We start from the raw sequence: 223,040 nt of genomic DNA, 5'->3' as shown, positions 1-223,040 counted from the left end.
TTTTATCTGTGAAAGTTTTGGCATTTCAGCCAACTTTTTAAGCTAAATAAACAAACAAAAGTATCATGATATTTATCGATACGTATCATGATATTTTCAGAAGTATCGATACCGTATGCTTTTTACTGAGTCTCTCGAAAGACCCGGTGACCTGCGACGGTGACTTGATAACAGAACATCGCTATATGTCCCTTCTATACTGAAGAGCGCGCCCTGAATTCTCCCTGACAGTGCGTGTTCGATGTATGAAATTAAACAAATTCCCTCGTTTTTCTCTTTGCGGGTTTAACAAGTTTACTGCACTGGAGCTGGACACTACGGGCTGTGATCGCGGTTGTATACCATACGTATGCAGGTGCATGAACAGATCACCTGTTGATCCTCTTTGAGAGATCGATATTTCAATTATTTTATTCAATTCAATACCTTATTTAAAAAAATATTATGTTTAAAGTTAATTACAATATTAATGCACTTTGAGTGAAATTTTTATGTATTAAGCACATTAATCAGCTAAACGTGTACAAGAACTTATACATAAAAAGAGTGTGTTTTGTGTGAAAAATATAAATTTTTTAAAATATAAAAAGATCGTGTTTTGTGAGAAGATTATAAATTTTTTTAAATTTTGTTCCTGTCCGTGGAAGTTTGAAATTTTGTTCCTGTCTGTGGTAGTGTGGCACCTTCGATATGAGTAAGTACCTATCATAATAATTAATAATCCTTTCTAAGGTATACTATTGTAATGAATTTTGGAACCAAAATTTCATCAACTTTTTCCGCGATAAAAACGAATGTATGTACCTATTAGTGATTTACTTAATTGTGACCACTTCGAAAAAAATCGTGGCCTAAAATCTCATTTTCAAATAAAATTGAAAAATCAGCACTCGACTAATTGTGAATTAAAATTTCCCGAGAAAAACAAAATTGCCAGTGATTTTTCTTTCTTCGCCAGTTACCAAAAAATCAGGGCTCGAAATGTCATCTAAGTAATTGAAAAAAAATTGAACAATCAACAAGAACCCTGTGAATGTGGGTTAAAATTTAGCGATAAAAACAATGAATGTTCGTGATTTAATTTTTTGACCACTTCCCAAAAATTTGGGGCCCAAAATCTCATTTGTAGAACAAGAAAAGTGACAAATCAACACTCTACTTGTGAATTAAATTTTCTCGAGAAAAACAAAATTGCCAGTGATTTGTCTTTCTTCGCCAGTTACCAAAAAATCAGGGCTCTAAATTTCATTTAATTAAAAAAAAAAAAAAAAAATTGAACAATCAACACGAAACCTGTGAATGTGCGTTAAAATTTAACGATAAAAACGAAAATACAAGTGATTTTACATTTTTGTCCAATTATATGTACGTATAGAAAAAATGTTTGGCTCAAAAGTTCATAAATTTTTGAAAAACTACTAAGTAAATTGATATGAGATTTATTAATGTGTATACCTTAAAATTTCGAATCAACAAAAATGCTTATATTATCAATACCGTATTTATTTTGTTACAATTGTGATATTTTAGCATGAGTACAATTACACTGGATTCTAAAACGATTTTGTTAAACAAATCGTGGATACGAAATGTTATTCATAGAAAATAGGCTTACGACTAGCTCTGTCTGTAAATGCAATTTACCCAGCGCATTGGACTTGCTTATTTTCGGAATTGGGGGCCAAATGTGGCAGATTTTGGGTCCGTAAATCATGCGTGGGAAGTATGGGGAAATCGAATTTGTGGGTAGTGTTGGTTATCGTAGATAAGAAATATTCAATTTCTATTTTCACCCCCAGGCGTTTGTTTTAGGCTCACCCCCGGTAGGATCTCAATTGTACACCCCTTGATCAAAATGTTGAAAGCGATTATGATTGATTCTCTTTCTCGGCTCTTTTTTCCTCTCCTCCTCTCTTTTCCGAGGTACCACCTCCCACTATTAGAAACGTGCGTATCGTCTTTCCTATGGGTTAAGTATACGAAAACAAATTTCCCAATAAAAAATATTCTATAGAGTAACAACATTTTGTCTATAATTTAATTTCAGTTCGTACAAAATGTTCATTTGACGCAACCGTTTTCCATCAAAATCGAAAAATTTATCTCAAATTCAAAAAAGTTATTGAAATTCTTGTTCTCTCGGTTTTTACGAAAGGTTTTAAAAGTATGTAGAACAAAATTTATCATAGGTAACAAAATGTTTTTGTATACATATGTACTTACCGACAATTTTTCTTGCTCTACCCTCTAGGCCTACCGCATCCAAGTAAACCCAGCCTTATCCCCCTCTCTAAAAAAATTGAATACAAATCTTGTTTTTATCAAAAAAATTTTAAAAAAGGGTTGTTTCTTTTCAGGCGATAAAATTTTATAGCAAATTTTCATCAATTTGTTTTCGTCTCCCATTCTCAAATTCGAAGGTATAGGTACCTAATCGTTTCGAAAAAAACTTCATTTTTTGTAGTGCGTGAGTGATGATTTAATTCCATTTTTTTTTTCAAATTTCAACTTCTCGCGTGTATAGATAAATTCTAGAAATTTGTCCGTGAAACTTGTCTCAGTTGTTTAACATTTTAAAATGTCAATAATTTTTCAAAACATGTACCTATATTCTTTCAAATTTGAACAACTATTTTTTTTAAATTTCTTTGATGGAAACAATAATTTTTATTTTCTATTTTTTTTTTTTTTTTGGAAGGGGTGGCTGATTGTGAGTCCACATGGATGCGGTAGGGAGAAAAAAATTGCCGGTATACGACACGTTCGAACAAGAACTTTATTCTGAAATACATTTTATCACCTAAGATAAAATTTGCTCTACATACCTATTTCCAAAACCTTTCGTAAAAAGCAAGAAAGCAAGAATTTTAATTATTTTTTGAATTTCCCAACGGTTGCGTCAAATGAAAATTTGATACGAACCGAAATTATAGACAAAAATGTTATTCAGGAATATTTTTTATTGGAATTTTTTTTTGTATGTAAGTATAAGCCATAGGAAATACGATACGCATATTTCTAATATTGAGTGGAGGTACCTCGGAAAAGGGTGGAGGAGATGAAAAATGGGCATCGTGGTAAAATTTTTTTGTAATAGTCCAGAATGAGAATCAATCATAAAATCGCTTTCAACAACTTGATCGAGAGGTGTATAATTTAGATCCTATTACTTACTCTCTAAATTTGAAACAGTGAAATTTCACTGCTTAGCAGTCACGACATTTTGGCTTCTTAAAAGCAGTAGTTTTTTACTGCAAAACAGTGAAAAATCAACTAAATTGGTCAGTAAAAATCATTTTTACTGATTAATTCAGTAAATTTTTTACTGTTTTGCAGTAAAAAACTACTGCTTTTAAGAAGCCAAAATGTCGTGACTGCTAAGCAGTGAAATTTCACTGTTTCAAATTTAGAGAGTACCAACTATTTCTTCAATTTTTCATTACAGTTTCACATGTACTTAAGTATTATCTCTTCACACTAGGTAGGTGCTGAGTAGTGCAGTTTCAAATCTGACTTCATATTCGTCATTAGCAGGGTCGTTTCATATGAAAACGGTACCCATATTGACGATTTAGGATTTACCTATGCCTTCATTAGAGTACATAAAATTTCACCCAAAAGAGTAAATTTCTCGTATTTTAATGAATTTCCTTTGTAAGTCTAAATTTTTAAAAGGCGTGAGCCTGAAATAAGCGCCTGAGGGTGGGGAAATTGCATATTTCTTATCTACGATACCAACACTACCCAAGAATTTTATTTTTCCACACTTCCCGCGGATGATTTACGGACCCAAAATCTGTCCCATTTGACTCCCAATTTCGAAAATAAACGAGCTCAGCGCGCTGGATAAATTGCATTTTTAGCCAGAGCTCCTCTGTTCTCCTATTTTCCATGTAAAATATTTCACTTCCCCAATTTTTTTTACTGAATGATATTTTTGAGGGTTAGAATCCAGGCTGACTCAATTAAAATACACCTAATAAGGATTTTTCGCGAAATTTCAACTTATTGATAAGTCGCATACTAATTTAGCAATTTTTTAAATTTAAACCTTGTTAAGACTTTTCAAAACTGATGAAAAAATTAAATAAAATGAATTTTATTTCTTCCCTCCCGCGAAGTTTAAATTCACATTGGTTTATAGGTTGCGTGTTGATACTTTCAAAATTGTTTTATGTTGCGCCCTAATTTATTTTGAAATGGCCCAGAAGTTGAATCACTGAAAATTTAATTTTTTTTCTCGCGAAAACTGCCCACGGTTTTCAGTTTTTACTAGGGACTAGCGAAGATATTTTGCTAAGGTGGGGGGGGGGAGAACAAAAACATTTAACTCCCAACTGATTTTACTAAAAATTTCCAACTGATTCGACTGAAAATTTCCAAGTTTGATGAAAAAAGTGGGTGTTTTAGATACACGTAGTGAGGGGGCGGGGTTGTATCAGGACATTTTGCCGACAATAATCAAAATTTTAACGTGCTGAACATGAAGCCATCAAAAAATTTTGAAAAGCTAATTCAGAAAAAAATGGAAAATTCGAATTTTTCATGTACTTACTTTGAGTAGGTATTATGAGTATTTCTGAAATTTTTCTGCTAAATTTTCATATTCTTGAAATTTTTAAAAGCAGTATTTTGACAGGCCCAAACGAAGTGATAAAATTAGAAACCCGCAATTATTTTGGTCCCTGCTGGCAGCTTCCTCATGAGGCGGGGGGGGGGCTTCCATTATTTTCACATTGTCTCGAGGTACTCAACTTCAGCAGCGCATTCTTTCAAAGCTACGATACTTTGATCAAAACTGAATTCGCATTTCAAAAGGGCATTGCATTCTAAATTTTTTGAGCGTTTAGAAATTTTCAACAGTTGAAAGTTGAACTTTCAAATTGTAAGTTCAATTTAAAATGGCTCTGTAAGTGGGAGCTACCATTTAAAATTCTGAAAAAATTTCCATAGATGTACCTTTTGATGCTTTTTCGAAGTATTCAATTTTCGAGATGGGATCTTTCAATGGTGGGGAGCACCCCCTCCACCCAAATTTGGGCGAAACTTTCAAAAAGAAATCTGGTGCATGTGATATATCGAATTGTATGTTTTTGGCAACGCTAAACACGAATATGAAGTCATATTTTTTGTTGGGCCCCAGCCACGACCCCCAGCACCTCCTCAAATGGGGTGAAAGTTCAAAAAATGGTTTTATTTGTGCGACACATGAAATAGTATGTTTTGGTGATGGTGACGCTGAACACGAATATGACGTCACATTTTTGATTGGATGGGTAGATATTTTAAACAAAAATTGAGCGAAATCGAAAGACATGACTCAAAAACGTTGGTCGAATTGACATGAAATTATACCCGTACAAAAGAACCAAATTGACCTGAGCGATGCGACAACATCAAATTTATTATAGAAATTCGTTTTTTCTGATCTAAAATTTTTAAAAATTTTATCAGCAGTTTCTTGAAATTTTAAGCGTGAAAAAAACTAAAAAGAGAACCGAATTGGCCGGAGCGCAGCGAGAGCAAAAGCTTTGAAAAATTGGTACATATTTCGGAAAGTAGAAAAACATCAAATTTAACTTGAAAATTCTTTTTTTCAGATCTCAACATTTTAAAAAGTGTATCAATAGGTAGTTTTTTGAAATTTTAAGCATCAAAAAGAAAAGCAACTCGGACAAAAGCCTTTCAAAATTTGTAATTTCAAAAAGCAAAACAGCAGTAACCTTATTTTGATGCGAAAAATAATAACAATTTAGCCTAAGCAAAGCGAGGGGAAAAGCTTTTGAAAAAAAATGAAAATTTTGAGAATAGATCAGTGATTTTGACGAAAAATTAAAATATATATATTATATAGTGATTGCCTAGATAAATCAACATAAGATACCTAACTGTAAAAAATTTGAATTTTTGAAATACTCTGAAAGTAAAATATTGTTGGATTGGAATTTTTGTACATATTTTCCCAACTTTCTTAAATTTCTCACTATTTTCCAACTGTTCCCAACTTTCACAGAACCCAGGGGGCAGTCTGTCCTCTAGCCCCTCTCCCTTTGCTTCGTGCCTGGTTTCTATACAGCACTGCTTCTGGTTTATAGTTTGCACTGTAAACTGCAGCAAGTAGAGAGAAAAAATATGTAAAAATGTAAAATTTTAAGCTCCGTGAAAGAAGTGGTATTCAGCATTGTCCTGCACATTAAAAATTGTTAGGCTCCAATTTTTTTTTAAATTTTTCTTAAGTTAATTGTACTTACGAGTACTTAGGCCGTGTTTTTTTTTTTTTACAGATCTATTGTTGGGTGACTCGCAATTAAAGTTTGTAAGCTTCATTCCATCTTATATTTCAAAATGCTGGAAAAGTGGAATGAAGCTAAACACCATTCCAGAAGAATTTTGGGCGTCGCTCCCCAATTATGACACTGTTGTCATACATTTAGGGACAAATCACATACCATGTAAGTTTGATTCTCCTGATTCGGTGCAACGAAAGTATATGGGACTTATTCGGAGAATCCGGAAAATCAATACAAATAGCTGTATTGTTATATCCGGAATCATTCCTCGTTCTCAGAACCACTACAAGGAAACGGATTGGGACAACCTCAATAAGAAAGCGGCTAATACCAATTGTCTACTGAAAGATATCGCAGACAGCGAGAGGTACGCATTATTTAAGTATTTTTTTTACACGAATTGCAAATTTTTCAATTTTAAGCACGTTGTAGTTACATAGGTAATAGGTATCTATTCTAAACAGCCAACTAACACATACTTACCTACGCAATTGAATTTACCCATGGTATCCCTTTCTTACACAAAGTCTAAACTACCTATCACAACTTACAAGTACAATGGCCTTATACATAAATTTTAAAAACAAATTAAACTAAAAATATTTTCAATATTATGTAGACACAAGGCACCTACTCATAATGTGGCGAGATGCCGAATATTTAAAATTTAATTCTGAACGTCAGTAGCCCAAAAATTGAAATTTTAGTTTGAAAAAAAATGTCGAAAAGTGATGGGATTTTGGAACGTATGTGGTGCCAATTTTTTCGTCATCATTGCCAACTTCAAAAAATCAAAAAAATTTGTTTTTTGGTGATTTTTCTCGATTTTTTGAAATTTAAAGTATTGGCACCACTGCAGCGATCCAAAATATTTCCTCACAAGGGAACCTCTTGAGGTGTAACAATCCGACTTGAACGGGACCGCGATTTTTGGAAAGAGCGTAGTCTAAAACCCCCAAAACCAAATTTTCAGCTGCCTAACTTCATTTTTCGATTTTTGAAAATTCAAAATTGACTGTTTTTGGCGATTTATGTTTTTCTAAAAAAAGTACTTACGTACTTAATGAGTAAAAATGATCAAATTAAGTTCCAAAACTAATATTAATCTCCCGAATTCAAATTTTACCATTTCCAGCCATTCTGGAGCCTCCAGCGCGAGGTTTCAATTTATCCAGAATTTTGAATTTGCTCCAGAAGGCGTGCATATGAAGTTGGGCAGCTAAAAATCGAGTTGTATATTACACTCGACCTGTTTAACGAGTTTATCTACATTTGAGCCGATTTTGAAAGTGAAATCTCAGAAGTGGTTTTTTGACCAGCTTTTTTCAAAATTGAAAAACCCAAAAAATCAAAGGATAACAGTTTGTGAGGAAGTTTTCGAAATTTGCGCGAATCGCTGTATTTTGTCCAAAACTAACGCCCAAAAACCAAATTTCTCAATTTCCAGGTGTTCTGGAGCCTCCAGTGCGATTTTCCAAATTTCTCCAGAATTTTGAATTTGCTCCAAAAGGCGTGAATATGAAATTGGGCAGCTAAAAATCGAGTTGTATATTACACTCGACCTATTTAACGAGTTTATCATTTTCTAGCAATGTTTTCTGGATGAATTTTTGACTCCTAGGTGCGCCGTGGTGAAAAATTGGAAAAATGTGTCATAAAGGGGGTAAAATGGGAATTTTGGGAGAAATAACTATTCATGAGTAGGGTGTCGTTTTCGCATGATTCGATACCGCTGGACACGAATATGTTGTCAGATTGTCTGCCACACTCATCTACCCCCCTCCAGAGCCTTCACACCGAACTCAATTTTTACAATTTTTAAAATAAATTTGCTGTGTTGATATTCATGTCGTTTTCATATGATCCGAACCCCCTGAGCACAAATATTGCGTCAGATTTTGTTTTACACTTACACAGCCCTGCCAGAGCCTCAGCTCCCTCCTCAATTTTCATTATTCTTGAAATACAACTACTTTTACATCATTGGCGTCGTTTTCATATGAACCAAACCTCCTGAATACGAATATGACGTCAGATTTCGTTTTACTGTCACCCAGCCCCTCCGGGACCTCGGGTTTGTCCTAAATTTTCACCATTTTCGAAATTTGAAACAAAAATTGAGGGAAAAATACCAATTATATGTAGTACTCATGCAGATATATTTTTGAAAGAAATAAAGTTTTGCGTACCATAATTAGGTATTACGTTCGGAGGTATGGCAGTTTCAAATTTCTTTATCAATATCTCCAAACGGGGGGGGGGCAGTAATTCTGAACAAATTCACGTTGCTACGACTCGTCATATATTTTGGGTGAATTTAAAAATGTTTAATTCAAAAATTGTTGAAGTGTGATTTTTTTCCCGCAAAAAACGTATATTCGTCATTTTGGGCAAGAGGGGAGGGGGATTTTTTGGCTCTGTAACATTTTTTTAAAGGTATATTACCCAACAATGAATGTTTCATAAAAATTTCAAAAATTCGAGGACAGAGGGCATTTTACCTATTTTACCTGGAAATACTCTTGGCACACTACTCGTATGTCTCTTGAATTTTTTTACGGTTAATCGCGCATGGGTATTTTGGACTTGATTAAATTCCTAATGTTCTTCTTTTCATCGGAATTGTAGCTGTTTAATTAAAAATTAGATATGAAATACATTCTTGATTTGATTTATTTTCCATTTTTGTTCCTCAGGAATGTATTTTTCCTGAACAATTGGGCTTCGTTCACATTGCCGAATGGTGATCCAAATGGACAGCTGTTATCCATAGATGGCCTTCACCTTTCGCATCCCGGAGTTCAGGTCTTAGAAGAAAACATAAAGGAAGTATTGTTACATTCGGGTACATTAATCAATAAGCATGATGAAGTTGTAAATAACACCAGCATGCATTTTTTCAAGAAAATTTATGAAAATGATGTTAACAGGAGCAGCAGCAAAAGTGAAAATGAAATCAGAGGTGAAAGAGGTACTGCTGATGTAAAAAGTGAACAGAGAATTACAGACGAGAAGCATTTTGGAACTGGGTGTAGTGGCGATGGAAAGGGAACTGAGGATGTTGGAGGTATGCGAGGTGACGATGTAAGTGAAAATGGAAATAGAGGTGTTGAAGGCGTATGCCTGAGTAGTGAGAGACGTGTGAGTACAAGAGGTAGCAGCAATGGTAAAAAAAGTGAAAGAAAAAAGGGTGACAAAGAAGTCGTAAGTGAAAGTGGAAACAGAGGTGTTGAAGGTGTATGTGTTGGTAGCGAGAGACATACGAGTACAAGAAGTAGCAGCAATGGTAAAAAAAGTGAAAGAAAAAAGGGTGGCAAAGAGGTCGTAAGTGAAAGTGGAAAGAGAGGTGTTGAAGGTGTATGCGTGGGTAGTGAGAATATGAGTACAAGAGGTCACAGCAATGGTAAAAAAAGTGAAAGAAAAATGGGTGGTGGTGAGGTCAGAGGCACACAAGGAAGTGGCAGAGGTCAGGAGAGTAGCAGAGAGAAGCGTGCACATGAGAGTGGTAAAAGTTCACAAGGGGAAGATATTATACGTGAGAAATGCGGCAAAAAAAGGAGAAGACGAGATTGTGATAATAGTGGTACTGAAAGGAAGGGTAGTGGAGAGAAGTATATTGGTGAGAGGAGGAAAGGTGCACAAGGAAGCTGTGGTAAAATTAGATTTATCAAAGGAAAGCGAAAACAAGGTGGAGGTGGTAGTTCTCAGATTAGTCATGAAAAAAGTGAGATAAGACCATGTAACAGTAAATGCTATGTGTATTCTGCTGGGGGAATTAATGGTGGTGTTGGTGGAGCTTGTAATGAGACTGGTGTCAGTGGTGTCTGTGAAAAAAAAACGACTCTAGCAGCATCTGACTCAAAAGAGCATAATAATACATCAATAAAATCTCCCCCTAAAAAAATGTACCCTAAAAAATGTAAAAATTGCGATAAATTGATTACCACTAAAGGAAACGCTTATAAGCATAAAAAAAAGTGTCCTTTGGAGCCAAATAATTTGCTTGGTCCTAAAACAACTGCTAAAAATGATAGTAATGTCAGCATTGGCAGTAATAAGATTAAAACTACACAAAAAATTTACCCTAAAAATTGTGAAAATTGTGATAAATTGATTACTACTAAAGAAAACGCTTATAAGCATAAAAAAAAGTGTCCTTTGGAGCCAAATAATTTGCTTAGTCCTAAAACTGATGCTAAAGATATAATTAATTGTGTTGTTGATCTAAGTGAATCCCCCATTTACAAAAAATCTGAGTCGAATCCCAGCATTAAAAAAACAATGTATCCCAAACTTTGTGACTTTTGTGGAAAAAACATGCTAAACCGTAAAGCAAATTATATCCATAACAAAAGATATTGTCCCAAAATTAAGCGTACATTGGAAGCAGTTTATAAAGATCACTGCTACCATACAAAAATAATGAGGCGATGTCCGGATTGTCGTGTTGTTTATTCCTCTCAAAGATCTTTTACAAAACATTTCAAAATTTGTAATAAAAATCAAATTAAAACAAATCTGCCCTGCTTAAAGCATGGGTGCATTTCTAAATTTAAAACTTACTCCTCATTACTTAAGCATTTAAATAGAGATCATTTGGTTGAAAATGACATCATATCTCTTTCATTTTCGAATATTTCGGAATTCAACAATTGGAAAGATGATGAGCAAGTAGACACCTATATGTATGCCATTAATAGGAGTGCAAAATTTCACAAAAATAAAAAATATATTTATTATGCCTGTCAGTTCGATGCTGCTAGGTTCTATACGCCTTTTAAATGTAAAACAAGTAGGCGTAAAAAAGTGGGCTATGTGCCACATGCTTTTTGCCCATCTCGTATGTTTGTGCATGTAACTAAAGATAACGTGCAGGTGAGATATGTGAAAACTCATCATAATCATAAAGTATCATTCGAAAATGTTAAATGGAATCGTTTTCCTAGAAAATTCAAAAGAAAAATAAAGCTATATTTAGCACGTGGGATGGATCCAAAGAAAATTTTGAAATATTGCCAAGAAAATCAGGGTGAAAAAGAATCATATGAGGGTAAAAAGAAACACACAATATTTGCAACTTCAAAGCAGATTAGTTCTTGGTCATATGAATTGAAAAAGTCACAAAGCTTGCATACTGATGATGCAACTGCTGTAGCGTACTGGGTGCACAAAAATAAAGAAAAAGTTTTAGTATATAAACCTCAAGGCCTTCAAACAAATATAGGGAACCGTGATCTGGATGAAACTGCTGATGCAAATACTTTATTTGCATTGGGTATTCAAAGGGATAGACAATATTTGCAATTAAAGGAGGGAAGTGGGGATAGAGTTTTGTGCATTGATGCTACTCATTGCACAAATCAATATAAATTTTATTTGGTAAATTTGGTAATTTCTGATTGTTTTGGAAGAGGGTATCCTGTAGGGCACTTTATTACAAATTCGATGACCTATGAAGTGCTGAGATCCCTTTTCTCAAATATTATGACTCAACATCCAGATCTCTCAGTTTCCTATATTATGACAGACGATGATCCAGCATTATATAAAGCTGCCATGGATGTTTTTGGGAAGGGAAACAAGAAGCTCAGACATTTGTTATGTAAATGGCACATAGAACGAGCTTGGACAAAACAACTGGGGGTCAAAATTAAAAATCAAATTGTGAGAGAGCTGGTATACAAAGATTTGAAAAAATTATTGCTTCTCCGGAGAAGAGATCAGTTTAAGAAATTTCAAAAATCGTTTATTGAAAAATACTCCCAAAGTAGACACACAAAAGCATTTGCAGAATACTACGAGAAATATTATTCAAATGAAGAGAGAGTGAAAAAATGGGCCTTTTGTTACAGAACTTTTTGGCACTTTAAAACTGATACTAATATGTTAGTTGAAGCTTATCATAATGAATTAAAAACACACTGGTTTAAACGCTGTCCAAACAGACGATTAGATGATTTGCTGGATACACTGCTTGCTATTGAGGCAAATAAATACCTGCAAAATTTTTACAAAAAGGAAGTGGGTATGCCAACAATCTATGATAAGCTGGGTGATGATAATACTCATAATTTAGGAGTTGAAATTTCAGATAGTGATGTCATTACTATGATTAATGAGTTTTCATGGAAAATTCGTTCACAGCGTGACTGTAGTGTTTTTTATGAAGTTGAGAAACTTCGAAATCAATGTTCTATTCCTGATCATTGTTCTATAAAGTGTACTCGTGTTCCTTGCAATGATTTATGTGCCCATTTGTATCAATGTAGTTGTCCCCATATTTGTGGTCTATGTAAGCACATTCACAAGATTCATATTTTTTCAAAAGATTCTTCTCGAAATTTCCATGCTGGTTTGAGTAATTTTAAAATTGAACATTTTCGAGAAAGGAGGACTTGCGATGAAAATATTCGAGTTGAAAATACAGCGAATAAGACTTTCACTGAAATGCAACGTTTAACTCTACATATGGATGTTTTGGAAAAACTAGATGTTCTTGATCAGCAACAAGTGTATAAAAATTTAAGAATTGCTAACGATATTATTGACGCTTCTAAATCTTCAGATGTAATTTCTCCTCCAAAGCTTACTGTACCTTCCAAAATCTCTCCCAATTCAAAATTGCAAACACAAAATGCCCAACTTCATCAAACTGTAAAAAATCGTAAAATACCACGCAAGAAATTACAATATTCAGGTTCCTTTCCATCAACATTTACACCAGCAATTCATAGTGAAAATGAACTCACTAAAACTATCTTCAATGTAGGCCCTTATAATATATCCTTACTTTATTTGAAATCCATAGAAAATGATCTACCACCTGCAGAACGTAATTTGTGTGAAGAACATGATGAGGATTTTCGAGTAGGTTGGTTGTTCGACAGCATCATTGATGCCTATTTGAGTATACTGTGCTCTCCACATCCCTATGTGCATGTCTTGGATACAGCATTTTATAATTATCTGCGTGAAAATGAAGGCAATGTATCCGAAAAAAGTTGGGCTTTTCTTGACAATCGTGCTTTGCAAAAATTATTTATGCCTTTCAATTTGAATGGCAATCATTGGGCACTTCTTGTTTTTTACATTAATGTTTTGAAAAGGGATATAGCAATTTTATTGTTTGATTCGAATAATGCCGATAATGTTAATGATTCATCAATAAAATATATTGTAGGTTTGTGGAAAGAAATTTTAAAGCGAAAATTTCCTTCCTTCAAAATTAGGGATCTAATTCAACCTAAACATGCCTTACAAAAAGATGGTAAAAGCTGTGGTGTATATGTTTGTTATTTTGTGAAACAGTTGCTTAATAACAATTCTGTTTCAGATGAATTTTCAACAGTAGAACTTCGAGAACAAATCTACAGAACCATTGTTGAAAGTCAATTGAATGACGATGAAGAAGCCTAATCTCACAAGATAGCCCCCCACGATGATAATCTCTGATTGGAATGAAAGTTGAAGTTGTGAAAAGAGGATCTCAAAAAAAAAGTCCTCCAATCATTAGCTGCTCAAAACGACTCAATTTTTGGTGAATGTTTGAAGTTTTGTTTTTGTTGCAAAATTCTATAATTTATTTCGTTATCAGATTTATATTTTGTTATTATTTCGTGATTTGTTATCGTTTATTCTTAAATTTTAAAAAAATACAATAAGCACCACAATTCCTCCTGTGGTTGTAAAAATTGTAAATATTTAGCTAAACTTATAAATACCTATGTATGTACATATTATTCAGCCACATTACATCCAAAGGAGAAGTCTCAAAATAAGGCCATTTTTTGACACCTGAAAATTATCGACTCGATCGACCACTCTTGAAATGTTGTAAAAAAATTACCCAAATACGAAAATGGCCATTTCTTTCGGCTCTAGGAGTTCCCAAAGTTGTGAATAAAAATAAAAAATTATTTTAGGAACCATTGAGTATTTTTCTCAGAAACTTTTTCAACGTAAAATATCTGTTTGAATTCGATAAACGTTATGCTAGGTAATTTTCCTTCTATCGACCTTAGGGCGGCAGAAATGGGAGGGGGGGTTAATTTTTGGAAAATTTTGGAACCACCATTTTGAACCTACCCCTTTGAATCCTGCTAAAAAGCTTTTTACAGTTTATTAGTACCTGAAAGACTTTCATTTTACCAACTTTGAGCTCAAAAAAATTTTCCCCTGGAACTCAAAAATCCGATTTTCCAATTTTTCCTGTAAGTTTCATACTTATAATAATTGAGCTTTTTTGAGTAAAATTCTGAAGACGTGAATTTAACGATTTTTTTTTTCAACGAACTCAATTTTTAAAATTAGACCCAAAAAAGCTCAATTATGAAAGTTACAGGAAAAATTAAATGAAAAATTATCGAGCACTTGCTGGTGTGTTTCAAATGCAAATTACACTAGGTAGGGAACTTTTTTCGACTTCTTTTTTGTGTTTGGGTTGAAAATGGGCTTAATCAATAGTTTTATTAGTTTTGACCCTAAAACAAAAAACAGAGTGAGTTTTTTAAAATTTGAGTTGTTTTTGTGGTCAGGAGAGATAGTCAAAGTTGCAAAATTAAAAATGACAGTTTTCGCCCTATTTCAAGCATTTGTAGTGACATCCGTATTGTTTTGCGAAAAAAACCAAGGTCATTTTCGAATTCTACGCACTTTTTAAAGTAAACCATTTTCCCCGATTTTTGATTTTCCAAGTTTCAAGCGCATAAGACTAATTTTTCTAAATATGATAAATTCAATTTGAACTTTAGGTGAACTCAGTTCTGCGCCAGGAGTCGATTACGTGGTGGACTAACTTCAGCGTCGCGCGCTTTGAGTTTTAAATTATTATACAAATAAAAATCTTCCGTATACGCTTGAAATTTGAAAAATCAAAAATCGGAGAAAGTACCTAGTTTACTTAAAAAAGTGCGTAGAATTTGAAAATGACCTTTTTTTCGCAAAACAATACTGATGTCGCTACAAACTCTTGAAGCAGGGCAACTTTGATCATCTCAACTAACCACAAAAACAACTCAAATTTAAAAAACTCGCTCTGTTCTTTGTTTTAGGGTCCAAAGTATCGATTAAGTTATTTTCAACCGGAACACAAATATGCAGTTGCCTGGTGTTATTCAATTTATCTGAGAACATATGCATGGATTTTTGAGTGGGTACCAGCGGAAAATTTTATCGAGCTGGAAATTTGGTAGGATAGAGGTCTTTCACATTCTAATGTACTGTAAAAATCTTTTTAGCAGGGTTCAAAGGGGTCAGTTCAAAATATGGTGGTTCTAAAATTTTCCAAGAATCTAAACTCTCCAATTTCTGTCCCGAGAGTTGAAAATAGGTAAATCACCTTCCATAACATTTATCGAGTTCAAACAGGTATTACACTAAAAAAGGTTTTGAAAATAATACTCAGTGGTTCCTAACATTATTTTTTCATTCACAACTTTGGTTACCCCAGGAGCCCCAAAAATGGTCATTTCGAATTTGGGACATTTATTACAACATTTCAAGAATGGCTAAAGAATATCGAGACTCCTCGTTTGTACACTTTTTTCGATAGAAAAATATTTACTAACAAGTTCATTCACCTTATGTTATTAGTTATTACAGCTATGATGTTTGTTATTCTTTTGATTTGAAGTTATAGAACCCATGTTCATTTTTGTTAAATATTTTATATATTTTAATTCTTAATAAAGTTACCTTTTTTGTTTTTGTAAACGATTTTTTTCTACATGGTAGTACAGCAGTTTTTGATTTTTTAAGAGAATTTTTTTTCACAATTTTTCATGCTAATGTACCATAATGATTCATTGATTTGATGGTGCAAAACTGATCCGAAGCAATCGGACGAATAACAGTTACACTGGTGATCTTTCGGATCACAAAGACAAAATCCCCGGTGAACGCGATATTTACAATCGACAATGCTTAATTCAACCCTGCTGAATTCAAAAAAATCATTATTTTCAGGATCTGACGTGTAGGAGTGTCTCAAATTTGAGATTTTCCTACTAAGGATTTGAAGTTTTTTCTCAACAATCCCAAAAAAATACAGATTTTTTGACTTACATAGGTATTATGTTTTACCTTTGTTCGGACGAGGTTTTGGAGACGATTTCAAATACTACGGATCAAGTATGATAAGTATATTGGTTGTTTGGAACTCATTGCAGCCATCAATTAGCACTTTCTCTTGGTTGAATAATCGGATGATGCATACTGAATTAGGTACAAATTCCCATGTCCTTAAACTTTGATGCGGCTTCAATTTTTTTTTTTTTTGGTAAAATTTAAATGAGTGAAATGGAATAGAGGTGTGTAAAGGTATTAAATTTAGACGTGAAATCGATTTATATATCGAAATCATATTTTTGGGGGACGTTGGTTTCAAATATGTGGTCAATTTTACAATTGAGCAAACCGGGAAGAGGGAGCTTTTCATCACGATTTCACCGCTTTTTATTTCCCTCTGCCACTCCCTCCGCATTATTTGCGTACCTATATTTTACAACGTACCTACTCGTATTTGAAACCCACGTCACGAAAACCATAATAACATCGATGTGCATATTAATTTTAGGTCAAATTTCATGTCTGCGCGCCATCAGGTTAGAAATGTTTCTTAATTTTACGATTTGAGCAAATAGAGAAGACTGAAAGTCCTGTTTGGCACATTTGAGTCATTGAGTCTTTTTTCAACTCCTAGTCTCAGTCGAAGACTCACATAAAAATCGAAAATTGTGATAACTTTTCAGTCATTTTTCTCGATTTATTGAAATTGCCAATGCAAAAAGTGATCACCACTGCGTTTCAAAAAACACATTAATTTTCTTCTGTTTTCAAAATGACATCTGTCGATATTTTGACACGATTAATGTAATGTATTCAATCAAAAATAAACGGTAGGTAACTTATGCAAATTCTTGATCACTCACATCAGTAAAACCCTAAAAGAGATTTTGGATTTCGATTCGAAAATTTCCTCGCAAACGGTGAAATTTTGATTTTTTGGATTTCTTAAGTATTATGAAAAAAACTGGTAAAAAAACCACTCTTGAGGTGTCCGTTCCAGAATCTGCTAAAATGTGGATAAATTCGTTAAAGAGGTCGAGTATAACACACAACTCGATTTTTAGCTGCCCAACTTCATAATCACGCCTTCTGGAGCAAATTCAAACTTCTGGAGAAATTGAAAAATCGCGCTGGAGGCTCCAGAATGGCTGGAAATGGCGAAATTTGGATTTGGTGGGTTATTATCAGTTTTAGGACTTATTTTGAACAGTTTTACTGATCAAGAACGTACTTTTTTTAAAAAAACATAAATCACCAAAATACTTAGTCAATTTTGGATTTTCAAAAACTCCCCAAAAATCGAAAAATGAACTTGGGCAGCTGAAAATTTGGATTTGGGGGTTTTAGAACATGATCTTTCCAAAAATCGCGGTCCCGTTCAAATCGGAGGCGGACACCTGAAGAGGTTCCCTTGTGAGTGGATTTCAACTGAAATTTAATATTGTAATCGGGAAAATAATATAATGGTAATCGAACGTTAAAAAAGGTGGTTAGCACGATAACCATTTGAACGATAAAACGTGGCTTAGTAACGGTAGTTTAGGTGGTAGCATTTTTCAACAATTGAAAAAGGTGTTAGCCCGATAATTTTCAATTTTCATTGATAAATAGGATATTTTTCGTTGATTAGCACGATATTTTTCATTGGCCAAAAAAAAAAAAAACGCTGGCACATAAAAAAACAATTTACAAAACACGAATTCACTAAAAAATAAGCGGTTTGCAAATTTTTAACCACTCACTAAAACCCTAAAAGTGATTTTGGATTTCGTTGGCAATGGCTTAGATCAACACAAAATTTCCAATACTAGAAGTAGGTACCTATCTTTTGGAACTAAGTAGAGGTTGAATAGGATTTAAAGCAGAAAAAACAATTTTTTTTTTGAAAATGCTGCCTCTTCGAGGAACTATGTCTCCTCTCTAGGGACACCTCCGAAGTGAAAAAATTTTTGAATGGCTTTCAAATCCAGGTCAAGATTGCAATGTACTCCAATTGAGATACCTATCAGCAACCCCCCTCGAGCAGTCGCATGCTATTTTTGGCGCACCCTGGTCAAAAGTACCGAAATTCTGATTTTGAATATTTTACAGCGCACCCTGGTCGAAAGTTCCGAAATCGACCTTTTTCTGCGCACCCTGGTCATAAGTACCGAAATTAATTTTTTCGGTTCACCTCGGTCTAAAATACCAAAATCAATTTTTTTTTACCTACCCGAGTGAATAGTGTCTAGTGCTTACTGAAATCAAATTCAAGTTCAATTTGTGAAATGCAACTTGAATTTATTAATTTACAATTTTTCGGTACTTTTGACCAAGGTGCGCCAGAAAGTGTTCAAAATCAGATTCAATTCATATCAATTCATATGTATTCGGTACTTTCGACCAGGGTGCGCTGGAAATCCCTTTGCGGAACTTTTGACCGATTTGCGCCTACAGAAGGGTTTAACTTGCATACTTTCATCTTAAGCTTATCTGAATTTCACTTGATTGAACCAAGACTCCAAAAAAAGGAAAATTCGCCAACAATCAAAATATCAACTTCGGCGTGTCTGAAATATTTGTCCTGGGCTCTTTCAGTGAGCGAAATGTCAGCTCTGGTGAATTTGACGAGTTGTAAAAGTTCTCTTTCAATATAATTCAACATTAGGTACGTTGGCTTCAATTAATTCATAAAATATGTAGTTGAATTTTTGAAAGGTGTGGGGTACCTATGCTCAATAACTCACGTAACCTGACCTAAAGTACTGAAATTAGCTTTTCACCAAGAAGAAAATTATTTAAAACGTAGGTACATAAGTGATAAGTACGTAAACGAATCACAAAGCTGTACCCCCTGCTTACATCTTTAATCGTCAAGTAAGTACTGTATACTTTTTAAACAGTGTAGTACCATTCCATATACGAGTAAGGAGCATACATCCAACCGTGTTCTCCAATGTTTAGCACCTAAGAATCAGTATACTGTTCCCTTCTCCCAGTCATCCTACAGGATGTAGCATCATTAAGCAACGTAGAACGTAGTTATATGAGTACAATAGACGGCACACGTCAGACAATCTCTCTTTTTTTCAAAATATCTTTGTTGGGTAGGTATAGAGAACAGTTTTATTGTCTACTATACTTGTATCTTGAATATGTGGCGGTTACCAATTCCAAGAATTTTTCGATGCAGTAAAACTGAAGACAGAACAAAAAATGGCCTGTTTCTTGCTTTTTCTTTAAATATCAAAGTAAAATTCACATCTTAGTTTTTTTCATTCTTCTTTTTTTCCCATTCATCAAAGGTATTACACAGTTCTAAACTGCTAGGCATTCACATGTTCTTCTTAAAAAAGGAAAGACCGCTAATCCCTGCAGGTACCAAGGTGTCTGGTCTTTGACCTCGGACAAAAGGTGTACCTATGTAGTATATACAGATTTGGCAGGGTTGGTATAATTTCAAAATTTGTTAGGAAGTAAAAAGTGATTTCAACGAGGATGCGACTCTTTGAAAAAAAAAAAACAATTTCAAGCTCAAATCGACTAATTGACCCTGCAAGGGGTATAAAAAATGTGGGTTTTTGACATGGGGAATCTGACGATGTAATTAGTTTAATGTTTTAAATGCATATTTTGCCTAATTTGCCGAGTACGTAATTGCTATAATAATCTAAAATTCAAGAAATTCTATTATTTTTTTTTATAAAGGTGAACTTTGCTTCGGTACTTAACATGGTTCTTTGATACCAAACTTCTATATTTTACGACAACAAATCAATTCAAAATCGTGAAAAATTGTAAACTGAATTAATATTGAAATCGCCACCAGAAAATTAAGTAACCATCTTTAACAAAATCATTAAAAAATTCATTAAAATTGAATTTTTAAAAACTCATTTAAAATCAACAAGAAAACATTCATTCAAGGCAAAAAATCAACTCGAATTCATCACGAAAAAAATTCATTCAAAATCAACCACAAAAATGCTTTACCAATCGAAAATCCAATTGTAAATCACCACCAAAATGATCAAAAAATATTTTTGTTGAAACATTATTATTTCTCACGAAATTTTAAATCACTTTTACATTAATACAATTCAATAATAATAAAAACCCATTTTTGAATTTTTCACGAAATTTTAACCCATTTAGGTATGGATAGTTCCCATGATGCTTATTCAAAAAAATCAAAAATCATACCCAATCTTGGGTTCAAAATTCTATAAAAATGTTCAAAAAGTGTTATCGCGGAAATAAGTAAATATACTTACTTGAATTTATCGCAAAATTTCAAAACAGTCAGGGAGCACAGCACTTCTTTTGAAAATTCAAAAATTTGAAAATCATGATCTAAATTTTGGTCTTCTTTTTCTTCAAAACTGCTAAAAAAATTACTACAACATGTTTGAATTTTGTTCAAAATGTTGACCAATATAGATAGGTTACATGACCAGTTTTAAAAAACCTTAAAAGTCACGTAGGTAACTTATTTTTAGGCTCAAAGTTGTTCGAAATTTCTCAGAAACTATTTTTGTCGAAATATTCGATTTTCTTGCGAAACCAAGCACTTATTTGAAAAGGATGCATCGCATTTATTCAGAAATTTTAAAATTATAACTCAAATTTAAGCTCGAAGTTCTTCAAAGATTCTTAAAACACATTGTTGTCGAAGTATTCGAATTTATCGCGAAATTTCAACACATTTAAATAGGTTTCACTCGCACGACACCTTTTTAAAAATCATTACCTACCTAATTTTGGGCTCAAAATTATTCAAAAATGATCAAAAAACAACTTCATTAAAACATTTGAATTCCTTTGAAAATTTTAATCAATTTATGTAGATGTGTAGGTTGCCCGACCAGGTAGATATCAAAAATCTCAAAAATTATTATTACGCTCAAAATTCTTTAAAAATGTTCAAAAAGTGGTTACTTCAAAATATTTGAATCGCTTGCGAAATTCCAAGCCATTCATACGTGGTATGAAGTTTTTTTTTCTTCAAAAATCTTGGAAATTATGACACAATCTTGGGCTCAAATTCTAAAAAAAATGTTCAAAAAGTATTTTCGTTGAAATAGTGGAATTCTTCGCAAAATTTAAATCTCTTCTGACAGATTGCATGACCTTTTTAAAAAAATTTCAATAATCGTGACTCAACCGAGAGTTCAAAATTCTTTAAAAATTCTCGAAATGCGTTGCAGCGATAATCACGAGTAGGTACCTATTTGCAGCAAATGGATCACGGTCATTTTATATGACATTAAATTCCCTGAAATTTTGATTCAAAGCATGTTGCAAAAATTTACAAATGTACTTTTTTTGTAAGTTCAATTCCAAAAATTAAAAACAAACTCGGAGTTGTAATTTAAAATTTTGAAAAACCCGTTCCCAACAATCTTTTCTGTTTTGGTTCAAATTTTTATTTTTTTAGAAAATAGAACTTCCACGTAAATTTCGTTAAGTAGTCTTTTCGAGCAATATGCTTTAAATTTTGGCACATATTTTTCATGCTTTGGATCTCGTTTTAAGCTTTTCAAATACTCGTTATCCAACCAATTGTATTCAATGATTTTAGTTCACCCCCTTTCAGGAGTGATAAATATGAACGAATGTTCATTTTATGCCAAATTTCATGAACTAGAACATGAGAATTGCAGAAATTTTCCAATTTGACCAATTTTGAAGGGGGCTTGGGATCAACAAAGGAAGAGAATTAGTTACGCTTCGTTAAAATTGGCGATAAAAATCAGCAAAAATCCATTTTTCAATTTTTTATGGAAAGTTTTACAAGAAACGGGTGAAATATTATTCAATTTATCGTCTTCATTTTTTTTTCCAACAGAAAATGTTATTCTGGTAATTAAGTACACACTATCGCTCATTCATCACAAATTTTTTATACACCGAGTCACCGACTACATTTTTCATAACTAATCCTAAAAGTTTGTAGACACTAGCCACAAGAAAATGTTCGCAACGTACAGTGTACGTTGCGAACATTGGGTAATAAAAATGCAATAAAACGCGGTGTCAAACTCGCGTACAAACAAAATGACGAAAATGACTAATACCTAGGCATCTACCTACATGTTATTCTTTTTATTGTCGTTCGTTTTATTTTTTCATTATTTTTTTTTTTTAGTTTACTGGGAATTGCTAAGAATGCTGTGGATGTTGATGGTTCTCCTTCATTTCAATATTTTCGTAAAAATCATTCATTCAGTGTTTCGTTTTGAAAATTATGGGTTGTTAGCTGTCTAGTGTGCTATGGGAGATTGGTTTTTAAGAAAGAAATAGCCGTTCGTGCGAATTTCAAAAATTCCGTTATGAACAGAAAAGTTTAGATTTTTTGATTTTTTCCCCTTATGAATATTTTTGTCAAAAAAAATGCACTTCAGGTGTTCGCCTAGAAATCGGCTCAACTGTGGATAAACCTTTTGAATAAGTCGAGGATAAGCCACAAGTCGATTTTCAGCAGCCCAAATTGATTATTCCATGTCTTCTGGAGAAATCGGAAATTGCGCTGGAGGCTCCAGAATGGCTCAAAATTGTGAAATTCGAATTTGGGAGATTGGTTTTAGGAAAGATACAGCCATTTTTGCAAATTTCAAAAATTTCCATACAAACTTAAAAGTTTATATTTTTTTTTTTGAATTTTTCTCTGAATATTCTGATCAAAAAAGGAAATTTGCTCGAATTTGATCAACCTTCATTCTAAAAAAGTCGAAAATAACCCATACGTACCTATCTGAATTTTAAGCTTTGAGACGAAAATTTTTATTCATTTAAAGATTGATCAAAATGATTGCTCTACTACTTACCTACTATACTATTCAAATCTGATTACAATATTTTGAATAATTTCCTCGATAGAAAAAAATCAAAAATGATTCAGCGAGCGGAAAATTTTATTTAAAAATCCAATTTTGATGACATTCATCAAATGAATCAACTCGAAGTGTATACGGAGAAAATATCTCAATTTTTTTTACATGCTATACATATAACATCACAGCACCAAGTCACTGTACTTCAGGGCTCAAATATCAACTTCAGCAGCTAAAAATTTCACGGTGGGCTAGTCTTATCATAAGTATTGAAATGCCCAAATAATATGGAAGGTTTCGGTATATGCGACCTCCGGCGACCATTTTTGGCCAATTTTTCAAAATTTCAATGTTAAAATTAAAAAATCGCCCTGGGTGGCTCAAATATCAACTTCAGCAGCTGAAAATTTCACGGTGGGCTAGTCTTATCATAAGTATTGAAATACCCAAGTAATATTGAAGGTTTTGGTATGTGACCTCCGCCGACTATTTTCGGCCAATTTTTCAAAATTGCAATGTGATAATCAAAAAATCGCCTTGGAGGGCTCAAATATCAACTTCAGCAGCTGAAAATTTCACCGTGGGCTAGTCTCATCATAATATGTATTCAAATGCCCAAAGAATATTGAAGGTTTCAGTATGCAACCTGCGCCGACTATATTCGGCCAATTTTTCAGAATTGCTATGTGAAAATCGAAAAATTGCTCTGAAAAATCGAAATATCAACTTCAGCAGCTGAAAATTTTGTGTTAGACAATGTTCGATGTCCTCTATCTAATGGTGCAAGAAATATTTAAATCGGTGCATGTCACCTGGGGCACTTCCCTTGTCAGAAACCAAATCTCGGAAGTTACAATGAACGATTTTTCTATTTCACTCGCCAACATTGGAAACATTTACCCCCCCCCCCCTCTCCCCAATAATACAGCTCACATTCTGTATGTACATTTCTTACCAGCTTTGATTGGATTTCTTATTCGAAAAAAGAAAGATCTTATATATTGTTATTGTACCTAATACATATCCACTATTATTTTAATCACTCAAAATAATTGAAAAATGAGGCGTAAAAATACGATTGGAATTTTTGAAATTCTTGAAGTTGGTTGTTTTCAAAAAATCATATTTTTTGAGTTATGATATTGTTACTTCGAAAGTGCGATTTGATCCATTTGTTCTTGTAAAAAAAATCAATGAATTTAAACTTTTCAATTTTTCCCTCAAATTTTATAAAAATTTTGACATTTTGAATCATTGGAATCTGTTGGTGAAATTCTGAAATTCAACTAGACTTTTGATTTTTAACGTATAACGTACCTATTATTTTGACGTAATTTCCAAACGTTTCCCCTTCATTCTATTCCTCTTCTTACCCTCCAACTTTCCAAAATAGGTACCTCGCCTAAGACACATCTCATCCACCACAGGTGAACAAAGTAGATATCAAGCTATGAAATACAAATGTACACTAGGAATACGACTACACACCAATTTAAAATACATAACCATGAAAAAGAAAAACTTATCTGCATGTACCAAGTTGCAATCAATTTATCAAAGTGCAATATCCAAAAGAAGCGGGTACGGTGTGAAGTGAAAATTATATCCCTTGGGGGCTAACATAGTGACATGTTTCTTGTTGATTACGTTTTTCGGTCTCGCGGGCATTTTGAATTAAAAACAAGCTGAAACATTTTGACGCTTTTCTAAGCGCATACATAGCTAATCCAACAAATGCGAGCACGTTTTCGTTTTACCTAAATCCACCCACCGCGTCAAGTAAATGTAGCCGCGTTATTCTAAAATTGTGATTTAATATTGGAAAAATTTCGTCACTTTAAAAATTTCTTGTCCAGACTTTTACACCTTACGGAAAATTTGTTTAATAAGAAAATTTTCAAGTGTTACGTAGATATACCTATATACCTTCGTACAGTTTACTCGAAGAAAATGGAAAGTTGAAAAAATCTCAGGTGTTCTGTGTTATTTGTTTGATTGGTTAAGTGTCGAAGTTTTTCTACTCTTGGTGTCTTCTTCCGAATGAATTTAACAACGTGTCATATTGATTTTTACACCTTCAGGTAAGAATGTATCGGAAATTCAAGTCGGAAATTGTTATAGGCATTGTAGTATGTCACGTGTTCGCACACGTTAATGTAAAGCTCGATTTTTTACACTGTAATTTGATAAATATTTCTATTCGTTCGGTATTTTATACCTAAACTTACCTACCTATACTGTTTCGTTTCAACGCTAACAGCTTAATAAAGTTGGAAGCTTCAAAAAACCCCCCAAAATTAAATAAAATATCAACTTCAGCAGCTGAAAATTTTGTGTTAGACTATGTTCGATGTCCTCTATCCAATGGTCCAAGAATCATTTAAATCGTGCATGTCACCTGGGGCACCTCCTTTGTAAGCTCCTAAGCTGTGAAATAATTTCTTTTCCCCATTTGTGATTTGCATTAAGCTGCAACCCCCTAAATAATACCTACCGTAAGTATTGCCGCGTACGTTTCTTGTTACATTCCAATCATAGTATAAATTGCAGGTCCTCTCCTGAAACCTTTTTTTTTCTTCATTCTAAAATAGACATGGTCAGGTTAAGGATAACAACCTTACCGACGCGACATTACAAGAATTTAGGGATGACCTCATTTCTATTTTATTTTTCACTTCTTTTATTTTGTTACAAACATCAAACTATTCGTGCTGAGGAATATTAATGATCCTAAACGTCGGCACAAAAACATATGTAGTATTGTACAAACACAAAAGATGTGGTGGTTTTTATCCTGCACTTCTTGGTAAAATGAAAAAAAAAAAAAAAAAAAAAAAAAACGTTATAGCTTGTAAATCTCGTAGGTTTTAAAGTGTCAACTTCGCTATAAAGCGTTAATGGACCGCTACCTATTAGAGATTTTGACGAAAACCTTACGTTGGAATAGCTATTGCTATTGTCTTTTGTGTGGGGTATCCATATCCATTACATACGTGTATTTCATCCCACAAAGCCAAATTTTAGGAGTTGAATTTCATTTTTATGTCGGAGAGTTAATTTGAATGCAAAAAATTAAAATGTGAAATATGAAAAAAAAAATCACTGGTAAATTCGTGAGCATTTCGATGGCAAATTCAACAGTATTTTTTTTTTCATTTCTATAGGGTGCAGTTGAAAGTGAAAAAAAATGCACATGCTACTACCTATTCAAAAGTGATTTTGCAACCTATCAAGACGATTTCATAAAATATTTTAAAAAGTGAAAAGAAGAATAAAAATTATTAATATCAATCAAATCCCGAAAATCATGACACAATTTCGTTCATTCTCGTTGAAATATTATAATTTTTCGCGAAATTTTAACAACTTTTGACAGGTTGCAAGTTACGAGTATGTACTTTTGAACAATTCTACTAACAAGGGAGGTGTCTGTGACCCAATGGTCAGGGAGCCCAACCTGAAAAAAATGTATGAGGGAGGTTGAAATTGGGGACCCGGCCCAAAAGTTACTATATGTAGTCCTCTTTCCAGAAATGCCACTCTGGCAATTCGCAGGTGGGGCTTTCAGGCACAGCAAAAGCTCAAAGTTCACAATTTTTATGAACTTTCAACTTGGAAAGTTTTATGGCTGAACCTGAGGGATTCTTATAGGATTTTTCACGCTGAATTCAAATATGCCGGTCTGCCAACCCCTAAGTGTTCCCAAAGGGGTGCCAGACTGGGTTAAAAGGGTAAAAATTGCAAAAAATGCTAATTTTTCAATAAATTTTTGTAAAAATCCAATAGAAGACAAATTGTGGCGAATTTTCGAAGAATTTTTCGCGCTGAATCCAAACTTGCCAGTCTGCTAACCCCTAAGTGCCTCCAAAGGGGTGCCAGACTACTTTAAAGGGGTGAAAAAGGCAAAATATTGAGGTTTTTCACGTCTTAGGCGCATAAACATAGCATTATTTGGTACCTAATTATTTTATTCGATTGTGGTTTGCGAGCACATTTTTGAAAAGAGCATGAAATTCTTGTAGACATCCATACGCGAGGTATCCCCACAACAATTTTGAACCCCTTCTTCTCATATTTACCACTCGATATGTCGTTTTTCAACTTATTTTATGATTTTTAACAATGGAGATTTCGCGAGGTACAATTTTAGTAGCACGTTTTTTGGATGTATTTTCAACTGTAGAAGGATCATATATTTTTTTCAAAATTTTTGTTTTGGTGGGCCGCGATGAAAAATTGATATATGTAATAAGTCTTAGAGGGAGTGAAATAGGAATTTTGGAGAAAGTATTAGTAAGTAGGATGTTATTTCCGAATGATTCAATACCGTAGAGCACGAATATAACCAAACGATTTTCGGCTATAGTTTACACGCATCTAATCTCCTCCAGAGCCTTCAACCCCCCCTCCCCGCTACAGTTTTTACTATTTTTGAAATAGATTTACTTTGAGGTTTTGTTTTACACACCATATCGAGGGGTAAAATATATGAGAAGAAGGGGTTCAAAATTGTTGTGGGGATACCTCGCGTATGGATGTCTACAAGAATTTCATGCTCTTTTCAAAAATGTGCTCGCAAACCACATTCGAATAAAATAATTAGGTACTAAATAATGCTATGTTTATGCCTAACATGTGAAAAACATCAATATTTTGCCTTTTTCGCCCCTTTAAAGTAGTCTGGCACCCCTTTGGAGGCACTTAGGGGTTAGCAGACTGGCATATTTGGATTCAGCGCGAAAAATTCTTCGAAAATTCGCCACAATTTGTCTTTTATTGGATTTTTACAAAAATTTATTGAAAAATTACAGCATTTTTTGCAATTTTTACCCTTTTAACCCAGTCTGGCACCCCTTTGGGAACACTTAGGGGTTGGCAGACCGGCATATTTGAATTCAGCGTGAAAAATCCTACATATAAGAATCCCTCGGGTTCAGCCATGAAACTTTCCAAGTTGAAAGTTCATAAAAATTATGAACTTTGAGCTTTCGCTGTGCTTAAAAGCCCCACTTGCGAATTGCCAGAGTGGCATTTCTGGAAAGAGGACTACATTGTATAGTAACTTTTGGGCCGGGCCCCCAATTTCAACCCCCCTCGTACATTTTTTCAGGTTGGGCTCCTGGACTTATTACATAGAGGACATCAAATATAGCCTAACCCTAAATTTTCACCTGCTGAAGTTACATTTCGATTTTTAGAATGATTTTTCGATTTTTACATACAGTATCGTGCAAATTAAGCAGAATCGCGATATTACACTGTTTTTCAAAACCTCGGTTGTCATGTTTACTTTGGTGGGCTTTTATCAGTTTTTGGAAAAAATTTTTTCTGGTTCAAACACAACAAAATTTTCTTGGAGGATGGGTAGAGCTTCCACCAACAATAATTTTTTTTTCAAAATTGAGGAGCTCATTGCAAAAGTAGCCCTTGTCACATGAACCTATGCAATCTCTAAAGCTCTCCCTTGAGCGTACCCAGTATCATGAATGTGAACTCTATAAAGCAATTCCTCTCAGGGCTACTCAGGGTAGACCAACTTGACGGTCATTTCATCATTACAACATGATCTCCGCAGTTGGCAATAGGTGCAATCGAGTGAAAAGGGTCTAAAAGTTCATGTGACAAGGGCTACTTTTGCAATGAGCTCCTCAATTGTTAAACAGTATTATTCTACCGTGGTTTTGATAAATAGTGTAACATCGCGATTTTGCTGCCGTCCTAAGTAATTTGCGTAGTACTGTGACAATCTTGAAAAACTCAGCAGAAATAGTTGGCCCTGGTCGCATATCTAATTGTAACTCCTGATATTATTTGGGCATTGAAAGATACGTAGAGACTCGCCCGCAGTGAAATTTTCACCTGGTGAAACAGATTTCACTTTCATTCGTCCAGGGCGATTTTTCGATTCTCAAAATTGCAATCTGAAAAACAAAAACAAAAACACTGAACGGCTAAAATATCACCTTCAGCAGATGAAAATTTCACCATAGGCTAGTCTCATCGTATGTAGTAAAGTGTCAAAATAATACGGGAGCTTTAGATATGCAGCCTAGGCCGTCTATTTTTTGGACAATTTTTCAAAATTGCAATGTAAATATCGAAAAATCGCCGACAAAAAAACATACAGTATTGTGCATGAAGTCATGAACATAAAAGATCGTAATTTTTACCTACCAATTCTCGGAAAATAATTTTAAAACACATTACGGCTTGTAAATCTTGTCGATTTATACGTATATGTTAATTTCATTATGAACAGTCTGAAAGGACCGCTTGTCTAAAGTCCTCTGTGAGACATTCAGAAAAATAATAGGCGTTAAGCGCATGATCCGCCTCAGGTAATATGAATTAGGCAACCATTCGTACTAATTCGTAACCACAGTAAACATAGCAAAATAATACGGCACCTACCCGCACTTGCAAGTAAACCAGTACTAAACTTGTTTCTTAGGATTACGAATACGCGCAGTGGTAATTTTCGAACCTTCACAACGGGCCACACTGGCATACGTACACTCCCTTCCGCCTCACACCCACCCTAGTCACCGTGTCCTATAGTCACCTGGTTATTCGATAGAATCAGATACTCTCCGTTGATTGCTGAGAGGCAAGGGACGCAATTATTTAGTTATTTTTTCATTTTTTTACAGTGCCTGTTGATATTACAGGAAATGTTTAGGTGAGTCAAATTTTACGCCAATTCAACATCTAGACGAAGACAACATTATAGGAATGAACTCGTAAACCATATGTTTCATTACATTTTCTTCAAGCTTCTATAAACCCATTAAACCAGTGATATGGCTAGGGAATACGATCATTTATTTAAATTACTCATAATTGGTGATAGTGGTAAGTACATTTCCTTTAATCTTACAACTTTGAAGTACTTGTATTGATAATAGTGATTGCTTAGGTGTCGGAAAAAGTTCGCTCCTGTTAAGATTCGCCGATAACACCTTCACTGGGAGTTACATCACTACCATAGGAGTAGATTTCAAAATCCGGACGGTCGATATCGAAGGAGAAAGAGTAAAGTTACAGATATGGGATACCGCTGGTCAAGAAAGATTTCGAACCATTACTTCTACGTAAGTCATATTCATCTTCCTTGTAAACTAACCGGTCATCTGGAATCTAATATCTTGGTGCATATGTTCAGGTATTACCGAGGAACTCATGGAGTAATTGTCGTTTATGATGTAACCAGCGGTGAGTCATTTGCCAATGTCAAACGATGGTTGCATGAAATCGAACAAAACTGCGAATTTGTAAATCGAATCTTAGGTAATTGCTCGTATTTTACTCTCGATTGTTATAATAAGTACTTCATTGTTCACTTATCGCTTCTATTTTCGTACGCAGTCGGTAACAAAAACGATGCTCCAGATAGAAAGATAGTTGTAACCGAAGATGCGCAGCGATTCGCTGATCAAATGAATATCTTGTTATATGAAACTAGCGCTAAAGATAACGTTAATGTCGAAGAGGTCAGTATACTTGACAGTCGCTCCCTAAAACGGAAATTCAATCATAATAATTAATTTAATTTTCACTCAGATGTTCATGGCTATAACGAAACAAGTCCTAAGATCTAAAAAGGAAAGGCAAGAAAGACAAGGTAACCAAGCAGACGATAGGATTACTTTAGATAAACGCTCGAGGAAACCAGTTAAGCGAAAATGTTGCTAATGTTCAAATTGTTTTCTTTTTTTTTTACCTATGTATATTTTATATTTTTAATCGATTTTTAAATATTTACGTGTAAAAAGAAAGTTTGAAAGGGAGTAAGAAATGTCTTCGTATGGGTTATATTTTCTTGTGTTCCCTTCTACATATTTCCTGTTCTGTGAAACATCGTTTTTTATACGATCGATAATATTTAACTTAATATTGAATTCGATGTGTTTTTAATACGTATTTAATGTATTGTAGTGAATATTTTTATACGCCTGTACAAATTTTATAATCAAATCGTTTATAATTTTTCCTTCGAACATTCTATCCGTATAAGCATGTTTTTTTTCTCGTTTTCCAATACTTACTCGATGAATCTGTGTTTACCGTTATTTATGCTTTTCAATTTTGTGATTTAGAATTAATATTGATCGTGCGTGTTTGTGTAGAGTAGGAAAGGTTCGGTTATTTTAAGATTTTAATTTTTTCAAAATCGTTAAACCCATTATTACAAAAAACTGATGAGTATTCGTGTTTCGAACAAAATAAGCCAAAAATATTATTTTCTGTTACGAAACATACCTATTAGTTAAATTTTAATATCTTTAGCTTCAAGTTTTTTTTTCATTTTTTATTTTAATCTTTTTTTATTTCAAATCTGGAATATTTGAATCATAAAATGATACAAAATTTACCTAGATGCAATTTTTAATAGTTAATCAGTAATACAATACCGTCCTACATATTATGATTAATAAAGTAGTCGGAATTATTATTTAATTTTATCCAATACTCGTATTCCAAGTTAAGGAAGTTGAGTGATCGACCAATCTTCATTAGTTCAAATGTATTTACCGTGGTGTCAAAAATGAAAGAATTCATTCCGTCGAATTATACGTACTCGATTCGGCGAACATTCAAAACGATTTGTATCATTCATCAAATGACGTAGTATAATTGGTATGATTAATTGGTCTATCTCTGATAAAATACTTTTTTTTTCTCTCAACCGAAAAAACTTCTGCGTTAAGTTAGCTTCCAAAGTTAATTATAAGGTACACTTGGCTTTTAATGCTTGATTATTTAAAGTATTCGTGTATTAGGAATCATTCCGAGGGGTTGAAATCAACGCGTTGATTTAGCATTCCAATAATATTATGTACCTATTCTAAGAAGTAAAAATGTAATATAGGAGGCATTATCAACGTATCCTAGTCTTACAAATAACCCCTTGATTTTATTAACTGTAAGTACCCGTCATTCCTTAACCAGTATTTTTTCCTAAATATTGGTTTCGTGATCTGAGAAATTTTACTCGTTTTTTTTTCTTCTTCACTCTCTGTGCATTTTAAACTCATTTCAATGTTTTTGAATATATAGTATGTATTGTACCATTTATATTCTATATAATATATTGTGTATGTTATAACCATCGTGTACTGTACCAAACCATGGTTTTATTTATTTGTTACAAGTGCTGGCAATTAGTTGATTTTCACGACGAGACGTTATACTATACATACGTTGATTGGAACTTGGAAGTGTTTCCTTTTTCTATGTATCTAATTGCCGTCACGTTTTTTATTTGTGACTGTCTCTGTATAATAATCACTTTTATGTTAGCTTGCCAAGTACACACGTATTTTTTTCTTTTGTAAATTTTATTATTATATTTTAATATTGTTGAACAAAATAATCATTTTATTGGTTTTTTAATGATTTTTGTATTATATATATACGTTGTGTACAAGTGTGAATGTTCTACTGTGTTATTCGTAGATATTTTATGATAACAATTTTCTGTTTCTGATACCAAATCGAGGGTTGGGGAGTTCGTTTCCGTCGTCAAGTTTTTATCCTCACCAATTTTAGAAACGCAGAAGAAGAATTTTATTCGACTTATCTCTGTTAGAATATTGCAAGAAGTAAACGAACTCGTTACAGTCGATGGCTAGAAATTTTGTTCGTTTGCGCAATATTTGGCTCGTCCCCCTCTCTCCTAGACAAAAACTTGCTACGTCTGCATATTCTTCGTCATTTTAAATATTTTTGAATTCGCTGACTATTTTTTATTTGACAATGGGTGTTTGAAAAATTAATCAAACGGCGTTTGTGCTTTTAAAATCTTGGAGACTCGTTCGTATGCAGAATAAATTCACTTTCTCTGAAGAAGAATTTTAAATAGGTATGTTGCGAAAACGTACTGCAAGTTTGCAACTAGTTATGCATATGGATGGTCCAGAATAATTAATGAATTACCCTTGTTGTCTGTGTGTATTGAAAAAAGTCTGTTAAGTAATACCAATTACACGGACGAGTAAACAAAAATACAGCCTTATTAAAATTTTTGTACTTTGCTGTAATTTATACTACTAATGAAATTAAAGTTGATTCGAAGAATGACGCCGATGGGTATATTAATATTACACGCGTGTGATTTGTTGCTTATAATCTACGCTGAAGGTTATTTCCGCTGCACCGGTGAGGAAAAATGGGACATAAATGTAATTTAGGATGAGTTTACATGAGTCAAGTGTGCCTTGACAAGACGATGAGGGACTGACAGTGCATACTGCATAGCCTAGGTTGTGTGATTCTTCGACGACAGGTGATTAATGTAACTGCACTCAACTCAATTAGAGTGATCATGATCAGGTAATGAGAGATGAGAAGTTGGTACATTGAATATATTGAAAATCGACGTCCGTGACAAAACGCTACAACTTTTCACATTGTGAGTCACATTTCTTCGGCCTTCAAAGACGTTGAAACAGGAAGACACCAGGTAGAGTAGTAGAAGAAGCATCCGCACACCTGGAAATAAACCTCAGGTATACTAATTAACCTCTGGTAAACTGTGCTTTTCGAATACACCAAGAAGAAGAGCCGAGGTACGACCCTGCGGAGAAATATTTGCGCCAGTTTGGTCATTAGTCTGATCAAGGGGGTCGGGCCGAAAAACCACATTCCAAGATGGCTGACTGGAATGTAATTGTGGTGGGTGCTTACCTTCTCCTTCCCATTCCGAAACTCGTTTATCTATTTCCTTTGTAAATGTTTAGTTTCTTTTTATCTCATATGTTTGGGGATTTCAAACTCGAAGAGTATCGCGAATTACAAAGTATCATTCTTTGGAAATGTGTAATTTTACCTTTTCGTGAAATTCGCGCCGTTTTTAATCATTTATTTCGTGCGAATCAATCGTGTTATCGGTGTAGTTATTTTTATTTTTCTCGTTATCTATCGTAAGTAATTTTTTGAAAATCAAAATATCTCGGTCGCCGAATCGGTTGTTCGAGTGTTCGAGTGGTGAATGCAATATTGTGTTACTGATAAGTTATCAAGTGTGTTAATGGGTGTTAAATGTGTGGCGTGTCTAATGTGTGATAATATTTAATTGAAACCGATTTATCAGATTAGATTGTTGGTAAGTTGAAAGTTATTCACATCTGTATTGTATTGTATTGTAGTGAACGTAATGTCGAAATTATTGAGGTTCTGATAACGTGCAACAGGTTGCAATTGCATTCATCTGGAGTCGATTGTTTGTTACGATGATATGGTTGTGAGATGAATGCGATTTTCGAGGGTTTATTTATTTTGTATTGACGCACTTTGGAGTTCCCCTAGTTTGACAGAAAGATTCACTCATTGCACATGCACTCTTATCTTTTATCTATTGTGCAGTATCGAGAAATCTTCGTATCATTTGGAAATAAAATTCCCTACAATAATGATTGAATTGTGACTCACACCTCTAACACTCTAACACTAGTCACGAATTCTCTCAGAATTAAGTTTATTGTCGGATCGAACGAAATTTATTCTACGAAAATTAAATTTCGAAGTATATCACAGCAGAGAGTTACGTGTGTGGTTTTTTTTGCTGCTGAATGTGATGTACTTCGGACAAACTTCTGGGTAGTAATGATAATGATAACCGCACTTTTGGTTCATTTTATTACATCACTCATTTCATATTTACCCAACCAACTGCCCTCTGCCCAAAACTGTTAATGTTGATTTGTATTAACCGATGTTTTTTTTTATCATTTCAGAATGAAGTTTTTTCGGATGCCCTAACGCACTGATATGTTGATGTAATCATGTTGCCGTTACTTTATCGGCGACCATGTCACATAGGGACTTTTCTGAAGTGAGTAATCCTAACAGAATTTGTTTAATGTACACTTTGATACATATATTTTGTGAAACAGCGTACTTCACGACTAAGTATACGAGCTGATTCCGATGACTGATTGTCACCGGCGTATTCGAAGAAATTCTTGTTCGATTACTGTGACTAGTGACTGCGAAGGTGATAAGTTGACAGATGATTTTAATGGGCCCAATACTTGAAGCTAACTGCTACCTGGCTGGGTTGCTGAGGCTTAAACGTTTGTTGGGATGATTTCTCACCGTAGTGTGTGGTGGGATGCAAAAATTCGGCGTTAATTGTTATTTGATTTGGGTACTGAATTGGAGCCTGTCAGTGTTCCAGGTACCTCCTTGTTGAAGTAATTCGAAATGAGATAAGGCAAGTGACAGTGCTTGGTCAAGGCTATCGAAAAAAGATCCTGGACTTTGACGAAAATTGGAGAGGAGAGTTACAGGGTGCCCATAAATACGATCGTGAACCCCGAAGAAAGTTTTTCATTAAAAATATAGGTTGGCAACGTGAAATAGATACATATGATTAGTGGAATGTTATCTCGCCAGTCCAACAACCAATCATGTGCTATCATTATTATCATTCATTGTGACCAACCGAAAAAAACTTTTTTAGGGGTTCATGAAGATATTTCTTGGCACCCTGCATCTAAGTAATACCTACTTCGAGTGGGAGCCTACCCAGAAAAATTTTGAGCCCCCTATGGAACTGAGCCAAAGGTCCTCAAAATGGAGGAGGGTAATTGATTTTTGAAAAAATCGAGTTTTTTTGCCACTTTTGGGTAGTATAGACTGTGAAGTACCTCGGTCACCCCCCCCCCCAAACCACTCGTTCAGAATGTTGCGGTTTGAGTTTCTGGACCTCCATGATCTTTTGAATTCAAAATTTGAGAGAATTTTTAAGAGCTGGAAGATGGACGCATCGCAAAAAATACAATTTTTCATCAACTTTACAGTACTTTTCCACCATTAAAAATTCTTTTTACAGAAAACTAAGATTGGATTTGTGTTCAGAAGGTCAAAATACTTTGATGAGCACACTTTCACGATCATTTCGATCAAACTGTCCGAATTCACTTTTTTTACTTGAATTTTTTCTTTCATTTACTGAAATGAGTTTAAAAATATTATGTATTTTGAAAATTTGATCGAAACGATTGCAAAAATGTGGTAATCGTGGTATTTTGACCCTCTGAACGCGAATTCAACGTCAGTTTTTCATGAAAAGAATTTTTAATGGTGGAAATGAGCGGTAAAGTTGATAGGAAAGTGCAATTTTCGCAATCCATCAATCTTCAAGTACATCCTTTTCCTTGGTAAAGGGCTAAAAGTGGTCTTGAATTTTAATTGGATGGGTCAGGGAGATTCAGAAACTCAAATCACATTTGTTGAGGGGATTACCGAGGTCCTGAAGAGGTTATATAGTACCCAAAAGTGGAAAAACCACAATTTTTTCAAAAATCACCGTAGTTTGAGGCACCTTGATCAGGGCTGTTGAATTACCGTAATTTATTCACTGATAAAATACGGTATTTTAACGTATTTTACCAATTGGGATTTCTGAAGAATTATTGTAGTTTGACTTTGAAGTTTTGAACTTCTGAACTGGCTCTGGCCTCTGCAGTAAACTCTCATCTGTTAGCTGTTATTAGAGATGATAGAAAATCTTCCATGAAAAGTTTCTGGAAAATTTTTGGTATCTTTCATATCCATAAATTTTCATGGAGGAAATTGACTGGTTGTAAGTTGAATAATGAACAATCTTTCTTTCCCACGCCTGGAGGGAGCTTGGTCTCCTGAAATGTGGATCTGTCTGAAAGTTGGCATCCGAAAATGGGTTCTTCTCCGCCTGGAAATTATTAATCGTGGATATTATTTTTTTGGCTTGAAACTTGATTATAAAGTGTTATCGATACCATTGACCAAAAGTTTGAAACCAATATTTGTATTAGTTTTGATCACTGATGATTCTGATAAGTACTAAAGAAACCAACAAGATTTTTCCATGTTTTCAAAGGTCTTACAAAATGTAAAAAAGCTGATCCAATTTTTATAAATTACCAGTGGTTTCCCAGAAATTGCCTGTTAACTGTTAGGTAGTGATAATTACCAATAATTTACAAAAACTGTGAGTTATTTATCAAAAATTTACTAAATTGCGGGTGATTTGCCAGAAATGACTAGTAATTTACCACAAATTACCAATAATGTATCAAAAATTACCAGTACTTTATAAAAAATTGACAGCAATTTATCAATCAATACTGGTATGTAATTCGATTCAAGTTCAACAAGAAGTGTCCGTAATTTACCAAAAATTACCAATAATTACCAATAATTTACCAAAAGTTACCCTAATTTACCAAAAATTACCAGTAATTTACTTGAAATCATTCGTAATTTACCAAGAATTACCCATAATTGACCAAGAATCACTCGTAATTTACCAAAAAATACCAGTAACTTACCAAAAATTACCCAAAATTTACCAAAAAATACCCTAATTTACCAAAAGTTACCCGTAATTTACCAAAAATTACCAGTAATTCACCTGGAATCATTCGTAATTTACCTAGAATTACCCGTAATTTACCAAAAATTACCCAAAATTTACCAAAAATTACCCATAATTTACCTAAAATCATTTTTAATTTACCGAGAATTACCAGTAATTTACCAAGAATTACCACTTACCAGTAATTTACCAAAAATTACCTGTATTTTACCAAAAATTACCAATAATTTACTAAAAATTTACAATTTTACAGTACCTATGTAATTCATCAACTAAAAATTACCAGTAACTTACCCAGAATCACTCGTAATTTACCAAAAATTTCCCGTAATTTACCAAGAATCACGCGTTATTTACCAAAAATTATCCTAATTTACCAAGTTACCCGTACTTTACCAAAAATTACCAGCAATATCAACTATAAATAACTTGTAAATTTTCTATAAATTTCCAATAATTTAGAATGTGACTTATCAAAAAAAAGCAATTTACCAAAATGTAGCCAGTTGAGTTTTGAATTTTATGGGTACGTTTTTTGCTTCAAACTTGGAATAGTAACGTCATTGATAGACAAGCACTGTACGGAATTTTACCCAAATTTTCAAAAGTCTCATAAAATGCCAGGATGTCAGATAGCTTTTTGTAAAATTTTATTTTTTTTCAAGTTCTTGAACAGTTCAAAATTAAAGTTGAGTTTTAAATGTTCTCTGTGTAATGTTTGGTCCTTAAAATCTCAGAAATTGGTAAATTTTTTCAATTTTTTTTTTCAAGTTTACACCTAAAGTTTTTATACTTACCTACTTCATTTTCCCAAAGAAAACCATTCTCTGCAGTCGACCTCTGAAATTCCAACCCTTTGGCAAGTTTTACAACAGACTTTTTTTATACCAAAACTATCTGCTCGACCATTCCATCCATTCACACGCTTCATCCGAGGCTGGTAAATAAATTTCCATTTCACCGCCGCCAAATATACTCGTCGCACCTACTCGTATGTACTTCCGGGGGACCTGTAGTATAGATATACCGCCAATGTACTCGTATAGTGCTTGGAAACCACGCTCAAAGATATATTATCGCTGGCAATATATCATAAAGATATATCTGCGGTATCTGGTTTGGCACTGCATATGTTGCATATAGATCTCGCAATTGGTAAAAGAGGAGAAAGAGGTATACCTTAGGAATTCAAAGCTCGATGAGATCGAGTAAACTAGTTCATATCGTGTATGCGAAGTGGTCGCATAGGTTTTTTTTTTAGAAATACATACGCTTTCTGGTTGTGTTTTAATTAAGTTGCCATCGAACAAATTAAAGCACGTTTTTATTACACCGGAGATGATACGCAGGAGGGCGAGATGGGGGTAAGGATAACCCTGGGAGAGTGTATGATTTTATATTATACGTATGCTCATTTGTAAAACGTCTTGGGATACGATTGCGTAGCTTTAGAGTAGAAAATAAGGTAAATATATTGCCGAGTATAGAGAATTTATTTAAATCATAGGTGCAGCTGTATAGGTAAAAAGTATATAGGCAAAGAGATTGAGATTTATATGTTAATCATCGCGAGCAGATTCGCAGGCATAATATACGTTGAGTAAAAAAGAAACATTCCGACGTATAAAAAATATTTATTGTTTAATAAATCAAAAAAATTAATACAGATATGAGAATCGAGATTATGTTGTGAATTTAATAATATCTTTACCTATAGGTGTAGGTACCAGAGTTTGTGATGGAATCTTTATCATAATCACTACGAGAGAGAGAGGGGGAGGAGAAAGGGTGCCAATAAATCAATGAATGGTTTTTCATTTCTTCATTATTTTTGTGTAACACTCGAAGCCGAAGAATTTCCTTGTGTAACGGTGATCGATTGATTGTTGGGGTTTTGTTTCATTTTTCTGCATCTTTTAATATAGGTAAAATGTGTGTAAGAAGCTTTTGTCCGGAAAGTATTGGCTGGGTCGTCTACGTATATAATTATTCGCTTTGACGAGACGTTGCACTGTGCTGGCTATATACAAGAAGAAGAGTGAGTTTGGTCGATCACGCGAATCTGTATGGAGCTCAGAAAGAACCGTAGTCGTGCAGGTCGTGTAATGAACTTCGACTCTTTTGAGATTATAATCTTTTAATGAGAACGAGGATTTATCTGGTTTGTAATGGGACTTATGGACCTTTTCAATTAAATAGACGACAAACTGAATAATTAATACTTTCACTTTATTTCACGAATTTAACACAAGTATATACAGAAACAATAAGCTTAAACCGAAGCTAAACTTAAGACTTTCGTCTACAAGATAGAAAACCGAATCATACCAAACCCTGGACTCACCAGAGTATTTGTAGGGAAAAATCATCATGTAAAGGGTTGGCTAAAAGACATTTTGACTTAAATTGCTTAGACATTTTGACTTAAATTGCTTACGGTTCGTAATGTGCAATACTGCAATTACGAACCGTTTGTTGCACATTAGCAACTCGGAAGGGTGGTCAGTGGTTTACCAATGTTCGGCACGCGTCATATTTTTATGGCTGTGAGGCTGTGTGGCGCCAGCCGATATTACGTTTTTTAACAGATTTTAACTTTACGTATATTTTGCCTACATGTGTCATCACAATATTTCCTTTCTCCCAAAAAAGTGACCACACTTTTCCCAAAATTCAAAAAGAAATTTAATTTCCCAAAATTTGCCACACTTGAAAAAAAAATTTGACTATGGAATAGATTGTGAAAGGGGACAAGGGGGGGGGTAATTTTCAATTTTAGAAAGTTTCCATTCGGTTTATTATCATTTTTTCAATTTTGTCTTTTACCCAAAAAAAAAATTAATAAATAAATATATTTCCCCAAAAAAAAATTAAAAATGGGACAAGATACTTGATTATGAGTCCAGAGTCTGTTTGCTTTTTGTTTTTTCTCTAAATTTATGATATACAAGTAATAGAGGTATACATTAAAAAAATTTTTTTTTTTTGTTGGTTAGTATAAAAAAATAATTATACATAGAAAATGTTATTATAAAAAATGGTATTATGAAAAATAGTATTATAAAAATCAAATTATAATAAATCGAAGTATAAGAAATCTAAACATAAAAAATCTAATTATAAAAAATAGGAATGTAAATATGAGGTATTATGAGTAGAGATTTTTTTTTTTTTTTTTTTTTTTTTTTTAAATGAGTATTAAAAAAAATACACATGAAAATACTTAAAAATAATGACTAGAGACACTCAGATCAATCTTAATTCAAATTTCATATATTTATTAATCTATTTATGCTCTTTCTTTTCATTTTTTTCTTTTTTTTTTTTCATTTTTTTCTTTTTTTTTTCAATTCTCTTTTTTTTTCTTCTTTTTTTTTTCAATTTTTTTTTTGTTTTATGCATTTTTTTTCTCTTTTTTTTTTTGTTATTTATACATAAAATTTTTTCTAAAAAGATATGTAAAATTATTTTAACAATATTTTTTTAAAATTAATACACTTAAAACAACTAACCATATTGTAAAAATAATACTGCTAATAGTATGTCCTCCATACAAGGGAGTCTGAATATCATTTAAAATTATATCTCTTAATTTGTTTTCAAATATTTGGGGGTTTTCTTTAATATTAAAAGAGGGGGTTTGTTCCTTCCAATTTTCATTAAAAATTTTCGTAATATTTTTAAATTTTAAGGGACTAAAGGGGTGAAAATCTATTTTGCTATTATCTAATTTAGTCCATTGCAAGGGAAGCAGTCTGTTTAGATGTAAGATATTTTCAGAAGTTTTTATGCAAGGAAATCCTTGTGGGATCAGAATTTGGGTTTCCTCATCAGTTTTTAAAAGTAATTCAAAATCACAAGGGAGTTGAATTTTTATTGCACCAGATTGATTATAATTTATCTCTAAAGGAATAGTATCTGATTTTGAAGAGTTGTGAAGGAAAAGAAATTTTTGAGGATTGGAAATGATGTAAATATTTTCTTGAATTTTTCTAATTATTGTTTTTGAATGCATGTGCTCACATTTAAAATTGCACACTGTATTTAATTCTTGAAGTTGTTTTCCAAGGATTAATGATTTTGCACATTCTGGTGATTCATAGGTGGAATCAAAGTAGTCCAAAAAACATAACTGTCTTGAAAGATCACATTTTTTTAATGCTGTTCCTGTAATTTCTCTGATGATTTGTTTTCCAGAATCAAAAGCAATTAGCATTTGCTCAGTGTTCAGAATACAGAGCTCTTCTTTATTTCTGAAGTAGATTGGAGTATATTTGAATAATTTCCAGTCTGAATTAATTTTTTTCAAAGGCACTCGAATTTCTAATAAAATCTGCTGTTCTGAAATTTGACAATGTGTGATACTTCTGGTATAGTATTCCAAAATTTCTGAAGTAGGTATGGCTATGGTGTAATTAAATTTTTCAATATTGGTTTTCAAAACTTCAATGTAATATTTCAAGCTTTCTGGAGAGATAATTGATGATGGAAGCTTGTGCTCTTTACAATGTTCAATAATGGATGAGAAAAACGAATTATAGAATGTTTTCTCTAGAATTGATATTAGTACTGGATATGTGGATCTATCTGCTGCAAAAAGGTCTGCAAATTTTTCCAAAGTGGTAGAGAGTGTGTCTATTGTTTGAGTTATCATTTCAATATTTGCATGAATTAGTTTAGAGAATGATTTAAGTTCTGTGGAAATATTGAAAATATCTGCATGTGTTTCAATTAAGGCTTCTTTTAAATTTTTATAATTGGCTGTTAATTCTTGCTGGTTGACAAATAATGGGTAGAGATCATCTTTAGTGACTACATCACAACAAAATTCTAGGAAATTACCATAAAGTTTTCCTAGTAGAAATGATCTTTTTCTTCTTGAATGTTCATTTAATATTTTTGCATCAAAACGAGTTTGTTGAAGTTGATTATCAATGAAGGAGTCCAATCTTGTCAGTGCTTTGTAGAAATCATGAGTATAGGTGCATTCATCTTTCATTTCACAATTGGTATTGGGAGGATATTCATAGGAAGAATTAGTAGGATTACTATTCGGAAAAGTATAATTTAAGATAAATTTATAGGGAATGGATTTTTCATAGACAACTATATTTTCAATTTCAGATATAAAGGATCCAGGAATAATTTCAGTGAATAGGTTTTCAGTAGAAGAAATTTTGAAAAGAGAGTAGAATACCAAAAATGTCAACATTCTGGAAATTGAAAGAAAAGACAGAAAAAAAAATTGTTAAGTAAAGAATATTAAAAAGTTTTTAAGCAGCAAAAAAAATTCAAAAACAAAAGTTTGGAAAGAAAATAAAAATAATTGGAAAGAACAAAAATGTGGGGGGGGGGGGGTATTTACAAAAAGGTCAGCATCCTGAGGGGGGAGATTTTCAAAATATCATTAAGTCATATGTAGGGGGGAGGTTAAAAATACTTACATACAAAAAATTGAAAAAAAATTAATATTTCAAAGACTTGAAGAAAAAAAAATTTGGAGATATCAAAAAAAAATTAATCAGCTCTCAAATCGTTTATGTTGATCTCTGTTCTAGAAATTATAATGTCATACATATTGAAAGCGTATGGCAATTCATCGTAATAAACATATACATTGTAGTCTAGAATTGACAGCATCTTTTTAATTAATTTCATGACGGTTTTGATCGGATCATTCACTGAAATCCGAATTGGGCCAATAGGCGCTATGGTTACTTTCGACTCATCCCAGCGGAATCTACTTCCGCAATATACAATTGGAAATGTGTTTCTGTCATGTATAAAAATGTCAACGAATGCTGTCACACTTTTTTTTGCAATATTTGAGATTTCAAAAATTTGTACCATCTGAAAAAAAATTGAATTAATTAATTTGTTCTACCATGTATAAGTAATTTTACCAAGATGTTGTGTTTCCATGCTATGCCAGAGAAAGATAACGAAGTATTTGCCTACACCTTGTATGTATTATTGGTGCGTGAGGTTTTTCCAAAACAAAGTAACTGGATAACTGGAGAAGGTAGAAAAAATATGGAATTTTGCTAAAAGATAAGATTTGTTTCCATATCTGGAGGTTTGTCAATGTCCAGTACGTACTTCTTATGCTTGCTTGTTTGAGGTGTTCAAAGGTGTATTGTGAACCAGAAAAAAAAAAATCTTGATTTTTATCAGTTTTGTGTGTAAAATTTTTGTGAAAAGTTGATATATTTTTTTATTTTATTTTCTTATTTTATTCCTTTTTAATTAATTTGAGTTACAATGGATTCTCAGAACAATGACTTTCTTGCTGGTAAGTGAATTTTTGATTCTATTTTTATCATTAAATTGGTGTATATTTTTTTTTTCAAAAAATTTTAGGGGGGGAATAAATTTGGATCATGATTTTAGGCTATTTGTGTTTGATAAAAAATTATAGAATTTCTCAATTTTTCTAGGTTTAGATGAAATCAATTTTGATAGTGAGGAATTTCAGCCTGTAGACGTTATCCAGGAGGTGACAAATGCTGGACCACCAAATGAGGTATGTTTTTTGTTTTTTTATTAAATTTTTGAAAGAATAATTCACATGATGTCTGTGTGTTTTTTTTTTTTTTTTTTTTTTGATTTTTGAGTTTTGATAACTTTGGTTTTGTTTGTAGACAAGTTTAAATGCTATGATCCTTGAGTTGGAAACACCAAGAAATTCCACAGTGGAGCCCCAGATGGAGACTCAGATGGAGCCCCAAGCAGGACCATCGAATGTAAATGTTGTACCAGAGCCTCAAATTGTTGAACCACAAGCAACTGGAAATCATTTTGTTGAGGTAAAAAAAAATTATAGAATTTTCAAAAAGTAATTAAAATTTTTAAATTGGCATACTATTATTATTTTTTTTTTACATTTTTTTTTTGAAAATTTCAAGCTCAAAATTTAACTTATTTCTGGCAAGGAGTCAAAATTTGTGGATTTTTCTGTGTTTTGATTAGCTTTATTTATTTATCATTATTTTTTTTTTCATTTATTTATTTTATTTATTAAATTTTATTTCGAAATGTTTTCAGGCTCCTAGGTTAAATAGAACTGTTGATCAATTCAGATTTCCACTACGACATTCATACTTGAAAGCTGATGGTGTTACGAAGGGATTCTTAACACATAATGACCCTAGGGCCATGTGTGTTGATTACGAATTAGGCTTTAACAGCCCATGTATGTCTACACGGTGCTGGTTTTATAATAGCCACTTTTGGTCTATTCATGTAAGTTGGGAAAAAAAAAATTTCATCATTTTTTTGTCTAAAAAAAAAATCATATTTTTGACACTTTTTTGTAACATTTTTTTTTGTATTTTCAGAAGGACTTAATGGAAACAATAAAAGTTCGGTTCGAAGGAGGTATGGTGAATATTAATGTAATTCAGGTCCATCCGCAGTTTAAGATATTATTTCCCTTTACTTATCAAAACTATGTGGATCTCAAAAGAAATATCATTAGATTTGGGCCATCCTATGATGAATGTTACTTATGGTTACCTACAAGATCACTGGAAACGTCACCATTGGTATTTATTTTCCTTTTTTTTTTTAAATTTAGAATTTTGTTTTCGAAGTTTTTATGGTTTTTTTTTTTGTCATTTGTTTTTTCCAAAAAAGGTTCTTTTATTTGTTTATTTGATTTATTTATTTTTTCAATCACAATTTTTTTGTTTTGTTTTATTTTTATTGAGGTATTTGTTTTTGTAATTTTCAGAGGCACCGTTCAAACGTTTGAGTTGATATCAAGCAAGTCCGAAGAAAGAGTGAGAGAAAAAAAAAATTGTAAAAAGTAATTTTAATTAACCTGTAAAAAAAAAGGTAAAATATTAATTTTTGTACAGTTATTAGATATGTATGTATTTAAACTAATTGTTTTTTTTTTGTTTTTTATACGTATTTTTATAGAATAAATTATACAATAAGAAAAACTACTGTTTGCTATTCATTGGGACAACCCAATATATTTGTTTTTTTGAAGGTTTTATTGTAATGAGCTCAATTTAATGATTTCTGAATATTTTCTACTGAAAATCGTCATATTTCACAATTTATTGAATATTTTGAGCAGTTTCAGGATCGGAAGATCGCAAATGTCATGTTCACAGTCGTTTTTTGATGATTATGCTTTACTGATTGATGGAATGACGAATTTAAAATTATTGATTATGAATCAATTTTGTTGAATGAACATAGTCATTTTTATTATGTGCTCATCAAAACGAGTGAAAACAATACCCATTTTATATTCGAGTAAGGTATATGAATATTTCGGAAATATTTTATTCCAAAGAAAAATTGAATATAATACCTATTCAATAGGTACTTTACCTTGAATGAGAGCATATTTTGGGTTGCCCTACTTATAATTAAAAGCTACCTATGTACATGCTTGATATAATAAAAAACTAGCATAAAAATATTGAAAAAAATAACATAGCAAAAAAAGTAGAATTTTTCATTTTTCCATTTTTGGTTTCATTGCCCAGGTTTCAATAATAATTCGGGCAGAATTCGTTCGTTTGAAATTATTACATCGAAAACGAAAATTTTATTTGGCACAGTTATGAAAAATACATAGGCTTCAATGCCTAAATAATAGAAAAGTTTGTTCATCGTCCTTTGAACATCGTCAATTTCATCCCAGGTCACATTAAAGAAGGGTACATGGTACCCTGCAACGTCTGGGTGCGCAAGATCCCATGTATCATGGTCATCGTAGAAAATAATGGTCTGTTTTTCTCTATGTACGTAATGATTGACTAGTCTCATTATTTGAGCTTTGGTGGCTTGACTTAACGGTTCAGGTTCATTGTAAGGAATCATCTGAAGGATAGAAAGAGAGGAGAGTAAAATATTGACGAATCGTTCATATTGTTACACCTTGGTGTTAGTTGGTTAGTGGGTGAAGTTAAAAATAGAAAATCACGTGCATATGTTCACTGAAGGTTAGTAAACAGTGAAGAGAGAGAAAGAGCGAGAGATAAGGATAGCTGCGAGGTTATATTGGTTAAAATCACGTAGCATGTAACAGTACTATAAAATCAAAGCAAGATTTTTTTTCTCAAGCTTGCTGTTGGAATTTTTTACGTAATTTTTTTGTCAAGTTATGTACGTTTATCTCTGCTAAGAAATTTCTGAAGTGGTCAGTGTTGAAAATAGAAGTGATTATCGCCATAGAAAAATAATTACATTCGTCAGTGACAAATTATTGGTCAGAAAATTAATAAAAATCGCATTATTGGTCAGATATATTTTTTTGTAAATTTTCATTCTGCTTAGTTTTGATTGGATGTTTGGAAAAATGTGATACCTACACTGTGTTTCTTTTTTAAGGAAACGTCTTCCTGGGCCCAGTGGAAAACTGCACAGATTGATCACGAAATTTTTGAGAATTCTCAATATTTCCCCTATTTTCGTTTTTGATATTTTTCTAATCGTCTGACATGTACAATCTCACGTTTTATTTTTTTCTTAGTTTCATACTCAACTTCATAATTTAATGGAGAAAATTTATGTAGAATTTTAACTGGTCCTAGATAAGTAGGAATGAATTTTCCTTTAATAGGATTTTGTAAAAGTGCTGTTTCGCCTACCTTGAAAATCAATTCCTTATGCTTTTTGTCATAATTTTTCTTATTAATCAGCTGATTTTGCTCAATTAAAGATGGTACCTTTTTCCTAATTTTATCCAATTGTTCAATTTCTTCCAGTCTTCCTTTCATAGATGATGAATTAATGGATAATTTATTATCTATGGGTAAATTGGGATGTCTCCCATACACTAGGAAGTATGGAGATAATTTATGAAAATTTGATATAGGCGTGATATTGTATGTAAAAACAATAAATTTGACCAGTTTTGACCAATTTGATTTTTCATCGTTTACATAGTATGCTAGGGTTTTACATAATGAATGGTTCAATTTTTCAACTGCTCCTTGAGTAGTTGGGGAATAAGTGGAACTAAAAATTAATTTTATTCCTATTTTGGAGCAAAATTCCATAAATTCTTTATTATGAAAATGTTTACCATTGTCACAGGTGATTTTAAGTGGACATCCAAATTGACAAATTAGGTCATAAATAAAGTCAATAACTGCTGAAGCGTTTGCTGATCCTGTTGGTTTAGCGAAAGCCATTTTTGTGGACTTACACGTTCCTACTAAAATGTAAGATTTTCCATCACTTGTGGGAAGGGGACCAACAAAATCAATTTCAATATGGCTTAATAAATCACATTCTAACACTTTGATTGGTTTTAAAAGTCCAGGTTTTGGTCCTGGTTTCAATTTTCTTAGCTGGCATTCATGACATGATTTTATAAATTTTTCAACATCTTTGGTTAAATTTTGCCAGTGAAATTTATTTTGCAATTTTTCAATAGTTTTTCGAATTCCAAAATGTCCTCCGCCTATAGCTTTGTCATGATATGAGGCAATTATTTCGTTAATTAAATGGGATGGTATTATGATAAGATTTTGTTTGGGATGTTTAAGTTGGAGAATTCCTTCAGGACTTAAGATATATCTACGACTAATTTTTTTGAATTTATTCAATTCAGATGATGGAATTTCAATTGTTTCATTTTTCAATAAAGAAATTAAATTTTTACAAAAATTGTCTTTCATTTGCTCAGCCACAAAATTTTGGTTGGTTGAAATTGTGTTAATTTCAATTCTGCTTAAAAAATCTGGGACAACATTATTTTTACCAGGTTTGTGTTTTATTTCAAAATCAAATTCTGAAAGTTTTAAAATTAGTCTCGCCATACGAGAATTTGGTTCCTTCATTTTTCTGTAATGAATTAGGGGGGCATGATCAGTAAAAACGAAAAAATGTTTACCAAATAAATATTCTCTAAAGTACAAAATTGTTTCAACTAAAGCTGTTAATTCCAGGTCATAAGTGCACAATTTTTTCTGTCGTGGTTGAAGTTTTCTGCTGAAATAGGCAATAGGATGGATTTTTCCATCAAGTTCATTTTTTTGAGAGATGACCCCTCCAATGGCTATATTTGAAGCGTCTGTTTCTACTATCGTTTCTCTGGATTCATTATAAATTGCTAAAATTGGATCATTAATTAGAGCTTTTTTGAGAAATTGAAATGCTTTTTCATGTTCCTCTTTCCAAATAATTTTATCTTTTTTAGCTGGGTTGCCTTTAGTAAGATCAGATAGGCAGCTTGTAATACTTGAAAAATTTCTAATAAATTTTCGATAATGAGAACACATTCCTAAAAATTGTCTCAATTCAGTGACTGTGGTTGGTTGTTTAATTTTTCGGATACTTTCAATATTTTTTTCAATTGGTTGGATCAAAGTTCCATTAATTTTATGACCTAAAAGGTTCACTTCTTTGAAGAAAAATTTGCATTTTGATGTTTTTAATCTCAATTTTAAACGATCTAGTCTATTTAAAGTTTCTTTTAAATTTTTTAAAGCTATTTGAAAAGAACTGCCAAAAACACACAAGTCATCCATGTATGCAACTAATATTTCATATAAGAGGTCATGAAATTCAGAATTTATAGCTTTACTAAAAGCTGCAGGTGAAAGCATTAAACCTTGAGGTAAACGAGTAAATTGATATAATTGATTATCTACAATTATTGCTGTTAAATATCTGCTCTTTTTAGCAAGTGGTATCTGATGGAAACCTGCATTACAGTCAAGTAGACAAAAATATTTTGATCCTTCCAAGGCCATGATAATATTTTCGATTCGAGGGACTGAATTATGGTCTGGATACAATTTTTGATTAATTTTTTGAAAATTACAAAGGAAACGATATGAGCCATCTGGTTTTCGTAATAAAAAAGCAGGGGAACAGTAATGTGAAGTTGATCTCTCTAGAATGCCATTTTTGAGCATTAATTTTATCTGCCTATTAATTTCGCGCCTTTCAATTGGAGATAATTTATATCCCCTTGACACAACAGGTGTATTGTCTTTGACCTGTAGAACATATTCAGGGATATTTGCTCTTTCTATGTTGGTTGGGTCAGTCGAAAATAAGTGCAAATAATTTTTCAAAAGGGAAAGGACAGCCTGTCTCTGATCATTATTTAAATCTGGAGAAATTTGTAATTCATTTTTTTCAGAATCGAATAATTTAGACATATTATTTGTATCAATTTGGTTAATTTGAACTATGTCATTGACATTATTTTCAGGTAAAGTTTGCGTAAATGTGCCAATATTTTGATTTCTTCGGATAGTTTGTAGAGAATGAGTAAAATTTCTCAAGTTCATTGTCAACGTATTGTCATACATTTCATAGTTTACAAGCTTCGTGCCTGTTCTGTTGACAAAAACGTTAGTGTGCATAAAAATACCTCGAGTCAGTTGCGTTGGGGTTATTGTTATTGTAAATGTACGAGTTTGTTTCCCAGCAATTGCGATATCTGTAGTAGCGATAAGTTTATTATGCAACAACATAACGGGTGTTTGTTTATTTACCAACGAGAGCCATTTATGATCCATAGGCAAGATCAATTTATTTGGATAATTTCCTAATGAAAATGTATTTTTACTGAAGTTAATTATGGCTGAATTTTCAATGAAAAAACTGATACCTAAAATAAAATCTGCATTCAAATTTTCAGCAACGTATACTGTAAGAGAAAATTTTATATTTTCAATTTGAACTGAAATATTCATTTTACCTATAATAGGTAAGGAAGAACTATCTGCTGTTGAGACTTCTAGATCAGAAGGAGATAAATTTTTGAAGTCTTTTAAAATTTTATTTGACATCAGTGATACATTACTACCTGTATCAATTATAGCTGTATATATTTTATCATTGAAAATAATTTTGATTTCAAAATTTTTTATTGTAAATGGATTTTTTTGAATACAGTTCGTTTTGGTTTTTGAAAAATTTGAGCCAAAAGAAGATATTTCCTCATCACTGAAATATTTTAAATCGGAATATCTATTTAGATTAAAAATGAAATCAGTTTTTTGAAATTCGTTCAAGAAAAAATATAAAATTTGTGATGAGGTATCTTGACCAAAAATTATTGGCGTTTTTTTTTGTCATTTAATCTGCATTTTTCTCGGATATGGCCTACTTTTTTGCATAGGCTACAAAAATCTCTTCGTTGTGGTCTTGATTGTGGTTGATTTAGTTGATATGATTGATTTGGGTTTTGATAGGGTCTAGGTCCATATGACCCAAAACGAAAAGGTTGATTTGGACCAGGAGATATTTGTCTAAATGGATGAAATCCAATTTGACTTCTTTGAAAATTGATGCGAGGAAATGGGGGAGGTGGAAACATAAATGGGCGAGGAGGAGGTGGTGGGGGACGATAAGGTTGACGTTGAAAAGGTTGTGGTCCAAAAAAGAAGGGACGAAATGGTTGAGGTCGAAAACGTTGAGGATAAAAAGGTACTGGGCGAAAGGGGAACCTATTTGGGGGGGTTGGATTCTGTTGAGGAGTAAACTTGGCTATCGTAGCATAATTATTTTCATGTTTTATATCGAGGTTATTTATTGAATCACATAAACTATCGACATTCGAATTTTTGAGCAAAAATAGCTCATTTTCTACTTTTTTAAGCCTTGATTCCTTATCCTGATTTCTCCTATAATTTAAAAGATTTTCCGTGCATTCGTACTTTTGTAAGTTTGCCCTAATTTTTTCGACAGTTGAATTATCCAAAAGTGAAATTGCTTTATGAATGTCAGATTGTAAACCTTTTAAAATGTGTTTACATTTAACTGATTCTTCCATATTAGGGTTGATACTGTTACAGAGATTCAAAATGTCAGTAAAATATTGTAGTAATTTTTCATTATCATTTTGAAATCTGGTCATTAAGATATTTTCATTAGCTTCTTTCTGAGCTTTTTCATTGAATGCCTCTAAAAATTGTGTTTTTAATTCGGAATATTTTGTTTTTTGATTGGGAATATTTCTAAAGACTTCCAATGCCAATTCCGAAAGGTACATTGGAAGTACTTTAGCTTGATGCTCGTCGCTCCAATTATTTGCTTTGGAGCATAATTCAAAGCTGTCAATAAATTTATATAGGTCATTATTGAGACCAGAAAATTTTTCGGGATCATAAATTTTTTCTTTTTGCGTTGTCATATTTTCGGTTTGAACTCTTTTACTAGTATAACAACTGTTTTGTCTTTTTACAAGACTAGCGTGAATATACCTAGCTGTCTTATTGTTTTTTTCAGATTCACTAATAAATGTTTTAATACAATTTCGAAAAGAATCTAGAGTCAATTTTTTTGGAAAAGTCAAATTTAATTTTTTGATCAAATATTCTGCTTCTGCTACTGATAGACAATAGATCCAACTGATGGATTGGGGAACTGATAATGGACTAGTTGGAGTAGATTTTTCTTGGTTTTGTTCTTGGGTTGGGGAATTTTCTTTCGGTTCAGGGGATTCAAATTTTGATTTGTCAGAGTCGGATTCGGAAGTATTTAATACGTTTTCTTCAGAGGATGGAGCACTATTTGGTGATTTTTCTGATTCGGGGTTGAAAATTGTGGAATTGCCACCACTCATGAAAAATAAAGGAGAGAAACAGAAAAAATTCAATTTAGATCTGTTTCATCAAATCTGAATTGCAAATTTGGCTGATACCAATAAATGTCGTCAGAATTTTCAGTTTTTGGTAAAGTTTGTCTTTTTGTTATCTGTAATTCAACGTCAATAGTTTTAGTAGTCTTTTTTGGTATTTTGTTCGGTTTTGTGTTATGATTTCTCTTGTATTCGTAAAAGTACAGTTCAGTATCTGAATTTTCAAAAATTAATTTTGAAGGAGCGTTTTTGTTTTTGTTTGATTTTGAAAAAAGATTTCTAAAAAACTTAATAATAGCGTTCATTATATGAAATAAGCACACATATTTTTAAATTGGAAAAAAAAGCACAAAAAAGCACCAAAAAAAAGCAATTATTCTGAGAAGATAAAATGAAAATATAATATAGGATGAGAAATTACCTTGAAAATTGAATTGAAAAATTGACTTGAAAACCACTTTCCAGGAAGTAATCGTCTGTTGACCTTCAAGAAGAACTTCTTCACAGATTCGGACACGAAAAACTTCAGGAAAATTCGTTGAAATTCGGGAAAATTCGTTGAAATTCGGGAAAATTTGTTGAAATTCACAAAAAAATCTCCGATGAAAAAATTCACGTTTTTTAATTTTACAGATTTGGACACAAACAACTTCACAAAAATTCGTTGGAATTCGCGAAAATTTGTTAAAATTTGATTAAAAAAATTCACGTTTTTTGATTTTACAGATTCGGACACAAGAAACTTCACAAAAATTTGTTAAAATTCGTAAAAATTCGTTGAGATTCACCAAAAAAATCTCCGATAAAAAATTCACAACTTTGATTTAAAAAAAAATTCCAGTATTCAATTACGTTTATGACAGGAAAAAAAATTCACGAATTCAAATTCGGTAGATATGAGAAGAAAAATTCAATTGAAACTTTACTAAAAATCACGAAAATTCAAATAATTTGCCGAAAAAATTCAAGTATTCAATTACGTTTTGAGAAAAACGATTTTTAATTTAAAATCACGAAAATTCAATTGATTCGCGAAAGCTTTCAAAGCTCTTTTTCGTTGGGCGCCAAATTGTAATGGGACTTATGGACCTTTTCAATTAAATAGACGACAAACTGAATAATTAATACTTTCACTTTATTTCACGAATTTAACACAAGTATATACAGAAACAATAAGCTTAAACCGAAGCTAAACTTAAGACTTTCGTCTACAAGATAGAAAACCGAATCATACCAAACCCTGGACTCACCAGAGTATTTGTAGGGAAAAATCATCATGTAAAGGGTTGGCTAAAAGACATTTTGACTTAAATTGCTTAGACATTTTGACTTAAATTGCTTACGGTTCGTAATGTGCAATACTGCAATTACGAACCGTTTGTTGCACATTAGCAACTCGGAAGGGTGGTCAGTGGTTTACCAATGTTCGGCACGCGTCATATTTTTATGGCTGTGAGGCTGTGTGGCGCCAGCCGATATTACGTTTTTTAACAGATTTTAACTTTACGTATATTTTGCCTACATGTGTCATCACAGGTTGTAATTTTATTTGTGTTAGTGTTTTGGAGTCTTAACATACGTACACGACGCACTGAGAGGCAGTTCATTGTATTTTTTCTTATGGGAAGTTCACTCCTATCTAATTTAGATTCCATGCAGTTGGCATTTGATAAGAGGAGATGCGCGAAGCTCTCCACGTCCGTCTTTGGTAACCGCCCTACGTCATTTCTTATTACACGTTCGCACCTGTCTTGAACTTGGGACTTGGGAGAAGAACTGGAGATGGTTGTGCTTCGAGTCGAGCTGAAGAAGAAGAGCTCATATACAGCTACGAGTACATCAATTACTTAATTTCTTCTCTATTTTACTGCGATGAAGTACGTACATAAGCCTGATGTGCAGTAGGCCTCCTATATGTATCGACATTTTGGTCAATTTTCGTTGGAATTATTGCTGCAATTCGAAGAAGCGTCGATCTTGGTGCGGAAATATCGTTCCGACCATAACAATATGTCTTGCGGTTGCTGACGTATGGCGGTTTTCGTGTATTCCTTTAATATACGTATTAAATCTTGAGGTATATGTATCGTCTGCGGTCCGACAGTCATCTCCTCTGGAGCCATTGTCATCGCCTATAAAAATGGTACACGGTTGTAGTACGATACATATGAGTTTGAAATCGATTTTCATTGATTTTTTGGGGTTTAGGGACGATTACGTGGAGAAGGCAGGGTGCTAATGATCGAGTAGAATCGAAGAGAAGATGGTACTTTAATCATAGTGTCCGATTTGTGTTATTATTAAATTGACTCTGGAAACCGTTACAATTCCGGTTACCATTCTGTGTGCGTAGCGTAGTGAAAGGATCAGCGTGTTTGTGCTTTAGGTGGTATTTTCGATTAGAATATATGGCTTCGAGATGAAATTTCGAAATATTTTACATGTTGTGTTTTTTTTTATTCATTCGGTTTTTTATAAAACGATTTATTGAGGTTGAGGTTAAGCTATGGCGGTGCTGTGTTGGAGGAATTGCTATAGGAAGTGGAGGAGGAAGTCTGATGGCAAATTAGTAAAATGAAATGCGTGAATGTATTTTTTTTTCGAATTTTCTGACTGGAAATAATTTTGATGATTTTAATTTTTATGAGATTCATTCGTACTGTGGTCATTAGAGGAGTTGTGTGAAATGAATCATTCCTGAACGACTTCACGATTCGTTTGTTTTCATTAATGAAAATTGGGCAGTGTTTTCAAATTAATTTTTTTGAGTACCTATGATGATTCGTTCTCGAACTACTGAATCAATTTGGATTGAATATCGATTCGCGAACAATTTTTTAATTAATGAATGATCACATGCTCCTGCAGCTCAGATCTAGTCATTTTTATCTCATTATTAGAAACAAACTGTGAAATTGAATATCTACATTCTCGTATGTTTTAGGAATTTTTTGATCCACTGAATTTGCATGAAAATGAATTAAAATTACCTTACAAGGAAGCCTCTTAAGGTGTCACACTCCGATTTGAACGGGACCGCAATTTTTGGAAAGAGCATAGTCTAAAAACCCCAAAACCAAATTTTCAGCTGCCCAAGTTCATTTTTAGATTTTTTGCGAATTTTTGAAAATTCAAAATTGACTGTTTTTGACGATTTATGCTTTTTTAAAAAAAAGTACGTACTTGATCAATAAAAATGGTCAAAATAAGTCCCAAAACTAATATTAATGAACGAAATACAAATTTTACCATTTCCAGTCATTCTGCAGCCTCCAGCGCGATTTTTCAATTTCTCCAGAAATTTGAATTTGCTCCAGAAGGCGTGAATATGAAGTTGGACAGCTAAAAATCGAGTTGTATAATTATTACACTCGACCTGTTTAACGAGTTTATCCATATTTGAGCCGATTTTGAGAGTGACACCTCAAAAGTTGCTTTTTGACCAGCTTTTTTCAAAATTAAAAAATCCAAAAAGATAACCGTAGATAACCGTTTGTGAGGAAATTTTTGACATTTGCGCTAATCGCTGTATTTTGTCCAAAACTAATCCCCCAAATCCAAATTTTACAATTTCCAGCCATTCTGGAGCCTCCAGCGCAACTTTTCAATTTCTCCAGAATTTTGAATGTTCTCCAGAAGGCGTAAATATGAAGTTACGCAGCTAAAAATCGAGTTGTATATTACACTCGACCTTTTTAACGAGTTTATCCACATTTGAGCCGCTTTTGAGAGTGAAACCTCAAGAGTGGTTTTTTGAGGTGTCACTCTCACTCCAAAACGTCTGGAAATGGTAGAATTTGCGCTCTGGAGGTTAGTTCTTGAAGAAATACAGCGATTCGCGTGAATTTCAAAAATTTCCACACAAACGGGAAACTTGATTTTTTAGATTTTTTAATTTTGAAAAAAGCTGGTCAAAAAGCCACTTTTGAGGTCACTTTCTAAATCAGCTCAAATGTGGATACTCGTTAAACAGGTCGAGTGTAATATACAACTCGATTTTTAGCTGCCCAACTTCATATTCATGCCTTCTGGAGCAAATTCAAAATTCTGGAGAAATTGAAAAATCGCGCTGGAGGCTCCAGAATGACTGGAAATGGTGAAATTTGTATTTGGGTAATTAATATTAGTTTTGGGACCTATTTTGACCATTTTTATTGATCAAGTACGTACTTCTAATAAAACAGCATAAATCGTCAAAAACAGTCAATTTTGAATTTTCAAAAATTCGCCAAAAATCTAAAAATGAACTTGTGCAGCTGAAAATTTGGTTTTGGGGGTTTTAGACTATGCTCTTTCCAAAAATTGCGGTCCCGTTCAAATAGGAGTGTGACACCTCAAGAGGTCCCCTTGTGAGAATGACTTTTTGAGGAATATCATTCTCTCCAAATGAATCATTAACGAACGACTTCTCGTCCACTTGAGAGTGAATTGAATATGGAGTAGTATGAACTAGTATATCGATCAAGTGTAAAAATCGATTCAAATCATTTTGGAACGATTTCGGTTGAATGATTCTTCACAAATGAATCATTCGCGAACGAATTTTTATCAAATATCCAAGATTGATTGGCAACTGAACCAAAGTTCGAAAGGGGATTTAAATCATTCTTGTTCTCGAATAACTCGAAGTGAATCATTCGCGAACGATTTCATATTCATTTGAGAGTCATTATTAAAAATTTGCGAATGAGTGATCAAGTTCAAAAATCGATTCAAATCCTTTTTAGAACGATTTTGACTTTTGACTTTTGAGTGAATCATTCTTTGCTAATTGATCATTCGCGAACGATTTCAAATCTTGACTAATTACCGAATATTATAGTGAACGACTGATCGAGTTCGAAACTATATTCAAATCATTTTGGAACGACTTCAGGTGAATTATTCACGAATTGATTATTCGCGACCGATTGAATCGATTTGAAATGAAATGTCACTATTTGTGTTGTGTTCGTTCGACTGAATCAGATCAAAAATCACTTCGAATTGCAGTTTATTAGTTGGAAAGTAAATTTCAAGAATTGTTGATGAATTTAGTGATCATTTTTGAACAGTCTGATTGGTCTTATCATCCTTTGTAGTTCTTGAACAACTTTTAGTCATCACTCATCACCTATAAACTGATCAATGATAATTCCTGATCCTGATAATTCATTCGTTTGGGAACCATGCCGAATCGGTTCGAAATTCGATTTGATTCATGTGTAAATGATCAAGAAAAATCTCATTAATATTTTAATGATCACTTAACTCTCCAGATGATCGTTCACTTGATTTAAAATTTCGACGTATAAAATAAGCTACGGTCAAATCGAAACTCGTTCGTGGACGAATCATTAAAAATTTGAATCATTTCAGAAGTGATTCGTTCGCGAACGAATTCCTCTATTTCAAACTCTCAGGAATTTTGATTTTTCGATTTTTTAAAAAAATCCTTATCATTGAGCTAATTTTGTTCATTTTCATCATTTTGTGTCTGATAGTTCAAATGAGCAACAAATATGTTCACTAATCACTTGCTCAATTCAGTCGTTTGTGAGCGATTCACTTTGGAAATTATGTTCGTTTAGTTTTTTCGTCAACACCTGACTGTTTGAAAAATTAATTTAATGCATGATTTGTCCTGTCGTTCGCGAATGATTTGCTGTTTCTCAAAAAGTGAATATATTAATGAACGAGTCACTTTCAGAGTTGACTCTTGGCCCCTGTGATATTTTTTCATAACACTGTCGTCATTTTTGAAGTCAAGATTTAGCGACGAATAATTTTTTGAGTCGTTTGTGAATGATTCCTTTTGAAATGCGTTTGTTGTGCTGTGTAAAATCGCGCTCAAGAACGACCTCAGTAAAGAAATTTAATAAATCGTGCTCGAACGAATTATGTAAAATTTGATTCAATCGTTTGCAAATGATTCATAACAAGAAAAAACGTTCATGAATGATTCATGCTCAAAATGTGTGTTTTTGGGAGCATCATCGAACACGTTTCAGGGCTGCTACTCGAAAATGAACGTTTTCAAAAAATCGTTCGCGAATGATTCTTTTTCAAGAATCATATTCTTTGTATGATTAAAAATTGATTGATTCAATCGTTTGCAATGATTCATAACGAGAAAAAAACGTTCACGAATGATTCATGCTCAAAATTAGTATTGTGGGAGCATCATTGAACACGTTTCAAGGCTGCAATTCGAAAATGAACGTTTTCAAAAAATCGTTCGCGAATGATTCTTGTTCAAGAATCATATTGTATCATTAAAAACCGATGAATTACACTAGAAAAACATTGTTTTTTTGAGGCTAGTTTCCGTGAATCATTTTTTGAACGAATTGTTTAGGATTCAAGAAGTCGTTCGCGAACGATTTTAGATAAGTTTTTCATAAAAATCTGTAAAAAACCAGGGAAATTTAAACGTTTGCGAACGATTTATGTTCTGAATCAGTATTTTCAGTGTATCATTTAATCACGTTTCAGGGTTGTAATTCGACATCGAATTTTTTCAAAAATCGTTCGCGAATGATTCTGTTGAAAGAATCGTATTGCATCATCAAAAATTGAAGAACTAAGAATTGGGTTTGAAAACATCAACTTGTGAAATGTGAAGTCAGTTTTTGTGAATCATTTGCGAACGAATTGTTTCAAATTCGTAAAGTCGTTCGCGAATGATTCTGTAGCAAGAATCGTATTGTATCATCAAAAATAAAATTGAAGAACTTTACTATTAAGAACTGGGCTTGAAAACATCAACTTGTGAAGTCAGTTTTTGTGAATCATTTGCGAACGATTCCCAATCAATGGAGTTTTTTGATAAATTAAAATTGAAACCGGTCGAAAATAATGTCATTTCGTTGGTGAGGTGAATATTTGACCAAAATCAGTGCCACAAATTACCAATTCTGAAAATACTAATACATATTACATATTTGTATTTAAAGGTGCAAAATTATACGATCTATCAACAATTCAACATATTACAAAAAATAAAGTCTAAAAAAATATTTCCACCTACCTCCTTTGAAAATACCTAGTAAAACGTCTCAATTAAAAAATACAAAGGTTGCACAACACATTCGATGACCAGAAAACAAATTCCGATACCAACGATTTGAAAAAACTACCTCATTGAATTAGCCCCATAATTACTTCAGGAATGGAAAAAGTTTTCCCGGCCGCAATTGTTTTCGCGGTCGTCATGGAAATTAACGACTCGAATGAATTATACAAACGGATTAATGTAGTTCGCGAATGATTCGAGTACACATTTCTATGTACGTAGTGTTAGAATTCATTTTTACGTATACGAATTGCGGCTGCCGGATAATTGAAGGTTGTCCTTCGAAATATCTCAATTTGATGCCAATAACCCGGCTAATCGGTACCATACCGCGAGTACGACGTGATGGTGTAATTTTCCCGTCGACAAGAAAAATGCACCGAGTACAGCAATTTAGATTAGGTACTCGGCGTTATAATGACGCGATGGGCGCGTGTATTAGTATTGAGAATGAGGCAAAAAGGGGACGAGGGAGCGATAAAACACGATTTTTCGACGATTTTTTTCCTTCTTTCGGTTACATCTAGATAATGACGAATGAATGGTATTTTCACCACACCAAAAGTGCACTTTCTCAGCCTCTCGTGTGCATAGTTGGCGAGCAAGGCTGATGCAGCGGACGCAGGCGGAAGAAGATATAGAGAGAAGTTGCGATATTACAGATTGAATATCTCATTGCGTTTATATAGCGGTCGTATCCACATTGGTCCTACACTTACTCGCGTTGAAATAGTGGAATGTTAATAAGACACTTGGAGACTATGCGAGAACATGGAGTATGAGTGGTTGTTATTGGCGCGGGGGCGCGCATGCCACTCTCAGGCAAGCAAGCCGGACCAATGAATGCGGCATCGCGGCGGCGGTGTTATTTTATATCGTATGTAGAATTATTATTGTAGATAGATATATACTATATATGTATACGTATGAGTACGAGTAGGTACTCGTACGTAAACGTATATGACCTCGCGAGCTTATGTACTCGTAGTATAGCCATTCTCTCAATATGCGACCATCTTTCGAGGCAGTGTGCTGGCACGACGACGATGACCAAGATCAGGGTGGAGGAGGAGAATTTTTTATACGTATACCTATGGTACATTATTACTATAAAGTGAATGGTGGAATGTGGTAAATTCTTTTAATTTAAATTCCACCACACGATAAGATTAACGATAGCGAGTGAACGTGGCATGGCGCGGTATGGTTCGCTGTGAGCCAAAACTATCTACGAGCACCGCCTCGATCACTTCGCAGATTCAGTGTCGGTCCAGCACCGTAGAAGTTTCGCAACGATCAAGTCAATTGCTCAGATTGCTGATGTGGTTTTGTAGATGCGAACTTTTCAATGGTCTGGAAGTGTTCGCTTCCAATTTGAAAAAAAAAACAGTGATTTTTGAAGTGGACATGTTTTGAAACCCTTATAATCAAAATTTTAGCTGCGATCAGATTAATTTTTTGATTTTTAGCAAATTTTTGAAAATCCATTTTCAGCTGGGTCATTCTTATTGCCAAATCGGCAGATTTTTGCACTGTAGAGGGTAACGGAGGACCGGAAGTGCTCAGGTAGCTAGGGAACTTTATGCCCAAGCTCGTGGCTGCACTGAGCTCCGGCTCAGCGCAATCTGGTGGATTTATTCCTCCGAGCCACGAGTGGATTTGGCTGCCGTGTATGCTTTGCAGTTTCCTAGAGTCGTTGAGAGTAGTCACTCCTTTCACGAGTACGTTATAGGGAACGCCCATAAGAGCAGAACGGCATACTTTGTATGTGTAGTAAAAGTATCAGGTATTACCTGCATATATTTAGTATGTCTGGTTTAATTGAATATCAATAAATAGTTGAAAGAATTCATTGTTCTTATTTGTTGTATGAGGTTAAATGAGACATACAAACTGTTTGAGAGAATTGGGGGGAAGAAAGCCGGATCTTCCCAGAGTAGCAGCAGGAACTGTAGATATTCTCTCAACATTGGCGAACCAACGTGTATTTTGAGTAGTTTTTTTTCTGTAAAAAAATTCAAAACGAGAAGAGTGTGGTTTTTATCCAGTGATACCTCGTTTTTGAAGGTTGGTGATCTCAAAACGGACCCAAATACCAGGTTAGTGATAATTTTAAGATATTTTTTAAGAAGTGTTATTTTTAATTCGTTCTATCCGCGAAATAATCGATCCGCGAGTGTTAAAATTATTTGTGCAAAAATTTGTTCAAGCTTTGTCTGGCATAAGATAGGTCAGGTATGTGCATGTCATTTTTGTGCCACGTACGTTCGTGCATAGGTCTGATAGTCGGATACGAGTAGTTTGAGTAGATTGCAGTTTTTAATCTGCAGTGAAAGAGATAAGCAACTAGATAACACCTTAGTGCTTTCTCTACATACCTGATTTTTCTTGTACAAACTAAAATGAGTCGTTTATTATCTGCAAATGTGAGGCATAGCCCAGAGGAGTATAATAATGAACGAGGCGATTTTGATAATAACACCAGTCAAACATCGCCTATACCAGTAGAAACAAATTTGGTACCTAGTTTCAATACCTACCTAAATAGATGTAATTACCCAAATTGGTCCTATTTTCACAGTCCTACAAATAGACAGGCTGAAACAGAGATGTTACCTAGCTCAAGTCAGTTGGCTTATGCTGAAATGCAGCAAGCTGTAGCAAGTTTGAATAGAGTCGAGCAGGTACCTACCCAACAACAGCTAGGTAGGCAGATGCAAGCTGGCCAAAGAGTAGTAACTTTTCGAGATGTTTTAGGCTCTGATGAAGAAGCGGAGCTAGAAGTAGGTGAAAATAGGCGGCATAACGAGTTGTTCCCTGCTGGGGCAGACAGGTCTCTGCTTGAAAATGAGAGCCACCTTGGAGTTAGCTTGACTGGTCCAAGTGAGAGTTGCCTTGCAGGTAGCAACCAGACTGCAATGTCTAACATGCCTTTGAGTATGCAACCACCAATTTATGACAATAGTAGTGCATTTGGAATGCAAGCTAATTTTTTGCCAACTACTAATACCATCTTATCCACAGGCGTTAGCTCTAGTATGACCAATTTTAGTACTGTTGAGACGCAATTGGCTTTATTTATGGCAAAGATACCTTTACGATATGGTATAAATTTTGCCAGTGGACGTTCATCTTTTTCAATGAAGACTCTCACCTCTCTAGATATTATTTTCAATGAGACGAATCAATACGAGCCGCATTTATTTATAAAACAATTCGAGAGTGTAATGGAAGGCATGAGTGCCTCGGAGGTAATTTATAGTACAGCATTTAGAAAGTCAGTTGTGCACCCTGCTCTAAATGTATGGAAAATTAACAACTATGGTATTACGAATTATTACGAACTCAGAGACAGTTTTCTTAGTTGTGCATGGAGTTATCAGAGACAAGATGATATTGTGAATTATTTTAAACACAAATTGCAAGTATCACATGAGTCATCTATGGTAGTTGCTAGCACTATGCTGAAGTGGTTGCGAATATTATCAAATATCGAAATGACCGAGAAGCAACTAGTTAACACTGTGTACATGAAAATGGAACTAAAAATGAGATGTTGGTTTATAGAGCAGGCTCAAAGAGAACAATTGATACCTTTTGCAATGCGTCTTCTAGAACTGACAAAATATGAGGAGTTTGTTCAGGAGGAACAGCCAGTGCAGCAACAACAGAGGCGTTCAGTCGAGTCAAATCACTCACGTGAGTCTAGAAGTAGGTCCTGTGGAGGTGTAAAAATGAGTACAAATTCGGTAGTATTGACGAAAAAAGAGATGCATTCTGAGGAGCCTGCTACTAAACAGAGGTCTAAGTCAACTTCAAGTTTGAAAAAACCCACAGTACACGAAGTGGATATAAGAGACGTTCCTCCAGATACTGAAGTGGTTATGAGTGACAATGAGTGTGAGGCATCTGAGTTGCAGGCAGTAAAAAAGCCTAAAGAGGAGCGGGAAATTCCCTATAACGAGTATGAAATTTTAGGAGATGCTTTTGCTCAGTACATAGCATCTCACCTGCCAAATAGAACAGGTGGGTTAGTTGATCCTGATGACGATGATGATCTAGGCATTGGAGAAAATTTCACTTTGACTAAAATTCGCAATTATTTGAAAGAGAAGATTTTCAGCAGAGATAAGATCATGTTGTCGCTAGGTTTTTCAGAGTTGAACTATGGTTCAATGAAAGATAGCCATATGAGACGTTTACTTAAAGAGATTATTCTTGTGCTGAAAGGAAAAGGCTTCAAAGATATCAAACTACTTTTTCCACCAGTTCGATTACGAGAAGAAGGTGAAAGAAAGGTATCGGCAAAAAGATACTTTGCTATGAGGCGTATCTTCGAGGAGGTGTGTGATAATGAGTCTGTAACCACCTGGTGGACTCCGGCAGCGGTATTTATTCGATTAAAAAAATTAGAAGATGGTAGACTGAAATTTCAGCCTGATAAAAATGGAGATATTGTACCGGGGGAGAATAAGTTCCACAAGAGTCGTAAAATGAAACGATTTTATCCGAATGATCATGCCAGAGAAGAGGTATTTTTTGAATTGAAAAAATGTTTCAATCACAAGTTTAAACCAAAGAGGTCGTCACTTGAGCCTGAGTATGTTGAAAAAACAACCAACACGTCAGCCGAGATAGTGACTGAGTCAGATGGTGAAGATTACTTGATAACTAAAAAAGAGATGTTTGAAAAGACAAAAATTCCTAAAGTGCCGAGAATAAACAATAGACCTATCACCAAAGTAATCGAGGAGCTCACCTCTCTGGATGTGAAACTCATCCCAGAGTGGCAAAATCAAGTAAAAAACGTGTGTAAAGAGTGGTCAAAGAGAAAAGAAGCAGAGGCGAGTCAAAGTGAGAAGAAAAAAGATGCTGAGTCAGAGTTGTCAGGCACAGGGGCAAGCCCCAAACAACGTGAGAAGGTGGCTGTTCATCAAGCTACAAACGAGTTGCAAAAAGTAGGTAACTCTGTTTCACAAAAAGTAGACAGTGTCATTGACGAGAAGCGGACTGATCCTGAGAAGGTTGAGCCTCTGGTGAAGAGCCAGATAGAAAGTTTTGAGAATGCAAAAACCTGTGTAGTACCGCTGGTGTTCGCGGATATCAAGCTGTATACCCAGCTGGATTCAGGCGCCACACCTAACATCATATCAGAGAAGTCTGCTAATAAGTTGATGAATGAATATCCTGATTTAGTCGAATACATCTACCTGAAAAGAGTTCTACAATGTTGTATTGCTAACAACCAAGTAGTTAGAACATGGCGTAAGGCGTTAGTTTTGCCATTGAAGTTCGGTGCACATAAGATAAAAGTGCCATTTTTTGTAATGCCAGGAGACAATCAATTATTGTTAATTGGCACCAAGTCGTTGGAGAAGCTAGAAATCAAAACTAATCTGAAGACTGGTAAAGCTTCTTGTAGGCCACCTGGTACAAAGAGAAAGGAAGAGCTAGCTTTTGCCACAAGAGACGAGTACAGAAATGATGAGCTTTATACTAACCGAATTGAAATTGTAGACGAATACCAGCAAGAGACGACAGAGGTAGTGGCCAGAGCTGACCTTGCAAATTTTTTTCGAAAAGATGGCCTACCACCAGACGATGGTCCTGAGATTTTTGAGAAGAATCTCAAGAGATTTTTAGGCGAGGCAGTCCGAGAAGGTAGAATAACCAAGGCAGAGTCAGATGAGGCACTCGAGGAGCTACTCAAATTTAAGGATATTTTCAGTCGTTATCCAGGCACATTTACTGGGGCACAGGTCAAATTGAAGTTCATTGACCCTACCAAAATTCGAAAGTTTCATGGCCCAAAGTATAATCCATCAAATCGTCAGTTAGAGAAGGTCAGGCGAGCATTAATTGAGATGTTAGAGCAAGGTGTTGCCGAGCCGTCTGACACTACTTATATCAACCCTTTGGTTCCAAACGAGAAGAAAGATGGTTCCATAAGACTCTGTTTGAACCCTGTAGAACTCAACCCTATTTTAGAGCCGAATTATAATGAGGCGGGGTTGCTAGATAGAATTATTACATCAGACGGAGACGCAAAGTTTTTTTCAACTTTGGATTTTACAGCCGGATTCTGGCAGCTTGTGCTAGATCCAGAGTCGCGTAAATATTGTGGGTTCCAGGTTGATGGTAGAGTTTATCAGATGATCAAACTCCCGTATGGCCTGAAAATTTCATCTGCAGAGTTTGTTAAAATGATTAATTTGATTATACCCGATATGCCCGGAGTAACGAAGTATGTAGATGATTTACTTTTGAGGTCATTGACATTCCGAGAGATGCTCAATCTTTTAATCAAGATTTTTAGTATTTTGCGTGAGCATGGGCTCAAATTGAATCCGAATAAGTGTAAATTTTTTGCCAGTTCGACTGACCATCTTGGGTTCAACTTGGCTACTGGTAGTATTCGTAAACAGAGTAAAAAGATCGAAGGCTACTTAGAGTTCATAAAAAAGAAAACTTTGAGACGAACTGGAAAGGTCAAGTTGGGAAATGTGCGAGATGTGTTGTCGCTGATAGGCTTAACTGGAATTTATAGTCGCTTTATACCCAACTACCAAGATATTGTGAGACCTTTGTACAATCTTACGAGAAAAGGCGTTCCATTTAATTGGGGTCCAGAGCATGAGGCGGCGGTTGATAAATTAACAGAGGAGTTTACTAAAGATTTCGAGTTGATGTCTCCAGTTGAGGGTGAAGATCTGTACCTCGACACAGTCGCTACAGAGGACTCTATGAATGGAGTACTGTACCAAAATATCAACGGAGAAGATAAAATAGTAATGTTTGCGAGCAGTGCTTTTAAACAGCATCAAAAGAACTATACATTGATAGAAAGAGAGATGTACTCTATGGTGAAAATAATCAACAAACTTCAACTTTGGTTACATGGTAGGCGAATACACGTAAGAGGCGATCTCCAGTCAGTAGTGCACAAGTTCACCACTCTGGCGAAAGTGCATCGCAAAGCTGCTGGCTGGATAACAGAGTTGAACTGTTATGACTTGGTGTTTGATCTCAAGCACAAGGTCAGAGGCGCTTGGTATGGAATTCAGGCTCCGGAGCTCACTATTTATCAGACTGAATGGACAAACATGATTCCCGAGAGAGTGACTTTTGTAGATTTGATCAAAGACGAGATCATTGAACACCTGAGGCGCTTGGATATTTTCCAAAAACGAGATCGAATGTGCAGCAAGATAATGCGCAAACTGAGTGCAAATGAGGTTGATATGACCGCGAAACAGCTTGAGTCGAAGAGAAAGCTCCAAGCTAAGTACTCAGTTATTAAAGAGAAAGATCTTGATCTGCTATATAGGAAATTTAAAGATGGTTCTAGAATTCCAGTGATGCCTGATGAGCTCTTCAGGGATACGATCGTATACTTACACGAGACTAGAGCCCTGCGCCGCCGCGCCACGCCGCCGCCGCCAACAATTTTTCAATGATTTTTTGCGCCGCCGCCGCCGCACTGAAAATATTTTTAGCAGCCGCCGCCGCCGCCGACTAGTTGTTCGGCTGAGCCGGCTCAATAGTCAATTTCACAGAAATAAAATGGAATGGAATTGACCAAAAAATAAATGAAATGATAAAAAAAAGAGTAGTGGCATTTTTTGTTGAGTGATTTTTACTACGAAGGCAACAGAAACTCGAATTGAAAGATAAGAAATCCAATATAAAATGGTCGTTGCCGGGTAGCGCTTGCGCTGTGTTCTCATTTTCAACCATGTGAGTAGCTGTTCCTGTTTTTTCTCGTAATCGTTGAATTTGTTCTATTTATGTATTTTACGAAATTAATATTATGGCTGATTTTGATGTGAAGTTGTGTTTCAACGAAGAAAATAAACACAAATTTGATATTATTTTGAGCAATAAAACAGGCAATGACAGCCCAGCATGGAAGTATTTCGGTACTCTTACTTTCAATGGTAAAGTAATATCAGAAGGGAAGAATTTTTGCAAACCTTGCTTAGATAAAGTTCAGCGTCCTATCAACACAACTCAGAAAAACTCCAAGTCTAAAGGTTCCAAAACCAAAAGTTCAGAGTAAGTACTGCTGTAATTTTTGAGAGAAATCAGTAAACAGTAATGCACGTTATAATGGTATCATTTGAATAATAAATATTCGCTTTTCTATTTACATTGTGCAGGTTCTTCATTAAATCATATAATGTTAAAACTAGCACCGGAAACCTCATTCGACATCTAGAAGATGAACATTCCATTTCGATTCAGTCAACAAAGAGCAAGCAATCCACGTTAACAGTTACAGATTTTTTCAAATTCAAACCGAAGAAGTCGGAACTATCAACCTCAAAAAAGAACAAAAAAAAATTAGAAGAAAAGTTTTTGTTAGGGCGACAGCTCGCATTATGGTTCTGTCGAGATTTACTACCATTTTCTCTCGCAAATGGTGATGGTTTTATCACTTTCATGAATGTATGTACAACGTTTGTTTTAGAACATTTTTATCATCGTAACAGACACGTAAATTTTGATTTTCTTCATCATTATTTTACAGAGCAGAGGAGTTAATTTTACGCAAGATGCCATCCCTCACCCAACTACAATCATGCGTAATGCTTTGACTGATGTCTATAAAACTTTAAAAACTGAAATATTATCAAATATGAAAAGTGATTACGGAGCTTTAACATTCGATACATGGACAGATAATTATAGACGTCGGAGTTATATTACTTTTACGTTTCATGAAATTGTGGACTTTGAACTACGAAAATACACGTTATGTACAAAAGTTATTCCTGGTAAGTGTCTCTAGAAAGCTTTCAGTACCTACAATTAATAATACCCTACGCCCTACGTTTTTTTGAATTACCTAATCGTAATCGTTATCAATATTTTAGGATCTCATACTGGCGAGGCAATTTCTAAGGAAGTAGCATCTGTCCTTCAAGCTTTCAACATAAACGATGCCTCAAAAATATATGCAGTTACTGATGCCGGTCCTAATGTTGTGAAAGGCGGTCGTTTATTGAACATGATCAGTCATAAATGTTTGGGCCATGGTCTTCATAACTTGATCATGGTGGATGGTATCAAACCAATTCCGGATTTGGATAATCTAATTCGACTCATGCGTAAAACTGTAACTGCGGTTCGTTATCGAGCTTCAAATTTGGAGGAGATGCAAACAGCTGATCAAAATCGGAAAAGCAATGTTGCTAATTTTAACGTGTCCATTTTTGAGGAGGAGGAATTTGAAGAAATTGTTACTTACGATTTGTTGGATGATGATTTATTCGAAGAAGAGACCGCCAATGATGTTAATGTCAATAAGAACGTTGCTAATTCTACTGCTACAACTACTGTGAAAACCGATTCAACCACAAGATGGCACAGTCTGCTTATTATGCTCGAATCCCTTCAAAAAAACCGATTTGCCGTGGAAAACCTTCTCCGTGATATTGATTCGGATATTTTGATACAGAATAAACACTGGAATTTGGTTGACGAACTGATAAATTTGCTTTCGAGGTTCCGAACGTGCGTTGAGCTATTATCTCAAGAAAAGAATTGTACTATCAACCTGGCATTGCTTCTATACTCAGATTTAAAATCAATCATCAGTGAAACGTCGAAAACAGATTCACCAATAATTGAACAAATGAAAAAAGAAATGCTCAATAACCTGGATAAACGATTTCCATTGACTGATCTGGTGATCCTAGGTTCGTTATTGGATCCGAGATTTAAACACCTTGAAATGATTGATACGTACCTGGATACTTCATGCAACACCAAAGAAACTTTCCTAAAGGAGGCATTGAAAAATTATGTACAACCACGAGCTGAAAACAACGCTGCTACGAGTACAGAAAAATCGAATACTGAAGAAACTACATCTGCTTTGAAAAATAAGAATTCAGCGTATCTTTCCAAACTGATTGAAAAGTACTCGTCAAAAACTGATGCAAATGATTTCGATAAACAAATCGAAGCAGAATGTGCTGCCTATCTAAAACTTCCGGTGGGAGAAGCTTCCGAAAATGTATTGAAATTTTGGAAAAACAATCAAACAACGTTTCCATTTCTTTCTCAATTGGCAGCTCGAATTCTATGTGTACCTGCAACGAGTACTCCAAGTGAACGTGTATTTTCGGTAGCTGGTACATTGATCAGTAAAAAACGTTCTGGACTTCATCCGAACAACGTAAATAAAATTATCTTCATTCATGATAATTTTGAGTTGGCTAAACGAATTATAGAAAAACGGTAGGTAATTTTTGAGTTTCAAAAACCTTACATTGAATGACTTATTTGCAAATTTAATTTAAAAACGTATTTATTTTACAGAGAATTCGAGCCAAATGATGATCCTGAAAGTGAAAATGATGTCGAAGATGACGAAATCGATACGTTGTAATCTTAGTGTTGTTGGTTGTTTTGTTAGTTTAGATGTTGTAGTAGGAATTCAATTCCGGATGTCTATTCATTTGTCCTTTCGTACCTTGTTCGATGTTAAGTTTTAAGTTCGTATTTTATTGCTTTTACCTACAGGTTACATATGTACGTAATCTGTTGTCGAATATTTGATTTTTGTGTGGTCAAGTTTTCTCAGTTTTCTCTTCTTTTTTTAACTCGTTTTTTTTTACTTACTTAATTCGATTATTACTCGATGTTCCTCTAGGAGCTTAAATGCTTCTGTTATGCTTAGCATTAGTCTTTTTTTTACATACCTACTTGATTCGTTTGTTACCTACTCAATGTTCCTTCAGGAGTTTATGTACTTCTGTTAAAACGTTCAATGTTGAGTTTTAAGTTCGTATTTGATTGCTTTTACCTACATATGCGTACGTAATCTGTTGTCGAATATTTGATTTTTGTGTGGTCAAGTTTTCTCAGTTTTTTCTTCTTTTTTTAACTCGTTTTTTTTTTACTTACTTAATTCGATTATTACCCAATGTTCGTTTAGGAGCTCAAGTGCTTCTGTTATGCTTAGCATTAGTCGTTTTTTTACATACTTGATTAATTTGTTCTAATTCTAATGTCATTTTATCTACCAATTGATGACTGACTTTTACTTAATGAGTGAATTTATTACCATGTTTCTTCTGGGAAGGTTGGGAAGGGTGTCAAATGTACCTCTGAATTATAATTCTGCCAAAATTTCAGCTTTGAAGGGCAAATTTTCAGGTTTTTTAGCCGGCTGAGCCGCCGCCGAGTAAAATTTTAGCCGCCGCCGAAAACGCCGGCTGGAAGCGGCTCCGCCGCCAGCCACAACGTTGTGCTTGCTATAGCCGCCGCCGATCATTTCGTCGTCGGCGCAGGGCTCTACACGAGACGTATGGCCATATTGGTGCCAATAAGTTGGAGGCAGTTTTTAAGAGATTGTATTACTCTCCAAACATTGTGAAAACCACCAGAATCATTACTAGTGAGTGCATCACTTGCAAAAAGAATAAAGGGTACAGTGAGAAGAGGCGCCTCCAGTTTTCGCAAATAGAGTCGTTAACCATAGCCGATGTCCTCTCTGCAGACCTCTGTGGGCCTATTGCCAATGAGAGTGGAGAGCCAAAGTACCTCTTTGTTGCCAAATGCGTTTTTACTTCAAAGGTATGGATCATACCACTGGAGAAGACTCCAGCAGAGGAGGTTGTTAAGGCAATGGAGATGGTACTAAATGAGATTGAAGAATTGGGCTATAAAGTGAGAAAAGTAATAACGGATAATGGTAGCCAATTCACTAGTGCTAGTTGGAACGAGATGCTCAAGAGCCATGGTATACGAGTAGGACATACAACTGTTTACAACCCACAGTCGTCTCTAGTTGAGCGCACCATGCGCATAATAGGCGATCGTTTAAGAGTTAAGCTTAATAATGAGGCGGAAGATAGCGAGTACACCCATCATGGATGGCATGTACACGTGAAGAGAATAGAGTCAGAGATTAACAATACCCCCACCGAGATAGGTGTTAAACCAAACGAGGCGTGGGGCATCGAAGATGAATTCTCTGCCAATCTGCCTACTAAGTTGGTTAAATTGAATCCGAAGTACTTGCTCAAGAAGTTACAGCAAGACCAGCTAGAGAAGAATCCCCGATCTGTGACGAGTGAGACACTCATGGAAAAACCCATGGAGTTATCAAACCTGATTAGAGACGAAGATGGCTATTACTGGGCAGCTGTAGATGGAGCTTGCTCCAACAATGGCTCCAGTAATGCCATAGCCGGAATTGGAGTAGCGTGGACACCCTCTGGAGAATTTAATGTCTCAGAGAGGATTACCCACCCTCGATATCGTAATTCTAACAACCTTGCAGAGGCGATAGCTTTGACTACAGCTATGAAAATCATGCTTAAGATAGGTGTTAGGCGAGCTAAGATTTTTTCGGACTCCTGCTATCTCACCACGGCCATCAACTACAATGTTGAGAGGTGGAAGCAGAATAATTGGAAAAATTCGAGTCGCAAGCCAGTGGTGCACAGAGAAATTTTTCAAGAGATCTTAGATCTCAAAGAGAAGTTTGAGAAATTTGAGCTAAAGCATACGCCAGCGAGAAGTTTTGACCGTAATAACCATGCCGCAGATAAGCTTGCCCGTAAGGCCGTGTACACGCAAGAGCTGCTGGCCCTCAGAGTCGATGAAATGTCCGAGCAGCAGGCGTTACTTTCTTTCATCAGAGAAAAAAGAAAAATTCAAAGAGATAGAGACGAAGTAGCTTTCTATAAGCTCAAAGGTGATCCCATTTGCTATGAAGAAGGCGAGCTTGTAATGTTAACAGAGCACCGCCAAAGCTCCTATGATAAGGGAGTCTCAAAAAAGCTTTTCCCAAAACGACATGGGCCCTACATGGTAATGAAACATGTAGGTGATAATGCATACAGAGTACGAAGCATAGCTAACGAGGCGGATGAGCAAATAGTCAATGCAAGGCAAATGACCTTGTATTTAAACCTTGAGCAGCAAGAGAAGTTTAAGAGTGATCCTAAGTTGAAGTCAAAGTCTGACACTAGACCTCTGATAGAGAAGATCAAAGAGAAGGTAACACCGAAAGAGATTGTGAGACAGGAAATTGATGAAGAGGAAGATGAAGACGAGTACGAGGTCATTAACCCTGAAGTGCCTGACCAAGCTGCAGAAAGAGCCGCGCGCCAGATAGCACGAGAAATGCGGAGAAAAGAGCTGGAGGAGCGTGAGGTCAATGACCAGAAACTGCGGGAGTTTCAGAAACTCAAGAAAGTTGCAAGACGAGAACTCAGCTCAGCTGAAAATGATAAAATACAGACGTGTATAAAGAAAGCAGTTGGTATCAGAAAACAGGCTGATCAAATACTTGAAGATGCTGAGTCAAAATATAAGCTGAGGAGTCGTAAGAAAGAGACGATACCAGCAGGTGAGTCACAAGAACGAGGTGACCCTGCTGACTCAGCAGAAAAGAGTAGAAAGAGAAAGAAAAAGAAAACAGCAAATTTTATAGCACTAGAGAAGCTAGACGGATACCAACGAGTCATGTTTGTAAGATTTTTTGAAAATTTTGATGATCTAGTTGAGTAGAGAAGCGAGAAGTTTTCTGGAACTCCAGCATTTTGCATTTTTTGCGAAATGTTAAAATATTTTAGCCTTATGATTTAAGTGTTTTACAATTTTTTTTATATTTTAATCTTCTCAGCTCACTGTGAGAGCCGGAGGTGGATGTGAGAAAAGTGCAGAGTATTTATACAGACAAATGAGGTGCCTGCTTAGAGAGTCAGCTACGAGACGAATAGAGGTGCGAGCTATACACTATCTGCAGTACTCCATTGAGTAAGAGGTGAAACTAAAAAAGAGTTACCCTCTGAGGTGCTCCAAATAGAGAAGTGGAGAAGACTCCTAGAGTTGATCAATGGAGGCGAATAGAGTAGCACCACTGTGGTAATCGCAGGCAGACGAGAAGATTTTTTTTACCATTTTTAATTTTTTTTACAGGTGTTTTAAAAGTTTTAAATTTTCTGTAATTAAGGTAAAAATTTTGTATTTTTTTTGTGAATTATTTCAAATTTTGTAATTCTTTTTTACATGTGAATGTTGTAATTTTATACTATTGTATTCTTGTATTATTTATGTGTATTTTTCGCGAAATTGTCGTAATTTTAAGAAGTCCGTTCTGCCAGGGTCTATTATTCTTGAGGTGCGACTAATTAAGGTATTTATTGAGCGATGAGAAGTTAGGTCTTCTCTGACCAGCGAAGCGGGGCAGTGGGTCCTCCTTACCTCTACAGACGAGTAGTGAGTCGTTTTTTGAGGCTTCGTGCCCAGAGTAACCTTTGGTAACGCGGGTCCCGCACCTAGGGGCATAATGTAGAGGGTAACGGAGGACCGGAAGTGCTCAGGTAGCTAGGGAACTTTATGCCCAAGCTCGTGGCTGCACTGAGCTCCGGCTCAGCGCAATCTGGTGGATTTATTCCTCCGAGCCACGAATGGATTTGGCTGCCGTGTATGCTTTGCAGTTTCCTAGAGTCGTTGAGAGTAGTCGCTCCTTTCACGAGTACGTTATAGGGAACGCCCATAAGAGCAGAACGGCATACTTTGTATGTGTAGTAAAAGTATCAGGTATTACCTGCATATATTTAGTATGTCTGGTTTAATTGAATATCAATAAATGGTTGAAAGAATTCATTGTTCTTATTTGTTGTATGAGGTTAAATGAGACATACGAACTGTTTGAGAGAATTGGGGGGAAGAAAGCCGGACCTTCCCAGAGTAGCAGCAGGAACCGTAGATATTCTCTCAACAGCACGAGGGGTCTTCGATTTTTTTCAATATCAGATCATAATATAGAGGTCATCAAACGATTACGAGTGACGCAAACTGGACATTTTTTCGATTTTTTTTGGCGGAGCTGTGGTGCTTCAAAGTTTTTCAAAATGACCGAAAATGGAAAATTTCAGTTGCAAATTGCTCCGGTTATACGTGGTATAGAATTTCGAACTTTTTTTCAAATTGTAGTACTTTGAGAGGGTAATTGGCGAATGATGTAAAAATCAGCGTTACCACTTCCAAAAACCTAAAAAACTCGATTTAAAAACTTACAATTCGAATATAACCATGATCTTGGCGAGTAAAAAAATTCTGCAAAAATTTTCAGTTTTAGTCCTTTCTATGTAGAAAAACATATCGAATAATTGAACTGGCATTTTTTTTCATTTTCGAGAAAAAAATTACAAGTTTTACACTTATTGCAAAAATGCCATCAGAAACCTAAAAAATGAAAATTTTTGCATTTTTGAGGTATTTTACCAGTGTGTAGATGAACATGTGAAAAAAATCCCCCTCCCCCCCCCTTTGATAACGAATTGACGAGAAATACCATTTTTCCTACAATAATTTTAAGAGTGAAACATCGTATTGAAAAAATTTCGCCGCCGTTTTAAACAAAAGTAGGAACTTAAAAAATGAATATTCACCAATGAGACGGACATGTAAAAAATCTGCCCCCCCCCAATTTCCGCCGATTTGGCACGAAATGACCCAGCTACGTACATATATGTTTTTTTTTTCAGTGTAAAAATATAGAAAAATTATGAAAATTGGAACCAATATCAATTTCTCGAACCAAATTTTAAGATTTCAAGCAATTCGAACTTCCAGCCCAGTTTTCAGTCTGGAATGTTTTTTTTGATCAGCAGATTTACTTTCGAGGAAAAATTTTAAATACATAAAGAAATTTTTGTTCATAGGGCATTTGTAAAATTTTCTAGAATTGCTGTATTTTGTCCAACACTGACGCATCGGATCCAAATTTCACTATTTCGAACCATTCTGGAGATCAAAAAACACACTTGAAGTTTCCGCCTGGAAATCGGATCATTTGCGAAGCTGCCCTGCTTTTGGCTGAAATTGTCGAAGTTTTTGATTTCTGTCAAAAACAGCAAAAAGTCTCGGTTTTTGTCAAAATTGTCAAAATTGCCAAAAAATGTTGTTTCGGGTGTCTAACGGTCATGAAAGTCATGAAAAGTTATGAATAAGTCATGAATTTTGCTCGAAACACTTGAAAATTTTTAAAAAGCCCATAAAATGAACAAAATCAAGAAATTTGTTCAAAAAATCAGAAAAATGAAATGAACTGAATACCTACTTGCCTACAAATTGAAAAAAAATGTCCTCGCAGTTCCAAGTTATTTAATTTTTTTGTTGGGGGGGAGGTGGGTATTTTCATGCGGTAAAAATGTAAAAAATAGCTCATGGAAAAGTCATGATGTTTTGTCTGGGAATTTTGTTAAACAGTCTGAAATATTAATAAAAATCGTGGCTTACTTTTTAAAAAATTTCAGATGTCTTGATTTTTTACTAAAATTGTCAAAGACTCGCTTTTTGTCTACAATTTTTCGTAGAAAAGTTACTTTTTTGCCAAAAAATTACAGAAGAGTTTCACTTTTTCAACAAAAATTACAAAAGGTAAGGTAGATACTTACAGTACCTATCTTGTTTTTACCAAATTAAAAAAAAAAAAAACTTATTTTCTAAAAATGCCAAAAATTGTCAAGAAGTCTCACTATTTCACTAAAAATTACAAACAAGTAAGTCTCAATTTTTTTCTAAAATTTGCTTCAAAATTTCACTTTTTTGCCAAAAATTGTAGAAAAAAGCTCTGTTTTTTGCTAAAATTGACGAAATCTTGATTTATTTTTAGCCAGTAATTGCTGGTGAGCCGAACGAAGTTCATTGACCCGTCTGACCAATCTCCCAAGGTCGTCTGTCGGCTTTTCTGGCCCCTCGAGACTGTTTTAGTGCCCATCTGGCCGTCCAAGGTCGTCTGTCTGGCTTCTGAAAATCATGCAATGACTTGTCTGTCTAGTCTCTCAAGGTCGTCTGCCTGCCTTTCAGTATTCTTAAGGTCATTGACCCATCTGTCTGACTTCCTAAAGTTGTCTGTCTGTCTGTGTGGCCTCTTAAGGTTATTGATCCGTCTGGCACCTAAAGTTCGTCTGTCTGGCCTCTGAAGACCGTCTAGCTGTCTGGCGGGATTCCAAAGGTCATTGACCCGTCTGTCTGACTTCCTAAGGTTGTCTGTCTGGCCTCTGAAGGTCACTGACCTGTCTGTCTGCGGTCTCGTGGTCGTCTGTCTGCATGTCTGGCCTTTCGAGGTTTCACTTCCCAAGGTCATTGACCTGTCTGTCTGACTTGCTAAAGTTGTCTGTCTGTCTGTCTAGGTCTGTCTGTCTGTATGTGTGGCCTCTTAAAGTTATTGATCCGTCTGGCACCTAAAGTTCGTCTGTCTGGCCTCTCAAGGCCGTCTGGCTGCCTGGCGGGATTCCTAAGGTCATTGACCCGTTTGTCTGTCTGGCCTTTGAAGGTCACTGACCTGCCTGTCTGCTGTATCGTGGTCGTCTGTCTGCCTGTCTAGCCTTTTGAGGTTTCACTTCCCAAGGTCATTGACCTGTCTGTCTGGCTTCTCATGGTCATCTGACTTTTTTTCTGGCCTTTTAAGATCATTGACTTGTCTGTCTAGCCTCTCAAGGCGGTTTTCCGCCTATCTGGTCTCTAAAGGTCAATAACCTGTCTACCTGTTTGGACTCATGACGTCATTGAGTCGTCTGGTTGACCTCTTAGGGTCGTCTGTCTGCTTCAGACCTCTCAAGGTCGTGTGCCCGCTGGCCCGGTTTCACAAGTTACCCAATTTTGATCTGACCAGGTACGGCCAGGCATTTTCATCCTAACCTGGTCTTCAGCCTGATCCGGACCGAGCTTGAGCTCTATGCTGAAATATTTTTTTCACATTAAATTTTGTTCACGTCTCCTAACGTTTTTGGCTAGTTTTTTGAACTTTTTTGGTTGCCAAAGTTATTTTGAGGGGGGGGGGGGGGGGATCGAGTACGAGCTCTGATTTATGTTAATCTATGTATGTATATGTAAATATTAAGTATTATGTGTGTGGGGAGTGTAATGTTATTATGTTATTAATATCAGGAAAAAAAACGTTTTCCCACCCCAAGAGCAGGTTTCATATCAAGTTGGAGTGATTTTCTCTATGTTTGCGCAGGTGCTTTGACGTCGTAGACAAGAACCCCCTCTCCTTCTTCATCAGTTGAAACATGCTGTACCCAGATGTGTTCCTAACTGCACTGAAACCTTGTTTTGAAATTTCACTCTAAAAGCGACGACTGACTTTCCTTTATACCACTGCACTCCTCTAAGGTCTTAGAAAATTGCTTTTAATCGATACGACCAACTATAAATCATACGATTTATGATTAGAGTATATAAATAAAATGACGTCACACGTACAGGTGCCTATGATACGTATTTATACACCTACTGTATAGTGGTATAATTGGTTTTCTTCCTGGTTTTTTTCCTCTCGTGAGTCGAAGTCGTGGTGATTTCTGACCCACTTACATTCCGATTGACATATGATTTACAGCAGTATCCGCGCCATCACCATCATAATAATCATCATCATCATCGTAGTCGTCTGCAGCACAGCAGCAGCAATCGCTATGTACGATGCTCGTGTGTAGACCCAACAGTGGCGCGAGGCGAACTCTTCAAAGTCGTAACTTTTTATTGTTGTGTGTAAAAGAGATATTTAGATTTTCTGCTGGGCAAGGTACGGGGTATGGCGGCGTTGAATACGGCGAGATCTGATAATAGAATCGATTTGAATTAATTATTAGCGCTATTAACGCCTACAATAATGTATTCACCGGGGCAATACCAGTCAATCATGAGGCGAACAAGCCAACAAGATCGTAAATCGTACCAGAAATGATGTTATAAATGTTACTCAACCGCGCCGCGCTGACCACTCTGTGAGCGATAGTTTCAACTTTGAGCCAAAGAAATTGCTTACGAATTGAATGTATGTACAATCAGACTTTCGCTCGAGTTGTGTTGGGTTTTGTGTATGTGAAAGGCTGCAGGGGTATTGCAAAAGTGTGTGGATTTAATTAACGATGTTGCTGTGGTGAAGAAAGCGTGTAAAGATAGATTGAGAAAATCTTGAGGGGGTTATTTTGAAAGGAGAAACTTTTAGAGGCAATTTTTGCAAGAGTTGAAATTTTTTTCGAATATTTCAATATTAATATTCTCATTTAATAAAGTTGAGTTTTTTTTTATTCTTGCTCACATTATTTCAAAAAAAAAAAAAAAAGTCCACTAGAAAGATCCAATCACACTTTGCAGGAAAGTTTATTTTATGTTCTATAAAAAGTACAATTTTTATCTCATTTTTTTCATAGGACCCTCACTTTTTCTCAAGTATCATTCTTGATAGAAAATTGAGAAAAATTGAGAAATTTCATCTCATGGAATCCTTTTTTTAAGACGAAGATGGTCTATGTTCGAATTTAGGGGAAATTTCGATGCTTTTTGATACTTTATGGAGGAAGAAAGCTGGAAAAAATTCAAAAATATAAAAAAAATTAAAATCCTGGAGAGCCAGAAAATTCTTCCGAAAAAAGATGGAAAATTGAACAGATTTAATTTACTGTTCTAAAAGTATGTACTTTTGAAGCTTTTCTTTCAAAATAAGCAGCATTGTGAAAACCATTGTTAAGTATCTACAGGTTTCTCATTTTTTTTTGCTTTCCTAGTTCAATTTCTACCACATTCTCTTTATTTATTAAATTGATAACAATTCATTGTATTGATTTAGATATTCATTATTGTAAACTTGAACATCGTGGAACAAAATTCACATTCTGGTTGTGGAATGATATTTTCATTGTTTCTTGCTGGAAATTCGCCTTTTGAAAATCATTGTTTACTCGTCCGGCCATTCGACGTCGTTCTCAGGTGAGAACTGAGAATTAATCGCATTTTATTACGTTGTTAATATCGAATGAATTACTTTTACGACGGTTGTGCGAGCGAACTTGATCTTAGATTTAAAAACAATACCACGAATTTATGCAGGTATTTTGTATCCACGAAAGAAAGGTGTAATTATCCCGTTACAGTATTTTTTCCTTCTTCTTGGTCGCTATTAAACATTCGTTCTTAGATCATATTAAAATAGCTGGCAGTTTTATTTAATTTTATTGGTGCTAGAGTTGTATGGTAAGGTACCCATGTGGAGGATTTATAATCGTATAAAGAATTCATCTAACGTAATAAAATAGTTTTTACGAAGTCCAGCTTCGGAAGCTGAATATGAAATTTGATACGGTTTAAGTATATATTCGCGCGTTAATAAAATGATTCGAGAATTTTTTTAAATGGGTTTTTATTGTTGATACAGGGTGTTTCGAAGTTGTCGTTGTTCTTTTTTTTCAACTTTATTTAAATAGCGAGGAGTATACCTTAATGCCTTATGCCAAAATCCTCATGTTAGAATGTATGTTTATTACTATCAAGTTTAATGTCTTAAATTACGCCATGATCAGATTCAAAGACTGGCAAAAGGTCAATGTTTTATGTCTTAATTTTTTTTCCACATTTGTGTATAGTATTGCTTGCGAGTATTTCATTATTACGAATCACCCTATATATGTCCTATACTTACTTATACATATACTCAAATGGACCTATTTTAAATGCTAATTGAATAACCTTCGATACGGTCAAGGCGATTAACGAATATGAAAATAAATAAATAAACATTAAAAAGGCGTAGCCTCGGACACACACACTATAAGAAATATTTCGAATGCGAGGAACAATTCAAGATAAGAAATTATCATCATTTTTTTTTCTGACAGAACAAGAAATACAAATTATTTCGTGGGCTATACGCAATAATGGTGGTTTTAATGGGTAAGACGTGTTATTGGCTCGAGTCCACGTGCGGTATGATTAATAAGAGCGATTTTTCGGTGCCGCATCATAGGTGTGTCTGGCGAAAAAATAGTCTCTTATCGATTGATTTTAACACCAATGTTCTAATATGGCTTTTTTCGTGTGATTTTTTTTTGTCTCGTAGGTGGAACCTGAAGGTACATCCTCGTTGCCAGCAGCAAGTAAAGCCTTATTCCTTGAGAAAGTACGCCAGTCAAATGCAGCCTGCCAGGGTGGTGATTACGCCAAGGCTGTTGCCTTGTACACAGACGCATTACAATTGGATCCGACCAATCATATACTGTTCTCGAACCGATCGGCAGCTCATCTTAAAATGGGACAGTTCCAACAAGCGTTACAAGATGCCACCAAAGCCAGGGATATCAACCCTAAGTGGCCTAAGGTATGGTGTATTATCGTTTAGTTTAGATTTGGTAGAAATCAAAAGTGGTTATGGGAAAAAGGAAATCTATTTGGGAAAGGTCTTCCTTCGCTTGAACGTTTCCTTCAACTCAGAAAATGCTTAAATTTTTTGTTTTAAAAAAAATATATGCAAAAAACACCAATTGATCCAATTAAACTTATACTCGTATTTCATTCAGAAATGGTAAAAAAAATTCAGATGTTAAATGCATTAGAATTTTTGTTTGAAATTTTATTCCATTATACTTTCGTACTAAATTTTCATTTGCTTGCTGCCCTCTGTTGAAAGTTTTTTGCGAGGAACTTTTTTTTTTCATGCAAAATGGAAAATTTTACAATAATAATGCAACTTTTAAAAGTACTTAGCTGCAGTAAAAATATAAAAGAAAATCATGGGGGAATCCCTACTCAGAAAATAAGTTCATTAAGCAATTCGGTAAATTGAGTACTTACTAGTCAAAGATATAAACCACTGGTTTTTTACATAAAAAAATAATGATGTTTCATTTCTTAAATTATGAGTTTTCTAAAGTTGTTGCCATAGCTCGCTCGGACCAATCTCTTTCTGTTTTCAAAAATCAAAATCCCAAAGAAATATTGTTGTTTAAATTTGGGAAAATTACTTTCTCAAATCAAAAATGTTGTTTTTGATTTTTTTCAAACTTATAACTGATTTTCTAAAATTTTTACCCTCGCTTCGCTTTGGCTGATTTGGATTCTATACGTGATATATGTACTTAGTTCAAATTTTCAAGCATTTTTAAAAATAGTAAAATTAACTTTAGAAACTCCAGTTCAACCAAATCGATTAAAAATCCAACTTTTTGTGCAAAATTATCGATTTTAAAAATTGAAAGTTTTTTACCCTTTAATTTGCCTATAATATGTTCTTTATTACCTACCTACAGTGTATTCTGTATTACATATTTGAATTTTTTTCTGAAATTTTTGTTTTTTCTCCCATCATAAATACTCTTACCTAGAAAATCGGCTCTTTGAGTTCAAAATTTTTTCTCAGTGCTGAAAAAAGTTTTGAAACAATTTTTTGACTTTTTACTGAAATTTCAACCTATTTTGATAGGTCACATGATACCTTTTTGAAAAATTCTAAAAATCATGAGGTTCATGACCCAATTTGAGACTCTAAATTATTCAAAAATGTTCAAAAATCATTTTCGTCGAAATATTTGAATTTTTTGTAAAATTTTAATCCATCTTTTGATATACGTAGATCGCTCAACGTTTATTCAAGAATCTCAAAAATCGTGATCCAATTTTGGGGTTAATATTCTACAAAAATACTCTAAAAAGATTTTCTTCGAAAAATTTGAACTTGCATTTGAAATTTAATTCCATTTTGATAGTTCGCATGAAATTTTTTCGAAAATTTCAAAAATCGTGATCGTGACCCAATATTTTGGATGTTCAAAATAAGTTTTCGTCGAAACATTTGGATTTCTAGTGATATTTTAACCTATTTTGGTACATCGTATGACATTTTTTCAAAAATTCCAAAAAATAATGACGATTCCAGTTGCAATAATCGTCAAAAATGTTCAAAAAACATTTTCATTGAAATATTTGAATTTTTTGCCAAAATTTAACTCATTTTGATGGTCTACATGTAATTTTTTCAAGAATTCCAAAAATCATGTCTCAATCTTGAGCTCAAAATTCTTAAAAGGGATTTTCGACGAAATGTTTGAATTTCTTAAGAAATTTTAACCAAAATTGTTTGGTCACAAGGTCACTGTGAATGATTTTACAGCAGTTCATTTCATTTCAACTCGAAATTGGAGAGTACGCAATTTCAAAATTCGGTTGTGACTTATTATGCCTTGTTTTTTTTTCGAATTTTGTTCAGGTAACGCCATCTCTAAAATTTCAGTCCTACAACTTTTGTGGAGACCAAAATACGATATTTTAAAATTTTGAGGCAAGTTTTGTAAGTTTCCCGCCCTTTTTACTTTTCCGAGAGTTGGATTCAAAACTTGAAAGTTTCTGTTTTTTTATTTAACTATACATTTGGACGCCATTAAAAGACTTTTTCTTTTAGTTTTTTGAAATTGAAAAAAAATGACTCCTTTTGTACGAAAAACTACGTAACCAAAATTTTTAGAGCCAAAATTCTTTATGTGAATTTTTGGAGATTTTTTGGATTTTTTTCTAATCTAACGAAACTAATCATGTAAAGAATTACTTCATTTCAATCCCTTTTTTTTAAAAAAAAAGAAGGAAAAAACTACAACCATGATTCAGGAACTTTTAGCGAGTTTCCAATTTTCCCCTGAAACACTTTTATTGGTGCTTACAAGGGAACCTCTTGAGGTGTCACTCACCGATTTGAACAGAACTGCGATTTTTGGAAAGAGCATTGTCTAAAACCCCCCAAAAACAAATTTTCAGCTGCACAAGTTCAGAGCTAAATCATTGTCTAAACTACAACATTAAAGATTCATCCCCTGGACCTGATGAAATACACCCTCACATGTTAAAGTACCTTTCAGACACTGGAAAAGAAGATTTACTTCAGTTATATAACAAAATTTGGACTTCGGATTCCTTCCCAAAATTATGGAAAACTGCAACAATCATTCCAATATTAAAACCAGATAAAAGCCCAAATCTGGCATCTATTATCGCCCCATCTCCTTAACTTCAGTTCCTTGCAAAGTACTTGAAAAAATGGTTATTAAACGTCTTAATTGGTATATTAATTCCTCAAACTCTCTTAGCATTTATCAAAGTGGTTTCAGAAAGAAAAGATCTACCCTAGACCACCTCTTCAGTCTCCAAAAAGAAATTAGTTCGGCCTTCCAGAATAAAGAAAGTGTTCTTTCAGTCTTTTTTGATCTTGAAAAGGCATTTGATAAAGCCTGGCGTTATAAAATTCTCCAAAAATTACATTCCATTGGAATTAGAGGACATTTGGCTTACTTTATTCAGAATTTCTTAACAAACCGTACTTTTAGAGTGAGAGTTGACAATACATACTCAGAGTTTTTTGAAATTGAAAATGGAGTCCCCCAAGGTTCAGTTCTTAGCACAGTCTTATTTATACTTTTGATTGATGACATTTCCAATGTTGTTTCTAGACCCATTTCTCTGAGAATCTTTGCTGATGATATAAACATTTCCTTTCGTTCAAATAATATTCAACTAGCTCTTCAAGTAATCCAAGAAACCCTTGAAAAAATTGAATCATGGGCAGATTCAAATGGTCTAACCTTCTCTGAGTCAAAAACCCACTGTATACTTTTCACCAAAAAAAATAAGATTCCTCCAGATCTCATCCTCAACTTCAAAGGACACTCTTTAGAATTCAAAACCACAACTAAATTTCTTGGCTTAACTTTTGATAGAAAACTAAATTGGACTCCTCATTTTCTAAAAGTAAAATCAGATATCATGAAACGCCTAAATCTGTTGAAAATAATCAAAAACACCAAGTATAAACCATCTCGCAAACTCCTACTTCACTTGTATAAATCTCTAATTCGCAGTAAAATTGAGTATGGAAGCCCATGTTTTGCAAATATCTCAAATAAAACTTCAAATATCCTAAAAACAATTCAAAATTCAGCCCTAAGGATCTGTTTAGGAGCCCTCTATTCCTCTCCAATAGATAGCCTATATTGTGAAGCAGCAGAATTACCCCCAGATTTCAGAAGAACTCTCATAACAAACAAATTCATCTCAAATGCATCCACCAACCCTTTCCATCCACTCCAAAACTCAATTAACCCACCCAACCCCCAACATTTTGATCATATAGAAGGACCCATTTCTAATTTCATCACAATGTTGAATGATCTTCAAATCAATCCCAAAACTCTCATCCAAAAACCAATATTATACCCCCCTTAGCTTCTAAAACCTCCTCAAGTCAACCTACAGCTTATTAACTACCCAAAAAATAGCCACTCTCCATTAGTAATAAAACAGAACTATCTTGAACTTTTATCAGAATACAAAAAATTCAATCTTTGCTTTACAGATGGATCAAAAATACCAACACTTCACACAGGATATGCATACTCTATAAATGATAGAATTTCAAATTTTAAAATCCATAACTGTTCTTCAATCTACACTGCCGAACTCACAGCTATTTTCCACTGTCTCTGTGACATACTCACTTATGAATCAGAAAATAAGTCCTTCTTAATTCAAAGTGATTCCCTCAGCTCACTAACTGCTATCCAAAATCTTTTTTTCGATCACCTTCTAATTCAAAATATTCATAAAACTCTATTTGACTTACAAAATTCAAACTTCTTCATACAGTTTATGTATGTACCCAGCCACGTTGGAATCTTAGGAAATGAAATTGTAGACATTAATGCAAAATCTGCCACCATCCTTTCTCCCCTTATATTTATCACAGCTGACGACCTCAAATCTATCTTCACCCAAAGCACACTTAAGAAATGGCAAAACTTTTGGTCCCTCCAAACCACAAACAAGCTCTTTCAACATAAAAAATTAGTCCATCCTTGGAAAAACCTCTCCCACTTAAACAGACTTGAAGAAATCATTATAACCAGACTGAGAATTGGCCACACAAAAATCACACATAATCACCTCTATGAAAAGGCCCCAAAACCCACATGTCAGTTCTGCCTCTCAGAACTTATATCTGTCCAACACTTACTATTTAACTGCCCCTTCTTACATCAGCACAGACTGTCCCTACAAATAGATGAAAGATCCCTATTCATACCAGACGACCCTTCCGAAATTAAAAAATTCTTAGACTTAATTAAAAAACTTGACCTTACCAACTCGATTTAAATCTCATACGACGGGTGTAATAATCAAGTAATTACAAACACCCAAAAAAAAAAATATATATATATTTTTATAAAGCCAAAATTCTTTTATGAATTTTTGGAGATTTTTTCGATGTTTTTTCTAATCTAACGAAACTAATCATGTAAAGAATTACTTCATTTCAATCCTTTTTTTTTCAAAAAAAAAGAGGAAAAAACTACAACCATTCAGGAGCTTTCAGCGAGTTTCCAATTTTCCCCTGAAATTTCACTTTTATTGGTGCTTACAAGGGAACCTCTTGAGGTGTCACACACCGATTTGAACAGGACTGCGATTTTTAGAAAGAGCATAGTCTATAACCCCTAAAACCAAATTTTCAGCTGCCCAAGTTCATTTTTCGATTTTTGGCGAATTTTTGAAAATTCAAAATTGACTGTTTTTGACGATTTATGACTTTTTTTTTAAAGTACGTACTTGATCAGTAAAAATGGTCAAAATAAGTCCCAAAACTAATATTAATTACCCAAATCCAAATTTCACCATTTCTAGCCATTCTGGAGCCTCCAGCGCGATTTTTCAATTCCTCCAGAATTTTGAATTTGCTCCAGAAGGCGTGAATATGAAGTTGGGCAGCTAAGACTCGACCCGTTTAACGGTTTTATCCACATTTGAGCCGATTTTGAGAGTGACACCTCAAAAGCGGTTTTTTGAGGTGTCACTCTCGCTCCAAAACGGCTGGAAATGGTATAATTTGCGCTCCGGGGGTTAGTTCTTGAAGAAATATAGCGATTCGCACTAATTTCAAAAATTTCCTCACAAACGGAAAACTTTTGATTTTTTAATTTTGAAAAAAGCTGGTCAAAAAACCACTCTTGAGGTGTCACTCCCAAAATCGGCTCAAATGTAGATAAACTCGTTAAACAGGTCGAGTCTAATATACAACTCGATTTTTAGCTGCCCAACTTCATATTCACGCCTTCTGGAGCAATTTCAAAATTCTGGAGAAATTGGAAAATCGCTCTGGAGGCTCCAGAATGGCTGGAAATTGTGAAATTTGGATTTGGGTGAATAATATTAGTTTTGGGACTTATTTTGCCCATTTTTACTGATCAAGTACGTACTTTTTTTTAAAAAAAGCATAAATTTCCAAAAACAGTCAATTTTGAATTTTCAAAAATTCACCAAAAATCAAAAAATGAACTTGGGCAGCTGAAAATTTGGTTTTGGCGGTCTTAGACTATGCTCTTTCCAAAAATCGCAGTCCCGTTCGAATTGGCGTGTGACACCTCAAAAGGATCCCTTGTTAAAAGGGGACCTTTCGATATTTTTGGACATCAATGAGTAAATTCCAAGAAAATGCAAATGATCAAATTTTCAAAAATAACATTCCGAGGGTTGCGGTTGCTCATTCATTTAATCGTCTGTTGAACCTGCACAATCGTCCAACTTGAAATGGTAGTTTATTCAACTGGGGAGTAAAAGTGATTTTCGACGAATTTTACTCCCATGGTTGAATAATACGATATTTTTCGTTATGAGGGAGAAAAACGCCAGTATGTACTTCTAAAAATCAGAAGCGGGAGCAAGAGTGGCACTTTTTCTCCCTAAATAACGAAAACAATCATTTTTGCACCATTTTTGGGTCCAGAACCTCCAATAAGTTTTCGATTTTCTCCAGAAATTTTAAATTGCTGTAGGAGGTTCAGAAATGAACTTGAGAATCTACATATGTATAATTTTGATTGGTGCTTACTGATTGAAAATCCTTCTAAACGTTAAGTTGAAATTGCTCTTTATCAATTTCTCGGTACCAACTACAAAGTACGAGAAAGGAGAAGGGAAGGGAAAGATAAATCTACTGCTCGAGTATTTATGCCAAAGCTTTTTTCAAGAAAAGTGAATAATACATACGACCCATATGACCTTTTTTGAATAATAATTTATTCTTCTCAGACTAAATTTACTTTTTATCAATCATACTCGTATTTATATATTCGTCGTGAGTGCTTCGGTCATATCTTATCTCTTCTTACGTGATTTCTTGTTGTATTTTTCGCAGGCGTATTACCGAGAAGGTGTAGCATTACAGTGCCTGGGGAGACACGGAGATGCGTTGGCCGTGTTTAGCTCAGGCTTAGCAGTCGAACCGAATTCAACGCAATTGCTAGCCGGCCTGGTAGAAGCTTCAATAAAATCTCCATTACGAGGTAACCAGCTTCTATAAGATGTAATGTACAACCTCTACCTTTACCTAAGTATAATGCTACTTCTGTTTCTATACGTATAGTAGTTCTGTTGTATGTATGTATTTGGTAGAGGCAAAAAAAAAACGCTTTTGTACCTATAAAGTAATGTTTACGTAATGCGAATTCGTTTACGTGGTGCGACAGTTAAACAAACAATACTCTTAATGGATCTTCGCGGCGCATCGTATACCTATAATACGCGTATTCGCCTTTCAAAAAATGATAAATTATCGCTGCCGGCTGCTATTCTTGTAATGGTATGCCGCGTTTTGAATACATTTGCGTGTAGTTTCTTTTTTATTATTAATTTTTTTAAACCGTACGCGCACGTATCCGAAGAATTTATATTTGCATTTATCTCCCTCTCAGTCTACGTCTCTCTGTTTATCGACGTAAATAATATAATATTCGTACTCGGAAAGCTTGTAATTCCAAACGTGGTCATTGTGTATGTATTCTTTTTCTTCCTAAAGCATCAGGCTCGCTCTGTTCTTATGTGGATTCAGGCTAATTATTGGTCAAAATCGATGTTTACCCCGAGTCAAGGTCATGTAGCTTTACAAATGACCATGTGGTGCATTTAGAAAGACCTTGTCAATGCAACGCGCGAACCTGATGACTCTTCGAAAAGGTCAAAAGTACGATCGATTTCGATAAATGATACTCGTGTATTTTTTTTACTTATTTTTTTTTCGAAGTAGGCGGATCGATAGATGGATCGCGTGTTACTTTTACCATCGTGTTACATATATTTCCGCCTATTTTTTACGTGTAGAAATTAGCCGGGTGATGGTTTTATTGGATAAATGTACTTCGTGGTATCGTTTTAAGTACACGAAAATTATAAGAAGTCTATTTTCAAACCATTCTGGCAGGTTAATGACTTTCGCAAGTGTGCGGCAATGTATGTTTGGTTATAGGTATGTGTGAAATTGAGGAGTAAAATCAGAATAAAGTATAGCCTTGTAGGGTATCGATTCGTGTGTAATGTGTAGTGCTGAATTGGAATTTTGAAATGATTTTCGATTTTAAAACATTTTCGAAGGTTTGGTCAACAATTGTAAAAAATGTTCTTGACTTTTGAACCGAGTGGATTTTTTCCAGAATTGGAAATGAAATCAGTCGAAAATTATTTTTCTATTTCAAATTTACACGATTCACCTCCCCCCCTCCCCTCTCTGACTCTCACTCGTCTTGAAGAGATTTAAAATATTTTTCAGAATTAAATACTCCTTCACCCTTCCCACTGTTCCTTCCAATACCAATAAACCGGGGTAACTTTGTCCCGTGCGGGGTAACTTTGATCGGCAACGTTTTTCAACACTTAGGGCCCCCTAGGTGACGTAATTATGAACCTACCGCGGTCACCGGGTGCTCGTTGGAAAGAGAAATGTCCAGGCTATCAGAATATGTGTAGATCTTTGATGTTTGTGTATTATCAGTTGACGTTTTCGTGTTTTGAAAAAATGTGACGGTTTCTTCTCAATTTTTTGATTTTACAAAAACCTCCGGGTAAATCAAGGTAGAAAATAGTTTTGGATCTGTTGACTGTACCTACCGTGCAGTAATAAGTGTAAGTAACCCTAATTCCCATACAACATTTTTTTTTATCACACCGCGCCGCCACAGTAACGAGTCAAAAAAAGCGGGGTAACATTGATCACGACTTTTTGAAAACCAAAAATCGACAAAAGCGTGGCAAAAAGAAAAAGAGAAGGAAAAATCGCCGCAAAACCAGCCCCCTCCGCTCCAAAAATCGATAAAATCGCGGAAAAAAGGAAAGCAGAAAAAAACCGCAGCAAATTTTAATAATTTTCGATTTTTCCGGTTTTTCTGGATTTTTTCATTTTTTTTAAAACTCGAATTTCATTTTTTGTAGATTTTTGTCATTGATTTTGAAAAATGAATGGTAAATTATGCATCGTGTACTTATTTGTCTATATCTAAGTTACCTCAGGTGGTTATTTCATTTTTTTGACTGATTTGTTCCAGTGCAAATACGTCATAAAAAAAAGCTGTCAAAGTTACCCCGTTTTTAAATTTTTTTTGACAAATTTTCAAAAAATTCCCACGTCTGACCACTTTGGGCTACAGAACTCGTTCCACCGTCAAAATGTAGAGGAAAGATGGGACTTTCAGAAAAAAAATGTTTAAAAAATCCAACTCGAATTTTAGTGGATGAAAACCATAAAAAAACAAAAAAAACATGGGTTTTTTGATCAAAGTTACCCCGGTTTATTGGTATTGAAAAAAAACATTAAGCTTAGAGAATTTCAGAAATTTCAATATTTTTACAAAAAACCGTAGTATTCAACTTTGAAAAATCGCAATTTTATTTTATTTGGAAAAATTGACATTATTTTCTCACGTTTATCGACAAATTTTTAATCGACACCTCCTCTCCCCAGCCCAAAAAAAAAGCTTCAGTAACCACAAGAGTTCACAAAAGTAAATAAAATGTAATCAAAAATGTTATAAAATGACGTGAACAAAACATTTTATTGTAGAAAAAAATCACAAAAAAGTTGAAACATTTCATTTAAAAAATAAGGGGAAAAAGGATTTTAGAAATTACTGGCAACAAATTTCTGTTTTTCCAAATTTTTGAGAGAAAAGTGAGGCTATTTCGAAACTTTTTGATAAAAAAGTAAAACTTCCACAATAAGTACCCTATTAGTGAAATGCAGAGAAATTTTTTGGCAAAAAAGCGAAACATATGAGCAATTTTTGGAAAAAACTGAAATTTTTTGGTAATTTTTGCAAATCAACGACAACTTTTAGTGAATTTGGCAAAAAAGTGAAATTTTTCAGGTGTTTTTCTCGAAAAAGTGGGGCTACTTCGCAACTTTTTGGTTAGTGACATTTTTTTCGAAAAAGTTTGCAAAAATTCAAGGCAATTTTTGTCTAAAGAGCAAGATTTTTGGGGGATTTTTGTGATAAAAAAAGTGAGACATTCAAGGTTTTTTCCGAAGAATCAACAACTCTTAGCAATTTTTGGCAAAACACAAACACTTTTGAAGAAATCGTTTTCTTGCCGCCCTCCCCTCCGAAAAAAGGAGACCGACAATGACATTTTTTCGAAAAACGATTCAAGGCAATTTTTGTCTAAAAATCTAGATTTTTGGGTGATTTTTGTGGTAAAAGAAGTGAGACATTCAAGATTTTTTGCGAAGAAACCACAACTTTTATCAATTTTTGGCAAGGCACAAACACTTTTGAATTTGAAGAAATCATTTTTCGTCTCCCCTACCCCCCCCCTCGAAAAAAGCAGACAGAAATTCAAAAGCACCACCAATAACATTTTTGCATTGAAATAATGCTTAAAAATGTATCCATCACACTTTTTATTTGTATGTCCTGCTGTCCTAATTTTTTGCTAAAAAGTCGTGCTTTTCTCCACAATTTTCAATCAAATTCCAATATTGAATTTATTCTCTCTTTATTTCAGATTTTTTAATTTTTTACAAATTTTTTTTCGTGCTGAAAATTGTAAAAAGTAAATACCTACATTGAGATTTTTGAAATTGACAAGAAAATTCAGAACTTTTTCATTTTCAATTTTAAAATTTTTTTTCACGCAGTCGAAATGTTTACCTTTTCGTTGTAACAAGATCTGGACCAAACATTCTGCCGCACCCCCCTCTCTCCACCCATTCAAATCTCAAGAAAAGGAGTAGTTACAAAATGACCACTCTCAATAAATATTGAACAATTTTTTATGAATTGGACAAAAATTTGATCTCCGATAAAAAAATTATGATGACATCAGAAATTTTTTGAAAACGAAGTAAAACAAGGTGATCTGGTCTGCTCATTTTCGTACCTAACATAATTTTTACTCGTGTTGAAGTTTGTCCCTAATTTTTAAAAAATGATGTTTGGTCTGAAATATTGTGAAACTGCTAGTTTCAAGCCTCATAAAATTCAGTCGGGGAGCCCGCTTAAGGATCTTTCGAACCCCCCCCCCCCTCCCGTCGATCCTCTGGGACAACTTTTTTCTTAAAGGGTTAGTCCTAAGGAACATTTCTAGCCCTTGTACTCAAAAAAAAAAGGAGCCCCACTTACAAAATGACGGCCATTTTGATAGGCAGGTCAGCCGAAATCGCAGATTTTGCATTCCAACATAGGACTTGCACAACATTTTTCAAACCGTACAAAGGTAGATGGAAAGATCAGACAAAAATTTATCACCTGTCAAAATTTTAAGTGCTAAAGTGCATTTTTCGATTTTTGGTGAATTTTTGAAAATCAAATTCAGGCCAAAAATGAGGGGAAAAATCCAAATTTTACCAAATTAACCAGGAAAGCTGAAATTGGGGATATACCCTATTTTCTACATGCCAAATCGATTGGAAACTGTTTCAAACCGTTTTGAGCAGTTCTGGACCCTTCAGCTGATTTTTGAAACTCGAAATTCCCACAAAATTTCATCAAAATGGAGTTGGATGACCGAAATTCACTCTGCAAACTAATTTCAATACGCTACGAAGTCAACTGCAGGGGAATTTCAAGTCGTTTTGGAGCCTTCAGCAATTTTTTGAAAATTACTGGAGCCCCCAGCTAATTTTTGAAACTTGAAATTTCCCCAAAATTTCATCAAACGGAGATGGAAAGTCGAAATTCATTCTGCAAACTAATTTCAATACGCTACGAAGTCGACTTCTGGTGGATTTCAAGTCGTTTTGGAGCCTCCAGCGACTTTTTGAATGGTCGTATGAGGCTTTTTGGAAAATTGAAATTTCCGAAAAGTAGCTGAAAGCTTCAAAACCATTTGAAATCACCATTGTAGTGGACTTCATATCGCATTGAAATTAGTTTTAGAAGTAAATTTCAGCTTGCCAACTCCATTTGATAAAATGTTGCGGGAATTTCAATTTTCAAAAATCTACTAGTAGAGGCTTCATTAATTTTCAAAAAGTCGCTGGAAGCACCAAAATCACTTGAACCCACCGGAAGTCGTCTTCAGAGAGTGTTAAAATTCAAGTGTAGAGTAAATTTCAGCTTTCCATCTCCATTTTTTATGGAATTTTGTAAAAATTTAAAGTTTACAAAATCTGCTGGAGGCTCCAGTAATTTTCAAAAAATCGCTGGAGGCTCCAAAACGAATTGAAATTTACCTGCAGTACTTCGTAGCGCATTGAAATTAATTTGCAGAATAAATTTCAGCTTTCTAACTCCATTTTGATGAAATTTTGTGGAAATTTCGAGTTCCAAAAATCTGCTGGAGGCTCCAGAACTGTTTCCAATCGATTTGCCATGTCGAAAATGGGGTATATCCCAAATTTCAGCTTTCTTGGTCAATTTGGTAAAATTTTGATTTTTTCCCTCATTTTTGGCCAGAATTTGATTTTCAAAAATTCACTAAAAATATAAAAATGCACTTTGGCACTTGAAATTTTGACAGGTGATAAATTTTTGCCTGATCTTTCGATCTACCTTTGTACGGTTTGAAAAATTTCGTGCAAGTCCTATGTTGGAAGTTGGAACGCAAAGTCTGCAATTTCAGCTGACCTATGCCAATCAAAATGACCGCCATTTTGTAAGTAGGGCCACTTTTTTTTTTGAGTACAAGGGCTAAAAAATATGTTGCTTAGGACTCCCCGTTTAAGAAAAAAGTTATCCCGGAGGATCGACGGGGGGGGAGAGTGCAGTGGATCCTTAAGTGGGCTCCCCAAATAGGTACTCGTACGTATTTTCTCCTTGAAATTTTTTTTCGACAATATAGCTTCAAGTTGAAGTGCATTTCATTTAGTTTTCGATGATGGGTATTTTACTTCGTTACAGTGGTCAGACATTTAATTGAAATTATTAATTTTTTAAAGGTTATTGGCCTCTTCACGTTCACAGCCAGACAACTCATTTAATCCAATCAATATTTTTTCTTAATGTCGTATTCGATTACATTACATCTCCTGGTGAGCTGTCCTCTAACCTAACCCAGGCACCCTTTATACATACTGCGAACCATAATATGTACTTCGATCCCAATTTTTCATAATCTTAGCCTTGCATGTATTCATACGATAATTTCGCCTCAATACGAGTTACGAAGTACGAAGTAGGTTAAGCTTGGTCATTATTTAAGTGTAATTTGAGTATCACGATGCAAGTTGAAAATATAAGTATGTTTATGGTTTTTCGTACTTTCACGAGCAGGGCCCAAATTGACTGAGTCATTACTGCTGGAAAAATAAAATAACGTCGAGTTGAATTATACATCTTATGATCTTAGTATAAATAGCAAATACTGTACGCTTATTTCGACATTGGGAGACCGAGGTTTTTTTATTTACTTATTATTATTCGCGGACATCAGAAGTTGGCTACTAATTAGTCTCGTTAACATAATACATATAGCCTACAATACAGTTGGAATTTCACTTTTAAAATTATTCCCATTAGTATGTTAGCCGCGCACTTAGACTACTTTTCCTTTTCAATTACGATCGACTTCAGCTCCACCATCATCATCACAACACAACAACAACAACAACAACAACAACAACAACAACAACGTGTTGAGGAGACAGGAATATAGTAGGTAGAGAGGTACCTTGTTCGGAGGAGTGTGGTCGGGCCTAATTAAATAAGGGAAAAAAATGCACGCATACGGTTAAATGGTAATTTTACTATAGACAATTACGTTGTTTTTACAGGAACATTGGAGCCTGTATTCAGGCAATTAGAAACAATGAACTTGGATAAATCGGCGTTTGTGATAATATCGGTAGTCGGTCAAGAATTACTGGCGGCCGGTCAATATACAGTAGCGGTTATCGTATTGGAATCCGCATTAAGAATTGGAACGTGTAGCCTTAAGCTGCGTGGATCGGTATTTTCTGCTTTATCATCCGCGTATTGGGCTTTGAATTCTTTAGACAAAGTGAGTAATTTGATATACTTCGAACTAGATTCGAAATATGGAAATTAAATCGATGAACCGCCTGTATGTAGTTTGGAAAGAAAAAATTGATACAGTGGGTCTTCCTTTCATTTTTTTCATTTTGAAACACCACCTTCGTAGACGAGTTTCTTCTTCGTTCTCTGTTGTGTTTTTTTTTTATTCTTTCGGCGTATGTAATTCAAAACGATGTAATAATTTTTAAAATCGAAATACCGTGTCAATTTAGCACTTGCCCCCACCTCGATGTTTGAAAAATTAATACACGAGCGTCGAATGCGGCGAAGAGGTTTCGTTAATAGGTTTTCTATACGGCTTCAAAATGGAAGTAATTAATTTACCTAAACGAATACAGATAGACGCGGATTTAATACTTATTCAAATGAAATCTCAACTTGATAATGGGTCTTTTCTTAGTACATAATATTATAATATGGTGGAAATTATAAAAACCGATCGCATCTATGGGCCAAGTTTTATTTCGATGACATATTTTTCAAGTCACGAATTCGACGTACGATTTTTCACTTTTGGAAAAAATTTTCTGGACTTTTCAAAAAGATGAAATTAGTATACACTCGTCGGTTAAATTAACAGGCTGACTGGAATTCTTATCGTGAATTGGATTTTCATGCTAATTTACTATGACTGGTCCGTGATGGGCCAGGTTTTGGTTTTTTAAACAATGATATACGTCTGAGCTTTTCTCCTTAGGCTATCGGATACATGCAGCAAGACTTAGCTGTTGCCAAATCTCTCGGTGATACCGCCGGCGAATGCAGAGCCCATGGAAATCTCGGTTCGGCGTATTTCAGCAAAGGAAGCTATAAAGAGGCACTGACTGCTCATAGACATCAGCTCGTGCTGGCCATGAAATGCAGAGATATTCAGTCAGCGGCGTCCGCGTTAACTAGTCTAGGTTTGTAGGGGTGTCACTTTCATGTGCAGGGTTTGAGTTACTCATAGATTTTAAATTTTGTAATTTTTCTATATTGGTATTTGTGCAGGTCACGTATATACGGCCATTGGAGATTATCCGAATGCGTTGGCTTCTCATAAACAATGTGTTCAGTTGGTCAAGCAACAAGGTGATAAGCTGCAAGAAGCTCGAGAAATCGGTAACGTCGGTGCTGTGTATTTGGCGATGGGAGAATTCGAAAGCGCCGTTGATTGCCATAATCAGCATTTAAGATTAGCTAAACGATTAGGAAATAAGGTAATTTTACGGAGGTTCGAGAGTAATTCCTCTTATTGTGTGTTTCGTTGATTGGTGGCAAGTCGACGCCGTTTGAAATCGTATATTTTATGATAATGCTGAGGTTCAAATCAAAATTACCGTAATTTTGGTAATTTCAAATTAAAATTACCGTAATTCTGGTAATTTTAAATCAGAATTACCGTAATTTTGGTAATCTCGAATCAAAATTACCGTAATTTTGGTAATTTCAAGTCAAAATTACCGTGATGTGATTTTGGTAATTTCAAATCAAAATTACCGTAATTTTGGTAATTTAAAAAATCAAAATTACCGTAATTTTGGTAATTTAAAAAATTAAAATTACCGTAATTTTGGTAATTTAAAAAATCAAAATTACCGTAATTTTGGTAATTTCAAGTCAAAATTACCGTGATGTAATTTTGGTAATTTCAAATCAAAATTACCGTAATTTTGGTAATTTAAAAAATCAAAATTACCGTAATTTTGGTAATTTAAAAAATCAAAATTACCGTAATTTTGGTAATTTAAAAAATCAAAATTACCGTAATTTTGGTAATTTAAAAAATCAAAATTACCGTAATTTTGGTAATTTAAAAAATCAAAATTACCGTAATTTTGGTAATTTCAAGTCAAAATTACCGTGATGTAATTTTGGTAATTTCAAATCAAAATTACCGTAATTTTGGTAATTTAAAAAATCAAAATTACCGGAATTTTGGTAATTTAAAAATCAAAATTATCTACCGTAATTTTGGTAATTTTAAATCAAAATTACCGTAATTTTGGTCGTTTCAATGTTTTAAATAAAAATTACCGTAATTGCGGTCATTTTAAATCAAAATTACCGTAATTTTGGTAATTTTAAAAAGCAAAATTACCGTAATTTTAGTAATTTAAAAAAATCAAAATTACCGTAATTTTGGTAATTTAAATCAAAATTGCCGTAATTTTGGTAAGTTTTTATCTTATTTCATTTCTTTTTAATCGATCTGGGGCCTCCAGCTATAAATTTTCTGAATCCTTTCCGAAAAACGCACTAAAACTCGTTTCTACTTCTTTTAGCTCCATCTGAACAGGCTTCCTGTACAAATAACCCTCAATTGTTTCAATTTTTTCGTACAAGGGAACCTCTCAGGGTATCCAATCACCAAAAAATGATCAATTCTGCAGAAATTTGTAAAAATTTGTAAAAATTAAAAATGAATTTGAGCTGCTTAAAGCTTGGTAATGGGGGTTTCAGACCATATTTTTTACAAAAAATCACAGTCTCGTCCAAATCAGAAGCAGACATCTCGAGAGATTCCCTTGCTCGTCGCTTTTATGACTTCCTACACGATCAACCTAAATGTGGACCAAATTCATCAATTTTTCCATGTTTTATAATGTTTTGAAAAATATATCGCTCCACTTTGGGAACCCCTTACACTCTTTTGCTGTAGTCCGCAGGGATAAAATTCATGTGTAGACTAATTTCAACAAAATTAAAAATCAACGATTTTTTTCCACTATCATTTTTATTGGAAGTGATTATTTTCCAATCTGGAAAAAGGCGCCTCCAGTAGAAAAAAATCAAAAGATTTCTAATTTTGCTGAAATTGTAAGTAATGTAAGGTAACTAAGGTACATTTCGAGTTGATATTAAAGTTATTCAAATAAGATTCTGAAATTTGCATTAATCAACGGAGCACACAAAATAACGTTTTCGAGTAAGATGATCATTACGATTTACGTCTAACTACGAGTATAATTTGATCAATAGGTCGAAGAAGCTCGAGCCTACAGCAATCTGGGCTCATCTTACCACTACAGAAGAAATTTCACTCAAGCTATCACATATCACGAGCATGTTCTAAGGATAGCTCAAGAGTTAGGAGACAGAGCCATAGAAGCACGTGCTTACGCTGGTCTAGGACATGCAGCTAGATGTGCCGGAGATTGTCAGCAAGTGAGTGAAAAAAATGATTGTATAAACTCAACGAAAGTAATATTTTTATAAAAATAATATCTCACGTTTTATCGATTGACGAAATTTTCAGGCGAAAAAATGGCACGAACGACAACTCGATATGGCACTTAGCACCAGAGATCGAATTGGAGAAGGAAGAGCGTGCTCCAATTTAGGAATAGTTTATCAACTTTTGGGTGAACATGATGCAGCTTTGAAATTACATCAGGCTCATTTGAATATCGCTAGAGCTTTGCAAGATCGTGCAGGAATGGGCCGAGCTTATGGAAATATTGGAAATGCTTATAGTGCTATGGGATTCTACGAACAGGTATATGACTTGTACTGAAATCGATGGCGATATCATTTTGGATAATAAATGGTCGAATGTTCAACTAATCTCATTTTATTCGCAGGCCATCAAATACCACAAACAAGAATTGACCATCTCGAAAGAAGTCAAAGATCGAGGATCCGAAGCTTGCACACATGGCAATCTAGCAGTTGCTTATCAAGCTCTAGGAGCTCACGAGATGGCCTTGTTACACTATCGAGCTCATTTAAATATCGCCAGAGAACTAAAAGATACCGCCGGTGAAGCCTGCGCTTTGCTGAATTTAGCCAATTGCCTAAGTTCTCGCAACGAATTCGCCGAAGCTGTGCCATTCTACGAAAATTACCTCATGCTGTCGCAAGAATTACTCGACGTCGAAGGAGAAGCCAAAGCTTGCCATTTTCTCGGTTATGCCCACTATTGTCTGGGTAATTTCCGCGAAGCGGTTCGGTATTACGACCAAGATCTTGCCCTGGCTAAAGATTTACAAGATAAGATGAACATGGGAAGAGCGTATTGTAATCTTGGTCTGGCTCATTTAGCTTTAGGAAATTTAGATACTGCTTTAGAATGCCAGAAATATTTTTTAGCCATTGCCCATATGACCAAACATCTAGTGGGCAAATTTAGAGCGTTGGGCAACATAGGAGATATTTTAATTAAACTTAATGATACCGAAGAAGCGATTAAAATGTACCAAAGACAGTTGACGTTTGCTAAACAGAGTCAGGATAGGAGTTTAGAAGCGACTGCGTATGGTTCGCTTGGTTTAGCTAATCGATTAGTGAGGTGTTATGATAAAGCTTTAGGATATCATACTCAGGTGAGTGGATCTGTTTTGATTTTTTTTTTTCAGTAAACGATGAAGCATGTATGTGAGTAGTTGTTACTGTGAAATTGTGTTTTATTTATAGGAATTAACGGTACGTCAAGAGATGGGAGATGTGAAAGGAGAATGTCGAGCTCATGGTAATCTAGGAGCAGTTCATATGTGCTTAGGAAATTATACAAATGCTATAAAATGCTACCAGGAGCAGCTAGAAAGAGCCAAAGAATTAAGAGATTGCTTAATGCAAGCTCAAGCTTTTGGAAATCTGGGTACGTTAGGCTCAACGAACTAATTTTTTTCTCCATCTGCCCATTTTTTTAATTGTAATAATTATTTATTTTTTATTCATCTGCAGGTATTGCCAGATTGAACATGGGTCATTTTGAAGACGCCATTGGTTACCTCGAACAACAGCTTGCCACTTTAGAGCAAATAAGTTCCAATACCATTCTCATAGATAAGGTAATATCACCATTTTTCGCAACTGTGCTCATTATCTTTCCTCTAACCGATCAAATTTCAATACAGGGACGAGCCTTTGGTAACCTGGGTGATTGCTACGACGCCTTAGGAGATCTAGAAGAAGCTATCAAGTGTCACGAACAACATTTAGCCGTTGGATTAAAACTGAAATCTCCTAGAGATTTGGAAAGAGCTTACAGAGGTCTGGGACATGCTCACAAACGACTGGGTAATCTTCAGCAAGCTTTGGTGTGTTTCGAGAAGAGACTCGTTGTCGCTCATGAACTGAACAGCGCCGAAGCGAAAGCGTCAGCTTATGGAGAATTAGGCCATATACATACTTCGTTAGGAAACTACCAGCAGGCCATATCGTGTCTACAGCATCAACTTTTGATCGCCAGGTAAACATTTGAGGTACAACGTAGTTCGGAAAAGACAAATATTTTAATGAAAATTCCTCGTTCTGACAGAGAACTGAAAGATAGAGTAGCTGAATCTGACGCTGCCTGCGGACTAGGCCAAGTGTATCAACAAATGGCTGATTATTCAACCGCCTTGAGATATCACCAAGCAGATTTAGAGACTGCAGAAGAGCTGAAATTGGCTCCACTTCAGGGTCGAGCTTGTGGAAACTTAGGAAGCGTTTACGAATCTTTAGGAAATTTACAAGAAGCTATGAAATACCAAGAGCAACATCTATCCATAGCAGCTCAAACTAATGATAAATTAGCCAAAACTGTCGCTTACAGTAGCCTAGGTAAGACATTCAATTTTTTAGGGCTGTTAATTAAATTGCTGAAGGATTTACCGACATATTTTTCTGCACAGGTCGTATCCATCATGCCCTTGGTAATACCAATCAAGCTGTAGCGTATCTAACTCAAGGATTGCAAATAGCTGAAGTTCTGGGTAGACGGGAAGAAGAAGCTAGAATACGTCATAGACTTGGACTAGCTTTGTGGAGTAGTGGACAACTGGAGGCTGCTCATGTGCATCTGGATCAAGCTGCTAGTCTTTTAGAAATCATACGTAGAGAGTCGACTGGCTCTACGGATTATAAATTATCTCTGTTTGATCTACAGACTGCCTCGTATCAAGCGTTACAAGTGAGTTTATTACTCGACTCTTTTGAAAATGTTCTTAGTAAATGGTTTTAAATATTTTTTTCTTTTTTCAGAGTGTTCTAGTGGCATTGAATCGTACCGAAGAAGCAATGCTGATCGCTGAACGAGGAAGAACTCGAGCTTTCGTCGATCTGTTGCTGGAAAGACAAGGATATATCAATAATACGATCAGTAATCGTGCCTCCAGCACTAATAGCGCCATCACTTCGGTCGACCAAATCATTGATATAGTGAATAAACAAAAAGCATCGGTGCTTTATTACAGCTTAGCTGCGGGTTACTTGTATTCTTGGTTGATTGTACCGAATAAAGGTAAATCATTAACAAGCACACCGTCCTGCGTTTCAGAAAGTATGTTTTTCTACTCGAGTATTTTTTTTATCATATTCAGGTATCGTAAAATTCCATCAAGTAGCGTTAAGTGAAACCGAACGCGAACAAGAACCCGGAACTACCGAAGAGAATCTCACCACTTCCGGTTCATTGCTCGAAAACTACGTACAAAATGTCCGCGATAGCTTTGGCGTTGAAAATATACAGTAAGTTGTGTAATGAGTAGAGTGGGACTTCTTTGCTTTATTATCAACTTGACCCTAATTTTTGTGTTTTTTGCAGCAACAACGAAGCCGACTTGGACGCGGATGAAGTATGGTCACACCATCTGGATGAATTGGGAGATCGCTTGAATCAAGACAACGATCGAGCCAGTTTTCTCCGAATGGTGAATCGTAATCATTTGTTCAATTCGAGCAATTACAGCTTGAGCAGCTTGTTCAGGTAAAAATTCGCGTAAATTGAGTTTGAAACGTGTAAAGATGGTAGATGAACTCTAATGAGTAAATTTATGGTGTAGTGTTGGCAGCTTGAGTGGCAGTGTAGCCAGTGGATCGACTAGTCGACATGGAAGTGTAAGGGCAGGTCGAGTGAATACTTGGCAAGGTCCGTCCTGTCTTACAGCCTTGTATCATATGCTTATTTCGCCGTTTGAGGAATATCTACCAGTTTCTTGCCCCAAGGATACAGCTTCTGGTAAGTTCATGTTTTTTTTTTAAATTATTATTTTAATATCAAATTTCTTGAAAGTATTGTTTCTGCAATATTTATTCTGTATCTGTATCAATTTAACATACTTATCCAACGTCGATGACTTGGTCATTAAAAATTTTTAAAAAGTTGATAATTCCAATTTTGTGAACTTTTTATTTAATTTGAAATTCATTTGGAGAGTACTTCTTGTTAGAACTAATCAACGGAAAAAAAAACTATGTAACAAGAAAAAAGTAGCCTTAGATTTAATATTAGGTATGTACGTCTTAATGCTATGAATCCTTTAATGAATAATTAGGTATAATGCAAACATCGAATAAAAGAAATACCCGCTTAAGGGTCTGTGTATTCAACGTTTATGCCAGGAATTTCCAATTCTGGCAGAATTCCGTAGATTCTTAACGGGCAACAACACATTCGACCTCCTACATCCCCGAATTCATCATCTAAAACCTTTGTATAATTATTTACTTTTGCGTATTATAACATTATGACTCAAATTAATCTAGGAAATCTTGAATAAATTCAAACAATATTGTACATGTCTGAGAACTTTATTTTTATTTACAATTACAAAAAATAGTAACAATACATCTCCGTAGCTCTACTAACATGCTTCTATGCGGCGGTTGCCAAATACTACAAACCTTTTTGTGTTGAAAAAAATGTAACAAAGTAAATTTATCAAGTCAGCTTTCAGTCCCAGATGACTCAATGAAACCAAAAGTGAAAGAGGAAAGATTTATCAAGGGAAATGATTTTTTTTTTAAATCGTCAACTAATGAAATATTTTTCTGCCCAAAAGAGGAAAGCGAATCTAGATGTCATGTGTCCCCTAGAATTTACAGAATCTCAGCCATTATAGAATGTTGGCCTGGGCATTCTGGAGATTTGTATAATATTGGTTACTTCGGAAGTTTTAAGCACGAGAAATTCCATTTGAATTTTTTATATCTTCACCCCCACTCTTGTCAATCAACTGAAAATGTTTCAAAATAATTCATCCAACACAACACGTTTCTTTGCAGATCTGCATCACAAAACCAGTTTGGTGTCTAGAAATTTTAAAACTGAAATTACTTTGTTTCCATTGCACCCTACAATAGATATTAATTTTATGATTACGATTTTATATTTTCAATGTATAGCCGTATTCATACTTGACTTGATTGTATAGAATTGTACTACATAATATGCTACGATGATGATAAAAAGAGTAGGTACTACATATTATATTCACCCACCATAGCATAACTTCTCATAACTTGACTCAAGTCACATACCTATGTTGTCTAAATGATGATTTTTCAATTTTTTTCTCCCCCTCCTCATTTATCCCCCACCAATTATTGAAATGTTGATTGACAAGAGTGGGGGTGAAGATATAAAAAATTCAAATGGAATGAATTTGATATTGACCAAGTGTGACCTGGGAAGTACAATGGTGATTTCAAATTTTTCTACCCCCTCCCCATTCATCTCCCACTAATCATTGAAATGTTAAATGAGAGGTAGAGGTGGAGGATATATGGGAAGGATTAGAAAAATTTTGAAACCGACATTGTACTTCCCAGGTCACACTTGACCATTATCGAGTTCAATTTCCATTTGAATTTTCCCCATTATTTCCACCCCCCCCCCACTTCTTATAATTAACATAAGTGCATTGTTGCCCGTTAACTTCAGACATTGGTAACTATTTAATGCACTCATGTTGGGGACTGTGTCAGAATTATAAATTCCTTAAACGTTGAGAAAACAGACGCTTTGAGGGTATTTCTTTTATTCTATGTTAGCATATATCTAACTAATTCATTATGTATGTAGGATTCATAGCATCAAGATGTAATATTAATAGTAAGACTTCTTTTTTCTTTTTGATTTTGTTGGTTTTTTTTGTTCGAATACTTAGTTCTAACAATAGTATTCTCTAAATAATTGCAAATTGAATAAAAATTTCCAAAATTATAATGATTGATTTAAAAAAAATTTTTAATAACCTAAGTAAGTAACTGTGTTGAATGTACTAAATTGATGCAGAGTAGGTAAACATTGTAGAAACCAGTGTGCATGATTCGAATCGTGTATTTTTATTTTATTTTTAACGTGATTCTTGGATTCGAATCGCCAAAACTAAGGGCCAAATTCAAGACGTTGACGTTACTTAGGGATCACTTAGCTAAGTGGTGAATTTTGATTCAATTTTTCTCGTAAACGAATAAAAGTTTCATATTTTTAAAATGATAAATCAATACTTCAGAGTCCAGTCTCTCAATTTTTATTGATACAAATTTCTTTAAAAATTCAATCACGTCTGGAAAAATTGCTTCAAAATTCATCACTGAGCCAAGTATCCCTATGTAACGTCTATGAATTTGGCTTTTAGTAGTTAGGTAATGATGATTCGTGATTCACAATACGGAAATTTCAATGATATGTGTTTGTGATTAAAATCATTTTTTTCCTTTTCAATTCAATTTTTAAACGTTTCTTCTGATTTCATGTTTAACCTCAATTCTGATCAAGTAAATTATAATTTAATAAATTAGTGATGTTATGGTGGGTGAAATGTAGTACTCTTTTTATCATTATCGTAGCATATGTAGTGTAATTCTATATGATCACTTGATCAGTGAAATACGAGTAAGTATAAAATTTACCTCTAAATTGAAAATAGAAAATACGAAGAGGTAATTAGAAAATTAATTTTGTAGGGTGCAATGGAAAAAAATTAATTTCAGTTTTAAAATGTCTAGACACCAACCAGTTCGGTGGGGCAGATGTGCAAAAAAAGTGTTTTGTCGGATGGATTATTTGTGAAACAGTTTTACTACATTATACCCAACATACCTGCGTATTACCTATATCTGTGCGTAAAACTTGAACCAATACGGTACTGATCTCCAGAATTGTCCAAACAGATGTACCACATTTATCTGGCCTTACTTCCAAGCATATATATGTCAGGTATTGCTTCGTTGGGACATTATAATGGTTGAGATTCTGCAAATTCTCGAGAAGCCAGACAGCTAGATTAGGTTTCCTCTTTTGAACGGAAAAATACTCATTTGGTTAGAAGACAATTTTGCAACAAAAAAAAATTAGTTCCCTCGACTAATATAATTCATGTCTTATAGACATTCTCTCCCCTTCAACTGCAACCTTTGTACTCTGAGTTATTCTATCCTTAGATAAAGGTTGGTCCGTTCTAATTTCTGCAATATCTTCGATAAGCATCAAAGGTAATTTATGTCCTGGGGTGATTCCAACGAGATCTTGGGCTGTGCAAGCAAATGAAAAAGTATAAAAAATTAAGGTCCATCAAGCTGTATTTTCCATTAATTAATTTTAAAATTCTACTGGTCTAATTATTTACTTGGATCAGGGGCATACTCGTATATGACTCTCAGAAAGTTGACGAAAATCAATGCAGTAGGTACTTGGCTTGAACATTTTACATACTTGTGTTGTCTTCGATTCCACGACGAAATATGAAATAATTTGTACAATTTTTCCATCGTTCCGAAGCAATATGGTTCAGTATAACGCAAATATCTGCATTTACTATATGATTTTCACTCGAACGTTGGTATGACGCATAAGAAAACGTATTTGAACAAAATGCCGTTGTATGTATTATGATCCATGTGCTGTATTTCATGTTTTTTACTCAAGATTACAGCAGAAGAAATCTTATTTGGTTTTTCCTATTGGTTGGAAGAATACAAATATTTTTCGTGCGATGCGAAGCGACGTGGAATTTCATTTTCTGTTGAACAGAAAATGTCGTGAATGAATCGAAATACTGCAGGAGACTACAGGAAAATGTTGAGCCTCTTAGCTGAACTGAGGGTTAATCTATGATGGTCTCCAAGGTGGGTCATTGTTAATTACGAGACGTACCTTGGTCACCTTCCTAAAAAGGTGCGATTTGAGTTCCTGAACTCCCTTAATCCATTGAGCTTGAAATTCAATAGGTAGATACCACTTTTTTAGCCCCCCAGACCAGCGTTTTGAAGGTAAGGTGGATGGATCACGAAAATTTCTTTTTCTAATCAATCCTATGTGACACTTTTCAACTATTGAAAATTTCTTTTGGGAAAAACTTGCGCCGAATTCCACTGTTTTTATGTCTCTCGGAATATTAATTTCCGAGAACTTTTGCCCTCGCTTCACTCGGGCCCGTTCGCCTTTTAATTTCAATTTTGAATTTTTCAAAAAAAAAATCTTTCAAATTTCAAAATTTTGACGCAATTTAAACTTCTTTTTAGTAACTCATCAGACAAAAAACATCGTTTTTTATATGCACAGTGAAATGCTGATTTACGAGAGCTTTTGCCCTCGCTTCGTCGGAGCCACTTTTTTTCTCTTTTCGGTAAGTAATTTAAAAATTCCAGACTTGAAGGAGAAATTGAAATTCTTGTATGTTACTTATGTAGGCAAAATTATACCTACCTTTCAAATGGCAAAATTGTTATTTTATCTCTTACTTATTTTACTTCGAAACTCGCTGTTTCATTTCAAAAAATTGGTATTATTTTTCTCCCAAAGGTCGTTCAAATTTTCCATTAGGTTTTGTATATTTTAAAAAAAATCATTATGTTGAAAAAAGTTCTTTATTGGCCCAATTTCATTACATTATAGCCAGAAGCTGAAAGGTGAAAATAAAATTGAAAATTGAAATGATAAAATTATATTTTTGACGTCTGCTTGCTTGAAAAAAATCTTGGGATATCTGTAGACATTGGAAAAGCAAAAAACCCTCCCCCTCTCGAAAAATCTGTAGTGTTTAAAAATAAAAAACGTCCTGCTGAAGTCCCCCTTGTTTATTTTGAAATTTTGTTAGACATCCTTAAAATTCCTCTCAATTTCAATTGAGAAGTAGGTAAATGTTTCATATTGTTTATTTCTCTGAATTTTGTCTATTTTGTTTCACAATTTCGCATCATAATAAAACTAAAGAAAATCTACAAGAAATTTCTTTCAGAACGAGTACACGCCTGGAGGCGAGGGGAAGCTTAGAAAGACGAAAAAATGGCACGAAAAAGCATGGAAATAAGACGGATTTTGATTTTTAAAATCCATTAGACATCCTACCGGAGTTGGATAGGAAACTTTTATTGTCTCTCGATAAGTACCGAAAATGTAAACTTTTCCACTCAGCAATACGTTCGACCTGCGTTTTCTTCGATTTGAGAACGAATTGTAAAACGATTTTACGATTTTGTGGTAGTATTGAACGAATGATACAAGCTGAAAAAAATTATGTATTTTGGGCGTTTACGATTTGATGTTTCAATTGAGTCTAGAACATACGAGTATGAAACATCAAACAACATAGGCTACATATTATTCAAAAAGCACAAAACTTCCGCGTTTTTTGAAAGGCTACAGAATATGTTTATGTGTTTTTTCTACGTTTTTGAATTACTTAACCTAGCCTTTATGATCGCTTTGATCGATTTTAGTACATTTTTAAAATTCTTTTTTGCCTGTTCAAATACAAAATATCTCACAAAAATCACCAACATGAAAAAAAAGAAATATTCGTTATTCTTTAAGCTATGTATCTTCTAATGTTATAATGCAATTTTCATTTCACTGAATCAATTGGTCAGATCTTAAACTCTTTTAGAGCCTACATCAAATTCTTGAATTTTTCAGTTCTCGAAAATATATCTAATAGGTATAAATTTTGATGGAGGGAATCATATTTCAAAAATTTTCATACCTACCTGAACCCATAAAAAGGATCACAAAGGACGGTCTAATCTGAGTTTACAGTTGCTGAATTTCATTCTGATCTTTTTTATGAGACTTTTTCTCAAAGTAATAAATCCAAAAATTCGCTGTTGGCTCCAGACTAGTCTTGAAATCTCTACCAAATGATTTCAAGACAGTGATTCTGCTTCTGAAAACTTTTTGACCCCAATCAAAACCGTGCCCTCCACAAGCTAAGAGATTGGGGATTGACTATAGTTGGACATGGAAGTTTAAACAGCAGGTCGAGTGAATACTTGGCAAGATCCGTGCTGTCATACAGCCCTGTATCATATATTTTCCGCGCTGTTTGAGGAATATTTACCGGTTTATTGTCCCAAGGATACAGCGTCTACGAGTATTTGTATTTATTGAAAGGTTGTTTCTACCATGTTTACTCTGTGTATCAATTCAGCATATTCACTGTAGTCACCTTGGTTGTTAAAATTTTTTAAAAAGTCGATAATTCCAATGCTGGAAATTTTTTATTCAATTTGCAACACATTATTTACAGAATACTAATTATATTGTTAAAACTATTCAACGAAAGAAAGAAAAAAAGAAAAACAAACGAAAAAAAAGACTTACATTAATATTATGACTTAATGCTATAAATCCTGTAATGAATTAGATATATTTATGCTAACATACTCGTAGAATAAAATGAATACCCTCATGGGTCTGTTTTTTCAACGTTTATACCAGGAATATCCAATATTGGCAAAGTCCTCAAGACGGGTACATTGAATAACTTACCAATGTCTGGAGTTACCGGGCAACAACGCACTCGACCCCCTTTACCCCCGAATTTATCTTTCAAAGCCTTCGTACATTTGCTTTCTGTACAATAGTTTTCAATCGCCAACTCTCTTTTCCTTGAAGGTGTTTCAGGTACAGAATCGTCTGTCTTCACATCAGTAAAATTATTCATTAGAATAACTATGCCTCTAGGCATGATTTCAAACATATATCGTATCCATTTTGGCGTGACGGTGACCATACTGATCCAAATATTGGACATTTGATTGTCTTCGAACGTTGAGGGAACGTCAAAAACACCAGTGTGAATGGAATAGTCAATTTTATCATTTTCATGAATCATTTTTATCGCATGGGGCCTGATGTAATCATTAATTTCATCCCAGAGAGGGGCCAGTGTTTGATGTTGCCAATTAACGTTGTAATTTTTGTAGGTAGTCTTTCTCAATAATCCGAATGGCATGTTTTCATCTCGCACCAATTTTTTCAACTTGTAGGCGGGCTTCTTTGGGTGAACTAACGATTCCAGATTCTGAAAATAATGAATTATTAATCCCAGGTGATATTTCCTCCGTTAATATGTCCTTAGCCATTATATTGCTTTAAAGATAGTGTAATTATAAAATTATAAAAATGATTTTCATTACTGGATTAAACGAATCTTCGAGAATTGAATTTTCGAATTTACTGTCCTTGTACGGATATTTAACTTTGCGCTCTTCAGCCAACATATCTGATTTGAGTAATTTAGGAGAAGTGATGATATGATGGGCGAATATAGTACTCTTTTTATCCGCATTATAGCATATGTTGTACAATTCTATACGATCAGTCACATATACATGAGGCTAAATTGAAAATAGAAAAATAGTTATTAGGAAATTAATTGTACAGTGCAATGGGAACAAAGTAATTTTAGTTTTAAAATGTTGAGACACCAACCAGTTCTTTGGGGCAGATCTGCAAAAAAAAACCGTTGTGTTGAATGGATTATTTTAAAACAGTTTTACGTACATTATACCTACATCTTTGTGCTTAAAACTTACATCGTAACCAATACTGTACACGTCTCCAGGTTCGCTTGGGGGACCACATTTACCCAGTGCTACCTCCATGCGTATATCAGGTATTGCTTCGTTGGGACATTCTAATGTTTGAGATTCTGTAAATGCTAGAGGAGCCAAGCATCCAGATTCATTTCCCTCTTTTCGACAGAAAAATACTTGATTACGTGACGAGTTTGAAAAAAATTCAGTTCCTTTGACTAATCTTCCCTCTTTCACTTCTGGTCTAACCGAGTCGTCTGGGGCTTGAAGCTTGCTTACGCTGAGTTGCAGGTTCGCGAACAAATCCAAAAAAGCAGCTTCATTTCTTATAGCCAGTGCTCCATCTTCAACCACAATACTCGTTGATTCGCCTATTTTCGCCCGACCTATTGGTACGACCGTTTCAACTTCTGTAATAGTTTCAAACAGCACTAAAGGTAATTCATGTCCTGGAGTGATTTCAACGAGAGCTGGGCCTGTGCAAGCAAATGAAAATGTATATCAAATTAATGTTCATCAAAATGCATTTTTCATTAATAAATTTCAAAGTTCTGCTGGTCTGATTGATTACTTGTATTGGGAGGATCGGGAGCATATATGGCTCTCAGAAAATTAATGAAAATCAATGCAGTACTTAGCTTGAACATTTTACTTGTGTTGTCTTCGACTGTACGACGAAATATGGAAAGATTTTTACAATTTTGCTATCGTATCGAAGCAATATAGTTCGGTATAAAGCAAATAATTTGCATTTGATGTATGATTTTCAGTCGAACTAATGACTCATAAGAATACGTATGTACTTGAACAGAATGCCGCTGTATGTGCTGTTTTTATTTATTTTTACTGAAAACGTAGAAGATATCTGATGTGTTTTTTTCCTATTGGTTGGAAAAATACGAATATTTTTCATGCTATGTGAAGCGACGTGGAATTTTGTTTTCTGTTGAACTGAAAAACTCGTAAATGAATCGAAGCACAGTAGGAGACTGCTCAGAAAAACGTTGAGCCACTTAAGTTAGCTGAACTGAGGGTTACGCTATGAGAATCTTCGAAATCGGGTCGTTTTTAAGAACAACGATAGCTTTTTTTTTGCCTCTTTTGGGTAATGTCACTCACGCACATGTACATAGATAACTTTGATCTTCTCCCCAAGAAGATGCGATTTGAGCCCTCTCTAGACCAGTGTCTTGATGATTGCCTGATCAATAGTTATTAGTTCTATTATTGAAAATTCCTTTTGGAAAAATCTAGCGTCGAATTTTGTCGCTTGGCAGGTGGAAGTACTCCGATTACTTTTTTTTCTTATAATTTTCGATCAAATTTCCCAAGATTCAATTTTTTTGTTCGGATTTTCAACCCACTAATAGGTATATACAAAATGTACAGTAAATAAAAAGTAAATTATGATATATGTATTGATTAAAACTAACGCGGAAAATATTCATGGTATTTCAGCAGAAAAATAAAATTGTTCATCCATCTGGATTTTTTGTGAACAACGAAGTTATTTGGCAAAATGTTAATGCAGCTTAAGATTTTTGAAAGTGACTAAGAGTGGAGAGCGATCAAAAAAGGATATTTTCGCATTCCTAGAAAGGACAAAAAATGTTACGGGGGTGGGATTGGAACCTTTACGTATTGCCTCTCGATAAGTATCGAAAATGTAAAATTTTACACTCAGCATTTGCAGAGTTGTCGTTGGGTAAAGGAGGGTAGTAACTGGTAAAATGACTTTTTTTTTGAATTTCTGGTGTTTTTTCTTTAAAATGAGTAAAGGACATTCATTTTTTTCAAATTCTATCGTACTGTATGGCATAATCATCAAAAATAGTCGAGTAAAATTTCTCAAAAAGGCATCTACATATTACACCTCAATTTCAAGTCCGTGATTTCTTGTTTACAAAATCCCTGCCTTAGCCCTCAGCCTGATTTTGTTTCATGGCGTTTATTCTCAAATCTAGCCGTGTAAGCCATCAACTTTATCAAAATTTTACGCTGAGGTTAAAAAAATGACTATTGTTCTCATGTTGCTATAAATTTATTGCTTTTTCGCTCCGCCTCTGATAAGTTGAGCATAACCAATCACCAACAGTGATTTGACCGTGAACTGAAATTTTGAAGTTAGGGCCAGTGAATGTTGGTCTTTTATGGTTTAAAACGTTTGTAGTGAAATTTTTTATCTCTGCCTCAGGTACCTCTACTTCACAAAGGGGGTAAGATTGAAATTTTAGTTTCAAATGAGGCTCTCTTACAGTTTTAAACGACCGTTCAAATCGGAGTGTGACACCTCAAGAGGTTTCCTTGTTAGTTATGAGCACGTTTCTTGGTTACAAATTTTTCGTAAAAACATTGAAAACGTGATTCTGATTTTTTTTGGAAATGGTTTTTGAAAATTCGAGGCTCAAGGGTGGCACAAAATAAAATGTTTGTAAAATCCAAAATGTAGAAAATTTATCAAGGAACAACCTTTATTCCACGTCTTTCTTGTAGGAACAATATTTAAGGCGGAAGGGGAGTTTTCAATTTAGAGAGAGGGATAACTCGTCCAATTTTAGAAATTTTTTATTCAATTGATCTTATTGTTAAAACTAAGTATTCAACAAGAAAAATAAAAACAAAGTCCAAAAAAAACTTACATTTTAATATTATATCTTAATGCTATGAATTCTATGGGATATAAGGAATCAGATACCTATATGCGAAGATCAAGTAAAAGAAATACCCTCAAGGGTCTGCTTTTTCAGCGTTTATACCTGGAATTTTCAATTCTGGCATAGTTTCCAAGATGATTGCATCAAATAGATTACCAATTTCTGCAGTTAACGGGCAACAACGCACTCGACCTCCTACATCCCTAAATTCATCTTGTAAAGCTTTTGTACATTTATTTACTCTACAATAGTTTTCAATCGCCATTTCTCTCTGCCTTAAAAGTGTTTCAGATTCAGAATCGTCTGTCTTCACATCAATAAAATTATTCATTAAAATAGCTATCCCTCGATGCTTGACTGATGAAACATGTTGCATTGATTTTGGCATGATCATGATCATATTAATCCAAATATTGGATATTTGATCATCTTTGAACGTTGAGGGAACATCAAAAACTCCAGTGTGAATGGAATAATTGATTTTATCGTTCTCATTAATCATATGTGTTGCATGGGACCTGATGTAATCATTAATTTTATCCCATAGAGGGGCCAGGGTTTGACGTTGCCAATTAACGTTGTAATTTTTGTAGGTAGTTTTTCTCCATAATGCGAATGCCATGTGTGTATCTGGCACCAATTTTTTCACCTTGTAGGCAGGCTTCTCTGGATGTTCTAATGATTCTAGATCCTGAAAGTTATAAATTATTATTCCCAGATGATATTTTCTTCTTTCATTTATGTCCTTAGAAGATGTATATTTTTTTTTTGAAAAACTATGAAAATAATTTTTATTACTGGATTAAATGAATCTTCAAAAATTGATTGTCTTAATTTATTGTCCTCGTACAGATATTTCACTTCTTGCTCTTTAGCCAGCATTGGTGATTTTAGTAAGTTGGGAGAAGTGATGCTATGGCGGGCGAACACTGTACTCTTTTTACCATCATTGTAGCATATGTAGTACAATTCTATACGATCAGTCAAATATGAATATGGCTAAGTTGGAAACAGAAAATAATGATTAGAAAATTAATTGCACAGTGCAATGGAAACATTGTACGTAATTTTAGTTTTAAAATGTCGAGACACCAACCGGTTCTTTGGGGCAGATCTGCAAAAAAAAAAAGTGTTGGAAGAGTTAGTTATCTTAAAACTGTTTCACTACTTTATACCTACATATTATCTCTGAGTGTAGAACTTACTTTATAACCAACTGTGTACAAATTTGCAGACTTGTCCAGACCACATTTACCCCGTCTTACCTCCAACCGTTCATCGGGTATGGCTTCGTTGGGACATTCTAATGGTTGAGATTCTGTAAATTCTAGAGGAGCTAGACAGCTAGATTTGTTTTCCTCTTTAGGACAGAAAAATATTTGTTTAGTTGACGATTTTGAAAAAAATTCAGTTCCCTGAACCAATCTTCCCTCTTTCACTTCGGGTTTAGTCAAGTTATCGGGGACTTGAAGCAGAGTATCTTCAAATAGCACCAAAGGTAATTCATGTCCTGGGGTGATTTCAACGAGATCTTGGCCTGTGCAAGCAAATGAAAATGTATAAAAAATAAAAGCTCATTAAGATGCATTTTTCATTGATAAATTTCAAAATTCTACTGGTCTATTTGATTACTTGGATCGGGATCCGGAGCATATATGACTCTGAGAAAATTAACGAAAATCAATACAGTACCTAGCTTGAACATTTTACTTGTGTTGTAGTGTTGTCTTTGATTCCACAACGAAATATGAAATGATTTTTACTATGTATTATGCTATCGTATCGACGCTGTATGGTTCGGTATAAAGGAAATATTTGCATTTGCTATACCTACCTACCCATGGGTTTCAGTCAAACTTGTGACTCAGAAGAAAACATACTTGAACAGAATGTCGTCGTATTATGATTTTTGTTCTGTGTAGAAGATATCTGATTTGTTGTTTTCCTATTGGTTGGGAAACTTCAAATATTTTTCATGCAATGTGAACCGACGTGGAATTTTGTTTTCTGCTAAACAGAAAACGTCTTGAATGAATTGAAATTGTACTGCCAAAAACTGTCCGGGAAAATGTTGAGCCTCTTAATTAGCCGAACCCGAACTAAGGTTCGAGTTATAGGGTCTCCAAAGTGGGTCATTGTTTAGAACAACAAGATTTTTTGCCTCCTTTGGGCAGTATTACCAACGTAGGTACCTTGGTCACCTTCCGAACAAGTTGTGGTATGAGTTTTGAGCCCCCTGAACTCATTGATTTTGAAATTAGATACTATGGTACTTTCTAGTGCTTCAGGCCAGAGTCTTGAAAGTTGGTGGATCACGAGAATTACGTTTTCTGATCAATTCTATAGCATTTTCTATACTATTGAAAATTCCTTTCAGAAAAAAGTAGCTTCGAATTCTTCCCTGGCAGGTGGAAGTGCTCTGACTACTATTTTCCTCATAATTTTCGATCAAATTTCTCAAAATTCACTTTATTTTTTAAGGTTTTCAACCCAGATTTTCGAAAATTATTGTAAAAGTTTCCAAATTGAACTTTCCCCATGTCCTCTCTCTCAATTGATTTTAGCAGCCTGAAAGCGGCTGTAAATCAAATAAAGACACAGATTCTGCTTCTGATATCTGTTTGACTCCAAAATCAAAACTGAGCCATCCACACTTCCATATGCTGAAACGTTGAAATCCATAATTTTCTAATTGTAACATGGATGTCGAAATCTTGATTTTCAGAAACACTGATTCTTGTTGTGACAACTTTTTCAAAATATAACTTTTTTTGGGAGTCTACTTCTGATTTAGGAGTTGAACGGTTTTTAGAATCACAGAATCAGGATCAGCCTTCCAAAAATGTGTAAACCGATACCCATATTTTTTCATCTTTCTCATATCTTAACATAGGCGTGACTGGAACTTTTCTGAAGGTAGTGCCAAGGTGGTGTGTGGGGGAGGGATACTCAATGTTCTCACAAGTTCTAAAACGACGTCAATATTCATGAAATCAAAAATATAATTATTTGAAAAATTACACAATCAAAACATTAAAACGATTTAGAAAATAGGTACTCAAGATTTAATCAAAATTTATTATTTAAAGTTTTATTTGGCGATCTTTTTTATTTTTAAAATCATCAATGACGGACTCCACATTCACATTTTTGGCTAAATCTTGTTCTGCATATGGCAGCATCAAATTATCAAGCCTTTCTTGTGACATCCTAACACGTAATTTTGATTTTACATAAGTGAGCTCACAAAAACATCGCTCACATGAGCAACTGGTCACTGGAATAACTGTGAATTCTTGTAATAATGTATTAAAGGTCAAAAAAGTTGCACTTCTGTTAAATTCACTCATCCATTTGATCCAGTTGTCCACAAGGTATCTTGAACTCTTCTTCTGGCTCACAAGTTTGGCAGGTGAATTTTCATCTCTTTTGAGTAAGGCTAATTCAGCTCTAAGTGTCTCAGTTGAAAATTCAAAATTTTCTGATAAACTTTCAATTTCTGAGGTAGATAATCAAGCGAAATAAGTTCTCTATAGAAAATATAATAGGTATTATTCGTTTCTTGAGAAAAACGGTCATCTATTCCGGATATTAGAGAATCTAAGAAAGGGTAATATACGCAAGTTCTCATTTCATGTTCTTTATACTTTCATATAAAAATTAATTTTCTGGATTTTCATCGATTTTTTTTTGGATACACGGCTCGTATTTGCACGTATCTCTGGGATTTCAATACTAAGGCTTTCACATGTTTGGACAACCAATCGAAATTTATTTGGAAAACTATCAACATCATTTGGGTCATCTTCATTTCTCAGTTTAAGTAGTGCACTTGGGAGGAGTTTTACATTATTATATGCTGTGCTGATGTTTGAATCAGGATCTTGGAGAGATTTTTGAATTTTACTTTTTTTTCTAAGTGAAATATGAAATTTTTTTATTGAGAAATGATAATTGAGAAAGAAACTGGAAAAAGTAGGCAGTGCCAGAACATGCCTGGCATGCCCTGCAGTCACGCCTATGTATCTTAATGGTCAACTAACTTATGAGTCTAAGCTGACTTGGCTGAAACGTAGCAATTTTTCTGTTGAGAAAATTAGAAGCAAAAAATATTTTTTGTTAACTGCTTTATTAAAATCTTTATTATTGAAATTATTATGCTTAACTATAACGATACGAGTTCTAACTCATAAATTTATTAGAATGATATCTAATTCTACTGTGACAAATCCATTAAAAATATTATCGGAAGTTGAATTAAAACTGAAAATGTTTAGAGTGGGTTACATTAGGTACATTGAAATTACCCAGTTTTAGGTTTATTTTACAAAATTAATTTTACCATATTAGGTATGTGTAGTTTTATTTTACTAGAACACTTTCATCCGAGTAATTCTCATCCTCGGGTGTTTGAAAAAATTCATTTATACCCGGAATGGACATCATGCCCATATCATAGTTGAAAACTCTATCACCAAATAATGGTTTCATTTCTGGTACCACGGCGCAACAAAATATGTGACCTCCTGCACTGCGAAATTTTTTCCTCAAAGAATCGATGCAAAAGTTTTCCGGACAGTAACCCTCCAGGAATTCAGGTTCGATGGTTTTATCGATGAAATTATCCATCATGATTGCTATACCTTGCGTAGAATTATCTGGACTGGATACATTTGGCATTGTGTATACAATTTTGACCCACATGTTTGACTTTTGACCGTCACCTCTCTTCGGCGAAGAACTCAAATCGAATACACCTGTGTCCGCGTAACTCCTAGTATTTTTAGCGGCAAGTTTTGCCGCATTAAGCCTAACGTAGTGATTGATTTCATTCCAGAGTGAAATTAATCCCATATGTTGCCATTCGAAGTTGAAATATTGTTGAGTTGTTTTTCTCAGCAATCCAAATGCCATGTCTTCGGATGGCACCAGCTGCTGTGGTTGGTAAAGATGTTCTGACGAGCTGGACTCTTTCTGAAATTCAAACGTATTTTTTTCATATGTATGGGAATTTGTCGAGTTGAATTTGAAAAAAAAATGTTTAGGCACCTTTTCTAATGCTGCTTTTATTGCTTCATAATTTGATGGAACGAATTCGTCGATTTTCTCCATAGGGTATTTTACTTTACGTTCCCAAATTAGTACTTCCGAGTCGAGTAACTTTGGCGACATTATGTAATGGGTTGTAAATAGAGTTTTTCTTTCGTTTTCATTGTAGCAAATTTCATAAATTGGTATGTCTTTCAGCTATTTTTTGACAAAAAATATTGATTAAAAAATTGCCTAATGAGTAATCGCAAAACATAGTTTGTGATGTACTCACCTTTTCTTCCGGACAGATCTGCAATGAAATAAGATATGCAAAGTTATACGCAATCGAATCGAAAATGGAAGTCGTTTTCCTAATATTTAATTGTAAAAATTACACGAAAGCATTAATTAGGCAACTCACTTTATAAACTATTTCACGAGAGCTGCCAGCTCTTTCGTGGCCGCAAGATCTCATTGTATTTTCTGTTGGTACGACTGGTATTGCTTCTTCTGCACATTGCAATGGCTCTGATCCGTTGAACGTTTTAGAAACTAAACATTGCCCTGCTTTAACATTTCTTTCCGAACATAAGAAAATTTGCTTAGCTGATTCGTCGATTGTAAATTGTGTTCGGTTTATTATTCGTCCCTGATCTATGAAAACTTCGTGTAATTCATCTGGAGGCTGGAGCTCTCGTGAATCATTCTTCAAGACGAAAATTAATGGTAGAGCATCCTGAGATTTAATTTCTCGTAGAGATTTTCCTGATTGAGAGAAAGTATGTACATTTAGCACCACTGAATTAAATGTAAAGTATTCGATATCAAGTATTACAGCTCAGTTTTACCGGCATCTTCTTCAGTGACTGACAGATAATATGAAGTGGCTACAGCGAAAAAAAAATGGAATGATTAATGTGATCTTTCTGTAGAATTCGATTTAAATAAGCAACTTTATATTAAAACTTTCTCCATAATTACCCGAGGTTTTCCCTTCAGCAGCGCATATTATTGCGAAAAAATTAACGAATAGTAAAACGACAAGCTTGAACATTTTGCTTGCGTGTGCTTGTAATTTGATCGATGATTCAACGAAATACGTACGAATATCGATTCGGTATCTGCGATTTGTTTGCGTAGATGAGCTCAGATCGTAAAAAACATGTAATATGAAGACGTCATAATTCATGTACAATTCGTTCGTGTCGATTTTTTGTAAAAATATGTTTTTTTGAAAAATTCAGCAATTTAGTCGTATCTGAATTTTCAATGTAATTTTTCCAAGAAAATTATTACAAAATTGAAGATGTTAGAGCAATTTGAAAATTCATATTATCGTCGTCACTTTCAAATTTTAAACCTGAATATTACAAAATAGAGTGAATGCGATTGCATCATGTTGCAGAATTTAAAAAAAAACATAAAAATGTACAGTGCTTGTAAATCTTGGTCCAAGTTCAAAATCACAGGCGGATTGGACAAAATCCTGGCTGATGAAAATTTTGTATGACTAGAAAAATTTGTGCTAACGCTGAAATTTAGCTTACTGTACATTTTATTTCCAACTGCCCAAACAGATTGGTGGTGGAAAGGTTGTTCTAGAGGCTCTGGGGATTTTTTTGATTTTCCAGTTCTGAAACAGAACGATCTAAAAATCTTGAATTTGAAGTTTGTACCTGCAGAAGAGTCATTCGACGTTGATTCGACCAAAAAGTGGTAAGGGGGGGGGTCGGCGATTTTTTTGAAATTTTTCCTGTGGAAAGACCTTCCGAAATGATGACCAATGGCGCAAATCACATCCCTCTAGCCTTTTTTTAAAGGCTGCTAGGGGGTGTCAAAGTTTCCAGTGAACTTGAAATATTCATCCATTACAGCAGTGAATTACTCGATAACCGCGATACCTACCAAAATGGAACTTTTTCCAATAGTCAAAGGCTTTGAAAGGCTTTTTGATGATATCATAAAAATCAGTGTTGCCATTTTTTTTTTTGGTACAAAAAATTAGCTCGAAAAATTTCAAAACGTAGTTTTCATATCGTTCCGACTCTCAAAAATTCTGAAAAAAATATATTATGCACAACTGGTCATGCTGAACAGCACATTAAAAAATTGGGATGGCATTATTTCGTAAAGTAGATTTTAAAAAATTGAAAATTTGCGAAAAAATGCTATTTTGTGATTTAAAATAATTATGAAAAAAAGTTTCGATTGGTGAAGTTGACCTATGTGACTCCTATTTTCACGTACTTATTGAAAAAGTTGAAAACCCCCTCTCACTCGATGAAATGAACTCATCACAAAAAATCAAAATTCTGAGTGAATTGAAAAAATAAACGAATGTTAATTATTTTGCTTTGAGTATAATTTTTATCAACTTTTTCATGAAATACGCCAGAAAGAGGTCAAAATAAGACAACTGAATAAATTTAAACTTTTTTTGATGTTTGAAATTAAAAATTGAGTTTTTTCGAATTTTGATTTTTTTTTTTTTTTTATGAGATCATTTCATCGAGTGAAAAGGTTTTTTCAACTTTTTCAACGAATACGTAAAAATAGGGGTCAAATAGGTCAACTTCTCCAATCGAAACTTTTTTTCATATTTTAAATCAAAAAATCGCATTATTGGTCCTCGTAATAGCAATTTTTACAAAACTGGAAAATCTGAACATCTTTTCTATTGGAGGCTAAAAAACTAGAGGTTTTCCAATAGTTTGGCTCTATCTTTGAAAAAAAATGCAAAATTTTAATTCTGAAATACGTTTTTGTGAACATTATAGTCACATGTTATCCTAAAAATTCAGTAAAATATGTCTCAACACTTCAAGAAATTTGTTTTTGCCTCCCTCAGAAATCAGTGGATTATCCAAGAGGTGGTTCTAAAGGTTGAAAATTGAATATAAAACAACAGAAATGATCGTTTTTTTACAAATACTTTGTGAGCGAGTTTTTTCAAAAAAAGTTTGCTCTATCTCTACTCCCTTCAAGCAATAATTTTATCTTCATTTTCATAAAATGAGTAAAAAATATTTATTATGAAAGATTTCTAGAAAATTTCTTCAAAATTAAAATTTTTCATACCTACCAAAAAGTTTTGGTTTGTCCTGCCCCTTGAAAAAGTTTAAGGATTTCTGGCAGTAGCGTAGTCTCTTATGCAGAAAAGTGACTTAAAACTTGTCTGGGTAGTTTTCCACTTAAAACTATCGTTCTCACCAATTTTTGTCAGAATCCAAGATATGCTTTAACTACTTTTCTCCTTCATTTTGATTTTTGACCATTCAAAATACCTAAAATACTCCTCTCCCCTCTTTCAATACTGCCCCCTTTTTCTATGCGTATGTCCTGATCAGAATTTTATTTGCCCGAATTGAAATAGTCATCGCGCAAAGCGTTGGAGCTGCGAATTATAACAATAAAATTATATAATCGACTAATCAACATTTGTTTTGTTTTTTGTTTTAGGTGAGTACATATCAAATTTTCATCGTAAAGATAAGAAATTAATTGTTACAATGGGTAAGTTAGTTTTCAAATTCCATGTAGAATTTTAATGCTTCGTAATAACAATAATGTAATACGTATAGAACGAATATCCTTTGCTCGTGTGATTATGTGAACCTAATTAGTATGGATCTGCGTGATCAGGCCAGAATCACCAACTCATAAAATTATTCACATGGCATTATCTTTCCCTGATGTTTTCATTCATAAAAGAAGGAAGTTTAATGCTCATTGTTTTTCTACCCTTTACGTACCCTGATTTTTAATTGAGAATATTTTTAAATGATGAACTCGATTCGGCGACTTCATCATTTATCCCAGGTATAAGTAAAACTGGCATGGACGAAGTGGTATCCTGCAATTCCATACCCAGTAATTCTCTCATTTTAGCCGTCAAAGAACAACAACGTACGCGACCACCAACTCTCTTGAATCTTTCTTTCAAATCATCTATGCATAAATTTTTCTCGCAGTATTCTTTCATTTCATTTTCTTCTTCATCTGAAGGTGTTGTAAAATCGATGAAATTATCCATCAAAATGACCATCGCGTGAGAAGGGTTTTCCCAAGGCATGTTTGAGACTTCGTAGACCATTTTCACCCATACATTTGTTAACTGGTTATCGGTCCTTGAGTACGAAGTCAAGTCGAATACACCGGTGGTTATGCAGTACCTGATCCACTTAGTTTTAGCGTCGAGTCTGATATGATGGCTGAGTTCATCCCAAAGTGGAATTAATACTTCGTGTTGCAGTTCGACGTTGAAGTATTGATGAGTGGATTTTATCCATAATGCGAATGGTTTATCTTCGGAGGGTACAAATTTCGCCGCTTTGTAGTTGGGTCTCTTGTTTAAATCTATTAAATGCAAATGAAATCCTTCCTGTGCCTAAATGTGAAGAAAGACAATTTTGGATAAAGAGAATTGGGTGATATGAGGATTCGTGGGTCTCTCCAGAAATGGAAAGCAAAACAGTTTTTCATTTCAGATTAATGAAGAAGATTGCGATTATAGTATTACCTCAGCCATCATTGCGGCTTCTAATTCTATTAAATTTGAAGGAGCGTATTCCTCGATCATAGCCATTTGGTATTGTATGTTTCGTTCCAAATTTAGAGCTTTCGAATGCAATAATTCCGGAAATATGATACCATGATTTGTAAACAAGGTTTTCTTTTTAATCGAATCGTAACAGAATGAATAAATTGGTATTTCTTTCATTACGTAGTTGTCCGGCTGCATCAAACAAAGTGACAGTAGATAAATTAAATTCAATCTTGTAGGTAATATTTGGAGTTTTCATGGGCACTTGTCTCATGTGACGTGCCATACCAACCTCAGGTTTCGAACAAATCTGAAATAAACATTACAATATTACAAAAGACAAAAGTGTTAGGTACTAGAAGCTATGATTTTATATGACTGAAGTAAAACTCACCTCATAAACCACAGTATAAGGCGTTCCAACTCCGTTCAAGCCACATTTATTCAGTACCGGGTCACCCTGTTCCCCTCGCACCACAACGGTTGCCTCTTTGGCACATTCCAATGGCTCCACTCCTTGGAACTCTTTTCGAACCAAACATGTCTCGTCAGAGTTTTCCTTTGGACAGAAGAACATTTGTTCTCCCGGATTCATCGTGGTGAATTTGGTGCCATTTATGATCCGTCCATTGTTTGAAATAACCGCTTCTAAACCTTCCGGTGGCTCGAATTCTCCAGTAATGTTGTCCAAGAATACGACCAGTGGTAGTACTTGATTGGATTGAATTTCATTGAACGAGTTGACTGTATAAGTAGAACTGCTCGTGATAGAATTTGTTTTCCAATTCGTAGTAAAATCAATGGATTTAAAATATGTTGTATGATGATTTTACCTGCTCTGTCTTCTTCGATTACTCGATAGTGTAGTTGTTCTGTGAAATCAGTTGTTAGAATCTGAACTGAATTCACTTGGCCATCTTCAGTTTCTAAAAATCAAATAAATTGATGAGTTTTTTTTTTGCTATTTCTCTCGATTTTTTGAATTCGCAATAATGACCAAAAAAAATTGGCTCCATTGTATTCCAAAATACTTCTCCAATTTTAAAAATGATACATATCTTTCAATGTTTTGGCTTCGGGAAATATTTCAGAAGATTACTCAAAAATAGTCGAATTACGAATTTTTATCATCTCACAAGAGAACTTTGTCAACTCGTTATCTTCGATTTGCCTGAAACTTGGCTCACTGAAAGTTCATGGTACCCCCACCTCAGAACTAAATTTTCAGCTACCGAAGTTGATTTTTCACAATTTGTCGAATTTTTGGAGATGACTGAAATAACCATTTACTGATAAGGTTTTTTACGTAGGTAAAAATGGTAAACCACGAGATAAAAATCTGAAATTTGATGTGGATACTAAAGTCGATCTCCCAAATCGATTGCGACCATCTTCGAAACGATCTGGAGCCTCCAGCAGAGGTTAGTTTTCCTCCAGCACACTGGAATCGCTTCAGAAAGTACTGTAATCAACTTCAGCAGTTGAAAATTTGGTTCTGAGGTATGGGCATGGTATGGGTCACTTGAAATTTCAGTGAGCCAAATTTCATCCAAATCGGGAGAAGACGAGTTGACAAGGTTGACTTGTCAGTAAGACCCTAAAAATGATCTTGGATCTTGATGGCAATGGCCAAGGTCGATGCTGAATTTCAAATATTACGTATTTTTTGAAGCCCCCTCTTTGAGTACCAATATCTCTCCTCCAAAAGCACCTCAAAAGCTGAAAAAATTTCTGATAACTTTTAACTTAAAATTAAGGTCTTCCGGGAATTTTATTGAAATCTAAACAAGAGTTAAAATTGGAAAAAATTGGAAAAAATAGAATGGTTCAGGTGGTTTTGTGATGTACAATTATGTATTTTGTATCTATGTAATATGTATTATCTACACCACCTGCCTATACTTCCATATTAGCCTATCATTTCGTGTAAACCACTAGAGAATAAGCTTTTGTAGGTAACTACGTAGGTTATGTACTCCTTACCTGATGAGCTTTCCGTATCAGGAGCATACATCTCTTCGAAAAAATTGAAAACTAGTAGTGTAATGATTAACTTGTTCATTTTTTTCTTTCTAAATTTCAATCACAATTCAATGCACGAGTATTGCTTGCAAAGTTTCGCAATCGTTTCGAAAAATATGCTATCGAATAATAACAAACCATCTACACCTGCGATATGTTTAGATTAGTAAACCCATAACTTAAAGGAATATTCTACTGATTGTTTACATAATGGCTTACGTAATTTTTATTCACAATTTTGTCTGAGAAATCGTTGTTCCCCTTCTGAAACAGCAATTAAAGTTTTTGAGTTCAAGTTTTAGGAACATGTAGCACCTGCAGGTACAAGTTTTTTGGAGCAGGTTTTAAAAATATGTACTGAGAAAGCGACGATTCTTCTCATTATGGACTATAATTTTTACTTTTCAGTGGATGGTGCTAGTTGTATGAAAATGATAATTTTCTCTCATTTATATCACATCGAACAGCTGTGAGGAAAAAGGGAGAGTTGATGGCCTTAAATGATTTGGGATTCTCGTGCACCTCACTTGGAGTAGAAGACTTTTTCGAAAAGTTTTGAACCCGTTTTGGATTTTTTATAACATTTACACTTGAGAATCAATTGAAAAATACGTACATATAAATATTAAGAATTTGATTGAATGATCACGGAAAAAAGGTATCTTTTATGATGAAAAATTAATAATGATATCTGGCAGGTTGTGGATTCCAGTAAAAATTCCAGATCCAAGATCAAATATGTCTCATGTGGGCCATTCCACGTCAATTGGACCAAGAAGTGGTAGGGGGGTTCGGCAATTTTTTTGAAATTTTTCCTGTGGAGAGACCTTCCGAAGGGATGACCAATGGCGCAAATCGCAGCCGTCTAGCCCATTTTCAAAGGCAGCCAGGGGGTGTCAAAGTTTTCAGTTAACCTAAAATATCATCCATTTCAGCAGTGGATTACTCGATAACCGCGATACCTACCAAAATGGAACTTTTTCCCATAGTTAGGGGTTTTGAAAGGCTTTCTGGCGATATCATAAAAATCAGTGTTGCCACTTTTTTTCGTACAAAAAATTAGCTTAAAAAGATTCAAAACGTAGTTTTCATATCGTTCCGACTCTCAAAAATTTTGAAAAAAATATATTATGGACAATTTTTTATGCTGAACAACATATTAAAAAATTGAGATGGCGTTATGTCGTAAAGTTGATTTAAAAAAATTTTAAGTTTGCGAAAAAATGCGATTTTTTGATTTAAAATATAAAAAAAAGTATTGATAGGTGAAGTTGACCCATTTGACCCCTATTAGTACGTATCTGTTGAAAAAGTTGAAAAAACCGTTTCACTCAATGAAATGAACTTCTCACAAAAAATCAAAATTCGAAAAGTTTCAAAAAATGAACGAATTTTTATTTTTTTGTTGTGAGTGTAATTTTTAACAACTTTTTCATGAAATACGTCAGGAAGAGGTCAAAATAAGACAACTGAATAAATTCAAACTTTTTTTGATGTTTGAAAGTGAAAATTGAATTTTTTCGAATTTTGATTTTTTGTGAGGAGTTTAGTTCATGAGTGAAAGGGTTTTTTCAACTTTTTCAACAGATACGTACAAATAGGGGTCAAATGGGTCAAGTTCACCTATCAAAACTTTTTCTCGTGTTTTAAATTAAAAAATCCCATTTTTTCGCAAACTTTAAATTTTTTTAAATTGACTTTGCAACATGTTACCATCCCAATTTTTTAATACGAGTATGTTGTTCAACAGGAAAAGTTGTCCATAATGTATTTTTTTCAGAATTTTTGAGAGTCGAAACGATATGAAAACTACGTTTTGAAACTTTTTAAGCTAATTTTTTGTACGAAAAAAAGTAGCAACACTGATTTTTATGATATCGCCAAAAAGCCTTTCAAAACCCCTAACTATGGGAAAAAGTTCCATTTTGGTAGGTATCGCGGTTATCGAGTAATCCACTGCTGAAATGGATGATACTTTTGGTTCACTGAAAACTTTGACACCCCCTGGCTGCATTTAAAAATGGGCTAGAGGGCTGCGATTTGCGTCATTGGTCATCCCTTCGGAAGGTCTCTCCACACGAAAAATTTCAAAAAAATCGCCGAACCCCCCACTACTTCTTGGTCCAATTGACGTGGAATCACCCAAGTGTGTCATGTTCAGAAATTTTTTTTCATTTTGTCAGTGATTGAAAATATTTTACAATTTTTTGAGTACTCCACTATACCAATAGGAAAAATTACCTACAAAAACATTGTATACCTATCTACAATCTACATATCTAAGTGAAGAATTGTTTTTTTTTTTTTTTTTTTAATTAAATTTGGATAATGGCGGTTTGACGCTATTCTAATAAACTCTTCGCAACACCTTAAGTTATTATTTCTGAAAAGTTGTAGACAATGATACGATGTGAATTTGGCTTGAAGTATCTATTGTGTCATAAAGTACAAAAAAACGTTGATTTTTTTTATTATTAGGCTATTATAAAACTAAAATTTAATCAGTTTTGCGAAATATCAGGATAATTTTTCCCCTTCTCCCTCTCATTTGGCGTCCTTAAATAATAGGTATCTTAAAATTCTGAATGTGCAGATTATTGTTGAGATGGAATTTCAGTTCCCTGGCTATCTTCGATAGGATTCTGCACTATAGCTTCAGCAGTTCCATTTATACCAGGAATTCGCGTCATTTTTTCAATTTTATGGATTCTGCTGCCGAATATTTCGCTCACATTGTTTGTCATTGCGCAGCAACGTATGCTACCTCCAACATCTTCGAATTTCCTTTTCAACGACTCCTCACATGTACTTTGTTGGCAATAATCATCTATTATTTTTTCCTCCGAATTCGATGACGTTGAGTGATCTTTTTTAATATCAACCTCAACGTAATTATTCATCAAAATAACTAAAGCATCGAGTGATTGTGTTGGTGAGTTGATCATTGACTCTTCTGTAAAGTAGATCAACTTTCCCCATACGTTTGATATCTGGCCGTCGTCTCTTCTTGTAGCGGTAGTCAATTGAACCACGCTTGTTATAATAAAAGGCAGGGTGATTTTATCAGTATTCCTGTCTGCAGTGTAAACTCGAATAAAGCTGCTAATTTCATTCCAAAGTGGAATTAGTTTTTCATGCTGCAATTGGAAGTTGACGTATTGAAAAATTGGTTTTATCCATAATGCGAATGCCATGTCTTCTTCGGGTACCAATTTCTGTGCCCTATAAACGGGTTGGTTTGTTTTTTGCTTTTTATCCTGATGCTCGGAATCATCACTACTTCTTGGACTCGATTCCTCCTGGTGAACAAATAAAACTTAGGTATTTTAAATATAGGCTAATTTGAAATTTTATTGTATTTTAGAATATTCGAGTTGGAAATTCACCTCAGCTATGGCAGTTTCCAATGTTTTCTGATTTGCAAGATCGAATCCATCCAACGTTTTCATATGGTAGTGTACACTACGATCGAAAGATAGTATTTCGGAGCCTAATAACTTGGGATGCATGATCTGATGAAGTGTGCCAAAAACCTTTTTTTCTTTTTCATCGTAGCAAAATTCGTAAAGTCTGATGTTTCTACTTGAAAAATTGTCCGAAGTTTCAGGGGCAACAATCTGTTGAAAAATAATGAGAGTTGAAAAATTGATCCACCGATTGCTTGACTGATTTTTTTCAACTTCTAAAAATACAAACCTCGTCCGGACAAATCTGCAATAGGTAAGGATCAAAAAGTTAGCAGGTCTACCATACCTAATTGTTCTGAATAATAATTTGACAAATTGTATTAAACTATTCAAACCCACCTCGTACACAAGAATATAAGGTTCGCCAGCATTATTTGGCCCACATTTTAATTTTTTTTCACTTTCGTCTTGTGCTACAACCAGTTCTGGTTCTTTTGAGCACTCCAATGGGTCCAATGGGAGGAAATTTTTTCGAACTAAGCATTTCTCGTCGGAATCTTCCTCTGGGCAGAAAAACATTTGCTCACCTGCTCTCCGGCTTGTAAACTGCGTTGGATTTATTATTCGCCAATTGCCTACAAATACTGCGCCCAGGGTTTCTGGAGGACCTAGTTTCGACGAAGTATTATCCATGTATAAAACTAATGGCAGAGCTTCACTTGGTCGAATGTTACGCAGCGATTTAACTGTTCAAAACGAATCAAGAATGAAATTCTGTGCTCAAGTTGAAAGTCTTAAATGTAGAGTGTATCTTTAAATTTTTTCAAGCCTGTTTCTCGTGTTGTGCCAGAGAATCGCGAAGCTAACGGCGTGACTCGCCAACTTTGGCTGGTTGAAATAAAGTACCTAATTATTATTCCTTAATTTTACCTGCTTTATCTTCGGTGATTGCTTCGTAATACGTGGTTTTTGTGAACATGTCTGGTGATCAAATAACATTGAGTTGAAGTTGTAGAATTATTATTCGAATGGATTGGTAAATTATTAGGATAATTATTTACAGTATTTACCCTGAGGTTCCGTATCAGGAGCAGAAATTGTAGTGAGAAAATTCATCAGAAATGCGATGCTGAACTTGTTCATTTTTCTTGCAACTTTCGCGACAACTCAGCAGAAAAGTAGTAAATTTTTTTATTGTAGTACCTATCGAATCTTTGCGGTATGGATTGAAGTACGAGTATTGTGCTTAATTACATGATATGACGATGTCACATTATTCTGCGTCGATTTTATTTTTTGAAACAGCTGTCAAAACATCTCGTTCATTCTGTCACCTGTGTATTTTTTTTTTACATAAAGTACCGTGCGCTGATACTGTTTTTTTTTCACCATCAGTGAAGAAAAGAAGAAAAAAACGAAAACTGCATAAAATAATCAGAAATGGTAGATGTTTCTACATAGGTGATGTGAGAGATAAATTTCAGCCTTGTCTCCTGAATGCATATTTTCATTTCTATGTGAGGAAGGTAGCAATGCTATTCTAAGGCCCACTGAAATATTTTTGAGGCATGACTGCCTATAGAATGGAGATTTTGAACAAAAATTTTACGATAAGAAACTTCATAGCGCTAAATCAGCGCTATGAAAACCTATGTTTACTTTTTCCCGTCCCTCCTCCTTCCCACTAATGAATGAAATATGTACCAAAAATCCTCCAAAGTTGTTGAAGGAGATTGATGTGATTGTATTTCGTTTTTTTTTTGTGATTATTATTTTGAAAGTAACAATTTTTTGAGGAAAATTAAATTCGATATCTGGCAGATTGCATTAAAATTTTCAGACCCAAGAAGCGACCTCTCGTTGTCTGTATCATATATTTCCGTGGGGAAAAAAACATTCCATTAATAATTTATGTGAAAAAATAATTCATAAAATTTTGAACCTGTCACGATACCTACTTACTTACCAATGAGAGAAATTCTCAACAAAAAAAGAGTAGGTAAATAGCTGTAAAATTCTTTATTTTTTGAACATTTTGTTGAAAATTTGTTATAGTGGGGGTAGGAATTATCCGGTGAGATAGTAGATATTAGCATGATCTATCCCTGAAGTTGGCTAAGAAATATTCCCTAGGAGGTGAATATTTACTCATTGTCCCTTAATAGCTCAGATAGGAGACTTCAGCAATATCTTACTCACTATAAGCACATTGTCCAGTTCTTCACCAAATAAAAACATATATTCATGCTAATTGATATGTTTATTGAATGATGTACCAAACGAGTTACATACAAAATAATAAAGGATAACTAAGGCTATTATTATGTAATTCAATACGAGTGCACACTCGTATCAAGTAAAGTTTAATCTACACGTTAGGGTGACCCTTAAAATGCAAAAGTAAATATTTTTTCGGTCTGACCCCCTAAATTTTTTAATTATATCATAAAATTCTCGAATACAAAATTTTAGCCCATTTGGAGGTCATTAACCCGTGCCGAATTGGACTAGATGTTTAAATGGGATTTAACATAGGGTTTTAAGTGAAAATTGCATTTAAATTCCTCTCAGGCGCCTAAAAAATAATTCCAAGGGTTTTTTACAAGAAAATGCTACAAAAGCATGTCAAAGACCATATAAAACAATAACAGGTTCATGGGGACCCCCCTACCCTTCCTTCCCGCCCTGGAAATATTGAATTTTCCCCTATATTTTTAGGGCAGGAAGGAAGGGTAGGGGGGTCCCCATGAACCTGTTATTGTTTTATATGGTTTTTGACATGCTTTTGTAGCATTTTCTTGTAAAAAACCCTCGGAATTATTTTTTAGGCGCTTAAGAGGAATTTAAATGCAATTTTCACTTAAAAACCTATGTTAAAAATCCCATTTAAACATTCTAGGCCAATTCGGCACGGGTTAATGACCTCCAAATGGGCTAAAATTTTGTATTCGAGAATTTTATGATATAATTAAAAAATTTAGGGGGTCAGACCGAAAAAATATTTACTTTTGCATTTTAAGGGTACCCTAAGGGTCAGTGCTACCTACACTTATATTTTTGATAATTTTTCAAAATTTATTTAAGGTCTCAAGATGTTGTATTCAAGTACATATATAAAAATATCTGGAATTTCGTAAAATTTTACAAAAAAAAATATACCTACTTTTTAAATAAAATAAACAAAATTGCAATTTTTTCCTTGCCTTCAAAAAACTGAAAAAATTTGATAAGTTTTTGGTATGTTTATCAATATTTTGAAATTGGAAATAATGCCCTAAAAATTGGCACAGCTGCGTTTTAAAATATCTCTTCAGTTTCAGAAATTTTTCCTTAAACAAGGTAGAGGCTAGAGCCAGAAAAGTACGATTTTTTTTCTCAAAAATACCCCCTCTTGATTACCAAGGTCTGGCCTAAACTTAAAATATGTAAACAGTAAAGGTCTTCACTAAATTTGGTCAAAATACTCGGCCATTTTTTTTCACGATCCACCCTTAATGCAGGTACCCACTTATGAAGTTCGTTTTATTTGTCATTTTCAAAAATAAACTTTAAAGTAATTAAATATTATAGGTACTTATATAATTATTAATAGAACTGTTCAAAAATATCCAAGTTACTATGTATAACATTATTTTTTTTAGAATGGAAGTTCTAAACACCCTCGTCATCATCATCCTCATGCAGATCTTCGTAATAAGTTATACCATTAATATGCAATACTTCTTCCATCGGTTTAATCACAGATTCATTTTTAGCAAATAAGAGCATAATTTCTTTAGTTAATTCACAACATCGTACTTGTCCTCCAATTCGACTAAACTTTTTCGTCAATGTGATGTCGCAATAATCCATTCCGCAGATTCGATCAATGAACTGTTGTTTTGAGGTCGAAGTTTCATCGGTTTGCTTCGGCTGAGTAGTTTCCTCTTCTACGAAATTATTCATGAGGATAGCTAATCCCTTGTAAGGTCGTACTTGCCTGTTATCAGTCACCACTGTGATCCAAACTTTTGGAATTTGATTTTTTTCCTCATCAGGAATGATGAACTCTTTATTGTCGGGGATATCGAAGACTCCGGTCATTAAGCTGCGAGGTTGAATGAAGTACTGCTTACCAGTAACATTTACATGCAATAATTATTACCATATTAACATGGGCAATGGTGGTATGAGTTTTACTATTACCTACCTCAATCGTTTCGTGTTGATGAGTGTATTGTATGGCATGCATTCTGATGTAGATATTGATTTTATTCCATAAATCGAATAGTTTTTTATGTTGCAGCGCAAAGTTTACGTAATGATTTGTGGGCCTTCTCCATGTAGCAAATGCCATGTTTTCAGTTGGTACCAATTTTTGAAATTTATATTGAGATTCGAACTACGACAATGGTTCAAGACTTTTATTAGATTTTACTTCAAAATGAGGGGGTTTTTAATAAGAATTCTGAAACTCTTAATCATCTCTCTCTCCCCTCATACATATAATACGTTGAGACATCTCAAAACAATGTCGTTAAAATAGGAAAAAATATAAATCGTCGCTCTCGCTTACTTTAGCTGCAGCTTTATCCAACATGGTGTAATAATCTTCATCGATAAAGTCGTAGTATGTTTCTTTGCTTCGCTCAAATTCGATTGCTCGTTCTCTGTACAATAATTTTTCAGAAAGCAGATTTACAGAATTTATGTAATGATCGACGTACAGAACCGTCTTTGAAGATCTATTGTAGCAAAATGAGTAAATCTGTAGACTTGATGTTGGGATTATGGCAACAGACTACAATGATAAATGCTCATGATCAATATATTGATGAACTTATGGTTTCCTTGCATCACAATAATGTACCTACTTCATCGATATCGCACATCTGAAAAAAAAACCAATTGATGTATAATTTTCGAACGCTAAATATTCGAGATATTTCGTATATGAATCCTTTACTCACCTTGTACACAAATTTCAACAGGATACCAGATCCTTCCGGACCACACTGCTTTGATCGAAAAATACCCGTAGAATTCTCCTCAATCACGGGTATTTGCTCGTTATTGCATTGTAATTCTTGCGATTCTGTGAATTCTTTTGGCGATAAACATGTATTATGTTGTTTTGGATCTGGGCAGTAAAAAATTTGAGTAGTTGGTGGTTGGGCCATTGTATAGAACTCTGTCCCGTGTACAAATCTTCCGTCTTTGATTTCGGCGCTCTTTAAACCCACAACTGGGCGCATTTGTAGACGTTGGTTTGTTTTTATTAAAACTACAGGTAATGCTTTCGTATATGTGATTGGAATTAACGAGTCGACTGAAACAGATACGAGTACAAATATGTAATTAATATTCGAGAATGTTTAATACCTAAAGTACAATAATAATGGAATTGGTTGACACTCTTACATACCGTCTTCTTTTGTAGCCGTTTCAGGTTTCACAGTTTCTGTGAAATTTTTGAAAATATTTCGTCTTAGAGGTTGATACATTTTTAAAATTCGAAGTGTCTTATTTTGAAAATTTTAACTGGTTCGTACTTACTCGAATCCCCATCAGCAGAATTAATCATTACGTTGAACGTTGCGAATAAAATCAAAATATATATTCCTTTCGATATGTGCATTTTGAAGTGTTATCTAATCGCAGGGATGAACTCGAAGTGATGAAAACCTTGGATAATTTTCTTGCCTAGATCCTACTGATAGGTACCTCCTACGTATTACCTACCTACACCTGGTAGTTGATTTTACGACGTTTTCTTGTTAGTTTACATAAGGTGATAATGAATGCGAAATCATGTGTCAATTCGCAATACAAGTTCAGCTATTTGTTTGCACAGCTTTATAATTTTTCCCCCTTCGCTTAAGGTATAGTTATGTAGGTATATAGGTCTAGCTTATGTGAAGTTGAGTAAGCTTGATCGAATACGAGAAAATAATCTTGATCAAATTTCATCCATTTTTCAACAATTTTTCAACATAATTTTTTTTGATTTTTTTATCGTGTTTTTTCAATTTTTCATAAAATTTTCAACAGTGGTTGATGTTGTTTTTTAAAAGAGATTTCAAACAATTTTATTCTTATTTTACGAAAAATAATCTTGATCAAATTTCATCCATTTTTCAACAATATTTATCATCATTTTCTTTTTGATTTTTTTTATCGTGTTTTTTCAATTTTTTCTCAATTTTAAATCATTTTAATAAAATTTTCAACAGTGATTGCTGTTGTTTTTTAAAACGTGATTTCAAACAATTTTATTCTTATTTTATTTAATTGTTATTGCAATATTTGAAGAAATTTAAATATCTATGCAGATTTGCAATTGGTTTTATGAAAATATCATCGATGTACATATTTATTTTTTGGGTGGATCGCAAAATGGTGTAGGAAAATTTTGATGAAATTCAGAGGAGACCTTCTTTTTGAGTTGAATGTTACTCGCCTACTCGAGAAAAAATTGGGTCCTAGAGATCTCCTTGCAGGTGACAGGCAAATATGAGATTCTGCCTCGACCTGAGACGTATTGTCGTTGAAATTCAAGACAACTTTTAGGGTTCTACTCAGTGGTTGAAAATTTACAAACCTTTTATTGTTGGGCGAATTCGCGTTTTGAAAATATTTTTCCCCAAATATTTCGCATTAGTTATGCCAAGACATCGGAATTGGACATCATTTTTGAAGCATGGGGAAATATGTTGAAATACAGTACCGAGTGCCAATTTTTTGGTCGTTGAGCATCTAGAATTGTACCATTTTTCTCAAAACAGATTGGGTGTGGGTAGGAGCAAAAACACCACAATTTTTTCAAAAATCTGTCCTCTTTGAGAACCCATCATTACCCCTCCAGGGACATCTCGGAGCTAAACATTTTTCTGAGTGACTTTCATTTTTCAAAAAGATCTTCATTGAATATGATCAAAATCCTCTCGACTTTTTTTTGGCGATCCACCCAATTACTTACCTATTTAATTTTCATCGTTTGTTTGTACTTTTTGACTACCTATTGATGAAAATTGTATTTTGAAAAAATCAATGCTAGATTTGTGCTCAGTCCAAGACATCCATAAGTCCCTTTTTAACCTTCAAAATTATGATTACTTTATTAGCTTCGTGTATGTTCCCAGCCACATAGGTATCACTGGAAACGAAACTATCGGCAGATTAGCAAAAACAGCCGCTGCCCCCTCCCCGCTTACCTCTCTCACCCCTGATGATATTAAATCTCAAATCACTCACAACACATTTACTAACTGGGAGAACTTTTGGTTACAACAAACTTCAAACAAACTCTTCCAACATGAAAAAACAACCCTCCCCTGGAAAAATCTAGGTCACCTGAACAGAAAAGAGGCCACACAAAAATTACACATAACCACCTATACCACAAAAAACAAAACCCCCATGCCAATTTTGCAGAAACGAACCCACATCCATTCAACACAAATACTTTTCAACTGTCCTCAACTGAAACAAAACAGACTTACTTACACTACAGATAAAAGAAAACCCACCTACTGTCCCTGACGAACCCTCTGAAATACAAAAATTCATCTCCCTAATAAAAAAAATACCAACCTCACAAACCAAATCCACCCCCCCTTTACGGGTGTAATAATCTTGTAATTATAAACACCCCCCCCCCCAAAAAAAAAAAAAAATATGTACTACACTTTCTATGATAATTTTGACCGAATTCCTCAAATTCGTCGTTTTCATTTGAATTGAATATTTCTGATTTTTTGAAATTTTGATTAAGTATTTTCACTTCTGGTTAGCTTTTCTAAAATCGAAATTTTCAAAAAAAATACGTAACTTGAGACCCGAACGAAGTGGCAGGAACAGTTTTTGAAAATTGAAAATTTGAAGAATGAAACATTTTTTTTTTGGTGGTGAGTCAATTTTTCCACCCTCAACGATTTTAAAAAATTTGATTAAGTACGAGTATTTGCAAGTAAAATAAATTAATTGAGTATGAGTGAACCATGGATGAACTTACTAGATATAATGGTATTTAGATGTTAATTAATTATGCTTTAGAAACGAACCATTTTTTGACCATTGTTGTTTTGTTTTTGTTTCAGGTGAGTACTGAATTTTGATCATAATAATTGGTCAGAAAAAATATGAACTTATAACCTAAGCCTTCATTCAAGTGAGTAACTCCAATAAATCTATACCTAACTGAACGTTGGGCTTTGAAGTTTTCAAAATGCCAAAAAATACTCTAATTTTGGACATAGGCGTTTTTGGAGCCTCCAAAAACTTTTTGGTTTCAGTTTATTGAAAATTTCAAGTTTCAAAAATCTACTGGAGGCTCCGGAACTGCTCAAAATGGTTTGAAACTGTTCCTAATCGATTTGGCGGGTCAAAAACTGGACATGTCCCGAATTTCCGCTTTCTTAGTCAATTTGGTAAAATTTTGATTTTTTTTCTCGTTTTTTAATTTTCCAAAAATTAAAAAATGCACTTTAGCACCTGAAATTTTGGCTGGTGATTTATTTTTGCGTGCTCTTTCGATCTAGCTTTGTGGGATTCAAAATCTCTGCTGCGCGAGTTGAGATACTTCCCTTGTAAACGCAATTTTAGAAAATTTTCAAGTTGTTCAAACTCAGTTAATTTTATCTTTGAAAGCTACTAAATAAAAAACAACAACAAAATTTGCTCGCAATGTTTTATTCTTATTCATATTATTCAACTCAACTCTTAGCAAAAAATAAAAATAGGTAATGATTTTTGAAAATAATAGTAAACTGAAATATTCCTAGACTATAAGTTTATATTTGGAATTCGCAATAACCTATCAATTGGTATAGGATTATTTGAATGTAACAATGATGTGATTTCCGCAGTTGGTAGACAGCATCGCACTTGCCCTCCAACCTGGGTAAACTTTTGTTTCAAAGATTCAACGCACACGTCAGCTTCTTTAGGGCAAAGCTTATCTATGTATTGTTGTTTCTCAGTCGAAGTATCGTGATTTAAATCATCCGTTTCTTTCGCGTCAATAAAATTATTCATGAGAATAGCTATCGCTTTGACAGGTCTTAAATTCAGATCAGCTACAATAGTGATCCACATATTGTACATTTGACTTTCTTCCAATTTGGTGGGACGCTCGTGGCTGGGAATTTCAACTACTCCGGTTAATACGTTTCGAATAGAAGCAAACTGCGAACATGATAGAAATATACGTGGACTAATGTATAAGCTCTTAATGATCTACATGCACGTAATACAGTCGTGCAGTTTGAAGGTGCATATTTTAAACAAAATTCATAATTACCATGGCTGTGGCATCGACAGCTATATAATCTTGAATTTCATTCCAAAGGTCGAATAATTTTTCATGTTGCAAGGCCACATTAATGAAATGATTCGTAGTTTTTTTCCACGTGTAAAAGGCCATGTGTTCGGGTAATGCAAACATTTGACGTTTATACGAAGGTTTCAACTAGGAAAATTCACATCTGATGAGTATCATTGAACCGGAAAAAATTAAAGAAAACTGATCGAGACTTACTTTGGCCTGGGCATCTATATAATTTTTGTAATGCAAATGAATTTTTCCGTCATATGTTTCTATACTCAGCTGGTCGAATTTTAGTTCTTGTTCCCTTGTGAGTAATTTCTCTGAGAGTAGTTTTGGCGAATGTATGCGATAGTGCACGAATAAAGTTTTACTTAACGAATCATCGTAACAGAAGGAATAGGTAATGATCTCTCTAATTTCATAGGTGTACGGCTGTTATAAAAATTTAATTAACGTGAATTTCTTTTCAATCTCGTATTTTGGTAAATATTTGCGGTATTTACTCACCAATTCAGGAGGACAAATCTGTAAAAAAAAATTAATGCAGTTTTATCTAAAAATCAATAAAATTGATTATTTTCCTAATGACAAGCCTCATTAAAATTTCTACTCACCTCGTACTCAAATCGTAATAAAGTACCCTCGTTCCCAGAACCACATATCATTTTCGCTGTTGGGTCATTTATTACAGGTGAGTACTTCATGGTAGGCGTTGGTTGACGTTTGCATTGTAATGCTCGAGGTTGCTCGAAAGGTTCAGGAACCAGGCAGTTTTTATTTTCATCCGGATTTGGGCAAAAAAATATAGGATTTCTTGGCGGTATCGTGAGGAACATGGTTTCAGGAGATGACCATATTCTTCCATTATTTATTTCGACCTCGGCTAAATCTACGACGTACATTTCGGGTATGATTTGTCCTGCTCCCCAATCGAATAGAATAATGGGCAATGCTTCGTCTGGTTTGATCGGATCTAATAACTCGACTGGAAGAATATAATTTTGATTAAATTTAAACGGTTTGAAATGTATAATAATCAGGTCGGATTTTGAGGAAAAAACTGTATAGGAAGGTTGCACAATTACATATTTATCGATTTCGATTGAAGTGAAGTTTGGGATTCTGAAAAATATTAAAATTTCACCTAATCCTCGTGACTTGAATTTTAGCTGATGAAGTTGATTTTTCTTGAATTTTTACATGATTGTTTTCTTCTTTGGAATCAATTCAAAAATGCAAATTGCAAGAATTTTTACAACTCAAAATAAGTTTTTAAGCCGAATCAATTTTTTGTTCACTAAAATTTATCCTGAAGCCTCATTTACGAATATTAAACCTCTCGAATTGAAAGAATGTTATTAGGTTATGATTATCGTTAAAGCTTTTTACGAAACAACTTGATACTTACTATCTTCTTCTGTAGCTGTTGCACTGAATACAATTTCTGTGAAATTAAAAGACGTTTAGATAAATATTTACCAAGTAATCGAATTTATACAAAATTATGCAAGTTTCATACTGGAATCCTTCGCATTTGAAACGCGGATCTTTGCAGCAATCAGAGTTAAGCTCAGAATAATAATCACGTTCGTTCTGTGCATTTTGAAAACCGACTTCATTGTGCAAAATGATTACTCGTAGACTTAACAGTCGCGGAAATGTTTTGTTCTTATCAGGTATAGGTCCAAGTACCTACAGCAGTCTTGGTATAGTGATCAAAAAATCGAATTTTTACCGTCTTGAAAAACGAATTCATTTGTCGAATCGAGAATCGAGATGCATCATACCCATTTACGTATGTACGGTATTTGTGCAGCTTCAAGTACAGTTGTTTTACCTTTTGGCAAGGTGTTGTGATGTTGAATGAGCTCGAAGTGTAAAAAACGATGCTTCACTCATTTTGTCGGTATCATATTGTAGGTATATGTTCTTATTTGATTAGCAGTAGGTTGCGAAACATTTGTTGGATCATAAATGAGCGGATTCTTGGTAACTTTTTCGAAATTTTTTGAATCCCATGAAATTAATGCTTAGGTATTTCTTAGGTGCCTCTCTACTGTATTTTTTACGAATACTAATCCGTGATTATCTGCGACGAGTATTTCATGTGTGAGTTTTCTGTATACCAATTAAGAGCGAAATGATTAGAATCAATCGTATCGGATGAGATCTGATTTTATGTGTGCGTTTATGAATGGGGAGACCAAAACTGAACTTGGAAAATTTGTAACTTTGATCGATCGTTTTTTCAGGGTGTCTTAACGGTACTTCCGGTCCTACTAAGTCAGTAAAAGTTTGTCTTTTTGCCTATGGGTCCTTCTTTTCAGTCAGTAAAAGTTTGTCTTTTTGCCTATGGGTCCTTCTTTTCGAAAAAGTCAGTAAAAAGTTGATATAGTCAGAATCGGATAGATTACCAAAGGGAGAGAAGGAAATGTTTGATTTCGTACTCAGTGAAGATAAGAATTATTCCTTACATGGGGAATAATTGCCTATTGCCAGCTAGCTCAGAAGGCTGTAACCTATCAATTCAACTATACACATTCAATGTTTATAGTTATAAATAAAAACGCTGTTTTACTTATACTATATATTTACACTATTTACAAATCGTCTTAAACATACATCGTGTGCAATTATGTTTTCACATAGCATTTGAATGAATGATATTTGGAGGCGTAAATGACTTAACTCTACCTATAGTGAGAAAGCCTGCAGAGAGATATGTAATTTTGCGAGTATTACTACTTCATCCATGCCACTCGCAGGTGGAATAGGACGTGCGAATTATATACCTATTAGGCACCTGATAATATAACTAAGGTATTCATCTAATTAAGGCCGTAGCACTAGACATTTTAGTCAGACATACTACGACGAAAAAGCTTATAATTAATTAGTTTACACATTTTATTACTTACAGAACACTATACGCTTTTTTCCATCTCTATCGGTGGCCTCCCCAATCAGGGATGAGGCCCCGAACGATTTTTTTTCGGGTTCAGGGTTCCGGGGCTTGGGCATTCAATCAAAAATTTTATTAGGTCTTGGGCTTGGATTGGGGCCCCGGAAACTTTGGGTTTGGGTTTCAGGGCTCAGTGTCCAGGGCTTGAATGAAGCGTTCAGGGCTTTCTGGGGCTTTAAATTGTAATTTTAATTTAATGAAGAATAAAGTAAAATCTTCAGCTTATTTGATTTTTTGTTGAAAAAAAAAACATTTTCAATTTTTCAGAGCCGATTCCGATTGCTTTTTTTCAAAATTATTTGAATGGAACTGTTTTTTTTTTCAATCAGAATTGAGTAAATTTTTTTTGGAATTTTTAATTATTGTCCAAATTTTTCATATTTTTAAGTATCATTTTTCAGAGAACAATGAACTACCTACAGAATATAAATACTTTACCAAAAATTCCTTAAAATATAAAACTTTTTGCTGAAGTTCAGAATTTTTTTTTTTGAAAATCATATTTTTTGACTATTGAGAATAGAGATGCACTGAACGGTAATTAAAATAGACATAAATTTACAAAATTCACACAAGCCCCGAAAAGCCCTGATCACAGTTTGGGTTTCGGGGCTCAAGTTCTGGGCTTGGGAATATAAATAATGTACCAAAACCCCTTGAAAGTTAAAATATTAAACTTTTTGCTTAAGTTGTAAATTTTTTTTTGAAAGTCATTTTTTTGACTTTTGAGATGCACAGAACAGTAATTACAATAGAAATTTTCAAAATTTACAAGCCCCAAAAAGCCCTAATGCAGTTTGGGTTTCGGGGCTCACGTTCTGGGCTTGGTTTTCAGAGGAAAATGTTTCGGGCTTTGGGCCAGGGCTTTGTGGGTTACAGTTTTTAAAGTTTTGGGGCTTGGACATTCGGGCTTCAAGGAAATAATCGGGGCTTTTTCGGGTTTCGGGTCCTGGTCCTGGACCGGGCCTCATCCCTGTCCCCAATACTAAAGGCATCAATGGAACTTAACTAAATGAGATAGCACGTAAGACTTCGCGTAATCTGATAACACTATGGCTTGCTACGAGGGTCGTATACAAACTAAGGTTCCCTATTTTACCACGGCACTTGGTTTCAACCAAAATGAATGAGATTTGGAAGGTGTAAAGAGACATCCTTTGTGCTTCATTTAAGACCAATACCACGTTTCTAGCGTTTCAGCAACTCGTGTAGTGCGCGTTTAACCATGAGAACTTTTTAAAACGGCCGTCCAAAGGTGTGCCTCACATTATCACCCAATTTTTGAAATTTGACGGCAAACCCCCAACTGAAATTCATCCACAGTTGACCCAGAGGTATGGATGTAAGGGTACAAGTGTTCAACATGTGCGTAAGTGGTGGTCTTTGGTCCGTAAAAGGGCCATAAAGTTGAAAGTCAAAAAGGCACCCAGGTCACCTCTTTGGGCTGGCAGATGCACTTAAGCTAAAATGGTCAGAAAGAACTTCAAAATCACTGTATCTGATTTGGAGGGTGATTTACTGGTGAATTACATGAGTTATTCGCACTTATTCGGCACATAGCGGGAAAAAATAGCAATTTTAAAAATTGTGTGCCTTATGGGGTTGGACGCAAATTTTGTGGAGGTGATCTTTTAAAACTCACATCAAGATGTGACAAAATGCGTTAATCACTTAAGTAATTATGTCAAAAAATAGCTGAAAGTTAGTAGTTTCTGAAAATATATCAGTTTTTTACTTTATCTTATTTCATCATTGAGAAAAAAATAGGGAACCTTAGTTTGTATACGACCCTCGTACAAACTACCGAAACAAATACTAGGTATTTATCGATCACGGGATCGATCAATATATTAAAACGAATTAAATTACCTCGCTAGAAGAGGGTACAAATAACCATTGCTCGATCGTGGCCTCCCCTGGGGGCGCATCCACGATCCGTTATATTAACAGGCGACAAGGAACCAGCTAACGCGTATTTGCCGAAACCAAGTGTAAGACACGATTGCCGAGATACAATTGAGGATTTTTCTCAAGAAATCTCTAATGTAAAGACGTACATAGCAGCAAAATCCCAACCCCTAAAGAGTGGTGGTATATGCGCAATGCGCGAGAATTGCTATGTACAAGTACAGAGCTCATTATAAATAATATTCTTAAACCCTATCTTCGATCATAAATGTCATCACGACGCGAGCCGCAAGATCATTGATTAATTGACCTGTCACAGGGGGTGGAATGCCGCCACATACGTTGCTAACTAGAGATCTCATAAATCTGTCATTCTATCGTCCTTGTCGCGAACTCTTTAATAAAAGTGGGTTCGGACAACGACCTGACGTCATGTACGTAAAGTACAGAAGAATGCGAGATTTTTACATTTCTTAATAATTTACACACGTTCTCAATATTTTCAATATAAGGGGTCAGTAAAATAAGCACTACCAGTGGGGCCAATCTGCCCTATGTCAAAGTCCTTCTTTTTGCCCAAAGGTCCTTCTTTTTTCCAAATTTTCAAATAATTCTGACATTTAATCAAAATCAGGAAATTTTAACAATTTTCCACAGCTTTCGCCCTCGCTTCGCTCGGGCTAAATCTTCTTTCTTTTCTTTTCTCAAACCGAAGTTAGAGGGTAGAAAAATTGACTCCTCAAATCAAAAATAATGTTGGTTTACCTCTAAGGAAATGTGAATTTTCGAAAAATTTTCCCCTCGCTTCGCTCGGGCATTTACTCATATTTTTAAACATGATGTTATTTTCTGAAAACTTGAAATTTGAAAATTCTGAAACTATGAAAATCGACTTTTGACCATGATGTTTTACGTTTTGAATTATCAATTTTTCACAGCTTTCACCCTCGCATCGCTCGATCAGATTTGAATTCTACTGTGTACATCAATTTTCAAGCATTTCCTATAGAATGGAAGAATCAACTCGAAAAATTCCAAAAACAAATCCAATCAATGAAAAAATTCAAAAAAAATTTTATTCAACATTTTTGTTCCCAACTTTTTTTTAAAAAAAAATGATTCGAACCACATCTGGCCAATTGGTTGGAAAAATCTCGGTGGGAGGGGAGGGGGGAGTGTAGAGTAAATAATTGGGAGAATTTAGCGAGATAATTGGTGGGGGGGTGGTATCAGTTGGTACATTGAAAATGTCCTTCCAAAAGGTCCTTCCATGGTCTGTCTAAGGTCCTTCTTTTTAGTTTTCAGATTTTGTTAGACACCCTGTTTTAGGTTGTTTTCTACTGAAAAATTCCGGGTGTGCCATTTCAAGTTAGTTTTTTACAACTTTGTAGGGCTAAAATTCCAAAAAAAAATGTGAAAAAAAAACAAATTTTTAAAAAAGAATGTAACGAAAAGTTTGAGGATTTTTTTCATTTTTTTTTTCAAAAATAATCAGTGGCGAAGATTTTGAATTTGAAAACTTTGCATGGTGTACCAAAATTTGCAACATACATTTCTTTTTCATTTCTTGCCAATTGAAGCCTCGTCGTTTCTTCTCATTTTCTACTTTTCACATTCAAGTGTAGTCATTCAAATTTCGCAGAATTACCTCAAGTTGTTCTACAAAAAAAATCACACTGCGATGCCCAATCTAATCCCTGTTTAATTAACTTGAAATTAACTCGTTTATAAACTGAACTGAGCGGGACAAAAATGAACTAAATTTGAGAGGTGGCAGGGAGGGTATGGTCAAGTACACATTATTCATTTTGAAAAATCCACAAATAACGCAGAATCTGCTTACAATAATTTATTCTAACTGTATTAACTTAATACTTACTTAATTATAACTTAACTATTAGAAAGAATTCAACTACCCTATCTTGAAACAATTATTTTTCTGATAATAATAATAATACGTACCTAAATAAAAGTATAATAAAACCCGAATTAGGTACCCAATAATCAAACACTGCATAATAAAATAAAATACTTATAACTTGGCTCTTACAAAGGAACCTCTCAAAGTGTCCCCCTCTAATTTGAACGTGACCGCGATTTTTTTGAAAGAACATGGTCTGAAACTCCCTTAACCAAAATTTCAGCAACCCACATTGATTTTTCGATTTTTAGAGAATTCTTAAAAATTCAAAATTAATTAAAAATGATGGAAATTAGTCTTGGAGCTAATATCAACTCTTTCGAACAGAATTTCATCATTTCTGGTCATTTTGTAACCTCCAGCGCGATTTTCGATTTCTCCAGAATTTTAACTTTTTACAGCAAGCGTGGTGGCGTGGAAATTGATATTTAAGAGGGAAAAAATTCAAATATCAAAATTTTTCTGTTTGAAAGTCAATTTTTTGAGTTTTAAAAAATTCACAGCAATCGAAAAATCAATTTGGGTGGATAAAATTTTGATTATGTGAGTTTAAGGTCATGCTCTTTACAAAAATCGCGGTTCCGTTTAAATCGAAGGCTGACAGCTGGAGAGTTTCCCTTGTTAACAAGAAATCAACCTAAATACTAAAATAATTATTTTCTACAAAATAAATTATAATAATGATAATACATATAATAATGGGTAGGTACCTAATAATAAAATGAAATCTTAACTATACTTATGCAACTGCTTACTTAATAATGAAATAAAATGTACTTTACGTGCATTTCAAAATGACCGCTATCCAATTCCTAATCCGTGGTAATATTACGAATTTGCAACAACCTGTTAATTTCTATAGGATTTTTTGCATTGAACAGTGATGTAATTTCCTCAGTTGGGAAACAACATCGCACTTGCCCCCCAGCCTCGGCGAACATTGCTTTCAAAGATTCAACGCACTTGTCTGCTTCTTTAGGGCAAAGCTTATCAATGTATTGTTGTTTCACATTCGAAGTATCCGTTTGTTTGGTGTCAATAAAATTATTCATTAGAATTGCTATAGCTCTGGTAGGTTCTACAGAACCATCAAGAACGGCAGTCATCCAAATATTGTACATTTGACTGTTATCCAATTCGGTGGGAAGCTCTTTGCTGGGTATTTCAATTACCCCTGTTGTTACGTTTCGAATAGAAGCAAACTGTGAACATGGTAGAAACATATTTCGTTTAAAATAAATATTATGCTTTATGCGGGCACTCGGGCAGTCCTGCATTCTGGTGAACATGTGGTTTAAAATACGTATGCTTTGTGCGAGCAGTCCTGAATTTTGGAGAGATTAAATCGAAATTTGATAATTACCACGGCTGCGGCATCAGCTGCAATATAATCCTGGATTTTATTCCAAAGATTGAATAATTTTTCATGTTGTAGAGCAACGTTAATGAAATGATTCGTAGTTTTTTTCCACGTGTAGAAAGCCATGTGTTTGGGTGATGCCAATTTTTGAAGTGTATAGGAAGGTTTCAACTAGGAAAATTCGCATCTGTGAGTAAAAGTATGGCTGAACCAGAAAAAATAAAAGAAGACTGATCGAGACCTACTTTGACTTGAGCATCTAGATCCTTTTTGTAATCCAAAATTTGAGTTATTTCGCCATATGTTTCTGTACTCAGCTGATCGAATTTTAGTTCTTGTTCCCTTGTGAGTAATTTTTCAGAGAGTAGTTTAGGGGATTGTATGCGATAGTGAACGAATATGTTTCTTTTTAACAATGTATCGTAACAGAAGGAGTAGATAGTAATGTTCCGGTTCTTATAGATGTATGTCTGTAACGAAAATTGATAAAATGTAACATAAAATGTAACTTTTTTTTGTTTTAATTTTGTAGTCTAAAAAATGTTTAAAGCACTCACCGATTCACGAGGACAAATCTGTGGGAAAAAAGCATACATTTTTATCAAAAAGATGAAGATTTTTTTCTACTAATGACGAGCATTGTTAAAATTTTACTCACATCGTAATCAACTCTTATTACACTACCCTCACTTATAGGGCCACATTTATGGTTCCCTTGAGGTGGGTACCTCATGGTAGGCGTTGGTTCACGTTTGCATTGTAATGCTTGAGATTCGTCGAAAGGTTCAGGAACCAGGCATTTCTCATTTTCATCCGGATGTGGGCAGAAGAAAATTGCTTTTTGTGGTTGTGCCGTGAGGAACCGGGTTTCATAAGATGACCGTATTCTACCATTGTTGATATCAACTTGGGCTAAATCCATGGGGAACGTGTTGGGTACGATCTGTTTATTCTCGCCTTCGTACAAAATAATAGGTAATACTTCTTCTGATTTGATTGAATGAAGTGATTCGACTGAAAGAAAACAATTTTGATGTTTTGGTAAACATTGAAAATATGCACGGTGATCTGTTCGAATTTGGTGGGAAAACTTGTAGGGAGAAGAAGTGGCGGATTTAAGGATTAGACATCAGGTGGAAATTCAGAGAAAAGGACCGATAATCAAATTGCTCGTGTGATACGTCGTTTGGCAGGTTTTCTGGGGAGCTGTGTTCGAAAATGGACTCCATTTTTTCCAAAGTCGCCTCGAATTCCCTCAATGAGCCAAAACATCGATGGAAAACTTGAAAACGTGCGTTGATTTAAGCAAAATTCTCGAAATTTCCATTGTAAATTTTTCACTAGAAAATTCTGATCGAGCCGAGCGAAATCTTTTAAAATTTTCCAATCCAAGAGGCAAAAACAAAAATATTTTTCGATATGCAAAATTGGATTTTTCTGGATTTAATTTTTCATGCTTCAGATTTGAATAAAAAATTTACAAAAATTAAAATTTTCAAAATGGAAAGCGAATTGACCCGAGCAAAGCGGGGGCTGAAGCTTTTGAAATTCAATTCTAAAGATAAAAACAAAACGATATTTTTTACGAGTAAAATTGATTTTTGTGGATTCATTACTTTTCAGATTTGGTCTAAATTTTGCAGAAATTTCAAATACTTTTCTCTATGCGAGGTTTTTAAACCAATTTTTTACAGTGAAAAAAGTTATCAAAAAATTCTCTTTTTCGACCGAACTTTGATGAGCTTTCTGATCTCGAAAGGTTGGAGCGTTTTACGTACCATCTTTGTCTGTCGCTACTGCGCTGAACACAATTTCTGTAAAATTGAAAAAACAAGTTTGCCATATTATTAATTAGGTAGCACACGTATAGGGTAAAAATTGAACCAGGATTATGCAAATTATCTTACTCGAATTTACTGGATTTTCAGCGTTAACAATGGTCACAACGAACAGAATTGAACTGAAAATCATAATTTCGTTTAATCCGTACATTTCACGACCTATACCTAACCTCACAGTGAAAAATGGTAGATTGTAGGATTATCAAACAAGGTGAAGTAAAATGTCTCGTTTCGAGTAAGTTTCTAATCCTACGTATAAAATGTACAATTTGAAAACTGAAATTCTTTCGTTTCCTTGGTGAATGAAATTTCTTGTCGAATCGCGATGTTATATACACCACGTTGTTTACACAGCTTTTATCTTCACCAAGGTATTGTACCAACTTATGAGTAAACCCAAGTATACAGAAAAACAACGCTTTACGCATTTTAAAGCAAATATCGGGCGATGGTACTGTATAAACTTTTGAAACATTTCGTTAGGAAGTTCGCTGTTTTTGTTTATTCAGTGATACATACAAAATTCAGTAGTCACACCTGTTGAATCATAAAATGTGTGTGTAATGGTTTGAAATTTTTTTCAATAATTTGAAGCTTTGTAATATTGAAAGGAATATGCCCACTGATTACTTATCGACTGCCCTTTATTCAAATTCTTGAAAATTCGAATGATTTCGAACACTGCGAGTACTTTTGAAAAAAAAATGGACGTTTCAGAAATTTTGTCAGAAACGAGACGTCATCTTGACTATTTTGGCGTAGGCAGAATTTTTTTGACCATTGTATTATGCCATAAGGAATTAGCAGAACTTTTTTGACTATTGTGTTGTGCCATGCGTTTTATTTCAAAATCACGATTTTTTCGAAAATTCCCTTTTTTTTGAGGACTCATATCTACCTTCACGGGCACCTCCGGATCTAAAAAATTTTCCGAGAGACATTCAACTCAAAATGAAAGACTTCTCAGAATGTGGTCGAAAATTGTCCAATACCTAATACCTATGTCTGTTCGCGATCTTTTTCAAAATTGAAATTTCTAAAGACAAATATCACTTACTTAACTGTTGAAGTTTTAAAGTGAAAAAATTAGCTTCTCGCATAAAAAGTATCGCTTTTACGTATGCCTCTCGAAATACAAATTTTCAAGAGCTTTCGCCCTCTCTTGAGCCTGTTCTCTTTTCTTTTTCAAAATTTGATAGAGTGAGATAGATAATTACTGGGAGTGAAGGAAATTATTTTAATTCCTATTTATGGTGGTTTAGGGCATTCTCTACCTCTGTGAAAACGTTCAAAATATGAAGCCAATTTGTTTGTTATTTTCATTGTTCGTTCAGAAGACTGCGTGTAATCTAGTGATCGAATTTAGTCGTACTTATGTCCCGCAACCCGCTCCCATTAGAACATTGGGCAGAAATTTCTCCGTGATTTTCAAAATTCTTTCAATTTTTTTTTTCACCAATGCTAATACTTTATCATTGAAAGCGAGGGTATGTAACCTAGCCACATTTTCTAATTTAGCTTTTCCAACTGAGATCTGAGCATCAATAGTACCTCCATTCAATTCCTAATGACAGCCACAAAGTGACATACATCAAAAATATCTCGACATACCCTCACTTTGGAATGTTTTCTGAGTAAAAAAACTAAACCCCATGAAAATCCGTCCAATAGTTTTCCCACAATCCCTGACCAAAGTTCTTAGTTTTCATCAAAAATTTGCTACTGATAACAGGGGGTAGAGAATAGTCACAAGTCAATGATTATTCCTTAGGGAAGGATTAATTACCTCATCCTGGATAGCTCAGATTAGTGGAGAGGTTCAATAAATACCATCTACTCTACTCATAAAGTTATTCGAAAGTACCAAATAAATACACACATTTGACAAAGTATTAATTATATGATTTATTACGAGGTATAGTCAGTAAGTAAGTTTCACATTTTTTTAAAAAATAGAACACGTGGATTTTTTTTGACCAAAATTGGAGGGGATGTAGTTCAAATATTCAACCAGATCTGACAACATTTATTTTGCATTTGGGTGCGTTGTTCGTATTTCACAGTGTGATTAGTAAAGTGCTGATAAAAAACTGCTATTCAAAAATTATATGTTAGAAAAAATGAATTTTTCAAGCTAACAAAACAAAAATTTATCAGAAAATTGATTGAGAACCACTCAAGACATAACATACTAACATTATTCTGATTCAATCAAAATCCAAATGAAGTAGATTGTTCAGTGATAATCTGCTAAATGTTGGCATTGTCGCGAGTCACTCAGCACCAGAAATTTTGCGACCATCACATGAACAAATTACAGCGCCAAATAACGTCTTAACTTTAAATAACATTAGTATGATACGTTTTGAGTAATTCTTGATGAATTTTAGTCATAATTATTACAACTACAAATTTTTTTGGCCAAATACCATATTTGGACGGCATTTTTTCATCAGCACTTAACTAATCACGCTATAAAATACAAACAACGCACCCAAATGCAAAATGAATTTTGTCAGATCTGGTCGAAAGTTTGAACTACATCCCCTCCAATTTTGGTCAAAAAATATACACGCGTTCTATTTTTTAAAAAAAGGTGAAACTTACTGACTATACCTCGTAATATTAAAGAACAGCTAGAAAAAATACAATTTTAAGGTTGGTCAATATGAAATAAGGGCAAGATTATTTTATAATGGATATAAACTCTGGTTTGCATCTTATAACTCTTGTTACTAACTAAGAAGAATAATCTTAATAATAATGATAAGTATTAAGCTTATTAATTATTGCTTAGCGATGAAGTAATGTTACGTTAAAAGAAATTGAGAGTAATTATGTACTTACTAATGACACTATACACATTTTCTGCCTCTTTTGTGGGTGTCCAATGTCCATAATACTAGACACTTCGACAGAAATGTCTTACACGAAGCTCATTTTCGACGAGAGATATTTCCAATGGCTGGTAGGATCGGAGAAATATCCAATGTACTGTAATTAATAGACATAATTTGAATAGAAATCACGTTGAAAGCACAATTAATCATCCACTTAGAAAAGTAGGCCAAGACAGGAAATAGGGGCAGAGGGGAAAAGCTCCACTGCCTATGCGTCTATAAGTTGACAAACAACCAGCCATTGCGAGTAGCCAAAAGAAACCAAGTAAAGTTGCTGGTTAGAGATCCAATGCACAAGCCCTTGAGCTACGAGCCACCGATCTATAAATAGTTTCTCACGTTACCCCTACTTTCAGTACATAGGGATGTATTAAATTATCAACCACTAAGGCGATTAAAGCATACGAGTATTTCCTCATATTGAATCAACATCCCAAAAAAAATCTTTCAAATTCTTTAAAAACCAAAAAATAAACTCTTTGCATGAAAAACATCGTGTTTAGTTCTCGCAAAATACAATTTTTCAAAACTTTTCGCCCTCGCTTCGCGCAGGCTTGTTCCTCTTTTTTTTCAAAGCCATCCTTCTAAAAAAAATTGTTTTCATTCAGAAATCAAATTTCTTAAAACATTCGCCCTTGCTTCGCTCGAGCCAAATTGTTTCTTGTTTTAAAAATTGAAAAATTCACATTTGGGCCCCCAAAAATCAAAAACAGAAAATGAAAATTTTTATGAGTCATATGAATGTGATATCAATTGGCAAAATTTGTATCTTTTCCTTGAATCAGTTGGTAAATTTCCGGTCGAACCCCTCCCCCTCCCCCTCTCGAAAACCTCTATATAGTTTCTTCCCTAGAAATGGGGCCAAATTATAGGCTACTTATTTTTGCCCCTGGCCTCCCTGGTTTGACACATCTCAAGTTAAAGTACATAGATACGTTCATGTTAAAATGAAAATATTTATTTCATCAGATAAAATAATTTATAATACCGAACTCAAACGCTTTAATAACTACTAATTTTAAAAATAAATAAACTCCATTTCTTTATACAATTACATAAAAAACCACACACATTTCATGTAACTAGTTAACTACGTAACTTATAACGTTCTTAAACGGGAGGCCGTCTAAAAGTAACATCAAGAATCGGCATCACTTTTTCAATTCGTAGACCTTTTAATTCTTGTTCGTTGAAGAAAAAACTCATTAAGTCTTCAGTTACCGGACAGCATCGTACTTTTCCTCCAATATCGGTGAACTTTTTTCTCAGCGTATCCACGCATAAATTCTCCGGACAAATTTTACTCGAATCTATGAAATGTCTTGTTAAATCCGAAGTTTCATCTGTGATGAAATTATTCATCAAGATTGCCAATCCTGTTTTGGATTTTTTATTCAGATTGAGAATCAGTTTGACCCAAACATTTGACAATTGCTTATCTTGCTCTGAGGTGGGTAGCTCGTTGGTGGGTGTATCAAGTACTGCGGTTATCATACGTGGGGGCGATGAAGCATACTGTAGAAAGGTGTAATAAATGCGGATTAATTTCATTTCGATGTAAAAATTTAGGTACCTAGGTTCGTTAATCGAAATGTAGATTTTACATCCGATCTGTGGATTTCGCGATTACCTTGCTTAGGACTTCGGCTGTGATTTTCATATTGATTTCGTTCCAAAGATTAGATAAGATGTTATACTGCAATGCAACGTTTACGTAGTGGTACGTGGTTCGTATCCAGGTTGCGAATGCCATGTCTTCGGCTGGTATCAATTTTTGAAGTGTATAATTAGGTTTTAACTGTAAAGGTAACGGTGGTTAATTTTTTTGAATGAAAGAATAAAAAACATGCTTGTATTAATTTTTTTTTTAAAATGTGTTTGACAATGCAAACCCTTTTAATCCTCAAGAAAAGGACGAGATAGTATTTGGAAGCCCAACCAGAAAAAGGGGCGAGCCAGTTTTTTTCTGGGCCCTCAAATAATAGGTATGTCCAATAAAAATATTAACGAAATATTACTTTGTCTGCAGCTGAGTCTAAATCTGCTCGATAATCCGAATCAATAAGATCGTATGTTTCTGCGCTATATTTTTCAAATTTCACTTCTCGTTCCCTTATCAATATTTTCTCAGAAAGTAGTTCTGCTGAAATTATTTCGTGATCCATGAATAGAATTTTTTTCGAAGTTCCATCGTAACAAAATGAATAGGTAGCGAAGTTGTTCGAATCGTTTTCAAATTTAATCTGTTGATGAAAAAGATAAACATGGATTATTGTTTATCTGGATGCATTTATTCATATGTAACTAATTGAGAAGTGCCACAAAATAACTATACCTACATCAGCCTGTTCAGGACAAATCTGCAAAAAAAAAATAAAAATAAATAACGAATAAATTGAAACAATTTGTATGTAAGTCTAAGTAGGTATATTAGATAGGTATCAAATAATTCACCCCGTCCACTTCCACTCACTTTATACACGAATCTCAATTTGATTCCATCACCTGTTGCTGGGCCACAATGTGGGGATTCGCGAGGTACTCGTTCTATTACTGGAATGGGTTCGCGTTCACATTCTAAAATCTGCGATTCCGATTGGTCGAACTGTTTGATGAATAGGCAATTGTGACCCATGCACGTCGGATGTGGGCAAAAAAAATACTGTACGGGTGATGCTATAAGGCCTGTTTCAAATTCTGTTTCATACAACAACCTGCCGTCTTGGAGTTTGGCCTGTTTTAATCTCTCTGGTGGAGCTAGTACTTTAAACTGTGTTTCGTGGAATAAGATTATTGGTAATGCTTCCTTAATTGTTATTTGGCGTAATGACTTGACTGGAAAAAAATCGTTGCGAATGAAATGTGATATTATTGAGAAAATTGGGGGGGGAAGAGGGAGATTTTTCCAATTTTTACATTTGTTAGTTTATTTCTTTTCTTTTCTTTTTTTTAACATGGTGATGGATAAAAATATAATATCAAATGATGATGTAATAATCTCATAATATTGAAAAGATTAGGATTGTGCGAAATCACGCATGATCAATTGATCATAAGTGAATTTCTGGTAGGCTGGTTAATACGTACTGTCGTCGTTTGTGACTGTTTCTGGGGTTACGATTTCTGTAAAACGAAATGAAAATATGTTGATTATTTCGAGATCAAATTGAACTTACCTATGTGATACCAAATGTGAATTTCAATCATATCGTACTCGGATCTCCTGCATTTACAGCCGAAATCACTGCGAAAAGGCTCAAAATCAATATTCCCCTTGCCTTAGACATTCTGAAATCTGCGAAGTGATGAATTTTTAAAACTTGATAGTTGCTATATATGGTGGTGTAATAAAGTACATACCTACGTTTTTTTCTTCAAATTGCTCGCGTAATGTTCTTGACGTAGACGTACGTAGTTTTACGATTCATTATTCTTGTTGTTGATATCTTTGTTTAAAGATTTGATGAGTTTAAGAAGTGCTGTGTTTACACAAGTGCATCATGACACACGCTTCAAATATGGTGGGAAAATAGTTTTGCAAAATGTTGGGTACGTGAATTCAAGAAAGATAAGACGTCGTATTAAAATGGGTCGTTTTTCATTTTTTTTTTTTTTTTTTTTTCAATTTGAATTTGTGAAGCCGAGCAAAAAGTTACGACCAAATGACCATAACAAGATGTAAAAAGTTCACATTTTCTATGAATTTTTTTATACTTTGAGCTGTTGCCAGAGTGATGAAATATTGTGTCTTGTTGAGGGTTTTTGGCAATAATTTTTGCGGTGCTCCTTGAAATTTGAAAAAAAAATGAAAACTGACTCACTTGATGTTCATTTTTGTACTCAAGAAGCTAATTTAAATCTTCCATGAAAAATGACAGAATTCAACGTGGGAAAAATTTTAAATTGAGCTGCATCGTGACATCGTCACGAAAAGGGTGAAATTTAGCGTAACTGAACTCCCTGAATCCAAATATGAACGTAGAAAAAATATTGACTGAAAGAAGCGTGTTCTAGGGCAGAACATGTTGTCGAAATATGTACACTTTTTTGATCTTTTAGCTGGGCTGTGGTGCTTGAAAAGTGCTGAAAATCGGGATCAAAGAGGAAAAAACTTTTAAAAAGGTGGAGATCGCTTTCAAAATTTCAAAATCGATTTGAAGGTTGAAAATGCCAGAAAAAATCAAAAATTTGGATGGCATTTTGTACTGGAAACAATCTTTTCCATCTCAAATTTCATACCACTTGAGCGAAAAATTCCCAAGATCGAGCTGAAAATGATAATTTTATGTTTTGAGATTCTCTTGGAGAGAAGTAGATTCTAAAATTCATTTGAAAACCCAATTACTTTCATGATTAAACATGCTCATTTACCGTGAAATTTCTAGAATTCTTTTCCCCCGAATTTGATATTGCAAGGCGTATAACTGTCTAGAGGTGATGAGTCATGAAAAAGTCATGAATTTTGCTTGAAACACTCTCAAAACTTTTTTAAAAACCCATAAAATTGAAAAATTAAAAATTTGTTCAAAAAATCAGAAAAATGAAAAAACTGAAATACATACCTATTTGCTTACAATTTTTTTTTTTTAATGCTCGCAGTTGAAGTTATTTAATTTTTTTTGAGGGGGAGGGGTATTTTATGTGATAAAAATGAGAAAAATAGGTCATGATTTTTTGTCTGGAAATGTTGTTAGACACCCTGTATTGATGGCCTTTTTCCCAGGTAAATAACCCAGAGTTCAAAAAATTTCAATCTCTCAAAACCTGACAATCTGATATGAGATAAAATTTTTGATCGTATCACTTCCGTTCAGACTTGATCAGATTCGATCTTTTTTCATCAGCACTGTAAAAAAAAATCAGAATTTTTAATTTGATTATACTTGATTGTATAATTTTGAATTGCTCTTCTATTTCATTTAAGAATGAATTAATATTATTCAAACAATATTTTCTTTTGTCTTAAAATGCATAAATAAAGGTTAATTTTGTTGTTTTGATTCAATCCTGTATTTCAAGAAGTTTTATCAATGATACTTTTGTTTTCCACAGTTCCACACAGTAAAGGATGTGTTGGCCGAAGAAACCTGCTACTGGTATTAGAAGGCGACCTGTACCTGGTACCATTCCCCGTACTGAGACCAGCCCCTAGCACAGATGGCATTTCAGAATACCTCAGCGAAAGATTCAGCTTACTCGTGGTTCCCTCTCTGAGCTCGTTGAAAATAAACCAAAAGTAAGTCAGACCTACATCTAACGCTTGTAATATTCTAATTTGACTTTTTGAATGTAAAATAACTCCTTATTGTTCCAATAGACTGCAACGTAAATCGACTGCTGCCGAAACTGGCATGCCAGCTTTAGTCGTTGGTAACCCAAAACTACCTCAGAGTATTACCGAACGATGGGGATGGGCTGATATCCCCCATGCTGAACAAGAGGCTAATATGGTGGCAGAAATGCTACAAGCTAAGTCACTGCTTGGAAACCAGGTACTTATTTTTTTCATTTCACCTTCGTATTTCGATTTTTTTTTTTTTGAAAAAGGAAGGTAATGGCTCATCTATTTTTGACGTTTATTTCTTCAGGCTACCAAAGAATCAGTATTAAGGCAGATTGGTGAAGCAGAATGTGTCCATTTGGCGACCCACGTTTCATGGAAATTATCAGCTATCGTCCTATCTCCACCTTGTGAAGGAGTTGAAACACCTCTCAGGCCGAATGAAGAATTTACTCCGGTAATTATCTCTCTCTGGACGTAGCTAGAGTACCTGCCTAACTCATTGTGGGAAACGTTAAAAAACTGACGAATGATTTTATTGTTACAGGAACTGGAATCGTGCGAGTTACCATCTCTTTCTGAATTCTTATTAACGGCCAGCGAATTATTAGTCCTAAGATTATCGGCCAGATTAGTCGTAGTCAGTTGGTCGCATTCCAGAGACGGTTGGGCTACAGCTGATGGAGTTGTTGGCCTATCCAGAGCTTTGCTAGCTGCAGGGGCGCAATGTGTTCTTGTCTCTTTATGGCCTGTACCAGATACCGCAGCTAAAATATTACTGAAAGCGTTCTACTCGGCTTTGTTACAAGTAAGAGTAGTCGAATATTTATCATTCTCATAATACTGAGAAAGGATTTATTTTTATACTTTTTTTTTTTATTTTCCAGGGGTCTAGAGTGAGTAGAGCTTTGGCAGAAGCAATGCAAACTGTTCAACACACTAAGCACTTCGCCCATCCGGCCAATTGGTCTGGATTCCTATTGGTCGGTGCTGATGTAAGGTTATCAAATAAAGTTGCTCTTATGGGCCAAGGATTATTCGAGTTGCTCAAAACGCCTGATAAGTGCAGAGATGCTCTCAGAGTGACGTTACATTTGGTAAGGGAATCGTAATTGAAGATATTTTATTGATTGACTACGTGCTGGATTTTTTTAATAATTTGTTTTATTGCGTGTCTGCCTTTGTCTAGGTTGAGAAATCGTTGCAAAGGATTAATCGTGGTCAGAAAAACGCCATGTACACGACTCAGAAGAGTATTGAAAATAAGGTACGTGAGATATTTGGCAAATTTTTTCCTAGAATGAGTTGAATCAGGAAACTCTGCGTTTTTAGAAAGAAATTTTGACAAAAATAAATTCATGTTAAAAATAAAAATTATAAAAAAATACCTAGATTATTTTTTTGAAATATTTTTAAAATTGAAAAATCAGCATAGGTAGGTAATTTATGACTTTTTAGTTCAATTTTAAAAATTTCTCAACAAAGTTTAGATAGATGATTACATATTTTCATTTTTTTTTTCACAAAATTTCAACTCATTCTGAGTAGCATGATGACTTTTTCAAAAATCTCAAAAGTCTTCCCCCAATTTTGGGCTCAAAATTTTTCAAAATGGTTCAAAAAAATTTTCGTGCCAATATTTGAATTTATTGAAAAAATTTAACCCATTTTGATGGTTCACTTGATGATTTTTTCAAAAATGAGGAAATCATGACCCAATTTTGTGCTTAGAATTCTCCGAAAGTGCTTAAAAAACATTGTTGTTCCTAGTATTTTAATGTATCGAAAATCTTAACCCATTTTGATAACTCGTATGACTTTTATTCAAAAAAATACGAAAATCATGATCCAATTTTGTGCTCAAAATTCTTCGAATTTTCTCATAAAACTTTTTCGTTGAAATATTTGAATTTCTCGAAAAATTTTAACCAATTTTGGTAAATTTTAGGTCGCATGGTATAGTCAAAAATTCTATAAAAAAACTAACCCAAATTTGAGCTCAAAATTCTTCGAAATGGCAAGAATTTTAAGCTCAAAATTGGGTTATGATTTTTTGTCATTTTTGAAAAAATCATCAAGTGAAATATCAAAATGGGTTAAAATTTTTCTATAAATTCAAATATTGGAATAAAAACTTTTTTGAGCCATTTTGAAAAATTTCTCGAAAAATCCTTTTCGGGAAATCACAACCGTTTTTGATAGGCTGTATGATAACTTTTTCAAAAATCTCGCAAATTTTGATTCAATTTTGGGCTTGAAATTTTCCAAAATACGCCAAAAACCATTTTCGTCTGAATTCAAAAAATGTTAAACCATTTTTATGGGTCGCATGTTTTTTTTTTCTAAAATGACGAAAATCATGACTCATGTTGAATTCAAAATTCTCCAAAATGGCTCAAAAACATTTTCGTTGCAATTTTTGAATTCGTCGAGAAATTTAAACACATTTTGATAAATCAAAGCTCGCATGGCATAATCAAAAATGCTGAAAATTATAGCTCAATTTTTTGGTCAAAATTCTTCATTTCTCGAAAAACATTTTTATCGAAATGTTTGAATTTTTCAGTTTTAAGATGTAAATATTTCTTTAAAATTCAAATTTTTTAAAATTTTGATTTTTTTTACTTTCATTCTTAATTTAAATTTATAGATTTCAATACCTATTTTTTTCAATTCGTTTTCCGCAACCGAGGAGTAATTTCTGTAAAACAAAAAAGTAATTTAAAAAATATTATATTTTAAACCAAAAAAAAAAGATCCAATATTGAAAATGTACATCTCTAAAAATCAAAGTTTTTTTTGGAATTTTCTTTTTTTACTTACAGCAGCTTATTTAGATATGTATCACTTTCAGTAGGTACTTATGCTGATTTTGATTTTTTTTTGGTTTTTTTTTAAAAAAAACTTATGTTAAAATTAAAATAATTGCTTTAAAAATTGAAAAATATTTATATATTTTTGATTTTTATTTTGAACACTAGGTAGGTAATGCTGAATTCAAAATAAGTAGTAACTCAACGAATCTGAGAAAAATATTATATTAAAAAAGAAAGTTTTGATGTCGCCATTTTTTTTTTTTAGAAATAGAATTTTAAAATTGAAAGTACCTACATGTTTTGCTTTTCAATTCAGTATAAAATATTTTATCGGGAGATTACTTAACTTTTTTTTAAATGCTGTATCACAGGTTGGTCCCGTCAGTGGATGGAAAGAACTCCTCCAATCAGTCGGATTCCGCTTTGAGCCTGCAGCCAATGGTATCCCATCGTCGGTATTTTTCCCTCAAAGTGACCCCGAAGACCGCTTGAGTTACTGTAGTTCGAGCCTTCAAGCTTTATTAGGTAATTTAAATCAAACCTCCCCATCTCAATAATTGATATTTGATTTTATATGCCAACTAAAAAAAATTCTGTATGCAGGTTTGAGCAGTGTGACGTTATCAGCTTTATCGAAATTAATTACCAGCGTTGACTCTGGAGAAGAAATCATTACCGTCGTTAGACAAGCGTTGACTCAATTGAACGTGAAAAATTTAGAAAACGAATGCGTCGATGTGCCAGTGAGCGTGAAATTGTGGCAGGTTTCCGGATGTCACGAGTTACTTGCTTCGTTAGGTACGTAATGGATGAATAGATAACTGAATATAAAACCTGTACCATGAAAATTAACTTAATATTGTTCATTTTTCAATAGGTTTCGACCTTATGGAAGTTGGTGTCGACGAAGTAACCTTAAGAACTGGTAAACAAGCCAATAAACGTTGCATACAGTTTGTGCTTCAAGCATTGTCAGCTCTTTTTGGTACGTTACCGAACCTGCCAAAGTTGGAAAACGTGTACAAAATTCGATTCAAATTGTTTCAATTTCTGTATTTTGCGTTTGCAGACACTCAAGATGTACCGAAAAGCGTATCGATCGAATCGTCCAGCTCGCTGGAAAGTCTGGTATCCGATAACGAAGATTTAGACAACGACCATATGACTTTACCGCAGCCAATCCTGCGTCCAATGAGTTCAACCTCAGTGCTGAGATCTGGTGGTAGTGGAGCTTTCACCAGCTACGTTAGAAAACGAGGAGAACCCGATGGACGAACCGCCGTTACCGATGGATCTGCCAGTATTAATAAGGTACGTCTTCGAATTTGTTTCTAGAGATTCAATTTTGAACAGATTGAGTTAACTAAAGATTGTTTTTTTTGAATAGGTTGTTCCTCAAAAACCTAACCGAAGAGGATTGGGAAATAACGGAGGAGGCGAAAGTGACGCAGCTTTTACACCGTCTCCTCCAGCGCCCATAAACAACGAAGCTTCATCTAGGAACTTCTCGCACCAGACTCGTATTCGTAATCTGTACCCAACGTTGACCTCGATCAATAACGATATTCATCCTGTGTTGCAAAACATGTACCAAAGAAGACCGGATTCTTCGAGTTCTGCGAGCTCAGCCACCGATTGGGAAGGTAAGCCAAAAATTTCTCCAAAAAAATACCTCGATCAAGTTCAAAATTCACTAATACTCTTTGTTCATCTTAGGCAACGGTCATAATACCATTTTACGCCGAGGCCCAACTACTCTGCCTCCGACTCCGATGACCAGGAAACCTCCACCACCTCCCGTCCAAGAACCATCAGATAAAGATTTCGAAACCGTGTCCTCAGCTTTGGAAAGACTCAGCGTCCGCGCCAATGTCTCATCAATGAGAACACCCGCTGACTCCGGTACTATCGCCCTATTCCCCGATACCAAAACTGACACCTCTCGTATACTGTATTTCGCCCCCGAAGTCCCAGAACCGGACTCATTAGTCGATAAAGACAGCCTGGAGCCGACCAGCATCACAACCAGTACTGCCGGAAGTGAAATCCAGGACCAAATCAGAGCCACCCAGCTTCGTAGACTGAATCGTGAAATGACCCCTACAATCTCCGAAGTCTACCACGAACGTAATATAGGTCTTGGTTTAGCACCATCTTTATCCAAACTTCTACTACCAGTGGCCGAAGAAAAAGACGCCAAAACCGAAACCATTTCCAAAGACTGGCTCTCGCCCGCCATCCTCCAGCAATTTGGTACCGAAAATGGTACCTCGCCTTATACCGACCTGAGCCGCAGAGACGAAGGAGACGGTAGATCTATCGCTGACTCTCAATGCAGCACCGGAAGCTACTCGAAGAAAGATATTATTCAAACTTCGAGTCCTTCTAATCCTCAAGACCCTCCTGCAAAACCTCCTCCTCTGCCACCTGTTCCCAGAGCACGTACATCGCATAAGAATTATCCCCCTCCGCCCATACCCCTTGCTAAAATTAGTAATCCGCAAATTCCTGCGGAAATAAACGAGTGAATAGTGAATTGGTATTGGCCTCGATCGTGATTGTGTCGTGATCGCAACGTTAAGTTGATGAATTACTCGTCCAGATGTGATCTACGTTTTTAGTGAAAAGATTAAATAATATAGAGTTAGTGTGTTCGTGTGGTGTAATTAGAGACTGTAAATGCCGGTAAATTCCATTACGTTAGTTTTTCCCCACTCCTACCTCACCGTATTTTAACCGTCCTGAATGACAGTATAAATAATTTTTGTATACGATGTAAAGTGTTTTTTTTATTTTTTTAAGAATTGTACGATGTGCTATTTTTACGTGTAAAATATTGCCAGGAATTTGCCATTTTGAAGTCGACGATCTGTTATGAGTAAGTTGTGTATTTCTTTCTTATTTTTTTTTTAATTATTATTATTTCACGTCACTATGATCAAATCCAGTGTGTACCTTTTGTGTTACAAGACTGCATTTTTATGCCATTTTTTTTCTTTTATTTTAGTATTTTTTTATTCTTTTTTTTCATTTTTTTAAATTAGTAATCAAAACAATTTTGTTTTTTGTTTCTATTTTTTTCTTTTTTTGTGCTTTTTTTCTTTCTTTTTTTTTTTGTATTATTTTGTAATTACCTAATACGTTATTTTTACGTTTGTCGAACGAATAAATATTTTTTTATCGAATTTACAAAGATGAATTGGGCGAGGTTTTTTCAGAACGCGTGAGAGAATGGTCAGAAATGGTAGTTATGCGTTAGAATGAAGCTTTGTTCGTATTTGAGGTTCTTCAATTACTAATTAGGCAATTTAAAAATGACTGAATATAAATAACATTGAGAATACGTTTCATTCTGACTATAAACTAACATTTTTGACCAATCTCTCTTCAGAAGTAATATTGCTGAGAGTTCAGATCTGGCAAGAGAGAATTTTATTAAGGAAAATACTTTCTGCATAATTCGCTCTACAGTTTATTTTAAAAAATGGACTAATTTATTTTTACAGCAAAAATTTCACATTTCAATTTTTTTTTTTTTTTTTTTTTTTTTTTTTTGAGGTAGAGAAACCGAATTAACCCTTTACCTTTCTGAACTCTCTGACCAACTATCTGATTTTGTCTGAGACGTAGCGAGAAGAAATTCTTTGAGTGAACTGGAAAGTGAGCTTGTGTTTTCGTTCTCATCGTTCTCTTTGAATTTTCAAAATTATTACCCTCTTTTTCGATAAAATGAGATCTCTCCCTCCCCTTATCGTCTTGGATCGCTACGTCTCTAAATTCAACTACTCGTTCAATTATTCGTCCCTGCCCACTTCATGCTGTAATACCTATCATAGGATTTCATCTGGAGCTGTTTTAGAATGCTGTATTTCTGTATGAGATTTTTTTTTTTTGTTAAATGGATAATTATTTTTTAAATCTTTCAGATATTTTCAAACATATAGTTGCCATCATTTTTGAAAAATTGTGAGTTTTGGATACTACATATAAAAATGCCACTTGATAACTAATTAGGCAACCCAGACAACGTTCTTGTGCTGGAGGTTGCCTACGTGTGCTTGTACAAAAATTGAGATACGACAGCATTCTAACATTCTAAGATACATATTTGATTAGTTAGTGAATTATTATCGGATAAGGAAAGTTCCTCTGGATTGGGAACATTTTGAATCAGTTTTGAACCAAAAAAATGTATTCAACGTCGTAGAAAATCTCCCTAGAATAAAAAGTATTTTCTTTTTTACCAATGTGCCTATGTTAAAAGGTATTAATTTTTTTTTTTTTGAAAACGTTGGCATTATTTTGCACCTTTTCTCATTATTTGAAAACATTTTTTGTCGTGATTTCTTATTATTAAAAGCTATTCATCTAACCTTTTTTTTAAAAGTCGTATTCAAAATTTTAAAATCCATTACGAAAATTATGTAATTGATTTTTTTTTTTGAATGATTGACCATAAATACGAGTATTTAGCTCTGAAGAAAAATTTTCATTACTACGAGGAAAAAAAATCAGTCAATTTTTTAGTTCAACTCTGATTCTGAACTTGCTTTTTATGACGAAAAATATGCATAAAATTAAGTAGGTAGGTATTAGGTACTTAGGTAGGTTCCTAATCTCGATTGTTTTTGAATTTTTTTTTTTTTTAGATATCGAATTGGCAACAGAAGAAAAATTAAAACGACAACTTCAATGAAGAAGCAAAGTAGTTCTTATCTGATAAGTCACCTGTTTTATTTTGTATTTTGAAAACGTCTTCGGGAAGTAATTGAAAAAAAAAAGAACGCTTGAAACACCGAAGTAGGTAAGTTATTTTAATTAATCCAACTTATGTAACATTTATTTACTCGATTTAATTAGCGCTCATTTACGACGTAATTTCTTCAAACTGGAATGAAATTCATGTAATATTTAATGCTGGATTTTTGGATACAGCAGGTAAAAAACCAAAAGCCCCAAAAACTTAAATTTTTCGCTGCCTTCGTTGATTGTTCGACTTTTTGAAGATTCGTTCGCTGATCGTTCGCCATTCGAAAGTTCTTCAAAGTCGACGATCGTCAACAGACTACAGGAAAATTTTTAGATTTCCGACTTGAACCACCACTTTTCAACCCCACGATGTTTAAAAAACCCGTTTTTGTTTTTTTTTTTTTTTTGCTTTTTCAGATGTTTTGCATGACTTACAAAAGCAATCGAACAATTTTGGACCAATTCAAAAGTGATGTAAAATATACTTTAAAAAAAAGGAAAAAATTTTAAAAACGTGAACAATCATCAAAAAAAATTAATTTCAAAAAACCTTTTTTTTTGAAAATTTTTAATGCAAATTTTAAAATTTTAGTCCCCTCCCCCACTGTAAAAGTGATGGTTCAAGTTAATGATCCAAAATTTTTCCTCAGTCTTTTGAGGTTCTTTCTACAACATTTTATATAGAATCCCACCTCGAATTTTAAGACAGTCTCTCTATTGTTGATGGTGCTGGTGGTGGAAGGGGGGAGTTGTAGCTACTAAATTTTATTTTTCAGAATTTTGGTGAATTTTTGAAAATTGAAATTTATTTTATGAAAAATAATAAAACTCGATTATAGATTAATTTATTTGATTTAGATCAGAGAGCTCAAATTTTCTGGATGGCACAAGAATGGGTCAAAACCTTTTTTCATCTATTCAGGAGGCTCAAAATATCTTCTTTTAGCTCCCTAAAAATAAAAATGAAATTAGAGTACCTAATGCGTCCATGTACGTTGCTAAAAATAAAGAACTAAAATCATTTTCTGCCCTTCTATTTGAACTTTCCAATTGATTGCCTATTGGATTGGTAGTTGATTTGAGCAATTCTGAAACATTCAATGAGTTTTTTTAATTTTTCGGTTCTTATAAAATTGCGTAAAGAGAATTCGACGAGTTGAATTTAATTTCATGCTTTCTATTTCATTTAGATCAAATTTTAATGTAGGTACCTACCTAATTTTTTATAAATTCACCAGACATGATTTTGAAACGGTACCTAAAATTTGTCATGATAAATCCTGTATTTTTAGCCTTAATTTTCGAGTAGGTACATATTTTGCTTGAGTTCAAAAATGTTTTTCCTTAAAGAAAACAAACATACCCCACTGGCAGAAAAGTTCGTGATCTACAATTTTATTTTGTTATTTTCATTTTTTTTTTTTTTTCAGTAAAAACTTTATCATTTTCAAAAATTGAATATAAAGTTGATTTAAAATTTTTTTCGTCATAAAAAATCTATAAATAAAATGGTTCCAAGATCGTAAAATTTCTTACACCTGTGGCTAGCGTGCTAATAGTTTTCGTCCTACGGCTTTGTTTTTGAAATACATATTAAAAAGCTAGACATTAACAAATGTTTTGTTACTTCTCGAATGAGTCACAGTCACCCTGTGTTTAAATGCATGTACCTATTTGATTCAAAATGCGTTAAGTTGAAACATTTCACATTTAGAATAATACATACAACATTATGATCAAATTTTATAGCTTCATTTTTGGAAAATTCCTGAACACTTTTGTAAACATTCCACTTCCTTCACGTTGTATTATGATCACAATGGATATGACAAGCTTTTGAAGGTCTCATAATAAGTGCACAGGACCCCTAGCCGTTGGTTAATGATTCTACAAAAAATATACAACCATATTACCTTGACAGTTGATACCTTTCGCACATCTTTAAAAAATAGGTAATAATATTGAGCTTTTTATTAAATCAAGTCTGTGTTTAAAAAATGAATAGTTAAAAATTTCTCGTTCAGTGCATACTAGAATAACAAAAAAAAAGATTTCAAACCTTCGTCAACTTGAGCTGTGCATTGGTGAGCTCTCCCACCTACGTCGTACAAATCGTGTAGATCTAATGTCCATGGTCTGTTGTGCGTACAGCCCGAACTTATCTACTTCATTTTGCACGTTTCAGCGGTGAAGATATCCTTTCGTCGATCGTGGATCGTGTGCGTCGTGTAGGCTATACATACTTACGTTGTAACGAGCACGTGAAATTACGAGTAATTAATCATTGATATTTTACTGGTGACTGCATTATAGTGAAGTGGTGATTGTTTTATCGTTATTATGCCACCTGTAATTACCAACGAGATAGAGATCCCCGGAGAAGATGTTATACGAGGTGAGTTTAATGCTGCTGTAATTTATTATATTTGTCATTTTTTTTCACGTATGCTTATTAACTTGACTTACTATACCTATCCAAGTATGCGGATAGTCTTCTTCAAGAATTTATTACTGCTTGAATTTTAACATATTTAGGTAGAAGTACATTAGTATAAGAAGCCTTGAAATTTTAAATTTAAACAAATAGCTAAATATTTGATTTGAATTTTATTCCGGATGTTTTATGATGGTTTTTATTTACGAACCGGTGTAGGTTTATTTTTAGCTCAATATGTTCAATAACACGAACACGACATTCTGGTGATCACATAGAGAGGATTGTCTATCTTGTGAATTTTGTGTGGCTGTTTTTAGCATTTTATTTATCTAATTTCTCCGAAATATTGTTTACCTATACCTGCATGATCTGAATTTGTATTTAATGATAATTATGCCATTAAAGGTCAATATAATGATATGTACTACATATTATACAATTTTCAAAGAATTAGATGCAAATATTTCTCGTTGTCAGACTAATTTTTTTGGAAATTCAGGCCAGTGGGAATTGGGAAGAGATATTGAAAAATAATATTTACCCTAATTAAATCAAACACACATTTCTCAAGCTTCGTTTTTGTTTTCAAGATTCAGACTTTGAATAAGTATTTTGATTTTTTTTAATTGTTTGTTTGGAAAAGCGATGTATCTGGGATTGAGTATTTTTTTCAAACTTATTTTTCTTGCTTGATAAAAAATAGGTAAGTATCATTTTTCGAGCATTTCAAGGTCTTGAAGGGGAACTGAAATTTGATTTTAATTTTTTCCATTCACTTAGGTGATTTGAAATACATATAGAAATTGGTAATTTTCATTTCAGCATCTTTACTTCGCTTCTTGAGAGGAGGAGGGGGAGGATTTTGCAAATTTTAAAAGTGCGTCTTTTCTGTCTCCAGAAATTCTTTTTTTAAATACAAAAACTGGAATATGAAGAGGATTCTCGAATCCAAATTTGAAAACATCTCCATCAGAAAAATAAAAAATGCTTTGTACGAAAAACACAAAAACAAAACACCAAAATTCGAGATTTGAATCCCAAATTGTAAAAATTGTAAAAATTTAAGGAACTTGTTTACAAATCTTTCGGAATATTTATCCAGAATTTATTGTTTGTAGCCTTTCGTATTTTCAGTACTGGTCAGAACCAGTGGTCCTAGTCTCAATTTTTAAAAAAAATCAAAATTCTGTGGATAGGTACATAACATATGTACATGCTTAAATTTTGCATTTTTTATACGAATAATCCCCTATTTTCCTTCATTTGTATCATAAACTGTATGAGATCATATAAGGGCGAAAAAAGCTCAATTTTTTCTTGATTTTTATTTAATACTATTTTTGGTCTAGAAAATCCTGATATTCATTTATGGGTGATATTTTATAAATCTTCAAATTATAAATAGGTATTCGTACCTATCTAGAGCATGCTAGATTTTCCTCGAGTTATTTATTTTGCAGGAAGTTACATGTCTCATTTCAATCGCTATTAATATTTTAGTCAATTTTTATTAGGTTATCGTGGATGTTTTGGTTCTACGATAGTTATTTATGTGTCTGCTGAGAACTATGATGACTTCCTGGTGATAAAAGATGTGGCTAAATATTTTAATTTTTTTCATATGCAGAGATACGCGTTATCAGCTCACTAGTCTAAGTATTGCTCATTTAAAAACGGATTCGATTGAAAAGAAATTGGAATGAATTTTACGCCAAATTTACTATGTAAATTAACCGTAAGATGAGTGAAAAGTGATGAAGAGTACTCGTAAGTTTGTTCCCTGGCTCCAAAACTACCAATTTCTGAAATTTATCGACATTCCTGCCCTTCTTTTTTGAGAGGCATAAAAAGTTTACTAGGGTATTTTTGATGTTTTTAAATAATTTTCCAAGCCTCCCTCCCCTCCCCACCAACCATTCACCTACGAGTAGATCGAACATTTCGTAGATTAATTTTGTCATAATATGAGATTTTCAGAAGCGATTTTCATGGTTTCCCATTCGTTGTTTTTTTTAAGGTGGAGGGGGGAGAGGGCTCCTGTTCAATTCTTGAAAAGGGGGGGGGAGTGAAAAGACCATCTCTCGAAGGATAGTATTTTAACCGACAGGACAATTTTCATGTTGGGATTCATTTTTGATTTACATATACGTATTGAATTTTTGAAAATTAAGATTCGGTTTTCGTTTTGAATAATGTAAAACTCAGAATTTGATGAAGTTTAGGTGGAAATCTGAAGTGTGGTTTGCATGCCATATTTCACCTCTCGAATCGATTGGTGGTGGTTTCTAGCTATTTTTAAGCCTCTGGAGAGTTTGGGGGGGGGGTTTCAATTTTGGAAAAATTGGGCTTGAAAAGGGTCAAAATTTAATTCGACTACTGTATAAATTTGAATACACTATCGATGTATCCCTTTGAATCAATGCTTACAGAGCCCCAGTTTTTGTTGAAATTGTCAAAATCTGGCTTTCTGCCAAAAATAGCAAAAAAGTCTGGTTTCTTGTTACAAAATTACGTAAGTTACTAAAAATTGTGGCATTTTCACAAAAAATTCAAAAAAGTATTTTTGCTAAAAATTTTCAGAGTCTTGCATTTTGTCAAAAATTTTCAAAAAATCTTGTTCTTTTACCAAAAGTTGCCAATTTTTGTCAACAATTGCAAAGACGTCTTGCTTTTTGCCAAGTATAACGTTAAAGCTTTGCTATTTACCAAAAATTGACGAAAATTCTCGCTGTGTGCCTAAAATCTCTAAAAAATTTCACTTTTTTCACCAAAACTTGCCAAAAAGCCCTGTGTTTTGCTAAAATTATCAATATCTCGCTTCTGCCAAAAAAAGCAAAAAAATCGTTTTTTGTCAATTTTTTCCAAAAATTTTCACTGGAAATAAAATCAACATTTTTTGCTCACGTTTTGTAATTTTTTGGTGAAATTTCGTTTTCGGTTACTTTTTTTAAGCTTTTTTGATTAAGTACTGGAGCTGGAGTTGTGTTTTTTTTTGTGGAAAAAATTGAGTACTTTTCCTGTAATTTGTGACACTGCCCCCCCCCCCCCGAACAATTAAGGCATACATTTTTTGAGGTTCCAAATTCATAATGTCGATAATCATGTATTTTTTGTGATATTGACCAAATTTTATCTTTTTATATCAACTTTCTTGAAAACGAAAAATTTTTCATTTTTTTTTTTCAAAAATACTTGCTGGAGAAAATTTTGAATATAGACGACAGAAATGAGTTTCAAAATTGAAAATTTGTGCCCAAATTGATCGGAAGGATCGCAAAGACGAAAAATTTTTGTTTAAGGCGATGAATGTCATTTTTGCTCTTTTTAGGGTCGTTTTTCTAGAACAGGAAAACTAAAGAACTCACTGGATGCTCTAGGACGCGGCGTTGAGTAGGGAAAAATAAGGGCTTCAAAAGCGACCTTGAAAATTTCAGACCCATGCAGAGGGTGTTCACAAATTGAAAAACCGGTTTGGCCAAAAAATTCAAACCGGTTTTTATTGGCGCAACGTATTCTATACACACTAAGATGACAAAAACGTGATATGAATTTTTTAAAACCGGTTCATTAATTTGCAACCAGTTAACAAAAAATACTCAAAAATTGTGGATAGATAAAAAAGCTTGGAACAAAAGTTGTAGAGCGAGAGAAATTACATAATTCTGTCTAATCACATTTTGAAACCGGTTCATTGGTTCGCATTTAGCAACCAGTGTTTGACAATCGCCTAAAAATTGTAGACGGAGAAAAAAGCTTGAAACAAAAGTTGTAGAGCGTGAAAAATTACACAATTTTGTTCAATCACATTTTGAAACCGGTTCATTGGTTCGCATTTAGCAACCAGTTTTTGACAATCACCTAAAAATCAAAGATAGAGAAAAAAACTTGAAACTAAAGTTGTAGAGTGTGAAAAATTGATACATTTTCGTTGATCAGATTTTGAAACCGGTTCATTAATTTGCAACCAGTTTCCAAAAATTACCTGAAAATTGAAGATGGAGAAAAAAGCTTGAAACGAAAGTTGTAGGGCGTGAAAAATTACACAATTTTGTTCAATCACATTTTGAAACCGGTTTATATGTTCGCATTTAGCAACCAGTTTTTGACAATCACCTAAAAATTAGAGATAGAGAAAAAAGCTTGAAACAAAGTTGTAGAGCGAGAAAAATTGAACCAGTTTCGCTGATCAGATTTTGAAACCGGTCCAATAATTTGCAACCAGTTTCCAAAAATTACCTGAAAATTGAAGATCGAGAAAAAAGCTTGAAACAAAAGTTGTAGGGCGTGAAAAATCACACAATTTTGTTCAATCATATTTTGAAACCGGTTCATTGGTTTGCATTTAGCAACCAAAAAAACTTGAAACAAAAGTTGTAGAGCGTGAAAAATTGAACCATTTTTGCTGATCAGATTTTGAAAATGGCTAATTAATTTGCAACCAGGTAACTTTCGATGGCTTTGCTACAAATTAATGAACTAATTTCAAAATCTGATTATAGCGAAAATACCTAGTTAAATTTTTCACACTCCACAATTTATATTTCATTATGGAAATACGCCGCTGTTTCTTGGTTCGTCTATGTTTATTTTTGTTTGTATTCATTTGGGGTCATTCCTTTTTATGTCAAAATGTTTTGATCGTGAAAGCGTCTTGATCATACTTACCGTTCTTCAGTAATCGTAATTTAATAATTTCGGAATTTATTTCCGTTTTATTTTTTTTGTAAATATTTTCGACTTGTGTCGATGTAAGTAAGTAAATAAATATAGGTACGTTTTCATCGTTTTTTTTATCGAATTCCTAACAAAAATGAAATGAATTTTACCAGATGTAGGTATGTAGTTGAGAATTTGTTCAACTGGAGGAAGGAGAAGAGGGGAATATGAATTTGACTTTCACGGATACCTGATCTTCGTCCATGGTTTCTTCAACTTCAAAACTGTCTGGTCACTATTAAGTTAATCCGAGAGAATAAAAAAAATCCACCGTATTAAAAATTCAACTATGACGTCACAATTCATTACCTACATCGCAGGGCTATTTTAAAAAAATCCTTAATGACCACCGGTATTATGTTCTGCTCACTTCCTCTCTAATTACTTTCCTGTTTCAGTTACTCGTAATCCGAGCGAGTTAATTTTTCGAAACCGTGCAACTCATTTTTTTTCGAAAATTTTTAAATCTTGATGACTGATTAGGTAAGTATTTAATTGAGCAGTCGAAATACCTACCTACTTCACCTACCTGATTTTGATATGTATGTACTTAGTCATGGCAATAAAAACTAAAAAAACTAGGTACTTTTTGCTCGATGCTATACCAAATCCATGCTACATGTACTTGGTGGGTATAATTTTTTCCACGGGAAATTTAAATTCATCGCAATTCCGGCCGGCTAATTGTTTACGTGTAGTACTAACCTTGCGAATGGAAATTGGAATTTTTACACAGAATTGACCCGAGTTGTCATAGATAGTACACATGAAATAGTAATTATTAAATATCATTTTAACGCTTTATGGTAATTGGCCGAATAGGTACCTAGGTAAATCAATGATTATACAGTATAAACGTCGGTCGACCTATGTATGTGCTCGTGTATTGATGTAGGTAAGGTAGCTACGAGTACATAAAAAAAAGACTATATAAACAATGCAATTACTTTCTGTTCTCGAGAGGTATTGGCAGCTTAGATAGAACCTACCTACAAGTACGAGTACACTTTTGTACTCAGGTATTTATGTATGTTTAGTAAGATCTACACGAAATAGTTCGTGTGCATTGTTCATATCAACAACGATACGTACTATAACGTGTAATTAATTAAATTACCTTCGCGGTTATTTAAACGTCGAATGTTTATTTTTTTAAAATCGTCTTTTAGTTGAATAATGTCACGAATGTTTAACAACAATAAGTGACCAAAAATAGCCTACATCGTGGTCCTGTATTTTAGTTATTTTTTCGGCCACAATCGAGCCATTAATATGTACTTACCTACCTGGTGTAAAGGTTTCCAAATTCGTGTAATTTTCATACCTACATTTTTCATCTAATTGTACGTATAATCTGAGCTGCACAGTCTCGATATTAGAGAGTCATCGATGCGATATTTCTGAGCAAGGCCAAGGTTTTTCGAAATACTTGTTTTTTTTTCCTTCTAATCGACTGTGGATATCTAATTATTCATGTGCATTAATTAAACTAGGTTACGTTATCGATAATGGTAATACACTAAAATAAACGGGCTGAATGTAAAATATGTCATTTTCTTGGTCTTGGTCTTGGCAATCTCATGTCGATGTCGCGTGTGATCGAGTTTAAAGCTCGTGTGCGTGATTATGAGAGAAAGATAATTTGTTTGGGTTTAGACATAGACATGATCCTGTGGATGCACGAGTACGAGTATTTTGATTTAAGCCAGAGATTTTGTAAAGATAGATGTATGAAATTGTGTCACATTCGTGAGCGTTTTAGTCGAGTCGAATTTTGTCTAAAAATGATTATTGATTCTGTACCTACTCATGCAAGTCGAAATACATGTATGAACACTAGCACGATAATGATTACACCAGTTTGGCAATGTTGATGGAATTTTACTAATAGGCTCACGCAGACTTCGCTGTTATTATTTTTAGAGTTGTTGGTATCGCAAGTTCAATACTATAATATTAGATAGGTACATGGTTGTGCCTCTACCTATGGTCCTGTGCCCATGTGATTCGATTCTCTTACCTAATCCTAAATTGTCTCCGAGCTGTGATGAATGCCTATTACCTTACCTATACCTACCGTTATCACATCGTCAAATATGACGTAATGTTAATCGTCACAGTTGCCAGATGATAAGCTAGGTAGGTGAATTCTACACACACGTCAACCTTGATAATGGTATCATCGCATACAGCGATGATTATACTTGCATCCGAGGAACCATTATTAACTATTTATATTTTTTTTTTTCAAATAAAAGTTGAGTAATTGTTTTTTCATTGAAAGGTGAGTTGAGTTGTTCCTCCTCTTCCGCTTGCTCTCAGTTAGCTTCAATGTGATATGTTACGTAATGTATGAGACGAGTGCGAATGATATATACGAAACATACTACGAGGGAAAATATGTACCTATCTAAGGTATAATGTGTATACCATAGATATTGATATTGAATTGGATCACTCGTCGATCTGAAGCGATCAGACGCGACGATCATTTTGATCCACTGTAGGTTGGTTATGGTTTGTTTTCTTCGCGAATACGTACCTATCTTTTATTCATTTGTCGGAGGAAGACGACGATCTTATTGATTAAGGCGACGATTGTTTCGCATTTATGTACATATGTAAACTGGTTCTGCGATCATCGGCCTACTTGTGTAGGTATTATTGTAATCGTACACCTTTATCGATACTTACTCGAGTGGGTTTTTAAAACAGTAGTGTTCTTTTACGTACGTACGTTGGTAGCCTGGTAGAGTACTACCTGGTTAAAAATTCTAGGCCAATTAAATACTCGTTACGAGATAGGTACTTAGGTACTTACTTGTAAATGGAATTTAATTTGACAATAATGATGATCGTATTGACAACGATTGTTTTTTTATGAGATATATCTCTACTTTGAGGATTTCCAGACAATTATTGGGTGAGAGTTGGTCACGATTTTGGGATGAGTTTCGACATATATTGAGTTGGTAGATTTAATTATGAATTTTTTCCTTGCTTAAGAGTTATTTTTCGAATACCTAACTACGAGTAGATTTTCATGACTGGAAAAAATTTTTGTTCCAAATAATTACATTTATTGATGTTGAAATTTTTTCCCTTTTGCCTCAGTTTTGGCCTCGGATAATTTCTCTCCCCTCCTCTATTTTTTAAAGGCCATTTTTATAATAAAAAATCGAATTTTTTCAAAATCTAAATGCAAAAATTTGAAAATAGGTCGACATTTTGAAAAATAGTTTGAAGTTGGCGTTTGTGAACTCGAAAAAGGGCCTAAGTCTCTTTTTGTATCTCTGTGTTTTTACTGATAGTGATGTTGCTATCATCTAGATTTAATATTATTTTTTTTTAAAAAAATAGTCAGTTTTCATGTTTTTTTCTTCAAACGTGTTTTTCTCAAAAATTTGTTTTTCAATCCTGCGATTTCAAAAAATGAAAAAAAAATGGAAATTCTAATATATGACATAGGAGGCTGGGATTGTTTCCATGATGTCTAGTTTTCAAAATGACCAAAAAATCGAAAATGAAAAATCCGACTTGTGGCCCCTAGTCTCAGACCAGGTCACAAATGGATTATATTTTTCAACTCCTCACTTCGACCCTGAACTCATTTTTGAAAATTTTAGATCCTATCTGGTTCTTTCCTTGTACCCTTCATATAGGAAACGATGTAAAAGAAACTATTTCGTTTCAGGATTTTGTACCAGGATTAGATTTTCTGGAGGTTTTCTATACTGAATAAGTTTATAATGAGTTGACTTTTTATAATATGGGTCAAATTTACACTTGCTCTGTGCCTATTTTGGCTCTCGACAGTTTTGTAATGGTCTAACTTTAGTTTCATTTCAAATTCTGTGTAATTTTAAAAGTTGCGTTTCGACCTTGAACGACGTAATCACCTCCTCCCCCTTCTCCCAATTCAATTCTCATTAGGATTTGATTAGGTACGTTTAAAAAATACTTACTGAAAAACTAGAAAAAAATTGCTGAGTCTGCAGAACTTGCTCTACGTGGTTCTCTCACCTCCGGCCCCTTTTCTCATTAAATTTTGGAATTAAGATTTGATAATGTTCAAAATTCAGAGGGTTTAAACCAGAAATGGAAAATTTTCAAAACTTTTTCTCACAGATTTCAGTTTTTAATTTTGGTCTCGATTTTTTCAAACTTCTATAATTATGAAAGAATTAACTTTGCTTGAGGTACTGGTGAACTGAGGGGAGGGGGTTATTGAAAGGGGGATATTTCATTGGAAAGATTCTGCGTATAAATGAAAAATTTTGTTCAAATTTGGGGATTGAGTGAAGTCGTTTTTTTTCTGGAAAAAGGGATTATTTACCTACTTGAAAATAAATTGTGACAGGTAGGTACTTACAGAAATGGGAAATTTTTAAAACAATTTCACTGATTTTGATTTATTTAATTTTTTGATTTGTGTGATTTTCTTCAACTCTGAGGAATTTTATCCCAAAAACCAAAAAAAAAAACTTGAAGAATCAGAAGAACTTTTTTCTTGAAAAGGAAATTTCTTGGAAAAATTCTGACAGGATTAATTGGATTTTTTGTTTTTTTTTCTACAAGTGAGGGGGGAAGAAGGTTCCCGGCACCATTTTCTTTTTGATGAGAAAAAATAGAAAATGGGCAATTGGTTCCTCACCCGAGGTAAAAACTTCAGAGAATAGGTGGTAGAAAAAGCCAAACTTGCAAAGTAAGGTACAACTCAATCCCGATGAAAAAATTCATTTTCTCATTTCACTCGAACATACGAGTATCTACATATTGCTTAAAAGGCTTCAGATATAGTAAAACATGAAAAAATCAAAAATTCACCACTGACAATGAGCCAAATTTTAAACGCAGAATTTCATTTTCAAATTTTCCCATCAATTTACAAAAATTCAGCTTCGACTCAATTTCCATACAATACCAAAATTTGATGAAATTGATTTGAGGACAGGATGCTGAATCTATGTTTGTACATCTATGTACTTCAATTTTGGACTCTAAAATCGATTGAAGGTGATTTCGAGTACTTTTTGGAACTTTCAGTAAAGCTTTGGATTTTCCTGTCATGGCAATTTTTCCAAAACTGGAACATCTAAAAATCTGTTTAAGGAAAAAGGCTCCAAACCACCACCAAACAATTTCAGTTGAATTATTTCCAAATTTTGAGTTTTTTCCGCAGTTTCCCTTTTTACTTTCCGATCAGCGCGCAGCGATGTAAGGGAAGTATTGTAATCGACCGGTTTTTCGATTTCGAGTTTTTTACGGAATTACACGTTTCAAGGTCTAAGAAGACTTTTGAGACTATTTTGAGCGTGATGTTCCGTGTGTGTGTGTGTATGTGCATATGTATGTGCACAAAAGTTTGTGAACACGATTGCAGACGCCCTAAATGAGATATTACGTTGAAACTTGCACCTGATAACAGGTCCCATTGAAGGATGTCATAATAAGCTTTTCAGCTTCGCATCTAAAATGGAAAAAAAATTACGAGCATTTTGATGCGAAAACTCGTGGAGTTCCCTATTCAATAGTACGTCAATGACGTCACAGAAACCAGTTGTTATCCTTAGCGCAGTGAACGCGAAGGCGCTCCAGATGTTAAGAACGGCTAGGTTTTTGTGCCAAGTGCTTCCCAACATTCGGAAAGTTTTGTGATGCTTGCATCACGGTTTATTTGATTAATTTTATGAAAGTTGGATTTTTGGAAATACATAATTAAATTATGAACTATTTCAATTTTATGGGGAAAATTTGCAGTGGATTTTCTTGTAATTTTTCGATTTTGAGTGCTTATTTTATTTACTTTTTTAGCTTATGATTTCTGATTTTTTGAATTCATATGGAGCTGAGCTTATTGATGAATTTTCTCGCGATTTTCAAATGATTGGGTGATCTGTGAACTACATTGAACTTGATTAAGAATTTGAATTTTTCCTGTAATTTTTGGATTATTTTTCAATTTTGAGTAGACTTTCCTGGTCTGTAATTTTTAGGTGGATTTTCTCTAGATTTAGGTAGTAGGTATAGGTACCTAAAACCGTCCCCTGTTCTAAAATAAATTCTAGGATAGGCTTTTTATGTAATTTTTTACATTTTTGAGATAAGTAAAGAGTAATTAGGTAGTAGGTACCTACTTAATTATTTATTCAATTCAATTGGATTTTCATGTGTAATTTTTGGTATGTGTAGGTAAAGTTAAAATATTTCGTTTGTTTGTTTGTTTTTTTCTAAGCATTTCTTGATTCTAGATTTTTAGTAGGTTACACCGTACCTTTTTAATGTCAACTTACCTCTTAATATTTTTTACTTCATAATTAAATTAATGCGTAAAATTTTCGCATGGAAGATTAAGGTCACAAACAATTCCCTATCCAGAAAGGTCACTTTACGGACCAAACCCTATCGCAATAAAATTCCAAATCGAGTTGATTCTTTTTACATTTATTTGTATGTACGAGTGCCTATAAAAAGGGAAGTAGGTTTGTCTATGTCTGTCATCGTACGTAACGCATATAACACGTGTACTTATGTATAATACGAGTAATTAATTTCATTGGTGAACTTTTCCGAACACCTTCACCTGCATTTCTATTCAGTTTTCCTTTTCATTAATTTACGTCTACATATACGTACAGTTCTAGGTTTACATATATCTAACTTATCGGAAGCAAACACGTTCATGGTAAAATTATACTGTGCAAAAACCTCGACCGATAATCACATTACCTTACACTTGTAGATTTAAAGTCCGGTTTAATGTGTACAGTGTACACTGACACTGAACAATGAACATGTGTGAGTGTTTACAAAGCTCAATTCTGTTGTTCGTAGAATAAGCTTAATTTCTCAGACGAATGTTTTATAATTATTCATACTTTGTACACAATTATGTACATTTTGTTTAATCGCAGATTTGGAAGGTTTTAATTTTAGCGATTAATTTCAAAGTTTTGTAGTTTAAAATTCGTTCTTGTTGAAAATGAAAAATAGGTTCCTATCTATCTATCACTTTGATGCACAAAACACATGGTCATGATCAAGTCATCTAAGTGGATAGAGTTTCTGTATTTCTATGATTTTCGATATTTTATTGTAAGGAACAAAAAATTTATGGCAATTTGCATAACAAAAAAATATTCTCATTCTGAGCATGTAAATTTAAGTACATACGAGTAGATGATTTTAGAAAAATATTGGAATAAAATTCGTAAGATTTTTTTCAATTTTCATTCAATTTTCCGTGGGTACGATTTTTTTAAAAGATTTTGAATGAACATTTGGCCATAAATTAGGTAGGTACCTATATTATAGAATTCGATTTTTCGAAAATAAGTACTTATTTCAATTTTTTATTGGTGGGAATAATATTTTCAAGGTTATTTTAAGTAAAGATTTTTGGCAAAATGTTAATGAGTTTTGAAATTCAAGTTGTGGTTTCATATCTGGTTTTCTTGTTTTTTGTAAATACCACCAGTTCGAAAGAGTTTTTTCAATTTATTTTTGTGGGAGAAAAAAACTTGCAATTGTGATGCATTTGCCTTTTTTTTTTTTTTTTTTTTTTTTTTTTTTTTGTAAAATTGCTACATTTTGGTGACCAGCTCATGATTTAAAGACCGGTTGAACTTGGAGCAAATCTGTTGACTGGCGGATTTTTAAAGAGAACAAACTAGAAAATTTCAAAATAATAATAATTAAAATTTGGGAAGGGTTCAAGATTTCCCATTTTGATCATAATTTTTAAAAAACTTTGAAAAGAAGTGGAATGTCGATTTTTGTCGAAATGTCGAATCAGATTGAAAATTATTCTTGATTGGAATAACGGATTACTTCTTTGATTCGACCCCTCTGAACCCCATTGTTCCAAAAAAAAAAAAAGATGAGGAGGATCAAGTTTGATATAGAATTCAAGAATTTTTCAATTTTTGTAATCCCTTAACCTTAATGAATTTATTTTGGTGTTTGAAATGGCATAGTTTGAACTTACAAATGAATTTTCATTAGAATCGAAAAATGTCATACCAATTTCTCAGTTTTTAGCCAAATTTTTGTAAAAAATGGGCTATTTGCGGTAGGCCAGTCATTTTATTTATTTATAAGTTTCATTCCAATGGTGATTTTTACATTTTATGACCTGGAACCGGTTCTAATCGATCAAATAAAGTCAAACTTGGGGAATGGGGTTCTTTCGAGAGCTAGAATTGACCCCTGCAGTTTGGAGGGTCAAAGTTGAAAATTACAGAAAGGTCATTTTTTCGGAGAAACATAATTTGGCCCCAAATTGATGAAAATGGTCCAAATTCATACCATTAGTGAGTAACGCCGTTGTGAACAACATATCCAAATTTCAGATTCCTAGGTCATCCCCACCCCATGTAAGGTGGAAAAACGTGATTTTGGCCCTATTTTGACCCCTAATCACTATTAAAATTGACCTAGGGAGCTCCAATGTCCAGAATACAATGGAATGGTGCCACTTGAGTGCTTTCTGTAGGGTTCAACTTTCCAACCCCATTTGACCCCTCTCCAGGGTCAAAACAGTGGATTTTTGCGTGTTTTTTGACGTTTAGCCAAACCTACAGCCTCTCCAAATCGACCTGGAACATCCAAATTTTCACAATACACTGGGAGGATGTACTCGAAGTGCCTTTTGCAGGTTTCAACCTCCTAACCCTATTTGACCCCTCTCCAGAGTCGATAAAGTGCATTTTTTTTGCTATTTTATGTGTTTTTCACTTTTTCAGACACCCTGTAGCCCCTCCAAATTGACCTAGAGGGCCCAAATTTTCACAGTACATTGGGATGATGTACCTCAAGTGCCTTTTGCAGGTTTCAGCCTTCGAAACCCATTTGACTCTTCTCCAGGATGAGGAAATGGGATTTTTCAGCTATTTTCAAGCTTTTTTTCAACTTTTAGAACACCCTGTAGCCCGTTCAAATGGACCCAGAGGGTCAAAATTTTCACAGTACATTGGGAGGATGTACCCAAGTGCCTTATGCAGGTTTCAGCCTTCCAAATCCATTTGACTTCCTTCCATGAGTCAAAAAACTGGATTTTCAGCCGAATTTTTAGCCAAATTTTTGTAAAAAATGGTCTATTTGCGGTAGGCCAGTCATTTTACATATTTGTCATTATTCGAGTGATAAGAGTTTTGAAATATTTACACCTTACGGCCTATGGGTTCCTATGACTATTTTTTAAAGGATTTTTTCGGTGAAATAAATTTTTATCAGTACAAGAAAAGTCTTTAAACGATTTTAACTAATCAAACACTGTTCTTTGTTTTTCAACTGCGTATTTTTTTAATTTATTTATTATTTTTTTTAAAGGACGGTAGAAGTTTTTTTTGTTATCACCTCCTAAAAGTGACGAATGAAGAGGAATGCTAGAAAAATATCTTGAAAAGCTTCGATTTAAAAAAAAAATGGGGGATACAAACTGGACATCGTGAAAGCTGTTGTAAGGTGATTTTGACCAAATAAAGTAACTGGTCCGTGCATATGCGAAATGGTTACGATGTAAACAATGGTGATTAGAGATCGTTCCATCATTCGGGTCACTTGAGATGCTGGTAATATATATTTTCTCCTGTTAGTTTCATCTTTAACACAAGTTTATGGATATTTGCTGACCTAATGATATGTGACGCGCAGGTGCATAAAATATGTAACTAAAATGTGTAATTTTCAATGTACATATGTACCTACTACATAATAATGTATACAGGGATCCATAGTTCAGTATTCTGATGATGAAGGTCCTCCACAATGCAGACTGTGAGTGGGAGGGTTTTTCAAGTATTTTAATCAGAGTACCTAATATGCACTTTTCGTGTGCAATTTATATTAAAATTTTGATAATAAATACCTTGGAGGAATCTCTAAATAACTCATACCTGGATAGTTTTATGCAAATCCACATCACAGAGGTATGTTTCCACGGAGGAAAGTTTTTTCAATACAGTGGAGAAGGTGAACCACTTCGGATAACCGAGCCTATATCGAAAGCATTTTAATACTTACCATTTTAACAACGTGCGATGATGCTGTTCTCCTCTCTTCTTGTATCTTCTATGATCACTTAGGTGTTATTGTAGGTACACTTAGGTGCAAGTATAGGTGTATCATATACGTACAAAACGACCATGAAATGATTATTAATTCGCGTTAAAATAAATGGCCGTTACATGATGAAGTCGTAGTTATAAGTTGGGATATTTTTAACTCATTCGCATAGTCAAGCTAATAGAGATACATAAATGTAATGCATTCGAATAAATTGTACTGGTTTTTGACTCGTATAAAGAATCTTCTTCGGGCCGGAGAGATAGTGATGATCCTATCCTTGAAATAGGCATAGGTTTTTAGGAGTCTCTTCTTATCTTATTTATGATCTACCTGTATTAGCCTATCGTAATTTATCGTCTAGTGACATTTTTCTCATTTAAATTAATTGATCTGATTATTTTGGCTTTTTTAAAAAAACTGCCTATAAATGAATTATATATAAATTGTCGAAATGGACTCACTTGTTGCAACGACTGTCGACATGATAAACCACTATAGGCTCAGTGTTAAGGTCACATGTCAACCGTACGTACATTTATCACCGACAAAAATTAAATAATACGCAAAAAGATGTAAACACCCGTTGCTTATGCCAGTAAGTAAATTCCCATGTCAAAATGTGATTTCTTTCATTGAAAAATGAAAACATTACCAAATGAAGAAACACACAAAAAAAACAATGAAAAAAAACCTCGACTTGAAAAGGTCTAATTTTCAATACCAGCGATGATATTCTGAGAACCACTGCTGTACTCGTAATATCGTGAGTTTGAACTGGTTTCCTCGTGCAAAGTAGTCGTAATATTATCTAATATCTAGTCGTATGTCTGTCTATGTACACCTTACCTGGTACTTAGAAGACTGTGTATACATACCTAGTTTGTTTGACAATAATTCTATGGTGGTTTATGTGTATGTAAAAGAAACTTGCGGAGTTGTATGCAATTTTCACCCGGTTAATTTATTCTCGATGTTAACCTTGGTATACTCTGGAGTAGGTAATATAATTAAATTAAAACGTGATTTAAGCTTGGCACGTACCAGTGAGGGTGATCAAAGTAACGGTTCGATCTATGTGGAATGATCGACGTTTAGGTAGAGGTAGCCTCTATGGTAATGTGAGATGCAGATTGCAGATGCAGGTTGCATACATTTTATACAGGGTGTTCTATCAATCTTCCATCGTTGCCTGTTGAAGATTTGATATATTAGTCTTTGGGTATGGGAAAAGAAAAATTTCAAAATTTATTAGAAGACTCTAAACAAGCTTGTATGGTCATTTCTCTCTATGGCTTTATTAAATTTGAGGAAATATACAGGGTGTCCCATGCGTGAGATGCAAAAAAAATAAATCCTTTTTTTAGAGAAACCATGAGGTATAACATGGGACATGGACACCCTGTATATAGCATGTTGTTGTGTTAAAGGAAAAGTATCTGGTTTGATGTGTCTGACGTATACCTACCTACCCCTTCCCCACCCTCCTACCTATACCTATAGCATTACGGATGTATGAGTATCGAAGAATCAATCTCTGTATGGATTACTTAATCGTATAATAATCGTTTGATTAGTTGGTTTTCATCTCTCTCTGCCTTGTATAAATTGCCAAGACGCCGACAGGTATATCTTGAATGTGCATTATTCAGTGCATTACCTACATAAATATAGGTACCTAGGTAGTCGTAGAATTATTCATTCCTTCAATTACTTAATTGATTTTATTGCGTATTGATGCCAAAAGTTATGGTTTTTCTGAAAATGCAATCGGTTGGCGAAGTAGGATTACTGTTATTACATATTTCTTCTAATGAGGATATGAAATATGAGGGAGTTATTTTTTCTACATACAAGTTGAAGCATTCAATTCATGTGTTTTTTTTTTACCTGCGGGTATTCCTTTATAACTGCAGGAGGGCTTCCTATATTTAAGTAGTTTTTCATTTTAATTTTTTACGGAAAAAACAAATGAGGTGATTCGCGATGAGTACATTAATTTTATTATTCATTAAATCTGGCAGAAAATTGTATATAAATGAACGTACCTATTATATTCTACATTACACGTGTGACTAGCTTTTTGTTCGAAAAAATGATGGTCAACATAAAACTACGGGACAGCTCTTAAACGAATGTTTGTTTTTTTTCTCTCTAATATTGTGATTTGCATTTCCGAACTTCCAGGTTCATCTATTTTCAAACAATATTTCAACCCAATGATGAAAACATTTTTTATTTTTTATTTTTTTGGTTCCCTGGACACACAAGGTGCCGGGGAGGTTTCTCGAATAAACATATTTATTTACATCTTAAATCTAAAACTAAATCTAAACAAAATGTCATATCTTAATTTATCCCTAATCTTAGATCCAAGATGGCAGGAGGGGGGAAGATAGGTTGTCCAGCATGGCCCATACCCCCTAGGTGGTTGCCAAGGGCCCAATCACCCAAGCAGGCTTCGTTATTCACACGTGCCCATCAGGTAGACTGAGTCCTCCAACCTGTCTTGGGAAAAGAGATTTTAAGGAGGTGAATTTGGTGCCTAGGGGGGGGGGTCAACAAGTGTTGGTCTTCCCTTTGCATTACAAGAGTTTCGGATAAGGGGAGATTTTTTTGTGAGGCGGCTGGTGCACTTGCTAAGGGCTTCTCACCAGCTGCTCACATTGGACTTGAGAGTATAACTAATTATGACTAATTACTTTGAGCTGAAAAATTTAAGAAAATAGGTATGATTGATTAATTATAAGATGGTCTATTTAGCATACTTATATGTACAATATTACAATACCTATAAGAAACCCACACTAAATTTATTCAAGTGTAAGGTTTTAAGAAATGCATCATCGAGTCGTATAACCGCTCGAGGTGGTATCACATAAAAAACAAAGCATACCCTTGTTGATGTTGCCTCTATCACGTTGATTACGTATCTCATGGAAATTTATCTTCAAGCTTCCACTAGTAGTTTCCCACTTGCTTACTAGTGACATCTACACAAGCACCTTGGAGCTAGCTGGGTTGTATAGAGACCCTGAGCTCTTCAGTGTTGACCTCCAATGTTGGGTCGATGCCTAGGTCAGGATTGAAGCTGTTCCTCTTTCAGGGTGCATACTCTGACAACTGACTGAGTGGCCTTAGAAGAATTCAATGATGGATTGTTTCACTGTTGGCCACAGTTAAATCCAGACTGCACCCTAGTCTTAACCCAGTTGGGTGAAAATCTGCCCTTACACAACATAAAAACGCAGGCAGGAATTCCAACACTACACCAATACATATCTGCCCATTAATCAGCATGTATTTGGTTTTTCTGTCCCTACGCGTAAAAATCTGCCATTGCTGTTGGTTAATGAAACTTTTTTTGGCTCAGCTGGGGATCAAACTCCGGTCTCTGGATTGGAGAGTGAGTGCTCTCTTACCCTAACCATCATCAGGGCAGATGATATCAAGAGAATAAATATTTATCGTCGTCATCGTGGTTCCATATCCTTTACAGGACATTGGAAATCACATTAAGTGGTACCCTAACAGGGTGAGGCGCAATGCCTATATTGCCACTGTGATTATTCTAGGGAATCAACATTTTTCGAGCTAACACGTAGTAGTTTCCTGTTGCTTTCTACGCTATCTACAAAGTAGCTCATACATCGCTAGCCGGGTTTTTACAACCCTGAGTTCAGTAATCAGTTAATCACTGCTACCTATAGGTGCTCAACCAGTTACAGCTTTTTGATACTGGCAACAGATTGCGTGCATTTCTGTTGCATCTGCTGTTCTGGTGCTCGGAGCTTAACATGTAATAGATGTTTAATGCACTACAATGTATACATTACACGTTAACGCCTGCGTCTCTAGCGGGATTTGAACCCACGACCTCTTGTTCAGAAAGCTGTGGCTCAACCCACTACGCCACTGAGCGCAAATATTTATATTCTAAGCTAAAACACTTGCGTAAAATACCACATTTACGCACGTTTTTCAGTGAGTACGCGAATAAATACGCTACAAAACATTCTCGTAGCATATTTTGTAGCTGGTTTCTTTCGATGTGCAGAAATACATCACTTAATTTAAAGGCGTAGCGGTCTTACTCGACAAAAATACTCTACAAAATATTCTTGTAGCGTGTTTTTCAGCAGAAATTTTTTTCTGCAGTGCAGACAATGTAACAACCTGAAAAGTCACTTCAAATTACACCTGTGAATTGGCGTTTAGGTATAAAACGCCAATTAAACTGCTCTTAAAGGCGTTTTTATTGGCAGAAGGGCAGATTTTCACCAAACTAGGATTAGCACCACTATTTTTTGATCTCAAGTTGGTCGCATTTGGCAGCAAGTGCTTTCATCGTTGTTACAAAATCCTTGGTTGATGAAAAATTAATCAATTTATTTGATTGTAAGATGGAAAATTTTTCAATTCCTCTGAAAGGTTTGAAAATTGACTGTAGCAACTGAAAATACAATTTTCGAAAATCTATCGCTCTATAGTGAATTTTGACCGCACTTTGATTTTAAATTTCATCATAAAAATTGTGGAAGTATTTGGTTGTCTTTTGATCTGGTAAAATCAATTGTTCGAAGTAGATAGATTCACAAAATCGACTTCTCGAATTAAACTACATTTCACCATTTTTTACTAACAGGATTTGAATTGAATCTGGTTATGCCTTGAAAAAAAAACCTGAAACTAATATTAACCTCCCAAATCTAAATTTCACCGTTTCCAGCCATACATGGAGTCTCCAGCAGGATTTAAATTTTTCCAGAATTTTAAATTTGCTCCAGGAGGCGTGGATATTAACTTTGGACAGCTAAAAATTGAGTTGTGCCTGATACTCGACCTGTTTAACGAGCTTATCCACATTTGAGTCGATTCTGAGGTGGACATCTCAAGCGTGTTTTTTTTGACCAGCTCTTTTTTTCAAGAGAAATAAGTAGTCCAGAAATCAAAAGTTTCCTGTTGGCGAGGAAATGTTTAAAATTTGCTCGAATCGCTGAATCTGGTCCATAATCAACTCCCCGAGTCAGAATTTCTCCGTTTCAATTCATTTTTTAGAGCCTCCAGCACAATTTTCATAATTCTGGAGAATTTGAAAATTGCGCTGGAGGCTCCAGAAGATCATTCCAAAAATTAGTTGATATTCAAAGTCTGTATTTAAAACCGGGTTTCGGTGCATATTTTTCAGGCGAACATTTTTTTGATAGATAACACCCACTCCCACCCCCCTCCCTCAAACATATTGTATAAAAGTAGACAAAAAAGTCAAACGAGCATTTTGAAAAAGCCTCACCAAGCTTTTCATTCCCTGAATTTAATTTTTTAATAAATTTTCAAAAATTCAAGTTTGTCTACACTTTCATAGAAAATTTAAAATTATGGAATCCCGAAATTTGGTTCTCATTACTCGTTTTGATCTTTCAAATCGATGGTGGTAGTTTTGAGCCTTTTTTTAAAAAAGTGTTCAGCAGATTTTTATACACCTTACATTATGTAGTTATGTACCTATTTCTATGTGATGAAAAGATGCTGAATCTTATTTTGGTCCTTTTTACTACAATTTATCTAAAATGGCACAATCTGAAAAATCTGCTTGAGAAAGCTGTTCAAAAGGCTTAAAACTACTCGTATCGCCAATAAAGACTTTAAACTCATAAACTGTCTTGAATTATGTTCTTTCTAAAGGTGCTATCAGAAACAGATTTACGCTGAGTGGGCCAGATTCTTAAGATATTATTTGAAATTTTGCGTCGACCTAAATAGGCCATTGCCATCAAAATCCAAGACCATTTTTAGGATTCTACTACTGCGTGGTTGAAAATGTGCAAATCGTTTATTTTCGAGTAGGTAAATCCGTGTTTTGAAAATTTTTTCTTCTCAAATATTTCGCAATACCTAATTGTGCCAAAGTATCGAAAGGTATCATTTTGAAAACTGGTAAAATATTTTGGAATGCAGTGGTGCCAATTTTTTTGGTCATTATTGCCAATTTCAAGAATTGAAAAAATGTCATAAGTTTTTGGCTATTTTTCTTTATTTTTTGAAATTGGCAATAATGACCATAAAATTGACACCACAGCGTTCCAAAATATTTGTCCACTTTCAGGAATTATATCTTTCGATATTTTTGCATGCATAATTGATACGAAATATTTTCAAAAAAAAAAAAAAAAAATTCAAAACACGTAAAATAAACGATTTTTAACCATTCAGTAGGGCCCTAAAAGTGGTCTTGGATTTTGATGGCAATGGCTTAAGTTGACGCAAAATCTCAAAAGCTATTTTTTTTTACGTAGAACTGAGCCATTTTTTCCGAAACAGGTTGGGTGTAAGAGCTGGATGCTAAAGCAGAAAAATTACAATTTTTTTGTGAATTATTTTTCCAAGACGATCTATATTTCTCCTCCAAGGACACCTCCGTTGCTGCAATTTTTTCTGAGTAACTCTGAACTTGAAATGAAGGTCTCCATTTTTTGTCAAAATCCTACTTTTTTTTGCGATTCACCTTAATGCATAAAGATACTTATTATTGTTAATATTGTTTGAAACCAGGGGTCCTCAAGGTTTGGTAGTTTTTCTACAATAAGGCAATGTGAAAAAATATACCCCTCGTCCCCCTCGCCATGTCTTCTGAGCCGTTTCGAAAGGGAAAGTTGAGATGATTTTAAGCTAGTGAGGTACATACCTAATAATAATCTTGTTAAATATGTATTTTTATAATCAATGTTTGATTTTTTGTTGGGGAGTAAGTAAGCCTAATTTGAGTTTCCAAAAATTCACCAAAAATCGATAATTAAATTGTTGATGTATTTTTGGATACGCCATCGATTTTTTTTTGTATTATCATCATCCAAAAATGTTTCTGCTGGTTAATCTGTTGAATTTCTTCACTGTTCAAGTCTCTTTTTTTTAGCACCAAATCGTTTAATTTTTTCTTCCAATTTCAGCACATGTTGTAGTTGTAACTACAGAAACAATCTCCCAATTAAATTAACCTGCAGGCAAAAAATCGTCTCTGCCATGCTTATGCAGACTCGCCTACTACTCGTAGTACATGGTACCAGGACGAGAAACACGTATGCTGCGTGTATCTGAATCTAAAAGTATATACCTTATCATCTCATATAATAAACTCATAAACATCGCAGATGAATTACGAAACGTGTATCGAAAAATTAATAATAGCTCGCGGGAAGACCACCCCTTTCGTATAATTATGCACATTGTAATCCCTCCCGAAGTTGGCTTAGGTCACTTATTCGACATAGTTGATAGGTAGAGTACAGAGGTACTCTCTGGCAACTCCAATCTCCATGCAGCAGACTTGAGTCTGCATCTCGTTTGATTCCGCTTTACGAAACAGATATGCAGAGAAATTATTTGCTGTGATGTAAATAAAGGCAAAAATTGAGCAATTTTTTTATATACGAGTGCCGTATGGCGAGCTCGCGATTGATAATTAGCATTTTATGAAAAGTGCTGGCGATAATACGAGTACCTGGGTAACTATTGTCCTTATATGCTCACTCCTTTCATAATTCCAGTGAAAGGTATAAACACAAACAGGTACCAATCTGCAAATTTTTAGTTTTTTCTTTGAGACTCGTACACAGGAAATATGACTCCCCCCCCTACCTCTTCTTAGGCTCAAAAAAATCCTCTCAGTCTCAGCAATTCGTAAAATCCAAATATAGTTCAAGTTTATCTCATCTGACCGATTGGCCCAGTCATGAGAAGAAGAAGAAAAAAAAAGCTCGAATGATGCAAATCCTCGTTACATAACAAGCTCGCGGATTCATTCAAAAGTACACAGACATACGAGTATAATGGTACACGGATACGTTGGCACCCAGGCTCGGGTCACGAAACAACGTGTAATTTTAACCCCGAAGCTATCTAGGTCACAAATACCGTACACAAAACCACTTTTTTTTAACCCGATAATTTCGTTTATTAAAAATTATCTACGGAGGACCAGTTTCAAATTACTGTCGAAAAAATATGTACCAACTTGACTTATTATATTATAGGTATCAAGACACGTGGTCGATGAAATTAATAATGAAATCGGCGATGCTTCGATCGTCGTGAAATTTACAGTAAATCACGCGTATAAGTTGACGTTGTTTTTCTACAAAAAAAAAAGATGCAAAAACAAAACATGGTTGGAGGGGAAAAGTTGGAATGAGAGGTTGAGAACGTGACATTTTTCTCATCACGGAGTTAGAGGCCACATATTGCCGCAATTATTTACATAATAATAGTTACTTATGGAGTCGAAGTCGCGGAGAACTGAAAGAAAGAGTACATTTTGCGAGTGGGTTTTACGTGGTGAGCTGCTGACGATGAACGATCAAGGCAAGAGTCGAGCTTGTTATCAAAATAGAAATCTTTTTTTGACGTCGTCGACAAAACAAAACGAAATTGAAAATCAATACGACGAAAGTACCATAGTCCAATTTGTGGTCACGTAGATGCGTAGTTAAGACGAATGATGTGCGAAAATTCTCATACATGGGATGGAAAGAGATGGGAGTGGGGGGAGAGGGAAGCCGAAGGTTGTCAAAAATTGAATTAAGTAAAGAAACTCGCGTAGGTCCTCTCTAAAGGGTTCAAATATGTGTATACCTTAAGTACCTAATAAGTATTAGGTAAATAATGGGATCGTTTGTTGTGGTTTCAGAATCAGTCAAGATTAGAGAACAGTCGGTGCATCCGGTTTCCGCCAAAGAAGAATATGCCAAGAATCCTAAACTGAAGAAATCCGATATTGATCAGCTGAACGAATGGGTTAAATCACAGTCGCACCTACCGCCCGATATTACAGGTTTGTGTGTGTGTAGATTATACGAATATTCCGCCGGCAGAATAATTTAGTATCTATAGGTATACGCTATGCTAACAGACTGACCAGACTGAGAATTTTTTTAGGCAGTAGGTCGAATTCTGGCTCGATATTTTGTACGGATGATGTGTGTGTCTGTGTATCTACTTTAGACCTGTATTACGTACCTACGAATGCACCTATCTATATGTACGATTATGTAATTAAGTGGAGCATTTTAATTAAAACTTGCGTAAATTATCGCCTATTTGGGGTCTGTAGAATCGAAAAAATGTTGATGAAAATTGAAAATTGACGATGAGTGATGAGTTTATAAATGAGAAGGTATCTGGCTTATCGATATATTTTGAGAAAATCGTTCATTTGAGGAAATTTTTGGACGAGTGAGTTGATCATAAGCTTTCATAAGTCTACCAGAAGTCTGATGCATCGCAGTTAAAAGAAATCCTAGCTATTTCTGTCATGAAAAGGAAAAGGCATTTAAAGGGAATATTATGAGTACCTACCTAATAAATTTGCTACCTTAAATACGTAGACTGAAAATACTGATTACGTGATCAGTTATGAAATAATGATTTTCATACTTTATCAAGGTTTATTGATGGTGATATGATTCATTTCAAGATGGGAATATTTTGATAAATTTTGTATTATGACTCAATTTTTACACCTTATCTGATGTTAGACTTTGGCCCAAATTTAACGAATCGTTTTATTTTTAATCAATGAGATAATTCTGTTTGCTTTGAAAATTCTACTCTCTGAAAACAGATAGGTATATATGTTTTTTAACTTATTTGGAAAATTTTTCTGGGAATTTGAGGTTTTGAAAATCTGCTGGAGGCTCCAGGAATTTCTAAAAAGTTACTGGAGGTTCCAAAACGACTTGAAATCACCTGCAATTGACTTGATAGAGCAAATCTTTGTTTTTGAACTTATTTGAAAAATTTTTCTGGGAATTTGAAGTTTTGAAAATCTGCTGGAGGCTCCAGGAATTTCTAAAAAGTCACTGGAGGTTCCAAAACGACCTGAAATCACGTACCTGCAATTGACTTGATAGAGCAAATCTCTATTTTTTAACTTATTTGGAAAATTTTTATGGGAATTTGAAGTTTTGAAAATCTGCTGGAGGCTCCAGGAATTTCTAAAAAGTCACTGGAGGTTCCAAAACGACCTGAAATCACGTACCTGCAATTGACTTGATAGAGCAAATCTCAATTTTTTAACTTATTTGGAAAATTTTTCTGGGAATTTGAAGTTTTGAAAATTTGCTGGTGACTCCAGGAATTTCCAAAAAGTTACTAGAGGTTCCAAAACGACTTCAAATCACCTGCAATTGACTTGATAGAACAAATCTCTGTTTTTTAACTTATTTGGAAAATTTTTCTGGAAATTTGAAGTTTTGAAAATCTGCTGGAGGCTCCAGGAATTCCCAAAAAGTCATTGGAGGTTCCAAAACCACCTGAAATCACCTGCAATAGAGGAAATCTCTATTTTTAACTTATTTGGAAAATTTTTCTGGGAATTTGAAGTTTTGAAAATTTGCTGGAGACTCCAGGAATTTCCAAAAAGGTCAGTGGAGGTTCCAAAACGACTTGAAATCACCTACAATTGACCTGATAGAGCAAATCACTATTTTTTAACTTATTTGAAAAATTTTTCTGGGAATTTGAAGTTTTGAAAATCTGCTGGAGGCTCCAGGAATTCCCAAAAAGTCATTGGAGGTTCTAAAACCACCTGAAATCACCTGCAATAGAGGAAATCTCTATTTTTAACTTATTTGGAAAATTTTTCTGGGAATTTGAAGTTTTGAAAATTTGCTGGAGACTCCAGGAATTTCCAAAAAGGTCAGTGGAGGTTCCAAAACGACTTGAAATCACCTACAATTGACCTGATAGAGCAAATCACTATTTTTTAACTTATTTGAAAAATTTTTCTGGGAATTTGAAGTTTTGAAAATCTGCTGGAGGCTCCAGGAATTTCCAAAAAGTCATTGGAGGTTCCAAAACCACCTGAAGTCACCTGCAATAGAGGAAATCTCTATTTTTAACTTATTTGGAAAATTTTTCTGGGAATTTGAAGTTTTGAAAATTTGCTGGAGACTCCAGGAATTTCCAAAAAGGTCAGTGGAGGTTCCAAAACGACTTGAAATCACCTACAATTGACCTGATAGAGCAAATCACTATTTTTTAACTTATTTGAAAAATTTTTCTGGGAATTTGAAGTTTTGAAAATCTGCTGGAGGCTCCAGGAATTTCCAAAAAGTCATTGGAGGTTCCAAAACCACCTGAAATCACCTGCAATAGAGGAAATCTCTATTTTTAACTTATTTGGAAAATTTTTCTGGGAATTTGAAGTTTTGAAAATTTGCTGGAGACTCCAGGAATTTCCAAAAAGGTCAGTGGAGGTTCCAAAACGACTTGAAATCACCTACAATTGACCTGATAGAGCAAATCACTATTTTTTAACTTATTTGAAAAATTTTTCTGGGAATTTGAAGTTTTGAAAATTGCTGGAGGCTCCAGGAATTTCCAAAAAGTCAGTGGAGGTTCCAAAACCACCTGAAATCACCTGCAATATAGCAAATCTCTATTTTTTAACTTATTTGGAAAATTTTTCTGGTAATTTGAAGTTTTGAAAATTTGCTGGAGACTCCAGGAATTCCCAAAAAGTCACTGGAGGTTCCAAAACCACCTGAAATCACCTGCAATTGACTTGATAAAGCAAATCTCTGTTTTTTAACTTATTTGGAAAATTTTTCTGAGAATTTGAAGTTTTGAAAATCTGCTGGAGGCTACTGGAATTTCCAAAAAGTCACTGAAGGTTCCAAAACCACCTGAAATCACCTGCAATTGACTTGATAAAGCAAATCTCTGTTTTTTAACTTATTTGGAAAATTTTTCTGAGAATTTGAAGTTTTGAAAATCTGCTGGAGGCTCCTGGAATTTCCAAAAAGTCACTGAAGGTTCCAAAACGACGTGAAATCACCTTAAAATTCCAAAATAATTGTACTTCTAATGAGTCGCTTTAAAATTTCATAATTCTTAATATTTTTTTTCTTATTTTTTTTTTATTGTTACAATTTGAAAAAAAAAACAATTTTTTCGAATTTTCAATAAACTGTCTTAAAAGTTTGTACTTATTTTTTTACGTTTTATACCTATCTTTTCATTTTTCAAAACTGTTGATTTTTCTTTTTAAAAAAAAAAACATGTTGCTTTTCGACGTTTTTTCAACGAGGTGGGGGGAGGGAAGTTTCGCTTTAGAAATGCTAAACAAAGTACAAACTATAATTTTTTTCAATTCTTTGAAAATATAAAATTTTTCAATTTTGGTGAATCATTCATGAACGAATTGATTAATTTTTTGAAAGAACCATTCGCCATCGAATTGATTAATTCTTAATTAATGAATCAATTCGGCCGCGAATGAGTCACATATACGAATAATTATTTCGCGAATGATTCATTTATACGAATCTATTCGTTCGCGAATGATTCACAAAAAATAATGCAATTCGTTCGTGAATGATTCGCCAAAAATTGAGTAAATGAATCGATTCGTTCGCGAACGAGTCACTTGTACGAATCGATTCGTTCGTGAATGATTCATCAAAAATTGAGTAAATAAATCGATTCGTTCGCGAACGAGTCACTGTTCGTGAACGATTCACCAAAAATAAGTTGAATAAATCGAGTCGTTCGCGAATGATTCACGAAAAATGATTAAATGAATAAATTGAGTAAATGAATCGATTCGTTCGTGAACGAGTCACTTATACGAATTCATTCGTTCGCGAACGAGTCACTTAACAATTGATCAATTCGTTCGTCAATTCGTTCGCGAATGATTTACCAAAAATAAAATGAGTAAATCGAGTCGTTCGCGAATGGTTCACCAACAATATTCGTTCGCGAATGATTCGTCAACAATATTCGTTCGCGAATGATTCACTAGTAATTGATCAATTCGTTCGTGAATGATTTACCAAAAATTCCATCACCATTCATTCCTATGATGTTGGACTTTCACCATAATCCAAACCCAAACTCAAACCAATTGATTCGTTCGCGAACGAGTCACTTGTTCGAATCAATTCGTTCGCGAATGATTCACCTACAAATCAATCGAATGATTGACCAAAAAATCAATCAATTCATTTACTAAATCGCCAATTGTTCGTAAATGATTCGATTCGATTGTAAAGTAAACAGATCAATTACTGTACAAATGTTTCAAAAAAAGTGAATCAATTCGTTCGTAAAAAATTTTTATTTAAAGAAGAGTCGGTCTTCTCACGCTAAACCAGTTCATTTTTCACTTTTCATATTGAACTTATTTTTAATGTTTTGAAAAGTTCAAAAATCGTTTTCCAATTCCTCTAGTGTTACATTTGAAAGAAACAGTATTCGGTGGTATTTTGGAAGGGGTGAGGGGAGATATGGAACTTTTTAAGTAGACTATCGCTTAATCTACACCCTGCTTAGAAATATCGAGCACCCCCTAACAATTTTTCAGTTTCTAAGGCGGGGTGATTAATATAGTTTCTGAGCACCCTGTATTTTACATATTTAATTAGTTAATTATTTATCTATAATGTTGTGTGTTTTTGAATAAGTAATTATTGTGGTGTTTTATCGGTAGGTTTCATTTTCCTCTTGATTTGTCTCTTGTTTTCATGCTTTCAAATTATCTATTTATTTTTTCATTTCTTGTTTTCATTTTTACTCGTAATTTTTTTTCACTTGTGTTTTTTTACTCATCCCAAGTGATAATTTTTTATTATTTGATCTCAATGAAAACATAATACATTCATCATTTGACTATTTTCAACTTGAATATCATCTGATTTCTCTTCTTTTGTTTTTTCAAATTCGGAAAATTTTAATGTTCCATTTTTTTTGAAGCCTGATTTTCTGTTTTTTGTGAGCATTGAGTTCTACATAGAATCATTGATTCTATGCACTTATTTTGAGCTTTTTTTTTTGGAATTTTGTCTAAACATTATTCCATCCCGCTGGCCTTCTCAATTGTTCAGGTTGCTTTTATACGTAATTTCCACCACCCTGTTTCATTCGTGTAATTTTCCATTTCCATATTTTGTGCAGGTACCATTCACGAATTGGTTAAATTACAATAAATTCATTTGATTGCAACTAGAATAAAAAAAGAAGAAGAATATACCGGCTCAAAAGAGCTTCGGTAACCTTTTGCCCATGACCCATTTGATATGCTCGTATAAGATGAGCGCGGATTCGCGTGTATAAGACGACGATATCCGTGCTGGCTAATTCCATAATTATTATGCATCACGATGGTCGTTAATCGTATTCCATTTAATTACATTATAAGACAATATAACTCATGAAAAAAAGGAAGCAATTCAATTCGTTTGAACTGGTTTTTAGCTAAGCCTACTAAGTATACTTATACGTGTAAAATATACCTACGTGTCTATTTTACTCTTACGTATACTTAGTAGGTACACTTTGACGCTCGATGGATTCTTTCTCAATTATCTTATCTGTTCTTCATCGCCTCATGCTCCTTTAGCCACAAGAAGGGGTTTCCTATTCTGAAAAACTTGCACATCGAGTAAAAACCAACATCTGTATTGTGATTATTTTCAATATGTTCGTATTAGCTACGAATGGACGAGTAACTAAATATAGTTGAATTCTTGGCAGGTCGTTGGAAAACCCTTGTAAACCTGTACGTGCACTTTCGACGACGCATAAATTTGAAATTAATATTTGTTTCGATCAAGGTCGTCAACAAAGATCCATCCATTGGACTATAGGGACGAGGAATTCGCGGAGATACGAAAAAATGTAGTTTTCTATTTGAATTTTTTTTGCGCCTAATCATCGTGAACTTGCCAGTGCGAGTGTGACGTAAATCAGCAGCAGTCTTTAAAATGGAGTTGTTTTTCTAAAACCCGAACAGACGAAGAGTAATTACAGCGGCTCGATGGTAATTTTTGTCTTAAGTAGATAGGTCTGGTATAGGTAGTCTGTTTGAACGAAATAAATAGTGTGTGGCTTGAATTACACGGTGATATTTCGAAGGTCTGCCAGGATATTTGCGTGATATGTGTTGAAAAAAATAATACCAGATTCGGATGAAAGATTAATTGAGCAAAGATTACAGCAGCGTGTATATTCTTGGAAAGCTGCTGGTACCTATCGATGTGTATTGTGCATATTGTATGTAGCTTGTCCATCGTCATTGTTTACCTTACCTAAAAATACGGTTATGTTCATTAAAATTCGATTTACGACGTTGTTACTTTCGCTGAATGAAACTGAAATATACTCGTATGTTGTTAAAAGAGTCGATGGCTCGTTGGCTCTGCTGCCATCAGCATAATCGGACCGAAACGTCTACAGTGTTTATTTTTCCTGTATTAGTTAGGTACTTAGCTACTATGTGTCTATTCTAGAGTTTAGATTACGAAAAAGCTCGCTCAGAGAGGAGATGGTGGACTTTTACCGAATTAACACAGGTGTAGATAGGTAGGAGTAACCTAGCTGAGATTTGAAAAGAATGATACGTCATCGTTATTGCTGCGTATGGCTGCAATTATTAGCCAATCGTGTGTACCGAATGACATTGAGCAGACCGAACACGTCCGTTAAATAATGTAATTTATACGTATAGGTTAGGTACCATATATATTCGTTAGTGTATAATGAGCGGTTATTGCTCTTCAAAGAAGACCTGCTTGCTACTAGGTATACACTGTACATATATGATTTTTAATAAAAATCTGTGCACAAGTGTACACGTAAAGGTAAATGTGGTGGGTATATAGCCGCAGTTTCGACACATTTGTCCGGTATTTGAATTAGAAATTCCGCCAGAATTCGTTAGAAAAATTAATCATACGGTGTTGGTGGGTCTGGACTTGGATCTGGAGGTAAATATGTTACTTCATTGCATTCGAGAAAGACGTGAACTTGCACGTTTGTGGTAGACCACGATGACCTATTAATGAAAAAAAATCATGTTGGTTTTTTTGCATATATGTACACGTTTAAATGAATAATTCGTAGGTACGTTGGTATTTAGTACGATTTACTTACTAGGTACTTACTTGTAAAAATTATGGAATATGTAAATGGATAATTTTAATTTTGTTTATCTACCTACTTTTACATTCATTTTTATGTATTGTTTGTATTGTTATGTTTACAGAGGAACAACTTATATTGTTTCATCACAGCTGTTATTATAAAATGGAAGACACGAAGAATTGTATCAATATATATTACACGTTGAGAATCGGAACCCCGGAATATTTTGTCAGAAGGGATGTCACACATTCGAGTCTGCAGCAAGCCTTAAATGTCTTGTGAGTATTCTTCTCGTAAATTGAATTGGAAAGTTCAATTTTTTATCATTGTAATCGTGAAATGACCCTAAGAGGTCTCTATTATAAAATTGTCTACCAAAAATATTGAATTGCTGAGTTCTCGTGGAACATTTTACAAAACTAATAATCGGGGAGCCCGCTTAGGGATCTATTGCACCACCCCCCCCCCCCACCGTCGATCCTCTGGGACAACTTCTTTTCTTAAAGGAGGAGTCCTATAAGGAACATTTCTAGCCCTTGTACTCAAAAAAAATTGGCCCTACTTACAAAATGGCGGCCATTTTGATTGACAGGTCAGCCGAAATCTCAGATTTTGAGTTCCAACTTCCAACATAGGACTTGCACGAAATTTTTCAAACCGTACAAAGGTAGATCGAAAGATCAGGCAAAAATTTATCACCTGTCGAAATTTCAAGTGCTAAAGTGCGTTTCTAGATTTTTGGTGAATTTTTGAAAATCAAATTCAGGCCAAAAATGAGGGGAAAAGATCAAAATTTTACCTAATTGACCTAGAATGCTGAAATTTGAGATATACCCCATTTTCGACATGCCAAATTGATTGGAAACTGTTTTAAACCGTTTTGAGAACTTCTGGAGCCTCCAGCAGATTTATAGAACTCGAAATTTTCACAAAATTTCATCAAATATGGAGTTTGATAACCGAAATTTACTCTGCAAACTAATTTTAATACGCTACCAAGTCAACTGCGGGGGGATTTCAAGTCGTTTTGGAGCCTCCAGCAATTTTTTGAAACTTGAAATTTCCCCAAAATTTCATCAAACGGAGATGGAAAGTCGAAATTTATTCTGCAAACTAATTTCAATACGCTACGAAGTCGACTGCTGCTGGTGGATTTCAAGTCGTGTTGGAGCTTCCAGCGACTTTTTGAAGGGTCGTATGGCGTTTTTTGGAAAATTGAAATTTCCAAAAAGTAGCTGGAAGCTTCAAAACCATTTGAAACCACCATGTAGTCGTCTTCATATCGCATTGAAATTAGTTTTCGAAGTAAATTTCAACTTGCCAACTCCATTTGGTAACATATTTCGGGAATTTCAAGTTTCAAAAATCTACTAGAGGCTCCAGTAATTTTCAAAAAGTCGCTGGAGGCTCTAAAATGACTTGAACCCTCCTGAAGTCGTCTTCAGAGGGTGTTAAAATTGGAGTGTAGAGTGAATTTCAGCGTTCCATCTCCATTTTTTATGAACTTTTGAAAAAATTTAAAGTTTAAAAAATCTGCTGGAGGCTCCAGTAATTTTCGATCGCTGGAGGCTCCAAAACGACTTGAAATTTACCTGCATTACTTCGTAACGCATTGAAATTAGTTTGCAGAATAAATTTCAGCTTTCCAACTCCATTTTGATGAAATTTCGAGTTTCAAAAATCTGCTGGAGGCTCCAGAACTGCTCGAAACGGTTTGAAACAGTTTCCAATCGATTTGGCATGCCGAAAATAGGGTATATCCCAAATTTCAGCTTTCTTGGTCAATTTGGGAAAATTTTGATTTTTTACCTAATTTTTGGCCTGAATTTGATTTTCAAAAATTCGCCAAAAATCGAAAAATGCATTTTAGCACTTGAAATTTTGACAGGTGATACATTTTTGTCTGATCTTTCGATCTACCTTTGAGAATGACAATGTATTGTGATTAATCCTCAAAATAATTTTACTTTGAAGATACTTTTTGAATCGGACGTTGACCTTTTAATGCCAGAAGGTAAATCAGTGAATAGATCTTGAAAAATGTTATGCCAGAAGATGGTCTGAAAAATTAAATTGATGTTATGTGTACCTATTTGGAAAAAAAGTACTTAATCGTCAGTTCATCACTCACTTTGGGAATTAAGAACTCCTTAAATTAAAAAAAAAAAATGTTTTAACAACAAAAGACCAAATTGACAGGAATCTGCTATAGAATTTTATCACTTGAAAATTTTTCTGATTATCCCTCCTCAATCTTTTATTTTGAGATTTATGAAAAATACCTATGTTAAAAAAACTGGAATTTTTGGCTGCTTCTGAATTTGAAAAATTTTCTTTTTTGCATAAAATACTTAAAAATTTGTGCAAAAAATTTTTGTTGAAATTTCATGTTGGAATTGAAAGGAAAAAATAAGATTTAGAAATTGAGAAATTATCAGCATTTAAAAAAACTCTAAAAATAAATAAACATAAATACACCAAGTATTTTGAGTGATCAAAAAGTGAATAAAATTCGAAAAATTATTGTAATTTTTTTTTGCCAATTTATGCATTTTTTACGATGCCTTGCCTTTTTACAATATTTTGTATCAATTTTCAGCCATTTTTATGTATCAAATATTCCAAATCAACTACAATAATTTTCTCGTAAATGCAACCCTATTCAAATTCAGAAAATTTCAGGAAAAATGTTGGAAAATTTATTTAAAATTTACCAGAAAGGAGTTCTGCATCATTAGCTGCAAAATTATCGGAATAATTATTATTTAGGTATCTAAGCACGTCAGTAAAATTACTTCGAAAGTTTGTTGTCTAAAAAATGAATTCAGATACTTTTGAAAACATCACAAAATTGTCTAAAAATTCATTCAATATGGTACAGAAAAATCGTTACAAAATCATCTAAAAACGGATTCAAGATTCAGAATCTCGTAACCATTTCGCAACCGTTTATAAGATTTCTCTAAAATTGAAAAATCGTCCAAATTATTATGCGAAAAAAAAAAATCCAAAATTGTCGAATCTGTTTGAAATTGTTTAAAAATCGATTAAAAATAACAACATTGAAAAAATGATTGTCTGAAGATTATATTCAGAATCGTTTTAAAATTAATTCATTGGAAATCCTCAAAACAATAATGAAAACATTTTTCTATCAGACAGAAATAGAAAAATGAACTCAAAATTGCGAAGAAATTAATTCAAAATTGTTTTGGAATCAATTTAAAATTTCGGCATTGAAGGAAATGAAATTGTTGACACCTATGCAAAATCAGCCACTATCCCCCCTCCCTTCACCATTTTCACCCCTGACGATATAAAATCCTTCTTCAAACAAAATACTCACTCTAAATGGCAAAATTTCTGGTCATCACAGACATCAAACAAACTCTTTCAACACAAAAAAACAATCTACCCCTGGAAAAATCTTAATCACCTAAACAGAAGAGAAGAAATAATTATAACCCGTCTAAGAATAGGTCACTCTAAAATCACACACAATCATCTCTACCAAAAAATTCCGAAACCCCCCTGTCAATTCTGTGAAAATGAACCTATATCCATCCAACATTTACTATTCACCTGTCCTAAAAATTACAGCAAACAAGACTATCTCTCCAAATAGACCCAAATTCAATGACCATTCCAGATAACCCTTCTGAAATCCAAAAATTTATAACCCTACTTAAAAGCACCAACCTAATAAACCAAATCTAAACCCTTCTAGCCACGGGTGTAATAATCGTGTAATTATAAACACCCAAAACAAAAAAAAAAAAAAAAAAAAAAATTGAAAAATTATCTCAAAATTGATCTATAGAGTCATTTTCAAAATAATTTTAATCTAAACGCCTTTTCTTTAGCTTCCACTTTGAGAATAAAAAACTCAACTCAACTGTTATTACTTTATCTTTTTGAATTTCATCTTTGCATTTCTCTGGAAATAATTATTTTAGATACCTATTTTACTATGTAGTAAGATAACTCCATAAAGAACCATACTGTTACAGAGAATACGGCGTATTCCCCGTCCGCGATCCAAACGGTTATCAGATTATATTTCATCGATTGAAGATATTCGACGCTAGCAAATACGTATTCCAAGACGGCGTTAAATTACTTTCGATGGCGATAGATGCTTGCCTTCATGTAGATGGCACAGCTCCAGGGTATATATTTTTATTCGACATGAGAGGCGTCAAACTTACTCATCTCACCAGACTAAGCTTAGGAGCATTGAAGAAATTCTTTTTATACGTGCAGGTTTGTTTGATATTCCTCAAAGATACTTTGTAATATGACAGAGGGGACTTTTATAATGAGAATATTTGTTTCTCTTTTTGTATAATAATGTTGACAGGAAGGCTTGCCAGTTAGATTGAAAGCTATACATGTGCTCAATACCAAACCGTTAATCGATAAGATTATGATCTTAGTTAGACCGTTCATGAAGAAAGAATTGCTCAATATGGTATGTGTGATTTGCTAAAAAAAAAAAAAAAGGAGGAAAAAGTTCTCTGATTCTTTTATTCAAATTTTACTCGTATGTGTATTTGTATGGTTCGATTTGTTTGTAGATTCATTTCCATGGTTGTGATGAATTGGAGGAAGTATACGAATCTTTACCACGATCTTGCCTACCGTCTGATTTTGGAGGAGACTTGCCATCATGCGAAGAACTTTATCGTAAGTTACATTATTTATTATTATTTTGTGTTATTAAACAGTGGTAATTAAGTTGCCTATACGTAATGCCTGATGAGAAATCAGATTCATGTTGAAATTAGGATTGCATGATTTTCGGGCGACCCAGTAGGCAATTTCAATCACATATTTGTAAGTGAAAAAGTACGAAAACAAATTTCAGGCAAACAGGTTTTATACAAACGAGTGATAATTTGAAACATTTCATGTTTTTAACGTAACAAACGTGACTCTTGGATTTATTACTGTTCCTACAACACTTCTGGAGCTTTAAATTTCTCTCGTGGTGTGATTCGTAATTCTCAAATTTGAATGTTTTTTGCTCAAATTGCAATTTATATTTTTCTCAAATTTGAATCGTTGACGATCTTGTCCTGTTAAATGGCAGTATTTGATACAAATCTGCAACCGGTTCTAAAAACAATCAATAAATTCGTGTTCGACAAGCTCAATTTAGTGATCATAAAGCATCAAATACTCGTACATTTGGTCATTTTTGAGAAAGTTGACCTATTGATAATTAAAAATACCTCGAAATCTTGACCGAAAGTTTTAAAATTACGATCCAACGTTCCCTAGTCAACTTTTCGTACACATTCGCCTGAAAAATCAAAATTCAATAATGCAAAAAAATATATTATGAGAAAAACATAATCTTAATATCTTAATATAAGACAACGACCACTACTTAATTATACATTACAAATTTATTCTTTACAGAGCAATACATCGAATGGATGAAAAAATTGAAAAAATTCTTCGAAGAAGACGAGAAGAAGTTTATATTAGTAAATGTAAACCTAAAAAAAGATATCGATTTAAAAGTAGACACCGAACCGAGTCTACAATCGCTGGAGATAGATTAATCGATATTTTTTTTTCGATGTAAATAATTAATTAATCAAAATTTAAGAAATCAAAAAAAAAAAGAATCAGTCTAAAGAGGTGTATATTGTATACGTCCGTTTGTTATGAAAATGTTTTTCAATGTTATTTTTATTACGAAATCAAAATCAGTTTATTTTGGAATTTCTACATGTACCGGATACAATTTCATATTACCTTTTTACGTTACCATGTAATTCTAAAATAAATTTATTTATTTTTAATTTGAAATGTGTTTTTATTAAACATCTACGTCTTCGTCTTCTGCTTCTGCCTCGGCTTCGGCTTCTTCGTTGTCTCGACGTGCTTGCTGGCTTTGGATTTGGAGCTGACTCATTAACTCGTGGTCGTAGGTCGAATGCAGCATTAAATTCAATACTCCGGTACGAGCCAATAGGAAGTTACGCATTTGATGCTCTTGTTCAACTAATTCGTCCAGTTTGAGCCACTGTAATACGTAGATGGTGAAAATTAGATATTGTAGAATTCGTGTAATTTATTGTGAACTCACAAGGGAACCTCTTGAGATGTCACACTCCGATTTGAACGGGACCGCGATTTTTGGAAAGAGCATAGTCTAAAACCCCCAAAACTAAATTTTCAGCTGCCCAAGTTCATTTTTCGATTTTTGGCGAATTTTTGAAAATTCAAAATTGACTGTTTTTGGCGATTTATGATTGTTTTTTTTTAAAGTACGTACTTGATCAGTAAAAATGGTCAAAATAAGTCCCAAAAGTAATATTAATTACCCAAATCCAAATTTTACCATTTCCAGCCATTTTGGAGCCTCCAGCGCGATTTTTCAATTTCTCCAGAATTTTGAATTTGCTCCAGAAGGCGTGAATATGAAGTTGGGCAGCTAAAAATCGAGTAGTATATTATACTCGACCTGTTTAACGAGTTTATCTACATTTGAGCCGATTTTGGGGGTGACACCTCAAGAGTGGTTTTTTGACCAGCTTTTTTCAAAATTAAAAATTCCAAAAATCAAAAGATAACCGTTTGTGAGAAAATTTTTGAAATTTGTGCGAATCGCTGTATTTCTTCAAGAACTAACCCCCGGAGGGCAAATTCTACCATTTCCAGCCGTTTTGGAGCGAGAGTGACACCTCAAAAAACCACTATTGAGATGTCACCCCCAAAAGCGACTCAAATGTAAATAAACTCGTTAAACAGGTCGAGTGTAATACACAACTCGATTTTTAGCTGCCAAACTGCATATTCACGCCTTCTGGAGCAAATTCAAAATTCTGGAGAAATTGAAAAATCGCGCTGGAGGCTCCAGAATGGCTGGAAATTGTGAAATTTGGATTTGGGGAGTTAGTTTTGGACAAAATACAGCGAATCGCATAAATTTCAAAAATTTCAACACAAACGGGAAACTTTTGATTTTTTGGATTTTTTTATTTAGAAAAAAGCTGGTCAAAAAGCCACTTTTGAGGTGTCACTTTCAAAATCGGCTCAAATGTGGATAGACTCGTAAAACAGGTCGAGTGTAATATACAACTCGATTTTTAGCTACCCAACTTCATATTCACGCCTTCTGGAGCAAATTCAAAATTCTGGAGAAATTGAAAATCGCGCTGGAGGCTCCAGAATGGCTGGAAATTGCAACATTTTGATGGCGGGGGGGGGGGGGGTAGTTACGGACAAAATACAGCGATTCGCACAAATTTCAAAAATTTCCTCACAGACAGTCATCTTTTGATTTTTTGGATTTTTTAATTTTGAAAAAAGCTGGTCAAAACACCACTATTGAGATGTCACCCCCAAAAGCGACTCAAATGTAGATAAACTCGTTAAACACGTCGAGTTTAATACACAACTCGATTTTTAGCTGCCCAACTGCATATTCACGCCTTCTGGAGCACATTCAAAATTCTGGAGAAATTGAAAAAATCGCGCTGGAGGCTCCAGAATGGCGGGAAATTGTGGAATTTAGATTTGGGAGGTTTGTTAAGGACAAAATACAGCGATTCGCGTGAATTTCGAAAATTTCCACACAAACGGGAAACTTTTGATTTTTTGGATTTTTTATTTTGAAAAAAGCTGGTCAAAAAACCACTCTTGAGGTGTCACTCCCAAAATCGGCTCAAATGTAGATAAATTCGTTAAAGAGGTCGAGTATAATATACAACTCGATTTTTAGCTGCCCAACTTCATATTCACGCCTTCTGGAGCAAATTCAAAATTCTGGAGAAACTGAAAAATCGCGCAGGAGGCTCCAGAATGGCTGGAAATGGTAAAATTTGGATTTGGGTAATTAACATTAGTTTTGGGACTTATTTTGACCATTTTTACTGATCAAGTACGTACTTTTACAAAAAAGCATAAATCGCCAAAAACAGTCAATTTTGAATTTTCAAAAATTCGCCAAAACTCGAAAAATGAATTTGGGCAGCTGAAAATTTGGTTTTGGCGGTTTTTGACTATGCTCTTTCCAAAAATCGCGGTTCCGTTCAAATCGGAGTGTGAAACCAGACGTAATCTGATCACTCAAATAATAAATTTTAACTCATCAAATATTCATAAACAGAGTTCACAATAAATTACGAACATCGAAAAGAATAAATGGTATTTACTTGTCGAACTCGTTCCATGTCAATTTCAGCCCTACGAAGCTTGGCCCAACAGTAATGACGTAAGCATTGCTTTTGCGATACTCGACAATACTCTCCAGTCGGCACGAATACATTAGTAACCAATGGAAATCCGCATACTTCATTATCGTTGATCTTCGGATCTTTATAGTGTTCAGGGCAAAGTACACGTAACCTCTTGCAATACGTTTGATTGGTCGGATTATAGAAATCGCAAAACATATTATTGCCATCGATTCTTGTCTTTTGCACCGAGCAAAATGAAGATTGACTTTCATACTGGAATAATATTACACATAAAAAAGGTGTTAATCGACGATGGATAAATTATATTTGAAATCGATCGAATTCAGAAGCTTACTTTGTTGAAGCATTTTTCCATATGTTTGATAGCAGTTCTGGTATGAATTTGATGACCGCAAGTGATACAATACATGTCGATCTCAGCTTCGTCTTCTTGCTCGTCGTCACTGTCGTTGATCACAGTTAACTGCTTGGCGTGTTCTTGAATAGCATCTAGTTCCTATTATAATATTGGAAATTAATTAATTCGAGAACTTCGAACGAAGATAAAATGGTCATTTCGATTTGAACTCGATGTACCTTGTGGCGTTTATCCAAAGCTCTCAAGATATCACGAACTTCGACTTGTTTCTTTTTAATCTCGACTAAATCTCGTTTATTGTTCAATTCTGCGTAACACGTACTGAAATTACGTTCTTGAACTCGAGCAGGTAAAATCTAAACAAAACCCAATGATTTTAGTACCTAAACAGACCTATTTCGAAGATATTGAGAGTAAAATATCTCACGTGATATAATCTTGCGTAGGCTAGTTTCATGCCACATTCATCGGAACAGTATTTAGAGCTAGGGCGAGCTTCTTTGATGCATTCGGGACCGTAACACTGACGAGGTACATTATTATCGAATACTCGTTTCGAAATATCGAATTCGCTATTGGAATCTCTTCTTTTACGACGACCTGATTTGGATGACTGTAGAATAAAACGATAATTAGAGAGATGAAATATAATCGAGATGAATTTCTTCGTGGTTTACTTACACTTATACACTGTCTGTATATACATTTTTCTACGTGATCGCCGGATTTTTTGGATTTTTTGCAATTCGAACATCGTCCGCAGTCTTCAGGTCGTAAGCAGTTTTCACACTGGCCGCATTGTTTACTTCTTTTCTTATGAGATGATTTTTTATCAGCTGTAATAGTAATAAAAGTGATTGAAGAAATTGAATGTAACGAAGAAATGATTAAAACGATGTTTACCATTAGCTTCTCTATGCTTTCTGCGTCCTCTGTGTTTGGTATTTTCTTCATCTTCTTTATCTTTGTATTCTTTTTTACGAGGCGGAGGTGATTCGTTAGTAGCTCGACCACTGCCTGGTTTGAATCTAGTTTTTAACGATGGGTCTTCAGCACGGCATCGCTGTCAGAAAAAGAAAGTAGAAACAGTAAAAAAAAAAAAAAATAGAACTACCGTACGAGGATAATGCTACGTAGATTTACTTACGTCACAAAAGTAATGTTTAATGTATTTGGATTCTTTCTGACTTATACCGATACAGTCACCGTGATACCAATCTTCGCAAGCATCGCAAGCTCTGTAAAATATTTAGTAATAGATTAACAACTCGTGAAATGAAATCTGAGCATTGTATGACGAATGAAGACTCACATCATGAAACTAGAAGAATCTGAAGACCGACAGATACAATATTCTTGTCCATCTTGTTTGAGTAAAGTGGCGATTTTAGATTTCCTCTCCGGAAGCATAAACTGCTTCGCGATCTCTTCTTTCTGTAATTCAAACGAAAAGTTTACTAAGTGAACTTATTCAGTGGAGAAGTTTCTTGATACTTACAGAGAGGCGACTGCTGGACATTTTGGCGATGGGAATGGATTCTCCGATGGATGCTGGATAGAAATTATGGATAAATTATTCGATTTGAGTGTACAAAAAAGATTAATTTTTCATTTTTAACAACTTTTACGCTTTTCAAAGGAAGCTTTCCAAAACTTATCTCTCTACTTATCACACAAAAAAAGTTTATGCTTTCATAACAACTACAACGCTATCTAGTGCCATATAAAAGAACTATAACTCGCGAGGAGAAATCGTTTTCATTGGCTTGGGCCAAACTGACGTCAGAAAAACGTCACCTTTTCAATCATTCGCGGTGAACTTTTCGGATCATGGAATATCTTGAAATTTTTCATTTTCTGATAAAAAAATTGATCGTAAAACATGTGAAAATTGTCGCCGAAATAGTTACAAATTGATGAAAATTTGACTTTACTATCCGGTCGTCGCAAAATCATCGATATGGGAGACGTAGAAGCAGAAAACTTGAAAAAAATTCTCACCGTTTTGAAATCTACTGACGTTTCCGAAACGAAAATTTTCGCTCTCGAATGTCTTCTGGGTAAGTTCAATGAATAACATAATGTATCTCGAAGCTCTCTAATTCATTATACCATTTCAGGACTCACCGGATCTGACGAAGGACTGGAAACTATATATAAAAATGGTGCTGCCATATGCCAGATTCTATGCGATTTGACGTTCGACAAAGACGATAACGTAGCTCAGAAATCGTGCTCGATTTTAATAAATCTATCGGCCGAAGAAAAAGGAGCCAATTTATTAACCTCGACCGAGCTTTCTGTATCGAGACCAACGTCAAATGTATTTTTACCATCAATGTTATACCCAAAACTCACTACTTTTACACGTATTGATATTCCTCGTTATGTTTATACAGATAATATGCAAGCAAAACGCCGAAAATTCCGTAATATCGGTGCTTCTGGAACACACTCTGAATATAGACACCATCGCCAATGAAACCTGTATGATTCTAGCCAACATATCTCGAAACGCTGACAACGCTAGGAAAATATACGATAGCTTTGAAAGACCTGACGATGCTATCGAAACGATCGTTCGATTATTGCTCAAAAAACACGATAACGTTAATTTAGATTATTTAGCTTCTCTGCTATCTAATTTAAGTCAGTTACCTGAAGTTCGAAAGTAAGTTATGGGAATTCTAGTTTGTAAAATTAGTATCCTGTCTCGTAAACTAAGACTTCTTTTTTATTCGCAGTGTATTTCTCGATCCTGGTAAAGATTTATTGCAAAAAATATTCCCTTTGGTTGAGCAAAAAAATTCAATTCGAAGACGTTTCGGTATCGTTGGTACAATTCGAAACTTATGCTTATCTTCGAGTAAGTATTCCTCCCTTAGCTTCGTTCATGTTCCCCTCACACAGCTGTAACGATCTGATATATTTTTGTAATCGAATCGTAGATAATCACGAATGGATGCTGAGCTCTGAAGTCGACCTATTACCAAGAGTATTATTGCCTTTGGCTGGTCCGGAGGAATTCGACGACGAAGATAATGAAAAGTTACCCTTAGATTTACAATATTTACCAGATGATAAAACCAGAGAACCCGAAGCTGAAATTAGAAAAATGCTTCTGGAAATCCTAATGCAAGTAAGATGAGTTTAGAAATTTTCTCACGATTGTAGGATTCACTAAAATTACTAGAACCAGTAATTAATGGTGTTGTTTGCAGCTGAGCTCTACTAGATCAACTCGAGAGATTTTACGAAATTTCAACGTGTATGTGATACTTCGAGAACTTCATAAGTGGGAAACTGATCACGAATGTTTGGCTACTTGCGAAGATCTTGTGAATATATTGATTAGGTTAGACTTTATGGTTATTTTACTCGTACTCCAAGTTGGAATAAATTCTAATAGTGATTATATTCCATTCAGGACCGAAGACGAAATCGGAGCTGATAATTTGTTGAAAGTCGATATTCCAGAACACCTTACAGAAAAATTCAACGAAAGTTGATTGATAGGTATCTGAAATTTTATAAATAAACGTCTTTCTTTTTCAATTAGTATTCATTTCAAGTTAGTCGTTGCTCGAACCAGCCTTTGAGCTTTGAATAATATTTCAACTGTATGTAATCGTTCGTTCAAAAATGATAAAGAGTGCAAGCCTTTGAATAATAATTTCGAAAAAAGAAACAGACTGGTAAAATAGACACGGCACGACTTCTCCAATTATTGGCGTGTTACCCCCCGCAGACCGTAAATGGCCGATGCCTCGATTGTCATCGCCGCCCGGTTGTGCGCCTAGTCCAGCTATCGGTCGCACACAACTACCAACAATACAACTCACGGTGCACCGCTTAGAACGCGCAGACTCTTGCTGCCTTTGAACTCGGGTTGTGTAGTTGCCCGGGAAGTGGTCTTGGAGACGCGCGTCTGGAGTCTGACGGGCTACGAAACGTTCCCGCCAATCACAGCGCAGAGGGGCGGTTCTATGGACTTGCAATATAACGCTGCGCTGTGATTGGCGGGAACGTTTCGTAGCCCGTCAGACTCCGGACGCGCGTCTCGTACTCGACCCCGACGCATGACGTAAACTCTCCACGGAACTCCGCTCAATTCCAATGGACCCTGCGGGTGTAACAGCTTCGTAACCAATGAGAGACGAGCCCGCGCACGTGCCTAGACCTCCTTAGCATGGATTACAGGAGCACGCCACCACTCCCGGTCATGAAAATGGAATCATTATGTCTATATTAGGCGATCGAGACTGCTCGGGGGTGGAAATTTTTTTTCTAGGGGAATGGTTTTTTTGCGAATTGAAGGGTATTGAATGATTTCTGAAATCATTTAAGAAATTTTTAGATGTGCCTGATGTAAATTTTACATGATTTTTTCTGACTTGAAATTAGGTAGGTACGTAGGTAGTCATTTTATTTTATGCAAAGCAAAAGTTGAAAGGAATGCGATCATTTGATGCTGCTGCTGAATTACGATTACCTATTTTATTCGTGAAAATTAGTAAATTACCATTGCCCTGAAAAAATATCACGTTTCACAATAATGTTGAAGGGTAAGTTAGTTATTTAGCAAAGCTTCTTACATGAAGTGGGTACCTAGACCAAAAGTACCAATCACCAGTTGTGCATCCCGAATTTTTTCGATAGGGGTAAAAGCTTTCAGAGTATTTTTTAAATTATGAATAATGTTTTTCTTTTTTGCTTGAACCTTGAAAGTTGATTATGAAAGAAAGAAACCCTACAGGATTTTTTCAAGTTTTCAAAAATCTGTCGAAATATCCTAGGTAACGAAATCATTTCTGATGGTGTAACAATAACATAATTTTAACAATTAACGTAGATATTGATTTTTTTCAAATTGTAATAAGTTAAACTTGATAGTTATGCATCCAGAAGCTTACTTGATTGAATGAAATTCATCAAAATTGTCTCCAAGTTTTACAAAGTCAGACGAAATATTGTGGAATTATTGCATATAGGGTCATTCCACGTCAATTGGACCAAGAAGTGGTAGGGGGGTTCGGCGATTTTTTTGGAATTTTTCCTGTGGAAAGAACTTCCGAAGGGATGACCAATGGCGCAAATCGCAGCCCTCTAGCCCATTTTTAAAGGCAGCCAGGGGGGTGTCAAAATTTTCAGTGAACCTAAAATATCATCCATTTCACCAGTGGAGTACTCGATAACCGCGGTACCTACCAAAATGGAACATTTTCTCATAGTTAGGGGTTTTGAAAGGCTTTTTGGTGATATCATAAAAATCAATGTTGCCACTTTTTTTCGTACAAAAAATTAGCTCAAAAAGTTTCGAAACGTAGTTTTTATATCGTTCCGACTCTCAAAAATTCTTAAAAAAATATATTATAGAGAACTTTTCATGCTGAACAACATATTAAAAAATTGGAATGGTAACATGTTGCAAAGTTGATTTAAAAAAATTGAAAGTTTACGAAAAAATGCGATTTTTTTATTTAAAACATGAAAAAAAGTTTTGATAAGTGAAGTTGACCCCTTTGACCCCTATTTTTACGTATCTGTTGAAAAAGTTGTAAAAGCCCTTTCACTCGATGAAATGAACTCCTCACAAAAAAATCAAAACTCGAAAAAAATTCAATTTTCAATTTCAAACATCAAAAAAAGTTTAAATTTATTCAGTTGTCTTATTTTGGCCTCTTTCTGACGTATTGCATGAAAAAGTTGATAAAAATTACACTCGCATCAAAAAAATAAAAATTCGTTCATTTTTTGAATCTTTTCGAATTTTGATTTTTTTGTGAGGAATTCATTTCATTGAGTAAAAGGGTTTTTTCAACTCTTTCAACAGATACGTAAAAATAGGGGTCAAAGGGGTCAACTTCGCCTATCAAAACTTTTTTTCACGTTTTAAATCAAAAAATTGAATTTTTTCGCAAACTTTAAATTTTTTTAAACCATCCCAATTTTTTAATAATATGTTGTTCAGCATGAAAAGTTATCAATTATATATTTTTTTCAGAATTTTTGAGAGTCGGAACGATATAAAAACTACGTTTCGAAACTTTTTGAGCTAATTTTTGGTACGAAAAAAAGTGGCAACACTGATTTTTATGATATCACCAAAAAGCCTTTCAAAACCCCTAACTATGGGAAAATGTTCAATTTTGGTAGGTATCGCGGTTATCGAGTAATCCATTGCTGAAATGGATGATATTTTAGGTTCACTGAAAACTTTGACACCCCCTGGTTGCCTCTAAAAATGGACTTGAGGGCTGCGATTTGGGCCATTGGTCATGCCTTAGGAAGGTCTTTCCACAGGAAAAATTTCAAAAAAATCGCCGAACCCCCTATCACTTCTTGGTTTAATTGACGTGGAATGACCCTATAATAATTTTAAACATGTAGATTGGTAATTCATAATTTTTCAAGTTTTCTGAAGTGAACATCTCGTGTACCAACGAATTTCAGATAGACACTCCCCTCCCCTCCCCTCTTCCCCCAAAAAACCTACTGTGAAATCAGAGCTGATCATCTCGTGGACCAGCGAATTTCACCTACAAGGGAACCATTTGAACGATACTGGACCAGATCGAAATAACATGCATTGTTTTAAAAACCCTCGCAGCCAAAATTTCAGGGGCTAAACTTCATTTTTAGGTTGTAGTTTTTCAAATTGACCTCACCCATGGCTCCCAGAACCTCCCCCCCATTGGTAAAAGCCCAAAAAAATTGTTGGAGACTGTAGATGGGTTCTAACCGAAAATCTGACGTCATATTCGTGTTCAGCGTCACCAAAAACTTACTACTTGATGTGTCGCACGAAAAAAAAACATATTTTGAACTTTTACCCCATTTGGGGAGGTGCTGGGGGCCCTGGATGGAGTCCAATCAGAAATCTAACGTCATATTCGTGTTCAGCGTTGCAAAAAACATACAATTTAATATATCACATGCCCCAGATTTTTTTTCAAAAGTTTAGCTCAAAATCGGGGGTGGGGTGCTCCCCCTCAATCAAGAGATTCCATCTCGAAACTTGAATACTTCAAAAAAACATCAAAAGATACATCTATGAAAATTTTTTCAGAATTTTAAATGGTAGCTCCCACTTATAGCGCCATTTTGAAATTGAAACTTTTAATTTGAAAGTTCAACTTTCAAATTTTGAAAATTTCAAAATGCTGAAAAAGTTCAAAATTCAATACCCTTTCGAACTGTGGAATCAGTTTTGGTCAAAGTATCATAGTTTTGGAGGAATGCGCTGCTGAAGTTGAGTACCTCGAGACAGTGTGAAAATAATGATGGAATGACCCTTAACCAAGTAGGTACTAGGTAGTAGGTATGTACGTATTAGTCGTTGATATGTATGAAATTGAAGGAATTATTCACGTTGGTTCATTTGGTACATACAAAAAAAAATTCGATTTTATAAAAAAAAGTTTCTAAACTGCCTTTAAAACGAGGTTTTTAATTTTTTTTCTAATTTTCAAAAATTCGTCAAAAATCCAAAAATAGATTTTAGCATTTTGAATTTTGGACACCGGGATATTAGGACATTCTATTTTAATGTACACAGTTTGGATTCGTTCAAAGCTTCAAACCGAAGGAAGAGGCAAAAAAATTTTTTTAATAAACTTTTGATGAGTCTTTTTATGTTTTTTTTTTTTAATTTTAGGAGAGACGTATAGACAACTGCCTTCTACTACACCTCCTCTGTTCCTCACTTTGCGTACATTAATTAGACTTTTGGGTCATCTTGCAATGAATCCAATCCAAGTGTCCGCTTCTGAGTTTTCAATTTTTGGTAAATTTTTTAAAAATTCATGAATGGTGATTGTTGTTTTTAAATTTTTAATGCTTCAGACCATGTTCTTTCCAAAAATTGCATCCTGATTCAAATCAAATACGTATACTTCAAGGTATGTTTTGCTTTTTTAAAAAACTGAAAAAAAGAGTGGATAAGTATCTGATTTTTTTTTTTTTTGTAGAATTCGACCTTTCTTTTTAAAGTAGGAATGTGGGCTCACGCCCTTCGGCAATAAGTATCTCTTCTGAGTCCACCAAATAATCTGTCAAAAAATTCAACAACTGCTAAATCATCCATGAATTTTTATGTTGTTTTTTCTGTCACAATTTTGTGTAGAATAAGGTACCTAAATACATAGAACATTAATTATATTTAAATCGACTGCTCAAATTATGTTACTTGCTTCTGTGAAGTACCTGATAAGTTTCAATTTTCAAACTCAGTACATTGACCTCAAATAAAATAGCAGAAGGTGTTTTTATCTGTAAAAAAAAAAATGTTTTGGTAAAAGTCCAAGTTGGCTAGCATTCTCCTAATTCATTATCTTGTGTTCCAATTTTTTCAGCTGGTTTTCTACAACAAAAAATTTAATTCTCTGGGAAACAGAGAAACAAAATATGACGACTTCATTACAAAAATAGCCCTTGTAAAATAATTGAAAATAAAAAACACTCGAGACAAAAAACCACTGTAAAGTGTGATGAATTAGTGTATGAGATTTTTTTTATCAACTTGAGTAATTTCCTGAGTTCGTGTTACTCTCAGAAAAACTTTTGGAGGACTCATACAAATATGTAGGTACAGTGGAGAAAAGCATCTCCCCAATTTTTTTTCAAACTGACCATGGCTATTTTATTTTTAGAAATCAAGTCGTCATCAATAAAAATAAAAAACAAAAATTATTGCTATTACCTACGGTGTCGATAATAATTATCAAACACAGATATCTTTGAGTATACCTAGATGGAATAAATATTGTATGTAGATAATTACTCGAAGTTCCTTTCCTTATCGGTAAATTAGCGTCTTGTTGATACCTACCTATTGAAAATAATTTGAAATACACGCGCTTTTTCAAGGCTTTTTACCCTTGTTATCTCGTATGATGGCTGATAAGGTGCTTATAGTTTAGTTTAGTAGATAGATAAACTGCCTGCTTCTTGAAATGGAGTCTCCGGCTCATATTTTCATCATTTTCGAGTGAAATTCAACCTGGTGCTAGTGTGAATTAGGTACATCGTTCTGTTTCACTTCAGTTTTACAGTAAAATAAGTATGTAGTGTAGCACCATGCTCCTAAAATAACTATAAAACACACAGTGGTCCGTCTAAACATGGAATATACTTTCAAATACGAAGACTCACTGCAGCGATGCGAAGCTTTACTCACGAATAACTTCGCCAAACTGTCCGAGTAAGTGCATAGCAATTAAGCATTTTGTACTTGTAATTCAAACTTCATATTTTGAATGATTGGGTGTACTTAATTGGAATTTTCATCAACAGTTATTCAGATTGTCCAGAACGAGAAAGGGAATACGTAATTTTAAAAAAGAAGCTGGACATTATTCAAGAAAATATTAAAGCATTGAAATCGGAGTACGATGATCTAACTCAATTTACTCAAAACAGCCTCTGTTCGAGTTCATTCGAAGATCATTTTACAGAAAAGTTTTTCGAGTAAGCCCATCTTTGGTTTCAAAATTTTACCTTTTATTAGCAACATTGACGTTACTATAGATGCTTATACAGTTTTCTCGATTTTCAGCTACTTAGTAAGCCAAGAAGTATTGAGGCGGAAATTTATTGGAATCATTAACGACTGTAGATATATCAATTTACGTTTGGATGATTTTCTCTACGACTGTTCTTCTGAAGCGTTGAACGATGATAATTCTAATCTTTCGAGTACAGTTGATGATTTCGATTCGTATTCAATGCCGGAAGTATACGTGTTAGTGCCGAGACTCGATTGGGACTATGGTAATCCTCTTTTTTCTAGTAGTTGTATTATATTAATCAATCTTGAGACAACTTCGTTTTCGAACGAATATGCTGAAGAGTACTGTACCTCTTCTGCTGCTTCTGTATGATCCTGAGTTGATTCAGAGTTTCATTTTCAGATTTGAGTAGTGATGTAACCGTAAAGATATGCGACTCAACGATCGTTTTAAAAACCAAAAAAATTGAAGATTTGGCTGCTTCAAATTCAAAACAAAATGGAACTTCTAATTCTAGTAAGTTGCAGCAAGCATGAGTTTAATCTTTATTGGTTTATTAATTTATAAGCTAAACAATTATTTTTATTTCTTTTTATTCAACTTTCATCAGATCTCGGCCAGTCGTTAGTTTGCAACATTTGCCATCGGAATTTCAGTCGCAAACAACACTTGAAAGATCATATGTTTTTGCATGATGGTTTAAAACCATTTGAATGTGCCGAATGCGGCAAATCATTTGCAACGAAAGACCATGTGAGGCGCCATATACTCACACGACATTTCCCATATCACAGCAGGCCATACAAGTGCGATATTTGCAGCAAACTTTTCTCTTATCAGGGTCACTTGAACAATCACAGAAGAAAATATCATTCGTCTTCCGAATCGTCTAAAAAAGTGGAAGGATTTATGTCTGCAAAACAAAGGAAAGTTACAGGTGTGTAAGTTATAAGTGCTGACTGCTGGTCAAACATCACTCGTCTTATTGGTAGTCCGTGGTCAGTTTATTCATTTTCATTTATTTTTATTGGATTTACATTAGATAGTAGCCGGTCACGCGTTTGCCAAAAACAAAAACCATTTGAATGTGCCGAATGCGGAAGATCATTTGCAAGGAAAGACTATGTGAGTTCCCATATATTCAGGCGACATATCCCATATCAAAGCAGGCCATACAAGTGCGATATTTGCAGCAAACTTTTCTGTTATCGGAACCACCTGAACTATCACAGAAAAATATATCATTCGACTTCCGAATCATCTAAAAAAGGATTTATGTCTACAAAATGAAGGAAAGTTACAGGTGCGTAAATTTTACAAATGCTGACTGGTGGTCAAACATCACTCGTCTTATTGGTAGTCCGTAGTCAGTTTATTTATTTTCGTTATTTTTATTGGATTTACATTAGATCGTAGCCAATCATGCGTTTGCCAAATTTGCAGTAAAATTTTTACCCGAAGTAGTGATAGAAGACGTCTCACGAGCAAAGGATTCATGTGCATAAAGAAAATACATTTCTGATTGTATGAATTGTGGTCGAATTACAAGAACTTGAACTGTGTTGTGCTTAAATAACATGTGTCCTATTTGCATGAATGCCTACGTACTCAATTTTTTTGCTCTGGAGACTGTAAAATTGTCTTCGAAAGTTCGAATTTTGATTCAATGCGGCAAAATTGGAGCCATTTAGCCATTTATTTTATTGTTTCGCGTTATTTTCAAGATTTTATTTACTTATGTACCTCCTGAGTGTGTTCTTCTTTAGCTGTTGATAGCGATTTCGTTTGTTTTGAAAGATGATTACTCCTAATTAGTTCACTTTACCTATCAGACTGATTTACTTTAAGCACCGTTGATTACATTTATTTTTTGTTTTATATGTATTTTTGTTGTGTATGCATATGTAATGATATTATGATTATCGAGAACATTTCAAATTAATTTGAACAAAATTCGTATTTCGTTTTGTTTGTGTAGTTGTTGAAAGTTGAAACCATGCCCAATCTAAACGTTCGAGGGTTTAAGGCTCCTTACAATTTGAAACGATAAAAAGTCGAGAAAAAAGTTGACCAAAACGATCTCTCTTTGCACCGTAGTGCCCACATCTCAAGAAAACCACATTGCCACGTCTAAATAATTCTCGTCGAATTGTACGACACGTCTTCGAAGGCCGTGTCGCCCGTAGTACTTTTTACTACAGTTCGCGCCGAATTGTTGCAAGGGTTTAGATATTCCGATTACACCAGATACGCTATGGCAACGAGTCTGCAACCGAAGTCCCGCGATACCCCGTACGTTAGGTTTCAGCGGAGGTAACTCGGTCTAGCAAGCTGCAGCGCAGGCGTTTGGAATTGAGAGATCGGACCACCTTAGCTCGGTTTACAGGAGCACGCCACGACACCCGGTCATAGTATATGTAGTAAAACTCGTATATTATATAGACGTGAGTAAATTCATTTTAATGAATATTTTTTCTCCTTTCTATTCAATTTTTTGTGTAGGTATTTATTTTTGCCATAATTATGAATCCAAACTTGTATGGGTTTTTTTAAAAAAAAATATAAATTACTGCTTTTTATTTCAAGTTTATGCTGTAATTTTGAAGAAAGACTAATGGAAATGAATGGACAACGAAGTACCTACATGATGTTGAGTTGATGTGATGTGTCGAATCGAAATTTTTATAAAAAGCAAGGAATCGTTTATGTAAGTTTATTCAGTCAAAATTGCAGGTATCATTCTATTCTATTCATCGTATTTATTATTTTAATTCCTTATTCGATATTTAGTTAGAATTATTTTATTCCTATTTAGGTCAATAACGAAGACGAACGATGTACTGTCAGTAGTAAATTCGCAGTTGACAGTCCCAATAGATAGCGCTGCTACGAGCAATGAAACTAGGATATAATTTTTCGTTACATGTATTCTTATGGGAGATTTGCGATTTTCAAAAATTAATTAAAAATCGTGTAATTATCGTAGGAGTGTAATTTTTACTTCAAATGAATGTTTAATTCTTCTACTTTTTGAGAAAATTTATTACAATTTCTTAAACATTGTTTTTCTTGTGAAAAAATTGCTTTGCACTTCCTATGTTTTTCAGCATTTCAGGATACAATAAACAATGCAAATACGTTGTAAATGCAGTGCAATTTTTTTGCAAGAAAAACCATGTTTAAGAGATTGTAATAAATTTTCTCAAAAAGTAGAAGAATTAAACATTCATTTGAAGTAAAAATTACACTCCTACGATAATTACACGATTTTTAATTAATTTTTGAAAATCGCAAATCTCCCATAAGAATACATGTAACGAAAAATTATATCCTAGTTTCGTTGTAGTTCTGTTTCGACCGCTAGATGGCGACTACTTTGCTGTCAAGTGCGAATACGTTGTGATAATTCAGAAATCTGGGTAGTAGGTATGGTGAAAATACAGGAGGTAGCGTTGTAAACAGTGCACGGTTCGATTTTAATTCAGTAGATGGCAGCATTGTTGCCAAGTATGGCAAAAAAACCAACTGAATGAAGAACAAAATTTGATTTCTTTCATTTCAGTTCAGTTGAAGATTTTTTGATAGGTAGGTAGATACTTATAACTTACGAGCAATCAAGCCACTAAATGACTAAAACTTACCAGAAAAATACTTACAGAATTTCAGTTAAAGTTGGCATAAACGTAGGTGTTAAAATGATGCAAAAACTGTTCAAAAATGTATTGCCTAAATCTTTTTAAAAATAATTTTCAGAAAGTTTTGCTTTTTTGTGGCAAAAAGCCAGATTTTTTGTCAAAAGAGGGGCAAAAATTACTGTTTTAATTGCCATTCACCATCCAAAAAAAAAAAACAGTTCTTTTATCAAAATTACTAAAAAGTTTCGTTTTTTTTTTGATAAAATTGCAGGAAGCTCTTTCATTCTATTTTGGTAGAAATTTCCGGAAAGTCTAGATTTGCTACTGCAAAAAATCCACTCTTTTTACCACACTTGAAAAAAATCAGTTTTTAATCAAAATTGTTGAAAAATTGTACGTACTTTTTATAAAAACTATTTTTTAAAAAATTTTTGTCCAAATTGCTAAAAAAAAGTGCTCCTCAATCAAAATTGCCAAATAACACTTTTTTTTGACAAAATTATTAAAAAAACACTGGTTTGGTCAAAATTCCTAGGAGATTTTGCCTTTTCTTCTCAAAAAATCCGTAATTTTTTTTTTATAAAACTTGCAAAAAATCAGTTTTTCATCAAATTGTTAGCCAGCAAAATCTTACTTTAAGAAATTCCTTCAGTTTTCGTGAAAAATTCCTACAAAGTCTTTGTTTTTTGTGGCAGAAAAAGCTGCTCTTTTGTCAAACTTTCAAAAAAATTAGTTTTTCATCAAAACTGTAAAAAATCTTACTTTTTTTGCAAATATTGGAGGAATAATTTTGTACTCTTCAACTCTTGGAAAATAATTATAAAAAAGCTCATTAGTCGGGGGGCCCGCATAAGGATCACTTGCACCCTCTGCCGATCCTCCGGGGCAACTTTTTTCTTAAAGGGGTAGTCCTAAGGAAAATTTCTAGTCTTTGTCCTAAAAAAAAAGTGATCCGACTTACAAAATGGCGGCCATTTTGATTGACAAATGACAGGTCAGCCGAAATCGCAGATTTCACGTTCCAACATAGGACTAGCATGAAATTTTTTAAACCGTACACAGGTAGATCGAAAGAGCAGGCAAAAATTCATCACCTGTCAAAATTTCAAGTGCTAAAGTGCCTTACTTATTCGATTTTTGGTGAATTTTCAAAAATCAAAATTTGAGAAAAAAATTAAAATTTTACCAAATTGATCTAGAAAGCTGAAATTTGGGATATACCCTATTTTCGACCTGCCAAATCGATTTGAAACTGTTTTAAACCGTTTTGAGCAGTTCTGGAGCCTCCAGCAGATTTTTGAAACTCGAAATTTCCACAAAAATTTCTTCAAATAGAGTTGGAAAGCCGAAATTAATTCTGAAAACTAATTTCAATACCCTGTGAAGTCGACTGCAGATAAATTTCAAGTCGTTTTGGAGCCTCCAGCAATTTTTTGAAAATTACTGGAGCCTACAGTAAATTTTTGAAACTAGAAATTTCCCTAAAATTTCATCAAAATGGAGATGGAAAGCTGAAATTAAGTATGCCCTCCAATTTTAACACCCTCTGAATACGACTTCAGGTGGGTTCAAGTGATTTTTGTAGCCTCCAGTGACTTTTTGAAAGGTTTTATGGCGTTTTTAGGAAAATTGAAATTTTAAAAAAGTAGCTGGAAGCTTCAAAACCACTTGAAACCACCCTGCAGTCGATTTCATATTATTTTATTGAAATTTGTTTGCAGAGTAACTTTCGGCTTGCTAACCCCATTTGATGAAATTTTGGGAAAATTTCAATTTTCAAAAATGTACTGGAGGCTCCAGTAATTTTCAAAAAATCGCTGGAGGCTCCAAAACGACTTGAAATTTACCTGCAGTCGACTTCATAGTGTATTGAAATTAGTTTGCAGAATTAATTTCGGCTTTCCAACACCATTTGATGCATTTTTGTGAGAATTTCGAGATTCAAAAATCTGCTGGAGGCTCCAGAACTACTCAAAACGGTTTGTAACAGTTTCCAATCGATTTGGCAGGTCGAGAATAAGCTATATCCCAAATTTTAGCTTTCTAGGTCAATTTTTTAACATTTGGTTTTTTCTCAAATTTTGGCCAAAATTTGATTTTTGAAAATTCACGAAAAATCGAATAAGGCACTTTAGCACTTGAAATTTTGACAGTTGATGAATTTTTGCCTGCTCTTTCGATCTACCTTTGTACGGTTTAAAAAATTTCATGCTAGTCCTATGTTGGAACGCGAAATCTGCGATTTCGGCTGACCTGTCACTCAAAATGGCCGCCATTTTGTAAGTAGAGCCACTTTTTTTTAGGACAAAGTCTAGAAATGTTCCTTAGGACTCCCCCTTTATGAGAAAAGTTGTCCAGGAGGATTGGCGGGTGGGGGTGCAAGTGACCCTTATGCAGGCCCCCCAACTACATGTTTTTATACGATTGCTAAAATTTCCTGGTTCTTGTTTTTTTTTAAACTCAAGAATTGCTAAAAAAAAAAAGTTTTGTGGTCAGAAATCTCAAAATTTCCTGAATGTGTTTCTTTTTTGTGGCATAGGCGTAGGCATAAAAATCTTTTTTTTTTGTCAAACTTCCAAAAAAATCAGTTTTCTAAACTGCCAAATAATCTTTTTTTTGTCAGAATTGCAAAAAAATCAGTTTAACATCAAATGACTAAAAATGTTACTTTTTAGCCAAAATTGTGAAAAAGAATAATTTTTTGTAAAAACTGTAAAAAAAAAGGACCTCTGTTTTGTCAAAATTACTAAACCCTGTTTTTTTGAATGAAAAAAATTACTAAAAAAAGTCTCGTTTTTTTTGCCAAAATTGCAAAAAAATATAAATTTTTTAAATCAAAATTTCCACGAACTGTTTTTTTACACCAATCATGTGCTATCATTATTATCATTCAGTGTGACCAACCAAAGTATTTAGTTGAAAACTTTTTTAGGGGTACTCGATATTTCTGGGCACCCTGTATACTTACCTACCAAGATTGCAAAGCATTTTTTTTTCATAAAAATTGTAAAACAAAAGACCCTTTTTGTCAAATTATCTAAAAAAGCCTGGTTTTTGTTTTTTTTTGTCAAAGTTGTTGAGAAGTCTTTTTTTTCAAATTCCCAAAAGGAAGGATTTTTTTCTTGTCATAATTTGCCTAAAAGGATAGAACTCTCCATTTCATCCGATCCCACCTTTTATGATGTATCTATGTAATGTTGAATTTTTCAGTTTACATTACTAATTTGCAATTAATTTATTACCATGTTTCAGAGTTTCAGTGGGATCATTTTCGACTATGGAACGTGTGTTTGGTTGCTAGCAAAGTAACACAAAAAAAATGGATCTTTTATTTTTGGTAGGTACGTTTAATACAATTAATACACGACGAAAGTTGAATAACATAATAATTATACTATAATAGACGAAATTGATTCTAAAATTAAACTATTCTTCGTATAAATATAAAGACAAGACATAAATAATATTAATTTAATAAATGCAATAAGTTTCATTTACAGATAAACAATCAATGTCGATCACAGATGTAAAAATTCGTGTCCTGAAGTTACAAGTAGGTACATATAAGTATAAACAAAATATATAGCAATAGCAAATCGTATCAAATTTACGGATAATACCCTAAAACATTTTCTAAATTCATTCTCCTGAAAAATGTAGAATTCCTATACGAGAAACTATTTTTACAGCACGACGAAGGGTACATATCGTTGGCGGCGGCGTGATGATACATGGTGCAAGTACAAGCGCAGCTACACGTCCTGATGGGCGAATGCGGATACATATTGATGACCGGAGGTTGTTCGATATTCCTGATGACTTGCGGCATAACGTAATTATGATTATAACCCTGTCTGTGGACCATTTGAGGGCAAGCCAATTCAGCGTAAACGACGTTCTGTTTATTAACAGGTGACACATGGCGAGGAGAATCTTTGAACACATTGGAACACTGGCTAGGTTCCGGTTTTGCGAACATGCTGTAGTCTACGGCGAGGTTATCGGAGCTGGAGCTTTTCTTTTGGGATGTTTTCGAGCTGGCTGATGATAAAGATGGACAGTACTTGTACGTGTGCCGGCAAGGAAACGCTTTTTGACCGGAGGTATCGTACAGTTCCATGCGACTTTTATACTGGCTCGAGCTGCTTGTGTTTTCGAGGTATTCTAGACTTTTGGATAATTTAGAGTAGCGTTTATCGCGTACCGATTTATTGGTCGGGCTGTCGTCCGGTGATAGACTAGACTCGGATACAGCGAAGCCTTTTTGTTTGAGTTGCTCGACTAATGATAGTTTTTTCGGTTTAGCGCAGTAGCATTTGTTGCGTTTACGACATGCCAAAGTGTCGCAACTGCACGCGGAGAAATTGGCCGCGATCGACTTCTTTTTTTGTTGTTCTTTACTTAACGAGCAGTAACATTTATCGGCCGAAGTACAAGTACAAGATTCCGTATCGTAGCTGCACTCGCTAAAAGAAAAGTAACCGCTGGACGATGGCCTTAAAACGTCGTCTCTGTTATTCTGCTTATTCTTGGAATACTGCAGCTTCCTATGGTTAACGTTCGGGTAATCGCTATCTTCCGATGTGCTGGTAATTCGTTGCGAACGAAATTTCAAAGTCTTATGTCTAACGTTGGTATTTTTCGTAGGTCTCAATTTCGGCACTTCTGGTTTACTCTTCTCTTTCAAGAAGAACGAATCTGTCGACGTTGAATCCGTGTACAGTTTAGCTTCTGCGGCGGATTTTTTACACGAGCAAGACCCACCACCAGAAGACGATGTAGGTTTCAACTTGACTAAAGGTTTACGGAATACGTTTTTTAAGCCTTTTTTCGTCGTTATGACTTTTTTCAACTTTGGTACTTTTTTTTTGATTTTTTGCTTCTTCATTATGGTTTTACTCCTGTTGTAGAGTTCGTCTTTGCTCAAAACTAGCGCCAACTTTAGCAAGAATTCTTTATAAATAGGTTTCAGTTCGTTGAAACTCATTCCTTCTTCTTTGATTATCACGTTGAGGATTTCATCGACGGTTTTCAAGCCTTCCTGAGACTGCAACTCGTTGAACATCTCCATGAAGCCGAGCGGACTCAGGCTGCTTTTTTGAGCCGGTGTTTCGGTATTTCTATTTCCTTTATACCTCGAACTGAGACGATTCGTGTTCAAGAAACTGTTACTCCTCGGAATGGCTACTTTGGTGAGTATATCTCCATTATCATTGGACTCGTTCGACGTTTCATCGGATTTGATCTCGTTACCCGAATCATTTTTCAACTTGGTTCTTCTAGGAGGTCGTTTCGGTGGTGGTAAACTTTTCTGCTGGTCGGTTTGACCGGTAGCAGGTTCGCTAGAAGACATTTCTCTGATACTGCTGAGTCGATTGATGCTGGGTTTTTTTCGATGCTGGCCATTATTTTTGATTACTCTGTTTTTACCCAGCACACTCTTCAAAACCGTGTACAAAGTGGATGCCATTACTTCAGCTTCTTTGGCAGATTCGCAAACGAACCCGTGGCATACCATTTGCTTATTCGGTGTATCTGGTTCGCGCATCACGACAACGAAAATCGGCGAGTCATCTTCGAATACGCCGTTTTCCACATACTCGTTGTATTCGGAGCTGAGTTTTCGAAATAAGTAACTTTTGTCTTCGGAGTCTTTATTGATCAAGGGTAAAAAAGCGTATTCGTAGCCGACTCCGGAGGATCGAAATTTAAACCTGAGTGAAGCCCAGACGCCTATAGTCGAAAATGGATTAAGCTTTTCAATTTTACCACCGTAATTACCGTTGTATTCGATGTATAATCCTGTATCGTTGATTTGAATTAATCCGGTTTGATCTCGTTTACGATTTATTTTATATTTGAAGTATAATTCTCGTAATGGCTCTTGTAACCCTTCCAGCGATGTGATTTTACACTGGACTGTCAAAGAACCCATATGCTTGACGGTGAATTTCCGATCGTGTTCGATCGAAGTATCGATTTCAGCCTCGGATGAACTAATTTCCGAAAACATTTTCTCAATTCGGACCTGTACGTCGTTTTTTTCACCCGACTGTGTGGCTAATTGATCTGGTTCGTTTTCGCTGCCGCCGCCCTCGACTAGGGATTTTACTTTACGTGGTTCGTAGTATTTGCGATTTATATGGTATTCCGAGGTGACCGATCGAGAGTCGTTGAATAGCATATCGATTCGACGTTTCGATGTGACTGAGCTGCTGGCTATTGATTCTGTTTCGCATTTGTATAGGTCGACCAATGATGGCATTTTGGGTAAACGGAAACCGTTCGAGAAGCCGTTTTGAGACAGCGAAGGGAAATTACTCAGATTTAGTTCGACTTGGTCTCGGATTTGCGGATCTTTCATCGTGAGAAGGCATCTGAAACAGAATGACAAATATTCAGAAATTAAAAGGTGAGCTTCTGTTTTGGTGAATTCTTTTCTAAAATAATAAATTTTAAGAATTTACAGCGATTTTAGTTGTAAAACAAAACTTTAGGAAATTTTAACATAAGTGAGTCTTCCCTGCAAATTTTTTTATACAGATACGTTACCTACCTATACCTATGTAGGATTTTTTTGCGAGTTTTGCAAACAGAAAATACCTACCTGTTGACTACTTTAAGGCGAATTATCTATTTTATAATTAAAAAAAACGTATATATTTGGAATTTTGTCAAGAAAATGAACTTCTTAAGTAATTTGACAAGAAAAAACGGATTTTTGGTCATTTTGG

General features: G+C 34.3%; 16 protein-coding genes across 23 annotated transcripts; 7 read left to right on the top strand and 9 right to left on the bottom strand.

Annotated features, from left to right (window-relative positions):
• Positions 1 to 122: 122 nt before the first annotated feature.
• Positions 123 to 16,001, top strand: LOC135835309 (uncharacterized). 2 transcript variants are annotated; one of them, XM_065349497.1, is made up of 4 exons: positions 123 to 694; positions 6,285 to 6,452; positions 6,569 to 6,657; positions 8,987 to 16,001. In XM_065349497.1, the coding sequence occupies exon 4, from the start codon at positions 9,180 to 9,182 to the stop codon at positions 13,704 to 13,706; it is 4,527 nt and encodes a 1,508-aa protein (XP_065205569.1). In that variant the 5' UTR covers positions 123 to 694; positions 6,285 to 6,452; positions 6,569 to 6,657; positions 8,987 to 9,179; the 3' UTR covers positions 13,707 to 16,001. The 2 variants fall into 2 exon arrangements, with proteins under 2 accessions (XP_065205569.1, XP_065205568.1); XM_065349496.1 differs by having other exon boundaries at positions 6,285 to 6,657.
• A 13,745-nt stretch (positions 16,002 to 29,746) lies between these two features.
• Rab35 (RAS oncogene family member Rab35) lies at positions 29,747 to 32,601 on the top strand. Its single transcript, XM_065349495.1, has 5 exons — positions 29,747 to 30,019; positions 30,084 to 30,258; positions 30,330 to 30,454; positions 30,533 to 30,657; positions 30,728 to 32,601. The coding sequence occupies exons 1-5, from the start codon at positions 29,968 to 29,970 to the stop codon at positions 30,857 to 30,859; spliced, it is 609 nt and encodes a 202-aa protein (XP_065205567.1). The 5' UTR covers positions 29,747 to 29,967; the 3' UTR covers positions 30,860 to 32,601.
• Positions 32,602 to 33,790: 1,189 nt separating this feature from the next.
• LOC135835299 (tetratricopeptide repeat protein 28) lies at positions 33,791 to 161,498 on the top strand. Of its 5 annotated transcripts, XR_010556856.1 has the most exons (32): positions 33,791 to 34,271; positions 34,903 to 35,000; positions 80,025 to 80,282; positions 87,135 to 87,282; positions 93,978 to 94,204; positions 94,937 to 95,141; positions 95,230 to 95,438; positions 97,201 to 97,386; positions 97,478 to 97,717; positions 97,803 to 98,543; positions 98,635 to 98,818; positions 98,905 to 99,011; positions 99,078 to 99,412; positions 99,482 to 99,768; positions 99,840 to 100,117; positions 100,189 to 100,447; positions 100,527 to 100,674; positions 100,751 to 100,912; positions 100,989 to 101,164; positions 153,656 to 153,839; positions 153,921 to 154,095; positions 154,192 to 154,341; positions 154,432 to 154,692; positions 154,772 to 154,981; positions 155,074 to 155,151; positions 157,072 to 157,225; positions 157,304 to 157,498; positions 157,578 to 157,685; positions 157,770 to 158,011; positions 158,088 to 158,343; positions 158,417 to 159,578; positions 161,350 to 161,498. XR_010556856.1 is itself a non-coding variant. In XM_065349483.1 (31 exons), exons 2-31 carry the CDS (start codon positions 34,977 to 34,979, stop codon positions 159,226 to 159,228), a joined length of 6,999 nt encoding a protein of 2,332 aa, XP_065205555.1. In that variant the 5' UTR covers positions 33,791 to 34,271; positions 34,903 to 34,976; the 3' UTR covers positions 159,229 to 159,885. The 5 variants fall into 5 exon arrangements, 4 of the variants coding, with proteins under 4 accessions (XP_065205555.1, XP_065205557.1, XP_065205556.1 ...); XM_065349483.1 differs by lacking the exon at positions 161,350 to 161,498 and having other exon boundaries at positions 158,417 to 159,885; XM_065349485.1 differs by lacking the exons at positions 33,791 to 34,271; positions 34,903 to 35,000; positions 161,350 to 161,498 and adding an exon at positions 60,980 to 61,248 and having other exon boundaries at positions 158,417 to 159,885.
• Positions 43,807 to 45,448, top strand: LOC135838190 (uncharacterized). Its single transcript, XM_065353823.1, has 6 exons — positions 43,807 to 43,821; positions 43,948 to 44,052; positions 44,171 to 44,335; positions 44,574 to 44,771; positions 44,867 to 45,073; positions 45,262 to 45,448. Exons 1-6 carry the CDS (start codon positions 43,807 to 43,809, stop codon positions 45,280 to 45,282), a joined length of 711 nt encoding a protein of 236 aa, XP_065209895.1. The 3' UTR covers positions 45,283 to 45,448.
• Positions 107,409 to 109,506, bottom strand: LOC135835302 (uncharacterized). Its single transcript, XM_065349488.1, has 5 exons — positions 109,319 to 109,506; positions 108,748 to 109,223; positions 108,644 to 108,661; positions 108,349 to 108,549; positions 107,409 to 108,233 (listed from the first exon to the last, which is right to left on the bottom strand). Exons 1-5 carry the CDS (start codon positions 109,392 to 109,394, stop codon positions 107,616 to 107,618), a joined length of 1,389 nt encoding a protein of 462 aa, XP_065205560.1. The 5' UTR covers positions 109,395 to 109,506; the 3' UTR covers positions 107,409 to 107,615.
• LOC135835306 (uncharacterized) lies at positions 115,533 to 117,497 on the bottom strand. Its single transcript, XM_065349493.1, has 6 exons — positions 117,414 to 117,497; positions 117,281 to 117,319; positions 116,854 to 117,197; positions 116,725 to 116,742; positions 116,451 to 116,648; positions 115,533 to 116,375 (listed from the first exon to the last, which is right to left on the bottom strand). The coding sequence occupies exons 1-6, from the start codon at positions 117,484 to 117,486 to the stop codon at positions 115,764 to 115,766; spliced, it is 1,284 nt and encodes a 427-aa protein (XP_065205565.1). The 5' UTR covers positions 117,487 to 117,497; the 3' UTR covers positions 115,533 to 115,763.
• Positions 119,901 to 121,160, bottom strand: LOC135835307 (uncharacterized). Its single transcript, XM_065349494.1, has 2 exons — positions 120,952 to 121,160; positions 119,901 to 120,819 (listed from the first exon to the last, which is right to left on the bottom strand). Exons 1-2 carry the CDS (start codon positions 121,150 to 121,152, stop codon positions 120,193 to 120,195), a joined length of 828 nt encoding a protein of 275 aa, XP_065205566.1. The 5' UTR covers positions 121,153 to 121,160; the 3' UTR covers positions 119,901 to 120,192.
• Positions 125,419 to 127,617, bottom strand: LOC135835301 (uncharacterized). The gene is made up of 6 exons (XM_065349487.1): positions 127,475 to 127,617; positions 127,335 to 127,385; positions 126,804 to 127,150; positions 126,694 to 126,708; positions 126,384 to 126,614; positions 125,419 to 126,296 (listed from the first exon to the last, which is right to left on the bottom strand). The coding sequence occupies exons 1-6, from the start codon at positions 127,545 to 127,547 to the stop codon at positions 125,592 to 125,594; spliced, it is 1,422 nt and encodes a 473-aa protein (XP_065205559.1). The 5' UTR covers positions 127,548 to 127,617; the 3' UTR covers positions 125,419 to 125,591.
• Positions 129,180 to 132,117, bottom strand: LOC135835303 (uncharacterized). The gene is made up of 7 exons (XM_065349489.1): positions 131,940 to 132,117; positions 131,809 to 131,844; positions 131,354 to 131,712; positions 131,258 to 131,275; positions 130,960 to 131,184; positions 130,594 to 130,785; positions 129,180 to 130,511 (listed from the first exon to the last, which is right to left on the bottom strand). The coding sequence occupies exons 1-7, from the start codon at positions 132,019 to 132,021 to the stop codon at positions 130,056 to 130,058; spliced, it is 1,368 nt and encodes a 455-aa protein (XP_065205561.1). The 5' UTR covers positions 132,022 to 132,117; the 3' UTR covers positions 129,180 to 130,055.
• LOC135835304 (uncharacterized) lies at positions 134,654 to 137,564 on the bottom strand. The gene is made up of 7 exons (XM_065349490.1): positions 137,231 to 137,564; positions 137,120 to 137,155; positions 136,326 to 136,696; positions 136,219 to 136,236; positions 135,922 to 136,143; positions 135,685 to 135,852; positions 134,654 to 135,569 (listed from the first exon to the last, which is right to left on the bottom strand). Exons 1-7 carry the CDS (start codon positions 137,328 to 137,330, stop codon positions 135,168 to 135,170), a joined length of 1,317 nt encoding a protein of 438 aa, XP_065205562.1. The 5' UTR covers positions 137,331 to 137,564; the 3' UTR covers positions 134,654 to 135,167.
• LOC135835305 (uncharacterized) lies at positions 149,536 to 151,950 on the bottom strand. 2 transcript variants are annotated; one of them, XM_065349491.1, is made up of 7 exons: positions 151,818 to 151,950; positions 151,691 to 151,726; positions 151,077 to 151,438; positions 150,943 to 150,963; positions 150,622 to 150,846; positions 150,234 to 150,401; positions 149,536 to 150,118 (listed from the first exon to the last, which is right to left on the bottom strand). In XM_065349491.1, exons 1-7 carry the CDS (start codon positions 151,888 to 151,890, stop codon positions 149,714 to 149,716), a joined length of 1,290 nt encoding a protein of 429 aa, XP_065205563.1. In that variant the 5' UTR covers positions 151,891 to 151,950; the 3' UTR covers positions 149,536 to 149,713. The 2 variants fall into 2 exon arrangements, with proteins under 2 accessions (XP_065205563.1, XP_065205564.1); XM_065349492.1 differs by lacking the exon at positions 151,691 to 151,726 and having other exon boundaries at positions 151,780 to 151,821.
• A 2,072-nt stretch (positions 161,499 to 163,570) lies between the features above and the next one.
• LOC135835298 (alpha-tocopherol transfer protein-like) lies at positions 163,571 to 200,401 on the top strand. Its single transcript, XM_065349482.1, has 7 exons — positions 163,571 to 163,844; positions 187,351 to 187,494; positions 194,710 to 194,866; positions 198,599 to 198,851; positions 198,949 to 199,059; positions 199,166 to 199,274; positions 200,013 to 200,401. The coding sequence occupies exons 1-7, from the start codon at positions 163,790 to 163,792 to the stop codon at positions 200,156 to 200,158; spliced, it is 975 nt and encodes a 324-aa protein (XP_065205554.1). The 5' UTR covers positions 163,571 to 163,789; the 3' UTR covers positions 200,159 to 200,401.
• On the bottom strand, positions 199,913 to 204,850 carry LOC135835296 (CXXC-type zinc finger protein 1-like). The gene is made up of 10 exons (XM_065349480.1): positions 204,661 to 204,850; positions 204,475 to 204,596; positions 204,310 to 204,400; positions 204,066 to 204,225; positions 203,844 to 203,998; positions 203,590 to 203,775; positions 203,381 to 203,518; positions 203,139 to 203,300; positions 202,760 to 203,056; positions 199,913 to 200,625 (listed from the first exon to the last, which is right to left on the bottom strand). The coding sequence occupies exons 1-10, from the start codon at positions 204,679 to 204,681 to the stop codon at positions 200,419 to 200,421; spliced, it is 1,539 nt and encodes a 512-aa protein (XP_065205552.1). The 5' UTR covers positions 204,682 to 204,850; the 3' UTR covers positions 199,913 to 200,418.
• Positions 204,851 to 204,999: 149 nt separating this feature from the next.
• LOC135835297 (protein HGH1 homolog) lies at positions 205,000 to 206,717 on the top strand. The gene is made up of 7 exons (XM_065349481.1): positions 205,000 to 205,222; positions 205,283 to 205,485; positions 205,562 to 205,833; positions 205,907 to 206,028; positions 206,111 to 206,301; positions 206,384 to 206,517; positions 206,590 to 206,717. The coding sequence occupies exons 1-7, from the start codon at positions 205,123 to 205,125 to the stop codon at positions 206,669 to 206,671; spliced, it is 1,104 nt and encodes a 367-aa protein (XP_065205553.1). The 5' UTR covers positions 205,000 to 205,122; the 3' UTR covers positions 206,672 to 206,717.
• Positions 206,718 to 212,013: 5,296 nt separating this feature from the next.
• Positions 212,014 to 215,250, top strand: LOC135835293 (zinc finger protein 160-like). 2 transcript variants are annotated; one of them, XM_065349478.1, is made up of 7 exons: positions 212,014 to 212,364; positions 212,457 to 212,630; positions 212,719 to 212,933; positions 213,074 to 213,187; positions 213,282 to 213,608; positions 213,714 to 213,974; positions 214,650 to 215,250. In XM_065349478.1, exons 1-6 carry the CDS (start codon positions 212,285 to 212,287, stop codon positions 213,959 to 213,961), a joined length of 1,158 nt encoding a protein of 385 aa, XP_065205550.1. In that variant the 5' UTR covers positions 212,014 to 212,284; the 3' UTR covers positions 213,962 to 213,974; positions 214,650 to 215,250. The 2 variants fall into 2 exon arrangements, with proteins under 2 accessions (XP_065205550.1, XP_065205549.1); XM_065349477.1 differs by lacking the exon at positions 214,650 to 215,250 and adding an exon at positions 214,081 to 214,549 and having other exon boundaries at positions 212,019 to 212,364.
• Positions 215,251 to 219,805: 4,555 nt separating this feature from the next.
• On the bottom strand, positions 219,806 to 222,670 carry LOC135835290 (uncharacterized). The gene has a single exon (XM_065349474.1). It carries the CDS (start codon positions 222,668 to 222,670, stop codon positions 219,914 to 219,916), a length of 2,757 nt encoding a protein of 918 aa, XP_065205546.1. The 3' UTR covers positions 219,806 to 219,913.
• Positions 222,671 to 223,040: the final 370 nt, after the last annotated feature.

Source organism: Planococcus citri, chromosome 2, assembly GCF_950023065.1.
Source record: "Planococcus citri chromosome 2, ihPlaCitr1.1, whole genome shotgun sequence".
NCBI classification, from domain to species: domain Eukaryota; kingdom Metazoa; phylum Arthropoda; class Insecta; order Hemiptera; family Pseudococcidae; genus Planococcus; species Planococcus citri.
This window is presented reverse-complemented; position numbering and strand designations above follow the sequence as displayed.

What these genes read in the sequence shown, in the direction of transcription:
- LOC135835309 (XM_065349496.1), top strand. An exon ending in GATATCGCAGACAGCGAGAG is followed by an intron (nt 6,658 to 8,986) that starts GTACGCATTATT and finishes TTTGTTCCTCAG; the next exon opens with GAATGTATTTTTCCTGAACA.
- Rab35 (XM_065349495.1), top strand. Translation starts at nt 29,968, where the DNA reads ATGGCTAGGGAATACGATCATTTATTTAAATTACTCATAATTGGTGAT. An exon ending in TTTCGAACCATTACTTCTAC is followed by an intron (nt 30,259 to 30,329) that starts GTAAGTCATATT and finishes GCATATGTTCAG; the next exon opens with GTATTACCGAGGAACTCATG. An exon ending in ATTTGTAAATCGAATCTTAG is followed by an intron (nt 30,455 to 30,532) that starts GTAATTGCTCGT and finishes TTTCGTACGCAG; the next exon opens with TCGGTAACAAAAACGATGCT.
- LOC135835299 (XM_065349483.1), top strand. Translation starts at nt 34,977, where the DNA reads ATGTCACATAGGGACTTTTCTGAA. An exon ending in TCAACCCTAAGTGGCCTAAG is followed by an intron (nt 80,283 to 87,134) that starts GTATGGTGTATT and finishes TATTTTTCGCAG; the next exon opens with GCGTATTACCGAGAAGGTGT. An exon ending in TGTCGCTTACAGTAGCCTAG is followed by an intron (nt 99,769 to 99,839) that starts GTAAGACATTCA and finishes TTTTCTGCACAG; the next exon opens with GTCGTATCCATCATGCCCTT.
- LOC135838190 (XM_065353823.1), top strand. An exon ending in CTGGAAATCATTTTGTTGAG is followed by an intron (nt 44,336 to 44,573) that starts GTAAAAAAAAAT and finishes AAATGTTTTCAG; the next exon opens with GCTCCTAGGTTAAATAGAAC. An exon ending in CACTGGAAACGTCACCATTG is followed by an intron (nt 45,074 to 45,261) that starts GTATTTATTTTC and finishes TGTAATTTTCAG; the next exon opens with AGGCACCGTTCAAACGTTTG.
- LOC135835302 (XM_065349488.1), bottom strand. Translation starts at nt 109,394, where the DNA reads ATGTTCAAGCTAAGTACTGCATTGATTTTCATTAATTTTCTGAGAGCC. An exon ending in TCCCGATCCTCCCAATACAA is followed by an intron (nt 109,224 to 109,318) that starts GTAATCAATCAG and finishes TTGCTTGCACAG; the next exon opens with GCCCAGCTCTCGTTGAAATC. An exon ending in TCGAAGATTCGTTTAATCCA is followed by an intron (nt 108,234 to 108,348) that starts GTAATGAAAATC and finishes CATTATTTTCAG; the next exon opens with AATCTGGAATCGTTAGTTCA.
- LOC135835306 (XM_065349493.1), bottom strand. Translation starts at nt 117,486, where the DNA reads ATGTTCAAGCTTGTCGTTTTACTATTCGTTAATTTTTTCGCAATAATA. An exon ending in AGTCACTGAAGAAGATGCCG is followed by an intron (nt 117,198 to 117,280) that starts GTAAAACTGAGC and finishes TCTCTCAATCAG; the next exon opens with GAAAATCTCTACGAGAAATT. An exon ending in TAAAAGCAGCATTAGAAAAG is followed by an intron (nt 116,376 to 116,450) that starts GTGCCTAAACAT and finishes TTTGAATTTCAG; the next exon opens with AAAGAGTCCAGCTCGTCAGA.
- LOC135835307 (XM_065349494.1), bottom strand. Translation starts at nt 121,152, where the DNA reads ATGAAAGAAATACCAATTTATTCATTCTGTTACGATTCGATTAAAAAG. An exon ending in AAGCCGCAATGATGGCTGAG is followed by an intron (nt 120,820 to 120,951) that starts GTAATACTATAA and finishes CTTCACATTTAG; the next exon opens with GCACAGGAAGGATTTCATTT.
- LOC135835301 (XM_065349487.1), bottom strand. Translation starts at nt 127,547, where the DNA reads ATGAACAAGTTCAGCATCGCATTTCTGATGAATTTTCTCACTACAATT. An exon ending in TCCTGATACGGAACCTCAGG is followed by an intron (nt 127,386 to 127,474) that starts GTAAATACTGTA and finishes TTTGATCACCAG; the next exon opens with ACATGTTCACAAAAACCACG. An exon ending in TGGAAACTGCCATAGCTGAG is followed by an intron (nt 126,297 to 126,383) that starts GTGAATTTCCAA and finishes TTTGTTCACCAG; the next exon opens with GAGGAATCGAGTCCAAGAAG.
- LOC135835303 (XM_065349489.1), bottom strand. Translation starts at nt 132,021, where the DNA reads ATGCACATATCGAAAGGAATATATATTTTGATTTTATTCGCAACGTTC. An exon ending in AACGGCTACAAAAGAAGACG is followed by an intron (nt 131,713 to 131,808) that starts GTATGTAAGAGT and finishes TATCTGTTTCAG; the next exon opens with TCGACTCGTTAATTCCAATC. An exon ending in TGGATAAAGCTGCAGCTAAA is followed by an intron (nt 130,786 to 130,959) that starts GTAAGCGAGAGC and finishes CCATTGTCGTAG; the next exon opens with TTCGAATCTCAATATAAATT.
- LOC135835304 (XM_065349490.1), bottom strand. Translation starts at nt 137,330, where the DNA reads ATGAAGTCGGTTTTCAAAATGCACAGAACGAACGTGATTATTATTCTG. An exon ending in TTCAAATGCGAAGGATTCCA is followed by an intron (nt 137,156 to 137,230) that starts GTATGAAACTTG and finishes TTAATTTCACAG; the next exon opens with AAATTGTATTCAGTGCAACA. An exon ending in CTGTCGATGCCACAGCCATG is followed by an intron (nt 135,570 to 135,684) that starts GTAATTATGAAT and finishes TCATGTTCGCAG; the next exon opens with TTTGCTTCTATTCGAAACGT.
- LOC135835305 (XM_065349491.1), bottom strand. Translation starts at nt 151,890, where the DNA reads ATGTCTAAGGCAAGGGGAATATTGATTTTGAGCCTTTTCGCAGTGATT. An exon ending in AACAGTCACAAACGACGACA is followed by an intron (nt 151,439 to 151,690) that starts GTACGTATTAAC and finishes ATTTTTTTCCAG; the next exon opens with TCAAGTCATTACGCCAAATA. An exon ending in CAGCCGAAGTCCTAAGCAAG is followed by an intron (nt 150,119 to 150,233) that starts GTAATCGCGAAA and finishes ACCTTTCTACAG; the next exon opens with TATGCTTCATCGCCCCCACG.
- LOC135835298 (XM_065349482.1), top strand. Translation starts at nt 163,790, where the DNA reads ATGCCACCTGTAATTACCAACGAGATAGAGATCCCCGGAGAAGATGTT. An exon ending in CGGAGAAGATGTTATACGAG is followed by an intron (nt 163,845 to 187,350) that starts GTGAGTTTAATG and finishes TTGTGGTTTCAG; the next exon opens with AATCAGTCAAGATTAGAGAA. An exon ending in AGAAAGAATTGCTCAATATG is followed by an intron (nt 199,060 to 199,165) that starts GTATGTGTGATT and finishes ATTTGTTTGTAG; the next exon opens with ATTCATTTCCATGGTTGTGA.
- LOC135835296 (XM_065349480.1), bottom strand. Translation starts at nt 204,681, where the DNA reads ATGTCCAGCAGTCGCCTCTCT. An exon ending in AAAGCATAGAGAAGCTAATG is followed by an intron (nt 203,999 to 204,065) that starts GTAAACATCGTT and finishes TTACTATTACAG; the next exon opens with CTGATAAAAAATCATCTCAT. An exon ending in ACATGGAACGAGTTCGACAA is followed by an intron (nt 200,626 to 202,759) that starts GTAAATACCATT and finishes TACGTATTACAG; the next exon opens with TGGCTCAAACTGGACGAATT.
- LOC135835297 (XM_065349481.1), top strand. Translation starts at nt 205,123, where the DNA reads ATGGGAGACGTAGAAGCAGAAAACTTGAAAAAAATTCTCACCGTTTTG. An exon ending in TATCGAGACCAACGTCAAAT is followed by an intron (nt 205,486 to 205,561) that starts GTATTTTTACCA and finishes ATGTTTATACAG; the next exon opens with ATAATATGCAAGCAAAACGC. An exon ending in CAGTTACCTGAAGTTCGAAA is followed by an intron (nt 205,834 to 205,906) that starts GTAAGTTATGGG and finishes TTTTATTCGCAG; the next exon opens with TGTATTTCTCGATCCTGGTA.
- LOC135835293 (XM_065349478.1), top strand. Translation starts at nt 212,285, where the DNA reads ATGGAATATACTTTCAAATACGAAGACTCACTGCAGCGATGCGAAGCT. An exon ending in TTTACAGAAAAGTTTTTCGA is followed by an intron (nt 212,631 to 212,718) that starts GTAAGCCCATCT and finishes CTCGATTTTCAG; the next exon opens with CTACTTAGTAAGCCAAGAAG. An exon ending in AAATGGAACTTCTAATTCTA is followed by an intron (nt 213,188 to 213,281) that starts GTAAGTTGCAGC and finishes AACTTTCATCAG; the next exon opens with ATCTCGGCCAGTCGTTAGTT.
- LOC135835290 (XM_065349474.1), bottom strand. Translation starts at nt 222,670, where the DNA reads ATGAAAGATCCGCAAATCCGAGACCAAGTCGAACTAAATCTGAGTAAT.